Source organism: Bos grunniens, chromosome 4, assembly GCF_055505025.1.
Source record: "Bos grunniens cultivar Pamir isolate PY7600 chromosome 4, Bosgru_T2T1.0, whole genome shotgun sequence".
NCBI classification, from domain to species: domain Eukaryota; kingdom Metazoa; phylum Chordata; class Mammalia; order Artiodactyla; family Bovidae; genus Bos; species Bos grunniens.
In genome coordinates this window covers 114,072,343-114,318,021 of record NC_141168.1, presented here as the reverse complement: position 1 = coordinate 114,318,021, position 245,679 = coordinate 114,072,343, and the positions used below count along the sequence as shown (strand labels likewise).

Here is a 245,679-nt window from a genome sequence, read left to right as displayed (position 1 = left end):
TGCTTGCCTGGAGAATTCGGTGGACAGAGCAGCCTGGTGGGCTGTAGTTTGTGGGGCTGCAAAGAGTCGGATACGACTGAAGCGACTCAGCACAGCACAGCACTAAAGGGATGCTGGAACTGCCCCGTGTGTCAGTGGGGAGACATCTGAAAACAAAAAGCCGATGATCTCTTGCCTATTAAAGCAAATAGAGTTAGTTGTTACTATTTAACTAATTTGGCTTGTGTCTATGCTTTTGTTTTCACTGTTTCAATAATCTATATTTAAAATAATTGATGTAGTTTTCAATAATGCTTGTTAGAAACTGTATTTGCATGTTTCAACTAATGGACACATTACCAAATCCATTTCAATGCTTAAAAGCAAAACAAAATAATCAAAAACATCTGAATTCTCTGAAAAATTTTGGACTTCTTTTTTAACACTATAGATACACAACACAACATTGGGGGAGTGAAGAGAAGAGTTTATTAAACATTCATGATGGGAAAAATTTTTAAATGTTGAGAATTTGTCCTTTAATATGTTTTCCTGCACACCAGAGATGAAGGCATGGAAGGTATGAAAAGATTAAAAAGGAAGTAATCAAATGCAAATGAGTTTCAAAGCATATAACTCCTTGAAGGCAAGCACATGCTCACCTCTCCATCTGAACTGCAGGCTTGGTACATCACCAAGGGTACAGCTAATGTCTGTTGTGTGCAATAGTGAAATAAGAGCTTTGGTAACTCCCCAGGGCTTCTGTGTAGTGTCCAAGTACTGATGGATCCATCCAACGAAGAAAGAGCCTATAACCGAAAGAATGACTCTAACTTGAAAATCTAAAAGGTCAGGTTAGAAAGTTCCAGAATCACTCTACTGTTACACAAGTACCTTCATGTTTTCAGATATGTAGTTTGAATAATTTGAAATGAATTAATGTAATACATTGGTAAGCATGAGTTCCTTTTTTTTTCACTTGAATCAGTCATTCAACAATATTTATTAGGTATTCCTGGAGCAGACCTATTTGTATTTAAAAATTGTAGTTCTTCCCCCACTTCTGTGGGCTTCCCAGGTGGCGTGGTGGTAAGAACCCACCTGCCAGCGCAGGAGACATAAGAGACACGGGTTCCATTCCCGGGTCAGGAAGATCCCCTGGAGGAGTGCGCAGCAACCCACTCCAGTATTCTTGCCTGGAGAATACCACAGACAGAGGAGCCTGGCGGGCTACCATCCATGGGGTCACAAAGAGTCAGATATGAATGAAGCGACTTGGCACGCACCACTTCTGCTCTTGAATTTTGAGGCTCCTTCCTCAGTGCTATGTCAAAACCATCATATTTTGGAATCAGTAACTTTAATCTGTCCCCTATTTATAATGCAGGTTTTGAGGTCACTACATTTATTGAATAGAGCAGTTTCATCGTTAGAAATCTCAGGAAAGTGTTCTATGGAGAAGATAGGTGGAAACCAAATCTCCCCCAAGGTATGTTATGGATGTGAAAGTCTAAATTAACACCATGAAATAAAGAACCCGAGCATCATGTGTTTCTCTTGGGCAACAGTACACGTAGTAACATTCTGTACTGAGTCTGTGCTGTGTCATTAATCCGTGACCTGCCCTGTGTTTGGTGCTACATCATCCTTATGTGGAAAGAGGAGGGGGGTTAGCTTATTGAGATAACCGCCCCAGGACTCCGACTCTGAGAAACACTCCTGGGACCAGGGTGGGCCACACGACTTCAGACAGTGTCCCAGGATGACATCAGGTGCACTGTCTCTGCGCAACACGGCAGCAGGTTACCTGAAGTCCTCACTGAGCTCACTGCCCCCGGGGAGGGATGACTTCACCAAGGGAAGCCGGGGGACTCTGGGCCGCCTAGGTGGGGTCTCTAGTGGCAACACGTCCCCTGGGGAGTGGAGGGGCTTCCTGTGTGCTGAGACAACCCTACTTCCCCAGGGGGCTGGGCTGTTCGCAGAATCATACCTTTGTATAACCTTGTCCCATAAAATGTTTCCCTGGGACGATGGAGAGATGGCTGATGTCTAGTAGACTTTAACGCCAAAAATTAAATTTTGGAAAGCTGATCATACCTGAGATTGTCTAGGTAGCACTTCCCCTGAGAATTTTCATGAAAAGCAGTGTGCAGAACCCATCAGGCCCAAGATAAAAATGAAATATAAGCGTTTGTAAATTTCCAGAGGATTCAGTTAGCAGTGGCTTTGCAGGTTACTAAGGTTCACATGGGTCAATTTTTTAGTGATGACAAAAGTATCAAATTTCCTTGACTATTATTCATACTTGAATGACTGAATGATTTCTTTGTATGGAATGAAGCCTCTCCAACTGCCTCTGCTGACCTCTAGCACAGCTCCCACCACAGCACACATTCGTTCCTTATTCATGCTACACCAGAGGCAAAAGTCCATTAAGGTAGGAAACCATGATTTATTCCTTTTTTGTGGTCACAATTAATTTGTACTTAATGGATGCTTAACTTAAATTTTGGAATAAATGTATGGGACAAAAAGCTTTAAAGATGTCAAAGAGTGACCGTAATTCTCCCTTTTCTCCATAAACCAATTAATCTCTGGCTACCTTTTTCATCAGTGTGCCAAGTGTTGATGTGATTGGTAAGGGCAGAAGTATTCTCTAACACACACTGATCAGACCAGCGGGGACTGGCAGTGGCTTCTTTTATCCACATGAAGAGAAATGGAGTCAATTTGGAAGGACACGTAACTCCAGGAACACTGCACGTGACCTTCAGTGCTATTTTAACATATTCAGCAGAACTTTCTCACTTGGCTCTTGCGGAGTGATGAACACAGGGCTCTCATTGAGGACTGGACTACGCCAGTCGTGGAGGAGAAAGGATCAGCCCCACGAGTCCGTGGACTAGCTGGTTTGTCTGTACTGCGTGTAGATTGAAGGCGTAGACTTGTTCGGGGGTTCAGTTTCCCTTACCGCTCCTCTGAGAAACAAAGGTCCCCTATTTGCTTTCTTCAGCATGAGGCACCAATAATGCAGATTGTCCAGCATATTCTGTTCCTCAGTGTATGACATTATGTAAAGTCACGCTTAGAAGAAGTGAACTATGTGAAACGACATATTGGTGTGCATCTACCCATGGCCCACGGTGTGGGGGCTTTGAATGAAGAGAAAAATGGTGTATTGGTTACCTTTGTAGCTGCATCTCCCAAATGACTGAGCATGGAGATAATAAAAGCAGAAAGTTACAAGAAGGAAGTATTAATATTTGTGTGAATTAGACCGGATCCTTTCCCTGGTGGCTCAGAGGTAAAGCCTCTGCCTGCAATGCGGGAGACCTGGGTTTGATCCCTGGGGCAGGAAGATCCCCTGGAGAAGGAAATGGCCACCCACTCCAGTACTCTTGTCTGGAAAATTCTGTGGCTACAATTCATGGGTCACAAAGAGTCAGACAAAACTGAGTGACTTCACTTTCACTTTCATGTAAGGATCAACACTACATACATCTCTGTAATGAAACAGAATCCCATCTGAAACTCTCACAACATTGTTAATCAGCTACACTCCAGTGTAAAATAAAAAGTTAAAAAGAATTTGGGACAGGATCTCAGGAAAAATCCATTCTCTTATCTCATGATCCATTCACGGGTGCAATATTCTCAAGATTCGAAGGAAAATCAGCGACTGCAAATAAACTCCTGTGATGGAATCAGGACTGAAAAAGAAACGCAGGTACACAGCTCGGACAGTTGACAACACAGCATTTTTAATCTGTATCTATAGAAAACATGTATAGAAGCTCTCTAATAGAGGGATTATAGAAATACATTTCATATATAATAGTGGACTTCAGTGTACTTACTGTGAAAATAGCACATTTATTTAGAGACGGAATTTTTTTTTTTTTTGCCCAAAGTTCTTGTGGATGTTTTGAAATACGTCCAGTTCTTTCTCTTGCAGTCTTTGTGATAGAAAGCAAAAGGACCAACAGTTTTCACGATTCCTCATCGAAAGTCTTATGTGTTTGGCCGGTGCCTCCCAGAGTCGCCCAGAAGTCCCGGCCGGGGCAGGGCTCCCGCAGACGCCGAGGCGCGGGCAGCCGGCCCTACATCTGCCTGCACTCGTGTCTGGTGCACATGGCCTGGCGCTCGATGCGCCACGTCCCCTCCTCGTAGGTGCAGTGACAGATGGTGCACTCGTCCGTCTTCACCTCTCTCCCGGCAGGGATGACAGCGGTCTCCGCAAAGCAGTTTGGGCCTGAAAAGAAGAAACAGGCTGTACTGATGTATGACACGTGTGCATAAGTATACCACAGATTTAACCGGGGACTTTGCTCTCCCCTACAGGTTTTATCCACTCTCTTTCAGGAAGGACAGTGAAAAAGTTACCGTTTCAGCCTAGGACTGCTCCCACTTTTTTCCTGAAATGCAAGCCATGTTGTTGAAAAGTTTTATGAGTGACAATCCTGGGATTTTCATTGACAGGTTATTCCGTTCTGGGGCCAAATCTGCAATCGCTTGATTGAATTAATTCCAAGTCATCACAGAAAAACTTGATTAACTGGGACTTTCAAAGAAAAAGGCTTATTAGGAGAGACAGCAGAAACAAGCATATTGCTCAAACTGAGCTAAACTCAGTGTTACCACCACATCTCTTAGAGCAGGTTTCAAAAGTCGGTGGATGGAACAGCCATGCAGACGACTCTAGAAACCCTTATTGCTCCTCCCACCCCCAGGACTTCTGACTCACAAGCTTCTCTACTAACAGAGGTGCCACGTGCATTTTACTCCATGTAAAATCCAGGACACAGAAAGATGGGTATCAGGGAGATTTCCAGTGTGAATTATTTCCATTGGAGCAAATGGTTTCTATGTTACAGTTCACACCCCCAACTCAGAGGGGAACAACTGTGCAGACTCCAAACCATCTAAAATGAAGACTCGGGTCCTCACTGCAGCCTGAAGAAATTCAGCCTGGAACGCTCATGCTCATTCTCCCTTCCTTTGCTTCTAAAGTCTCTGACAATGTGCTCACACCAAAGCACGTTCAGTGACACTTTTAAAGTCATCAAAAAAATTACAAAATTAAAAAAGATAAATTACTTCACTAAAACTCCAGGATAAAAACTGGCCATTTTATAATTCTAGTCAGAATAATTCTAAGCAGAGTACACATGCTTCAGTGGCTGCAGTCACTGTAGGACTCTGGATCTTTCTTTGTCAATGATTTGCAACCACTGCAGTCTTTATATTCAATTATCCCAAATTCAGCTGGTGAGAGAGGCCAGAACGTCAGGCTGCTCTGCTCCCAGGTCCTTTGACTAACTCCATCAGCTGCTCTCAGTCTTCTCCATGTCTTCACCAACAACACGTTTCAGCTCACCTCGGCTCCTCTGGAATCAGCCTCTTCTCTGAGGGGCCTGGAGTCCTTTGGTAGAAAGGAATATTGAGGATCTGAGACCTGATTATTGCAAGTGCCTGATACTACTGAGGTGACACTGCTCCCAGCCCCTCTCAGTGGGCACAGGTAGGAAGGAACACACACACACAGGTTTTAAATTGTGAGTTTACATTATTAGAATTCAAAATCCTTTCTTAGGTTTTATATATGTATATCTTTTCTCTTACAATGAAACAGTTCAACTTTAACATATTTATTTGAGTGATCCCATTAACTCTTTGCTTAATTCTACTTAGATTTTAAATTATCTACCTTCTCTTGCACTGAGACTCTTTATTAAACTATAAACATGTTGGGACTTTCCTGGCAGTCCAGTGGTTAAGACTCCCCACTTCCACTGCAGGGAAACGCTGGTTCAATCCCTGGTCAGAGAACTAAGATCTCACATGCCACATAGCCAAAATAATAATGATAATAATAATAATTAACAGATTCATCTATTTTCTCTCTTACACAGTTACATAAATGTTTTAAAATGACACCATAAGTGTTATTCCTAGTAAAGAAAAAAAAATTTTTATAGTTCTTACAGTCAATGTATTTTATTCACAAGTCGCTCTGTCTTCTCTCTGTGTGGTCCCAGGGACAGTGATGTGTGGAGTGAGGTTCATCTGTTTCACTGTATCCTCCCCCTCCAATCTTCCTTCCTTCTCTGCCACCTGCCACCCCAGCCACTGCAGTAACCACTTTTACTAGTTCTAATTTATCCCCTAGTGTAACTTTTTTAAAAGAGTAAACAAATTATTCATCTTTCTTTCACAAAAGATAACATTCTCCTAACTGTGTGTTTAGGTTTTTCATTTCTGATTTGTCTTGGGGGGTCACTCCACATCTGTACACAGAGCTCATGTGAGGCAGCAGCCCTGTGTCCCCCAACACACGTGGTCAGTGGGGACTTGGAGACTGCCCCCTCACCCCGTCATGTATAGAAAATGCTTAAATGTGGAGTGTGTTTGTTATCATTTGTTTCAGGCAAGGAAGAGATATGGTAGAGCCAGGCTCACAAGAAACTGCTGATAGCCTTCTAGTAAAATCTGTACTCATGAGGAAAAGCAAAATCCCACATAAATACCAAGTGTTCAAAAAGGAAAATTAGGGGAATTCCCTGGCAGTCCAGTGGTTAAGAGCCGGCATGTTCACTGCCATGGGCCTGAGTTCAGTCCCTGGTCAGGGAACTGAGATCCTGTAAGCCCAATGGTGAGGCCAAAAAAAAGTAATTTAAACACATGATCTGAGAAGGGGAATGTAGCAACTCACACTGTCTCATATAAGAAAGTCTTTGCTCTATAAGCTTTCAAAATACTTATATGTAACGTCATCTCCCTATTGATTGATGAATAGTGAGAAGAAACCCTGATTCTCAGCCTCACTGAGATCAACTCTGGATAAAATTCGGGGCAAAGTGCTACACACATCTGGACCATCAGAGATTTATCTCCCAGGCCTGCAATTTAAAAAGAGTAATTATTCCTGGTAAAATTTTATTATGACATAATTTGTACAATTTTGACCATTGTTTCATGTGGATTATGTCCTATAACCCCTTCCCAACACCTTGTAGAACCATCTGTGTTGCTGTGCACACCACGAGGGGACGGCTTTGTCCAACATGGCAAGATTGACTGAAGGGGAGAGGGATTTGTGTTCCAACTTTGTGCATTTTGTTCAAAAGTCACTTAACTTTTGTCTCTGTGTGGTCGTATCAGTGACACAGCGTTAGGCTATATAAATGTTGACCCCTGAAGAATTTACAAAATAAACTTTATATATATGTATATATAATTTATATATGCATATATTTTATATAGGCTTATACATATATTTTATGGGCTTCCCTGGTGGCTCAGATAGATTTATGTAGATATATAAATATAGATTTATATTTAGATTTATATATAGAGATATATATATAGATTTATATAGATATTTATATTTTTCTGTATATATCTCTATATAAGTCTATATAAAATATATATTTATATATATATATATGTATGCATATATGGTGGTGCTTTAGTCACTAAGTCTTGTCCGACTCTTGCAACCCTTGTTCTGTACCTGGCCAGACTCCTCTGTCCATGGGATTTCCCGGGCAAGAATACTGGAGTGGGTTTCCATTTCCTTCTCCAGGGAACTTCCCAACCAGAAGTTGGAATCCAGGTCTCCTGCACTGCAGGTGGATTCTTTACTGACTGAGCTATGCAGGGAGCCCTGTATATGTATAGATAGATAGATAGATGTACTCACACACATACACCAAAGGAGCTGAATGGGGTACAGTGGGTGTGTACACATCTCTGTCATTTATCACAGGTGTAGCTCCGTGTGACCACCACCAGAACGAGGACAGAGCTGTTTCATCACCTTAAACTCAGAGTCGAAAACCCAGGTTAGGTTTTCATCAAGTACAAGTTATGTTTCCCTACCGGGTGCTGATTCCCATGGAGGTCTCTGCTCTGCTGAGTTGTGACACTGTATTTCTGTCTCTATATGTCTGCAATTTTAGGGAGATTCAGTTTGCTTTGTGATCTTACTTTTCTGATGGACCTAAAAAATATTACTGATGTTTCAGTTTGTTGAGCTTCTTACTTGTGTTTAGGAAGAAAAGGTGACCGGAAATCCTATAGATTGATTTTTGAGCCCACTTTGCATTCCTGGAGAAAACAATCCCACGTGGTCATAGCATAAAATTCATTTGACTTGCTGGATATTTTGATGAGACATTGTGTTAGCACATATTCATTAAAGATACTGATTTGTACTTTTAAAAAATATTGTTTTTGTTGAGTTTTGGTATCAGGATAATACTGACTTCATAGAATGAGATGGGAATTATTTCCTCCTCTTCTATTGCTGGAAGGCATGATAAAAGTGATATTAATTCTTTAAATGTTTGGTATTTTTCTCCAGTGAAAACAGTAGGACCTGGAGTTTTGAGGGGAGTTTTAAAATTATGAATTCAAGTTCTTTAATAGCTTTTACACAGATTAAAAAATTAATTGCTCAATAGTGTTGCTCTTTGCAACCCCATGGACTGTAGCCCACCAGGCTCCTCTGTCCATGGGATTCTCCAGGCAAGAACACTGGAGTTGGGTAGCCATTCCCTTCTCCAGGGGATCTTCCCAACCCAGAGATTGAATCTGGGTCTCCTGTGTTGCAGGCAGATTCTTTACCATCTGAGCCACTAGGGAATCACCCTTCATACAGATTATCTGTATCATATTGAGTAAGTTGAGGTAGCTCCTATTTTTCAAGGAGTTGGTTCACAACTTCTAAACTGTTAAATGTATGTGTGCAGAACTGTTGTTAGTACTCCTTTATTATCCTTTTAATCTCTGTGAGATCTATAACATCTCCTGTTTTATTCCTAATCTTAGTAGTTTGCATCTTCTGTATTTTTTTCCCCCTATGTCTTGCTAGGTGTTTATCAGTTTTATTGATCTTAGAAAACCAGCTTTTTATTTCATTAATTTTCAAAACTGATGTTCGGTTTTGCTATCTTTTAGTTCTTCTCTTTACTATTTTATTCTACTATTTTTAGTTAGTTTACTTTTCTTTTTCTAGTTTCTTGAGTTGATGGCTTATATTATCAATTTGAGAATTTTCCTCTTTTCAAGTGTAAGTTTTACTTCCATAAATTTCCCTTTCAAATCTACTGTAGCTGTGGTCTCATAAGTTTTCAACGTGTAGTTGTTATCTTTTCATTTTCATGGAACACTTACTTTAATATTATAGATTTGTAGCCCAAGAACCACTAAGAGACTTGAGAAAAAAATACCACATGCGAGAATTTGATGAACTAAAATATAAGTCACTAAAGAGAACCATGACATACAAAAGCAGATTCTGGTCACCACAGTTATTCAGTGTCAAATAAACCTTCATTAGAAAGTAAGGAATAGAGAAAAATAGATTTTAATCTTGACTAACTAATCTAAATATAATATGTAACTTTCTTATTTATATGGTACTTTGGAAGAAATATGAAGCATGCAGAGTTTTATAAATATGAAAATGAGATTTAGACCATTAGTCCAAGTCACATGACTCATAACTAATTACTGATACATCCGTTGATCTGGCCTGGCCATTATTCAAGGACCCTCAGGGTAAAAATGGCTAATTTCAGAATGGACACATCATATAATGTTTTCTTGCTGAAGAACAGCTGTGCAAGCAGGCAGCTGATGGGCACTGCTGAGCTGAGCTTTTCTGTGTCCTTCTGACTTCAGAGCAGGGGGGTCCTGGTGGGGGGTGGCTGCTGTTCACATCACCTGGACCCCATTAACACAGGCACCTTCACTGTGACTGACACACAGTGTCAGAACAGTTAGTCTCAGGCCCAGCCCAGGCCCCGAGGTGCCAGTGGAGGGGCTGAAAGACAAGGAGGTCTCCCCCTGTTATGGGCCCAAATCAAATCTCCCAAAAGGGAGTCTGTGTTGAATCCCCAGCTTTGTCCTAATTACCAATGTGAGTAAAATGGTGTGGCTGCCATATCACTACACAAAGGGTACTGCAGCCTTCAAGCCATCACATTACAGCCACCAGATGTGAGCCTTAGGGGAACACAGCATGGAGACAGGAAGCCAACCATCTAGCCCTCATCCATGACTGCCACCCCACCCCACCCCCAAAGATGGACCCAGAGGAGACTCAGGTTGAGAAAGCCCAGGACACTGGCCCCAGGTAGCTAAGGCATAGCTCAAAGGAATGATTTCAGGGAGCCCAGACCCTGCACTTCCCACAAACAGAAAAGTGCTAAATTCCTTAACTTGAGATGTCTGGTTTTCCTTAATTAACAGTAATCTTTTGATGTTCTGACCCCCTTGTCTCTGTTGCAAAAGTTCCTATATATCCTGGTTCCTCCCTTACCTCCTCTGAGCAGTCCCTCAGATTACCCTGAGAGGCTGATTCCTGGGCTTAAGTCCTCAGTTTTGTCCATCAAATAAAACATCATTCTCAACTTCTGGGTTGTGCTTTTTTTTTTTTTCTTCCAGTAAACATTAGTACAACCCAGCCCAAGATAGGTGCATTCACTGAACCAACAACAAACTAGGCTGAGACTCATGAATTTCAAACCCAGCCTGGACGGCTGACACCTATAATTAAGCGTTCCTCCTGGCTGCTCCTGTCTCCCGCAGAGCTGCCTGTCACCGTGCCCCCTGCTCCCCTTGCTCTCCGCAGTGGGGAGCTCCTGGGAGCCAGAGCCACAGTCACCCTGGAATTGCATCCCAGGGTCCAACCCTGCACCTACACAGAGCCAGAGTCAGGACAGGTACACCCGAATGACAGCTTCAGAATTAAATGATGAATTGACACAAGAAGAATAAAATTCCTGTGGCTATATAGAGGGGTAGGCTGCCAACATGGTGTAGATTTTACAAGGACTGGTGAGTCACAGGAAGACAGGATGTTAATGAAGAAGAGCCCAAATGGGTACCTGGCGGCTCCTCCTCCTCCTCAGAGACTGAACACTGAGGAAGAGAAACCCAGACAGCTGACCTTGTATATGTTTCAGGTGACTTTAGATATGTCAACTAAGAAAATGCACAGTCTAGAAGTTGCAATTATGTTTCATTTGGCATGTTTTTGAGGACTGTAGCCCGGGAAGCAGCCTCTCAGTGAACTCCAAGGGTCTGTTCTGAAGAGATAAAGGAGGAGCCAGGACACATGGGAATTTTTGCTGAAAAAATATGTAGTTGAACATCAAAAGATTATGCTAATCACAAAATCCAAGCATCACAAGTTAGTGATTTTAGCACTTTTATGTGTATGGGAAGATGCAAGAGTCTGGGCTCATTGAAAGTATCCCTTTGATGTGCATCTTAGCTATCTAGGGCCATCGTCCTGATTTTCTCCATCCTGAATCCACCCAGAGGATTCATATCAGGGATGAGGGGGCAGCTACAGTGGCTGATGCCTTGGTGGCCCCAAATTTATTCTTTACTGGAATGGCAGGTGACAGTTTTTTGTCCACAGATATATTAATGGTATTTGGAAAAGGACTATTTCCTGGAGTTGCCATTTCTTCCGCTCTTCATGATGCTACTATTTTGAAGGCTAAACCTGACAATGTGCCATCGTATTGAATAAAGCTGGGCCTAACTACCAGAGTAAGATGACGAATCATTTAAACAGCCTGGCCACAGCATCTGTGTTTCCTCAAGCAGGTGAATGTTTGCACCTTGTGTGTGGGATCAGAGGGAAGCAGGAGAAGGCAGAAGATGCTGTCAGAACCTGGGACCTCAGCCAGTAGACTGGTCCCTTGAAGGAGGAGGTCCCAGGACCTGGGGACCCAGAGCATCACAGGAGAGGAAACCAGGAGGGGCTGCAGGTTGGTGGCCTAGACAGAATCTGGGGACGCTCATGGGCACCGCTTTGGGTCCTGCTTACACCTCAAGAGTGGACAGTGAGTCCCAGGAGCTCAAGCCTCCCTCATCAGCTTTCCACAGTGACCACTAAAACTATATTGGAAGAAATGGTGTAAATTGGAAATAAATGAAAACAATATAACCTCTAAATATTCTATCTGAATTCAGTAAACCTTAGAAGGCCTTTGGCAATGGCAAATGTGTACTCTGTGGTCATCATTCCCATGTAGCATTCTGAACTAGGGGGGCCAGCTGGCATATTAGATTATACCAGAAACTGCAGAGAAAGATACTTGTTTTTCAAAAGAAAGTCAGATATGCAACCTGAATTCAAATCTCTTGATTTCTCTAAGTTTCAACTTTCCCATCTGCATGTGAGGGGATCTGAACAAAAGATCTCCAGAATCTAATATTTGTAGTGTGAACATTCTTCACCTCAATTTTTCCACCTTGCAGTTAACACTCAGGCACCTCTTGTAGAAAAAACGGAAAGTAAACAAATAAGAAATGAAATATTTCCTGTCATATAAGGATGGAATCACAAAGATGTTACAGTCACCAGAAATTCCAGCCACCACAGACGGTGAGCTGGTGACCCCTCAAGAAACTCAGGAAGGAAGGAATACCTGCCCTCTAGCAGCCATCAGACTGCAGCCATTCCCTGTGGTGAGCCCTGAGGAAACTCAGGATGTGGAAACACGGGATACTGGCCCCAGATAGCTGGGCTGCATACCAAAGGATTGATTTCAGTGAGCTCAGACTCTTGCATCTTCCCATACATAGAAAAGTGCTAAATTCCTTAACTTGGGATATCTGATTTTCTTTAAATCACAATGATCTTTTGATGTTCACACTACCTGTCCTTTGCTGCAAAACTTCTATATAACCTTGCTCCTCCCCTTGCCTCCTTAGAACAGTTCTCTCAGGGTCACTTGAGATGCTATCTCCTGGGCTTAAAGTCCTAAAAGTTCCCACTGGATAAAACATAACTCAACTTTTAGGCTGCATGTACTTTTTCAGTCAACACTATCCCACAGGGCTCCTTATCATCTTCTCCTTACTCATTTGGGAATTGTTAGTGTTGAATGAAAAAAAAATGCACAACATAAAAGTTAAGAATTATGTAGTATTTGGTGGAAACACTGAGGACTGCGGCCTGGGACACAGCCTCTCAGATAACATAGGCTCAGAAGAGGTAACGGGGTGGTAGGGCGGGATACACAGGGATTTTATAAACAAGACCAGAGAGTTGGAGCATCAAAAGATTACTATTAATTAAAGAAAACTGGATATCCCAGGTTAAGGAATTCAGTGCTTTTCTACCAAGGGAAAGATGCAAGAGTCTGGGCTCACTGAAGTCATCCCTTTGATCTGCACCTCAGCTATCGGGCCAGTGTCCTGTGCTCTCTCATCCTGAGCCTCGTCAAGATGCACCGAGGTGGGGGAGTGGCAGTGGCTGAAGGCTTGCCAGCAGGTGGGCAGCCTGTTAGTCTCCATCCCGAGTGCCCTCAGGCCTCGCCTTCGGGGCAGCTGTAATGTGATGATGGCTTGATGGCTGCAGCATCCTTTGCTTGGCAGTGACATTTTCCATTCACACCACGATAGAGTGTATGAAAAACTCTCCCACTGAGATCAACACTAAGGTTTGGATAAAATATACATGGATTAAAAAAAAATGGTTTGACGATGTCAGACAGCAAAGGACATGGAGGTCTAGCCATCAGAGAAAAGGCAGGTTCACTGAACTGAACTCCACACTCACAGCCCCAGTGCTCAGGGTGTTTGCAGGATCTGGAGCAGAGATGCATGTCCGCTGAAAATGGAGCTCAAGGTGGCAGCCTTCTGACTGAGCTGGGAGATGGGAGTTAGCATTGGAGCTGCCAGGACAGCTGGGATCTGAGAGGGAGGCTGTATCTGAGAAGAGGGAATCACAAAAAAGTGAGGAATTTTCCTTCCAGGCATTTACAGAATGCAGAGCTGTGATGTGCCAGGCAAGACAAGCAGAACCCAAGCAGAAAGCAGTGGCTGGGTGGCTGGAGCTTGCAGAGACCCACCAGGACTGCAGTGCTCAGGAGGGAGAGTGGAGGGGCCCTGACAAACAGCAGGGGTTTTCAACCAAGGCTTCAGAAAGGCTATGTCCTAGGAGGGGGAGGGGGAGGTGGTGGGAAAGATGCCTGAACAAAGCCTCACATCCATCCGCAGCCAGATCACTGTGCCCTCCTGTATTCTGTCAGCCCAGAGGCTCCATGCAGAGTCTGTACAATGTCCCTTTCACAGTATCTGTCATTTAATTAAAAATAGCCAGGTAAGCCAAGAAATAACCCCAAGCCAAGAGACACAAAATAGGAAATGAGAGACTCACAGGTTATCAAGATATGTAACAGGTGACTATTACAGAAAGTTTTTTTTTTTTAAGTAATAGATTAATGTGATCCAGAAAAACAGAAGAAAATTTGGAGAATTTCACTGAGAACTGCCTATACTGAAAAAGTTGAAACTGCAAGAGGCAATAACAAATTAAGAATCCAGTAAAGTGTTTGCTAAAAAGATGAGGCAGAGCAGAAAAGGGTATCATTGATCTAGAAGACTGGGCTCCTGGCAATTACCTGTGAAGTGAATGTGGTGAGATCAGAAATGCGAGGACAGCCCCCTGGGATGCGCCAGCAGCCACAAAAGATACCTGTCCCGTGAACACCTGGTCTTGCGGTTCCACGTGCAGACAGCAGTAGAGTCGCCTGGTCCATGCAGCCCATCCTTCCAGGCATGATGGGATTCTGAGCCAGCCCCAAGGTGGTTCCTGGATTGGGTGGACCCCCACCACCATCACCACATTGGGGTTCTCCAAAAGCCTAGAGGATCTCATTGATTTTGAATGGTAAGCTGTGCAATCAGTAATAATGTTATGAATTAGAAAAAAAATCTATACTCATAATGGCATAAAATGTATTGAACCAGAGTATTCCTCACCCTGTTTTACACATAAATTGATATCTGAAAGAGCACTGGATTTAGGAAACCACTGAGCAGCTAAACAACAGCCACAGAGCTAACCACATGGATCGACACTAAGTCACTATGAACAAGTAACGAAAAGGGAACCAAGGACTGTCCCTGTGTCACATGAGCCAGGATTCAGCCTGAGGAGGGGAAAGCTGAAAGGAGATCTAGTAATGGTCTGGGAAACGTTTAGCAGGTGGCTCTCAGATACAAAAGGAGAAGGGAAGAAGACCCAGGAAACAGAAACACCATTTATACGTTCACCACGTCCATCCTGGAGCTGCAAACATGTGACTCTGGACGGAGCCGCAGACTCGGAGGTAGATGTGACCGACCATGTGGGCACAAAACCCAGGCTGTTCAGAGAACAATGCCATTAACATGACAATTATTTGATAATTCTAGTCAATTCTATGGAAAGACAAATCTTACGGCACACAACAGGAAATTATGAGACATTTTTAGTAAACCCAGACATATTCCACTTCATTGAGAGTTTAATAAAAGTTACAGTTGTACAAAGTATCCTCCTATAACTTTAAATTCAGCCCTACAACTATTATATCCTCCTTATATTCCCTAATTTTATCAAATTGTATGCATGCATGACTGCGTGTGTGCTCAGTTGTGTCAGACTCTCTGTGACCCTGAGGACAGTAGCCTGCCAGGGTCCTCCATCCATGGGATTCTCCAGGCAAGAATACTGGAGTGGGCTGCTGTACTTTCCTCCACGGGATATTCCTGACCCAGGGGTTGAACCCTGGTCTCCTGTATCTTCTGCATTTCAGGCAGATTCTTTACCACTGAGCCACTGGCAAGTCCTAATTTTATCAATTTAATGTTTTTCATCTTTTTTTAATTTGACATGTTACCAGTTATAATTTTATTTTTTGGTCACAAAGATAGTTTTTTTGTTTTATCCTTTCTATTTTTTAAAATTTCTAATTCACTATTTTTCTATTTGTTTTATAAGCTACTAACTTCTGTGTTATTTTTAGACTTTCTGTTTTTCCCTCTCTGTTGGAACCTTTGCTTGTTTTATTTTTATCCTTGTTTAGAAACGGAAATATTTAAGACAGTGAATTCCTTGAGGACTAGTACACGTTCACAGCTGACTAGCTCGAGGGTTTCTTGTGTAGAATCTCTTCCTTCATTCTGCTCTTTTCTCTCTGTCCCTTTAGTTCAAACTGGCCGTGTTCCTGCTGATATAACCCGTCTCTATTCCTGGCTTTCACTGGGGTGGCCGATTAAGTCCAAGAGTCACCAGCATCACTTTATTAAATGGTTTCAGCCGCATCCTTAGTCTTCTGTTAGAACCAGCTTTCTCATTTTTTGAAATACGTATATACTGAGAATGTTACAAATTCCGAAGTTCTGATTCCCTTCTGCTTAACAGTTGTTGGACTCTTTTCTTTCATAATTCCAGAAATTCAAACATTAACTAGTTTCTGTCGACATATTGGACTCTCTTCAGTGCTTTCCGCTGATGCTCGGGGAGCCATTTCCATTAACAAACTCAAACGCCTCTTCAAAAGGAACCTTTCTGGGGTTAATTTGTGTTCATGAGTTCACTGTTCTGATGCTCTTCCTGACTTTCCTGTCATCATGGCCCTTTCCATCTTTACACCGTTTGCCCATCCATACCTCTGAGCTAGCTCACTTCAATCCTATGTGTTCGCCACTGCAATTTTTAAACATTAGCAAATAAGATTTCAATTTTCTAATGGGTTTCCTAATCTCCCTGAGTTATTTTAAATCTAATTTCATAGATAGGTCATTCTTTTCATTTATTTTGAAAACTCAAATTACCTCTATTCCATTTTTTTTCCTGTTTTGTTGATTACATTTATTTTATTTTATTTAATACATTTACTTTTGCATGTGAGTTTCTGTTGTTGGATCCACAGAGCACGTGGCCACATGTCCATGAGCCTGAGCTGCTTCTCCATGTCAGGGCCTTGCTTTAATGTCCAGTCACTAATCTGGGAGAAGTCTCCCTACACCAGGTTTCTGCTTGTCAGTTCAGATGACCTCACCTCCTTTTTTCCCTCTCTCCTCAAGGTCAGACAGCTGCAGGGCTTCCCTCTTCATTTCCTCAAAGATGATTCTTTTTGAAAATCCCTTCTGTTTAATCCTGTCTTGGTGTCTGTCTCAGCGGGTCCAGATCAGCACAATGAGGAAGACAAAGTCCAGCCAACAAGGTTGGGGGTGGGGTGGGCAGAGAACAGGGACATAGCACACTTTTAGACAGGTTGAGAGGACAGAGTGGGCATGGACTGCTGCTTCAGGGCAGATGAGGGGCAGGAAAATGCAGACAAAAAAAGAGAAGTAGATGCAGCTTATAAATCATCTCAATTCCCTTTAAGAAATTAAAGAATCTGATTCCTTTTAATAATTTTTTGCTTGTGCTTCTGGAATGAGACTATTCTGATCTTAGGGCTTTAAGAGACCCACATTAGTCTCTTCAACTGCAGTCTGGGGGCGGGGACACTACAAGCTTTCAGGAAACTGGATTCAAGGGCTTGGTTCCTAAACCTTTCCTGTCTCTCCTTCCCCATCTACCTCTCCCTCCCTCCCTATCCCTCCCTCCTCTCTTCCCCTACAAAGCTTGCAGAGTTGTATCTGATCTATTATATTGACACTCTAAATTATGGGGACCTATGGGGGAAAAGACTGGAAGAGAACACACAAATGAAAACAGCAGATGGTTTACAGACATGAAAGCGTAGCATGTTATACTCTTTTTTAACTTGTGTTTTATTGCCATCATATACATGTAAATAATTAATACAAGGGGGGCAGGAGCATGGGGGTGGGGGAGGGAGCCAGGCTCTGCAGAACAGAGAGAACATTCCAGGGATCTGTCCTCCTATTTCTCTTTGCAAAGTTTGCACAACTTCCCTGTAAGGGACAATTACCTCCCATTAGTTTTGTTTTCTATTCAATTAATAAAAAAAATAGAACAAATATTGATTGCATCACCAGTTTGTTCTTCTTTTCTTTTTTTGGCATATGTAAATCTACTCTTAAATATTTATTTACAATCATTCTCCATGTTAAATAATTTCTAAAACAGAAAAAAAAAATCTGTGAGCAGCAGTTAAGCAGGCAGATGGTGCTTCAATGTTGACCTAGGGGCTGTTTTCTTTTTCTCTTAGGCACATAAAATGATGTGAAAATAAATTTATTTTCAAGATAAATTTCAACAAGGAATAGAAAAACTTAATCAGAGATTATACCAAATAATAAACTTTTAGTAATTTTAGTATTTGTTCTTCATTTCTAAGTATATCTATAAATTCAACTCTGGATATAGATCTCTAATAGTACAAAAATAAATTTATAATTATTTCAGTTAAAATTATTACATCAAAATAATTTCAGTCATCATTAAAGAAAGAGAAACTTCCCTTCATAGCTTATTTATGGTTATGCTAATAGAAATCTAACTGAATGAAAGACATTTAGGGGAAATTGATACATCCTAGAGCAGTATCATGGTGGTATATTTCATGGACACAAGCAAAGCATTCTGGATGGAAACAGTAAGAATGTCTGAAGGAGACTGCTGGGGGACTTCTCTCGCGGTCTGGTGGCTAAGACTCCTGGCTCCCCATGCAAGGGCCCAGTGCTGAATCCCGGGTTGGGGAACTAGATCCCACATGCTGCAACTCTGTCTAGTGAAACTATATAAATAAATATTTTAAAAACTAAAAAACAAACTGTTGGAAAAAACAATTTGTCCCCCCTAAATGTGTTTCTTTGGCATGAGGATTAATTTAAGCTGATTATCATGGCATCTGGTCCCATCACTTCATGGGAAATAGATGGGGAAACAGTGGAAACAGTGTCAGACTTTATTTTTCTGGGCTCCAAAATCACTGCAGATGGTGACTGCAGCCATGAAATTAAAAGACGCTTACTCCTTGGAAGGAAAGTTATGACCAACCTAGATAGCATGTTCAAAAGCAGAGACATTACTTTGCCAGCAAAGGTTCATCTAGTCAAGGCTATGGTTTTTCCTGTGGTCATGTATGGATGTGAGAGTTGGACTCTGAAGAAGGCTGAGCGCCGAAGAATTGATGCTTTTGAACTGTGGTGTTGGAGAAGACTCTTGAGAGTCCCTTGGACTGCAAGGAGATCCAACCAGTCCATTCTGAAGGAGATCAGCCCTGGGATTTCTTTGGAAGGAATGATGCTAAAGCTGAAACTCCAGTCCTTTGGGCACCTCATGTGAAGAGCTGACTCATTGGAAAAGACTCTGATGCTGGGAGGGATTGGGGGCAGGAGGAGAAGGGGATGACAGAGGATGAGATGGCTGGATGGCATCACTGACTGGATAGATGTGAATCTGAGTGAACTCCGGGAGTTGGTGATAGACAGGGAGGCCTGGCTTGCTGTGATTCATGGGGTCGCAAAGAGTCAGACACGACTGAGTGACTGATCTGATCTGATCTGATCTGATTTAGAAGAAATAGAAACTCAGAAGAGTTTATTTTTACCTCCTCTTTAGCTGCCTAAAGAATTGAGATAAAGGGACTGGATCAGAGCATCACCAGGAAGGGATGAGTCTGCAAAGAGCTGGGGTGAGGGGTGGGAGTGGGGTGAACAGGCAGGGCCCAGACATCAGAGTTCACTGTGTCCCACTAACCCAGCAGACATTTGTTTATCAGCATTTTCTTTCACTGGGCTTCCCCGGTGGTAAAGATTCCACCTATAAGGTAGGAGGTGCACCTAGACACAGATTTGCTCCCTGGGCTGGGAAGATCCCCTGGAGGAGGGCATGGCAACCCACTCCAGTATTCTTGCCTGGAGAATCCCATGGACAGAGGAGCCTGGTGGGCTACTGTCCATGGGGATGCAAAGAGTTGGACACAACTGAGCACTCACTTGTTTTCTTTTCCCTCTTCATGTGAATTGCTTTCCTCTACTATGAAGTCCTAAATCACTACCCCCAACATCCTCTTCTGTCTTTACTTGATGGTATTTAAGGTGAGGCATTTGACCATTTTAGTGAGTGACTCAGCCTTCCTGGGTCTCTCCCAAGTATATCGGTTATTATACTTTGTTTATTTTTTCCTGTTAATCTGTCTCATGTCTGTTTAACTCTTAGACCAGCCAGAAGAACTTAAGGAAACTTTCTTCCTCTGCAATAAAACTATGGCACACATTTTGTGGGTCTGGTAATGCCTATTTTGAGTCTCCTAATTATTTCCAAGACAACCCAAACAGCTAAAGCCATGACAGAAGACAAATGGACATCTTGCCCAAGGATAGAGGTGGGGTAGAGGTTTGGTCTAATGAGCTTTTATTTTTTAAGCAAATAGTTCACTGTTATTCCAGGTTTCCTCTTACCCCCCAAAACAATTTCTCCCCTGGTCTTATGAATTTCTCAAGTTGGGCAAGCTGTATTGTCAGATGATAAAGTGGAGTTGCTAGGTGGGCAACACTCCAAAGCTGTGAACTAGTAAAACAAAAAGACTTGGAGAGCTGAGGCCAACGCTATTCTCGTCTCCTCAAGCTCATGCATCTTCACTTCTTGAACCAGTAGCTTCTAAAGCCTGAGGACAACCGCATGCAAGTGAAACAAAACTGGTTCCCTTGGCCCAGAAGAACCAGGGTCATGAATGAATACTTCCAGCAAGACCAAGGCCCCCAGACAATTGGAACCAAGAAAGGGTGAAACATCTGAATGGACCAATTACCATAGAAAAGATGGATTAAAAGACTGCTCTTCAAAAAAGATACCAAGGCCAGGTAAACTAACAGTTGATTTTAAAGTAACCTTTAACCCCAGGGCTATTTAAATTATCCTGTCATAGGAAAAAATGAAGACTACCTCCCAGGAAGTCAGGAAAACTTTACTATGGAAGCCTAATAAGGACAATAATATGATGTACTGAGAAATGCAAGTATGGATAAAGTTAGAAAATTTATTAATATGTTTTATATTAATACGTATAAATTTTATCATGAGCTAATTTGATAAAATTTAGCAGATATACTTAGTAAAATATTGCAAAAGCAGAAAAGTTCTTAAATTAAAAACAAACTATTTTTCCAAAAAAATCTAATTAGAATTATCTTCTTAAATGATGAGACACTAAAATCATTTCAGTTAAAATCAAGGACTGAAAAAAAGCAAAAAACAAGGACTAGAAAAGCACGTCTCCTCTCATAACTGTTTTATTTATACTTGAAGACTGTGGAAAATGAAAAGGGACAAAGAATGAAATCACTCAACAAATACTGGGAAGCCACCAAGGAGTCTAACATCCTGCTGCTGGTTAAGATGAGACACACAGAAAACCAAATAACTCTCCTTTTGAAAAAGGAAGGAAGAAAACAATTCCATTGACAACAGTGATCACACTGAAAGATTCTAAGAAATAATATTAACAAAGACAGCAAAGCTTACTGAAAAGAATAACTGTTGAAAGAAATGACACAAGAACCAAAGAGAAGGATACTCTGTATACCAGGAAGGAGACATTTTACATCACAAATACTGTGGCTCGGGGCCTGGTCACTGGGGCTGGGGCAGAGCTGCTTGCAAAGGCCACCATCTTCGAGTCAGGGCCCTGAATTGCTACCCCTGGGAAGTTAAAGTGAAATAGGAATAGCTGGGCCCTCGTGGGACAGAAGCGCTCTTTGGTCAGCTTGATCACAGTATAGCAAGCTGGAACGTGCAAACAGAAACCCAACATCATCTCTAGTCTCGAATGATTTCTGCAATTTTGCCAAGAGTATGTAGCAAATAATAAAAATGAATAAACACATAAGGAGATCAGTCAACAAGAATAAAACATGTAGAATAGAAACATAATTGCTTCAGATATTGGAATTACCTGACACAGAATTTTTTTTATACTCAAGTTTAAGGTAATATTAAGTAAAAGTGTAAGGTCACTATTATTGCATTTTATACAAGACTGCAGTTGAATCTGTATAGAGACAGAAAATCCCATCTACTTTTCTATCTCTAGTCCCAGATAATGTTAGAGTGTTTATGGAACATAATTGGCTGTACTTAGGTAACTGTACTTCCATCTCTCCATGTCCTGAGATAGAAATTCTCCAAGACCAGAAAGGAATGAATGTAAACTCAATACATTAGTATAGCCCGCCCCCCCTCCCCCCCCCCCGCCACACACACAAAATGTCAATCATAAAAGAGACTGATCATCCATATAGCACATGAAGATACAGTCACAAAGATAAATGTCCAAGGAAGTCACAATAATTTGAATCTTATAAATAATCCCCCTGGTTCTAAGTCCAGGCTCACTACGCAGACATTTTTGATTAATGTTATACCTTTCAATTGTTTATGCATTATAAAAGTGACACAGAATTTAAATGTAATTTGCTCATTATGCTAAAGAAGGGAAAGGGCAAAATTGAGAATTTTGGCAGAGACTAGAAACTATAAAGAAAGAATCAAATGGAAATCCTAGCACTATAAAAAGTAGTATTTGATATTATCATGGCAATGGGAAAAAATAACACAGAGTAAGCATATCTGAAGACGGAATGAATGAGCTGGAAGACAGTTCAGAAGAAAATATGCAGAATGAATCACAAGTAGACGAAAGATGAAAACCTATGGGGAGCATGTGACAGACACAAAGGGATGAGAGAAGAACACATTAAACCAGGGACCCTTTCTTAAAGGGCCACAAAGAGCAAGTGTTCTTCGCATGTGAACTAAACAGTCTCTAGCAAACTCAGCTCTGCCACTGGCAGCATGCAAGCAGCCAAGCACAACACAGGAATTTGAGCAAGTACAGCTGTGTTCCAATAAACTTTATTTACAGAGACAGGCAAAGGGTCAAATTCAGTCAGCCAGCTACATTGCTGAGTCCTGGTCTAACCGATGAAAAATTAAAATACCAGCAGTCAAGGAGAAAAATATGCGTAAGCAATTTTTTAAAAGATTATGGCATAGAGACATAGGCAGACACAGAGAACAGACTTTGGGCACAGTGGGTGGGGGAAGGGGTCGGAGGAATTGAGAGAGCAGCACTGAAATACACACATGCAGTTTCAGTTCAGTTCAGTCGCTCAGTCGTGTACAACTGTTTGGGACCCCATGGGCTGCAGCACGCCAGGCCTCCTCATCCACTGCCAACTCCCAGAGCTTACTCAAACTCATGTCCATTGACTCAGTGATGCCATCCAAGAATCTCATCCTCTGTCATCCACTTCTCTTCCTGCCTTCAAACTTTCCCAGCGTCAGGGTCTTTTCCAATGAGTCAGCTCTTCACATCAGGTGGCCAAAGTATCGGAGTTTCAGCTTCAGCATCAGTCCTTCCAACGAATATTCAGGACTGATTTCCTGTAGGATGGACTGGTTGGATCTCCTTGCAGTCCAAGGGACTCTCAAGGGTCTTCTCCAACACCACAGTTCAAAGCATCAATTCTTCGGTGCTCAGCTTTGTTTATGGTCCAACTCTTACATCCATACATGACTACTGGAAAAACCACAGCTTTGACTAGACAGACCTTTGTTGGCAAAGTAATGTCTCTGCTTTTTGACATGCTGTCTAGGTTAGTCATAGCTTTTCTTATAAGGAACAAGTGTCTTTTAGTTTCATGGATGAGGTCACCATCTGCAGTGATATTAGAGCCCCCCAAAATAAAGTCTGACACTGTTTCCACTGTTTCCCTGTCTATTTGCCATGAAGTGATGGAACCAGAGGCCATGATCTTAATTTTCTGAATATTGACTTTTAAGCCAACTTCTGAATATTGACTTTTAAGCCACCTTCCTCTTTCACTTTCATCAAGAGGCTCTTTAGTTCTTTTTCACTTTCTGCCATAAGGGTGGTGTCATCTGCATATCTGAGGTTCTTGATATTTCTCCCAGCAATCTTGATTCCAGCTTGTGTTTCTTCCAGCCCAGCATTTCTCATGATGTACTCTGCATATAAGTTAAATAAGCAGGGTGACAATATACAGCCTTGACGTACTCCTTTTCTCATTTGGAACCAGTCTGTTGTTCCACGTCCAGTTCTAGCTGTTCCTTCCTGACCTGCATACAGATTTCTCAAGAGGCAGGTCAGGTGGTCTGGAATTTGCATCTCTTTCAGAATTTTCCACAGTTTATTGTGATCCACACAGTCAAAGGCTTTGACATAGTCATAAAGCAAAAGTAGATGTTTTTCTGGAATTCTCTTGCTTTTTTGATGATCCAACAGATGTTGGCAATTTGATCTCTGGTTCTTCTGCCTTTTCTAAATCCAGCTTGAACATCTGGAAGTTCACAGTTCACATACTGTTGAAGCCTGGCTTGGAGAATTTTGAGCATTACTTTACTAGCATGTGAGATGAGTGTAATTGTGCAGTAGTTTGAGCATTTTTTGGCATTGCCTTTCTTTGGGATTGGAATGAAAACTGACCTTTTCCAGTCCTGTAGCCACTGGTGCGCTTTCCAAATTTCTGGCATATTGAGTGCAGCACTTTCACAGCATCATCTTTCAGGATTTGAAATAGCTCAACTGGAATTCCATCACCTCCACTAGCTTTGTTCGTAGTGATGCTTCCTAAGGTCCACTTGACTTCACATTCCAGGATGTCTGGCTCTAGGTTTGTGGTCATACCATCATGACTACCTGGGTTGTGAAGATCTTTTTTGTATAGTTCTATGTATTCATGCCACCTCTTCTTAATATCTTCTGCATCTGTTAGGTCAATACCATTTCTGTCCTTTATTGTGCCCACCTTTGCATGAAATGGTCCCTTGGTATCTCTAATTTTCTTGAAGAGATCTCTAGACTTTCCCATTCTATTGTTTTCCTCTATTTCTTTGCACTGGTCACTGAGGAATTCTTTCTTATCTCTTCTTGCTGTTCTTTGGAACTCTGCATTCAAATGGGTCTTTCTTTCTTTTTCTCCTTTGCCTTTTGCTTTTCTTCTATTAACAGCTATTTTTAAGGACTCCTCAGACAACCATGTTGCCTTTTTACATTTCTTTTCCTGGGGAATGGTCTTGATCACTGCCTCCTGTACAATGTCACAAACCTCTGTTCATATTTCTTCAGACGCTCTGTCTATCAGATCTAATCCCTTGAATCTATTTGTCACTTCCACTGTATAATTGTAAGGGATTTTATTTAGGTCATACCTGAATGGTCTAGTGGTTTTCCCCACTTTCTTCAATTTAAGTCTGAATTTGGCATTAAGGCGTTCTTGATCTGAGCCACAGTCAGCTCCTGGTCTTGTTTTTGCTGACTGTATAGAGCTTCTCCACCTTTGGCTGCAAAGAATATAATCAATCTGATTTCGGTATTGACTGTCTGGTGATGTCCATGTGTAGCGTCTTCTCTTGTGTTGTTGAAAGAGGGTGTTTGCTATGACCAGTGTGTTCTTTTGGCAAAACTCTTATTAGCCTTTGCCCTCCTTCATTTTGTACACCAAGGCCAAATTTGCCTGTTACTCCAGGTATTTCTTGACTTTCTATTTTTGCATTCTAGTCCCCTATAATGAAAAGGACTTCTTTTTTGGGTATTAGTTCTAGAAGGTCTTGTAGGTCTTTATAGAACTATTCAACTTCAGCTTCTTCAGCATTACACATTACCATACACATTACCATATGTAAAATAGATATGTAATAGAATGTTGCTGTACAGCACAGGGAGCCCAACCTGATGCTCTGTGACAACCTAAAGTGTGTGTGGGGGGAGGGGACAAATGTATACTTATGGCTGACTCACGCTGTATGGCAGAAACCAACACAACATTGTAAAGCAATTATCCTCCAATTAAAAAAAAAAGATTACAGCAGAAAACTTCCAAAACTTATGAAAGACATTATGTCCCTGATCACAGAACTACAAAACAAAGAATATAACTTTTTAATAAAGTAATAAACAGCTTGGAATAGCATTATAAAAATGCTCAGAAAAAAACAAAAACAAAAACAAACATGCAAAAAAAAATCAAATACAAAATCTTAACAGCAACCAGAGAGAAACAGCAAAGAGCAGCCTAAATGGAAAGCTGAATGTTGGGAATTAAATGATCAAAAACAATGAAAAAGTATATTCGGAGTTTTGAGAGAAAATGACAGTTAAACTAGAGGACACACTGAGCAAACATTTAAAAATTCTTTACATAAATTCTGGGAGACTTTTTGAGATTTCACCTTTGGGTGGGTTTCAAATGAACAAGTACTGAGGAAATTCATGACTACCAGGACCTTACTAATGGGCAATCTTCAAGCCAGACAATTACTTTCCAGAAGGAACTCAGATTGGCAGACACTCAAAAAGAGCAGCAAAATCATAAATATGAGAGTGGATACAAATGAACATCGTCTGAGAAAATGACAGTATTAATGTATTGCTATATATACAAAAAAGCTGGAGGCAGGTTACCTGATTTCAAATTATATTACAAAATATAGTAATACAAGCATAATGGTATTGGCATTAAAGAATGATATATAGGCCAACAGAACAGATGAAATTGCCCAGAAATAAACCCACACAAATAAACTCAACTACTCTTCCCAAGAGGCTCAAGAATATACAATGAAGAAAGGATAATCTCTTCAAAAATGACACTGGAAAAACTGGATTTACACAGGCAAATGGATAAAGCTGGACCTCTAACTTATACCATACAGAAAAATCAACACAAAATGAATTAAAGACTTAAAAATAAGACCTAAACCCATAAAACTGCTAGAAGAAAACTTAGATAAAACCTCCTTTGACAGTGGTCTTGGCACTGATTTCTTGGATATGACACCAAAAGCACAGGGGAAAAGAGTAAGAATAAATAAATGAGACTATGTCAAACTGAAAGAAACAAAAAAAAAACTTCTGTACAGTAAAGGAAACAATTAACAAAGTGAAAAGGCAACCTACAGAATGGAAGAAAATATTTGCAAAATTATATTTTCAATAGGGGTTAATATCCAAACTACATAAGGAATTTATATGACTCAGTCACAAAATCAAATAAAGAACCCAAGGAAAAACACTGGCAGAGGACCAGAATAGACACCTTTCTAAAGAGGGAAGCAAATGACCATGAAATGATGCTCAACATCAGTAATCATCAGGGAACTGCAAACCAAAACCACAATGAAATATCATGTCACACCTGATAGAATAGCTATTCTTAAGAAAAAAAAAAAAAAGATAAGTGTTTGCAAAGATGTGGAAAAAAAGGAACCCTTGTGCACTGTTGGTGGGGATGTGAGTTAGTGCAACTACTGGGAAAACAGTATAGAGGTTCCCCCAATTTTTAAAATAGTACTACCATATGCCCAGGAATCCCACCTCCGGGCACATATCCAAAGGAAATAAAGTCACTATTGTAAAGAGATATATATGCAAGGTAAGAATCAACCTAAACAGCCATTGCTGGATAAAGAAAATGTGGTATATATACAATGGATGACTATTTAGCCTGAAAATAAAAGGGAATCCTACCATTTTACAACAGCATGGGTATAAATGGATGGCATTATGCTAAATCAAATAAGCCAGATATAGAAAGGCAAATACAGCATGATCTCATATGTGAAATTTCCAAACGTAGAAACTATTGAAACAAAGAGAAGAACTGTGGTTATCAGGGGTTGGGTGTGGGGAGATGTTGGTCAAAAAGTACAAACTCTCTGTTATAAGATAAATAAGTTCTGGAGACCTAGTGGACAGCATGGTGACTACAATTAATAATCATTGAATGTTTGTGATATATCTTAACACAAGGTCATCATGTGAAGTGATGGACAGCTTGAGCTAGTGGAAGGTGAAAGTAGTAAAAGACCCCCCCAAACAGACAAAATAAATCAAGGAAGGAGAAGCAAACTTAAGCCAAATGACACAGGATGCAGGAGGCTGAGCCCTGTAACACTGGAATACACGCTGTCTGTGGGGAGCGAGCTCCGCCCGTGGCAAGGGTCATGAGGAAGGAGGCTTGGCATACGCAAAGGCGGGATCAAGCCTCAGGAGTCTCCCTGGAAATTCTCGAGCATCTACCCCCAAAACCAGAGTCCCTACTTTCTGCTTTGTGCTCTCACCTACACCTCTGACTTTACGGGGGGCTGTCCCCCACTACCTCTCTCTGAAAAAAGAGTTAGCTTACAGCTCCAGTTAATAATTCCTGGGTGTGACAGTGTTTCAACCTACAAACTCCCTTGGAAGTCCTCTAGCCTGCCTGAATAGGTTTTTCCGGCCACATGTGATTGCTCAGAGCCTCCTAACTGTGAGAGGCATGAGATGTTCTAAACTGTCTAAATACAGATTCCTTTAAGCAGTTAAAAGATTGATTAGAAATTGTATTGGTGAAGGATTTTCACTTTTTGGGCCAATGTTTGCAGCTAAGTTTCCATATCCCTTACCTGCTGTGTCCCTGGCAGTGTATTGATTAATATAATTGGTGTAAATAGTAGCTTTAATGTTTGTAACCTGGGACCCTTGAGTTAATTCTTTTTCTTGTTATAGTCCACCACACCTTTGCTCTGTAGGAATGCAACTTTATCTAATGCTTTTGGAGGGTGGCTCCTGACCAATCACCTTTAGAGAAAAATAAGTTTTCTGAAGAAAGGGTCTTAAAATGTTAACAGGCCTCTGGGCCAGAAGATGATGCAAATCACCTAAGCTTTTGCATATGATAAGTTTGCAGGAAGAAAGCCTGGCTTGCTGCATGACTCTACCCCTTCCCCCATTATCCTCTATGCATAACTTAAGGTGTAAAAACTACTTTGGAAAATAAAGTGTGGGCCTTGTTCACCGAAACTTGGTCTCCCCATGTTGTTCTTTCTCTCACCTTCTGGCTGAATTATTCAGCCTCTTTTCTCCACTGAATTTCCTCACTGAGCTATCCTTATTTCAGCCTCTTTTCTCCACTGAATTTCCTCACTGAGCTATCCTTATTCTATTACTCTTTATATCCTTAATTAACGTTTAATTAAGCAGTTGTTTCCTGATCCTCGCCGACGCCGTCCCCGCTTCGAATTCCCTGGATCCACCGGGGCTGGACCCTGGCAGCTGTCCAACAACATTCACAAAACCCAGCGCACACTCCAGGGGAGGGAGAAGCAGGCAGGGCAGCCACAGGTGCCCACCAGGGGTGGCGGGGAACGGTGGCTGCATGGAGACCACTACCTGCTCCAAAAATACTAATCAAGGCTTCCATAGTGCAGCCTTTGTCTGAAAAGTGACAATGATGCTCCAGGGATAAAAGGACCAGATAGGTTCTCTGTGTCATCTCCCTGATGGAAACGTCACAGCTACAGACTAGTATTTGTCCATCCATGGGTCTGGGCTTTGTTCACGGTAGGGTCCTAATGGAGGGAGGCAAAGGATGGATGGATGAACGAGTGAGTTGGGGAACATCTCTGAGCATCAGCTGTGTGCCAGGAAAGTGCCGTGTTCTTTCTTCCAGTGTATTCTCATTGGGTTTTCACACCCAGCGATGGATGCTAGCAGCAACATCTTTCCTCCTGCTTCCTTCTGGCAGCATCTCTCGTTCTGGCAGAGACTGACATTCAGACAGAAAGTTCTGCAACTCCAGGGTGTTGTGAGGAATAAATGTGGTTAAATGCACTTGAACCCTCCAAACCTGTCAGAAGGGATTGGGCAAAACCACCATGAAATGAGCACATCAAAAGCATCTCGCTGATAAATTTAGACTTTGTGTTTTAAGTTGACTTGGCAGGTTGTGTCATATTCCTTAGATATGAAGGCTGAGCAAATAAAGGAACTCTACCACAGTAATTAAGAGCATAGTTTTCTAGCTAATTAAGCCGTATTTATGCATACCTAATGAAGCTGTGTTGACAGGTAATGATTGAATACAGATATAGGCTGTCAAGAGAAAGGGGAGGTGAGGGGGATCTGAAAATAGGATAAAATGTCAAGGATTATGAAAAGGAAACTCTTCCCCTGACCCTGGCCCTGATGCTGCTCTCCATTAATGCTCATATACTTCTTCAAATAGGTATTTAATTGAAGTACTAAATTAAATATGAATTATATAAAAGCATGGGCTTCCCAGGTGGCTCAGTGGTAAAGAATCTGCCTGCCTATAATAAAGGAGCTGCAGGAGATGAAGGTTTGATACCTGGGGTGGGAAGAGCCCCTGGAGGCGGGCAGAGCAACCCACTCCAGTATTCTTGCCTAGAGAATCCCATGGACAGAGGAGCCTGGAGGGCTACAGTCCATGGAGTCGCAAAGAGTCAGACATGACTGAGCATGTACATAACGATATATAAAAAGCATATCTCTGAATACAGCTTGAGAACTACCTTATATTTATCTATGAGTTTGTGGTCTTCAAAGGGCTTGTACGTATGTTTGATTATTTTTAGAACTCCGTGAGGCAGGTGCTACTTTCCCATTTTACAGATGTGAAAATCAAGGTGCGAAGCTGTTAAGCTATTTGCCAATGTGTCAATCATAGGGTGGCAAGCAGAAAAATCAAAATCGGGACTCTTAAGTGAAAAGCACATGTATTTTCCATTGCACCAGCCATAACCGCTCCCCATGTGGGAAAGTCCCCTGTTTCGTCTAACTTTCTTAGACAGTGCACCTTAGCGTCCTTCCACGTGGACATGACTTGGCCACTGACCCTGGACTCACTGGCCCTGGAGTCCAGGTGCTCAAGAGTAACTCACACTCCTGAAACAGCTTGTGTATAAGTCGTGGCCGATGAAGCGGGTTATTTCCTGAGAATGAACTTACAGAAGTAGAATCCCTGGGTCACCCATTCTGAAAGTTTTTAATACTTTATATATTGAAAGATTTTAATACTTTATATATGTGATCAAGTTACATTTCAGAAATGCTGTGGGATTTCACATTCCTGGTGCAGAAGATGAGGGCTTGAGTGCAATACAGTATTGAGGCCTTCTGCTCCTTCTTACAGCTACTTGTTAGCCATGGTAGCAAATGCCAACGAGACAGTGGTGAAAAGCACGGGCACGATTTCCATCCTGGTGGAGCCGAGACTGGGGTCCGGGCCGGGCAGACAGATGCCATGGACAGTGGTAGTAACAGGACTACTGCCTGGGTGTACTGACTGTGGCCAGCTGCGTCCCGGGCACTGAGTACGTAGTAAGTGATGCCACCCTCATCTGATCTCATCAGACCACTAATACACCCCATCACTGTACAGAGGGGACAAGTGGGTACCAGGGGCGAGGTGGTGACCCTGAGCCTCAGAGCTGAGAAGGAGAGGGATGTGCTCCTGACCTCTGACTCTCCTTCCTTTACAGGAGTGCAGTAAGTCCCCTACATAAGAATGAGTTCTGTTCTAAGAGCACATTTGTAAGTCCAATTTGTTCATAAGTCCAACAAAATGAGCTGAGGAACCCAACTAACTCAATCAGCTCTGTAGTACAGTACTATAATGGGTGTATAATACTTTTCACACAAATAAAACTGAAAAAACACAAACAATAAAGCATGTTTAAGCTTACAGTACAGCACCTTGAAAAGCACAGCAGTGCCGCACAACGGCTGTCCTACAGAGACGGGCACCGAGGGACAAGCCTGGAGGAGATGGCAGATCAAAGGGTCGGCAGCCACAGGAGATGGAGGGCGGCTGTGATCCCGTTCATGCCTGTGTGGATGGAATGCGTGTTTGCATCTTTGAAAGTTCATAACTTGAAGGTTTCTATGCAGGGGACTTACTGTAATAGCTCAGATGGATGCTCCCCCTTGCAGCGTGCTCCCCAAGGACACAGCTTTCCTAGACTGCTGCTGGCTCAGCACTGGGGCCCCACATGGTAAGCGTATTGGATCCAAATGCTTGTATTCTTCCACTGTGTAAGTCCATTAAAAATTTATTTCCCATAGAAACAATATCATAAACAGTTTCTAGCCTTGTCCCCCAAACTTATTTTACTCATTTGAAATAATATTAGAATGCTAGAATCATTTTAACTACATCTTTCTGCAATTTAAAACTCATTTGCATAGAAGTTGGGAATTCCAGGAATCTGGTCCCTCCTACAAACAGGGGTGGGAGGAGGGCAGGTTGGAAAAGATGGACTCAGAAGATATAAAACCCAGGGCTGACTCATCACCCCACATCCCTTAGAAGGAGGGTGGCCTGCTCAGGGCTGCCAAGGGGGTCTTCCATGTGTACAGTTCAGTTCAGTCACTCAGTCGTGTCCGACTCTTTGCGACCCCATTAATCGCAGCACACCAGGCCTCCCTGTCCATCATCAACTCCTGGAGTTTACCCAAACTCATGTCAGTGAATTTCAAATCCCAGGAAAGACAATAGAATAAGATAAATGCCCTAGATCCTCTCACCCAGACTTGGCAACTCTAATTGTTTTAGATGTGTGTGTGGTGTGGGCCGTTCCTGGATTTTGCAAATTGTGGCTACAACGTCTAAGGTGAGGGTCTCTTCTCCCCACTAATTCCAATCTGTTCTTCCTCATCCCCAGAGAAAGCCTGTATCAATCTGTGCTGTGTGTGCTCTGGCTTCATCAACAAAACCACACACACACACACAAATGCATGCACGCGCACACACACAAACACTCCAATCATAATAATCCACCAATTTTAATTTGTTCAATTTTTACATTTTAACAAGCATATTATAAAATATGAGCTTCCTGGGAGGATCAGTGGTAAAGAATCTGCCTGTAATGCAGAAGACACAGGAGATGCAAGTTCAATCCCTGGCTCTGGAAGATGGCTTGGAGGAGGGCATGGCAACCCACCCCAGTATTCTTGCCTGGAAATCCCATGGATAGAGGAGCCTGGCGGGCTGCAGTCTATGGGGTCACAAAGAGTGGACACGACTGGAGCAACTGAGCATGGCACAGCACAGTTACAGCATGCTATAATATATAACATTAACATACCTTGCTTTTAATTTTTTTCCTTGGTTATGCCCCTGACATTTCTCCATGTTGACATAAATTCAAATTCTGTAAAGCAGTACATTTTGTGTTTGTATTGTATGGTAATGTACTGTTTGGTAAAGAATGTACCATAATGAGCTCATCCACTCTGCTGCTGAACACTATGCAGACTGTTTCCATTTTCTGTATCAAAAACAATGATTCAACAGGTATACATGTTCAAGTCTCCTTGTAGTAATATGAAACCCATGGGGCTCTCTATGTACCCAGAATCAGAATTACGCGATCACTGCACATTGCCTTGCTATGTGTGTGTGCTCAGTCGATCCAGTCTGTGCTGCCCTATAGACCTGCAGCCCACCAGGCTCCTCTGTCCCTGGGATTCTCCAGGCAAGAATACCAGAGTGGGTTGCCATGCCCTCCTCCAGGGGATCTTCCCAACCCAGGGATCGAACCTGTGTCTCTTACGTCTCCTGCACTAGTGGTCAGGTTCTTTACCACTAGCGCCCCCTGGGAAGCCGGTTGCCTTGCTATACATATTTACAATTTAAAAATCTTCCGCCAAACTTCCCCCAAAGCAGCCCTTCCCTGCATGTTTGCCCCAGGTATGTGCAGCATCATTTCCCTACGGTGAGCCAAGAGCTGTTACTCTAATTTTCCAAAATACTGGATGAGAACTGGCTTTCTTCTGTATTGTTTTGTAGTTCCCCCAAAAAACTAAGGTTGAATATTGTTTGGTATAATTTTTGTCTCTAGTATCTCCTTTCTCCTCCTGCTCTTTTCCCAAATATTTCTTCTTATTAATTTATGATTTAATTCATTTGAGGTACCAAATCCTTATTTTTGTGGTATTTTTGTATTTATTATAGAAAAATATTACAAGCAGATATATAGTTTTTAACTTCAAGAAAAATTTCACCATCCCATATGCCATAGATTCTTATAGGTGCAATGCCTGTTTGTCACAGATGGAATCCTAAACTATCTGGGACTCATGTTTTCATCTATAGTGAGGCGCCGTGAGCCCCAAAGGTCACCTCATTTGCCACTGCCCCACAGGCCTTTTCTCTCTGGGTTCCAGTAGGAACTTTACCCCCTCTCCAGGCTGGGATAGGCTGAACCAGGGCGTTCCTACATATACTGGGATATCCCGGCTGTTGAACATCATGTTTGTCTTTTAAAAAATATGTATTTGTTTATTTGGCTGTGCCAGGTCTTAATGGCAGCCTGCAGGGTCTGCAGGGTCTGCAACTCTGTTGCTGGATGTGGGATTGGCTCCCTGACCAGGGATCAAACCCGGGCCCCCTGCATTGGGAGTGTGGAGTCTTAGCCACTGGACCACCAGGGAAACCCTATAAGTCTTTTTCTTTGGGGACGTCCTTGCAAATCCTTCCTGCAAGAGCTATGCTTTTCTGACTGAGGTGCGTCTTCCCTACGTCTTCCTGACATAATTTGAGGGCTCGGTTCTTGTAAATGAAAAAAATGCCTTCACGTCAGCCTTATTCTCGAATGCAAGTTTTAATCACTACTGAATTCTAATTTACAATTCTTTCCTCTCCACACCTTCAAAAATTTAAAATGTGTGTTGCCTGTTCACATCCATTATTGTTGGGGGATGAACTGATGTCACTTCGCCCACTGGTGTTTTATAGGAACCCGCCTTTTCTCTGTGGGACTTTGCAGGAAGCTCTCCTGCAGCAGGATCACTGGGACACGGCTGGCAGTGAGCCCTTGTTCCCAGGACATCCAACCAGATACTTGGTGGACACATTAAAGTCAAGACCCGGCACCCACAAGCTTTTCTCAGGACACACTAAGCTGACATCTATAAGCTTTCTCAAAGTTTCTTCATCAGCTGCCTGTCTGCTGTTCCACCCACCCATCCTCCCTGCACTAACTTGCTCTGTGTTTGTGACTAATCAATGGGAGTCTTTTTAAAAAAAGAAAGTGGTTTTTAAAATTTTATTTATTTATTTATTTTTTAAATTTTATTTTATTTTTAAACTTTACATAATTGTATTAGTTTTGCCAAATATCAAAATGAATCCATCACAGGTATATATGTGCTCCCCATCCTGAACCCTCCTCCCTCCTCCCTCCCCATACCATCCCTCTGGGTCGTCCCAAAATTTTATTTATTTTTAAGTTATAGTTGATTTACAATGTTGCATTAGTTTTAGCTGTACAGCAAAGTTAGTCAGCAAAGTTAATTCTTTTTCAGACTCTTTTCCATTATAGATTCCTACAAGATATTTAATATAGTTCCCCATGCTATAAAGTAAACCCTTGCTGATTATCTATTTTATATAAAATAGTGTATGTATTCCAAACTACTCATTTTTATCCTCCCTACCCTCTTTTCCCCTTTGGTAACCATATGTTTATTTTTTTATGCCTGTAACTCTGTTTCTGTTTTATAAACAGGTTCATTTGGAAGGAAAAAGGCCAAATTGTCATTATATTCCGATGACATGATGCTACATATAGAAAACCCTAACAAATCCACACACAAAAAAACTAGAATTGATAAACAAATTAAATAAGGTAGCAGGATACAAGATTAACATACAGATATCTGTTGCATTTTTCCACACTAACAATGAAATATCAGAAAGTTTTAAAAAAATCTCTTTTAAAAGTGCATCAAAAAATAAATAAATAAAATACTTAGGAATAAACCTGGCCAAGGAGGTGAAATACTTATATGCTAAGAACTGTAAAACATTGATAAAGGAAACTGAAGGTGACTCAAAGAAATGGAAAGATATCCCATGCTCTTGTATCAGAAGAATTGATATTGTTAAAATGGCCATGCTACCCAAAGCAATCAGATTTAATGCAATCCTTACCAAGTTACCCATGACAATTTTCACAGAACTAGGACAATAATCCTAAGATTTATATGGATTTTTAGTTTCAATGACCACATATTTCACTTGTAGGATTTTTTTTTTAACTTCTTTCTATATCTGAACTATCTTTTTCTGTTTCATAGTTTGCTGTTCTTTAAATGTTTTATCCTTCCATTACTTTTAATTTTGTTTAGTTTTTAAAATTTTTCCTACATGCTGTCTTATTACTCTTTCTTTCTCCTTCTTTCTCTGCTCTTTTCCCTCTCTCTCTGTCTCTCTCTATGTATGTGTATACACACACACACACACACACACACACACACACCACACACACATAAACACATGTGTATATGTATGTGTTTGGGGGTATAATTTCCCATAAGCTTGATTCTACTTTCTGTGGTCACTACTTTTTTTGAAGAAATCGCTTATTTGTTTTAATTTTTCTCCTATACCTCATCCAAATCTCTTGCCCCACATGGGCACAAACCCAGGCATCACCCCGTGTTTCCTTCCACAACACTCCATTATCACATCATATGGTAACGAAATGAATAAAAGCATACAGAGGTTTTTGTTTTGTTTTCTGCAATGCTTCTTTTAGGAGAAACACCTTTTCTCTCTCTTATTTTTCTACCTAAAAACATAATATAGAATCTCCACCAAGCAACTCATCTATAACTAAGTCATCCCTTTTAATTACTCTGTATTAGCTCATGCATGCACACACCGTATTTCCTGTAGTCTTTCTATTACTGATGAGCATTCACCATAATTCTTTATTTTTTCTGATTGTACCAATAACATATGAAGAAGAAACCCATGTCATGTCTGGAGGTTTCACTGTACGGTGGTCTCAGGGGTTAAACTGTTGGGTTGAAAGGTACATGAGATTTCAGTTCTAGGCAATCATGCTCTCCTTTTTACCCAGGAGGCAGTAAAAGTCTCATAAAGATACGAATGATCAGAACTTCTCTGGTGGCCCAGTGGTTAAGAATCCACCTTCCAATGCAGGGGATGTGGGTTTGATCCCAGGTTGGGGTACTAAGATTCCACACGCTACAGGGAAAGCCCATGTGCCAAAACTAAGACCCAACATAGCTAAATAAATAAAATAATATTTTTTTAAAAGATACAAGTGATAGGTATCAGCACGCATTTTTATTTTCACTACTCAAATCCTGCTATAAATTGATATTGTATTTCTTGATCACTTTATTTTAAAAATACTTTCTTCAAGTCCATTTTGGAATGTTCCACTCTCTTGACATCCTTAGGGAGAAATCTCCAGTTTGTTGGTTCTGTGGGATATTTTTCATGGCTTTGTATTTTTTTTTTAGTATGTTTTACTATTTTTGATAAAAACTCATATTCCAAGGGTTCAGGATGGGGAACACAGGTATACCTGTGATGGATTCATTTCGATATTTGGCAAAACTAATACAATATTGTAAAGTTTAAAAATAAAATAAAATTAAAAAAAAATAAAAAAAGTAAAAATGCATTAAATAAAAAACAAAACTCATATTCCAAATCAGTTGAAGAGGCTAAGAGAGCCCAGCCCATACCCTGGAGCAGTTTCATGGTCATTTTGCCTGAGCACTAAGGAGTTCACCTGCTATTAATCAGCTTTTTGATAGTTTCTTGAATTAAGGTTGCCCCACCAAAATCATTATGAAAGAAGTGGCAGATCTAACTTTCCCTCTTGAGGGTGACTCTGTTCCAGTCATGACTCACTATGCATACTGCATCTTCAGCTGTCTAGATGGATGCAGGGCAGGGGGGCATTTCTGTTACTTACTCATAATACTGTCATGGTTTCCCAGCTCTTGCTTTAAAAGGAGAGCCTTCTCTGACCTTCTTGATGCACATGGACTTCTAGAGCCTTAGCTCACCTGTGCAGGTGTGAAGATTTCAACCTGCAAGATACACCCTATCCTTTATTACCCAAGTAACTGTCAGCACTACCATCTACTCATCATTTAAAACATTTACTTACCTATGCATGCATGCATGCTAATTTGCTTCAGTCGTGTCTTGACTCTTTGCAACCCTATGGATTGTAGCCTGCCAGGCTCCTCTGGCCATGGGATTCTCCAGGCAAGAATACTGAAGTGGGTTGCTAGGCCCTCCTCCAGGGGATCTTCCCCACCCAGGGACTGAGCTTGTGTCTCTTACATCTCCTGCATTGGCAAGTGAGTTCTTTACCACTAGCACCACCTGGGAAGCCCCAGTTTTCTGTATAGTAGAAGATATAAATGTTGCAGGTTGATGAATATTTACACATGTACATACTTGTGAAGCTACCACCCTGATCATAAACTATGACATTTTTATGTCCCCAGGAAAGTCCCCCTCATGCCCCTCACACTATGGTATTCTTTTCTCACCACCCATTACTTATCTTGTTCTTGAACTTCAAATAAATAGAATCATAGGTTATGTACTTTTTTTTAAGGCCTCTTTTATTCAGTGTAATGTTTTTGAAATCCAACCCTGTCTTGCATGTAAGCAGCAGTTCATTCCTTATGACGGCCGAGTGGTTCTCTGCTGTAGGAATTTGTCATAGCTTGTTAATCCGCTTGCCTCATGATGGGCACCGAGGCTGTTTCCAGTTTGGGGCTATTGTGACTGAAGCAGACATGTACATTTCTATAAACATCTTCCAGTGGACCCGTGCACTCTTCTTGGGCATGTATCTAGGAAGATAGCTGTGTGCATTGGGAGGCTTGGGGTTAAGTTTGCAACATCAAGTTAAGAGAACACCAGGTGCTTTTCTACAGCAATCAGGACCGTGTGATATCAGCACAAAAACAGATGCATGGATCAATGGAACAGGAGAGAAAGCCCAGAAATAAACCTGAACCTGTGGTCAGTTAATCTGTGCCAAAGGAGGCAAGAATATACAATGGGGAAAAGACATTCTCTTCAGAAAGTGGTGTTGGGAAAGCTGGCCAGCTGCATGTAAGTCAATGAAATTAGAACATTTCCTCATGCCACACACAAAAATAAACTCAAAATTTATTAAAGATTTAAACATAAGACACAATGCCATAAAACTCCTAGAAAATAACATAGGCAACATGTTCTCTGATATAAATTGTAGCAATGTTTTCTTAGGTCAGTCTCCCAAGGCAATAAAAATAAAAATAAACAAATGGCATCTAATCAATCTTATAAACTTTTGCACAGCAAAGGAAACCATGAACAGATTGAAAAGACAAACCTACAGACTGGGAGAAAATACTTGCAAGTGATGTGACTGACAAGGGCTTACTCTCACAAATATACAAACAGCTCAGACAACTCAACAACAAAAAACAACAGAAAACTCAATCAAAATATGGACAGAAGAACTAAATATATATTTCTCCAAAGAAGACATACAGATGGCCAATAGGCACATGAAAAGATGCTCAACATTGCTAATTATGAGAGAAATACAAATCAAAACCACAGTGAGGTACCACCTCATACCACTCACAATGGCCAGCATCAAAAAATTTACAAAGAATAAATGCTGGAGAGGGTGTGTAGAGAAGGGAAATCGGTTACACTCTTAGTGGGAGTATAAGTTGGTGTAGCCACTATGGAGAACAGTACAGAGGCTCCTCAAAAAGCTAAAAATAGAATTGCCATCTATAGCCATCCAGCAATCTCACTCTTGGGCATGTTTCCAGACAGAAGTATAATTAAAAAATATACTTGCACTCCAATGTTTACAGCAGCAAGAGTCACAATAGCCAAGACATGGAGACAATCTCAGTGTCCACTTTAGAGGAATAAATAAAGAAGATGTGATTTATACACACAGTGGAATATTACTTGGCCACCAAAAAGAAGGAAGGAATGCCATTTGTGACAACATAGATGACCCTCAAGATTGCCATACCGAGTTAAGTAAATCAGAAAGAGAAAGACAAATATCATCTGATATCACTTACATGTGGAGTCTACAGACAGAGGAAACAGACTCACAGAGAGAGGAGACTTGTGGTTGCCAATGGAGGAGGGCAGGGTAGGAGAAGGAAGGACTGGGACTTTGGGATGAGCAGATGTAAACTATTGTATACAGGATGGATAAGCAACAAGGTTTCACTGTACAGCACAGGAAGCTCTACTCAATATCCTGTGATAAATCATAACGGAAAAGAATATATAAAAATGTACATATGTGTATAACTGAGGCACTTTGCTGCCCAGCAGAAATAAACACACCATTGTAAATCAACTACACTTCAATAAGGAAGATTTTTTTTTTAAAGAACCAGCTGCTTTACATCCTTGAGATCACTTTCTATTGGTAAGCATTTTAAAATTTTAACCATTATGGGGAAAAAAATATCCTTTTTTTTTAAGACTAACTTTTATTTTAACTCCTTTGACCAAAAGATATCAAAATAAGGATTTAAAATTTTGCAAAAGGATCAGTATAAAAATCTAAGCAATTTAAAACCCAGAAATAATCATGACACAGAGATTGCAACACCTATTTTTCAGTATCTGAAAGTTGCTCAGTTGTGTCTGATTCTTTGCAACCCCATGGCCTATACAGTCCGTGGAATTCTCCAGGCCAGAATACTGGAGTGGATAGCCTTTCCCTTCTCCAGGGGATCTTTCCAACCCAGGGATCCATCCCAGGTCTTCCACATTGCAGGCGGATTCTTAACCAGCTAAGCCACAAGGGAAGCCCAAGAATACTGGAGTGGGTAGCCTATCCCCTCTCCAGCAGATCTTCCCGACCCAGGAATTGAACCGGGGTCTCCTGCATTGCAGGAAGATTCTCACCAAATTTGAAGTATCTGAGACCATTCTGTTTTCCTATCTGGAATCTCCCTACCCTACTGGAGGCTTTGATTTTCAGTCTTTCATCTGTCTGGAATAGTCCTTCCCCCATTCTCCACCTAGACAGGTGGACACAGCCTTTCAGATGACTTGACCATACCTCCCTGGAGTCCTGGGTGGCATGAGTCCTCCACCCACTGTGTTATTTGAAAATGCTTAATTTAATTATTGCATGGAATTATGGTCAATGTTGCCTCTTCTCCTAAACTTTTGGATGACATATATTACTTATATTTACAGCCACAACTTACTGCAGCATTTAAGCACCTACTGTTCCATGAATTTCATGGACAAAAATGAATGAAAAAGTAAATGATCCCTCACTTACAGGGTTTTCAAAAATTCCTTGTCATTCAGAAACATAAACAACTGATATTTTTCTAATTGTAGTTTGTTCCTCTGGAAATTATATTCTAGGAAACCCTATATAAATTTGAGATCAAAAAGTCCCTCCATATAACACCTGTCTTACCTCCCTACATGAGACTGTTTAAATGAGGCATGTGAATGCTTATAAAAACCGGTCATAGGTGTATGATCATCCATGCACAGGAATGTTTGTAACCACTTTCTCTACTAGGTGATTCTGATGTTTTAGAAAATATAAACACAATCTCTGTGAAATAAGTCAGAAAGAGACAAACACCACATGATGTAATTTGTACGTGGAATCTAAAATATGACACAAAAGAACCTATGAAACAGAAACAGAGTCATGGACATAGAGAGCAGACTGGTGATTGCCAAGCAGGGCAGGAGGTGGGGGAGGGATGGGGTGGGACGTAAGGATTGGTAGATGCAAACTATTATACAGAGAATGGATAAACAACAAGGTCCTACTGGAGAGAACAGGGAGCTATATTCAATATCTTGTGATAAACCATAACGGAAAAGAAAGCAAAAAATAATGCATATATGTATATAATTGAACCACTTTGCTCTACAGCAATAATTAACACAACACTTAATCAACTGTAGGTCAACAAAAAATAAAAGCACACTCTGTCCAAGTAGATAGTTCAGTTCAGCTCATTTCAGTCACTCAGTTGTGTCCAACTCTTTGCGACCCCATGAATTGCAGCCAGGCCTCCCTGTCTATCACCAACTCCCAGAGTTCACTCAGACTCATGTCCATCGAGTCAGTGATGCCATCCAGATATCTCATCCTCTGTCGTCCCCTTCTCCTCTTGCCCCCAATCCCTCCCAGCATCAGAGTCTTTTCCGATGAGTCAACTCTTCACATGAGGTGGCCAAAGTATTGGAATTTCAGCTTCAGCATCAGTCCTTCCAATGAACACTCAGGACTAATCTCCTTTAGGATGGACTGGTTGGATCTCCTTGCAGTCCAAGGGACTCTCAAGAGTCTTCTCCAACACCACAGTTCAAAAGCATCAGTTCTTTGGTGCTCAGCTTTCTTCACAGTCCAACTCTCACATCCATACATGACCACAGGAAAAACCATAGCCTTGACTAGACGGACCTTTGTTGGCAAAGTAATGTCTCTGCTTTTGAATATACTATCTAGGTTGGTCATAACTTTCCTTCCAAGGAGTAAGTGTCTTTTAATTTCATGGTTGCATCACCATCTGCAGTGATTTTGGAGCCCAGAAAAATAAAGTCTGACACTGTTTCCACTGTTTCCCCATCTATTTGCCATGAAATGATGGGGCCAGATGCCATGATCTTTGTTTTCTGAATGTTGAGCTTTAAGCCAACTTTTTCACTCTCCACTTTCACTTTCATCAAGAGGCTTTTTAGTTCCTCTTCACTTTCTGCCATAAGGGTGGTGTCATCTGCATATCTGAGGTTATTGATATGTCTCCCAGCAATCTGGATTCCAGCTTGTGCTTCTTCCAGCCCAGCATTTCTCATGATGTACTCTGCATATAAGTTAAATAAGCAGGGTGGCAATATACAGTCTTGACATACTCCTTTTCCTATGTGGAACCAGTCTGTTGTTCCATGTCCAGTTCTAACTGTTGCTTCCTGACCTGCATATAGGTTTCTCAAGAGGCAGGTCAGGTGGAGGCAGGTCAGGTGGTCTGGTATTCCCATCTCTTTCAGAATTTTCCACAGTTTATTGTGATACACACAGTCAAAGGCTTTGGCATAGTCAATAAAGCAGAAATAGATGTTTTTCTGGAACTCTCTTGCTTTTTCCATGATCCAGTGGATGGTGGCAATTTGATCTCTGGTTCCTCTGCCTTTTCTAAAACCAGCTTGAACATCTGAAAGTTCACAGTTCACGTATTGCTGAAGCCTGGCTTGTAGAACTTTGAGCATTACTTTTCTAGCATGTGAGATGAGTGAAATTGTGTGGTAGTTTGAGCAGTTTGGCATTGCCTTTCTTTGGGATTGGAATGAAAACTGACCTTTTCCAGTCCTGTAGCCACTGCTGAATTTTCCAAATTTGCTGACATACTGAGTACAGCACTTTCACAGCATCATCTTTCAGGATTTGAAATAGCTCAACTGGAATGCCATCACCTCCACTAGCTTTGTTCGTAGTGATGCTTTCTAAGGCCCACTTGACTTCACATTCCAGGATGCCTGGGTCTAGGTGAGTGATCACACCATTGTGATTATCTGGGTCATAAAGATCTTTTTTGTACAGTTCTTCTGTGTATACCAACAGACTGGTTCCAAATAGGAAAAGGAGTATGTCAAAGCTGTATATTGTCACCCTGTTTATTTAACTTATATGCAGAGTACATCATGAGAAATGCTGGGCTGGAAGAAGCACAAGCTGGAATCAAGATTGCCGGGAGAAATATCAAGAACCTCAGATATGCAGATGACACCACCCTTATGGCAGAAAGTGAAGAGGAACTAAAAAGCCTCTTGATGAAAGTGAAAGTGGAGAGTGAAAAAGTTGGCTTAAAGCTCAACATTCAGAAAACAAAGATCATGGCATCCAGATGGCATAGTCCCATCACTTCATGGGAAATAGATGGGGAAACAGTGGAAACAGTGTCAGACTATTTTTGGGGGTTCCAAAATCACTGCAGATGGTGACTGCAGCCATGAAATTAAAAGACGCTTACTCCTTGGAAGGAAAGTTATGACCAACCTAGATAGCATATTCAAAAGCAGAGACATTACTTTGCCAACAAAGGTTCGTCTAGTCAAGGCTATGGTTTCTCCAGTGGTCATGTATGGATGTGAGAGTTGGACTGTGAAGAAGGCTGAGAACCGAAGAATTGATGCTTTTGAACTGTGGTGTTGGAGAAGACTCTTGAGAGTCCCTTGGACTGCAAGGAGATCCAACCAGTCCATTCTGAAGGAGATCAGCCCTGGGATGTCTTTGGAAGGAATGATGCTAAAGCTGAAACTCCAGTACTTTGGCCACCTCATGTGAAGAGCTGACTCATTGGAAAAGACTCTGATGCTGGGAGGGATTGGGGGCAAGAGGAGAAGGGGACGACAGAGGATGAAATGGCTGGATGGCATCACTGACTCAATGGACATGAGTCTGAGTGAACTCCGGGAGTTGGTGATGGACAGGGAGGCCTGGAGTGCTGTGATTCATGGGGTCGCAAAAAGTTGGACATGACTGAGCGACTGATCTGATCTGATCTGTGTATTCTTGCTACCTCTTCTTAATATCTTCTGCTTCTGTCCATACTATTTCTCTTCTTTATCGAGCCCATCTTTACATGAAATGTTCCCTTGGTATCTCTAATTGTCTTGAAGAGATCTCTAGTCTTTCCCATTCTGTTGTTTTCCTCTATTTCTTTGCATTGATTGCTGAGGAAGGCTTTCTTATCTCTCCTTGCTATTCTTTGGAACTCTGCATTCAGATGCTTATATCTTTCCTTTTCTCCTTTGCTTTTCACTTCTCTTCTTTTCACAGCCCTAAATTAGATATACATCATCTCACAATCACGAAGTGTCATCCTCAGCTCACTTGTGATCAAGGAAATAAATCACCAATGGATGTTTTGAAATGTATACAAAATTAATTTGGCTAAAGAGGCTGGTGTCTGCTTTAAAACAAAATGTGCATGTCTCTTACTAATTAAACCGAATTGTTAATTCTAGAGCATCTATGTGCGTTAGAGCTCTAGAGAATCTATGTGTATTACCACAAAAGATAAGAACTCAGTTATCATAAGGAAACTGGATTATTACCTGAGTCTTTATCCCTTTGATGGAATTTTCCTGACATAAAATCCATGCTGCTGTAGGCAGTGGGTGAATCTGTTTGGGCAGATCTTCTTGCTCCCTGCTTCTGTACACGGGGCCTTGGGAGCAGCTCCATGCCCTCAAGTTCATGCTTGATTGACAGGTGTACCTTAGGACCCGTCTCCTGTGTCCTCAGCCCAGAGTTCAGAGGAGCTGGTGCCTCAGGCTTTCAGGCCCTCAGGCATAGCCCAGGACTGGGATGTCTCTGTGAACTTTCCATTCATTTTCAAAAATTTATTTTATTGAAGTATAGTTGATTTACAATATTGTGTTAATTTCTGCTGTACCGTAAAGTGACTCAGTTATACATATATATTAATATATTCTTTTTCATATTCTTCCCCATTATGGTTTATCAAAGAATATTGAATAGAGTTCCGTATGCTTTACACCCTTATTTTTAACAGCAAGTAGAAGGTGTCAGTGTGTGGGGCATGTTTCATTTAGTGTGGAGCATCACTTCGCTAACATTTTTCTCAAAGTGGGCTGTGCAGCCCCACCCCTCCTGGTCCTGACATCTGGGCCATTACCATGCTCCCCCACCCCTCCAGTCTGTGCTGAGCAGCAAATTTTGACACGAAATAAATTAATGAAAACATAGCCTGTCATTTTCTCCCAACTCTCCCTTCCCAGCGGTCTCCAGGAGTGAAAAATCTTTAAACATGTATTTTAGTGAGATCTTGGTCAATATCATTTCCTTGTGGAATTGTTCAAGGATATGGATAAATACAGTTTCAATCTCTTTGCAAGAAGTTGCTACAATGAAAAGGCTTTCTTCCCCACTCTTCTGTATCCAGTGGATGCTGGAGAGACAGCCACAGGATATTTGCAGGACCCTTGGGTGTTGCCATTTAAATTTCATGAGCCATCTGCTCTCTGCTGTGAGTTACGAGGATAATGATGTTCTCAGTTCTGGATGATCCCCGCTCTGGGCTGACGTCTCATTTGGGAATCTCTTAGGAAGAGGAGGACACAGACGGCTTCCAGATCTCTCTGTCCTGGGAGGAAAGGGGGCTCTGCCTCCCCACCCCTGCTCACTGGGACTACTCTGGGCATGTCCCTGCCTCAGGACATCCAAACTAAAAGGAAGCAAATGCAGAGCCAATCCAGCAACAGAGGGACACTGCCCAGAACCTCAGCCAAGGTGGTGTTTACAACCATCCTATGAAGCAGCATCTCATTTTATCCCCTCCTAACAAATGAGGAAATACCAGCATCCCTGACATTGGCAGTGACTCATAGGAAAAAAACCTACCTCTGCCTGAGTCCTTGGTCCTCCTGATGGGATAGAGGTGAGCCAAAGAAGGAACCATTTAGCTTAAAACAGAATTTAGAGCAAAACTGGAGCAGCTAGAACCTTCTGAAGTGAAAAACAGTTTCACATTTCTAATATCACCAACTGGCAGAAAAGTCTCAAAGGAAGAAATGGCCTTGGAGAAAAACATAAAATCAAGGCATGGCCTTAAGGTCTTAGACAGACCTAGGAAAGATTTGCAGAGTTTCTGCTGGACAGTGGGTGCTGAGAGTCACAAGGCCCTTGTGTCACAGTTGAGATGCTGCCATAGTGGAGGGATTCCTGGGTGCTGAGACCTATGTGGTCCAGGAGAAGTGGGAGGAGTTGCGAGGCAGCTTTTCTCTTGAGTGTTTGAGATGGAGGCGGGTGGATCACTGGCGTTGAGGGTGATTGGTGCTGGGCTGCTGCCATGACTGCCCCCTTGTGGAAATTTCTCTGAACTGCACCCTTACATGAAAGTGAAAGTGTTAATCGCTCAGTTGTGTCAGACTCTTTGCGACCCCATGTAGCACACCAGGCTCCTCTGTCTATGCAATTCTCCAGGCAAGAATATTGGAGTGGGTTGGCATTTCCTCCTCCAGGGGATGTTCCCCACCCAGGGATCAAACCCAGGTCTCCCGCATTGCAGGCAGACTCTTTACCCTCTCAGCCACCAGGGAAGCCGCATCCTCAGGTGGTCTCCACCAATCTGATTCTCTACTCCACCTGTGACTTGCTTTTGACAATGCGATTACAGCAAGAGATGTACAAACAAAAGGAGGGTTGTCTTCTCTTGCTGTTTTTCAGAATCCTGGGCCTCTCAAGTAAAGGAGCCTGGGTGAGCCTGCCTCCCAGAGAGGGAGGGACCACCATTTTTCTGAGGAGAGGGGGGCTGGTCCTCAGGCTTGTAGGATGTGGGGTCTTAGTTCCTGGACATGGGATCAAACCTGGGCCACAGCAGTGACTCCTAACCACCAAACTACCAGAGAATTCCCTAGGGACCACCAGGAAGGTCTTACCTTTCATTTTAAACAAATGTAAAAGGTACATGCTTTGGGTCATGTTTTCTAACTGAATTTTTGTGTGTGTTGAAATATAATTGATTTTGCACACTGATCTTTTAAGAATATGAAATTCAGGAAAAGAGGACTATATTGTGGGCCCTGAGGTATGGAGAGACCTTTAAGAACATGTGGAAAGAAGCCTCAGCATGCTAGCCACCCCCTCACCATCTGCAGAATCCTGAGCTACAGAAAATAAGTTGCGCTTGAGACACAAAACTTTGTGGTTGTTGGTTATATAGCAAAAGCCGATCGTTCAGTACTCACATTATCCCCATTTTTCAGCTGAGAAAACTGAGGACCTAAAGTTTAAGTAACATATCAAAGATGACAAAACAGACAGGAGAGAACCCGTGATTTGGTCCAAGGCGATCTGATTTCAGAGTCCAGCTCTTGAATCAACACCCATGGTCCACTCCTCCTAAACTTCATAGTCATACAAAGTCAATTACATTTCTATACAACAAAAATCAGAAAACATCACATCCCATTTACAATAGTTTAAAACAAAAGATTAAATCTTCAAGAACAGAGGGAGAACAAATGCATGAACACCAAGGGGGAAGAGGGGGAGTAGGAGGGATTGAGAGATTCGGATTGACGTATATACACTACTATGTATAAAATGGGCTTCCCTGGTGGCACAGTGATAAAGAATTCGCCTGCCAACGCAGGACACACGTGTTCGATCCCTGGATTGGGAAGATCCCCTGGAGAAGAAAATGGCAACCCACTTCAATATTGCTGCCTGGGAAATCCCATGGACGAGGAGCCTGGCGAGCTAGGCTAGTCCGTGGGGTCACAAAGAGCTGGACATGACTTAGTGACTGAACAACAACATGTGTATAAAATAGTAACCGATGAGAACCGACTGTGAAGCACGGGGAACTGTACCTGGTGCTCTGTTTTGACCTAAATGGGAAGGAAATCCTGAAAAGAGGGAAGTATGTGTACGTATAGCTGATTCACTTTAGTGGACAGTAGAAACCAACACAACATTGTAAAGCAACTCTACTCCGATAAAGGTTAATCAAAAAGAATAGAGAAGGGTGTCAGCGAGAAAGCAGAGGAGACAGCTTTACACACCCACCCCACAGAAGCCAGTGGGCCGTCAGTCAAGTCTGTTGGCGTCACGGACGGCTTCCAAAGGTTTTCAGTGGCCAGTGAAGCAGGAAAGAGGGAAGTGCTGGCTGAAGAAAGGCCCTGCAGGGCTTTCACTTGCGGTCCCCAGTTCAGCCTCGGTGTGGAAGCCTGTAGCCCACCTGCCCAGGTGGGAACGCAGCCCTTGGTTTCGGGGGCAGCAGAGCTGACCGTATCTGCACAGTGTCGTGTGTGTCTGTCTGAAGCTGTCGGGGGCACCCCGAAGGAGCCACACAGGGTCCCTGCTTCTGCTCACTCGTAACTCACTAGGGCAGAAAAGCAGCAGAGACTGTAAGAGGATGAACAACCTGCAGCCATGGAGGCAGCTCGTGACTGCTGATGAGCTTCTGCGGGATCAAACGTGACAGGCACTGGGCCACCGGAGCGTGGGAGGACCGGCCTGTGAAGAGTCTACGTGGATGCTAGGTCAGTCAAAAGGGCCCATGCTTATGGGAGTTCTGGAAAACCATGCAGAAGCCCAGAGCAAGACACATGGTCAGAAGTTCCTAAAAGGGCTCTAAGCTTTCATTGCAGGCTGATCCCTATGCTCAGCAGAAGCCTTGCTAAGGACTGAAGTAGGGCCCCAGCACAGACTGAGCCAGTCTGCAGAGACTGTTTTTTTGCCTATCTCTGTTCTGACCCTGATGCTGGGAAAGATCGAAGGCGGGAGGAGAAGGGGACGGCAGAGGATGAGATGGTTGGATAGCATCGCTGATTCAAGGGACATGGGTTTGAGCAAACTCCAGGAGATAGTGAAGGACAGGGAAGCCTGGCGTGCTGCAGTCCACAGGGTCACAAAGGGTCGGACACCCTGAGAGACTGAATGACAACAGCAACAAATTCTTGGATAACATAGGAAATCCTGGAGAATCCACAAGAAAGCTGCTAGAGTTAATAACTGAACTCAGCAAAGTTGCAGGTTACAAGATGGACACACAAAAAATAATTTGTATTTCTGCTGCTGCTGCTAAGTCACTTCAGTCGTGCCCAACTCTGTGTGATCCCACAGACGGCAGCCCACCAGGCTCCCCCGTCCCTGAGATTCTCTAGGCAAGAATACTGGAGTGGGTTGCCATTTCCTTCTCCAGTGCATGAAAGTGAAAAGTAAAGTGAAGTCGCTCAGTCGTGTCCAACTCTTAGCAACCCCATGGACTGCAGCCCACCAGGCTCCTCCGTCCATGGGATTTTCCAGGCAAGAGTACTGGAGTGGGGTGCCATTGCCTTCTCCATTGTATTTCTATACATCAGCAAAGAATCCAAAAGAAATGTCAGTTAGCAACTCTCTTTAAAATAGCATCTAAAAGAAGAAAATATCTAGGAGTAAATTCAATGACGAGGTAAAAACCCTGTTGACTGAAAGCTATAAAACATTGCTGAAAGAAATTCAGGAGGCTACAAATCAGCAGAAAAAATCCCATGTTCATGGTTTGGAAGACAATATTGCTAATATGGCAATATTCTTCAAAATAATCCACAGATTCTATACAATCCCTTCAAAATTCCACCAACTTTTTTAAAAAATAGAGATACAAAGTCAAACCTTAAATTCCTATTGAATTGTAAGAGGCCTCAATTAGCCACAATAATCTTAGAAAAAAAGTCATAAATCCTCACTTCCCAATTTAGGAACTTAATACAAAGCTATAGTAGTCAAAACAGTGCAGAGAACAAAAAACATTGAAACACAATTGAGAGTGCAAAAAGAAACCCAGACATCTATGGCTACTGATTTTTGAAAAAGTGAAAAGTGTTAGTCTCTCAGCTGTCTCTGACTCTTTGTGACCCCATGGGCTGTAGCCCACCAGGCTCCTCTGTCCATGGGATTCTTCAGACAAGAATACTGGAGTGGATAGCCATTCCCTTTTCCAGGGGATCTTCCAAACCCAGGGATCAAACCTGAGTCTCCCGCATTGCTGGCAGATTCTTTTTCAGAAATCCACAATTCCCACATGTGGCAGATCTGAGCCACCAGGGAAGCCCCTGATTTTTGACAAGGATGCCAAGTCTATTCAATAACGTGAACAGTCTCTTCAACAAACGGCATTGGGAAAAGCAGGCAACCACATGCAAAAGAATGAAGTTGGAATCCTACCTCACACAATACACAAAAATGAACTGTAAATGGACTCTGACCTAAATATAACAGCAAAACCATAAAACTCATAGAAGAAAGCAAGTGCGTCTTCATGGCCTCAAACTCGGCAATGGATTCTTAGCTAGACCACAAAGACGAGAGCAACAACAACAGATAGACTGGATTTCATCTGAAGTAAGAACTTTTGTGCAGCAAAGGACATTTTATCAAGACAATGCAAAGACAACCCACAGAATGGGAGAAAATATTTGAAAACTGTATATCTGGTAATGGCTTAATATCCAGAATATAAAGAATTCCTATAATTCAGCTATAAAAGACAAACACCCTAATTTTTAAAAAAATAGACAAAGGACTTGAATGGCTTCACTGTGACTTATTTACTTGTTTATCAATCTCCCATCTCCTTTTTGCCTTCCCATCCTAGCAAACACCCTTCTCTGAATAGAAGTCCCAGGAGAGCAGGGAACTTGTCTGCCTGGAACTCATCATTGATCAATCTACAGTGGGAATCTTGGAATAAATATTTGTTGAATGAACTGTATGAATGAATAAATAAACTCTCCTTTTGTTCCCCAAAACAACAACAAAAACCCTGCAAGTAAAAAAAAAAATGCAAATCACATTATTGGGGTCAGATAGCTTTATTGATGGGGAAGGGCAGAATGTCTGTTGGTAATCAATTTCACTCTCATAAAAGAAATCAAGACCATGGACAGCAGCTGTCCCAGGCATGGACTGATCTGAGATAACAAGACGATGATCTAGAAAGTTCTGAGGAGGGTATTTGTGGGCATGGAAGGGGCGCCAGCCCTGAAAGGCAGCCTTACACACCCGCACAAAGCAGAGGCTGGGGAAACTGCAGGGCCTGTTCCTCACTGGCTTGAGTCTCCTCTCTCCCCGGCTCCAGCTGGACCCTGCCTGCCTGTGGGGAAGGCGGACCTGTCCGGGAGTTAGCGAGCCTGGAGGCTGAGGACCGAGCTGGCCCTAGGGGATGATTCTGGCTGAGTGACTGCTCACATCTGCTACCACAAGACCCCAGAAATGGTTGTGGAGAACTGCCCTGCCCTCCAGCTCAAGCACCAATCCTGTCCTGACTTAAAGGAGCAGGATCTCCCTAAAGCCTACGGTTCCAGCTTTTCCCTCACACCATCCTGACTGGCCTCCCGCCATCACCTCTCCTGGACCCCTACCCTCTTTCACTCCTGGACCAATAAAACCGAACCCTCATCCCTGAAAGGTAAACTCCCATTCAGACACAGTGGCCGGGTCCCTGTCAAGTCTGTGTACCCCACCATTAGTCATGCGGTGTCTAATTAATCCAAGCTGTCAGGGGTGATGATAAGGATCCTGAAATATCGCTAAGAGAAAAACGGACTGTCAGGAGACTGTCACCAACCACTTTAATCAATGATTGTGAAAAATCCTAACTTCAAAGACAATAACATGCCAAAAAGAAAGCAGTGCCTTTTGAAACTATGAGATACCCCCTTTATTCTAGTAAGAACCAGATCTGAGCAAGCTTTTCACACCATCATCTCATTGATTTCTGTTTTCCCAGCTTTACTGAGGACCACAGTCATTTCTGTTTTAAAATATGAAAGCTGAGAACTCCTCATCTCTCCCAAACAGATAGGAGCTCGTACCTGGTCTCATGTCTCTACTGTACATCTATGTCTCTCGAGACAATGAGTAATACTTCCTTCCCTGACCCTGAACCCGGTAGTCACCAATGCCAGTGACTGGACAAATAAGCTTTCTGAGCTTCAGCTTCCTCATCTGAACAAGTGTGGATGACAACAGCTCTCTCATTCAGCGTTGTGACAGATGTGACCCAGTTAGAGCGCTGAGCACATGCTTGGCTCATGCTAGAGACACAGTAAGCGGCAGGTAGAAAAGTCAATGTACTAAATGCCCTTTATGTAAATCTTCTCATTTAGTCTTATCCTAAGGATTGGGTGCTTCCGCCATCAGGAAATGTTCGCACCTGGTTTATCCCACCGCATCCTTGGAATGGTGGACACAAGACTCAAGTCTGGAGTCTCAGTCTTCTCCCAACGGGCAGAGCAGATCAGCCCCAGGCATCCACCCAGGCCAAGGCCCCTTCATGCAGATCCCATGGGCCCGGGAAGGACAAGGTGGACACCTTCATGGTGGTGGTGGCGGTCAGCCACCATCCTGCAGCCGCCTGGGAGGTCTGCTCTGCAGAGCCCGGGCCCCCCACCCAGCCGAGGGACCCCGGCTTTCTGGGCTTGCCCCCTGCTTCTACGGGGATCCCGGGCACACAGCACAGCCATCCCTGGGGACCGTCCTCACGCAGAGGCTCCCCCCGCACCACCCCCGCCCCCCCCCCCCCCCATCCCGCTTTGAATTCCTGTGGCTTTTGCTTAGGTCGTTGTTACTGCAGATGTTTTCAGTGTAAAGAGGAATGAGAAGAGGGTTGGGTTGGAGGTGTGCAGTAATATGGACTTTTATGGAAGTCGAATGACCGCCTCTCCCCCATGGCCAGCTTGTTCAGTCACCGGAGTCATCAGAGGGCCACCCCTGCAAGGCGGTTGTCTGCGCATGCAGTTCAAGCATGCCACCAGCAGATGGCGTCGCTGTCTAGGTCGTCCCCTAACACTCCTTCTGTTTAGGGGTTCGGGGGCGCGAAGAGATCATCTAGGGCAGGTGGGGAGGAAGCCCAAGTCCCCAAGGCCTGTGCCGGCCCAGGCTCTGGAGGAAGTTAATTTAAGACAGAAACGCTCTCCCCCTTACCCTTGTCTAGAGGAGCGAGAGCCCCCCCTCGCCCCGCCCCACCCCCACCTCTTTGCCCTCAACCCAGATCCATCATCTCCAAATTTAGATGAAAATCAAAAAGCCACAGAAACAGGAATACCACTGAATATCGTTCTCCCTGGGTATGGATTTCAGCCCTCCTGCCCCTCAGTTTAAAATAATGATAAAGGCTTGATGTAAAGATGGAATGAAACTGTCTACCTGACACGCGGGGCAGAGCCAAGCCCTTTAAGTCCATCAGCAGCACGTGGTCCACAGCCACCGGGTCCGGGGGTCTCCCCTGTGGGCAATCTGCCACAGCCTTCCAATTCGGGTCCTTACATGCAGGTGCAGGATGCCCGGATGGAGACAGAGGGGCGGCCCTGAAAGAGGAGAGCCCCTGGGGAGGGGAGGGAGCCTGAGAGAGGGCAATGATCAGACGCATAAGGATACCTGGGCTCTGTTGACCGGCTCCTTGGGGCACGGCCTTGGGTGACCCTCCATGGCGGGTCCGGGTCGTGGGTGGGTGGCCGTGCCATGCCCGCTGCATCCCCAAGAGGCTCACACCACACGTAAAAGTATGGTGCACGACTGCAGGACCCTTTCACTTTCCAGCTTCCCCAGCCAACATGGTCCAGGGCGATGCAGGGCATCCAGCATCCCAAACAGATGCCTGTGGGATTTCTCCCTAGAGGCTGGCCCAGGCAGGTACCTGCTCCGAGAAGAGGGCTGTGGGAAGGGCTGTTCCATCAGCCTGTGTTTATCTCCTGTGTTCTGAGGCTTTGACTTCTGGTTGCTGTTGTTCAGCTGCTAAGTCGTATCCCACTGTTTGCGACCCCATGGACTGCAGTGCACCAGGCTTCCCTGTCCTTCACCCTCTCCCAGAGTTTGCTCAAACTCATGTCCATTGAGTCTGTGATGCCATCCAACCATCTCATCCTGTTGTCCCCTTTTCCTGCTCTGCCTTCAATCTTTCCCAGCATCAGAGTTTTTGACATGTGACATATATGTGTTTGTGGGTGTATATATATATATATATATATATATATATATATATATATATATATACACACCAGCTTCCCTGGTTACTCAGATGGTAAACAATCCACCTGCAATTGCAGGAGACGTGAGTCTAATCCTTGGGTCAAGAAGATCCCCTGGATGAGGGCATGGCAACCCACTCCAGTAGCCTTGCCTGGAGAATCTCATGGACAGAGGAGCCTGTCCGTAGAGTTGCAAAGAGTCAGACACGACTGAAGCGACCGAGCGTGCAGGGATGTACATATACACACGTACACCCATTCAGAGCCCTGGTCCACGCCACCTGCTCTACGGGCCACCACTCAGGACAGCCGGCCTCCTGCCCTGATCCCCCCAGGACTGGGTACCAGACAACCAGGGGTCGCCCTGTGCCCCAGCCCTGAGATGATTTGAAGTGTTTGTCCTAAGCCTTGCTCCTCCCCAGGGGACCAAACAGCAGAATCAAGCCTCTGGCCCACAGCTCCTGGTCCCACGGCCCCCTGAGTAACCCTGGCACCTCCCCCTGTGGCGCGCATACTCCTTCCTCCTGGGAATCTATGTTTCAGGCTCTCTTGTGACTAAGTCATCAGCTGATCTGCTGGCCTCACCATTCCAATAATCACAAAACCAACATTGTGAAGCCCATGCCCTCCATGGGGTCACGGGTCTGGCCCAGGGCTGGCATACACGGAACACCACCCACGTCTCACTCACCGTGTGAACCTCTAAAACGTTACAACACAGGCAATGTTGTGATGCCAAGTTCAATAGGAAAAACTGGGTCTGACAGTTAATACATACACTGTCAAAGCTTACGTAGCTGATACTAATCACAGATGGAACTTAGAGCCTATCAGTCATTAAGTTAGCAAATTAACTTTTTTTTCTTCTTTCTTAACACTGCATCCCACAGAAGACTCTTATTTCCTGGCCGTGACTTCTACTTTTCATCTACTCTTTTAACAAGGTCATCTCTACATCTTCTGTTGTTTTGAAGCATTTTGTGAATTGTTGCGAAGACAACATTTTCAAAGACATCCAAAGTTTGTAACATAGACCTTCTGCTCCCCGCAAGCTAGAGAGTTAAATTCTGCATGTAGGAAATTCACAGCCTCACACCGAATAATTCACATATGCAATCTGTCAAACTGCTAATTATTCCTTCAAAGAAAAACAATCAGATATTTGTATCATAATATTTTACCTCATCTAGGTAAAACTGCCAAGGTGTCAGCATGATTACCGACTTTCCTGCCTGTCAAGTGATGCTCAGGGAAATTTACATACGCATCTGTACACGAGAAGGGGAAACGTGCTCCTTCGTATGTTATGAAATTGTAAGTTCATTCGACACATGCGGTGGGGGAGGCTAATGAGTCAGGACCTCTGGGCACCGTGGGTACAAGACGAAAGTCTGTGTGGGGCTCACGGCCCAGTGCAGGGAGCGAGTGAGGCAGTGCTAGTAACAGCCTGATCAGCATACAAGACAAGAGTGGTCTGTCCTAGACCCCCAGGCTTTCTGCATTCTGCAGGACCACATCCAAATTAGGAAGGTGGGGAAGGGCATTCCAAACCCGGGGAAGGGCAGGTGCAGAGACAGAGGTGAGGGAGAATCTAGCTGTTTTCCAGATGTCAGAATATCCCCTAGGGAACAGGGAGGCAGAGCTCGAGCACAGAAGCGAGAAGTCCCTGTGTGTGACTGTCCATCCGAGGCTGCCCAGAGTAGGAAGGGCTTGTAATGGGCAGGGGTGAGGTCACGTCTCATCTTAGGTGATGGCTCAGCTGTGGGTCCTGTGGCGGGTGAACAGGAAAAGGAGATGGGCGGTCAGAGTAATCGGGTTTGACGGGTGGAGAAGAGAGGAGAGATGCAGAGACGTGGAGGAGGCAGGAAATTCAACAGGTGGGACTAACTGGATGAGGGGGAGGCTGTGGGTACCAGGAAGAAAAGGGAGAAAGTCCATGAAGATTTCTGGGTTTGGGCCAGAGGGGAGAGGGTTCCTGGTGCTTCCAGGGAAGCCCCGGCTGCAGAGGAGGATGCAGTAAGAGTCCTCTGAGGGCAGTCGTGCTAATCGTTCCACCTTTAAAGCAACTCAGAACCCTCAATGTTCCATCTGGGAGTCTTGCTTCATTCCTAAGGCCCTGTTCTCTCTACACCAGGGAAGAAGCCCATTGGATTGGTGGGCTTTGCTGCAGTGGAGTCAGCTGACTCAGACATGCTTCTGAAACTTTCCTGTAAATCCTTCCCTGGGCCATCTCTATACGACATGACTCAATGAATTGTATGCTCATTAATGAATATAAACAGCTAAAAAGAATGTGCCTGGAATGCAGGAGACGCAGCTTTCAACCCTGGGTTTGGAAGATTACCTGGAGAAGGAAATGGCAACGCACTCCAGCATTCTTGCCTGGAGAATCCCATGGACAGAGGAGCCTGGCAGGCTGTAGTCTATGGGGTCACAAAGAGTGGAACACAACTTAGTGCCTGAACAACAACAGAACTAAAACCCCTCAGTAAATGGAAGATGTCAGCATTCTCCATTCCTGAGAAGATCAGAGTTTGACAACCTTGGGGAGCCAGGTTAAAGGAGTTCAGGCCCGGCACACACCCCGATCCTTATAAGCAGCCCTGCCCTTGAACCATTGCTGTAAAACTCCTCACCAAATCTCGCTGGGTCGGGACATACAGTTTATGAGGCAGGAGCCTGCTCTGTCCCCCTTTGTTTGGCAAAGCAACAAAGCTATTCTTTTCTATTTCACCCGAAATTCTGTCTCTAAGATTTGATTTGCCACCAGTGCAGAGGCTGAGATTTAGGCGTCACTGCTACATGATTTGGAGAAGGCAATGGCACCCCACTCCAGTACTCTTGCCTGGAAAATCCCATGGACAGAGGAGCCTGGTGGGCTGCAGTCCATGGGGTCGCTGAGTCGGACACGACTGAGCGACTTCACTTTCACTTTTCACTTTCATGCATTGGAGAAGGAAATGGCAACCCACTCCAGCGTTCTTGCCTGGAGAATCCCAGGGACGGAGGAGCCTGTTGGGCTGCTGTCTATGGGGTCGCACAGAGTCGGACATGGCTGAAGCGACTTAGCAGCAGCAGCAGCAGCTACATGATTATTGGGTTACCTGTTTAAGGAAGGATCCTACAGACAAGACTCACTGTCATGTCACAGAGGTGGCCTTTTCCAACATTAGTATCCTAACTCCTATTTTGTTCTCACGTCAGCTCTAAACTTTTAGGGTTTTCCTTAAATTGTTTAAACTACTGTATAGTTTAAACGGTCACACCTAGCAGGCATCCACTTAAAAATGAAAGTTACAGCGTATTTGTTTTCTTTCTTACTCTAAGTGAGCTAGAGTGGATGGGTCATATATTTTTAGTTTTTTTTGTTTCCTGAATGATCTATTCTCATATAAGCTGTGGTGTTGGAACAGCCACTTTTTTCTGTACACTAAACTTTAGCATATATTTACTGAGTATAATGCTAACAACAGCACTTAAAAGGGGTTAAAAGGTTCGCCTCATGAGAGCTGCACATTGTCTATGAAGCATGTGATATAAAATCATTTTTATAGCCAGACAAGAAAAATGTAAATATAAACGTTTTTCTCTGCCTTTGGCCCCTTGTCTCCCCAGCACTCTGCACTGTGTTTGCACTTACGCATCCACCAAAGCTCCCCACAGGCAGGAACACCTGCTGGAATGCACACAGCAGCATTCTCCAAGTGTCAGCAGGACAACTGCTTAACACATCATTGCTTCTTGAGCTTGTAAGGGGCCACGTGACCCACCACGATGATGCTTAGATCTGGATCATGTAAACTGTCAATAATATGTAATTAGATGTTGAGCCCTCTGTCTCTAAAAGTTATATAACTGTGTCTATACTTCTAATGGATGGGACAGCTCTCAGAACTTTCTGAGATGCTCTTCCTTGGCTATAATCCTAAATTTGTCTCGAATGAAATTTTCCATGTCTTGGATTGACTAATAAATTTTCCTCAGCAAGTAGAATGTGAAATTTGTTTGGTGATTGCTCAGAACTGATGAGAAAAGAGGCCCTGCACACAGGCTCTCCAGGCTCAGAAACCATAATAGGTGAACATGATCTTCTACAGAAAGGGGGTTCTATGAGACATGTCACCATAGACTGACACATCGTCAGACACATGGACGAGAACAGTGAATGGGAAAAGGGGTTACAAGAAAAACAGACCTTCCCGAGTCAGTCTGCACCACAGCCTTGTTAGGGAACCGTCGACTAAAACTGCCCATCTTGGCCAGGCACGATGATGACAACTTGGCTGAGTTCTCTCACAACAGGAAGTCCCGATATGGAACACAGTGCTGATGGTAAGAACTAGCTGGAAGTATTCAGGAGGGGCAGAAAGCAGGGAGGAGACGCTGCTTGAGCATGTTAGCCCATAACATGCCCTGCCAACCTCCCAGAATCCTTTGCACTGGAATCCGTCTTGGCTGAGAGATGCACACACCACCATACCAGGAAGGACCCTGAGATGGACTAAATATGGGCCAAATAAGGAGACTGTCCAGAGACAGCCCGGAAACTAATCCCATCACCATAAAATCCGAGACTGTGGGCTATGTTGCAGAGCAGTTCTCCTGGTTTCCCTTCCCCTCCTTCTCTCCACCTGGGCACCCCTTCCCAATCAAGCCTCTTGTTTCTCATCATGCATGTCTCCTCAGACAACCCATTTCTGAGTGTTAGAGCCCACACTCGGGTCCTGGAAGGGATCCCCTTGCCTGTGGGCCCATAACCCCTCTCTCTTGCCAGAATGGCTGAGGGAAACAACTCCACATCCAAACCTGTTCTCAGAGTGTGCCCTGTTCTGTGGTCTCCAGTCACACTGACGTGTGAGAGAGGCAGCGTGAGCTTCTGAGGCAAAGATGCCTGCAGCTGTGTCAAGGGAGGACCTCATTCCCTGAGCAGCGAGCCCTTCCTTAAACTCCAACACGTTTTATTTCTGCTCCCCGCTCTGAAGCCTTTTACTTTTGGTTGCCTCCAATTCTATGCACACTCAGCTCTGCTTACTGCTTTTGCCAGATTCTCTTAACAAAAATGCTGTGTAAACATCTCAGACTGTCTCAACAAACACTAGTGTCCACAACAAAGCCTCAGCCTTGGTTGTGTTCTCCGGCCAGTAGGGAGCTGTCCCTGCTCTTGCTCCCGGAGGCTGCCACACAAAGGCCAGTCTCTCTGGAACCCCTCCTGCGTCAGACAGACAGCTTTGCTCCTGTGTCTTATGTCTCATTACTGGGACAGAAAAACCAACACACCCTCCTCCAGGCACCCAAGTCAAACCAAGTCTCTCAGCTCTCCTCTTCAGAGGGGATCCAATCAGGAAGAAAGCATTTCTTCTCCCTCTGCTGATGCCCTTTCAGTCTGCCCTTCCCCCACCCTCTGGTGCCATCAGCTCAACCCCAGTGACCAGTGGCAGTGCTGACCAGAGACTCATGCTTGGATTGGGTTACCCACTGACTCAGGGTTAGAGAGAGGGCAAGAGAAACCAGCTGAATATGAAAGGGGCTTGACTCACCATGAGCTTGAGGGCCCATGAAGCTACAACTGGAAATTCATGACAGTCTTCCAGAATGGCACCCCGGTGTTCATTGCAGCGCTGTTTACAATAGCCAAGACATGGGAGCAACCTCTATGTCCACTGACAGGGGAATGAGTAAAGAAGATGTGGTACATATATACAATGGATTATTGCTCAGTCATTAAAAAGAATGAAATAATGCCTTTTCAGCAACATGAATGAACACAGAGATTGTCATAGAGTGAAGTCAGTCAGACAGAGAAGGGGAAATGTCGTATGACATCCCTTGTATGTGGAATCTATAAAGAAATGATGCAGATGAACTTACAGAACAGAAAGAGACTTACAGACCAAACTTATGGTTTGCTGGGGGAAAGATGGGGTGAAGGGGTAGTTAAGGAGTTTGGGAGGGACATGTACACACTGCTATATTTAAAATTGATAACCAACAAGGGCCGACTGTGTAGCACAGGGAAGTCTGCTCAATGTTATGTGGCAGCTGGGATGGGAAGGGAGTTTGGAGGGAAATGGATACATGTGTATATATGGCTAAGTCCCTTTGCTGTTAATCTGAAACTATCACACTGTTACTTGGCTATACCCCATACAAAATAAAAAGTTTGAAAAACAAACCAAAAAAACAGTAAAACAGTGAATAAGCAGAATAAGCAGCTTATTGTATGCACTTAAGCAAGTTTCTTAGATATTTGGGAAGAAAAAATACTAATTTTGAAAGCGGGCAGGACCCGTGGGGCCCTCCTGGGTACAAAAGCCCCTTTGTTCCCTTTTCTTATTTGTTGAAAAGGACTGTAGTCTCTGAGGCCTGCCCTGAGTTCCAAAGAGGAGATGCAAACAGGTGCTAGTTAGGGAGGTGAGGGGATGCAGAGACAGGAAAAGCAGTCAAGCAAGGAAAGAAATGACAGTAGTTGAACCTAACAGTATCTCAGTTCTTCCGCAGGAGCCAAGGCCCCTGCCCCCATGGAGGACGGGGGCTTCAGGCTGAGGTCCCGCACCCGGAGCACTGCCCTCTGACCTCACCCCCAACCCGTCTGAGGAAAGCCACACACCTTGCAGCCCTCACCTCAGTCTGCCTTTAAAAGCTCTTCCCTGAAACCCCTCCAGGAGTCTGGGTCTTCTGAGCGTGAGCCACCCGTTTTTCTTGCTCAGCCTTGCATAAACCTTTCTTTGCTCCAAACTGACTGACGTTTCCATTTGTTTAGCCTCACTGTGTGTCAGACACATGAACTTATGTTCCACAGTGTTATCAATATACCTTCTCTTCCTAAAATAAATAAAAGCGAAGGAATTCCCCAAGCGATTATTGCTTTGGGCGCCTGACACCCTGGTCTGTGCTCAGTGACCCGCAGCACCCCTCCCACGCTGGACCAGGGACCCTGCCTAAAGCAGCAGAACAGTCCAGGAAGAAATGGGTGGACACAGAGTCAGGTCCTGACAAGGTGTGACATGTAGTCACTGCACTGGCTGCCCCCTACACTCAGTGCCAGCTACCCCTCCCCATGTTCCCCAAAGCTCTAGAACACGATGAGGATTCTAATGGTTTGCATTTGGCATACAAAGAAATGTATATTTATCTACATGCTGGCTTAGGAAATAGAATAGCTTTCAAGATTGACTCTACCTTCAACCCAAGGACCCGGGCTCTTCTCAGGCAGCCTGTCCTCGTGGGGAGAGTAAGGTGGCAGGAAGGAGGGGCCAGACTTCAGGGCAGGCCCTGTGGGGTGAGTGGTCCCTTACCGTGAGAAAGAAACGCCCCTGTGTCCATCTCCCAAAGAAAAGCATGACACCCACTCCAGGGGACTCACCATGGCCTTGACCTCAGGGAGACACAACTTGGAATCACTCATGTAGGAAAATCATCAAGAAAATCTTAGCTCAGAAGCCATTACACTACATCTGTTTTGAATACTTCTAACGTTCTTGAAACATGGGATCTCACGATTAGCAACGTGGTTCCAACCCCAGCATTCAACCTGGGCTCCTATCAGAAGACTCTTCCTCTGTCAAGGGACTTTCTTTCTGTAGGCAGCTCTCCCATCTTAAAAACAGGAGGGAAGCGGGCAGGGCACAACCTTTAAAAGAATGCACAGCCATCGAGGACACGACAAACACTGGTTAGAGCCAACTAGGTCCACGATGACAGAGGTTTCGGCTTCCAGTGGCCCTTGAGCCTCCTGACACGTTTGTTGTAGCACAGCCACTAAACGACACACGCACCGTGACACCTCCCAGGCTGACCGCGAAAGAGTGGGCAGTGGCCCAGCTCCTGAACACCTCTGCCCCTTCTCCAAACCAGTTGGAATAATCCTACCCCTCGTTAGCCTATGAAATTACCAGCCCGTAAAACCTGATCACCCCATATTCCGGGCCTCTCGCCTTCTGCAGTGGCCCACACTCTGTCCGTGCAGTGGGTTTCTCTGTAAATACATTCACTCTTGACCTATCACTTGGTGTCTCACTGAATTTTTTCTGCAGTGACATGTTGAGAACCTGAGCTTCGTTCAAACCTGAGACCAGATGTGTGATCTCAATGAGAAGACAGGGGGTTCAGGTCCCAGTCTGGGTTGTGTGGTTTCTACCTTGCAATGTTTTCAACCATTTTGGGGCTCCCGGCGGTACTGGTCCAACATATCTGGTCCTGGACCGTTCAGGCCTGGGCCACACGTGGGGACTTTGATCTCAGGAAAGGAAAGCAGACCGAGTTTCCACACCCCAGCCCTGCCTTTACTGAAGGCGCCAGCCTCCCCAGCTCTCCTCTGTGATAAGCCCCAGGCTTCTCTCCACTCCAGTCAACAAGAATGTGAAATACATGGTTCAGGGCAGACAATTCTGGAGGGACTCCGGACATTTTGGAACAAGCGAAGCCTGGATGCCCCTCAGTGCTGAAGGTATTAGAGTGTGTGGGACAGAGCCTTGCAGGTGACAGGGCGTTGCTGATGGCAAGGGGCATCACTGCCCAGTGGGATCCCAGCAGCAATGAGGACCTCAGGACCCACACGGACTGTGTCCATGTTCTGCTCTGCATCCTGCCTTACTCATCCCAAGGGGCCATACCAAAGCAACACAGACTGGGAGCTTTAAACAACAGAAGTGCGTTCCTCAGAGTTCTAAGAGGTAAGAGGTCAGGGGCTGCTGATTCCACTTCTGAGAGGGCCTTGGGCTGCAGACACCTCCTCCTCGTGTCCGCATGTGGCACAAAGAGGGTGTTGGTGTCCCTTCCTTTTCTGATAAGGACCCTGATTTGATTAAGGTCCTCAGCATGACCTATTTAAGCCTTACCACCCCTCACAGGCCATCTTCAACCACAGTCATATTGGGGGTGAGGGCTTCAACACAGCATTGCAAAGGGAAATTGTTCAGTCCCTAGCAGTCCTTAATAGTTGTGTGACATGGGGCACTTTATACCCCACTGCTAAGCCTTGTTTTTTGATTTGTGAAAGTACATTATATTTATTTCCTAGACTCACTGTGAGGCTTAAAGAATAGATTAAAAATTCACAGACAATCCTGGAAAATTTTGGGTCTTGAGAAATATATTACAGTTATTTTCACGGCCACCCTAACTTTACGAGGACGTTGGTCATGTCCGTTAATCTCTCCTGCAGGACTCTGATCACACCCTGCTGCCCTGTCTTCCAAAGGCAGACAGAAACCACAGGCAATTTCTAGGAACGGTAAGGGTCCCTGCTCCCCCAGCCTCTGCAAGGATCCCAGCTAGGAACATCTGCTTCTCCATGGATAAGACCTGGAGAGACAGGAGTCTGCTCAAATCCTGTCCTGGCTCACATGCCTCTGCCAAAAGCCAGACCCCCTGAAAACTCTAAGCAGTTCTCCTAGGAAATGAAATGGAGCACTCATCTGCCAAAAAGGCATTCTTTAAAGAAGAGATTATAGGTAAATCTGATTGCAAGTCTTAAACACAAGACCCTTCAGGAGTCCCGGATGAAAATGTCTCACATCTGGAGAGCAGCTCACCTCTCCTGGTTCTGTGTTCCTGGCACCAGCCAGAGACACAGCCCCTGACTCTGCCTCCCAGCGCCCATCACCAGGCTGGCCTGCACGGAAGAGCGCCTTTGGGACCCCCTGGCTGCAGCCCACCACTGCTGTAAAGTAATACTGGGATTAACCAGGCCATCTGAGACTTGCTTATTTGCCTGGAGAGGCAGCTTCTCCTGGATCTCCTTCCACTGAGCTGTTTGGCACCTTCCCATCACAGACAGAGAAGGTGGTAAGCAGATTTTCAAACTTTATGCTTGCATTTCCTGCAAGGAGTTCCAAAGATGTTTTTTATTATGTTATATCCCAAGAACTTAATGGGAAAATTTCTCTGGGGCCTCAAAAAAAAAAAAAAAAAAAAAAGAAATTGATATGCCCCTCTGCAAGCAATGCATTTTATTTACATTATTAACACCATGGATCATGGAAGGTATTAGATTTCTCCCCCTTGGCTACTAGTGAATGCAAAACAAAGAGAGTATTCTGTCTCTAATAAGTGTATATGACCTTCAGAAAGCATTGGGGGGTCATGACTTTGCTACTGGATTTATTTTTTTCCTCCTTTCTTTCAAACTGCTTCAGTTTTTAAATCTTAAATCGCTTCATATTCTGTATCTTCCATGAGCCTTGTCAAGTACTTTTTCAAATGAAGTGGAATGAAGCAGATACAACTCCTTTTTCATGCAAGCTTCCTAACTTTGACCGAAGAACACACACAAGCCAGTGATTCCCCCACGGCTGGGCCAAGTGCAGGTGGCCTGTTCTGATGGGGTGGTCAGGATCCACACTCTAAACTCTCCACTTCCACGCTCAGTCTTCAGGGTTCCAAGGCAGCACCACGTGAAGGATGACTCTTCACTTTAAGCCAGTAAGAGAGGACCCTCAAGGTCCTTCCTGTGTCCTGGAGATACCCATTCTCCCACCTGGTATGGCAAGCTCATAACTGAGGTTATCTGTCATTACTGGCTTCTTTGTATTTAATACTAGTTTTTTTTTATATCTATCTTTCTAATAGAGATAATTTTCAACAATTATTCTAAGATGTCTGAACTTAATTAAGTTTGATTACATAAGGTGGTATGAGAAACATTTGCATGGTTCATTGAGTTTCACAGAGCTCTGGTTATTTAAATATCCCTCATTGAATATTTCAGTTGCAATTCTTAAAGTCCTCATATCTCTATGGAATATGTTTAAAATATATTCGAAAAGACTGGGTCATTTTTTTAAGGTTCTCCACTCACTTCAATAGCTGCCACATATTTTCATTTATAAAGCCAATTTTTAATGTCATAGAAACCAAGTAACTGAGACTTCAAAGACTAAAGTTTCAAGTCACTAGTGACTACATTCTTTAGCAATTAATTGTGCACCCATTCTTATGTCTTTTGAAATTTTGTTCACAGGCAGAACAAAGGTAGTGTTAACTTCTAACCTGAGAAAGTTGACCTACAGATAGCTATATCTATAACTAAACAATGGTTTGTTTTCTTTTTCAGAATACACATATAGATAAAATTATTTTTTGGCACCCAAAATTCTGAAAAAATGTTGCCTGACTCCAAGAAAAAAATGTATGAATTCTGTGCATGCCTAAGCATATATTTTAAATATGGTTGGAAATAAAGCCATTGGCAAGACATTACTTTCAGTGTAAAAATATTAATGAAGGCCATCAACCTACACATTTGTCTAATTTACTTTAATTAAAAAATTTTACCAGTTGAAACGTTCTCCTTTAGTTACTGGGCTAAAATAGTCTGTCTAAATTAAATCTGATGACTTGATGCTATATTGGATAAATGTGGGAACAGAATCCCAGACTTTGGTTAAACCCAGAATGAATATGAAATAACTAATAGGTCCCTTTCTCTGGCTTCTATTGACCACGTCTTCATGTTATCACTGAATGTCCACGAATGGATAAGCAAAGAGTTGTATTTTCTCCTAAGGCAATTTAACTATCTTCTACTGTCTTGTATAAGGAACTTAGTCATGACGTTATTTTTAGAGGCTTTGTTTTTGTAAAAAAAAAATAATAATAATAATAAACAGAAACCCCAAATAAATAGAGCTGGGAGGCCAGCAGGGGGAGCTCTCACACCCAAAGACCACAGCCTGAAGCACAGAAAGACCCCTCCTTTTTTCTGGCAAAGACTCAGCCAATAAAAAGCCAAGGATTCTGTTTATTAAGCCCTCCCACCTTCCTTTATCCTCCATTAAAAGCATCCTCCTCCCCATGTGGGAACTTGCACTTGGCTCCCCAGGGTTGCAGACTCTGTTTTGCAAGTCTCTGCTGATCCCAAATAAACCCACAGTCTATTTGTTTCTGGTTAACAATTTCTTTTGGTTTAAAATACAACGGTCATTATAACAAATTGAAAGAAATATGTAAATAAAAAACCAAAAGGTTTAATAACTTTCTAAGGCAAATAGCCAATACCATTCACTTGTATATGTCCTTCTGGTGAGAATAAACAAATCTCTAGCCTATTTTATTACACTTATTAGTTGTTCCTGCTTTACAGGAATACTACTGACTTTTTTGTATCAACAGTTTAGTGAACTCCTTTATTAGTTGCAATGGCTTATCAATAGATTCTTTGGCTTTTCTACATTTTGTCTTCTGTGAATGAAATATTTTTCTTCCCCTTGAAATTCTTACTCCCTTTATGTTTACTTGTTTCATTATATTTATTAGAATTCTCAATAAGATTTTGAATTTTTAACAAATGATGAGAATGGTTACTCTTTTCTTTTCCTTGAAAAGAATACTTATTATGCATCTTTAAATATATTTGCTTTAGGTTTTCTTCATACTACATCCAGATTGTTAAACTTTGTTCTTAAGATGATTTTTATTCTTTAGCCATGAATGGGGACAGAATTTTGTCATATTTTTCTATTGAATCTTTTGAAGCAATCACACATTTTCTCATGTAATGTTTTAATGTGACTGATACCTCACTGACTTTCTTACCTTGACTATTTGTAAATCAGGAAGTTAACTCTGCTGCTGCTGCTGCTGCTAAGTCGCTTCAGTTGTGTCCGACTCTGTGCAACCCCATAGATGGCAGCCCACCAGGCTCCCCCATCCCTGGGATTCTCCAGGCAAGAACACTGGAGTGGGTTGCCATTTCCTTCTCCAATGCATGAAAGTGAAAAGTGAAAGTGAAGTTGTTCAGTCATGCCCGACTCTTAGCGACCCCATGGACTGCAGCCCACCAGGCTCCTCCGTCCATGGGATTTTCCAGGCAAGAGTACTGGAGTGGCATGCCATCGCCTTCTCTGGGAAGTTAACTCTACCAGATCATAATTCGGTTTTTGTTTCATATTAATGGATTTAGTTGGATGGTATTTTATACAGTAATTGTTTTATATATGTTTGTAAATAAGATTGACTTACAGAAACTGTCTTTTATCAAGGTTTTCTGGCCTCTCAATTCTTTATAAATTGGGACAATTTCCTATCCCTTATTCAAAGAAACACAAGGTCTGCCTCTTTCTGGGAAATTTGATGAAGTCTTCCTGTGAAACAAATGAGATCTTATTTTTGTGAACAGATTTTTACAAACTAAATCACCAGTTCTATTTTTTATAAGTTTACATTGCTATTTAGGGCTTTACATTTTTTCTTCAGTCAATTTTAGAAACTTATGTTTCTCAAAAAATTATTTTTTTACTTGTTTCAATATTTTCACATAAACTATTTACTGTATTCTTTTTCTAAAAGGAAAAGAACACATTGTATTTTTTTATTAAAAAAAGTGTGTTGTATTCTCTTTTATAACCTTAATTACAGTTGCAATTAAGTCTCAGATCTTTTCTCCTAAATATCACTTGTCTTTTCTCTGTTTTCTGCGCAAGCTTGTGAGTTTACTATTATTTTGAATCGCAGTCTCATTTTCAGTACAGTTTGATCATTTCTGGGATTGATTTATTTATTTCTGTCTTGTGAAAATGCCATCACATGGTCTGAGCTTTCTTCCACCAGAATTCCACATGTCTAAGTGTTCATCTGTGATCTGGGGACAGCCAGGTAGCACACTGGAACACCAAGCACTGCACTGAGACTGACCCATCTATAGTCCTGCTGCACCTGTACTGCTGTCCCTAGGGCCACCCCAGCCCCCTTAGTCCACTGAGTCTCTGCTCAAGAAAATGCAAAGTTGCTAAAGGGCCCCTGTCCAGCCCCCGAGCCCAGCCACACAGGGGAACTCCCCACCACCCATCTTCTACCGCCTTCCATTTCTCCAGGGTCCACATCCCCTTTCTGATCTCTCTTCTCCCCTTAGAAACCTCTCTCACCTCCTTCTCAGCTGGAGTTGAGGTCCTCTACACTGATCTCTCCCCCACTGCCCTGGTCTGAAGATCAGTCTTGCTGTTTTTAATCAGTGCCAGTACTCTTGCCTGGAAAATCCCATGGACGGAGGAGCCTGGTAGGCTGCAGTCCACGGAGTCGCTAAGAGTCAGACATGACTGAGCGACTTCACTTTCACTTTTTACTTTCATGCATTGGAGCAGGAAATGGCAACCCACTCCAGTGTTCTTGTCTGGAGAATCCCAAGCACAGAGGAACCTAGTGGGCTGCCGTCAATGGGGTCGCACAGAGTCGGACACTACTGAAGCGACTTAGTAGTAATAGTAGTAGTAGTGTTTTGCTCATGGACAATCTTCAACCCTGTTTTTTTCTGCTCCCCCTGCTCCTCACAGCAGCATTTGCACCCCTGGCCCATGTGTGTGAAGAGGGGCAGAACAGGCCTCTTTGGAATAAATATTGTTGGGGACTGATTATTTTGACTGGCTGCCAACCCAGGAGAGTCTCAAAAAAGCACAAATTACGCTTTTGTGAAGAAAATGTATATTTATATGGGAAATATACATTTTAGGGGTGTTTCCCTCTACGTATCAGGAAGAGAAGGATAACTAATCAGAAGAAACTCTCTTCCACAGAGAAAGCTCTCAACTTCAAGTCTGCAGGACAACCTAACCCTCGTTTTCTGTGCTTTTCCTGGTCATATCCCAACTGACCCCCATTCATCACCCTCAACCTCATTTGCCTTTAGTTAATAAATTTCTGCTTTTCTCTTGTTAATCTGTTATTATAGGGGGTCTCAGGCAAGAACTTCAAAAGGCAGTGGAAAAATTATTTTTCCTTCCTTACCTGTGTCACCTGTTGATATATCTCCCCCCTCCACTCACCACTGAACACAGTCTACATTAGAAAACTATTGAAAGGGTGTGTTCTAGGTCTTCTGAGTCACATCTGCAGCCAAATTTCCTGCCCACACAGGAGGTCACAAGCCAGTCCTTGGGTCCTCCACAGTGCTGTCGCTCAGTCGTGTCCAACTCTGCGACCCCATGGACTGTAGCCCGCCAGGCTCCTCTGTCCATGGGATTTCCCAGGCAAGAACACTGCAGTTGGTTACCATTTCCTACTCCCGGGGATCTTCCCAGCCCAAGGATTGAACCAGCATCTCTTATGCCTCCTGCATTGGCAGGTGGATTCTTTACCACTAGCGCCACCTGGGAAGCCCCCAGCGTTTCAGACTGCCAGCGTCACTGTGGCATCGGTTGTCTGATATTCCTCTAGAGTTTACTTCTTTCTTCACTTGTAGCCCTTGCAGGATTTTACTTACATGTTTCCTTTCAAATGAAACTATACTTTTCAAAAAGAAACAAAAAAATCTATATTTATTCAGCATTTTGTATCTGCAGTAGGAGAGGTTCCACCTGCTGTGTTGGCAGAAATGCTTGTATTTTCCATGTATTCCTCAGTATATTTTACAGACACTTAGTGGGACTAACAAATCCGCTGAATAATCAGTTTCTCATTAACTTGTTCCAGGCATTTCTATTTATATAATTGGAATCCAACTCTGGAAGCTCTGAATGTTGTTGCCAGCCTGGGCTTCTTAATGTGTGAAGAAAGCCCTCTGCCCAGATTCATCCTCCATATAATTGAACTACTGGATTCCCACAGAGTCCCTCATGGCAATGAATTAGCCTCTGGGGATAATGAATAGAGGACAAAGAACAGACAAATGAACCATATCAAGTCAACCCTGAAGTCTGCCCCAAGGCCTGCATAACCCACACAGTGTTATTCAGTGGATCAGAGCAGTCCTGCTGCAGAATGAGGGAAGAGTTGGAAAGTACAAGTGGACATCACTCCCGAATCCTACGCATCAGCCTGGACCTCTGCTGGTCTCACCCTACCAAGGTACGGGTCAGCCTTATAGACCCTGGCTATGATGATCCAAAGGCCACATCCACAGACACCTCTCTGGCCTGAACTCCTCCTCTGAGTTCCAGAATCGAAATTCCTACTTGATAAAAACACTTGGATTTCTAATAGGCTTATCAATAAGCTTATCTAATAAGCTATCAATAATAAATAGGGTCATCGAAAAGTGAACTCCTAACCTGCCCCGACCACCACCTTGCTGTGCCCACATCCTTCTCAGAATCAGCACGAAATCAATCCCATTCATCTTGTTGCTCAGGCTGAGGTTCCTTCAGTGAACCTGGACCTCTCTCTGTCTTGAATGCCTGGATTCAACCCATCAGCAAAGATGACTGGTCTAATCTTTGATTTCCAGCCCTCTCTCTGCTCATCCTAATTTCCTGGATTTTACACATTTCCAATTCAAGATGTGCATGGTTCATAGTTATGATTCTAGGAAAGTTCTTCTCCCTGGGACATGTGTAGAGCATGGTCTCCTTGAGGACCACACTTCAACCCCAGAGCCTGATGAAGCCCCTGAGGGAAGCAAAATAACCCCTGGGAACAGTTCATTGTCAGGAAGCTAATAGAATTTGAGAAAGCCTTGCTAATGTTGAATGTCATCTGAAAGTCAAGAAATCCCCCCATTCTTTTGTGTTCTGGTAAACAGTGGACTGTAAAGCATCCCTCTTCCCCAAGGGACAGATGGAACTCACAGAGGACCCCTTGGTTACCCAGGAAAAGGTCATATCTAGACCCTCCCATTCTTGTCTCATAAATGATTAGCTCAACTGCTTTATCCCCAAGGATTAAGTAGAATGAAATGCATGCTAACCTCTCTCCCAGGCCTTGACATCATTTTATATCTTCTAATTTGATTTGCAGATGGTGAGAAAATGACCCATATATAAACAGTAAATAAGATGAAAAATTTCATATTAACTGAAAATCCTAAGACTAGACTGGCTACAAAGAATCTGGATGCATAAATGGAATCAAGCATTTATATTTTACTGTGAGGAAAATGATCAATTAAAAATCATGGTTATGAAATCTTTAGTCAAATTATTAAAACACACACATTCATACAAATGTGGGCTAATAAAATAAAAAGGAAGCCTTTTCAAAAATACTTTTTCTTATTCCCAAACTGTCTCTCAGTTCCTGATGGAGTATGATAATTCATTACCTTTCAGCCTGAGCAGCAGACAGCCCCCCAGAAGACAGCCTGGCCTTAGGTAGAATGTTCTCTGACCTTCTGTCCAGTCATCCTCCTTTCACTGCCCCCCATATCCTCACCCAGCTCTGTCCACCGTGATCACTCTCTCCTCTCTATCAGAGCAAACCTACTTGGCTGGGCTGGAGACACTTGCAGGTGTGATGGTGTGATATTGCAATGGTCCCTTTTCCCCCTTGCAATAATTCTTCTGAATAAATGTCTCTTCTCCTTCACTTGAGAGTTTACTGGTAGTCTGTCATCTTGTTGATAGAACAGGATGGTACCATCATTGCCCTAGTTGGGACTTGCTCTCACTGTCACAAAGGCTTGGCCACCCAGTCTTTGCCCACCCCTCCAGTCCCTCAATGTCTGTCTCAATGGGGAACAGCCCCATTACTAGCAGCATCTCTGTAAAGAGATGTAAACTGAGACACCTGTTTATTCCACATATGTAGGCCCTCGGACGGAGAAGGCAATGGCACCCCACTCCAGTACTCTTGCCTGGAAAATCCCATGGACGGAGGAGCCTAGTAGGCTGCGGTCCATGGGGTCGCTAAGAGTTGGACACGACTGAGCGACTTCACTTTCACTTTTCACTTTCACGCATTGGAGAAGGAAATGGCAACCCACTCCAGTGTTCTTGCCTGGAGAATCCCAGGGGCCGGGGAGCCTGGTGGGCTGACGTCTATGGGGTCAAGACACGACTGAAGCAACTTAGCAGCAGCAGCAGCAGGCCCTTGGAAGCTAAGCAAAACAAATTTAGTCCCTTTCCCAGGAAATAAGTACTCAATTATTACATTTCTTTCTTGAAACCTCAGCAGATTCTCTTCTTCAGGTTAAAAAATTAAGCTAAAGACACACACTATTTATCATATTGTTTCTAAATCCTGGTGTCTGCAACATGACATAATCCTCTTTAGGACTGCCACTGAAAAAAAAGTTAAGCTATTAACAATCTGAAGCACAGGATATTATTTCACAGACAGAACATCCACATCAAAATAAATTAGAATGGCTCCAAAGAGTGATAAGAGATTAAAAAACCAAAACCACCCATGAAAACCAGTTTGATGGGAACACAGAAGCAGAGCGGGCAGCATGGGACAAGGATGCTCCACTCAGGACCCAGGAGAACCTTCTCAAAGCAAAAGAACAGTTGTTCCCTGGAAAAAGCAGACAAGCAGATGCTATTGCTCTAGCCATGCTAAAGCAGTGAATTCCAGGGTACTTGGCGATTAATAAATGTTCCATGAGGTGGAAAATACTGAAAAGTGAGAAATAATGAAGGAGTAACATCAAATAAACAGCAGCCTAGGAAAACTATCATCGGTCAAATAGACATGCGTGTGTGCTTGGTCACTTGGTTATGTCCGACTCTTTGCGACCTCATGGTCTGTGGCCCACCAGGCTCCTCTATCCATGGAATTCTCCAAGAATACTGCAGTGGGTTGCCATTTCCTTTTCCAGGGGATCTTCCTGACCCTGGGATCGAACTTGTGTCTACTGCATTGCAGGCAGATTCTTTACCATCTGAGCCACCAGGGAAGCCCCCCAAATAGACACAAATCACAGCAATAACAAGGTGAGCTTGCACATTTGGAATTGCTTCCAGGAAACCCCACATGGGTGAAATCAGAGCCTCAGCACAGTACCCAGCACCCTGAGGAGGAGGGACTCTGAAAGAAACTGGTTTTCTCCTGTTCCAGGACTCATCAACTTGGAAAGATATTTTTTTAAACTTTAAAGAAAAAAAAAAAATGAAGATCCAACAACTTGCCAGGACAAAAAGGAAAAGGCTTCAGGTTTCCTCCTGGAGACTTTGAAGAAGGGGATGTGATGAGCACAGCGAGAAGAAAGGGAGGCCCCCCTGCAAATGCTCATCCCATGATGCTGACTCTTGCTTTGAAGACAGAAGAAAAATGTCTCAGTCACTGGAGGACATGAGAAAAATCTGTAAATACATTCCTGAGACTGTAAAAAAAATCACAACAAGCAGCAATAGAGACCCAACAGCAGATTACCTAGAGAAAATAAAATTAACTCAGAGGACAATGGAATTGTCTCAAAGGAATCGCTATGAAGCTCTGCCTTCAGTTCAGTATAAAATGTCTCAAGTAAGGACCATTCCCACCCTATGGAGAAGGAGTTGGGGAAACTATAAAACCTAAGCCGGTTTGTTGTGGCTGTCATTTGTCTAATGTGTTAAGCATTAGAGCGTTCTGTCTGCAGGAAGACCCAAGTGAACTAAATCCAGAAAGGGAGAGCCTTGTATGAGACAAGAGATGCCTTTGCAGTGGCAGAGCGAGGAGGAGGCAGTCAGCGCAGTTAACAACTTGAACGATCATGAGAACAAGGACCAGCTTGATACTCAGACCCCAGGAGAACACGTGCCTTGGAGGTACGTGCCCACCGAGGCCCGCAGAGCAGAGAAGCTGCTGAAGATAAGGAAGCCAGTGCCTCAGCTGGGGAGCAATACCCAGAAACCCAAGAAGTCAGTGACCGGGTTGTAAATGGAGACTCAACGTTTCAGCAAGTTGGTTATTGGAATTTAACACTCAGCAAAACACAAACAAAAAACCTCCAGGCAAGCTGTGTTCAAACCCTAAGCCTTGCGAGAGGGCAAGTCCTGACCCCACTCTGAAAACATCCAAAGCCAGTAGATGGCTTGAACCCACCTGGGGGACAGCGAGGTGACAACACACCAGGGGGCCACCAGCTGCCCGCTGGAAGGGCTGCACTTAGAAAGCCACAAGGTCAAGTGCTAGTGAAGGGCGGGGTCGACAGAGGGGAAACACGGCCTAAACGCTTCCTGTAACTTTAAATACAAGCCCAACCCACAGCCCACTCCATATATACCTGTGTCACGGAGGGCATATGCATGTTTAGGACAAGGCCAGCACGAAGTCCATGGCGCTGCGCTCAGCACAGCCCAGACTGGAGGGGCCCAGAGGTCCATCAGATTGTAGGATGTTTATACAATAGGTATTATTCTGCAAGAAAAAGAAGCTGAAAGACAAATAGCACCATGAATGAAGCTAAACATGTTACCCTGAGTAGAAGAAACCAGATACAAAACTTCTCTCCACTTATATGATGTCTAGAAACACACAGAAATTATCTCTAGAGATAGAAACAGGAAAATATGTTCCTCTGGTAAGTGGGGCAGTGTGGGGATTAAAACGTAATGAATGTGAAGAAATTTTCTTGAGTGATGGTTAGGTGGATGGACATAATTATCAAAACTAGGACTGGGTGATGAAGACCGCGCATTGTATTATACCTAAACTGTGTCTCACTAAAAGCTTGATCAGAATAGAGAAGCAGACAAAATTCATTCTGGAAACATATACACAGAAGAGCCTGGGGAAAGTGTTGCATTTCACAGTGGAAAACTACAGGACCAAGATGTGATGAGCTGTCCAGAGGGCCTGTCCCCACCACAGAAGTCTCCCAGTAGGATGGTGGGGCACCGGGGCCATTACACGCCAAGACCTTAAGATAGGTCTTGGCATGTAATGGTACAAAGCAGACTTTGTTCCTGGTACAAAGCAGCCTTCCTAAATGCGATTACTCTTAAAAATAGGATGTAGGAACTTCCCCTGTATTCCAGGGGTTAAGACCGCATTTCTACTTCAGGAGGCACGGATTCCATCCCTGGTTGGGAACTGAAGTCTTATATGCTGTGAAGTGCAACTGAAAAAAAATTTTTTTAAATGAAAAGTAAAAATAGGATGTAATGGTAAGAATGGCAGAAAATAATGAAGGCAGCTTTTTCAAATGCAGTAAAATCCAGCAGATACATTTGGCATGGTGTGTGTGTTGTGTCTGATTTTTGAGACCCCCTGGACTGTAGGCTGCCAGGCCCCTCTGTCCACGGCATTTCCCAGGCAAGGATACTGGAGTGGGGTGCCATTTCCTCCTCCAGGGGTTCTTTTCAACCCAGGGATTGAACTTGTGTCTCCCGAGTCTTCTGCTTTGGCAGGGGCTTCCCCACGTGGCACTGGTGGTAAGGAACCTGCCTGCCAGTGCAGGAGGGCACGCCAGTTCACTCCAGTATTCTTGCCTGGAGAATCCAACAGGCAGAGGAGCCTGGTGGGTACAGTCCATAGGGTCACACAGAGTCGGACACGACTGAAGTGACTTAGCACCATTTAGTCACACGATAACCTCTTGTCTCTTTTTTTTTTTTTTTGGCGACGGCAACGGCTCCGGCCTGCCTCCGTCGCGTCCCCTCGTTCAGTACGACGTTACCAACCTCTTGTCTCTTACAAAGAAAAGAAGGCTACTGTTCTAATGATTAATAAATACAGAAACAACAAGAGACTACAAAGGCTGGAAACAATGTTGAACACATCTGAAAATGGGTTCAGTATTGATAAAACACTCAAACGAGCTGGACTCTTCCACAAAAAGGAAGATACTGCTGCATTTCAGATGAATAAAACAAATTGAAGCTGGTCAAAACAACTTCACTGAGAATAAACACAAAATCAAAATAAATATTCTAAAGTTGTAGAATGGGCAAAGCTTCACTCTATTTGCATAAGTATAAAAGCTTCTGAATTGACTATCAAACTCCAAGATTATTAAAAACTACATAAAACCTAAATATAAAAAATCCAAGCCCTACTCAAAAATACAACTGCAAGCTGAGATATCTAATTGGGTTATCAGAGTATGAAACACCAGGCTAAGCAAAGATAATAAAAATGTTTGAAAATTTAATAAACATACGAAAACATGTAAAAGTAATAAGGAGGCGATGCCATTGATGTGCAAGTGAATAAAGACAAGGAAAAAATAATTATGGATAAATAGTTTTTCTTGAGTGACTAAAGATGAACGTTTTACCTAAGAAAATATATCAAATTCACATAATATTAGGTTTACCATAAATCAAGTAATACATAGTACTTTCTGTGAAAAACCACACATTTTTATTTATATAATACAACTGTTAAGTGTCAGCCTTCATTAAAGAACTCAAGTCATCTTTTATGATATTTTCCAAACTTTCAAGTAAGTACTTCAAACAATCGATTTAGAGACCTAAGAAATCTGTTAAAGACTTTTTAAATGTAACTGCTGAAAACCTCACACCAGATTTGCAGTGTATAAAAACATTAATAATAAAAATATCACTGGTTTTGACATGTAATATTTATTTCCATTCATTTCTAAACAGTGTACAATTTCAGTATGATTTCTTCTTTAAGCTAAAAATAAGTGAGAGAAGGCTTTTTCTGTTTTTCGTCTCAGACACAGACTCCAGCCTGTGGATCTGCAGACTATACCCTTAGAATCACACCTGGGTTATCATGAGTCTTCAAATGAAACTCGTTGAATCACTAACTGTAAATTTCACACTTTAAAATCAATGAATAATTCATTTGTACCAAGTATATGATTTAAATGTTCTAAGTTGTTTAGCCACTGATTTTCTTTTTTGACTATTAGATTTTTTTGTGTGTGAGAACATAAGAGTATAGCTTGTTAAAGAACCTTCATTCTGAAAACTCAAAGTAGAAGATTTCGATAACGGTGGTTGTGGTACAGTTGAAAAATCCTCCTACGGATGAAAACTAGATGAAATACTAACAATTAGAAGGCACTGGGAAACAAAAGCAGGAAAAAGTCTGAGAGACTTTACTCTGAACAAACACTGAGAACAGAGGGTGAGAATCACGACTTTGTATCTTTCTGGTGAGGGCAAGCCCAACAGGCACTTTGCACTCCACTCAGAAAAATCCGTGCTACTGCCTCCAGGAGAGTCGGCGAAAGCTGGAGACGGCAGGGAGGGCGCTGCAGTGCGAGAGTCACACAGGGGTGCAAAATCTGAGCCCTGAATCTCTCTCCCTGTTGACCACCAAGGAGGGATCTGCAGGCGAGATCCGAGGCGCTGGCCTGAAGGAGGTGTGTCAGAGGGGCGTCCATCCTGAAGTGCAGAGCACCCTGAAACACCCTCCTGCAGCCTGCAGCTTGTGCAGGAAGAAGCTGCAGCCCTCCTGGCGGGAAGTGTCTGAGGACGCAGGCGTGATGGGCAGGGGAGTGGGAACATGGGGAGAGGAACCTGGAAGCAGGAAACAGGCAGGCTGGGCTGAAACACAAGCGTGGACAGCACAGGCGCATGGCCCAGAGGCGGGGCTGGGGAGGAGGAGCTGAGGCACGAAGGCCTGGGCAAAGCCCCTGCAGGGGCACGAGAGACACAGGTACAGAGTGAGTCCAGGAAAGCCAGCGCCCCCTGGGCAGACAGCAGCAGTCCTCAGACACACAACAGATCTGGAGGCGCTGAGGCATCCATCTACACTATCTAGGTTTTAAAAATTTTCAATTGAAGTATATTTTATTTGCAAAGTTAATTTCTGCTGTCAAGCAAAGTGGTTCACTTACACACATATACACACTCTTTTAATATCCTCTTCCATTCTGGTGTATCACAAGATCCTGAATACAGTTCCCTCTGCTATACAGTAGAATCCAGTTGTTTATCCATTTTTAAACAAAAGTAAATTAGCCATATAAAGAAACAACCACGAATACGCCTACCCCATGCTGGAGGACGAAGGCTGTAGGAATTGACTCTGACGGTCTAAATGCTGGATGTGCAAAGACAATAAAGCAGCTATTAAAATAAGCAGAAAGAATCTTTTTATACATGGTCTTAATGAGTCAATGAGTGAACATATAAACTCAAAACTGAAAAATGAGAACTGTAAAAATCGTTCTGTAAAATTTCTAGAGCTGAAAGGACAATAACTGAAATGAAAAACTCACTAGATGAACTCAATAGCAGACTGGAGGGGGCAGAAGAAAGAACCAGTGAAGTTGAAAGTGTATCAGTAGAGATCATCTAAGCAAACAACAGAAAAGAAAAAGGTAAAGGACTAATGAACAGATTCTCAAAGTCCTATGAGACAATTTAAGACATTTTCACATGTGTACTTGGAATCCAAGAAGGACAGAGGAGAGAAAAAGAAGCACAATAAATAACCAAATAAAAAAATCTCACAAATTTGGTGAACTTAGCAAGGTGGTAAGACAATGATTAATAAACAGAAATAAAATGTATTTATATCTTGAAGCAGCAAGCAAGTGGAAAATAAAATATAATAGCATTTGCATTTAATATTAGGAAAAATAATATAAGAAACTGAATGAACAAAGCATTGCAAGACTTACACAATAAAACTATAAAACTCACTGAAAGAAATTAAAGACTGAAATAAATGGAGAGAGATGCTATATTGGTGAATTGGAAGTCTCAATTAGGTCAAGGTATGTATTCTCCACTATTAATCTATAAACTCAATGCAATCTTAATCAAAATCCAAATAGGTTTCTTGTAGAAAGTTGATTTAAATTTCTTTATGACAATGCAAAGTCCAAAGCAATCTAAAACACAAGATCTATAATAATTCCAAAAGAATGCAGAGTCCAACACTAGCAGAAGTATCAGTGGATCAGAATAGATGGTCCAAAAATAGGCCAAACTTACATGGTGAATCGATTTTTGACAAAAATGTCAAGGTAATTAAATGGAAATAAGATAATCTTTTCAACAAATGATTCTGGGACAACTTGGTATCAATATGCAGGGAAAAACAAATACTACCCCTTACTTCCCACCATCTACTCCAAGTATGAACTACAGATGATGTGTCTGAGACATGAAATTCTAAAAAGAGAAACTTTAGCAATTTGAGTTAGTCAAATGTGCCATCGATAGGATACAAAAAAATATAAACCACAGAAGGAAAATGGATACAGTCAGTTAGTTTAGTTCAGTCGCTGAGTCATGTCCAACTTTTTGTGATCCCATGAACTGCAGCACGCCAGGCTTCCCTGTCCATCACCAACTCCCAGAGCTTGCTCAAACTCATGTCCATTGAGTCAGTGTGATGCCATCCAACCACCTCATCCTCTGTCGTCCCCTTCTCCTCCTGCCTTCAATCTTTCCCAGCATCAGGGTCTTTTCTAATGAGCCAGCTCTTCCCATCAGGTGGCCAAAGTATTGGAGTTTCAGCTTCAGCATCAGTCCCCTCAATGAATATTCAGCTCTGATTTCTTTTACGATTGACTGGTTTGAGTCTCTTGCTGTCTAAGGTCTCTAAAGAGTCTTCTCCAACACCCAGTGCAAAGCATCAAATTTTTGGCTCTCAGCTTTTTTATGTTCCAACTCTGACATTCATACATGACTCCTAGAAAAACCATAGCTTTGACTAGACGGGTCTTTGTAGGCAAAGTAATGTCTCTGCTTCTAAATACGCTGCCTCATTTTGTCATAGATTTTCTTCCAAGGAGCAAGCGTCTTTTAATTTCATGGCTCCAGTCACCATCTGCAGTCATTCTGGAGCCCAAGAAAATAAAGTCTCTCACTGTTTCCATTGTCTCCCCATCTATTTGCCAAGAAGTGATGGGACCGGATGCTATGATCTAGTTTTTTGAATGTTAAGATTTAAGCCAGTTTTTTCACTCTTCTCTTTCACTTTCATCAAGAGTCTCTTTTAGTTCCTCTTCACTTTCTGCCATAAGGGTGGTGTCATCTGCATATCTGAGGCTGTTGATATTTCTCCTGGCAATCTTCATTCCAGCTTGTGCTTCGTCCAGCCTGGCATTTTGCATGATGTACTCTGCATATAAGTTAAATGAGCAGGGTGACAATATACAGCCTTGATGTACTTCTTTCCCTACTTGGAATTAGTCCATTACTCCATGTCCAGTTGGAACTGTTGCTTCTTGACTTGCATACAGATTTCTCAGGAGGCAGGGCAGGTGGTCTGGTATTCCCATCTCTTTAAGAATATTCCACAGTTTGTTGTGATCCACACAGTAAAAGGCTTTGGTGTTATCAATAAAGAAGAAGTAGAGGTTTTTCTGGACTTTTCTTGCTTTTTTTATGATGCAACAGATGCTGGCAATTTGATCCCTGGTTCCTCTGCCTTTTCTAAATCCAGCTTGAACATCTGGAAGTTCTTCATTCTTGTACTGTTGAAACATTGCTTGGAGAATTTTGAGCATTAATTTCCTGGTCTGTGGGATGTGTGCAATTGTGAGGTGGTTTGAACATTCTCTGGCATTGCCTTTCTTTGGGATTGGGATGAAAATTGGCCTTTTCCAGTCCTGTTGCCACTGCTGAGCTTTCTAAATTTGCTGGAGTACTGAGTGCAGCACTTTCACAGCATCATCTTTTAGGATTTGAAATTTCTCAGCTGGAATTCCATCACCTCCACTAGCTTTGTTCGTAGTGATGCTTCCTAAGGTCCTCTTGACTTTGCATTCCAGGATGTCTGGCTCTAGGTGAGTGATCACACCATTGTAGTTACCTGGGTCATTAAGATATTTTTTGTACAGTTCTTCTGTGTATTCTTGCCACCTCTTCTTAATATCTTCTGCTTCTGTTAGGTCCATACCATTTCTGTCCTTATTGTTCCCATCTTTGCATGAAATCTTCCCTTGGTATCTCTAATTTTCTTGAAGAGATCTCTAGTCTTTCCCATTCTATTGTTTTCGTCTATTTCTTTGCATTGATCAATTAGGAAGGCTTTCTTATATCTCCTTGTTATTATTTGGAACTCTGCATTCAGATGTATATATCTTTCCTTTTCTCCTTTGCCTTTCACTTCTCTTTTCTCAGCTTTTTAAAGACCTTCTAAGACAACCAGTTTGACTTTTTGCATTTCTTTTTCTTGGGGATGATTTTGATCACTGCCTCCTGTAGAGTGTCATGAACCTCCATCCATAGTTCTTCAGGCACTCTGTCTATTAGATCTAACCCCTTGAATCTGTTTGTCACTTCCACTGTGTAATTGTAAGAGATGTGATATAGGTCATACCTGAATGGTCTAGTGGTTTCTCCTACTTTCTTCAATTGAAGTCTGAATTTGGCAATAAGGAGTTTATGATCTGAGCCACAGTCAGCTCCTGGTCTTGTTTTTGCTGACTGTATAGAACTTCTCCATGTTATGCTCCAAAGAACATAATCAATATGATTTCTGTATTGCCATCTGGTGAAGTCTAGAGTCATCTCTTGTGCTATTCGAAGTGGGCATTTGCTATAACCAGTGTGTTCTCTTGGCAAAACTCTGTTAGCCTTTGCCCTGCTTCGTTTTGTACTCCAAGGCCAAACTTGCCTGTTACTCCGGGTATCTTTTGACTTCCTACTTTTGCATTCCTGTCCTTGAAGATGAAAAGGACATCTTTTTGTTTGTGTTAGTTTTAGAAGGTCTTGTAGGTCTTCCTAGAACCATTTGACTTCAGCCTTTTCGGCATTAGTGGTTGGAACACAGACTTGAATTACTGTGATATTGAATGGTTTGCCTTGGAAACGAACAGAGATCAATCTGTCATTTTTGCGACTGCATCCAACTATTGCATTTCAGACTCTTGTTGATTGTGAGGGCTACTCCATTTCTTCTAAGGGATTCTTGCCACAGTAGTAGATATAATGGTCATCTGGATTACGTTCACCCATTCCGTCCATTTGAGTTCACTAATCCTTCAAATGTCAGTGTTTGCCCTTGCCACTTCCTGTTTGACCTCTTCCAACTTACCTTGATTCATGTAATGTTGTTTTTTAACAGCATTTGACTTTACTTCCATCACCAGTCACATCTACAACTGGGCCTTGTTTCTGCTTTGGCTCAGCCTCTTCATTCTTTCTGGAGCTATTTCTCCACTCTTCTCCAGTAGCTATTGGGCACTTACCAATCTGGGGAGTTAATCTTTCACTGTCATCTCTTTTTGCCTTTTCATACTGTTCATGGGGTTCTTAAGGCAAGGACACTGAAGTGGCTTGCCATTCCCTTCTGCAGTGGACCGTGTTTTTTCAGAACTCTCCACCATGACCCATCCGTCCTGGGTGGCCCTGCATGGCATGACTCATAGTTTCATTGAGTTAGACAAGGCTGAGGTCCATGTGATCAGTTTGGTTAGTTTCCTGTGATTGTGGTTTTCACTCTGTCTGCCCTCTGATGGATGAGGATAAGAGGCTTGTGGAAGCTTCCTGATGGGAGGGACTGGCTGTGGTGGAACCTGGGTCTTGCTCTGATGAGTGGGGACATGTTCAGTAAATCTTTAACCCCATTTTCTGTTGATGGGTGGGGCTGTGTTCCTTTCCTGATACAGTAGATGCCACTAGAATTAAACTGCCACCAAAATTAAGTACCTCTGTTCTTTGAAAGATGCCGTTAAGAGAATGAAAGTGTAATCTACTGACTGAGATAAATATTCACTATATATCAAAAGATTTGTATTAATCTCTTTAAGTCAATAATAAGGATCAAATAACTCTATAAAAATTGAGCCAGATTTGAAAAGGCTCTTCACAAAATGAGCTGTACAAATGGTAATTGCCTACATGAAAAGATGCTCAGTAGTCCAAAGGAAAAAGCAAATTTACCTCTACTAGAACTACCAGAATTTTACTAAAAGTAAACACTGCCAAACCAAACGTTGGTAAGTCTGTGGAGGTAATGGTGTAATATGGTGTGTGACAAGGGTTGTGTTGACCCTGTTCTGAAGTTGGGGCTGAAATCTCTCAAGTACCCTCCCTGTGCAGTAACTAAGCTCCCATCCTAACTTCTTCCCTTCTCAGGCTCTGACACTCCTAAGTTAGAATATACATGCTCCACCTGCCCCAACACTTCACACGCAGGAATGGCCTCTTCTTATGGAAACCACGCAGTCATTCAAATCCCCAACTGCTAGGAAGCCATGTTGCTCCACCTGCAGGCCAGCTCAGTTCAATTGCTCAGTTGTGTCTGATTCTTTGTGACCCCATGGACTGCAGCACACCAAGCTTCCCTGTCCATCACCAACTCCCAGAGCTTACTCAAACTCATGTCCATGGAGTCAGTGATGCCATCCAACCATCTCATCCTCTGTCGTCCCCTTCTCCTTCCACCTTCCATCTTTCCCAGCATCAAGCAGGGTCTTTTCAAATGAGTCAGTTCTTCCCATCAGGTGGCCAAAGTATTGGAGTTTCAGCTTCAGCATCAGTCCTTTCAATGAATATTCAGGACTGATTTCCTTTAGAATTGACTGGTTTGATCTCCTTGCAGTCCAAGGGACTCTCAAGAGTCTTCTCCAATACCACTGTTCAAAAGCATCAATTCTTTGGTGCTCAGCTTTCTTTATAGTTCAGCTCTAACATCCATACATGACTACTGGAGAAACCATAGCTTTGTTGGCAAAGTAATGTCTCTGCTTTTTAATATGCTGTCTAGGTTGGTCATAACTTTTCTTCCAAGGAGCAAGCGTCTTTTAATTTCATGGCTGCAGTCACCATCTGCAGTGACTTTGGAGCCCAAGAAAATAAAGTCTCTCACTGTTTCCATTGTTTTCCCATCTATTTGCCATGAAGGGATGGGACCAGATGCCATGATCTTAGTTTTTTGAATGTTGAGTTTTAAGCCACCTTTTTCACTCTCCTCTTTCATTTTCATCAGTGAGGCTCTTTAGTTCTTCTTTGCCTTCTGCCATAAGGGTGGTGTCATCTGCATATCTGAAGTTATTGATATTTCTTCTGGCAGTCTCTATTCCAGCTTGTGTTTCATCCAGCCTGGCACTTTGCATGATGTACTCTGCACAGAAGTTAAATAAACAGGGTAACAATATACAGCCTTGGTGTACTTTCTTCCCAATTTGGAACCAGTCTATTGTTCCATGTCCAGTTGTAACTGTTGCTTCTTGACTTGCATACAGATTTCTCAGGAGGCAGGGAAGGTGGTCTGGTATTCCCAACACTTTAAGAATTTGCCACAGTTTGTCATGATTCACACAGTCCAAGGCTTTGGCGTAGTCAATAAAGCAGAAGTAGATGTTGTTCTGGAACTCTCTTGCTTTTTGGGTGATCCAGCAGATGTTGGCAATTCGATCTCTGGTTCCTCTGCCTTTTCTAAGTCCAGCTTGAACATCTGGCCATCCAAAACATGCAGGCCATCTCCATGTGTAAGTTTCCCCGGGTTCCTGTCACCCTGCCCCTGGAGGCAACCCCTCTGGAGTGGTAAGTGACAAAGAGTTCTGCCTTTCATCATTCCAATGTCCTTCTGTTGTGTTCTTCCATTCAGGGACCCCAGTATCATTTATTTATGAAACCTAATGGCGCATTCATATTTATTGAAGAGAAAGCAAAATGGAAAAGTCACTTTGGAAAACTGTTGGGCACTTTCTGATAAAGTTGACCATGTGCATACACTTACACTTAGAAGTTTCAATTCCTTGGAATCTACCCAAGTTATCACACTTCTGCACAAAGGCTTATATGTCAATGTTTGTATCAACATTATTGGTATTTGTCAGAGACGGAAAACAACTCAAAAGTCCATCAAGTGGTATATTGATAAACTGTGGTATACTCATAAATGGAACGCAACAAATATGTGGTTTATCCATACAATAAGAAACATAGTGTATTTGTACAATGTAATTCAGTAAGATGTAGTTTATACATACAATGGAATATAATAAAATGTGGTATATCCGTACAAAGGAATATAATAAAATGTGGTGAGCTCCTATACTGGAATATAATAAGATGTGGCATATCCATCCAATGAAATATAATAGGATATGGTGTGTTTTTATCACGGAATGATACCCAACAAGGAAAAGAATGCAACGGATACATGCAACAGTAGTGTCGATGGGTCTCAGAGCATGACACATGAAAGAAGCCTGCAGAGATCCATCTCTCTGACTGCAGTCACATGAAATTCTACAGAAGGCAACTTAAAAACACCATCACAACAGAAAGCAGGTTGGCCGTTGCTTGGGAACAGAGTGTATGGGTTAGGGGGTTAGGGATGAGAGCTGAGAACAGAACTGCAGAGCCAAAAAGAGGCCTTTTCTTATATGCAACTTAAGAATGCTAAACAAATCAAACAAACAAAACCCATACATTAAAAGTAAAGTAAAAACACTACATAATTTATATATGATGAAGCAAAACTGACTGAACCATGAAGAAAAATCTACACAGACAAGCTTGTTAAAGCCACCCTTATCTTCCTAGTTAATTTATCATTTACTACCCTTAGCCCCAAACTCTGTCTCGTCAACGCTTCAAAAACGTATGGTTTATTTGTCCAAAGGTAGAAGAGCCTCCTCCTTAATCACTTCATTGGATCTTTAACTCTCTTGTGAAGGCTCCCATATATGTGTCAAATTTTAATATAGTCTGTATAATTTTCTCCTTTGAATCTGTTTTTGTCGGTTTTCTTTTCAGACACAGCCATGAACCTGAAGAGGATCAAGAAAATTTTTTCCTCCCCTACACTAGGAATAATTATTTTTGGTATAGTTCATAAAATCTATTCAATTTCTTAACTACATAATCTCAATTTGAGAGATCTTTTTAAGTTGCCTATTATTTTAAATATTTCATCAAATTATCTGGAATTTTTGTTTCCAGTTACATTTTATGTTAAATGGGAGACATCCTTCTTTTTAATCGCTACTTTCATGGATATGCCAACTATTTTCACAGGTAACATCTTTACAACACTGTATAGGAATTTTCCTTAATAAATAGGTTTGAAGACAAAAATCATCAAGTAATTAATTCATCTCTGTTTATGATTTTTTTTTTTTTTTTTGAGTGTTCACTGAATTCAAATGTTAGAAAAGTCATGGGCTTTCTCAGTATAGAGTATCTAGAGATCCAGCAAAACATATAAGCTCAATCAAAACATTCTACCCACAAACTGATATAGCCGAAAACACACTAAGAAAATTTGAAAATTAAATCTTAAACATGCGTGGGGGCCACTGTATGCTTGGCTCAGTTGCTCTGGAGACAACACTGTCTGGTTCACAGGTTTTGTTGCAACAATGGTAATTTTTTCAGACTTCAAAAACAGATTTTTTCTACTTGTTGAATACTGATTAGGATCTCCAGTTGATTTCGAAAGAAACATGCAGCCAAAATACAGAGAATTCATCTACAAAAATAAGTCAAAAATTGTTTTCAAGCACTTAGCTTGACTTCACAGTGGTTCTTCCCAGGTTCAAAAATTTCTAAAGGAAAAAATCCAGCTGGCAAAAGAAGCGCTATTGCCAAGCTGAGTTTTTATTCGCAAAAAAGACATGCTTAGAAAATCATTTAATAATTTTGACAATTATTGCTTCTGTAGTTATTTCTAGCATATCAATTTGTTGGGATACAATTATGAATAACATATGTACCACAATCAACTTCAAATCTACCCAACTGATTCCTTAAGTTAGGTAGGTCATGTTTTTATAATGATGCTCTTTTCTGCAAAATTGAATTCATAGTAGCAGTTAAAAATAATTTTACTTTCAACATCGAACTTCTCAAAATGCGCCTAAAATAGAATTAGCAATCACACTAGATGTTTTGTCTTTGATGAAATTAATTTCCAAAAGCCTGGCCCTGATTCTTGAAACTGAATTGTAAAAAAGTCAACTGACTTTGTTTTTGAAAATAGCTGAATTGATCTATCTGAAGCACATGAAATACTGATATAACACTGACATTATTTAATTTTTTACTGTTTTTCTATTTCTATTGGAGACAACTTATTGACAGCTGTTGTTTTACTTTCTGTACAAATACATGAAACCCTGTGGTTGAAAAGGAGTAACGTTAATCTGGATTAAGCGACTCTCAATGAGAACTCACAGCTCAGAGAATGACAGCTTTGTCACGTCTTCTACTGTCATGCCTGTTAAATCACTGTCTTTAGACGGTCTTCTTAAAACGACTACCAACTTATGAACTAGAAGCTGATGCTTCTTAAATAGACAGATGTATTCTAGTTTATTTCTATGTGTTCAGTGAGTTTACTACAACCCTCCAAAATGACTAGACAAAGTTTGTGCAAATTGCATGTTCATCACCAATAGCTTTGAGAAACAGAAAATCAATATTAAAGGTTTTTTAAATGTTCACTTTCTTGCTAATTTCATTTCTTTAAAAACTTTTGTTTAAGCCTGATGCTAAGAAAATCATTAATAACTGGCTAAGCCACAAGGGAAGACCATGAATATTGGAGTGGGTAGCCTATCCATTCTCCAGGGAATCTTCCTGACCCAGGAATCAAACCAGGGTCTCCTGCATTGCAGGTAAATTCTTTACCAGCTGAGTTATCAGGGAAGCCCTATTTGATAAACAGTAAAACGTTATTCAGACTTGCATGACAAGGGTGGAGGAGTCAGGAGAGTAGCGGGGCAAGGCTCAGCTGCTCATTCCCGTCCAATCACCTTCTCAGGGAGCCCCATCCTGCCAGACTACTGCTCCCTTGGGGCACATGCGTGTGCTAAGTCGCTTCAGTCGTGTCCGACTTTGCGACCCCATGGACTGTAACCAACTAGGCTCCTTTGCCTGGAGAATCCCTTGGGGTAGAACTGGCCTTTTCATCTTTTTAGCAATTTCAAAAAAAATTTTGGATTTTTGCCCATTTAATGAGGAGTCAGACACGACTGGGTGACTGAACTGAACTGAACTGAATGAGGTGTTGTAAATTACTGTAAGTTTAAATGATGGGGAAGAAGAGCCAATTTCAGCTTTTCTTTGCATTCCCAGTATATGAACATGCCATCAGAACACAGAACAAAAACCAGGTTCTTGTGTGATTGATTAGAATTTGTGAAGAAAATGTTAAGCATTTCCCCCACAGGTAAAAGACCACTTGGAGGGCGCTGGATTTCAGTTTTCTTTTTTTTAAATAAATTTACATTCTCTCCAAATTTCCTCCAAAGTAAGACCAGACTGGATGAAAATAGCTTTCCTTAAAACAAATATCCTTTTATTCCCACCCCCACCCTACCCCGGCTTATAAAAACTTAATGAATGAGCCCTTCCTGGAGGCTTTTCATTACTCAGGGGCCAGAGGGAACAGTCTTACATCTTCATTATTTCGATGCTGTATCTTACATAATGAACAGCAGGCGGCCTTGGTGATCATGATTTCCTGGAGCCTGGGGTTTGAAGCAGTTGGTGTGAGATGTTCCTGGCACTCAAGATGGGTCAGTGCCCGGAGAGCCAGTGGGGCTGAGGGTCAGGAAGGTATTTACCAGACAGAGCTGAAAAGACAAAATTTCATTCCAGGGTTTCGGGAGCTTGGTATGCTCACTCTTTCAAAGTCAGGGCAGAGAGACTGGTCTTATTTAGAAGGAAATTCTAATAAGATCTAAATAAGATCCCGGAGACATATAAAAAATACTGTAATTAACATTTTATTCTCAACAGCTAAGAATGGACAATAAAGCAAGCAATTCCCTGGCCTCGGGGCCATTCACGGCTGCACAGGAAGGAACCGGCCCTCGAGGCATCACTCCTGTGGGAGCCAATGTCCGGGGCCGCAGGCTTCTCTGTGAAGGAAGGTGAGAAGTGTGCGTAATAGAGGACACAGGTGTGGGCACTGGCCCTGGAAAACAGGTCTGTTCCAGAGTGTTCTGATGCACTCCAGGTGGAGGGAGCAACCGCAGCAGAGCAGGTGAGTGATAAGGCTGAAGCTCTGGGCAGGGTCTGCCCAAGCAGGCAGGGCCTGAGGGAAAGCAGGAGGCTGTGTGCTGGGCCTCTCCAAGGGGTGGCGAGGGGCCTTCAAAAATCTAAATAGTAGGAGATAACTGAATTTGGGACTTTTAGGGGGAAATGTATGATACTTTTGAAAATATCAATCACTTATTTCCTAAGGCATAGCCCTCCTTTAAATTTTATATATATTTTGTTGTTATTCAGTCATTCAGTCACGTCCGACTCTTTGTGACCTTATGGACTGCAGCACCCCAGGCTTCCTTGTCCTTCGCCATCTCCTGGAGCTTGCTCAAACTCATGTCCATTGAGTCAGTGACGCCATCCAACCATCTCGTCCTCTGTCGTCCCCTTCTCCTCCTGCCTCCAGTCATTCCCAGCATCAGGGTCTTTTCTAATGAGTTGGGTCTTTGCATCAGGTGGCCAAAGGATTGGAGCTTTTGGTTTCAGTATCAGTCCTTCTAATGAATATTCAGGTTTGATTTCCTTTGGGATTGACTGGTTGGATCTCCTTGTAGTCCAAGGGACTCTCAAGAGTCTTCTCCAACACCACTGTTCAAAAGCATCAATTCTTTGGTGCTCAGCCTTCTTTATGGTTCAATTCTCACATCCATATATGACTACTGGAACAACCAAAGCTTTGACTATACGATTCCAGTGTTCTCGCCAGAGAAGATGAGCACACATCCTTCTAGTCCACCATCTTTAGTATACATATATCCATACATACACACACACACACACACACACACGGCTTACCAAGTGGCGCTAGTGGTAAAAACCTGCCTGCCAGTGGAGGAGACATAAGAGATGCAGGTTTGATCCCTGGGTTGGAAAGATCCCCAGGAGGAAGAAATGGCAACCCATTCCAGTATTCTTCCCCAGGAAATCCCATGGACAGAAGAGGCTGGTGGGGTACAGTCCATGGGGCTGGTCGCCAAGAGTCAGACTCAACTGAGAAAATGAGCATTATATATATATAAAATTTATAAAGGCAACTTCATATATATTCTCTCCCATTTTGTTTATCCCCTTTGACATAAATGAAAGTGAGGCCCAGACATGCAGCACAGGAGGGTGGGGAACCCAGAGCCAGCAACCCTGCTGCCTGCTCTAGGCCCCTGGGGAGGCCCCAGTCCCCCTGCCTGGATTTTACACGTCTTTCCACTCACTTTAGGGGAAGGTGATATAGGATCTTCTCTCTATGGGTATTCAAAGAGGAAGTGTTTTAACTTTTATCTTGTTAATTTATGAAATGACTTACTGATATAATGAAGATGGGGGAAAAAACAAGCAAATATCTGAATTAACCAAAGAAAGGAATCTTGTTCCTTCCATGTCCCCAAAGTGGATTGTTGAGTAAGGCTGCCTGGGACAGGTTTGCATTAGTGTCAAAGAATAATAGACTTATTATTATTGTGAGACACTAAACATATAGTGTCCATATATACATAGTGTCAAATAATAATAGAGTTTTTAGCACTGAAGGGCTCTTCAAGTCATCTGGTCCAATTTGGAAAGTATTAATCTCTGAATCAGGCTCCTCAGCTGCTGAAAACTGCTGAGGAATAGTTCTAATGGTCAGAAAAGACTGCTGGGCATTGCATCACTGTCTGCCCTCCTTCAAAGTCCAGCCATCTTTACTCAGTCCCCTCCAGAGGACCTGGATGCAGGTGTACCAGCATCCGGGGCTCTCAAGGGATAAAATTTCAAGTGTTTTTGGTACCCACCGGGACTGCACGTCCTCAGGTGACCGAAGCGTTGTTCAAACTACTGCATTTTTATCCAGTGTTATGAGAATCAGGGCATCACATAGGTTAAAATATAGACAGTCTATTCAGAGGCCTACCTCTCTTATTGTCTAAAACATGTGAGTGCTCCTGATTAAAGAATGGTGATGTCTCTCTCCCTACAATAATGCTTTATTCAGCAATGGCTGACGTGCTTCCCATAGACACTCAGCGAATGTGTGATTAAAGATAAATTCAGTTCACAGCTGTCAGGATTACCAAATTGTAACTGCTCTTAAGTGAAGGCATTTGTCTGAGAAAAGATGAGATGCAATTTTCAGAACCAGTGGTTTATGGGTACCTCCCAGGGTAATGGGCTCTTTTATACCTGGAGTTTATCTTCCTGAAAGACAAATAAGAGCTTTGGGTTTTGCTGTTAGTGTAAGAGCAGAATGTGTCTGCTGATCATCAAAGAGGATATTTGACATCTCATGGACGTACCCGTTGAAGGCCTTTGAGGAGAATATTCATTGGCTTGTTCTCTTCGAGATGGAGACAGATTGGGTGAGCTGTCCATGGGGCTATTTGTCTAAAACTGTCGGCCACTGACAGCTCATTTCTACCAGAACACATCCCATGGAAGGGTTCTGAAAGCAATTCAACTTACCTCTGGGAATGGCACTATTGATCAAGCTGTGGATGGGGTGAAGGTACCTGCCCGCCTTGGATGAATGGCTTTATTGTATCTTGTGACAATTGATTTCCCTTTTGCTGAGGACACAGGCTGGAGATAATGTGAGACAACTGTATTAATGACCAAGTGGCTTTTAACAGATGAATGATGGTGAGGGAGTATGTATGGATAATCTTACAGAGAACAAATAATCTTGCTTGTGAAATACAGCTGGAAACGTGACCTCTTTTACAGCTGAGGTCCTCACTCCTGGCTGAGGCTGGACAAGCTGCCACAGCATTTGTGGTACAAATTTAGGGTTTCCTTGAAAAAAAACTGGTGAAAGAAAAACATGTGGAATTTTTAGGAAGCACAGCATTTTTTTAAAAGTATTTTTAAAACTATTTTTTAATTGGAATGTAGTTGATTTACAGTGTTGTGTTAGTTTCAGGGATAGAAGAGCAAAGTGATTTAGTTCTATGTACATATATACATTTCTAGTTTTCTCAGATTCTTTCCCCATATAGGTTATTACAGAGTATTGAGTAGAATTCCCTGTGTTTTACAGGAGGTCCTTGTTGACTATCTATTTGATAAGAAGCACAATTTTAAATGGAGCCCCTAGGAAGCCAAGGACGGGAGAAAACGGCCCTGAGGCTTGACTGGGCAGCAGGCACTTTGCATTTAATCCTCATGACAAGTCTGGGATAAGCATGATGACCTAGGGATAAGCATCCTTCATCCTAAGTATGTGAAGACAATAAGCAAGTCCAATCGGGGGACAGGGGTTCATCTGGAGACTCATGTGTCCAGCTCCAAAGCCAGGGTTTTCCATGATGCTTCTCCAGGTTTAGTCTAAGCCGACAGCTGCACATGCTGGACAAAGAGTATCTGTGAATCATGGTCTTTGTTCCAACAGAACCTTCAACCTTCCCTTCAAGCACCCTGGGTCTCGCCAGCAGAATAACTGCTTCTGTTCAAATGCAAGTGCGCCTCTCCCACCCTCCAGGCGCTTCTCTGGTGCCTTGCTACCTCGAGATTAAATCTGACCCCCTAACACGGCCTAATGGTCATTCGAGAGCTGGTCTGTGCCACCCCCCTGCCCCCGCCTCTCAGGACCCAGCCATGCCTCCACTTGCAGGCCTGTGGGGCTATCCTAGCCCACACACAGGGCATCTTCATCCCTCCACAGCCCGCAGGACTGCAGTCCTCCCTGCCCCATCACAGCCTCCTTCCCCAGCGAGGTCACTCGGGTCCCTCCTGTGATCTTCTCCATTTGCCGTCTTATCTCCTGGCACAAAGCAGAGGATCCAACAGTATCTGCTGATTGGATGAATGAAACTCACATAAACCCACCTCCTTACTTAACTGTCAAAAAGCATCCATACATACAGCTACACTTAATATGCTCATTTTCCAGAAAGGATTACAGAGAGATGAGGTTACTTGATCAAATTCTTATTCTGAAGACTGCATTGTATTCCAGGGCAGTCTAATAATTGTTTTTTTTTTTAAATATGATTTTTAAAAATCTTTATTTATTTATTTTACTTAGTTGCAGCACACTGGCTTAGTTGCCCCTCAGCATGTGGGATCGCAGTTCCCGGACCAGGGATGGAACCCTAGTTCCCTGCATTGCAAAGCAAATTCTTAACCACTGGAGCACCACGGAAGTCCCCAGAAATTGGATTCCACATCAATGACTTTCAACCATCAAGAACCACTCAACCTTCTCTTTAAAGGTATTTTGTTAAGAATGTGAAAGAGTAGAACACATTGAAAGAAAAATATCATCAAGCTATTGTCGAGTTTTTGGGCTTAATACTCAAACCATGGACACTGTCTTCTATAAATTAAATTAATACAAGGCTAGCAATTTTATCACAGAACCAGAGGTTTCACATTATATATGACCTCCTATAAAACAACATGGCGATATTATCAGAGTGATAAAAATGTTCCAAGCCTTTGCCCTAATCATCTCACTCCTGGGAGGTTATCCTCAAGAAATAATTCAAAGCAAACAGAGGCCGCACACTTGGCGATGTTTCCTGCAGTTTTTCCCCTACTTTCCTCACCACTTTCGTCATCATTCAAGGAAAGCAGCAGACACAATATTTACAGACCACTTCCCCTCTAGTTGATGAACTCATTAAGGGCAGGAACCTGACTCATCCTTGCATGTGATGGAAAATATATAATAAGTGCCTCCTTGTTTTATAAAAGCAATAAATATGCACACACACACAGACTCCTCTACAAAAGTCCAAAAAAAAAAAAAGAGTCAAATATTCAACAAAAAGAGCAGTTTTAATTACCTGTCTCCACCTTTCCTACATAAGAAGACAATGTGATTCAAGCTCTGGGCTGTGAGAAGGACCCATAGGGGAATTAACCTGCTTCAGGAAGCAGGTTAGCGAAGGTTTTCTGAGTGAGGACATTTGTGCTTACGTCTTTATAAGGAAGGGGGACTAGGAAGGGGCTCCAGGCTGGTCCTCTGCAAGTTCACAGAGCATCATGTAAAGTGGCCGAGCCTCGTGGAGACTGGTCTATGATCTGAGTCCTAGCACCGTCTGAAATCCAAGGTCAGATGCAGCTGGACTCTACGAAACACGCAAATAAAGCCAGAGTCGTGCACTTTCTGCCTAGAAGTTTCAACACGCACTTCACTCAGAAAAGCACTTCATTGTGATAATCAGGCAACAACGACTTTTTGGCAGTCTCTTAAAAACTGAGAGAATGCCCAATGTTTGCAAACAAAAGTGTCATTTTAAGCTATCCACAAATTTGCAATGAGGAGCTGATGATTCAAAGATTTCCCAAGGAGATGGGAAACAAATTAAGCTCCTGAATTCAAGAGATCAAACCCGACCCATCTCTTCTCTTGGTCTAACGTGTCAGAAGTGAAGAGATCTGAGAGCCGTCTGAGCTCAGGACACCGAGGACCCTGATCTGGCATGGACCTTCGCAAACCCAGAGCTGATCTTAGTTCATGAAGGATGAGGAACACTGTGGGGCAGGTGAATGCTTCTCGAAAACATAAATATGGGTGCCCACTGGGTTTTGTGAGGATTCATGGAATAGCCTCTGAATCATCGCTCCCACAAAACCAAAGTGTAAGTCAACACACGGAATAGAAATATGCTAGCACTTTGGAGTTGAGCTCTTGGGAAATGCTAACAAGGAGGTGAATAACGTTTTTACATTAAAAATACTGAGAAGGGAGTTAAAAAGTATAAACTTTGAGCTGTAAATTTTTTTTTTTTTTTGGTGGTGGTATAATTGTTAAGACCCCATATTTCTTTTTTTTTAAATTTCATTTTATTTTTAAACTTTACAAATTGTATTAGTTTTGCCAAATATCAAAATGAATTTTGAGCTGTAAATTTATGTTACAGGGATGTAACATACAGGATGGTGATTTTACTTAATACTGTGTTGTGGATGTGAAAGTTGCTGAGGTTAGATTTTTAAAGTTCTCATCAAAAGAAAAAATCTGTAACTGTATGGTGATGGACGTTAACCATTGGACATAAACCAATTTTGTAAAAATTTTGCAAATACACAAATATCGAATCATTAAAAAATATTTAAAAATGCCATTTGCAGCAACATGAATGGACCTAGAGATGATCTTACTAAGTCAGAAAGAGAAAAATAAATATCACATGATATTATTTATATGTGGAATCTAAAATATGACACAAATCAACATATCTACAAAATAAAAACAGACTCATAGACATATGGAAAAGACTTGTGGTTGCCAAGGAGTTGCGGGGGAGAGGGAAGGATTAGGAGTTTGGGATTAGGAGACACTACATAAGATGGATAAACAACAAGACCCTACTGTATAGCACCGGGAACTGTATTCAATATCCCATGACAAACCACAATGAAAAAAAAAATATATATATATATATATATTTCTGTATACCTGAGTCACTTTGGTGTACAGCAGAACTTAAAACAACATTGTAAATCAACTATACTTCAATAAAATTGAAAAACAAAGCATACCAAACTGGGGAAAAATATACCACATGCCTCATATCAGCAAGTTACTAAATCACTGTGATCAGATTTAAACTGTCTTCATTTTAATTTTTTAATATAAAAAATAAGAATAGTAAAAAATTCTACACCCCCAGAGACTGTAAATTGGAGTGAAAAAAAATTTAATTATGTATTATTTTTAGGAAAATTGTTCAGCAGGAAGTAATTTTCTCTGGGGCATTTCTTTTTGTAGGTAATATTTATCAGGACTTTCTTTTCTGCTTCGGCTACTAGAAAACGTATAGTCATCTCTGCAGCCTGTCTCTAATAATGAGCTGTTGAAACACAGGGTGTTGGGGAGCACGGATCTGTACTAAACCATCCAACCATCTCATCCTCTGCTGCCCACTTCTCTTCCTGCCCTCAATCTTTCCCGGCATCAGGGTCCTTTTCAATGAGTTGGCTCTTCGCATCAGGTGGCCAAAGTATTGGAGCTTCAGCTTCAACATCAGTCCTTCCAATGAATATTCAGGGTTGATTTCCTTGAGGATATACTGGTTTGATCCCTTTCATGGATCATAGCCTTGTCGTGGCAAAGGGTTGGCATAACTCAATGAAGCCCAGAGCCACGTCGTGCAGGGCACCCAAGACAGAGGGGTCATAATGTCGAGTTCTGACAAACTGTGGCCCACTGGAAGAGGCAATGGCAACTCACTCTGGTATTCTTGCTGTGAGTACCCCACAAACAGTATGAAAAGGTAAAATAAGATTACATGTTACATATTTCTATAAACTCTGAAATCTCTAGAAAAACAATGAAATGCTTCACAACCTCAAAAAGATCTCATTCATGCCTAAAGTTGCACAGCTCCATAGTATGCTTCTTTTCTTAAATTTGGAAGGAAAAATCAAAGACTGAGAAGATAAGTACCTCAAAGCAACAGTTTTTCAAGGATGGCCCCAGACCAAGAGCACCAGAAGCACCCAGGGAAGCACATACTAAAAACGCAAACTCTTTGGCCCCATTCTCATGCTTAGTTGCTCAGTCACATCCAATTCTTTGCAACCCCAAGAACTGTAGCCCCCCAGGCTCCTCTGTTCATGGGATTCTCCATGCAAGAATACTGGAGTGGGCTGCCATTCCCTCCTCCAGGGGATCTTCCCAACCCAGGGATCGAACCTCTGTCTCCTGCATTGCAGGTGGATTCTTTACTGTCTGAGCCACCAGGGAAGCCCTCTCTGGCCCCAGCCCTGACCACCTGGATCCAGAACTGTGCAAAGCGGGAGGGATCAGTGAGTCTGTGTTATAACAAGCCTTGCAGGTGATGCTCACCAGGCCTGAATGGGGTGAACACTGCATTCTGGGGTCTGGGATCCCCAAAGAGCACAATATTTGCATGAGACCTGGAGGCAGCCAGCAACCTCCATTCTCAGGGGATCTGCAGCCCTGTGTCCTAGGAAGCTGGATCACCAAGAAGAGTCTAGAATGGCACGGGGAAGAGGCACTGAAGGAGGGAGAGAGGTGTTCACACTGTAAGTGAAGGGTAGAGAACAGGAGGTTTGCACATCTACATCAGGCATGGGGCTCCAAGCCCAGAAATTCTAGAAAAAGCTACAAACCTTTATGGGCTTGTGTGCCTGCAACTTTTTACAACCTCCAAGCCCTTCAAGGTGCATAACAATATATACTTAGCAGGGTCTCAGCTAAGCCACCAGTGCAGGTTTGAAAGGCTTAAGGAAAGATGAAAGGCTGTGTAGTCAAGGCTGGCCTTAGCAATCAGCCAAGGGAAATTACAAAAACTGCACTGGGCCATCTTTTAAAGAGATCTGTCTATATTTCTAATGGCTTTATTGAGGCATATTTGAAATACTATAAAAGTCATTAAATGCAAGCATACAATTTAATGATCTTAGTAACCAACACGATTAATAAACATTCCATCACCTCAGTAAATTCTGTTAATCCTCTGTCTGATCCCACGGGCTTTCTCTCTGTAAAAAATCTGTCTTCTCTACACATTCCAAATAAGTAAAATCATACAATATGTGGTCTCTGCAACTCGCTTCTTTCATTCAGGATGTTTTTGAGGTACAACCATTTTGTAGCATGCATAGTTTGCTGATTTCTCTTTTTAAGTTTTTTTAATGTTGGCCATTTTAAAGTCCACATTGAATTCATTAGAATATTGCCTCTGTTTTATATTTTGGTTTTGGGGCCACAAGGAATGTGGCATCTTAGCTCCCACACCAAGGATCAAACCAGCAGCCCCTGCATGGGAAGGCACAATCTTCACCACTGGACACCCAGGGAAGTCCTTGATTTCTTTTAATAGACCCTGATGGGGAAAGATTGAAGGTGGGAGAAGGGGCGACAGAGGATAAGATGGTTGGATGGCATCACCGATTCAATCAACATGAGTTGGAGTAGACTCCAGGAGTTGGTGATGGATAGGAAGGCCTGGCATGCTTCAGTCCATGGGGTCGCAAAGAGTCGGACACGACTGAGAGACTGAACTGAATATTCTACTGCATGGAAATAAACACATGCTGTTTATCTATTCACCACTGCAGGACATTTGGATTATTTTCATTTTTTCGGCTATGAAGGATAATCCTGTCATGAATATTTATCTTACACCTTTGCATAGACATATGTTTCATTTTCTGGGATTGAATTCCAGGATGGAATTGCTAGGACAGATATTAAGTTTTCTCTTCACTTTTTTTTTTCCTTCTCTTTTGGCCGCATCACGAGGCCTATGGGATCTTAGTTCCCTGACCAGGGATTGAACCTGGGCCCTGGCAGTGAAAGCTCTGAGTGCTAACCACTGGACTGCCAAGAAATTCACTTGCTTCACTTTTTAAGAAAATGCCAAACTGTTTTTCAAAGTGTATGGACTAGTCCCACCAACAATGTGTTCTAGTTGCTGAGTCTAGTTTCTCCACATCTTCCACATCTTTGCCAAGCCTGGTATTGTCTTTATTAGTATTATTAAAACCATTCTAGTGGGGTATACTGGTATCTCACCGTGACTTTAATTTTTATTTCCCTAAGGACTAAGGAGGTTGAGAATATTTTTATGTGCTTATTTACATTTGTTTATCTTCTTTGCTGAACTATCTGTTCAAATACTCTGCTCAATTTTTATTGGGTTGTTTATGCCATTGTGTTATATGAGTTCTTTATACACAATGGACAAAAGACTTTTATCAGATATATAATTTGTAAACATTTTCTCACAGTCTATAGCTTATATTTTCACTTTTGTAATCATATGTTCTGAAATATGGAAACTTCTCATTTCTATGGCATTCAATTTATCAGTTTTTCCCCCTTTTATGGATTATGGTTTTGGTGTTGAATCTAAGAACTCTTTACCCAACTAAAGGTCATGACGATGTTTTATTTGTTATTACATAAAAATTACATAGTTTAAAGCCTTACATTTAATTCTGTGATTCATTTTGAGTTAATGCTTGTATGTGGAGTGATCTAAGCAAGGATCTAAGTTATTTTTCTTTCTTTTTACACAAGGGTATGTAATAGCTCTAGCCCCATTTGTTGAAAAGACTTTCCTTTTTTCCCCACTGAAAGTGCCTTTGTATGTTGGTGGAAAATAAACACATAAGGATTTATATTCTGGACTTACTTCTAGACTTTCAATTCTGTTTCATTACAGCATGTCTATGCTTGTACTAACATCACAGTTTTCGATTATTAAGACTTTAGAGTATGTTATGAAGTTGGAGAGCACCAATTCTTCAATTTTGTTATTTTCCAAATTGTTTTGTCTATCCTTTATGATCCATAGGAATTTTAAGATCCCCTTTTCAATTTTTGACTCAAAAAGTATGCTGGGATTTGTACAGAATTTCATTGAATTTATAGATCCATTTTGGAAGAACTGCAATCTTGATGATGTTGAGACTTCTATTCATAAAATGTCTCTCCATTTATTTATATCTCCTTTCTTTCCGTAATAATGTGTAGCTTTCAGTGTACAAATCTTGCACATTTGTTGTTAAATTTATTCCTTAGTATTCTACTGTTTTTGATTCTATTGCAAATAGAACTATTTTCTGTTTCACTTTTACTGTCTATTGCTAGTGGTTCACTGCTTGCTACCCAAAAATAGACTTCTTATACATTAATCTGATGTTATTCTTCATTAGTTCTCATAGTTGTGTGTGTGTGTGTGTGTATACTTTGGAATTTTTCAAATGCAGAATCATGACATGTCAGAGTAAAAGCAACTTACCCCTTAATTTACTCTATCATTATTTTCTTCTTTTTTTCACCATCATGTAGAATATCCACTACAGTAATGGATACAAGTAGCCAAAGTGGATAATCTTGCCTTTTCCCTGATCTTACTGACACAGCATCTAGCCTTTACTATTATGCATGACATTACCTATGGCTATGGATTATTCTCTGGTGGCTCAGAGGGTAAAGAATCTGCCTACAGTGCAGGAGACCTGGGTTTGGTCCCTGGCTTGGGAAGATCCCCTGGAGAAGGGAATGGCTACCCACTCTGGTATTGTTGCCTGGAGAATTCCATGGACAGAGGAGCCTGGTGGGCTACAGTCTATGGGGTCTCAAAAAGTCAGACACAACTGGGCAACTAACACTTTACTTTGCATAGATTATTCTTAGCTGCACTGTGTCAGGATGAGACATTTCACTTTTTCTATTTTGTTGGGAGCTTTAATCATCAGTGAGTGATGAATATTGTCAAATACTTTTCCTTCATTTTTGACGTAATTATTTTTTATTCTTCATCTTTTTGATAATACATATATTACCTTGCAATCTGGGGATAAATTTCACCTGGTTATACTGTATAATCCTTTTTATGGTGCTGAATTCAGATTGTCAATATTTTGTTAAGGAGTTTTCCACCTATAATCACAGAAAAAAATGATCTGTAGTTGTGTTTTCTGTGTGATGTCCTTGCTTCGCTTTAGTACTAGGGCCACAAGAATTCTCATTTTAAAAATTTGTTTTTCACTGTGCTGCATCTTCATCACTGTGCATGGGCTTTCTCTAGTTGCAGTGAGCAGGGGCTACTCTCAAGCTGCAGCATGGCAGCTTCTCATTGTGGTAGCTTCTCTTGTAGAGCATGGGCCCTGGAGCATGTAGGCTCAGCGGTGGTGGCACGTGGGCTCTGTTGTCCCATAGCATGTGGAATCTTCCCAGGTCAGGGCTCAAACCCATGTCCCCTGCATTGGCAGGCAGATTCTCAGCCACTGGACCACCAGGGTCAACCACCTTGTCGATTTTCTTAGTGATTTTTCTAAGCATTAAAATATGCATCTTAATTTATCATTATCTACTCCAGATTAACACTAGCTTAATTTCACTAAAATAGGAAATTCAATTTACTTTTCTCTTGTGACTCTGCACCAAGAACATATCCTATTACAGAGTGTTATGAAAATAGTGGTGAGTAGCAGCATTCTAGTATGTAAAACTCAGTGAGAAAACTTGTTTGTATGATTCGTGGAACTAGAAGAAGGACACTGAGGTCCACAGAGTGGGAATTCCTTTAAATTTTTCTCTCTCTACTCTTCGTCCCTACTTTTCCATCTCTCTGTTTTGATGTGTTAGAATGGTTTATTCATTTGTCAGATATATGTATTGCATATTTTCCCCAACATGTGGGCTGCTTTGCATTGGTGTAATAGTGTTGTTTGATGAATAGAGGTTCTTAATTTTAATAAAATTCAACTTATCAATTCTTTCCATATGATAAGTCTTTTAAGAATCTTTTAAAATTCAACTTTGCCGAATCAAAATTATAAAGATGTTCTCTGTTTTCCTCTGAAAGCATTATTTTAAATTTCATATTTAAATCTGTAATATATTTGGAATTGATTTTTTGGTACTATGTGAGGAAGGAGTCAAGATACCTTTATCTCCAGACTGTTATCCAACTCATCTAGTACCATTTACTGGAAAGATCACACCCTCCCCTGTGCCACAGGATCAGCGTGATCATGCATCTGGTGATCTTTTATGCCTGAGTCTTTTCTGACTCTATTCTGTTCCCATTTGCCAGTTTTTTGATCTTTGAGACAATACCACAGCGTGTTCATCACTTTTATAGTGTAGATTTTACAGCTCCGTTATTCTTCTTCAGTATTTCACTGGCTAGCTTTCAACTTCTGTATTTCCATGTAGATTTTAAAACTTGGTAATTTGCACATAAAAGTCATTGTGTTTATTTTTTATTGGCATTATGCTGAATACATAGATTTTGTTTATTTAACAGAATAATTTGAGGCTGCCAACATCTTTATGTTACTGAGTTTTCTGATTATTATATTGTCTATCCTTCCATTTACTGAGGATTTCTTTAATTTTTCTCAATAAAGCTTTAAGATTTTTAAGTGTGGCAATCTTGTCCAAGTTTGTTATATTTACTTCTAATTATTTGATATGTATGATGTTATTTGAAAGAGTAGTTTTTTAATTCATTTATATTTGTTTGTTGCTGGTATCTAGACATAATAGCTGATTTTTACATACCAATTTTATAAAAGAAACAGTATAATCAAGTATTAATTCTGATACTCATAGTTTCCTTTATTTTTTATGGACAAAATTGTAGTATCTTAAGCAATGACCAAGTGTTTCCATGAGATAGGTACTATTTCTTTGGTAAAAATTTTAGAAAAGTATAATGTTGAAGCCATGTGGGAATGGTCTTTTCCTTATGAGAAGGATGTCTCGCACACACACACACACACATCATTCGATGCTGTGCAACTCACAACATGTGGTTTAATTATGATCTTATCCTGCTGTCTGAAATACACAAGGGAAAAAAACAAAATCCAACTGTGTCTAATTCTTAGTGCCTCTCACATGTTTTCCAAGAAAGTGTGTCTAGTAATGTGAAATCTCTGTATTTATCTTAAAAGTTTTGTAAAAACTGTCCTTTTCCTCTAAAAAATAGCCGTCCTCATTCTCTGGTGGAAATAAAGCTATAAATAACTAACATCAAGTAGCAGTGAATACTCCAGGGGGATACACAATCCCTGTGAATTGTGCTCTTGGTGTACATATTTCCCCTCAGGTATAACATTCCACATTGGAGAACCAGAGTTAGTCCCAACAAGACTCTCCCATTTCAAGGCCAACACCCTACATCCGTCAGCTTTCTCCTCTGAGTACTCAGAGTAAGGAAACGTGCACACACGCAGGACGGAGCTTGAAGGGAATGTGTGTGGTGGGTGTGAGCTGCATGAGGCGCACGAGTGCCAGGGAGAACTCGGAATCCTGAAAGTCAGCAGAACACTCCCTGTATCGCCAAAAAAATCCGAAAACCAGCCCCACACAAACCACCATTTTATCAGAGAACATCCTCGGGAGATTGATCTATGCAAGACAACAACGTGAATGTTTTAAGTTGCATGTGATTTGTGATCATTTATTTATATTCCAGGCATTCTTGATTTCAAACTTCTGCACCTTTGATGCAAGTGATTTTGGCAGCTTGCAACTGAACTGTTATTATGCTTCTGTTGGGAGAAGGAGTTAGTTAATGCCACAGGTTAAAACATTAGAGTGTGAAAGTGAAGACTGATTTCCCAAGATCAGGAGTTAAAACCTTCATGTTCCACCCAAGCTAAGTCTATCCAAGCATGTAATTTTATATAAGGCATCACTTCTGATGTCCTGTAATCTTTAACCTATCAGATGTGTAACTTTTTGTTATGAAGACACTGATTTTTGTGTGCAGCTATAGGGACAGACCGCCATAAATTATTCACTGATCTCAACAGCTATTACAGGACTTTCATATCTGGGAGAAACTGTTCTCATTTTTCAAGCAAAATTTTCACTAAGAATTCCAGGCACCATCTGCCCTGTCAAGGTCAAAATACCCTACACCTAAAGAGACAGATGAAAACCAGATTATGTCTAGTGAATATGTTATAACAAAACTTAAAGAGAACTTACATGATTAGACACATTTACATTTATTTACGGGTCCATTTCTGAAAGTAAAAAGTTTTTTTTATATAATTGGATCAAACCTTTGAAGACAAATCCTTTTGTAATAATCTTTCTTAATCTAGCTTTTTTAAAAACATTCATCCTCCTTCTAAGAGTCTCTAAGATAATACTCACCAAATCCTGCCTTATTTCATCTTATGCTGTCTCTCAAAGTTAGAGGCAGAGCGTTTAGAAGTTTGACTTCAGAACAACCATCTTCTCTCCCCTCAAAACATCAGTACAATATTAAAACATCCCGTGAGTCTCTGACCAGACCTTATTTATACAGAATTTACTTTTGAACATTGTTTGCTTATCCAAAAAATAAAATTATGTCTTAATAATAAAAACTGAACCAAACAGAAATAAGTGACTTTAAATCTTCATAACATTTCAAAATATTCACACAAGATAAAGAATTAATTCAAATAATTTCTAACTCTATACTGTAACTGGGATATATCTTCAGGGCAAAAAGAACTGCAAAAAAATCGTGAACTTTGCCCAGTAGGTTTCATGCTGATTGTGGTATAAACAGAAGATATCCTGCGTGTTTTATGGAAAAGAACAACTAAGCAAATACATTGATAATATTGAGTTATATACAGAGATGGGGACAAAGATAGAGATCAAAAGACATAAAGCAAACGAAACAGGGAAATTTGAACAATGGGTATAGATAGTGAAGGATATATCTTTGTTCCTTGTGCTATTTATCAATATTCTGTAGATTTGAAATTTTTATAAAGCTTTTGGGGTTGAAAAAATCCTCAAGGATGCAAGTCATGTTTTCGTATCTTTTGTAAACATTGAGATGAGGACTCCCTGACTGTCTAAGGCCAAAACTTTGTTTTTTATCATAACTGACAAGTGAGACACAGTATCTTGGATACTTAGGACGCCAACTATTTGAGCCACTTGTATTGAAGCTATTCACTAAATACTGTTGACTTGGGGAGAGGCGGAACAAGGCCGCCAAGCGCAGCACAGTGCAGCCTGGACCTCAAAGGTCCTGGTCCCAAACCTACGCAATTACCAGCTCCCCCTTCTCCAGGCTCCCTTCTCTCCACAGCCCACTGAGATGCTGCCGCATCCTGCTTCCACAGAAACTTCACCTCCTCTCCTACTGACTTCTTTCAAGAATCTAAAAATCTCCCATGGTGACATCTGGCTGTCTGTGTGTGCCTGGAGGTGTCTGTGGCACCTCACAGCCACACAACAGCGATGGGCATTATGGCAGAATCTCAGAATGACCTCAGACACTAGTAACAGCCCGGGTAACCATCCGCCACTGACAAGGCCCACATCTCCTGGCTTGATGTCCAGCAACTCCACAGCTGACAAGCTGGTAACCTCACAAGTAAGCTCATCACTTCTTTGACACACTCTGGCCATGGGGGAGTTGCTTTCATCTTTCTGAGACACCCTGCTCTGGCCTCATCTTGCATCATGGCCTTGGGGCCACACAGAGGCGGCCCAACACCCTCCCAAGGCAGGACCCCCCTGTACCTGAAGATGCGCTTGCCTGACCAGAGTCAACTCTCTTCCAAGCGCTTCATCCATCCAACCACCTGGGTCACAGTTGTTCAACCCCCCTCCTGAAGAACCCACTCTCATCAACACCCCCATAAGTGGTGCCCAGACAGGCTCAGAGCTCAGGTACAAAGCAGTTTCCACCCTGCAGGTTGAGGAGACACTCTCCCTGGCTAACCACATCCCTCCTGCCATTTCTCTTTGACAAAGCACAGGAGGCTTCCCATCTCCCCTGGCCTCTCACACGGAAGAAGAGAGGCTTCTTTCTCTTCCTGCCGAATTTGCTTAAGAAAAACATTCAACGATGTTCCACGTTTAATTCACTTAGTAATGAAAAGTAAATGAGCCCAACCGGCATGTTTGATTTGTGGCGGAAAGAGAGAAACTGCTTTGCAAGAACAAACAAAGTTAAATTAAAGTAAGCGACTCGCCCCGACAGTGGAAATTGAATTTTCCTCCAAAGAACTTAAACACCTTTAAAGCATGGAACTGATACCAATAAGAGGGCTGGCCTTACTGGAACCCAGCTCCCGAAGGTTCCCCGGAGCCCAGAGGGCAAGGACTCGCGTGCTAGGGCGTGGATGCAAATACCAAAACTCACAAGCGTCCCATCCTGCAGCCTGCTCTTCCCGTCCTGCATCTCATCGTGCCTCTCTTCCTGCGTCCATGGAAAGCGCTCGGGAACGCGTGCGTCATTGCCGCGCGCAGGGCTAACCGCGCAGGCACCTACCGTTTTTGCAGATGGGGCAGCACTGGTCCGGCTCGTACACGGGGTCCACGCACTCGGTCTGTGGACACGCGGACACCGCGCACAGCACTTCCCCGCTGGCCTCGCAGCGGCACCGCTCGCACGGCGACACCTGCAACACAGGCCACGGTCAGGGGCAGCGTCTCCGTCCTCTGCTGAAACCTCACACACTTCCCTAGCCCACGAGGACAGGGACTGAAGTTGAGGAGGCTCCCCTGGGCGTGAGGTCACCGACCCACCGGGGACCCCGAGGTTGCTCTCTCCCTCCTCGCTCCACACTGGGGAGCCTCTATTTTTATTAACCCACATAGTGAGCTTCTTTACAAGCTTTCTGTTGAAGAAAGATTTTTGTTTCTCTAAAAATTACACAGCACGTTGTACTGAGTTCTTGCCCACCCAGGCATCCTGTAGATCCTGCATAGCCCTGCCCAGGGCCAGCCGGCCTTCAGGGCCCACTCTTATCATCTCTGCCCAGTGAAGAAAGCGGAGCAGGACAGGAAGGGGAGGGGTGATGGAAGGAGAAACCTAGGGCTTCTCAGAGCTGGGCACCTGGCCAGGGGCTGTCCCAACACGACCTCATTTAACGCTCAGGGCAGCAGTGACCACACCTACTCCAATGGTGGTCCTTGTTTCTGGCAAGGAAACTGAGGCTCAGGTGTCAGGCAATGGGCCACAGGTAGAGCAGACCTTTCATCAGAGGCAGGGCTTCGGCTCCAGAGCCCAGGGCCACTCCTGGGCCGTCGCTTCCATCACCCAGTGTCACCACATCCTTCACATCCTGGTGCCAACTGGCCTCGCTGAATTTGCCAGCCTCTGGCCCCAATGCCCCCTTTTTGGCTCTCTCCAATCCAGCACAATAAGGGGCTTCCCAGGTGGTACTAGTGCTAAGGAAGCTGCCTGCTGAAGCAGGAGATCTAAGAGACGTGGGTTCCATCCCTGGGTCGGGAAGGTCCCCTGGAGGAGGGCGTGGCAACCTACTCCAGTATTCTTGCCTTGGAAATCCCATGGACAGAGGAGCCTAGGGGGCTACAATCCATAGGGTCGCACAGAGTCAGACACTACTGAAGCGACTTAGCATGCAGTCGAGCATTATGGCCATTCCTGGCAAGGCTGGACACTGCCAACAAATCCCCCTGTAGTAACTCAGACAGGTCGTGGTGGGGATGATATTTATTTTCCTGGAAATCCCCAGTGGAGTGAGTTTTCATCTGGGTTGACCCATGATAAAGTGAAACAGGACATGCAGACCCAGCAATCGGACCCTGTGATGTGGGACAGTGCAGATGAGGGGAGGACTGTCAAACCGAGTTTTCTGGACAGGGAAGCCCTGATTCACTTTTGCTGGTAACACCTGTGGCACAACCAGCACCACACAAAGGACTCTCATGGCTGCTCCCTCAGACTAAACAGTGCAGATGCCCCAAACTGGAATCTCCACTCAGTGAGCTGACATCTCCACCGAGGGGCTTGCTTACTGCATGAAGCAAAAGCTCTACTTGTACTCAAAGGCGTGGTTTTCAGGCACTAAACCACTTGTAGCTGAGAATCAGGAGTGAGGGGATATGAGTGTGTGTGTTCACACTTGAAAAGTAGGAGAAATAAGACACTGAAAAAACACTTTAGAGTTGCCCAGAGTTGACTGGTTTGCATTACAATCTTAGAAGTTAAAGTCAATCTGCCAGCAATGTAAAGGCACATATTTGAGACGCGGTGCAGGTATGGGAAAGTTCTCTCGCTTCCATAACGAGCATGGCTCCGCTGCTCCCCTTCTGTCCTCTGTCTCCTACCAGTTCCCCGCTCAGCCAGTAGCATCCTCGTGTCCAGGGTGGGTTCACTCAGTGAGCAGGATATGAAAAGAATTGTGGAATTTTCAAAAGCAGAGATCCTGAGTTGCAAGGGCTCCAGCTCACTATAGGTCAGAGGCTCCAGAGTGGAGGCATAAAGCGCAGAGTGGGTGGGTTAGACAGAGAGGAGGCACTTCCCACTCCAGAAGTGAGGATAGTCCCACTGGGAGGGCTGGAGACTCAGGGAAGAGCAAGAGGGCCGGGAGTCACTGCCGTCTGTCCTCAAGAAATGGGCACAGGGAGCTCCCTGGTGGGCCACTGGTGAAGACTCCATGCTCCCAATGCAGGGGCACAGGCTCAATCGCCGGGTCAACTAAGATCCTGCATGCCTCATGGTGTGGCCAAAAAAGGGCAACAGCCAGGCACCACACACGCCCTGGCTGTCATGCAGGAAGCAGGAAAAAGCCCCATTTGGGTTTGGGAATTTGAAAGGAGAGAAGGGCCCTCCTGTCCTGTCCCCAGGACAGGGCCAGAAAGGCTTCATCACAGGTCCTAAGTAGCCCCTCCTGGAAGTCAGTCTTCTTCCTGCTCTGGGCCTGAGACAGCACCCTGCCCCACCACAGAGCCATACTCAAATCACACAAGCAGCTTGGACTGCTGTTTTCTTTAAGGACTGCAACTTGGGACTTCCCTGGTTGTCTGTGTTGAGTCCTGCCTCAAGGCCACAGAAGCAGAGCCCAGAACCAAAGTCACCTCTGAAGCTGACTGACCCCCTTTGTAACTGTTATCAAAAGCCCCCGTGATCTTCACGAACAGATTAGGTGACTCTAAATTAGGCAAAGATGCCAAACAGGTGGTGCCAGTAGTGAAAAATCCACCTGCCAATCCAGGAGACATAAGAGATGCGGGTTTGAGCCCTGGGTCAGGAAGATACCCTGGAGGAGGGCAAGGCAACCCACTCCAGTATTCTTGCATGGAGAATCCCATGACAGAGGACTCTGGAGGGCTACAGTTCACAGGGTCGCAAAAAGCTGGACACAACTGAAGTGACTTAGCACGCACACATACCACCCTACACTGCCCTAACCAGTCACCTAGTGCCAACCTTCCAGCAGGAATTTTCTTTGTTTGAAGGCTATAAAAATCAGCTACTAACCTACGAAGATCATGGCATCTGGTCCCATTACTTCATGGGAAATAGATGGGGAAACAGTGGAAACAGTGTCAGACTTTATTTTGGGGGGCTCCAAAAACACTGCAGATGGTGATTGCAGCCATGAAATTAAAAGACGCTTACTCCTTGGAAGAAAAGTTATGACCAACCTAGACAGCATATTCAAAAGCAGAGACATTACTTTGCCAACAAAGGTCTGTCTATCCTCTGTTGGAATCAAGTACAATTAAATACTTTTTATTTAAAGTAATTAAAATTTTATAACAAAATTTATGACATCCACATTATATATCCCTCTATTTACTGAGACATTATATACACCTCTACTTACTGAGACAAAAAATATAAAGCTGTTTTAAATGATGTTCATCTAAGACTAACAATGGTTATTTTTGGGTAAGAAATTAATTATAGGGACTTCCCTGGTGGTCCAGTGGCTAAGACTTTGTGTTCCCAATGCAGGGGGCCCAGGTTTGATCCCTGGTTGAGGAACTAGATCCTGCATGCTACAACTAAGAGTTCACATGCTGCAATCAAGACCCAGTGCAGCCAAATAAATAAATAAATACTTTAAAAAAGAAATTTATGAAAAATTTTAAATCATCATCTTTGCAGTTTTACAAGTTGTTTGAATACTTTTTGTTTAGTCATGATAATTTTTACAAAATGAAGTAATTTTTCCTTACAAAAATATTAAAGGTGAAGGGTTTACTATTTCCTCATGTCTTCCTATCTTTTTTTCTTTTTATGTTCCCCAAGTTTAGATTAGTTTTTTCTCTTGGCTGTGCCCCTCAGCTCGTGGAATCTTAGTTCCCCGATCTGGTGTTGAACCCAGGCCCCAGCAGTGAAAGCACCAAGTCCTAGCCGCTGGACTCTCAGGGAATTCCCCCAAGTTATTTTATCCAGATTTACATTATTTACTTTTTTTCCTGTAATTACAATTCCTATAGTTGATTAATCTTAGTCTAATATTTAAATAGATTTGAGGTTCACCTCCTGTCTTTTTACAATGGTTTTTCTATTCCTGAGTTATTTATTTTTATTCATCTCTTAATTAGCTAAATTTCTTGTAAAGTTTTTTCAGGAAGGTCACAAGGGTGCTATATTTTCTGACTTCTTTTATGTTGAAAATACCTGCATATTGCCTCTGAAACTGTATTTTGAATGAATGTACTGTATTTGGATCACCTTTTCTTTCCACCTCAAAACAATATAGACATTGCTTAATTATAAAAAACAAACAAACAAACAAAAAAAAACAAAGGTCTGTCTAGTCAAGGCTATGGTTTTTCCAGTGGTCATGCAGGGATGCGACAGTTGGACTGTGAAGAAAGCTGAGTGCCGAAGATTTGATGCTTTTGAACTGTGGTGTTGGAGAAGGCTCTTGAGAGTCCCTTGAACTGCAAGGAGATCCAACCAGTCCATTCTAAAGGAGATCGGTCCTGGGTGTTCTTTGGAAGGAATGATGCTAAAGCTGAAACTCCAGTACTTTGGGCACCTCATGTGAAGAGCTGACTCATTGGAAAAGACGCTGATGCTGGGAGGGATTGAGGGCAGGAGGAGAAGGGGACAACAGAGGATGGGATGGCTGGATGGCATCACTGACTCGATGGACATGAGTTTGGGTGAACTCCAGGAGTTGGTGATGGACAGGGAGGCCTGGCGTGCTGCGATTCATGGGGTCACAAAGAGTCGGAAACGAGTGAGCGACTGAACTGAGCTGAACTGAACCTACGAAAACTGTTGACTCTCCCCAGTCTGTCAGGAAGTCTGCCCGCTGTACTCACAGCGCCCACATTATCTCTGTTCTTTGTCCTTAATAAACTCACTCCCTTCTGAAATGCTCTGTGTCTGGAAATTATTTTCCAACCCATGCTCAAACTGCCTCAACAGTCCAGTGGTTAAGACTCTGCACTGTCAGTGCAGAAGGCCCAAGTTCAATCTCTGGTCAGGGGACTGGATCCCACATACTGCAAGCCACAATAAAGATAGAAGATCCCATGCTGACTTGGCACAGCCAAATTAACTCATGAATAAATTAAGTAACTTAAACTAATAAATAAGTTTTTTTTTAAAAAGGTTAGCAACTTGATCAAAGGTTGGATTGTGGGTTTTACTATCATGAAATATTTGGAAATCCTGGTTCAACTATGCAGAGGTTTGTTTACTTCTCAAAAATCGGAGTTTAGGCTTACAGTCAAGATCACAAGGGTGTTCCTCCCAGACTTCAGCCCGTGCTCTGTCTTCCCCAACCACGTGTGTGGCTGAAAACCCCCTTGCCCAATGGTAGCAGGCGGGGGCAGCAGACTGGCCTCTAGGACCCTGGTGGGAGGTCAGCCTGCCCAGGGCCTGATTGGATTCCACTCGGCTGCTCTGACTCCAGGCGCCAGGTCTGAGCACTGCCCGAGCCACAGAATCCTCAGCTACCAGCTCGGGCCCCAAAAGGCCTCCTGCCACCCCATGTTCTCTGCCCTTCAGTGCAATCTGAAGGTAAGGATGCCTAGTGCATTCCTGAATCTGTGAGCAGCAACGTACGCTTCTAAGGTGCAGTTCTGCAGTCTCTCCTGTTAGCAATAGCTACCTATACTGTGTATAACACATCCAATGACTGGAATATCACCCTCTGCAGTCTTCCAGTTACAAATCCAAGTTTTGTACATATCAGAAATTAGATGCAGAGCCTGGAAGAGCACTTGGTCATTTGAGGAAGAGGAGTCCACTCTCAAGGAACCCACCATGGACTGGAGTAATCAACTGTTGTGTTGAAGGAGAAGAACACGATTCTTCAGAATGAGAGTAAAGATAAGCTCTATGTCATTCATTCATTCATTTATCCCAGTCCTGAGGCCAGATGACGAGCCCCCACTGTGTGCTATTTCCAGAAAGGTAGGAACATGGGTCATGGCTAGGAGGGGGGATGATGGCTAGGAAGCCTGGTGAGGGGCCAGCAATTGACCAGCCTGGGATCCAAGTCTGGATGCCGAGGGCCTCTCTGTCTTACAGGCCTCCTCTGCTTTCAGAGTCACCCCAGTGACCGTGACTTACAAACAGCTTTAAAGTGGATCTCATCTGAAGGGTTTCCTTAAAGAATCTGCCTGCAATGCAGGAGACCATGGTTCTATCCCTGGGTCAGGAAGATCCCCTGGAGAAGGAAGTAGCAACCCACTCCAGTATCCTTGCCTGGAGAATCCCATGGACAGAGGAGCCTGGTGGGCTATAGTCCATGGGGTTGCAAAGAGATGGATACTACTGAGCAACTAACACTTTCACTTTCAACCTGAAGCAAAACCATGAAGAACAGACTTGCCGGAACATGTTTTCGCTGAACCATCTATGAACAGATAAAAGAAAGATACTAACTTGACAGTGACTAGAATGTTTTCATAGTTAGAACCTTAGAATGCTCAGTAATGACGTACATGTCCATATCACATGTGCATAGGCAGTAAGACTCTACATTAAATACTGAGTTTATTTCTAAACAATTAAGTAGGAACAAGCAATGTAAGTCACACATGAAATGATTCTTAAATGTAAAATGAGGCCTTCATGATGGATACTGCTTGCAACAATCGCCTCACACATAAATGATCTGTATAAGTGAGTAGTGGTTTGGGAAGACCTTCTGTGCAAGTCATCTATTAGTGGTTGTATTTTATCCCATATATTTCACATTCATGAATTCAGGTGCAGTCAGATCTCTGTCTGTAAGGAGCTTTGCCTTGTGTCATTTCATAACCATGATTATCATCATTATAACTGTGAGAAGGACCAGGCTGTGAAACACAGCAGAAAACTACTGTGTTCAAAGGCAGAATTCGAATCCCACTCTTGTCTGTGTCCTAAATGTCTTTCTATTCTCAAAGCAGCGACTTATTTTGTACAACATGTACTTTTTTTTTTTTTTACTTCTTTTACCCAGCATTGTGACCTTGAGATGTATCTCTGCTGTAGCATACCATTCCTTTTTGATCATATTCCATTGGATAGACATGCTGCTGTTTGTGTATCCATTTACTTGCTTATGGACATTTGGGTTGTTTCTAGTTTGGGGCTGTTACCCATAAAGCTGCAATGAAAACTTGGGGACACAGAAAAGAAACTAATTTCCAGACACTTCCTGCTGCTTCATCCCGCCTACACAGCACCTTCTCCTCACCATCCGGCAGAATGTCCACCTTCTTGGGAATACCAATATACTTTTCTTAAATCCAGTTTCTACATATCTTTCTGTCCTGTACTGCCAGAAAAGGCCAGTGGCCCAGGTGAGAAGTCAAAGATGCCTTGTGTCACCTGAATTCTGCTGTCTGACTAACAACCAGCATTATGTTTCCAATCTGGGACTTTGTCCTGGGGTTGCTGGCATGGAAGCCATGAAACCTCACTAATTACACGCTGAATGCAGATGCCCCTGCCAGAACAGACGAATCAGAGACCATGAAAATCCTAGTTAAATGTCCCAAGAAATTGTAACATTTTCATAGATGGGATTAATTTATGCACGAAGAGATGTCAGCCCAGACCTTTCTCAACTAAAATCATTCAACCTGAAATAAACTCTTCTCTTTATTTCATCCATCAGCAGAGAGATCCTCTTTATTTTTCTAACTGTTGTACTGTTGGATTCTGCAAAGTAAGATTAACATGAAAACAAAGAGAAACACTGAAATCTGGGGCTTCCATCTCCCTTCCCCTTTCCTGCTCCCCCATCCTCTCCTTTCTTTGAATCTCTGTAAGACCCAGGGCCCCTTGAATTCCTCCAGGCACACTGGCCGAGAGTGCAGTCCTACTCCCAGCCTGCAGTCAGCTGCTAACTAGATTCAGCACAACTCAAGAGCCAGGGCTGAGTCCCTGTCACATTGGGATAGTTATAGCAACTGAGCTGGTGCAAAATGCTGCACAGGTTCAATAAATATTGACTGAATCAAGGAAAAAATGGTTGGAAAGACACAAGAGCTAAAATTAACTTGCACAGCACATGAGAAACAGAAAAAAAAAAAATGAAATCTACAGCTTTGCTTCAGAAAGGGCTGGTCACCACCTGGTGAGGAGCTCTGAAGGATTAGACACCCACACACAAGGCAAAGGGAAGACAGATCCTTCTATTATGAGGGATCAAGATTTGGATTACATGCTTAATCCACAAGCGGACGAGAAGATACAGACGTTAGAATGATATAAATACAAAAACGGAGACTTACAGAAAGGATCCGACAGTGCATAGAGGGATGTGTGGAAATTAGGCCCCTAAACCCACAGCCTGACATCAGTAAGCAATTCCTGGAGATTCTGGAGCAGTCCAGTCCTGCACGTGGGAAGCAGGTGTCCCCCATGCTCTGCCTGTTACATCTCTCCTACCTGTTCTACTCTGTGTGCCACAGTTTCCTATAAATAGAGAAAACTTACATGGAATACCTGAGGACTCATACTCTGACAAGCTAGAACCAAGATTGCTGGGAGAAATACCAATGATTTCAGATATGCAGATGATACCACTCATGGGTAGAAAATGAAGAAGAACTAAAGAGCCTCTTGATGCTGATGAAAGAGAGAGTGAAAAAGCTGGATTGAGACTCAACATTCCAAAAAGTAAGGTCATGGCATCCAGTCCCATCACTTCATGGGAAATAGAAGGGGGAAAAGTAGAAACAGTGATAGACTATTTTCTTGGGCTCCAAAATCACTGCGGACAGTGACTGCAGCCATGAAAGTAGAAGATGCTTGCTCTTTGGAAGGGAATCTATCACAAACCTAGATAGCGTATTCAAAAGCAGATACGTCACTTTGCTGACAAAGGTCCTTATAGTCAAAGCTGGGTTTTTCCAGTAGTCATATATGGATGTGAGAGTTGGACCATAAAAAAGGCTGAACGCTGAAGAATTGATACTTTCAAATTGTGGTGCAGGAGAAGACTCTAGAGAGTCCCTTGGACTGCACGGACATCAAACCAGTCCATCCTAAAGGAAATCAACCCTGAATATTCATTGGAAGGACTGATGCTGAAGATATAATGTTTTGGCTACATGATGTTGAGAGCCGACTCATTGGAAAAGACCCAGATGTTGGGGAAGACCGAAGGTAAGAGGAGAAGAGGGTGGCAGAGGATAAGATGGTTAGATAGTATCACTGACTCAATGGACGTGAATTTGAGCAAACTCTGGGAGATAGTGGAGGACAGAGAGGTCTGGAGTGCTGCAGTCCCATGGACTGCAGACTCAGACACAACTTAGCAACCAAACACCAACAAACATACTCTCTTACTTACGCAATGGACCAACTTCAAATACAAATATGGAAGTTACCAGATGTGGACACACCCACCCTGCAGACGGGTTTATGCAGGCATGGGTCCTGGGACAGAAAGACAGGAACAGGCTGCCCAGGACCTACCACCAAATCCTCCCACCTCCACTGGCTGATCCCATAGGCTCCCTACCTAAGAGAATCCTGTATCTCACAGGGACATAAAGACATGCCGAAGTCATTCACCTCAGTGCCCAGTTGCAGACAATGGCAGGTGCCAACTGAGCTATATGCATGTCACAACTCCTAAAGGCGAAGCTGTCCCTAGGGGCTGGAGGGAGAGGAAAGAGTATAGACTGGAATGGGGGTAAGTCAGCTGCAGAAGAGGCGGCAGGCAGAGAAGGGGCCCCATCCGGGTAGACAGGATGTATCACTGCTCCTCAGGTCCCTCCTGGGGCCAAGAACCTACCCTAAAGAGACTCAGAAATCTGACCTGGTGAGAACAAACATTTTCTACCATCAGCAGAACTAAAAGAACTGTTCTGAAACTAAAGAACAAGAACTCAGTGTTAGTGCATCTGAGTTTTATTTATATATTAGTCATTCAGTCATGTCCGACTCTTTTGTGACCCCATGGACTATAGACCATCAGAGTCGTCTGTCCATGGGATTTTCCAAGCAAGGATACTGGGGTGGGTTGCCATTGCCTTCTCCAGGGGATCTTCCCAACCCAGGGATATACTATGACTTTTTTTGGTTAATTATTCTGATAATCTCTAATTAAGGAACAAGTTGCCATGCAGAGATACATACAAATTTTAACTCTTTTTTTTTTTTCAGGAGAAGTTTTTCAATAGTTTTAAAATAAAAACTAATGTAAGTGTTTTCAAGTTTAAGATACTACATCACTTTCTCATTTCATTTTTTTAATCTGCAAAACAACAATCTAAATAAAGTTTTGAAACAAGAAAATTTTCTTAAAAGAGAATTCCTCTGTTCACATGTTATCTTTTCTCTCCCCACCGAATGGATTGTAACTTCTTTAATAACCACTCTTTACTTTTCTGATGTTGTATTTTCATAGGATAAAGTTATTTTAAGAAAAAATTTAATGTGATAAAAGAAAATGTTATCGAAACTAAAAAAAAAAAAAGAGAGAGAGAGAAAGAAAGAAATAAGAGGCAGGAGCTAAAATTGCCCTTCCCTAAAAGCAGTCTAGGCTTGGCCCTGGATGACAGCATCCTCCCAAAACCACTGCCACACTTCTGTCACCAGATGGCGAGAGTGTCCTTTCTAGCTGCTAAATGTCTTCCCCAAAGTGCCCAGAGTCACACTTGTGAGCAGGATGCACTTAAGGGGAATCAAAAAGTCCCTTCTACTTAAACCACAGGTCTCATCAGCTTCTTATGACTGGGAGCTGGGTTATTTTGGAGCTGGAGGAAAAGGCAGGAGAAATGCTTTTCAACCCTGCTTTTGTATGGAGTGAACACACACCCGCAGGGCTGATGTACGGCCAAGGAACCTGCTTAGCAAGTCAGAGCAGTGGCTGGAACTGAGAGTCTGACCAGGGCCCTGGGTCATTCAGGTACCAACTTCACGAGTATGTCCTGGGCCAGTCTTTCTACTCTGACCAGTATCTCCTGACTCCTAGCAAGAAGCCTGAAAAATGCTATGCGGGTCCCAGCTTTCTTTTCAACAGTCACTTTGGACTAAATCCTTCCCCAACCTTACTACAGGTTCCACATCTGAAACTGTCTTAAATTAGAGCAAGGCCTCACTAAGCCCCTAAGCAGCAGAGGCCTGCCTCGGACATGGGGCACCACCAGCAGCCTGCATCTCCCAGGCTCTGAGCGCTCTCTGAGCTCCACCCCTGTCCATCAGGGCCACAGGGGGCGCCCACTCCCTGTAAGGCTCTCTGTCCTCCCCCTACCACAAGGACAGCAGCTCTGGAGTGAAACGAACCTGATCCACAGCCAGCTTCCAGCCACCACACTAACCAATGGTCCTTCGCAGCTACAGAAAGCGGCTGCTTCCTCTGCCTTTAGAGATTTTTGTTTTGTTTTGTTCTTTTTGTCTTTCCCCTGGCTGTCAGAGAATGGATTTGCACACAAAGGGACTTAATTAAGAACTGTCCCCAGGAGCTGTCAGTTTCCAGTCTCAAGAAGAACACAACTTCACCCACCACACACACACACACACACACACACACACAGCAGATGAACAGAACAACAGTCTGACAACCCGACAAGGCCCTGCTTTCTTCTCAGGCACCAAAGACTGACTTTTTCTCCTTTATAGTTTAGCTTGAAGCAGGACCCTCTGTCTAACATCTTTCAAAACTTCTTGTGAATAAGTCCTCTGGGTAAATTTGGATCATGCAGGAACTCACTCAACGGGAAAATGTGGACAGTGTTTACATGGTGTATTTCGCCTGGCGGCAAGCAGTCAAGTAGTTGGGATGAGAATGAAGAAGGCTGCTGCTTCTGAGATGAAGACCCAGACCTGGTGAGTGTCCTGGAAGGGTCCTGATCTGACAGATCACACAGTCAAATAAGATGCAGCAAAAAGCCTGCTGGCCTCCTGTTAAGAGCTGAACATTTGTAAATTCATATGGTTAAAATTCATACGGTGAAGCTCTCACCCACAGTGTGATGGTCTCTGGAGGGAGAGCCTGTGGGAGGTCCTAAGGGTAAGATGAGGCCGAGTTCATGAGGGTGAGGCCCTCAGGGTGGGCTTAGTGTCCTCCCGTGAGAGGAGGAAGGCCCTCTCTCTACCTTGTGAGGACATGGTGAGAAGGTGGCCATGTACAAGACAGAGCGAGCAGAATCAGACACTGGAGGCACCTCAATCTTAGACTTCAACTCTCCAGAACCAAGAGAAGCAAATTTCTGTTGTTTCAGGCACCCAGTCTCATGTATTTCACTCTAGCAGCCTGAGCTAAGACACCACCTGCACCCGCATTTCTGCAGTGGAGAGAGGTGTGTGTCCACGTGGACCCAGCCCTGGCCTCCAGCTCTTGGCTTGCTGCAAACAGAGCTGACAGAGAGGAGGCGGGGCCAACAAGGTCTGGAGTAACCCCAGCCTGGACCCCACTCCCAGTAGGGAGGGCCCCTCTCTTCCCACTTGGGATCATGGGGGATGGTAAGATTTTGATGGAACAGCTTTAATACTTTACCTATTCACAGATTTCTAAAATTAAGACCTTAATAGACGGGACATGAGGCCAACTGGGCATGATCACCCACTCAGGCCAAATGGGGGGAAAAGGCCAGGGGAGCAGTTCCGTTAAGGCCAAACTCCTTCTGGGACCTCCCTGGTTGTCCAGTGGTTAGGACTCAATGCTTCCACTGCCAGGGCCCAGGTTTAGTCCCTGGTCGGGAACTAAGAGCCCACAAGTTGAGTGGTACAGCCAAAAAAATTTGAAAAGCCCAACTCCTCTTAAATAATGAGAGGATCTAAATTCTTTTATTTTGGAATTAGCATAAAGGTTAAAGATAAGTAATCCTTAGGAGAAAGAAGCAATAAAATGAATGGGCTTCCCTGGTGGCTCAGTGGTAAAGAATCTGCCTACAATGCATGAAACGCAAGAGACATTGGTTTGATCCCTGGGTCAGGAAGATCTCCTGGAGAAAGAAATGGCAACCCACTCTGGTATTCTTGCCAGGAAAAATTTCATGGACAGAGGAGCCTGGTGGGTTACAGTCCATGGGGTCACAAACAGCTGGACATGACTGAAGCAACTGAGCATGCACAGCCTTCCTTTAATATACAAATGACAAAAACTAAGTGTCTTCCAAGAGCAGGCTTTTAAAAGGTGGGTGTGAGATGTGATGAGAGGACTGGTTTCCTTGGGGATACAAGTTCAGAAATGAGGCAGTGAACTGGTGATAACAGGGAGTGGTGGGGACTCTGGCAAATGGAGAAAGCACTTAACACACTGAAGCCCATGTGTGTATCCCTTCCTGACACACAGACATGTACACATTCCGGAAGCACACAAAACCATGCCGCTTTCTTTCAGCATTCTTCACTTGGGATGGAAGTAATAATGCTTAAACGCTAAATGGGGAGAGATGAAGACCTCCAGAGGCGCGCTGACTCAGTGGAGCTGGAGGGAACAAGGGTCACAATCGCCAACTAGAAAGTGGCCACGTGGACACATCTGAGGTTGGAGCCTGGCTCCCAGCAGCCTGCCTCAGCTGTCAATCACCCAGCAAGTGCTGGGCCACGGGCTGAGCCTGGAGCACAGGCATCCTCAGCTCACACCTTTGGCCCCTGCACTTCGCCTTGAAGCTCAGCCTCTTCCACAGCATCCTGCAGTTACAACAGGCCAGCCCAGCGGTTTCTCCAGTTAATGAGGTCCCTTTCCACAGAGGTTTAAAACACCATGGGGCTCACTCACAAAAAAGGGACCATCTTTGAGCTCAGACACCTCCCTGAGAGCCAACCTTTCAATTGTGCCAGTGGCCCCTCACTGTTACCCCGGAGCAAGCTGAGCTTACTTCCTTGGCTCCCTGGAGGGCACAGGAAGCCTGAGGGGAACTCTGTTGCCAGTGGGAGGTGACCTGAGCCGAGTGGTTGACATCACAGCACAGTTTATCCCTCAGGCCACTGGTGTCCCCTGCTCCTCACAGGCCCAGGCAAAGGCAGCAGGCTTGTCAGAATTCTTTCTCTTCCTGACTCCCAGACCCTGACGTTTCTGCAAGTGTGACATGACTCAACTACTGGCCCGTGGAGGCAAAGGTGCTCCAGGCGGCCCTGCTCCCCATGGGAATGGATGGCCAGCATCCTGTCCACCCGGCTTCCCTGCACTGGGGCCTGGGGAACAGAGATGCCCCTATGACAGTGTCCACCGGCCGGGAGCCCTGTGTCCCCAGAACATGACTGTCAACAATTCAAGAGTGTGACCAGGCCTAAAACTATGGCTCCCGACATCTCAACAGGGATGAATAAATATGAGTCCTGGCTTGTTGAAATGAACTTTATTTGTTTCAAGCCTTCTGAAACAAAACTATTGAGATAGATTTGGGGGGAAAAAAAAACTCACAGAATTTAAAAGTAAAATGCAAGTAACGATTTTTTTTTAATGGTTTTGTGACATGGAGCGTTATTAAAGTCTTTTTTGAATTTGTTAAAACATTGCTACTGTTTTATGTTTGGGTTTGGGGGCCACAAGGCACATGCAATCTGAGCCCCCCAACCAGGAATCAAACGGGTGCTCCCCGAGGTGAAAGGCGAGGTGTTAACCCTGGACCACCAGGGAAGTCCCCAGGGAATTTTTAAAGTTGGACGAGGGAAACGTAAATGACTGTACCATGTCAACCTCCAACGAAAGCAAAGACACAAGACAGAAGGTCCAACCTCTCTAGTAGACTGTGTGTTACTATTTATTTCTGAGCTGCCTCCGGAGCAGAAGGGCCAGATCACTAAGAAGTGGCATCACTAGCTGTGGTTTTATACATGTGTGTGTATATATATACATACACACACACCTATGTGCATATATGTAAATATATACACACCTGCTGCTGCTAAGTCGCTTCAGTCGTGTCCGACTCTGTGCGACCCCATAGACGGCAGCCCACCAGGCTCCCCCGTCCCTGAGATTCTCCAGGAAAGAACACTGGAGTGGGTTGCCATTTCCTTCTCCAATGCGTGAAAGTGAAAAGTGAAAGTGAAGTTGCCCAGTCATGTCTGACGCTTTGCGACCCCATGGACATATATATATATATATAGATATATGTATATATATATACACTTAAATATATTATATCGGAGAAGGCAATGGCACCCCACTCCAGTACTCTTGCCTGGAAAATCCCATGGACAGAGGAGCCTGGTAGGCTGCAGTCCATGGGGTCTCGAAGAGTCAGACACGACTGAGCGACTTCACTTTCACTTTTCACTTTCATGCATTGGAGAAGGAAATGGCAACCCACTCCAGTGTTCTTGCCTGGAGAATCCCAAGGATGGGGGAGCCTGGTAGGCTGCAGTCCATGGGGTCGTGAAGAGTCAGACACGATTGAAGCGACTTAGCAGCAACAGCAGCAAATACATTATGTAGTGTGTGTGAGTGTTAGTAGCTCAGTTGTATCTGACTCTTTGTGACCTCACAGACTATAGCCCACCAGGCTACTCTGTCCATGGAATTGTCTAGGCAAGAATACTGGAGTCGGTAGCCATTCCCTTCTCCAGGGGATCCTCCCAACCCAGAGATCAAACCTACATCTCCTGCATTGAAGGTGGATTCTTCACCGTCTGAGCCACCAGTTTTTGTTGTTCGGTTGCTCCGTCATGTCTGACTCTTCGAGACCCCATGGGCTGCAGCACGCCAGGCTTCCCTGTCCATCACTGTTTCCCAGAGTTTGCTCAAACTCATATCCATCGAATTGGTGATGCCATCCAACCATCTCATCCTCTGTTGTCCCCTTTTCCTCCTGCCTTCAACCTTTTCCAGGATCAGGGTATTTTTCAATGAGTTAGCTCTTTGCATCTGTTGGCCAAAGTATTGGAGTTTTAGCTTCAGTATCAGTCCTTCCAATGAATATTCAGGGTTGATTCCTTTTGATCGACTGGTTTGATCTCCTTGCTGTCCAAGAGACTCTCAAGAACCTTCTCCAGCATCATAGTTCGAAAGCATCAATTCTTTGGTGAAGCTCATATAATGTTATGTACACTTAATATATAAGTGTGTGTATAAATATATACACACGCATATATCTTTCTTTAGCTTTATTGGGATTCCTGAACCGGGAAATTGAGGTCTTTCAATGAGAAAGACCTATCACTATCTCTTCCCCACATTCTCTGCTACCTCTCTCAAAATTCTAACTGCACGTATGTCACTTCTCTCTCAATCCTCCGTGTCCCCACACATGTCTGTGCCCCTGTGTTTCCTTCCCGGCCACGGCTTCAAGTCCACCCCCAGGTTCACTAGATCATCTCAGAACCTGCATCTGCCATCCTGCCAAACTCTCCCCTTGAAGATCAGTTCTAATGACTGTAGCCTTCCTTTACAGAGGTTCTATCTGATTCCTTCCCAAAGCTGATGAGTACTTTGGTATAGTGATATTGTTTACCCATTCATTTTATTCCCGCATTTATTTCTCTAGGCATAAAAAATAATTCTCATTTATAGCTTGACATCTGAGTCTGATCTGACTGCTTTTGTCTCAGCTGCTTTTTCTCCTTATGTGTTATTGTTATTTTGACATCATATTCCTTGGAACTGTATGTGTGGGGAGTCTCTGAGGCCAGAGAGTGTTTGCCTCTGCCAGATACCTGTGGGCACTGCCAGTCTGGGGCCCCTTTAAATGAAAACATTCCACGTGGATTATCCAGAGCACTCAGGGAAGCATGACCATCCACATCCACAGGAGGGCATGTGCAACTGCTGACTGTGAGCCCCAGCTCTGCCCACACTGAGGCTGTCCAGGACTGTGTCTGCACTGCCCTCCTGCAGGACAGACTCTTCTGGGGAGCCTGCTTCTATGAGACATACCCTGATCTGACTCTCTCCACCTGTGGTCCTGGGCTTGCCACATGCCCCAGCCTGGCCATAAGTATCAAGCATCTAGGTCCCAGGCATCAGTGATGGCTGTCAGCCAGCCACCCCTGAAGCCAGCCGCCCCTCTGGCTGACTTTCCTCTCTGGATTCTGATGTCCACCTCCAGAGACTAATTTCTCTGTGAGTGTGTGTGTGTGTGTCTTTTTGCCATTTCTGATGTGCTTTTAAGAAGATGTGTTTTATTGTATGAGATCCAAGATTTCATGACTTTTATAAAAACAGTGGGTTTTCAGGCTATAAGTCTTCCATATTCTCAGGCAAAATCACCTGTGCTATGATCAGAAATGCACAGAGCCTTAATTTTCCAACGCTCTGTTTTTCCACGGGCCAGGGCCTCCCTGAGAACTCACAGGGCCATGGGCAGATGCCTGACATCATTGCTTTATGCATCCATTCGAAAGGCACTCTGTGTCCTGGCCGCACCCCAGTGCCCGGCAGAAATAGAAAGAGAAGTGAAATCCAGCTGGCAGGATCTCAGCCTTGGAACAGATAAGCAGCAAGAAGGATTTCCGGCTACGTGGTCAGAACCATGCCATGAAGGATGGCTACAGGGGCTGCAGACTTGAGTGGAAAACTGGAACCTTTACTCAAGCTCACAACTGTTCTATCTGAAACAGGCTTGGTCTTTCCCCTCAAAATCAGCCCCAGGATTCCTCTGCCATTTAAAGGCAAACCATCAACAGCCGTGGGGTCTGAATGAGTTGCCTCCACCTACCTGCCCGGCAGACACCCCGTGCCCCATGACCAACCTCCGGGCACATCTCTCTCTACAAGGTCCCTGCTCCTTGACTGGAAGGACCTGGCAGTTTGTCACCGTATCACCGGGATCTAGGCCAATGCCTGCAAAGATTTATTGAATAAATAAATGCAAGAATGAATTTTCTGTTGGGATGTATCAGATCCGAGGAAGGACTATTTACAGGAACACACAGCCCCCTAGAGTCACCTCCTAACAATGAGGACCTTCTTCATGGGCCATCCTCCTGGAGACCAAGTGCCTCACTGGAGGCAGGACCACTCCTGAGAAGCCCACCCCCCCAGGCCACATGAGCAGCAGGCTTTTGCTCTGCTATTTGTACAGAGCTCTGTGGGTTCTCACATCTCTCACCTCCTTCCTATAACATGACAGACAAGCAAGATCCTCTCTACAGTTTCCTAACAGCTAACAAGGAGGCTCTGTTGCCTGGACTTTCCAGTTGGTGGAGTGGTAAAAGCATCTGCCTGCCAATGCAGAAGACGTGGGTTCGATCCCTGGGTTCGGAAGATCCCCTGCAGGAGGAAATGGTAACCAACTGCAGTATTCTTGTCTGGAAAACTGCTTGGACAGAGGAGCCTGGCAGGCTGCAGTCCATGGGGTTGCAAAGAATATGGGATCACAAAGAGTTGGTCATGACTGAGCAACTGAGCGTGCACGATTATCATCCTTGGGCATAGAACAAGGGCTCACAGTGACACAAGGGCTCACAAGGACAGAGTCCTTGAAGTTCTAGAGACTGACTATCCATGCCAACTGAAGGACAAGGCTGGAGAGGGTGGCCAGGGTCCCTGAGCCGCCTCTGATGCAGGCTGGCTTGTTTGATCTTGAAGAAGTTGCTGGTTTTATACGGTGACACCTCTTCACTTATGAACAGACAGCATCACAAAGCCACATGACTGCAGGACCATGGGAAAGTCAGGCCAGCGGGGAGATGGTCTCCTGGGGAGCCAAAGCCCTTCTCAAAAAGCAGCTTGGCCCTGGCAGATGGCTACCATCTGGGACTCCCCCTGTTCTCATGCAAACTGGCAATTGAAGTATCTGTATGAACTTCTCACTTGTTAAATGTCCTCTCCAGTGACACAAACAGCTGATGTTCTGTGAGCCAAGCAGAGCACTCCCTGGGCCAGGGCTGGTTGTCAGTCCATCAATCTGCCACCCCGGCCTGACGACCTTTGAGGTCCTACCCCCTGGTCAAGATCTGGAACCTACTGGAACCTTCCTCTTTGCCCTCAGGGAGCTCCCGGGGCTCAGAGCTCATGTTCTCCTTACAACTCAAGATTTCATACTTTGAAGCCCACAGATGCTCATTTTGTTCCCTATGGCTTTGTCCCCTATGTTATAAGTGAAACATAACATACATCCACATAAACACAACCAAATTCATTCAGTGTTTACCAGGCCAGTATAAGCCTTTCCTTTTCCAGGTACCAGAAATTCTTCCAGCCACACACAAAATGCCCCTCCACCCCCTGGGATCAGGAAGATAAGGGAGCAGGGCTGGAAGGAAAGGTCCGACAGACCAGGACTCAAATCCTGCCCCCCACACCCTGTTACTAGCTTGATGACTTTCATCAAGTTACTTAACTGTTTTGAAACTTAGTTTTCTCTCCTTAAAGAAAACACCACCAACTCATCAGTCTGTTGTGTAATCACACCCCCAACATATAAACATATAATCCCTGGATAAATGTTGGTTTTCTTCTTCTTGTCATAAAAGACTAAACTTTTAGGTTAGCAGATATTGGTCCTGTCTAAAACGTCTGTAAGACAATTGGGCCACACCAAAATACCCTTAAAATTTGGTCCTGTTCAAAGAATCCATGCCAAATGATTTGGGACAGGACCAAAGAGCAGGTACTTTTTCCTTTTCTAATGAATACAGTTGATTTACAATTCTGTGTCCGTTTCTGGTATACAGCAAAGTGATTCAGTTTTATATATATATAAATATCAATGTACATATAACTTCAAACTCGTTTTAGAAAAGGCAGAGGAACCAGAGATCAAATTGCCAACATCCGCTGGATCATGGAAAAAGCAAGAGAGTTCCAGAAAAACATCTATTTCTGCTTTATTGACTATGCCAAAGCCTTTAACTGTGTGGATCACAATAAACTGTGGAAAATTCTCAAAGAGATGGGAATACCAGACCACCTGACTTGCCTCTTGAGAGACCTATATGCAGGTCCGGAAGCAACAGTTAGAACTGGACATGGAACAACAGACTGGTTACAAATAGGAAAAGGAGTACGTCAAGGCTGTATATTGTCACCTTGCTTATTTAACTTATATGCAGAGTACATTATGAGAAACACTGGGCTGGAAGAAGCACAAGCTGGAATCAAGATTGCTGGGAGAAATGTCAATAACCTCAGATATGCAGATGACACCACCCTTATGGCAGAAAGTGAAGAGGAACTCAAAAGCCTCTTGATGAAAGTGAAAGAGGAGAGTGAAAAAGTTGGCTTAAACCTCAACATTCAGAAAACAAAGATCATGGCATCTGGTCCCATCACTTCATGGAAAATAGATGGGGAAACAGTAGAAACAGTGTCAGACTTTATTTTTTTGGGCTCCAAAATCACTGCAGATGGTGACTGCAGCCATGAAATTAGAAGACGCTTACTCCTTGGAAGAAAAGTTATGACCAACCTAGATAGCATATTGAAAAGCAGAGACATTACTTTGCCAACAAAGGTCTGTTTAGTCAAGGCTATGGTTTTTCCTGTGGTCATGTATGGATGTGAGAGTTGGACTGTGAAGAAAGCTGAGCTCCGAAGAATTGATGTTTCTGAACTGTGGTGTTGGAGAAGACTCTTGAGAGTCCCTTGGACTGCAAGGAGATCCAACCAGTCCATCCTAAAGGAGATCAGTCCTGGGTGTTCCTTGGAAGGAATGATGCTAAAGCTGAAACTCCAGCACTTTGGCCACCTGATGTGAAGAGTTGACTCATTGGAAAAGACTCTGATGCTGGGAGGGATTGGGGGCAGGAGGAAAAGGGGACAACAGAGGATGAGATGGCTGGATGGCATCACTGACTGGATGGACGTGAGTCTGAGTGAACTCCGGGAGATGGTGATGGACAGGGAGCCTGGCGTGCTGCGATTCATGGGGTCGCAAAAAGTCGGACACGACTGAGCGACTGAACTGAACTGAACTGAACTGATAACTTCTTCAGATTCTTTTCCATCACTGCTTATTACAAGATACTGAATATAGTTCCCTGGGCTATACAGTAAAGCTCTTGTTAAATAACTATTTTATATATAGTAATGTGTATTTGTTAATCCAAAACTCGTAGATCATCCCTTCCCCAGCCTTCCCCTTTCGTAACCATAAGCTTATTTTCTGTCTGTGAGTCTGTTTCTCTTTTGTAAATAAGTTCAATTGTGTCATTATTTTGGGGATTCCACATATAAGTGATATCAATATCATATGATATTTGTATTTCTCTGTCTGACCTTCACTTAGTGTGATAATCTCTAGGTCCATGCACGTTGCTCCATGCCAAGGACCTCTTGGCATGGAGCAAATATCTTTTGAAAGTTTTGGATTGGACCAAATGATCATACAGATATCAAGGACATTTTGGCATAGATTGAAGATCTTATGGACCAGAGTTTTTAGGAAAGTTTGGATATGAACAACTGTCCTGCAGGAACTTTTATAGTACTTATCTCATATGTGCATACAAAGTACCATGTGGAACAGGTAAAAAAAGCAGTCATTCACATTAAGTTTCTCCCACCTGAGTTAGGGGCACATCGAAAGATCTAGAGAAACCATATGGACTCTCCTTGCTTTAAAAATAAAATTGTTACCACTTAAATGGCTCTAGATAGAAAGGCAGAAACTAAGAAGTCCAAAATTCATCAAATCTTACTAGGAACCAAAACAAACTCAGTGGTAGCAACCACACACACATGAAACTGACTTCCATAAAAGAACGTCCACTTTATACAACTCAGTTCATGTTCTTTTGCAAAGGAAAACAATAATAGTATTATTTTGATTTAAGTAGCATCAGTAGAAAGAATACAAATCCTATTAGACTGAAAAACATGGACAATTGTGTCTTTTTCCTTCTTGGCACTTTCTCATAATTGCATTACAGATCTGTTGAGATGATGATGCTTTTGATTCCAAATTTCATGTAGGTTGTTTTCCATTAATAAACTCCTAGAAAGGAGATTTTGTAGCAAGCCAGATGCTGAGGCCTTAGGAAAGGCATGTAACTCAGTGGTCCCCAAACATCTCACCTGTGACTCCCTCATTCACTGATTTCCTGTCCAACTTTCCCCGTGCTTTGAAAGACAGCCTAGCAAGGAGCACGTATTAATAATTCATTTTCTCTTTTCTTCAAAGGCTTATACAATTGCCAATCAGAGCTCCTGATCTGCCACAATAACCAGTGTGGACACACAGAACTGATGTGATTCTAACAAAAGCAAAGTGAAAGTTCAGTTCTCCTGAGTGGCCTTACCCAGGGGAGTCCCACATTCATGAGATTCTGTGAAACGGGAAACAAACCTGCAGACCCCAATTCTGTCCTCACAGTCCCCAGAAATCAGGGTTCCCGGGAGGGGAACAAGTTCTTCTGTTGCTCAAAATGGAGTCATTTTTTAATGAAAGAATTTCAAATTTGACCTGCTGCTGGTCTGCATGGAAGTTCTCAGGGGCACATTTAAAAGTGAGGCCCTCGTGTGACACAAGCACCCACTGACTTAAGTAGCATGATAATTCCTGAAATGGTGCTCTGAATGGAACAGACACTGGATCACCGCGATCTGTGTGGGCAGCTTCATTATGTTTTATTTATGTTTCTCAGGCATTTTGTGTGCTACCCGTCCCTCTGCGCCTTGTCTATGAATTCGTTCTTCCAATCACTCTTGCTGATGCATCCTTGTCCCACCACACTCTTTACGCCTCCCTGGACCCAAGCCTATGAGGTCAACTCTGATCACTGACACCAATGTTACAGGCTGGACTGGGTCCTCTCCCAGATTCAGACACTGAAATCCTAAATCCAAGAGCTCAGAATGCCACTGTACTTAGAGACAAGGTCTTGACAGAGGCCGTCCAGGTGAAATAAGGTCATACAAGTGGGCACTCGGGAAGACAGCCATCTACATGCCCAGGAGGGAGGCCTGGGGGAAACAGCCCCACCCACTCCTTGATCTTGGACCCCCAGCCTTCAGGGCTGTAAGACAACAAACTTGTACTGTGGAAGCCACCACGTCTGTGGGATTTTGTTAAGCAAACGGAAAGGTGTTCATGTATAAAAAATATAAACCAAGAGACAGGCTTCCTTACTCAAAGTTGGAGACTTGTTGGTGTAAGAACAGGATACTAGGTATGACTTGAGAGGCAATGGAAGGCATTCTAGTAGTAACTATGCTTTTATCTGGATATACAAATGAAATTGCAAACACCCCCAGCGGGATGAGGGTATTACTCTAAGTATTATTAGCAGCTCAATGGTATTTCATTGAAGAGTGAGGTCTTCAGCTGACATCTGCCCAAGATCAACTAGGCTGTAAGGAATGAGGGTTTTAAAGGGGTAAAGAGCCTGGAGAGAAGGGAGAGACAGACTGAAGTACAGAGAAAACTGGGCAGAGAGTGAAAGTGAGCAGGACTCTGTGGGGCCCTCCCTAGTATAAAAACCTTTCTGCATTTTATTTCTCCTTTGTAGGACAAAGATTTCAGCCTCCAAGACCTTCCCTGAGTTCCAAAGGGCAGATTCAAACATCAATAATTAGGGGCATGAAGAACGCAAAAAGAAACAGTCATGCAGATGGAGGAGGGCCCTAGTTTCTCCTGGGTCATGGACACAGACCTCTGATATCTATCTTTGAATTCCTTTGCAGAAAGTAAGGCACGCCCCCTCCTGGACAATGGTAACTTCAGGCTGAGCACAAAATTCCTGGAGCCCTCACTACCAACCAATCAGAGGAGGGTTACACACCCAGCAGCCTACCTCCCAAATTTTGCCTGTAAAATCTTGTCCAAAACCCCTCTCCCTCCCCATGCTCCTTGCCTTGTTGTTATTGTTGTTCAGTCACTCAGTCATGTCTAATTCTGTGCGACCCCATGGACTGCAGCACGCCAGGCTTCCCTGTCCTTCACTATCTCCTGGAGCTTGCTCAAACTCATGTCCATTGAGTCAGTGATACCATCCAACCATCTCACCCTTCTCATCTCATCCCCTTCTCCTCTTGCCTTCAACCTTTCCCAGCATCAGGATCTTTTCTAATGAGTCAGCCCTTAGCATCAGGTGGCCAAAGTATTGGAGCTTCAGCTTCAGCATCAGTCCTTCCAATGAATATTCAGGGTTGATTTCCTTTAGGATTGACTAGTTTGATCTTCTTGCAGTCCAAGGGACTCACAAGAGTCTTCTCCAACACCATGGTTCAAAAGCATCAGTCTTTTGGCACTCAGCCTTCTTTATGGTCCAACTCTCACATCCATATATGACTATTGGATGCATGGCCCTGCAATAAATATACCTTTATCTGCTCTAAACTCTGAGGTTTCAGTTGATTTGGCTCCAGTGTGCAGCTGGCACAGTGACTGCAGAGAGGCCCCCAGGACAGAGACCCACAGGAGGGCTGGGAGAAGTGATGTTCTGCCTGGGGCTGCCTACACATCACAGGCACAAGAATCAGTTCTGTCGAGCTCCCAGTCTCCATCCGTAATCTCCTCTCTCTCAGAAAGTAGAGTACAGACTACCAAAGCGCCTGCGTGCCTCAGGGAAAGCGGACCAGAACCAGCCTCCCTTTCACCTCCAATTTTGCCATGGTCAGCAGTGTTTCATGTGTGACCCTTGAGACCACAACCTCCACTGAACTGCATTTTTTTCGGAGAAGCCCCCAGAGCTTCAGATATAAAATGCTTCCCTTTTCTGTTTCCTCTGCTATGCAACCTGCAAGCCCTGGCAGACCTCCTGGAAGCCCAGTGGGCCCAGACCAGGCACGGGGGCAAGCCCCACGGACTCACGGTTGACCCTGTGTGCTTAGTTGCTCGGTTGTGTCTGCCTCTTTGTGACCCCAAGGACTGTGTAGCCTGCTAGGCTCCTCACTCCATGGGATTCTCCAGGCAAGAATACTAGAGTGGGTAACCATTCCCTTCTCCACAGGATCTTCCTGAGCCAGGGACTGAACTCAGGCCTCCTGCATTGCAGGTGGATTCTTTACCAGTGAGCCACCACAGCTGACCCTAAACCCTTCTAAGCTCAACCTCCCAACACCCCTGACAAAGCCCTGCATCCTTTTGGTCTTGGAAGGAAACATGCACAAAGCCGCACTAAATCAGGGAAAACCTACAAATGTTCCTGATACTAACAGAAATGAACAAGCATGATATATACAGTGAAATCCTTATGCAATTGTATATGTCATAGGAGCAGGAATACAGTGGAAATTTTGCAGCAGCTGCTCAACCCTCATGCATGTGTCATCCTAGCAGCTGGTAATGATTGGATGAAAGTTAAGAATGAAGGGTCACTTGAAGATGAAAGATGCACTTAATACACTCAAAATAGCTTTATTAATATTTTGATTCTTCCCAAGATAATCATCTCTCCAAACTCCCTTTTGCTAAATTCTCCCATCTCCAGAGTGGGAAACACATTCCACTTTCATTTGTTCATTCTCATGCTTAGTCGTGTCTGACTCTTTGCGACCCTATGGACTGGAGCCCTCCTCCAGGCTCCCCTGTCCATGGGATTTCCCAGGCAAGAATTCTGGAGTGGGTTGCCATTTCCTCCTCCAGGGGATCTTCTAGGCTTAGGCATCGAACTTGAGTCTCCTGCATTGCAGGCAGATTCTTTACCAGCTGAGCCATCAGGGTAGGCACTAATTTTTGGAAACAGAAATCCACCAGGAGATTCCCCCACCAACCATATACACAGACAGACCATGGCATCCAGCATTTAGCAATGGATAACTCAAACAGATTTGAATTCTTCCTTCTGCCTGTGATGGCTGCTCTGTGATGTGTTTGGGCTTCTGAGATCAAAATGTTAGTAATTCCTCAGCCCGCCTTGTGGGATACATAAGAAATGATTATGTTACTACACATAGTGCAGACAGTAAATATTATTAATAAAAAAATTAACTCCTTGTCTTTGATCTTATAACACTTTCTGATGAACCTGAAACTCCAGGGAATTGTTTGGCTACAGTCCCATTCTGGCCAACACAGAAGGTGGCTCCTTTGGGTCCCACTAGCTCCCAGGGCCAGCTTTGCTTCTGCACTTCCGGGCTGCACTCAAAACTTCTGGAGAGGCATCTGTCTGGCTCTTCAGTCCTCTAGGAGAATTTTGAAAGCAGAGTTCCTGACTTCTATTGTATGGCCAGGGCCTGGTTCCCATAAAGTTCTCATCAAAGTTGTCTGGTTCTCCAAAGGGTCGAAGCCAAGAATTGTGTTCAACATGTTTGCCTGGAGTTAGACCCTGAATGTCAGGTGGTTAGAACTCCAGGGAGCCTTAAGGAATGGCTAGCCTTACTTTACAGATGACAGGAAAGAGAGTGTTTCTACAGCACTCAGGAATTCATTCCTGAAACTCACTACCTGATGTCACACCCTGGCCACATTCTCAATCTGTAGATCTCAGAGGCTCCGTTCTGGAGACCCTGGAGGAGATTCCTCCCCATCTGCCTCCTCACTCAGCTTTGGGGGCCGGAAGTCCCAGGACACCCTCTGCTGCCCAGAAAAACTCTGGCATGCCAAGTCAACTGGCCAAGTCCAGGAAGGCCAGAGGCTGAGCCAACCCTGGGGGGCTGGAAAGACTGAGCAGAGGTGTGGGTGGTCTGCCAGGGCCACTAGTGAAGAAGCAGGGCTCTGGGCAAGTTTAGCCCCTGGCCAGCACACCCACTGGGCAGTATGTCCACCCAGCACCCGTGGGGCTGCGCTTTTGGTGTAAATAGAGCCTAGAATATCAAAGAAGGCTTGGGGCACTGAATCTGCTTCTTAGCAGCTGTGTTGCCCTGGACACCTTATTTAAATATTCTGTGTCTCAGTTTCCTCTTCTCCATCAGCTGGAGGTAAGAGATCACAATTGACTTTATAGCCTAGCTTGAGGTTTAACTAAGTTAGTATAGGTGAAAATGCAGCCTGGGGGTGGGACATTACTGTAGGCATTCAGGAAATAGCAGTACTAATATTATGACCAGTACTCGCCTAAAATAAAACCATTTAAAAAACCATAACCTGGACTTATTTTTGCCATGGACCATGTTTTGGCATCCAATCAGCAACAATTTTGTTTTGTTTTGTTTTAATTTCTAGAACATCTGCCTGATACCCAGCACATAATCCAGGGAAATGGCTTATTTATATGAATAGTCTCCCTTAATGAACTATTAACTGAAGAATACATCCCAAACAGCAAGGTAAATTGCCCTGTATTTGAAAACAGGGTGAACATTTCAGCAGCAACACTTTTAACTCCGGAGCAGCCAATTAAGGTTAAAAGCGCAGCCAGTACTTTTGCTTGGGCTTTGGTGCCACGGGCTTTACTCTAAGGCAACCCTTTTGGAGCAAATGCATGTCAGCTGGGCACTTGGCTTTCAAAAATTACCTCTGCACTGAAAAAGAGAGGGGACACAGGCACAGCGCGGTCCACCTCTGAGAACCACAGGGCGCCTCTTCTCCAAAGTGGGGGCGAGGAGCCAGCTCACCGGCTCCTGGGACGTGCAAAGTCGCCCGGGCGCTGGCCTCTTACCACGAACTCCTCCAGGGTCTGGTAGGTCTTGCCCCGGAACTCGCAGTAGTTCTTCCTCTCCTTGCACTGCGGGCAGCACTGGCTGGTGTCAACGTGGATGCAGCGCGGGTGCAGCCGCGGGCACTCGGGCTGTGCACACAGCGGTCCCTCCTCGGTGCACAGGCAGGGGCAGGCCGAGGGTCCCGGAGCAAACTTCTCCCCGATCGCATACACGAAGCCGCTCTCGTCCACGCAGCCCTTGCCCCGGTAATCCGGGTACGCGTACTCCTCCGGCGGCTCAGGCGTGGGCTCCGACTCCGGACCCGCCACGTCCTGGGCGGCGGCGGCCGGGGGCTCTTCGTGCGGGGTGTCCCCGCGGGGTCGCCCCTGCAGGTCCCCGGCCCCGGCGCCCCCGCCCTGGGCGGCCCAGGCCTGCTTCTGCCTGCTCCACGCCTCCCGGCCGGCCAGCCCGCGGCCGCTCTTGCCCTTCCAGTCCCGGCCGCCGCCGCCGCCCTCGTCCCTCGCCGGGCGCCCGAGCTCGCTCACCCGGCCCGGACCGTCCCGAGACGCGTGCTCGCGCTTCTCCTGGCCCGGCCGCTCCGGCGCCTGGGCCAGCTTCTCCAGCGGGATCCTCGGGCTGCACAGGGCCACCATCAGGCAGCAGGTGAGCAGGAGGGAACTGGACAGCGCGCCAACTGCCATCGCAGTGGAGCTGGGCATTCCCTACCGCGTCCCGGCGGGCGGGCGGGCGGGGAGCGCGGCCGAGGGGCGAGTCGCATTCACAGCCCGGGGGCGCGCCGCCGCCAGCCGGGAGCCGCCGTCCCTGCGGAGAGAACAGCAGCACAGCTGAGCCCCGCGGCCCGCGCGCGCCCGGCCCCCTCCCGGCCCCGAGCCGCCCGACCCCGAGGCTCCCTAGATGGACTCGCCGGACCACGAGGGCAGGGGCTGCATTCCCGGCGCCCGGGCGCCGCCGGGGGTCCTACAGATCCAAGATTGCGGGCCTGGACACGGAGGCGAGTCCCAGAAAAACACCGACCCGCAGTGTGCCCCCTGTCGTCGTTATTAGCGGGTGGTGGAGCGGTGGGGATGCAGCAAGCTGGGCCCGCGCCCCCTGCAAGGCTCGGATGGAGCCACATAACTCCAGCGCCTCGCGCCCCTCTTCAGGTCCCGGCCACACTTCCCCAAAGGTCGCACAGTGGAGAATTCCGCAGTGGAGTGGACGGTGAAGACTGTGCAGAAAAATAAGAAGGAAACCCTTCCTCGCTTGCCTGAGGGCGTTTGGGGAAGAGGGGAGGGAAGGAAGGGAAGAAACCTTGCAGGGCCCGGTGATTCATCTGAAAAACTTTTCAAACGCCGCCAGTGCGGGGCGCAGACGCCCCTTCCCCGCTCTCCAGCTCGGACCCGGCTGCCGGGGGAAGAAGGTCCCCGACTATCCCCCAGCCCACCCCCAGTTCCCGGCTGCGGGTCGGGGATTCCGCAGGCTTCTCTTCCTCCGCCAGCCATCCGGCAGCGGCTCAGCGACTCCGGGCGCAGACCAGAGACCCTCGTGTGAGCCGCAGCGCTCAGTCTCCTAATTTCTTTGACCCTGGAGGGGGTCGTGGCCTTGGAGCAGGAAGGCCCAGCAGACTGAAGGTGTGCGGTGGAGAAGGCTGGAGATGGAGGGCGGGGGCGAACGCCCCTCAGTCTCCCGGTCTCCGAAAACCTCTCTGGTTCCCAAACTTTCTGCGGCCCAAAAGGGCCGACAGAACCCTAGACTAGACGCTGCAGGGTACTGGCCGCCCAGTCTCTCTCCACCTAGCCGTCCAACTCCCCAAATCTGTGCGCCCCGGAGTGGCTTCCTCCGCTTCCCCACCCTCTTACAGTAAGCAGGGCTCCTCTGTGCCCTCTGCTCATTTCCAGCCCCAGCCCGGTGGACCTCATCCAGGCGATCAACCATATTTACAAACTTGGGGTCTGGGGTGGGGGGACTTCTCCTAAGCAGCAGGGATGCGGAAGGGCCCCCGGGGCGCGGACACCCAGCATGCATCCTCATCTCCGAGGGCGGGCGCCCAGCCTACATACATGAGCGCAGGGCGCCGGCCGGACGCCGGGCTCGCGGCGGGCTCAGGGGCAGCAGCGGCGGGCACGGACCCTGGGCGCCGGCGCCCATCCTCCGGCCGGCGAGGGCCCGGAGCGGAGCGCACAGCGGAGAGCTCAGCCCCACCTGCGCGCGCTCCGCCCGGCGCGTGCACTCGGCTAGGGCGTCTCCGCGGTCTGGCTCGTCGCGCCGGCGGCCGGGAGCCGTGGCCCCAACTCGCGTCAGTTTCTGCGCCGCCTTCCGCCGCTCATCCTCCGATCTGGTCCCTGCGTCTCCGCCACGAATCGCGCCCCGGGGCGCCCCAACTCATTCTTGCTCTTCTCGGGCAGGCGCGGAGAGCTCCCCGGACCAGGCAGCCGGGAGGCTGGGGTGTCCGCGGCGCGTAGGAGGCAGAAGAGACGCCCGGAGCGCGGCGGGCGGGCGACGGGCCCCGAGGCCGGAGTGGGAGCCCTTGCTCCCGCCTCCCCTGCCGCAGCCGCTTCCCGCCCCGCGCGCTCCCCGCCCTCCTCTGCGGCCGGGGTTTGGGAGGCGTCGCCGTGGCGGCCGGCGCTACCCGGGGGTTGGAAGACCTCCCGCCCCGCTGCCCACCTCGCGGCCGAGACCCACCTGTCAGTCTCCCGCGCAGCCGCCTCCCCACCTCCGCCGCCGGCTGCCATCCTCCAGCCTTGTCATTCACCCTCCGCTGGACCTTCCATCTGGGCTTTTTCCTTTCCTTTATTCTTCCCTTTAATTCCTTCCTTCCTAATTGGCCCCCTCTGGCTTTCCTCCCCGCGGACAGCCTGGTCTTGCGACTGTTGAAAAACCCGAATCAAACTGTGTTCAGTTTGGAATTCGAAGGCCGTGTTAGCTTAGCATAGCAGCTTATGCGGAGGTTTTTTTTTTTTTGCTTCTCTCTTTACATTCAGAAAGCCAGAAGTATAGACGTGTAAGAGTCAGAAACCCATAACAATGCGCGCAGTGTACTTTCAGACTCTCTGCCTATCTCTCTTCTCCTCTACTGCCCAGCCCCACCCCGGTCCCTCTGGCTCCCCTTTCCTGGGTGAGGGACTCCTGTCACCGAATAGAAACATCTGCCAGGTTAACTTCGCTGGAATGCTAAGCTGTCCAGCAGAAGCCTGTGTGGTTCAGACTTGTTTTTACTCTAATCTTGCTCAATGAACATGCTACTTTTCTTTGATAAGAAAAGGAAGGAGAAAAGGAAACTGTTCAAATTAACTCCTAAAATGAAATTTTTTGTAGAGATGTCTATTCCCAGTCAGTGGTTCTTACTGTGTCATCTTAAAATCACTGACAATACTCAGATGTATAACATACAACCTTTATCCTACAAGGTCAGGCCTTGGCCTGGGGATGGGTGTTTGAGAACAATTGCTTTCCTCTTCCACAGGAGATGTGGCTGGATTCCTGGGTCAGGAAGATCCCCTGGAGGAGGAAATGGCAACCCACTCCAGTATTCTTGCCTGGAGAATCTCATGGACAGAGGAGCCTGGTGGGCTACAGTCCATAGAATCCCAAAGAATTGGATATGCCTGAGCAACTAAGCATGCAAAGTACCCACCTCTTGATCCTGAACAAACCATTTGAATGAACTGCGAAAAGGCCCTCTCCCAGCCACAGAAAGACTGGGCAGAAGAAGTTTCTCCTGATTCACCTAAGCAACCTCCCGCCACAGCCAACCCCACGCCAAAAAAAAAAAAAAAAAAGAAAAGCAGTTGGGTGGAGCGTTTCAATGTCCAGGAAGATTTAAGCCCTTCTGCCTTTGCATCCTGTCACTTCAAGAGACTGGTCACACTGGCCTGTGGGACTGAGCAGCCTGGCCACCCAATCATTTCACATCATGTTTGTCTCTGTTTTAACACCAAGGAATCTTTGTTACTTTGTTATTTGTTACAACACCAAGTTACATTGGCGTAATCCCTAGTAGATGTGACTAAGAAGAATAAAACTTTAATGGTATGTGCGAAAGATTCTACTTCTAGCTAATAAGTTGGTTGGGGGTCCGATAGAGGGAATCACAAAGCCTCTTCTGATCTCACTTCAGTCACAGAGCCCTTGAATCAGAAGGCTTTGTGCCTCCGTCTGTGGGCACAGTGGAGAGCTGTGGTGAGAGATGGTGGCCTCTCAAAGAGGCTGACAAAATGAGGGAGTAATTACACTGCCCAGTGTCCCAACACTACCTTATGGCAGGTAACTCTCAGGAGTTCTGTTAGAGGGCAGATGAGATGAGGGGAGAAGCAATTTTAGAAGGATTTCTGTACTTAGTGGAGAACAATGTCCATGCCACCTTGATTAGCTGAGAAATTCAAGGCAATATCTGGGAAATAAAGGGGAATCTGATTCTCCTTTTCTTTCTCTCTGTCTCTTTCTTCCCTTCTCCTCCCTCACCCTTCCTCCTTCCCTCTCTATCCCTCCCTCTCTTTCTTCCTTCCTCAATTTTTTTTTCTTCCTTTCTTCCATCCTTTCTCTTATCTAAGTTCCTCTCAGGTTGCAGAGTAGGAGGGAGCGGCAAAAAGATTTCTGGATGTGGAGTAAGGTGACAAGGTCTTATCAGGTCCCACTCGGGGCAGTTTTGTGACCTCAGACAATTCACCTGCTGTCTCAGGGTCACCATTTCTCATCTTTAAAAGGAAGAAGAAGAAGAAGGGGAAGAAAAAAAAAAGCATCTCTGAGTAGGTAGCAACCCCAAAGAGCTCTGAGACCATGGCATGTTTCTGCCCCCCTGACCTGTTGTTACTGACTTTATTAGTCTTAAAGCAACCAACAGAAGACCTGAGTCTGTGAGTGTGCCCACAGCCCCCAGGCCCATCCTGAGCAGCAGGCAAGGCGGACGGGTTCCAGGCCAAGTTCAGAGTTGCCGCGTCCTCAGTTTTCTGTCTCCTGAGGTATAGCTCGTTTACTTTCCTTTTTATCAAGGCTTGTTTCTGGCTCCGACACAGGCCCCGTAGCCGCAGACTGTGTCCTAGCTCTGGGGTGTCTGCACACACCTTTGAAAAGGTGGCTTATTAAACTAGGGCCTCCTGCTGGACTTGATTCATCTTCTCGTGCTTTCAGCCCCGGAAGCAGATGCGGAGGGAGGGTTGGGAAAAGCTGGGAGAGCCGTGCTTTCGACTCTCACAGTCCTGGGCATGCGCACGCCGTCTCATTCATTCCATGCGGCACGCCCGGGACACCACTGCTGCTCGCCGTTTTGCCAGTGGGGAGCCACACCTCAAGGAAGCTGTGATCTGGCTAAGGTCCCGACTCACAGGGCAGACGCCAGGTGACACTGGAGCCTCAGAATCTAACTCCAGGGCTGCTGGGCCAGCACCACTGCTGCCTTGGTGGTGCTCTGCCCGTGACTTAACTGTCCATGTCACGGGGACTCCTCAACCTCCCAATCCAGCCGATCCCTGCTGACTTTGCATCCCGGGTCCTACACTTCTGAGAGCACACAGTCGCAGAGGGGATGGGAGGGATCAGAGCGGGCTGTGTGCCCTGTGGTCAGCTCCAGGGACGTCCTAGTGGTCGCGTGTGTGGATCAGGCCAAACTAACCTACCCTAGGGGCTCAGTCTGTTTCTGCCGAGGAATCAGGGACAGAGTGATACCTGCATAACTGAAGAAAGGTAACTCCTTCGAGGAAAGAATTAGACCAGATGCACTGGAATGGAGGTATATTAGGAGATAAAGTGGCAAGTGATGTCATGAAGCTTGGGTCTGCTCCCAACTCCCCTAGAGGGATGAGACAGGGTCGTTTGCGGGACTCAGGGGGGAAGAGGTGATGTCTGTGGCTTGAGAGTAGAAAAGAGACTGTGGAATGAGGTTACATGCGTATGTGCCAGTCACTGCAGTTGAGTCCAACTCTTTCTTACACTATGGGCTATAGCCCTCCAGGCTCCTCTGTCTGTGGGATTCTCCAGGCAAGAGTACTGGAGTGGGTTGCCATGCCCTCCTCCAGGGGATCTTCCCAACCCAGGGATGGAACCCTCATCTCTTATGTCTCCTTCATTGGCGAGTGGGTTCTTTATCGCTGGTGCACGTGGAAAGCCCATGGATGAGGTTAGGATGAACAAATAAACAGCCATGGTATAGAGGGTCTGATGGAGACTAGAAAGTGGATGCCTGGGGGCCTAGCATCTTGTGCATTTTCTCCACAAGCAAAGGGAATTGGGATGCAGGGAGAGCTTCTCCAGAGGTGGCCATGGATGGCAGGGTGCTGCCAGCACTACCAGCCCTACTGGGAGGGGATGCAGAGTCATTTCTGTGGCAAGGAGAGCCTTCTGGAAACTCTTGTTCAGTAAAGATGGGGCAGAAAATGCAGAGCTTCAAGCTTCTCACTACATCCTGCTGGCTCCTGCCTGTCTGGGCCTAGTGCCTAAGGGTTGCCATTATTGAGTTCACACCTTTACTGAAGTTGCATTTATCTTGAATTCTGGTCTTAGGCCAGAGAAAAGCCATAAAATCTCCGACTTTCCAAGTCGGAGAGACTGAAAGCCACTTGCACCTGAAATCAGGGTCAGGCAGAAGGCTGACCACTAACTCAGCCTAACGAATGAGAGAAGCCACCTTGGACACTCAGATGCCTTTTTATAGTTGTGCCCAGAGCAAGCCTAGCCGTTAAGGGAGCCACCAGTTAAAGTTCAACTCTGGACCAGGCTACGCAGGCAGCTGCTCCATCCCATGCAGCCTCTGATCCATGGCCAGAGTGGAGAGTTACTGCTCCCGGGCTGGCCCGCTGCACAGGCGGCTTGATTACCTCACAAATTGGGGAGTCTTCCCTCCCACTGTTGTGCCCAAAGTCAGCAGCATCTGTTCAGATAATCGAATGGATGACTTACAGGTATTCTCCTGAAATCAGTGGCAAAGCATGTTTCTTGAAAGGAGGTGGCCGGGGATCCATTTCAAACACACTGTAAAGACCTGCACTGCATTTACATCATAGACACCCCAGACCACAGACACATGGACCCATACAGAAGTTTCCAAAACAATCCTAATGGAACCAGGGCCCCTCAGAATTGATTGGCCTGAGAAGGACAAAATGGGGTCGTGGGCTTCTGCTGGCATAGGCAGTGCTCTCAGAGGAAGGGCCTGGGTGGAACCGAGGTGAAAAGCCTCAAGAGCCACTCTGTAAGGTTTTCCTCCTCCTTTGGGACAGTTCCGAAGGAGGCAGCCGGTCAGATGCCGGATGCCACGCCATTCTGGGCAGGGTTTTCCTTGCAACTGGTGAAGGGAGTCTGGGGTCCACTCTGGAGCACTTCTGAGATGGGGTGCATTTTCTCATGACTGCATCTTTGGCCCCTGGTCTTCCCAGGAGTCAGGCACCAGATGGGACCGTGGCACAGCCAGAGACCTAGCTCTGTTTATACTCTGCTCCTAGGTCCCCCAGTGGGATGAGAGCCCAGCACAGCAGGAAGCAGAATATCTAAACAGACATTTCTCCAAAGAAAAGATGCAAATGGCCAAGAGGCACGTGAAAAGGTGTTCAACAGTGCCATAATTGTTATAGAAGTGTAAATAAAAACTATGAGCTACCATAACACTCCAGTCAGAATGAAAGTAAAAGTGAAGTTGCTCAGTCATGTCTGACTCTTTGCGACCCCATGGACTATAGCCTACCAGGCTGCTCCGTCCATGGGACTTTCCAGGCAGGAATACTGGAGTGGGTTGCCATTTCCTTCTCCAGGGGATCTTCCCGACCCAGGGATCAAACCTGGGTCTCCCACATTGTAGGCAGATGCTTTACCATCTGAGCTACAGAGCTCTGGCCAGTCAGACTGGCCATCATCAAAAAATCCACAGACAGTAAGTGCTGGAGAGGGTGTGGAGAAAAAAGAACCTCCTATGCTGTTTGTGGGAATGTAAATTGGTGCAGTCACATTGGAGAACAGTATGTATGTTCCTTAAAAACTAAAAATATATTTACCATATGATCCAGCAGTCTCACTCCTGGGCACTATTCTAGAGAAAAACATGATCCAAAAGGATACATGCACCCCAATGTTCACTGAAGCACTGTTTACAAGAGCCAAGACATGGACACAGCCTAAATGTCCATCAACAGAGGAATGGATAAAGAAGATGTGGTACGTATACACAATGGAATACTACTCAGCCACAAATATTACTCAGCAACATGGATAAACCTAGAGATCTTCATACTGAGTGAAGTAGATCAGGAAGAGAAAGACAAATACCATATGACATCACCAATATATGAAATCTAAAAAAAAAAAGGGTATGAAAGAGAAACAGATTCACAGAGAATGAACTTATGGTTACTGGGGTGGCGGGGGAGGGTGGGGGAAGGAATAGTTAGAGAGTTTGGGATTAACATGTACACACTGCTATATTGAAAACAAAGGAGAAGAAAGCAGAGTACAGAGCAGAGGGTATTCCCAGGAGGATCAGTAACACCACTGGGTGGTACATGTGTCTTTGGTAGGGTGTCAGACGACCTGTCTTCCTTGGATGACTTCTTCCCTGGACCCCAGGCTGAGTGGCCTCTTGATCCTTCCATGGTATGCCAATACCTGGGGGATCTCAGCACTCTCCAGATGTCACTAGCTACTGAGTCCTGGACAGGAGGGGGACGGACCCTCAAAAGAATCGTTTGGGAAATAGTGGCCCAGAACACTACTAGGGCTCAGACCCTGGGCTTCTGACATGAGCGTGTATGTCACAATGATCATAAGGAAGTGCTTCCTTGCCCCAAACTACTTCCACATAGACCCCGAACATGGGAACATCCAGACATCTGGGACTTAGGGGTATAAGGATGGTGACTGAGTCATAAATCTGAGATAAAAGCAGAAGGAGATGGTCCAGGGTTGGTGCCTAAACCAGGAGGAATCAAGGACCAAGGGAGACTGTGGGAAGCCTGTGATGGCAGGATGTCAGTCAGTGTCATCCATCCTGTGTCTCATGTTAACAGTTCGTGACATCCTGCTGCACACAGAGCCTTCCCTGGAGTCCATTTCTGCTGGTCTTCCTGGGATAGGGGGTGGTGATTTGGACCTGCAAACCGGAACAAGGCTGACATCATATGATGGCCCCCGCAGGGCCAAGAGCTTTTTATTTTCAAATCTACATTTCTGAGCATTTGCAGAACAGTGTTGCTTATACTTGTTTAATGATGCCCTTCACCTTCCACAGCCCAGCCCCCTTACCGTAAGTCACTTCTGTGTCTCTAGCTCCTGTGGCCTCTGCAGTATGTAGCCAGGTTGTGACAAACGTTTGTCAGATGAATTAGGGAAGAATCCAGACAGTGTGAGCTTTGAGGGTCGTGCCTTGCCTGAATCTCCTGTGACTCCCCAACATTCACACTGGGCTGAGTCACTCATCGCAGTCCTACAGGTGCACTTGAGGGTTTCCAGACTTCCCTTTGCCCTCACTAGAGAATGTGCAAGTTAGGTTTTATCTGCAGCTATTGAGAGAAACTCCTTTCTTCCAGGACCAGCAGAAGGAAGAGTGAAACTTCTCTGTGGTCTTGAGCCATGAAGAAGCCTTGTCCACTGCTCTGTTGTTGCCTGCTGTGTCCTTTTCCTTCCACTTTCCTGCAAGATTCTAGAAAGAAACACTTTAACGAGTCAACTGAGGGTCGAGGGGTTCAAAATCAGGTCCCCCCCACTGGTCAGTAAAGAGTCAGTCGGGTATCCACCAAAGCTGGGTCCTTGGTCCTTGATTCCTCCTGGGTTAAGTGCCAACCCCTGACCATTTCCTTTTGCTTTTCACTGACTAAAACCTGGTCAGTGAAGAGCCACTTAGGTGTCCACTGAACTTGGATAGCCAGCGAGGGTTCTCCATAGTATACTTGTGGAGTTGGTCCTCTGTACATCTGTACTCCATCTTATTCTTTACATCAAGTTATTCACCTGGGTCCATTATTCTCAACAGTCTCATTTTATCTTCCTGTAAATTGGCTCACTAGCAGATGTTTGTTTCATTGGGAGATGTGAGGAGCACAGCTTGGCGTTTCTATGGCCAAAAGTGGGCCATCTCAGGGCACTACTGCTGGCTTGCTTCCAGGTGGAAACCAATTCACTAATTGGAATTCTTGGAATAAGAAAGCTACCACCTATTCAGTTCAGTTTAGTTCAGTTGCTCAGTGGTTCTTTGTGACCTCATGGACTACAACATTCCAGGCCTCCCTGTCCAGCACCAATTCCCAGAGCTTACTCAAACTCATGTCCATTGAGTCGGTGATGCCATCCAACCATCTCATCCTCTGTAGACCTCTTCTCCTCCCGTCTTCAATCTTTCCCAGCATCAGGGTCTTTTCCAATGAGTCAGTTCTTTGCATCAGGTGGCCAAAGTATTGGAGTTTCAGCTTCAGCATCAGTCCTTCCAATGAATATTCAGGACTGATTTCCTTTAGGATGGGCTGGTTAGATCTCCTTGCTGTTCCAGGGACTCTCAAGAGTCTTCTCCAACACCACAGTTCAAAAGCATCAATTCTTTGTCACTCAGCACTCTTTATAGTCCAACTCTCACATCCATAAATGACAAATAAAAAAACCATAGCTTTGACTAGACAGACTTTTGGTGGCAAAGTAATGTCTCTGCTTTTTAATATGCTGTCTAGATTGGTCGTAACTTTTCTTCCAAGGAGCAAGCATCTTTTAATTTCACGGTTGAAGTCACCATCTGCAGTGATTTTGGATCCCCTCCAAAATAGTCACTGTTTCCACTGTTTCCCCAACTATTTGCTATGAAGTGATGTGACCAGATGCCATGATCTTAGTTCTCTGAATGTTGAGTTTTAAGCCAACTTTTTCACTCTCTTCTTTCACTTTCATCAAGAGGCTCTTTAGTTCTTCTTCGCTTTCTGCCATAAGGGTGGTGTCATCTGCCTATCTGATGTTATTGACATTCTCCCAGCAATCCTGATTCCAGCTTATGCTTCATCCAGTCCAGCATTTCTCTTGATGTGCTCTGCATATAAGTTAAATAAGCAGGGTGACAACATACAGCCTTGACATACTTCTTTCCATATTTAAAACCAGTCTGTTGTTCCACGTCCAGTTCTAACCATTTCTTCTTGACCAGCATACAGATTTCTCAGGAGACAGGGCAGGTGGTCTGGTATTCCCATCTCTTTCAGAATTTTCCACATTGTCCACACTGTGGTCCACACTGTCAAAGGCTTTGGCAGAGCCAATAAAGCAAAAGTAAATGTTTTTTTCTGGAACTCTCTTGCTTTTTTGATGATCCAACAGATGTTGGCAATTTGATCTCTGGTTCCTCTGCTTTTTCTAAATTCAGCTTGAACATCTGGAAGTTCACGGTTCATGTACTGTTGAAGCCTGGCTTGGAGAATATTGAGCATTACTTTGCTAGCGTGTGAGATGAGTGCAATTGTGTGGTAGTTTGAGCATTCTTTGGCATTGCCTTTCTTTGGGATTGGAATGAAAACTGACCTTTTCCAGTCCTGTGGCCACTGCTGAGTTTTCCAAATTTGCTGGCATATTGAGTGCAGCACTTTCACAGCATCATCTTTTAGGATTTGAAATAGCCCAACTGGAATTCCATCACCTCCTCTAGCTTTGTGCATAGTGATGCTTCCTAAGCATCCCTCTTGACTTCCCATTCCAGGATGTCTGGCTCTAGGTTTTTGATCACACCATTGTGATTATCTGGGTCATTTTGAAGGAGATCATCATCTTCATTTACCTTCACCATAGTTTGGCCTCAGGTCAAATAACAGGGAGGGAACACCGCCCCACCCATCAACAGAAAATTGGATTAAAGCTTTACTGAGCATGGCCCTGTCCATCTGGACAAAAACTAGTTTCCCCCTCAGTCAGTCTCTCCCATCAGGAAGCTTCCATAAGCCTCTTATCCTTCTCCTTCAGAGGGCAGGCAGAATGAAAACCACAATCACAGGAAACTAACCAATCTGATCACATGGAACACAGCCTTGTCTGACTCAGTGAAACTATGAGCCTTGCCATGTGGGGCCACCCAAGATGGATGGGTCATGGTGGAGAGCTCTGAAAAACATGTCCACTGGAGAACGAATGGCAAACCACTTCAGTAGTCTTGCCTTGAGAACCCCATGAACAGTATGAACAGTATGAAAAGGCCACCGCCTATACTTACATTCAAATCATCTTTCTCCCTTGTGTCTCAAAGTTACTATTATTTCATTCATTAGAGGCTTGTTTACTAGTTTATGCTCATACTGATTTTACTAGAGATTGCATGCAGTCAAAGAGATATAGCCTTGGATATATCAAAGTTTGCCACCCAATATCCATTCCTTTTCTCATAATAACAAACACTAACCTGTTTTCCTCTAGAGAAGAACCAAGCCCTACTCCATCCTCAACCACCTGCTTCTCAGGCAGAACTGTCAAATGGGGCAAGGGACCTCGTCTGGCCTGCGTCGTGGTCCTCCGACCACAGAGGATGCTTCAGGGATGTTCATGCGGTCCTTCCAAAGCTATGAGAGTCACGTCTACCTCTTCTGCTTGAATCATCTGAGGATTACAGTTTTTTTCTCATTCTCATTGACTTGAGTCTTGTGAAAATCCAGCTTGGACCTGCCAGGGTTTTTACCCGAAATGGAGACTACAGAGGAAAATTGAAGCAAGAAAAGAAGACAGATTCAGTCTTGAAAATATTATGTGAGATCCTCGCAGCCTTAGAGAAGGCTGGTGTCTTCCATGGTCAAAGCCAATACACATTTTTTTTTTTTTGCCCAAGTCTATTTGAATTTGAGTTTTCCATCCCTTGCAAATTAGAAAGACTTGGCAAATATAATGGCTCATTGATGGACTTCAGCAATGTCATAATTCTAATAGCAGCCCCCATATATGTGCAGACACCAAAATCCCACCATAATGGTTAGACTGTCAATGGTTTTAGTCCTTTCCGCAGCATTTGAAAGAGTGCCCTCTCACTTAGAAATGAAGCCACTGCTTTTTCTACACAAGAATTCCTTTCATGCCATCCCAGCAAATCCTCCTCTGTGTGCTGAGGCAGAGCTGTGTCTGAATCGCACAAAGACTCACCATAGCCAGCACTGCGACATTGTTTTCTGGCAGCCCCAGCATCCAATCAAGATTTCTGGGTCTCTTCCAATTATAACACCATTTAGAAATACTGAGCATCTCCCAGCCTTGAATAATGTATTGATCCCTTTAAAAGAAGAAATACTCTCACAGGCCCCCAATGTTTGCTTCAGTTCTTTTCATTGTAGAAAATGTATGCAAATAGAAAACGCTACAAACTCTTAGGCCTTTAGCTTGTAAGTACCTATTTAAAAAGCACCTATAAATTTACTGATAGGATATAAAATAAACTACAAAACCAATGGAACTGAAGCGAACCACATTAGTCTGGGGAGACTGAGGAGGGCTGCTCCTGAAGATCTGTGGGCAGGGTTGGGGGCCGTGTGGTCATTTATGCGGGCTCTGAGCCCAGCATGGTGAGAAGGCTCATGCCTGGCAGGGTGTGGGTCCTCCAGCATTTTTCTGTATTCAAATAACTTCAGTGAGCACAGCTTCCTGTAAAGTCACTGGTCTCTATCTATCACAGCTACAACATTCATTTGTGAAGGCTCACTACTATTCTTTTTTTTTAATAGCCACTTTAAAAAATTAAAATACAGTGATTTACAATGTTGTGTTAGCCTCAGGTATAGTAAAATTATTCAGTTTTATATTTCAGATGCTTTTCCATTATAGGTTATTACAAGACATTGAGTATAGTTCCCTGGTATACAGTAGGTCCTTGCTGTTTATCTATTATGTATATATAGTAATGTGTATTTGTTAATCCCAAACTTCTGCCCCCCCCCATCTCACTAATTTATCTTTCCTCCCTGCTTCCCCTTTGGTAACCAGAAGCTGTTTTCCATGTCTGTGGGTCTGTTTCTGTTTTGTCAGTAAGTTCATTCCTTGCTCTTTCTTATTGGGTCTGTGAGCATTAAAATTGTACGAAGTGTACATACTGACAATACGTCAGCATACTGACGATCATAACAGAGCTGTGGGACGTGAAAAATGTCACCATCCTCCCTGAGGTGACCCTCGGGGGGTCTAGATCACCAGCGTTTTGGAGGAACAATCTATAAACAATAACTTTCACATATATATACTGAAATATATATATATATATATATATATATATATATATTTGTGCTACATTTTGATCATACTTGTGTCACCGGATGCCAATCAAGATATACATGATTACACCTCACAAAGTGCCTTATTAAGCCCTTGAGTCAATCCCTGTCTGACTGCCAGCACCAGCCCTCACTTCCCTCCCAGAAAACTTTTTTCATTCTGCTGCTTCAAGACTTCCTTTGCCTGGACTCATGCGGCCCCACAGAGCCTTCCATGCTTGGCTTCTTCCAGTAACTCTAACACGTCTGTGATTCCTGAATATGTTACGGGGACCAGGAGGACGTTCATTCTTGTTGTTGAATAATGTTCCTTTGTATGGCTTGGCAGTAGCTTGTTTTTGTGCTTGCTTGCTAATGGACATGTAGCACGTTGGATGGCTTTTAGAATAAAAGCTGACATGAACATTTTTATACAAGTCTTTTTGTGGATTCACGTTTCCATTTTTTTTCCCCAGTAGGATTGCTGTGTCTCTAAGTGTGTACATAGCATTATAAGAAATTATCAAATTTCACAAATGATTGTAAATGTTGTACATTTCTACCAGCAGTAAGAGTGTTCTCACTGTCTCATCTCCTCGTCAACATTGATGTGATCCATTTCTAAAGTTTTAGCCACTCTAGTGGTGGTGAATCAGCGTGGTTTTCATTTGCTTTTGCAATGTTAGCTGGTACATTAACCTAACTAAGCTGGGTTCTTTTCATGTACTTTCTTGGCTTTTGCTATATCTTATGTTTTGAGAACTGCTTGAAATTGCCCTTTTTAAATTTGGTTATCTATCTCATTGAATTTCTGGAGTTTATACATTTTGGATAGAATTCCCTCCATAAAAGTATTGTGAATGTTTTCTCCCATTTTAATTGTTTAAATTTTTTTTGAAGCTTGCATTTTCAACAGTTTTTAACAATGACATGAAGATAAACTTTTAAAAGTTCATACTCTCATTTTTTGAACCAAAGTCTCTTGAAGAACAGTAATTTTTATAAATTCTGGCTTATCAAATTTATTCATTAGTGCTCTTTTCTTGGGTATGTGCTTTGTAAGACATCTTTGTCTACTCCATGATTGAGAATAGTTTCTTCAATATTTTCTCCCAAATGCTTTACAGTTTTAGTTTTTATGTTCAGGTCAATATCATTTTGTGGTTTATCCAGGTTGAGGTCAAGGTTTATTGATTTACTTTTCACATAGATATCTATTTTTTCCAGCACTGTTGTTAAGACAATTTTCTTTCAGAATTATTGATAGAATTGTCAAAATTCTATCAACCACTGTATTTTTTGAACCTCTCATTCATTGGAGAAGGAAATGGCAACCCACTCCAATGTTCTTGCCTGGAGAATCCCAGGGACAGAGGAACCTGGTAGGCTGCCATCTCTGGGGTCACACAGAGTCGGACACGACTGAAGCGACTTAGCAGCAGCAGCAGTTTGTTGCATTATTAATACAAACATCCTTATGGCAACACCTATCATGTCCTATGTAAATAATTTCATTCAACTCAGTTCAGTCTCTCAGTCGTGTCCAACTCTTTGTGACCCCATGAATCACAGCATGCCAGGCCTCCTTGTCCATAACCAACTCCCGGAGTTTACCCAAACTCATGTCCATTGAGTCAGTGATGCCATCCAACCATCTCATCCTCTGTCATCCCCTTCTCCTCCTGCCTTCAATCTTTCCCAACATCAGGGTCTTTTCAAATGAGTCAACTCTTCGCATCATGTGGCCAAAGTATTGGAATTTCAGCTTCAACGTCAGTCCTTCCAACGAACACCCAGGACTGATCTCCTTTAGGATGGACTGGTTGTATCTCCTTGCAGTCCAAGGGAATCTCAAAAGTCTTCTCCAACACCACAGTTAAAAAACATCAATTCTTCTGTGCTCAGCTTTCTTTATAGTCCAACTCTCACATCCATACATGACTACTGGAAAAACCATAGCCATGACTAGACGGACCTTTGTTGGCAAAGTAATGTCTCTGCTTTTCAATATGCTATCTAGGTTGGTGATAACTTTCCTTCCAAGGAGTAAGTGTCTTTTAATTTCATGGCTGCAATCACCATCTGCAGTGATTTTGGAGCCCCGAAAAATAAAGTCTGCCACTGTTTCCACTGTTTCCCCATCTATTTGCCATGAAGTGATGGGACTGGATGCCATGATCTTGGTTTTCTGAGTGTTGAGCTTTAAGCCAACTTTTTCACTCTCCTCTTTCACTTTCATCATGAGGCTCTTCAGTTCTTCTTCACTTTCTGCCATAAGGGTGGTGTCATCTGTATATCTGAGGTTATTGATATTTCTCCCAGCAATCTTGATTCCAGCTTGTGCTTCTTCCAGCCCAGTGTTTCTCATGATAACTTCATAGTAAGCCTTGAAATCAATTAATGTCTTTCCAACCTTTAAATTTTTTTCTTAGCTTTAATAAGTCTTTTGAATTTTTATGTGAGTAGTTGAATCAGTGTGTCAGTTTCTATAGAAATGCTTGCTGGAGTGATGTTGAGACTATGGATGCATTAGAGAAAAACTGACATCTTAGTAACATTGAGTAGCCTAATCCATGAACATAGTATATTTCTGAATGTTTAGCTCTATTTTCTCTGTGGAATTTTAATGTAAAAATCCTGCACATACTTTCTTAAATTTATTAGAAAAATATTTTCTGTTTTTAGATGCTATCATAAATGATACTTTAAAATTTTATTTTCCAGTTGTTTATTGCTAGTATATATAGTAATGCAGTTGGTTTTTGTATATTGACCTTATATCTTATGACCTGATTGTTATATTAGAATTATTAATTCTAATAATTATTCTAATATTATTTTTTATTTTCTTAAGAATTTTTAAAGCAAAAATTATATGGGATTCAAAAAAAATACAGTTTTAATTATTTTTCAATTACTATGTTTTATTTTTAAATGTTTCTTTAGGGACCTCCAACAACATGTTGGAAAATATTCAGTCTTTTCTCCAATTCTACATGGAAAGCATTCAAATTACATGATTGAATACAATGTTTAGGTTTTATTTATGGTTCATCTTTATTAGATTGAAGAAATTTCTATTTTTTTCCTTTGCTGGTTGTTTTTATGATGAACAAGTGTTGAATTTTGTGTATCTAATTTATGTGTCTGTTAACCTTTATATATGATTTTCTCCTAATGTGAGAATTACATTACTTGATTTTTGAATGTTGGACAAATATTACATTTCTGGGGTAAACCCACAAGGTTAGGATGCTCATTTCAATTTTATAATGTTTAATGAGGACTTTTATGTACATGTTCAAGAGAAATATTGATTTACATTTTTTCTTCTAAGATCTCTATCAGGTTTTGCTGTTAGGTAATGCTGGCTTCACAGAAGAAATTGAGAAGCATTTTCTCAATCTCGCTTTTCTGAAAGCATTTAAGATTCATACAGTTTCTTCATTTAATGCTTAGTAGAACTCACCAGTGAAGCCATCCATACTTGAGGGTTCCTTATTATTGGAGGAAGTCATTGAGAGGACATGACTGCTGGACCAGGGTAACTGGCAGTTCCTCAGCTCCACCCTTCCTCCTTGTTCTTAGAAGGTGTGATCTGCTTGTCTTCCCCAGGATAGAAGCTGCCGGAGGACACGGCCTTGAGATAGTAGAGTGTTGTTGAGACCACTCGGATGATACATGTGACTGAATCCAGGTGAGTTCTCTCTGTAAACTTTTAAGATTCTGGCGGGCAGGTGCTGAGAGCTACTCATCTTGAGGTGCCCAAGAGAAGGCTCATATGTAAGTCCACTGCTTACTGAGCCTGCTGCCTTCCCATCTGGAGAGTCTGCCTCTTTATTTTCTCCCTGCCCTCTGAGTGTGAAGACCATGTTCAGATCTCACCTGGGAAAGTCCTGAGGTCGCAAACCAACACTGTGAGTAGAAGTTCAATGATAAATTCTACTTGAAAAATAAATATATCACAGCTAAGGTTTCTAGTTTGTGCCTCTTTGGTAAGATATTTTTGAGACATTTGGTAATTTTATCTAAGTTGTTAAATTTTGGCATAGTGTTATTCATACTATGCCTCTGTCATGCTGTTAATGCTGAAGCCATTCAATATTAGTTGTCTCTCTAATTTCATTCTTCTAGCTTGTGTTTGCTTTCTGTTTCCTTGAAATTTTAATCTTTTCAAAAAACAATGTTGGGATCTGTAGATGTGTTCTATAGTTTATTTTCTGTTTCACTGGCTATGTTGTGTTCTGCTCTTTTCCCTAGTTTTTGAGCATTAGAAGCTTAGGTAATTAATTTTATATTCTTCTAGTGAAATATAACCATTTAAAGCTACTAATTTTAATCTGAAGAACACTGTATCTATATCTTATATATGTTGATATGTTATCTTTTTACTGTTAAGTTCAGAATATTTTAAAATTTTTCTGGAGATTTTTTCTTTGATCTAGTTCTTATTTGAAACCTTCCACAATACACCAAATATTTGGAAAGTTTTTAGTTATTTTGTTATTACTGACCTTGAATTTTAATATAATTTGAATGTCAGAGAACATAATACTTATGACTTCAGTGTTGTGAAACATACTGAGACTTGTTTCATGGCCCAGCATGTTATCTGCCTTGATCAATAGTCTTAGAGCTCTAGAAAACACTGTGTATTCTGAAGTTATTAGGCATAGTGTTTTACAAATGTTAATTATGTCAAGTTGGTTGATAATATTATTCCTATCTCTATATTCTTAGTGCTTTTTTTTCTTTATATTGCCTATCATTTACTGAGAGTTAGCAAGAATGAATTTCAGCCCCTCATCGCCAACCAGTCCCTCCCATCAGGAAGCTTGCACAAGCTGCTTATCCTCATCCATCAGAGGGCAGACAGAATGAAAACCACAATCACGGAAAACTAACCAAACTGATCACATGGACCACAGCCTTGCCTAACTCAGTGAAACTATGAGCCATGCCATGTAGGGCCACCCAAGATGGATGGGTCATTGCAGAGAGTTCTGACAAAACGTGGACCTCTGGAGAAGGGAATGGCAAACCACTTCAGCATTCTTGCCTTGAGAACCCCATGAACAGTATGAAAAGGCAAAAAGATAAGACACTGAAAGATGAACTCCACTGGTTAGTAGATGTACAATATGCTGCTGGAGAAGAGCCGAGAACCGGCTCCATAAGGAATGAAGAGGACATGGTGCCCAGCTGTGGTTGGTCTAGTGGTGAAGGTGAAGTCTGATGCTGTGAAGAATAACACATAGGAATTTGGAATGTTAGGTCCATGAATCAAGGTAAATGGGAAGTGGTCAAACTGGGGGGATGGCAAGAGTAAATGTCAACATTTTAGGAATCGGTGAACTAAGATGGACTGAAATGTGTGAACTTAATTCAGATGAACATTATATCTACCACTGTGGGCAAGAGGAAATGGAATAGACCTCATAGTCAACAATAGAGTCTGAAATGCAGTTCTTAGGTGCAGTCTCAAAAGCGACAGAATGATCTTGGTTCATTTCCAAGGCAAATCATTCAATATTACAGTACTCCAAATCTATGACGCAACCATTAATGCTGAAGAAGCTGAAGTTGAACGGTTCTGTGAAGACCAAAAAGATATTCTAGAACTAACACCAAAAAAAGTGTCCTTTCATCATAGGGGACTGAAATGTGAAAGTAGGAAGTCAAGAGATACCTGGAGTAACAGGCAAGTTTGGCTTTGAAGTACAAAATGAAGCAGGGCAAAGGCTAATAGAGTTCTGCTAAGAGAACACACTGGTCATAGCAAATACCAGATAGACGTGGATGTCACCAGATTGTCAATACTGAAATCAGATTGATTATATTCTTTGCAGCTGAAGATGGAGAAGCTCTATACAGTCAGCAAAAACAAGACCTGGAGCTGACTGTAGCTCAAATCATGAACTCCTTATTGCAAAATTCAGACTTAAATTGAAGAAAGTAGGGAGAACCACAGGCCATTCAGGTATGACCTTAGTTCAATCCCTTATGATGATACAGTGGAAGTGACGAATAAATTCAAGGGATTAGATCTGATAGAGTGCCTGAAGAACTATGGATGGAGTTCTGTTACACTGTCCAGGAGGTGGTGATCAAAACCATCCCCTAGAAAAAAAATGCAACAAGGAAGAATGGTCATCTGTGCAGGTCTTATAAAGAGCTGAGAAAAGAAGAGAAGTGAAAGGAAAAGGAGACAAGGAAAGATACACCCATGTGAATGCAGAGTTCCAAAGAACAGCAAAGAGAGACAAGAAACCCTTCTTAACTGAACAATGCAAAGAAATAGAGGAAAAGAGTAGAATGGGAAAAACTAGAGATCTCTTCAAGAAAAGTAGAGATACCAAGGGAAAATTTCATGCAGAGATAAGAACAACAAAGGACAGAAACAGTATGGACCTAACAGAAGAAGAAGATATTATTAAGAGGTGGCAAAATACACAGAAGAACTGTACAGAAAAAGTCTCAATGAACTGTATAACCACAGTGCTGTGGTCACTCACCTAGAGCCAGACAACCAGAAATGCGAAGTCAAGTGGGCCTTAGGAAGCACAGTACAAACAAAGCTAGTGGAGTGATGGAATTCCAGCTGAGATATTTCAAATCTTAATAGATGATGCTGTAAAAGTGCTGCACTCAATATGCTAGCAAATTTGGAAAACTCAGCAATGGTCACAGGACTGGAAACGGTCAATTTTCATTCCAATTCCAAAGAATGGCAATGCCAAAGAATGTTCAAACTCTCATACAATTGTGCTCATTTCATGTTTTAGCAAGGTAATGCTCAAAATCCTTCAAGCTAGACTTCAGCAGTACATGAACTGAGAACTTCCAGATGTACAAGCTAATGTAGAAAAGGCAAAGAAACCAGAGATCAAATTGCCAACATCCTTTGGATCATAGAAATAGCAAGGGAATTCCATCTGCTTCTGCTTCACTGACTATGCTAAAGTCTTTGGCTGTGTGAATCACAACACACTGTGGACAATTCCTAAAGAGATGGGAATACAAGATCACCTTACCGTCCTCCTGAGAAATCTGTATGCAGGTCAAGAAGCAACAGTTAGAACCAGACATGGAACAATGGACTGGTTCAAAACTGGGAAAGGAGTAGGTCAAGGCTGTGTATTGTCACCCTGCCTATTTAACTTATATGCACAGTACCTCATATGAAATGTAGAGCTGGGTGAAACAGAAGCTGGAATCAAGATTACTGGGAGAAATATCAACAATCTCAGATATGCACATGATACCACCCTTATGACAGAAAGTGAAGAGGAACTGAAGAGCCTCATGATGAAAGTGAAAGAGGAGATTGAAAAAGCTGGCTTTAAACTAAACATTCAGAAAACTAAGGTCATGGCATCTGATCCCATCACTTCATGGCAAATAGATGGGGCAAGAATGGAAACAGCGACAGACTTTATTTTTTTGGGCTCCAATATCACTGCAGATGGTGACTGCAGTCCTGAAAATAAAAGATGTTTGCTACTTGGTAGAAAAGCTATGACAGAGACAACACTTTGCTGACAAAGGTCTGTATAGTCAAAGCTATGGTTTTTCCAGGAGTCATGTAGAATGTGAGAGCTGGACCATAAAGAAGGCTGAGTGCTGAAGAACTGATACTTTTAAACTGTGGCTCTGAAGAAGATACTTGAGAGTTCTTTGGACAGCAAGGAGATCGATTAATCGGTCAATCCTAAAGCAAATCAACCCTGAATATACTTTGGAAGGACTGATGCTGAAGCTGAAGCTCCCATACTTTGGCCTCATGGAAAGAACTGACTCATTGGAAAAAACCCTGATGCTGGGAAAGACTGAAGGCAAGAGGAGAATGGGTAGACAGAGGATGAGATGGTTGAATGCCATCACTGACTCAGTGGATGTGAGTTTGATAAAACTGCGGGAGATAGTGAAGGGCAGGGAAGCCTGGCGTGCTACAGTCCATGGGGCTGCAAAGAGTCAGACACGACTGAACAACTGAACAACAGCAACCATTTGTATGGTGTATCTTCTTCTGTTTTTGCAATCTTTCTATACACTTTACTATTTACCATTCATCTCTTGGGACCAGCATAAAAATAGGCCAGACCAACCTTGCCATTCTGAGGCATAAAAAATTGTGTCCCTTCTTTATGGCTTTTTAAATGAAAAATTCTGCCTTTTATTTAAAGAAAGTGAAAGTCACTCAGTCAAGTCTGACTCTTTGCAACCCCATGGGCTATACAGTCCATGGAATTCTCTAGGCCAGAATACTGAAGTGGATAGCCTTTCCCTTAAGTTTATTGCAATTATTCACATGATCAGCTTTATGTTTACTATGTGTGTGTCCTCTATTTTCATTGCTCCTTTGTTCCCCCTTTGTTGTTTTCTTATGGGTTCATTAGGTATTTTGCATCATTTCATTGTGTCCCTTTTATTGACTATTAGGTGCATGTTTTTGTATTACTTTTGTCATGGTTGCTATAGGGATTACAATGATTATCCTTAACTTGAAATTCCAGCTTGATTAATATTGCAGCACTTTATGTGTAAGGTAAGAATTTACAACAATATAATTCTATTTGAGTTGGTGATGGACAGGGAAGCCTGGCGTGCTGTGATTCATGGGGTTGCGAAGAGTGGGACACAACTGAGCGACTGAACTGAACTGAACTGAATTCTGTTTGCAACCTGTCCTATTTCTCATGCTACCATTGTTAGACATTTTGCTTCTCCATATGATATAAACCCCAATATAATTAATTAATATATATAAAATATGTTCAGTTCAGTTCAGTCACTCAGTCGTGTTCGACTCTTTGTGATGAACCGCAGTGCGCCAGGCCTCCCTGTCCATCACCAACTCCCAGAGTCTACCCAAACCCATGTCCATTGAGTCTATGTTGCCATCCAGCCATCTCATCCTCTTTTATCTCCTTCTCCTCCTGCCCCCAATCCCTACCAGCATTAGGGTCTTTTCCAATGAGTCAACACTTTGCATGAGGTGGCCAAAGTATTGGAGTTTCAGCTTCAACATCAGTCCTTCCAATGAACATCCAGGACTGATCTCCTTTAGAATGGACTGGTTGGATCTCCTTGCAGTCTAAGGGACTCTCAAGAGTCTTCTCCAACACCACAGTTCAAAAGCATCAGTTCTTTGGCGCTCAGCCTCCTTCACAGTCCAACTCTCACATCCATACATGACCACAGGAAAAACCATGGCCTTGACTAGATGGACCTTTGTTGGCAAAGCAATGTCTCTGCTTTTGAATATGCTATCTAGGTTGGTCATAACTTTCCTTGTATGTGTGTGTGTATATATATTGCTTTGAACAGTCAGAAACTTTTTTAATGAGAAAAGAAACAAAACAATATTTCTACTTGCTCACATTCTCATTCTTTCTAGTGCTCCTCTTTTCTTCTAAACATAGAATTTTCCATCTGTTATCCTTTTTTAGTTTCTAACTTGAAAAACTTCCTTTAGCCTGTCTTATCTGCTGGCAATAGCAATCCCTCAGCTTTCATTTATCTGAACATTTCGTCTTTATTTTAGAAAATTTGTATTACTGGATATTAAATGCTAAACTGATAGATTTTTATTTTCCCTGGGATTTTTAAAGATGTTGTTTCACTGTCTTTGATCTTCCATTGTTTTGAATGCAAAGTCTATTATTTTTCATTGTTTACCTGTATCTAATATGGCTTTTTCCTTGGCTTCTTTAAAGTTTTTCTATATGTGCTTTTAAGTCATTTAACTCTGTTGTTCCTAGGTGTCATTTCATTTATACTTCTGTTTAAATTTTTCAGAGCTTTTTATATCTCTGGGTTGCTGTTTTTGATCGTTTAAAAAAAAATTGTCGAGATCAGAAAACCAATTTTCTTTCCTCTTTCTCTCCTCTTCTTTTCTCCTCCTGTGAAACGATGCCTTAGCCCTTGATCTCTAGGACAATCTGTAGTCTTGTCCTTTTAGATTTCTTTGCATCCACAGCACCTCAGTGATTCATTAAAACACTTTCTTATGACTTTTGATTGATATAGGTCTGATTTTTTTTTACATCCTTCTAAATAGTAACTGGAGTGGAACCTACTCATCTGATTTTAAAAATTATTTGATGAATGAAAATTAACTGAAAACCAATGCTGCTAAGTCGCTTCAGTCGTGTCCGACTCTATGTGACCCCATAGACAGCAGCCCACCAGGCTCCCTGATCCCTGGGATTCTCCAGGAAAGAACACTGGAGTGGGTTGCCATTTCCTTCTCCAGTGCGTGAAAGTGAAAAGCGAAAGTAAAGTCGCTCATTCATATCTGACTCCTAGAGACCCCATGGACTGCAGCCTACCAGGCTCCTCTGTCCATGGGATTTTCCAGGCAAGAGTACTGGAGTCGAAACAAATACAAAAACCTCAACATCTATGTGCAAAGTTTTCAGGATCTTCAGGTGTCACATTGGAAAAAATATTATTTTAATCAATCACATCTCCCTGGGAAGTGAAGTTAATAAGGAACTTTTCCTCGCCTTGGAAGCCTTTACATAGAATATTGGAAAAGTCAGCAGAAAGCCCTCTTATTTAACCCATAAAACTGAAAGCCAGATCATCCTCAGAGCCAGGGCAAGAGTCTGAGCTAAAGAGTCAGGCTTCTTATTCCTGGATTCTTTCCTCATGGGATTGCCAGACAAACATGTAAAATACCTTATGAGATATACTGTATCAAAAATATTGTATATTGTTTATCAGAAATTCAAATTTAGCTGCGAATCCTGCATTTTTGTTTGCTAAACCTGGCAACCCCATTTCCATTGATTGCATAATGCTGACTTTTTGTGTTAAGAGTTTCTATAAGAAGACATGATAATGACAGCTTTCCCTGTTTTCCAAGTCAAAAGGTAAAAATAAATGCCTATTTTAACATTCTGCTCCTCTCTGTGATCAGAGCTTTGCTGGTAGAGATTTTGACATTTAGTGAAATCACTTTATGGTCCTGAGTTCTGGGGAAAGGATCCAAGCAAATGTTTGTGGAACTGAAGTTTCTTTTGTTATATTGTAACCTCCTTGAGGACAAGGACACAGTCTTCTTACTGCTATTTGAAAAGCATTTAATAAAAAATTAAACTTGCTCATTTAAGAACATTTGGAGAATTAAAACAATGCCTAGGAAAGCAATAAACACTGATTAGACCACTGGAGAAAAGCTTCTTCACACCTTGACCCATTCCTTTCACTCTTTATATAGACAGAAGAAGGGTGTGTGTATATAATTTTAGAATCACTATGTCTCAGACTCCAGCAGTCAGCCTGTGAGCAAAGTTATATGCCTATATACAGAAACAGTTTCCTGTCCTAGCCTGCAAGGTAACTTTTAAATGCTGACTACACACCTATTTACACACAGATGCAATTCTTAAGGCTTAAGATTACTCTGCCTTTTGTGTCTTAGTAATTGTTTTTTCTTTTCATTTTGTTTTAATTTGGAGGTAGTTAGTTTTTGCATATTTTTTATATTTATTTTTTATTGAAGTATGGTTGACATAATGTGTTAGTTTCAGGTGTATGGCAAAGTGATTCAGTTCTATACATATATATTTATGTATATTCCTTTTCAAATTGTTTTTCCATATAGGTTATTACAACATATTGAATATAGCTCCCTGTGCTATACAGTAGGTCCTTATTGGTCATCCATTGTATACACACTAGTGAGTATCTGTTGATACCAACCTCCTAATTTACCCCACCCTCCTTTCCTCTTTGGTAACCATATGTTTGTTTTCTATGTCAGTAAGTCTGTTTCTATTTTTCTAAGTGCTGGCCTTTTATTAAATATCTTTAACATTTTAAAATGTATTAAATATTTATTTTTACTATTATTTTTTTTTGTCAGAACCCCGAAGCATGATCCCCGACCAGGGATCAAACTCTTGCCTCTGCTATGGAAGTGTGGAGTCTTAAACCACTGCAGTGCAAAAGAAGTCCTTGTTTCTGTTTTGTGAAAGTGAAAGTGTTAGTCCCTCAGTTGTGTCCGACTCTTTGCGACCCCAGGGACTGTAGCCACCAGCCTCCTCTGACCATGGGATTCCCCAGGTAAGACTGCTGGAGTGGATAGCCATTCTCTTATTCAGGGCATCTCCCCAACCCAGGGATTGAACCCAGGTCTCCTGCATTGCAGGCAGATTCTTTACCACTGCGCCACCAAGGAAGCCATGTATTTCTGTTTTGTAAATAAATTCATCTGTGTCATTTTTTTAGATTCCTCATATAAGCTATATGATATGATAGTTGTCTTTTCTGTTACCCTAGATCCCTTGCTTCTCCAAATAATATAGGCAACCTTGAACCTTCCAGTTAGAATCCCCCTGATCCCCCCTTGCAGAAGCCAACCTGTTCCCACTGTAGCAGCTACTTGCTTGCTTGTTTGCAGTGAGTCCAGCCATTAGCTGGCTTTCCCATCCCCCTGACCTTGTTCTTGGCTGTGTCCATCCAGTGCCAAAGCGGGCTGGAGTCATCTAGAGTGGCAGCCACTCCATCACTGAAGAAACCTTAAAACTGATCCCAAGGAGGAAGATGTTGGAATTCTTAGAGGCAGGCTTAGGCCTTCTCAACAGTCTAGCTCTTGACTCCCTTTATTAGAGGATGAATGTTGTCTACAAATATGTTGCTGCAGTGACAGATAACAACTGCAGGGGCATATGGTCCTCTGCATGGTTAGTATGTGCATAGAGCATTTCTATTATAACATGATACTTCAAATTAATATATTTATTTGATAGGTGGCCCTGGATATGTCTTTGCTTTGAAAAAACCCATCCTGAAAAAGCTAATCTCTCCACAGATCATGGACGTTGGGGAACCATAGCACAGAAACTAAAGGAGGCCCTTGCTTTCAAAAATAGGTGCTCCTGTGGGCTGGAAATAGAGCTTAAATGTCAGGAGTCTTGATTACCAGGGAGTCCTGTTTGATATTCCCCCGATTTTTTCTTCAAATATAAATTCTCAAGAAGGCTTCCAAGTCTCACAAATCCACCTGCTTTGGGGAACTGGGCAAAATCATTTCCATACTTGGTCCCAAACTCACTGAATAAATATTTCTCCACCTGCCAAGTGTCTGGAGCTTGGCCATCTTCCTCTCCTGCTGCAAATCTCCCCTGGCCTTCAAAAATGTCTTGTCCCCGAATGCCCAGCTCTTTCAGAGGCTCACAGCAGAGCTCTTGGGGCTGTGAGTGACACATAGATTTCACCTATGCCTTTTCCTTCTTAAAACAAAAAGTCTCCATGGACGGTGAGAAGATCAGGCCCTGGAATGGTCAGTACAGGTCTGCATGCTCCCTGCTCAGGTGCTTGGGGTTTGGCTGCAGATTTTCCTAAGTCCAACTTACCTGGATCAGTCTGGAGTAATGTAAGTCATGATTTAAGCAGGGTCCCCCTTCTTCCCTGGATGGGGCTTCCTGGGTACCTCAGCTGGTAAAGAATCCACCTGGAATACAAGAGACCTTGGTTGATTCCTAGATTGGAAAGTTCCTCTGGAGAAGGGATAGGCTACTCACTCTAGTATTCTTGGGCTTCCCTGGTGGGTCAGATGGTAAAGAATCCATCTGCAATATGGGAGACTTAAGTTCGATCCCTGGGTTGGGAAGATCCCCTGGAGGAGGCATGGCAACCCACTCCAGTATTTTTGCCTGAAGAATGCCCATGGACTGAGGAGTCTGGCGGGCAACAGTCCAGGAGATTGCAGAGTCAGACACGACTGAGTGACTAAGCACAGCACAGTACAGCCCCTTTTTCCTTGGATACCATGTAACCTGGAGACTCTGGGCCTCTCTCAGACGACTGTCTGAAGTGTGGCTGACATAATGGGAAAGAGGTTCTGCTAGTATTTTGTGGCTTGCCTCTTTTCCAGACAGTGGAGTTGAGAAGAAGCATCAGTTAGTGGCCCAAGCCTGTCAGCTGGACTGGATCTTCCTGCTGCTTCTTTTTCTTCCTCTTTTCATCTTCATCCTCAGATCTCCTCTGGGACTCCTCCATCAACTTGGACCTTCCTTTCATTGAGAAGCTCATTTCAGGTGACTGCCTGCACTTAAATCACTTTCAGGGTAGCAGTAATGGGATTGAAATAGTCTTTTGGAAGCTAATGGATTTCTCTCACTTCTTATCTGTAGATTGGAGGGCAAATTTGATGCTCTTCAGTATTTACAAAACTCAAATGGTGGGTAAGGAGGTTATGTGATTTGTGCATGCATGCTAAGTTGCTTCAGTCATATCTGACTCTTTGCAACCCTATGGACTGGAGCCCATCAAGCTCCTCTGTCCATGGGATTCTCCAGGCAAGAATACTGCAGTGGATTGCCATGCCCTCCTCCAGGGGCTCTTTCTTACCCAGGGATGGAACCCATGTCTCCTATGTCTCATGCATTGGCAGCTGGGCTCTTTACCACTAACACCACATGGGAAGACTTTTCCCACAAGAGAAAGTCATTCGCAAGGGCCCTAAACTACTCCTCCTCTTCCATTCTGTCCAGTAAATCTCTTGGGCAATTGCAAATTTTGTTTGTGGAGATTCTTTCGGGGAGCGAGCTCCGCCTGTGGCAAAGGTCATGAGGAAGGAGGCTTGGCATACGCAAAGGCGGGATCAAGCCTCAGGAGTCTCCTTGGAAATTCTCGAGCATCTACCCCCAAAACCAGAGTCTGCCTACTTTCTGCTTTGTGCTTTCACCTATACCTCTGACTTTACGGGGGGCTGTCCCCCACTACCTCTCTCTGAAAAAAGAGTTAGCTTACAGCTCCAGTGAATAATTCCTGGGTGTGACAGTGTTTAACCTACAAACTCCTTTGGAAATCCTCTAGCCTGCCTGAATAGGTTTTTCTGGCCACAAACAATAAAAGTGATTGTTCAGAGCCTCCCAACTGTGATAGGCAGGAGATGTTCTAAACTGTCTAAACACAGATTCCTTTGAGTAGTTAAAAGATTGATTAGAAATTGTATTGGTGAAGGGTTTTTCACTTATTGGGCCAATGTTTGTTGCTAAGTCTCCATACTCCTTACCTACTGTGTCCTTGGCAGTGTATTGATTGATATAATGGGTGTATAGAAATGTAAGTAGTGGCCTCAATGTTTGTAACCTTGGACCCTTGAGTAAATTCTTTTCTTGATTGAGCCCACCTCACCTTTGCCCTATAGGAATGCAGCTTTGTCCAATGCTTTTTTGGAGGCTGGTGCCTGACTTTGGAATAATCACCTGTAGAGAAAGATAAGTTTCTTAAAATGTTAACAGGCCTCCTGGCCAGAAGATGATGTAATTCACCTGAACTTTTGCATATGATAAGTTTGAAAGCCTGGCTTCGATTAGGACCAGGAACTGCTGTCCTTGCATGACTCCACCCCTTCCCCCATTATCCTCTACGCACAACTTAAGGTATAAAAACTACTTTGGAAAATAAAGTGCGGGCCTTGTTCACCGAAACTTGGTCTCCCCATGTCGCGCTCTCTCTCTCAAATTCTGGCTGAGTCTCCATCTGGAGCGCGGAACCCGCCATACTTGCTAATTATGCCTGGGCTTCTAAGATCCGACTGGGGAGGCCTCAGTATCTCCTCTCCTTCGGGAGAACGGAAGGACGCCTGCGGCCTACGTAAGTGGTGCAAACTTCTTGTTTTGAAGTTTTATTGGTCTCCCGCATAAACCAAGCTACTCAGCCTCTTTTCTCCACTGAATTTTCCTACTGAAATATCCTCATCCTATTACTCTTTATATCTTTGATAAAATATTTAAATAAATAGGTCGCCGACGCCGTCCCCGCTTCGAATACCCTGGATCAGCCGGGGCTGGTCCCCGGCAGATTCTGATGAATTCATTGCCAGCTCTGGTCTGGTGACCACCCAGCCCTGTCTTCCCACTCAGCCTGGAGCTGGTGCTGCCCTCAGAGGCCCAGGCTTTGGCCTCTCTGTCCTGCCTTGACTTCTGCACAGGCTGTTCTCTCATCATTGGGAACTTTCCTAGTCAATTTGGGCCTGAGAATCATCACTGTGAAGCACCCAATAAAATGCCATCTTTTCCAGAAAACCTCCCTCCAGTCTCCCAGTGGGACATAGCTAAAGTGTCTGTACAATCATGACGCTTTTCTACACCCATCTCACCCTCCATAAAGGTCTCCTCTGGCTCAAATAGTGAAGAATCTGCCTGCAATGAAAGAGACCTGGGTTCGATCCCTCGGTGGGGAAGGTCCCCTGGGGAAGGGAAATGCAACTCACTCCAGTATTCTTGCCTGGAGAATCCCACGGATAGACGAGCCTGGCGGGCGACAGTTCATGGGGTCCCAAGAATCAGACACGACTCAGTGACTAACACTTTCACATTTCACCTGTTATGTAGCTTGTTGAATAAATGTTTCTTTGAAGAAATTGAGCTCTTACATAGTAAAGACTGTGAGATCAGAATCCCCTTCTATTTCATCTTTATTTCTTTATTTCACAGAGGATCACCATGTGTGCAGAATACTCACTGCAAACGAATTTTAGTAAATTGATTCATTTATTAAAATATGAAGTACTTGCCCACACGGTCTCCCAAGATCTTTTGACATTTTATATCCTTAAAAGTCCATCTTTATTGATAAAGCTTCTCTTGCCTTGAGCTAACCATTTTAAAAGAAATTATGGGATCCTCAAAGCAATAGTTATTTAAAATGATAAAGCTATTTTATTTATTACAAGGAAAGCTTTGTGTTTGAAGAGAGAAAGGAGATTAGTAAAGACAGAGAATTATCATGCACGCACACACGTATTCACCCAAATTGACACATCAGTGGTGGTTCTTTCTAGACAATGGAATTCTGTGTCACTTTTTTCTCGTGTTTGCTTACCTGCACTTCCTGGTTTCTTACAATGACTATATTACTTGAGCTTATTGAAAAAAAAAAAAAAAGAAAACAATGAAATGCACAGCTTAAAGTAAAAAAAACAAAAACAAAAAAACAACCAAACAGGAAAGCCATAATTTGGGGGCATTTATCTGTTTCTCAAGGGGTAAGGAGCTGTCATGCAGAGCTTGGTGAGTCTCTCTTCTCATCCTTTGCATTCCTGTTCTTCTTCTTCTCTAGTCTGATGATGGGGACATTCTAATGCCCTTTGTTCTATGCCTATTTCACACATGAGGAAGTTAGAGCAGAGGAGCTGCAGTGTGGCCGGGCCTGCTCACGAGAACCCCCATCACTCTGCTCACGTTAGGGAGCTGCTCACAGAGGCTTTCCATCCCACCTGGGCTTTCACCTGCTGGCAACCCTGGCAGTAGGTCTCCCCTCAAATTTCCCAATGACCAAAATTTCCCAATGACCTATTACTCTTGAACTGTCACACTATTTTTTTTTTTAATATTTTATTTCATTGTACTGTGGTAAAAATACTTAACAGGAGATGCATAATGAACAACATTGATTGACTTTGGAACGTTGACCCAGCTTGTGCTCTCGAGATGAAACACACTTGGTTGGGATACATGAGAGTCTTTATGCGGTGCAGGATTTCATTTGTGAGGACTGACTAAGTATGCATGCATTCATGTTCCTAAGTGATATTGTTCTGTGATTTTCTTGGTTTGTTCCATCATTGCCTAGTTTGGGTATCGGAGTAAGGCTTGCATCACAAAACACATTCTCTCTTTTTTGTATTCTGGATGAGTCTGTGTAGTTTGGGTATCATTTCTTTCTTAAGTGTTTCTTAAAAATTGAACAGTGAAGCCATCTTCTGCAGTTTTCTGTGCTAGAAGATGATTAACTATCAATTTAATTCCTTTCATAGATATAGGACAATTCAGATTATCATATTTTAAGCACAATACCCTCTAGGTCTATCCATGTTGTTACAAATAGCAAGAGTTTTAAAAAATGAAAATCTAATATTTCATTTCAAATACATACAAAATATGTATTTCTTTATCCATTCATCTATCCATGGCACCTATTTGCTTTCATACCATGACTATTGTAAATAATGCTGTAATGAATGTACAGGTGTGTATATCTTTTTCATTTAGTGTCTTTTTTTTTTTTTTTTTCAGAAAATTACCCAGAATGAGAATTGCTGGGTCATATTGTGGTTCTATTTTTAGTTTTTTGAGGCACCTCCAAACTGTTTTCCATAGTGGCTGCAGCAATTTACATTCCCACCAGCAGTGAATGAGGGTTCCCTTTTCTCCACATCCTGGCCAAAATTTGTTGTTTTCCATAATAGCAATTCTGACAGGTGTTGAGTGATATCTCCTTGTGGTTTTGATTTGCATTTCCCTGATGATCAGTGATGTTGAGCGTCTTTTCGTGTGCCTGTTGACCATCTGTATGTCTTCTTTGAAAAAATATCTATTCAGGCGCCCTGCCCACTTTTTAAATCAGTGTTATTTGTCCTAATTTTGCCAGTCTGTCTGTGTTTGTTCCTTTGTATCAGATATATCAGCTACATGTCCCAGGCTTGAAGGGGCGGCCTGATATGGAAGATGTCCTGTTGGATACAGAGGTGCAGCTCCCACTCGTCACCAGAACTGGTCTCCCCAGAGTCATCCTGGGGGTGGGGGGGCTCCTGTTGTGGTTTGCCTGTGACTGCTGCAGGCACCCTGGTGGTGGAGGCTGATCCCTCAGATGGGAGCACTTTGGAGGGCCACCCTGGGGCGTGTGGGTTGGGCAGGACAGGTCATCAGAGGAATGACCAGGCAGGGCACACAGGGTGAGCTAGTATGATGGAGAGTGACAGAAATAGGGCCCACTGGAGATGGGTCAGCAGGCGGAAGGAGAGTGAGGAAAAAAAAAAGGGACCATCCCATGTTTCCATCCTCAAGGAATTTTCAGGAGGCCCCTCTCTCCCTGGCAGCCTCTTTAAAATTAGTCAAAGAATCTCCTGCTCCTGAGGCCCAGGTGCCTTTCAAGCTGCTGCCTCTGCTCTGGAACTCAGAAGGAGGGAGTCTGTGTGGGAGCCCTTCAAGTCTCAGCCTTGCTCAGCCCTCAGTCGCTCCAGGATGGAGCCTTGCTGCTTTCTAAACTCAGAGGAATGGGCAGGGGTGGTTCATTCTTCTGGCAGAGTTGCCCCAGCGGAGGATCCCCATGTGGGGCTCGGACTCCTGGTTCCTTGGGGGTGGGGGCCTCCGTGGTGGTGATAGTCCCCTGATTTGTAAGTCTGTGCTCTTGAGGTGCTGGTTCTGACTGGACCGTGTCTCTTCCCCTCCTCCGCATCGCCATGTGGCCTTTTCCCTATATCCCTAGTTGTAGACACCTTGTTCTGCTGGGCTTCAGGGCATTCTCAGAGGTTGTTTTCTATGTGATCGTAGTGTGGATGGGTTCCTGAGCTCAGGGTCTTGCTACTCTGCAGTCTTGATTAGACCTTACCTGGAAATTCTTCTCTTCTGTTTTATAGTCATCCTATCATGTCATCCATTATTAGGGTCTCTTTACTCTTTGCTGAATGTTGTATATATAACAGAAATGTATGCCATGTACGGGCGCTTCCAAGGTGGCGCTAGCGGTAACCAGCTTATCAATACAGGTAGACCTAAGAGATGATGGCACCCCACTCCAGTACTCTTGCCTGGAAAATCCCATAGACAGAGGAGCCTGGTAGGCAGCAGTCCATGGATTCGCTAAGAGTCGGACACGACTGAGCGACTTCACTTCACTCACTTTCACTAAGAGATGCAGGTTCGATTGCTGGGTTGGGAAGATTCCCTGGAGGGCATGGCAGCCTATTCCAGTATTCTTGCCTGGAGACTCTCATGGACAGAGGAGCCTGGCGGACTACGGTCCACGGGGTTGCCCAGCACACATGCCATGTATATGTCAAATATGTGTGTATATTTTCTGTGCATAGAATTCTTATTTATAGACAATTATCTATAATTATGTAATTAATCATATATATTATATATACAAGATAGGTGTCATATATGTACCATATATATCTCTTAATTATATATAATTACTGACTTCATTTATAGGCTAGTTCTTTTCTTCCTCTGAGCATGCTAATGTTTGTTATGTTTTAGTTTTTCTTCTCCCAGCATGGTCCCTATTGCCTCCAAGTTGTTTTTATTTTTTGTTTGTTTGTTTGTTTATTCCTATTATTTCAGGAAGTCTTTTCTGTAAGAGGAGCTTTCTTCAGATATGTGATCATACATGGCTGTTGTCTGACAGTCAAAAGGGCTGAAAAGCTGATCAGAGGCTCTGTCGTGGGTGATGCTTGTTAGTTTTGATCTCAGTTGTAGTGGAGCTGTTGTGGGGTAACCGCTGACATTTTGTCTCTAGGTCCTTCCTGTTGGGTTCACTGAATTAGCCAGAGAAGAGCCTTTCCGTCACGGGGTAAGGGCCTTCCTTCCATCATCCCTGGGGAGCCTGGTGTGGGGAGCATGAGGGGGCTCTGTTCCCAGCAGGACGCTCTCAGTCACTGAACTCCCCTTCGGTGATGAGTATGTACCTGGATTCCCAGGTGAGCTTCGGATCCTTAAAGGCATTTTCAGGCTTCAGGCTGCTGCATGGCCATGTAGAGCGGAAGGCATCTTAGGGCGGAATGGCTTCTCTTCTTGCTGTCACTAAATCCTCTTTTAAAAAACATTTCCAAAGGTTACTTTTTATTCTAAATAAAACATACTTTATACATCTGAAGAACACGCTCAAAGATGTAGCTCTTTCCCTGGGTTCATTAAAACAGGGAAGGGAGGTTCTGGGTGTCCCAGTGACCACGTGAGGGAAATGCAAGGCCTCTGAACACACACAGGGCTTGTGTGTCCACTCCCAAGTGAAACGAACAAACAACAGAGCAAAGCTGCGTGCAAGTTCAGAGACTCTCAAAAAGGGGGTTTTAGAAAAATGTATTTTGTTCAAGTATAGTTGATTTACAACGTTGTATTAATTTATACTGTACAGCAAAGTGACTGAGTTGTACACATATACACCGTATTGCAGGCAGCTTCTTTACTGCTTGAACTACTAGGAAAGCCCCCCCACATACACAATTAATCATTGTGTATTAATTACATTGTGCAATTAATACATTGCTTTTGTTGTTCTTTTCCATCATGTTTTATCATAGGATACTGAATATAGTCCTCTGTGCTGTGCAGTAGGACGTTGTTTATCCATCCTACAAATACTAGGTCGCATCTGCTATTCCCATGTTCCATTCCAGCTCTCTGCCACTACCCCTCCCACTTGGCAACCACAAGCCTCTTCTCTATGTCTATGAGTTCGTTTCTGTTTTGAAGTACATTTGTGCTATATTTTAGATTCCACATATATGCATATGACATTTGTCTTTCTCTGACTTACTTCACTTAGTATAAGGTCTCTAAGTCCATCCTTGTTGCTGCAAATGGCATTATTTCATTCTTTGTTATGGCTGAGTAGTAGTTCATTGTATATATGTACCATCTTTTCATTATCCATTCATCTATAAATGGACATTTAGGTTGCTTGCTTGTCTTGGCTATTGTAAACAGTGCTGCTATGAACACTGGGACGCATGTATCCTTTTGAATTATGATTTTCTCAGGGTATATGACCAGGAGAGAGATTACTAGATCATATCGTAGTTCTATTTTTAGTTTTTTGAGGAATATTCATACTGTTTCCACAGTGGCTGCAGCAATTTACCTTTCCACTAACCATGTGAGAGGGTTCTCAGAGGAAGGGGTTTGGGACAGAAGTCATTAGGTTCAGGAGTTTGTCTAGATTACTTTCCCTAAATATACACCTATTTGTTAACTCATTTGTACATTATGTGAATATTTGGCGGTTTTATTTAGTCCATCCATAGAAGGCTGAGCACTGAAGACTTGATGCTTTTGAACTGTGGTGTTGGAGAAGACTCTTGAGAGTCCCTTGGACTGCAAGGAGATACAACAAGTCCATTCTGAAGGAGATCAGCCCTGGGATGTCTTTGGAAGGAATGATGCTAAAGCTGAAACTCCAGTACTTTGGCCACCTCATGCGAAGAGTTGACTCATTGGAAAAGACTCTGATGCTGGGAGGGATTGGGGGCAGGAGGAGAAGGGGACGACAGAGGATGAGATGGCTAGATGGCATCGCTGACTCGATGGACGTGAGTCTGAGTGAACTCTGGGAGTTGGTGATGGACAGGGAAGCCTGGTGTGCTGCGATTCATGGGGTCGCAAAGAGTTGGACACGACTGAGCGACTGATCTGATCTGATCTTTATGTCTGTAAACGGGGTGTTACTTTGAATATTAAATTGATGAAAAATACTAAAGTTCTATATGACAGTGAAGGAGGAAAAAGGCCTAAAATGTGAAAAGAAAAACTTTGTATGTTATAGAATACTAACCAGTAAACAGTGGTTCACTTTGTTTCTATAAATGCTGAAATATTTTGAAATCTGAAATAAAATATTCATCTATGTTCAGTATTATAAATGTCAGTCACTCAGTTGTGTCTGACTCTTTGTGACCCCATGAACTATAGCCTGCCAGGCTCTTCTGTTCATGGAAGGCAAGTATTCCAGACAAGAATACTGGAGTGTGTAACCATTACCTTCTTCAAGGGATCTTCCCTACTCAGGGGTCTAACTCAGGTCTCCTGCATTGGAGGCAGATTCTTTACTGTCTGAGCCACCAGGGAAGCCCCATGTTCAGTATTAGTAAAGGTTATAAATCCTGTAACTCACCTTAATTGTATGTTAGCACCAGTCTTGACCAGAATTTCATAAAACACATAAGCTCATTAGTTTTATACATATTACATTATCTAATACATTTTTGACAAATATTTCAAAAATGCAGGTTAACTTTATTTTTGCTTCATTTTTATAAATAAGCTAATGAAGTGGACATGTGATTGGGAATTGCTGAAAGCACTCCAAGAAAGGTATTCATCCTAGTTTTTCCTGAGAAATACTGAAATACAAACTTTGAAGTAAGAGTGTATCTGGTTTCAGAAAAATCCCTTTAAAATAGACCTCTATAAAGACTCCACCAGAAAATTACTAGAACTAATCAATGAATATAGTAAAGTTGCAGGATATAAAATCAACACACAGAAATCCCTTGCATTCCTATACACTAATAATGAGAAAATAGAAAGAGAAATTAAGGAAACAATTCCATTCACCATTGCAACGAAAAGAATAAAATACTTAGGATATCTACCTAAAGAAACTAAAGACCTATATATAGAAAACTATAAAACACTGGTGAAAGAAATCAAAGAGGACACTAATAGATGGAGAAATATACCATGTACATGGATCAGAAGAATCAATATAGTGAAAATGAGTATACTACCCAAAGCAATTTATAGATTCAATACAATCCCTATCAAGCTACCAATGGTATTCTTCACAGAGCTAGAACAAATAATTTCACAATTTGTATGGAAATACTAAAAACCTCGAATAGCCAAAGCGATCTTGAGAAAGAAGAATGGAACTGGAGGAATCAACCTGCCTGACTTCAGGCTCCACTACAAAGCCACAGTCATCAAGACAGTATGGTACTGGCACAAAGACAGAAATATAGATCAATGGAACAAAATAGAAAGCCCAGAGATAAATCCACACACCTATGGACACTTTATCTTTGACAAAGGAGGCAAGAATATACAATGGATTAAAGACAGTCTCTTTAACAAGTGGTGCTGGGAAAACTGGTCAACCACTTGTAAAAGAATGAAACTAGAACACTTTCTAACACCATACACAAAAATAAACTCAAAATGGATTAAAGATCTCAATGTAAGACCAGAAACTATAAAACTCCTAGAGGAGAACATAGGCAAAACACTCTCTGACATGCATCACAGCAGGATCCTCTATGACCCACCTCCCAGAATATTGGAAATAAAAGGAAAAATAAACAAATGGGACCTAATTAAACTTAAAAGCTTCTGCACAACAAAGGAAACTATAAGCAAGGTGAAAAGACAGCCTTCAGAATGGGAGAAAATAATAGCAAATGAAGCAACTGACAAACAACTAATCTCAAAAATATACATGCCACTCCTACAGCTCAACTCCAGAAAAATAAATGACTCAATCAAAAAATGGGCCAAAGAACTAAATAGACATTTCTCCAAAGAAGACATACAGATGGCTAACAAACACATGAAAAGATGCTCAACATCACTCATTATCAGAGAAATGCAAATCAAAACCACTATGAGGTACCATTTCACACCAGTCAGAATGGCTGTGACCCAAAAGTCTACAAGCAATCAATGCTGGAGAGGGTGTGGAGAAAAGGGAACCCTCCTACACTGTTGGTGGGAATGCAAACTAGTACAGCCACTATGGAGAACAGTGTGGAGATTCCTTAAAAACTGGAAATAGAACTGCCTTATGACCCAGCAATCCCACTGCTAGGCATACACACTGAGGAAACCAGAATTGAAAGAGACATGTGTACCCCAATGTTCATCGCACCACTGTTTATAAATAGCCAGGATATGGAAGCAACCTAGATGTCCATCAGCAGATGAATGGATAAGAAAGCGATGGTACATATACACAATGGAGTATTACTCAGCCATTAAAAAGAATACATTTGAATCAGTTCTAATGAGGTGGATGAAACTGGAGCCTATTATACAGAGTGAAGTAAGCCAGAAAGAAAAGCACCAATACAGTATACTAATGTGTATATATAGAATTTAGAAAGATGTAACAACAACTCTGTATACGAGACAGCAAAAGAGACACTGATGTATAGAACAGTCTTTTGGACTCTGTGGGAGAGGGAGAGGGGGGGATGATTTGGGAGAATGGCATTGAAACATGTATAATATCATGTATGAAATGAGTCGCCAGTCCAGGTTCGATGCAGGATACTGGATGCTTGGGGCTGTTGCACTGGGACGACCCAGAGGGATGGTATGGGGAGGGAGGAGGGAGGAGGGTTCAGGATGGGGAACACGTGTATACCTGTGGTGGATTCATGTTGATATATGGCAAAATCAATACAATATTGTAAAGTTAAACATAAAATAAAATAAAAAATTAAAAAAAAAACAGAAAAAAAAGAAAGCTTTTAGTATTTTATCATTAAATATCACACTGGCTTTTTCTAGATATACTTTATAAGAATAAAAAGCCACCTACTATTAAGTGTAGGGAGTTTTAAATTATAAATGGATGTTCAACTGTTATTAAATTTTGTTTTGCATGTATGGATATTTTCATATGATTTTTCTCTTTATTCTATGTATGTGGTGAATTGAATTGCTTGATTTTTCAATTATTAAGAAATGAACACCTTGAACATCTTAAAATTACATATGTTATATGTCAATAATATCTCAATAAAGCTAGGATGAGAAAAAAGAAAAGAAAAAAAAAAAAAAAAAAACAGACTTCTAGTGACTTTCCCAATAACTGAGCAGTAAAGAATCCACCTGCAGTGCAGGACACCCAGGTTTGGTCCCTGGGTCAGGGTTCTTCTGGAGGAGAGCATGGCAACCCACTCCAGTATTCTTGTCTGGAGAATCCCATGGACAGAGGATCCTGGTGTGCTGCAGTCCATGGGGTCACAAAGAGTCAGACACGACTGAAGGGACTGGGCATGCACATGCACCCTGGGCTGTCCTAGATCCTCCTGTCATCTGCAGGAGTGATGAGTAAAATGGGACACAGCTGAAGAAGGGCTGGACAAAGCTGACTGCTCCACAGCATAAGAAGTCCTCAAGGAAGCCTGTCTGGCTGTGGCTTAGGTGGGCCCCTCATATCACTGCTCCGTGCCATGAAGAGTTCTTTGCAGTGAAGGTCCCTGCTGTTGTGGGGCCATACCTGGCCTTGGGATGAGGGAGCTGCTGAAATCTGTTTGTCTTTTGGGTCACAGGGGGCCCCACTCTGGCTTGATATTGAGGGGGTTCTCTGGTGAGATTGGAGGTCTGCCAGGAGTGACTGACTATAACTGTTGGGAGGAGGGTCCATGTGAAAAATGGAGGGATGGCCTGCCTCCCTCCTCTGTATGCAGCCTCATCCCCACAGCAACTCTTATCAAAGAGACTGGAGTCATCAATCACTATACACACACTCAGGATGTTGCTCCGTCAATCATTCAGCTTCCAGCCGCCTCCTGCTCTGGACTCTCTTTGCTCAGGTCTCTGAGGTCAGCTCCCACCCCATCCATCTGATTTGAAGCCTTCAGTATCTTTTGTTCTTACCTCCTTACTTGGTCTCACTTTTTCTGTAGGTTTATGTGTTTTTTCAAATGAACCTTTATTTTTAAAGTGTATCTGGAAGGAGCATGTTTCCATACCTGTGTTTAATCTCCCATTTAAATCCAGAAACTGAGTGCACTCTGCCTGAATTCCACCCCACGCCATCTCCATGGTTAGCAAAGTGTATTTTGAAAATGAAGACAATAGAAGATGACCTGTCTCTTTCTTTATTAAAACGTATATTGTGCGGCTTGTCTGTTGCATCTAATGATAGACCTGTTGATAGGAAAGACCCCAAAAGAAATAAGAATTTCATTTTTTTGTTGTTGTTGAAAGTTATTTTATTTTTTATAATTGGAGGGCAATTGCTTTACAATGTTATATTGGTTTCTGCCATACAGCAATGTGAATCAGCCATAAGTATACATACATCCCTAACCTTTTGAACCTCCCCCCACCCCCCTACCCCATCCCAATCCTCTAGGTTGTCATAGAGCATTGGTTGAGCTTCCTGTGTTATACAGCAACTTCCCACTAGCTATTTCACATAATGTACATGTTTCAATGCTACTCTCCAATTTCTCCCACCCTCTCATTTCCCTGCTGCGTCCACAAGTCTGTTTTCTATGTCTGAATCTCTCTTCCTATCCTGCAAATAGGTTCATCAGGACCGTTTTTCTATATTCTATATATATGTGTTGGTAAGTATATGATATTTGTTTTTATCTTTCTGACTTACTTCACTCTGTATAACAGGTTCTAGGTTCATCCACCTCACTAGAACTGACTCAGATTCATTCCTTTATATGGCTGATAATATTCCATTGTATGTATGTACCACAACCTCTTTATCTGTTCATCTGTTGATACACATCTAGGTTGCTTTAGATCTCATTTTTAAAACTAAACACACACACACACACACACACACACACACACACACACACACACACAAGCCCAACAAAACATATACATGGATAGCAATTAAGAAATTCAAGATGATCAATGAAATAGAAGCTCTTTAGAATGAATTTTAGTATGCATTCTCAGTCATTTTGATCATATTTAACTCCTTGAGACCCCGTGGACTGTAGCCCACAAGGATCCTCTGTCCATGGGATTCTCCAGGAAAGAATAGTGGAATAGGTTGCCGTTTCATCCTCCAAGGGATCTTCCGGACCTAGAAATTGAACCCATGTCTCCTGTGGCTGCTGCATTGCAGATAGATTCTTTACCACTGAGCCACAGGGAAGACTTTTAGCATAAATAAGGCCTTAATGCATTAACAAAGAATAATTGCAGATCAACAAAGGAGAGAACAAAAAGTTGGAAATGAAACGTTAATAAGTGAAACAGTTATGTATGTTTAAAAATAATATTATTAATACATGTTTTTAGAACAGTTTTAGGTTCATAGCAAAATTGAGGGAGGCAGAGAGGTTTCTAGTATACACTCTCCCCCAGCACACAAACAGCCTGCCCCGTGGTCATGATCCACTACCGAGGGAGGGTGCATTTGCAGAAATGGATAAACCTGCACAGACACATCATTATTACCCAGAATCTATAGCTTACATGACTGTTAGCTGTTGATGCTGTGTATTCTGTGGGTTTGAACAAATGAAAAATCACATGAATAAATCATTATCGTATTGTATAGTATGTTCCCTGCCCCAGACTCCTCCATGCTCCACCTGTTCACCCTTCCCTTCCTCCAACCCTAGGCAATCACTGATCATTTTACAGTTCCCATGGTTTTCACTTTTCCAGAATGTCATATAGTTGGAATCATATAGTGTGTAACCTTTTCAAATTGACTACTGTCACTTAGTAATGTGCATTAAGGATTCCTTCCTGGCTTTCTGTGGCTTGATTACTCCTTTATCACGGAGTAATATTCCATTGTCTAAATGGACCACAGTTTATCTACCTACTAACCTACTGAAGGACAGGCTGGTTGCTTCCAAGTTTTGGCAATTATGAATGATGCTGTTATAAAAATCCATGTGCAGGTTTTTGTATGGACATACATTTTTTACTCCTTTGGACAAATACCAAGTAATATGACTGTTGCATCATAGTAAGATAATGTTTAGTTCTGTGAGAAGCCACTAAACTGTCATACAGAGTGGCTGAACCATTTTGCTCTCCCAGCAGTGATGAATGAGAGTTCCTGCTGCTCCACATTCCTGTTAGCATTTGGTGCTCTCAGTATCCCAGACTATGGTTAGTCTAATATATGTACAGTGGTACCTCACTGCAGTTTTCATTTGCATTTCCCTGGTGACATGATAGGGATCATCTTTTCATATGCATGTTTTCCACCTACATATCTTTGGTGGAATGCCCGTGAAGTCTTGCCCCATTTTTTGATTGAATTGCTTTCTTATTGTTGAAAGTGAAAGTGAAGTCACTCAGTCATGGCCAACTCTTTGCGACCCCATGGACTGTAGCCTACGAGGCTCCTCAGTCCATTGAATTTTCAAGGCAAGAGTACTGGAGTGGGTTGCCATTTCCTTCTCCAGGGGATTTTCCCAACCCAGGGATCGAACCCAGGTCTCCCACATTGCAAACAGACGCTTTACCGTCTGAGCCACCAAGTCTCCTGCATTCTTTGTGTATTTGGATAATAGTCTTTTATTATATGTGTCTATTGCAAATATTTTCTCCCAGTCTGTGTTTTATCTTCTCATTCTCTTGATATTGTCTTTCATAGAACAAAAGTCTGAAAGTTTAATGAAGTCCAGCTTGTCAATTATTTCTTTCATGGACCATGCCTTTGATCTTCATATCTAACAGTAATTATTGTACCCTAGGTCATGTAAGTTTTCTGTGTTATTTTCTAGTTTTTGTTTTGTTTGTTTTATATTTCGGTCTATGATCAATTTTGAGTTACTTTTTGTGAAGGGTATAAGGTCTGTGTCTAAATTTGTTTCTTTTGCATGTGGATATAAGTTGTTTCCGGAGAAGGAAATGGCACCCCACTTCAGTACTCTAGCTTGGAAGATCCATGGACAGAGGAGCCTGGTAGGCTGCAGTCCATGGGGTCACTAAGAGTCGGACATGACTGAGCAACTTCACTTTCACTTTTCACTTTCATGCATTGGAGAAGGAAATGGTAACCTACTCCAGTGTTCTTGCCTGGAGAATCCCAGGGACGGGGGAGCCTGGTGGGCTGCCGTCTATGGGGTCGCACAGAGTCGGACACGAATGAAGTGACTTAGCAGGATAGGTTGTTTCAACACCATTTATTGAAGAAACAGTCTTTGCTCCACTGTGTGGCCTATGTTCATTCCTTGGAAACCAGTTGAATGTATTTCTGCAGGTCTGTTTATGGATTCTTTATTCTGTTCCACTGATCTGTTCATGTCTATTCATCTCTTCTTTTGCCAAAACCACACTGTCCTGATGACTGTAGCTTTATATTAAGTCTTAAAATCAGGTAGGGTCGGTTCTCCAATTTTAACTTTCTCCTTCAATATTGTGTTCAATTTCAGTGTCTTTTGACTCTCCATAGAAATGTTAGAATCATTTTTTCAAGATCCACAAAATAACTTGCTAGGATTTTTATTGAGACCACATTCAATCTATAGATCAAGTTGGGAAGAATCAGCATTTTGATGGTTATTGGGAAGTTGACAGTCTTCCCATCCATGAACATGGCAATTGTTACATTTTTAATATAAAATAATTATATATTAGAACAAGTAAATGAGCAATTAGCTGATGTTTGTGATGAGACTTTTCTTTCAGAGCAAAATCAATAGATGAAGTCAAGAAAAATGTGTAACTGATTATAAACACTTTACATTTTCTGTAGTCCCAGGTATTATCATTGTAACATTATTTATTATTTTTTCTACTTTTCTATAAGCTCAAGTATTCTACATGGCATGAATTATATAATAATACAAATTGCCATAACAGTTTACAAACAACTTAGAGACTTCAATTGCCTGAACTTCTAAATCACATAATGAATGTAAGCTAGGGTTTTACAGTTTGAAACCTCAAGTTTCTTATTAATTCATACACTTTTTTCTATATGAACATCCTGGTTTTTCCACTAAATATTATCTGACAAGCACCATTTTATAGACAGACTGACATGAACTGTAGATTGTTTTCCTTCCAAAGTGAAGATGAGCTATGTCTACACAACTGCCACTTTAGCAGCTCTATAAAATGTCCCTTCTCTCGTAATTGTTTTCCTGTTAAGAAAAAGATAAAAGGAGGACGTCAAACATATCATCCTTAAATACCTTAAGTGCTTATGGAGACTAAAAGTTTTATTCTCATCTTGAACAGTGAGACTGCAATGTTTATTAGTAATTCACATTTATTCTAGTAATTACAATTGGTAGTAGGAATAAAGAGAAGAAAGACTGTCCTGGGATGGTTTATATATGGAGGTGGGTTGAAATGACAAAAGGGGTCTCTAGTGCCGTGAATAGTAAATAATATGATTTTATGGTGTCAGGGGTATGGTCTCAGATGGATGGTGTTGGGGTGGAAGTGGGTTAGGGTAAGATTAGGGTTTACTCCACTGCAGCAGGTGAAAACACAAGGACCCTCCGGTCTGCTGGCAGGCTGAACTCCTTGCAAGCTAAGTGATTTGCTTCCACTTAGCCTCAGTTGGGGAGAAGGCAATGGCACCCCACTCCAGTACTCTTGTCTGGAAAATCCCATAGACAGAGGAGCCTGGTAGGCTGCAGTCCATGGGGTCACTAAGAGTCGGACACGACTGAGCAACTTCACTTTCACTTTTCACTTTCATGCATTGGAGAAGGAAATGGCAACCCACTCCAGTGTTCTTGCCTGGAGAATCCCAGGGGCGGGGGATCCTGGTGGGCTGGCGTCTATGGGGTCGCACAGAGTCGGACACGACTGACGTGACTTAGCAACAGCAGCCTCAATTGGGCGAACCATTCAGGATCATAACTCAGCCAAACTACAAGTGTTTACAGGATGTCCACAAAGAGTGTACATGGATGTCTACGGTCTACATTGTTGAGTAGATTTGCTTTGAACTAGGGCTGAGAGGCATCTAGTTCAGTCTGAGAGGCTATCACAGTTGCTTTATAATCATCATTTAACATTCTGATTGATCTCCAAGTCCATTCTAATCCACCAGTGTCTGTTCTACAGCAGTGCTACATGTTTTGAACGTTGCTAGGTTTATGCTACGTGCATGCGAAGTTGCTTCAGTCGTGTCCGACTCTGTGCAACCCTATGGACTGTACACCGTCAGGCTCCTCTGTCCATGGGATTCTCCGGGCAAGGACACTGGAGTGGGCTGTCACACCCTTCTCCAGGGCATCTTCCAGATCCAGGGATCAAACCCAGGTCTCTTATATCTCCTGCATTGGCAGGTGGATTCTTTACCATTAGCAACACCTGGGGAGCCCAGGTTTATACTGCAGGGAATTTGAATATCTACAGATGAGCTTTGAGGTGAGTTTGCCATTGGAAATTGTGGAAAGTTGCTCACTACTTTGCATAATAAGGTAAAAGGAAGCTAAAGAGGGGAGACAGAAGGGGAAAGAGGTGGGAAGCCAGTGATATGGTCTGAGCTTGGGATGAAGTGTCCACCCCTTCGAGTGGGCAGATGGCTAAACGACCATTTAAGTTAACTTTATTTCACTTAAATTCTTTTTTCTTTTTCTTTTTTTTTAGTATTATCCAGTTGGTTCAAAGGAAATCTAAATGCTGTAAAGTACACAAGAGTCCAAACACCCAGGTCTTCATCACCTGCCTTAAGGGCAGTAATGGTCCCCTCAGACCTCTTTCTTTCTTCTTCTGCCTTCCCTCCAACTCCAGTGAGAGAAGCCCCATCCTGGATGCTGGGTATCTCATTATTTTATTTATGGTTTTATCTCAGTCCTCTAAATTTCACTTACTGTAGCCTGTTTGAAACTTTGCATACATGTATGAAGATCCAACCAGTCCATTCTGAAGGAGATCAGCCCTGGGTGTTCTTTGGAAGGACTCCTGCTAAAGCTGAAACTCCAGTACTTTGGCCACCTCATGCGAAGAGTTGACTCATTGGAAAAGACTCCGATGCTGGGAGGGATTGGAGGCAGGAGGAGAAGGGGACGACAGAGGATGAGATGGCTGGATGGCATCACCGACTCGATGGACGTGAATCTGGGTGATGGACAGGGAGGCCTGGTGTGCTGTGACTCATGGGGTCACAGAGAATCGGACACGACTGAGCGACTGAACTGTTCAGTATTTTTTTATCCAATATCTTTCTCATGAGAAATATATTTTGCCATAGTGGCAAAATGTAACCATGGTTCTTGAATTTTAGTCCTACACTCCCTGATGACCAGGAGGGATGGGATAGGGGGAGGAGGGTAGGCTGGGGAGGGAGGAGATGTAGGTATAATTATGGCTAATTTGTATGGAAAAAATCAACACAATATTGTAAAAATGTTTTTTAATTAAATTTAAAAAATGGAAAGAAATACAACATTCTTCATCCTGATTCTCCTGTTCTTAGATGTTTTTTTTCACTTGTTTGTTTCTTAACAATGTTGTCTTAGCTTGCGGTGCATACTTGCCAGAGATTCTCTAAGATGTGTGATTTGGAAGGAATGTGCTGGATTGTGTGATATACAAGTCTTTGACTTTACTCAAGTTCATCAAATTGTTTTTGGAATTGACTGTACCAGTTACACAGTGCCAACAGTGGGTGTCAGCTCTTGTTGCTCTGTGCCTCTCCCCAACATTACAGGCTATGAAAGAGTCAATAATGATTTGATTGACACTTGTTTCAAATGAAGATGAGTATATATTTGTATATTCATGTATCATTCATGTTTTCTCTTCCCAGAAATAGCTGTTTAAGTAGTTTGCTTATTTTCTCTTAGATTGATTTTCAGATTGCCACTGAATTGTAAACGTTCTTGATATGTTTTTATGTTTCCCTTTGTTGACTATAAATGTGGCAATATCCTTACCAAATTATTGGTTTCACTTTTCATTCTTTTTTTTTTGTAAATTAATTTATTTTAATTGGAGGCTAATTACTTTACAATCTTGTATTGGTTTGCCATACATTGACATGAATCTGCCATGGGTGTACTTATGTTCCCCATCCTGAAGCCCCCTCCCACCTCCCTCCCCATCCCATCCCTCAGGGTCATCCCAGTGCACCAGCCCTGAACATCTTGTCTCATGCATCGAACCTGGACTGGCGATCCATTTCCTATATGATAACATAGATGTTTCAATGCTATTCTCTCAAATCATCCCACCCTCGCCCTCTCCCTCAGAGTCCAAAAGACTGTTCTATACATCCGTGTCTCTTTTGTGTCTCGCATACAGTTTTATCGTTACCATCTTTCTAAATTCCATATATATGCATTAAGTTCAGTTCAGTTCAGTTCAGTTGTTCAGTCATGTCTGACTGTGACCCCATGAATCCCAGCATGCCAGAACTCCCTGTCCATCACCAACTCCCAGAGTTCACTCAGACTCACGTCCATCCAGTCAGTGATGCCATCCAGCCATCTCATCCTCTGTCATCCCCTTCTCCTCCTGCCCCCAATCCCTCCCAGCATCAGGGTCTTTTCCAATGAGTCAACTCTGCATGAGGCGGCCAAAGTACTGGAGTTTCAGCTTTAGCATCAGTCCTTCCAAAGAAATCCCAGGGCTGATCTCCTTCAGAATGGACTGGTTGGATCTCCTTGCAGTCCAAGGGACTCTCAAGAGTCTTCTCCAACACCACAGTTCAAAAGCATCAATTCTTTGGCGCTCAGCCTTCTTCACAATCCAACTCTCACATCCATACATGACCACAGGAAAAACCATAGCCTTGACTAGATGGACCTTTGTTGGTAAAGTAATGTCTCTGCTTTTGAATATGCTATCTAGGTTGGTCATAACTTTCCTTCCAAGGAGTAAGCGTCTTTTAATTTCATGGCAGCAGTCACCATCTGCAGTGATTTTGGAGCCCCCAAAAATAAAGTCTGACACTGTTTCCACTGTTTCCCCATCTATTTCCCATGAAGTGATGGGACCGGATACCATGAGCTTTGTTTTCTGAATGTTGAGCTTTAAAAAGCCAACTTTTTCACTCTCCACTTTCACTTTCATCAAGAGGCTTTTGAGTTCCTCTTCACTTTCTGCCATAAGGGTGGTGTCATCTGCATATCTGAGGTTATTGATATTTCTCCCGGCAATCTTGATTCCAGTTTGTGCTTCTTCCAGTCCAGCGTTTCTCATGATGTACTCTGCATATAAGTTAAATAAGCAGGGTGACAATATACAGCCTTGACGTACTCCTTTTCCTATTTGTAACCAGTCTGTTGTTCCATGTCCAGTTCTAACTGTTGCTTCCTGACCTGCATACAGATTTCTCAAGAGGCAGGTCAGGTGGTCCAGTATTCCCATCTCTTTCAGAATTTTCCACAGTTTATTGTGATCCACACAGTCAAAGGCTTTGGCATAGTCAATAAAGCAGAAATAGATGTTTTTCTGGAACTCTCTTGCTTTTTCCATGATCCAGCAGATGTTGGCAATTTGATCTCTGGTTCCTCTGCCTTTTCTAAAACCAGCTTGAACATCAGGAAGTTCACGGTTCATGTATTGCTGAAGCCTGGCTTGGAGAATTTTGAGCATTACCTTACTAGCGTGTGAGATGAGTGCAATTGTGCAGTAATTTGAGCATTCTTTGGTATTGCCTTTCTTTGGAATTGGAATGAAAACTGACTTTTTCCAGTCCTGTGGCCACTGCTGAGTTTTCCAAATTTGCATTAGTATACTGTATTAGTGTTTTCCTTTCTGACTTACTTCACTGTGTATAATAGGCTCCAGTTTCATCCACCTCCTTAGAACTGATTCAAATGTATTCTTTTTAATATCTGAGTAATACTCCATTGCGTATATGTACCACAGTTTTCTTTTCCATTGGTCTGCTGATGGACATCTAGGTTGCTTCCATGTCCTAGCTATTATAAACAGTGCTGCGATGAACACTGGGGTACACGTGTCTCTTTCAATTCTGGTTTCCTCGGTGTGTATGCCCAACAGTGGGATTACTGCGTAATATGCCAGTTCTATCTCCAGTTTTTTAAGGAATCTCCATAGTGCTGTTCTCCATAGTGGCTGTACTAGTTTGCATTCCCACCAACAGTGTAAGAGGGTTCCCTTTTCTCCAGGATTTATTGTTTGTAGACTTTTGGATCACAGCCATTCTGACCAGTGTGAGATGGTACCTGATTGTGGTTTTGATTTGCATTTCTCTGATAATGAGTGATGTTGAGCATCTTTTCATGTGCTTGTTAGCCATCTGTATGTCTTCTTTGGAGAAATGTTTATGTTTGTTTATTTGTTTAGTAGAAGCTCTTAATTTTAAGGTGGTTAATGTAGGAACAAATCTTTTTTCTAGCTTTTTTTTTTAAATTTTATTTTATTTTTAAACTTTACAATATTGTATTAGTTTTGCCAAATATCGAAATGAATCCACCACAGGTATACCTGCTAGCTTTTTATTTTAAAATCATTAGATTCATAGGAAGTTGTAAGTAGGTTGCATGAACCTTTCACACAGTTCTTCTGATGGTTGCATTTTACATTACTATAGTGAAATATCAAAAGCAGGAACTAACGTTGGTGCAATATGTGTGTGTTGTCTGCCATTCTGTCACACGAGTACAGTTAACACCAGGTCAGGATACAGAACCGATCCATAACCACATGGATATTCTTCCTGCTCTCCTGTTCGTGTCACACAACACCCACTTTTCTGCCACTAACCCTAACCTTGACAAGGTACCCACAAAAGCCCAAATGGGCCCTATTCTTTTCCTAATGATACTGAGTTGTTTTTTAGATAGTTCAGAGACAACACAACACAAGCACAAGTCACGTAGCTCCTGAAGCATGAGCAAATAATAAGGATAATAATACTGGGCTGATCATTTTTTGAATGACTGTTTGGGGTATATATGCTTGTATTTCTGCTTGGATACATACCTAAGCTTGGAGTTTCTATATCACATAATATATGTATATTTAAATATAGAAGATTTTAATTTTTTAAAAAATATTTTCTACCATGTTGATGCTATGTGGCTATGATAGCATTTGTACGTTAATTGTATATCTAGCATTCTTGCTATACTCATGGATTTTTTCAAAAGCAAACGTATTATCTGTATGCTATTTTATTTTTGTTGTCTCCTATCTTGATAGTGTTTATTCTGCTTTCTTGTCTTACTGCACTGAGTAACAATACTAGTTTGCAGAATAAAGTTAATGATTAGTGTCCTTGCACCTTTTCTTCACTTATAATGCAAGTATTTATGGCTGTATTTTCTTTTAAAACTCTTTGGGTATGGCAACCCACTCCAGTGTTCTTGCCTGGAGAATCCCAGGGATGGGGGGCCTCATGGGCTGCCATCTATGGGGTCGCACAGAGTTGGACACGACTGAGGCAACTTAGCAGCAGCAGCAGCAGCAGCAGCAGAGTATGCATTAGTGTTAACTATCATTCAAAATAAATACTTTCAAATTGTGTTTCTTCTCTGACTCTGAGTGTTTAAAACAGTTTTTGAAATTTTTGAATGTATGGATTTCTTATTTGTGTCTGTTATTGATTTCTACATAATTATATTTTCATGATTAAAAAAAAATTGTCTCTGAGTCAAAGCCTTGAAATGTGTTGAGGTGGCTGAAAAGGAATGAAACAAATCTATGGTTTGATTTGTTCATTAGGTCAAGGTGGTTATTATAACTCAAATCTTCTATAGTCTTACATATTTCCTATGTGCACTCAATCTATCAACCACAAATAGGGTAGGTTTGCTAAAATGTTCTATGAAGATAGTCCTTATTTTTTGTGTGTCTTATTTGAAGATCAGCCTACTTCTTATCCTATAATTTTATTATAAATGTTTTCAAATATACAACAAGATTGAAAGCAGTTTACAGTGCAGTCCTATAAAACTGCCAGCTAAATATTACAGTTAACATTGCACTATGCTTGGTTTTTCACATATATGTTCATTTCTTTCTCCACTTTTCAATCCAGCTTATACATTTCAAAGTAAACTTCAGTACACTTCCGCTTCTGCTGCTAAATCACTTCAGTCACGTCTAACTCTGTGCAACCCTACAGACTGTAGCCTACCAGGCTCCTCTGCCCATGGGATTCTCCAGGCAAGAGTACTTGAGTGGGTTGCCATGTTCTCCTCCAGGGGATCTTCCCAACACAGGGATTGAACCTGAGTCTCTTCTGTGTCCTGCATTGGCAGGCGGGTTCTTCACCACTAACGCCACTTGGGAAGCCCAGTATTTCAGCATGTATTGTGTATAACATTGAGAAGAATTCCATATGTACTTACTCTAAAAGAATTGAGATAAAATTTACTTGCATAAGTGTATCTTTGGTAAGTTCTCATGACTGTGCACACCTGTGCAAATAAAACCTTTGTCAATATGTAGGACATGATCATTGCCCTGATGTCTCCTCCTGATAAATCCTTGCTAAACCCAGGCAATTTTTCCTCTGATTTTTTTTCTACCCCAGATTAGTTTTACCTGTTTTTGACACTTATATATGTAATAATACAGCATCTTTTATAAGGCTTTTTTCCACATAGTGTTGTGATTTTGAGATTTATCCATGTTGTTTTGTTTCTTCCTTTTTGTTGCTGAATAGGATTCCATTTTTTCTATATCTATACCACCGTTGTTTTATTGATTTTTCTATGGATGGACACCTGGGTTGTTTCTAGTTTGGGGACATACATATATACAAATTCACATCTGTGTATTTTATTATTCTTGATGAATTGTACCTTTTGATTAGGATGGTGAAAGTTTGTCTCTAGAAGGGTTCTTTACCAAAAGACTATTTTCCATTTACTAATATAACAGCACCACTTTACTTTTGGTTATTATATCTGGCAATAATTCTCCACACCTAAATTTTGATATCTCTGGATTTTGATCTCTCTTTGCATGAGAATCTGTCATTTATTAAGAATCTCTGATTTTTTTATGTTTATTTTAATTTTTATATTTTTAAATTTGTTTTTCATCTTTTTATTGTGCTATTTGTCTTTTAGACTGGATCTCTGTCTTTTTTGGATTGATTATATAATAATAATGTCTTTTTATAATCTTCATGAACAAGATAGGACCTCTGAGTGCTTTAACTTAGATTATTTTTCAGCTTTTATAATATTTTTGTTCAGTATATTGGTTTTATCCTATTTTATTTAATCTTTAAATTGAACAGTAATATTAATTTTAGGTCTAAATAGTAAACTATGTTGTTAAGTATTAAATTTTTTACTTATCCTATTTGCTTGCTTATTTGACTTTTCAGCTTGGATTATTAATTTCTACTGAAAATATAGTCTGTAGAAGTTACTAAATTATTTATTAGTGGATAAAGAAACTCACTTTTTTTCAGTAAAATATCATTTCTGTAATTGATTTTAGGTTTCACTGTGATTCTGGTGCAGAATCTGAAAAGTTCTCAGTCATTATCTGAACTAATATTGCCTTCTTGTTTAATCCTTCTACAATCTTTTCTCTGAATTTTTATTAATAATCTATGTGTGTTAACCTCTTCTTTATATTTTAAAAATATTTTATGGTTTTCTTTTCTCTGTGTTGTACTCCGAATAATTTTTCATAATCCATACTCATGTTTCTTTGTAGTCCAATTCTCACATCCATACCTGACTACTGGAAAACTCATAGCTTTGACTAGACAGACCTATTAATGTAGAATTTCTAGGCAATTTCTAGGCAACTTGTAGAATTTCTAGGCAATTGACTGGTTAATCATTTCTGTGGAAACAGTAGTTCAGAACCAAAGATTACCTTACTAGTGTAAGATCTCAGAGAAATTGTTGCATATATTGTGAAGTTTTAACTGCTATAGGCTGTGGGTTATATACAATAAAACTATCTTTTTCAATATATGGGGGCACCATCAGATTTCTGACCAGAAGCAAATCTTTTCTTAATATAGATCTTAATTTTATCTCTTTTATTTGAAAGCCGAGCACCGAAGAATTGATAATTTTGAACTGTGGTGTTGGAGAAGACTCTTGAGAGTCCCTTGGACTGCAAGGAGATCAAATCAGTCAGTTCTAAAGGAAAATGAATCCTGAATATTCACTGAAAGGACTGATGCCAAAGCTGAAACTCCAATACTTTGGTCACCTGATGAAAAGAACTGACTCAGTGGAAAAGACCCTGATGCTGGGAAAGATTGAAGGTGGGAGGAGAAGGGGACGACAGATGATGAGATGGTTGGAGGCATCACCAACTTGATGGACATGAGTTTGAGCAAGCTCCAGGAGTTAGTGATGGTCAGGAAGCCTGGCATGCTGTAGTCCATGGGGTCGCAAAGAGTTGGACACAACTGAGTGACTGAGTCCCTTGCAGTCCAAGGGACTGTCAAGAGTCTTCTCCAACAGCACAGTTCAAAAACATCAATTCTTCAGCGCTCAGCTTTCTTTATAGTCCAACTCTCACATCCATACATGACTACTGGAAAAACCATAGCTTTGACTAGACAGACCTTTGTTGGCAAAGTTATATATCTGCTTTTTAATATGTTGTATGCTGCTGCTAAGTCACTTCAGTCGTGTCCAACTCTGTACAACCCCATAGACGCCAGCCCACCAGGCTCCCCCGTCCCCGGGATTCTCCAGGCAAGAACACTGGAGTGGGTTGCCATTTCCTCTCCAATGTATGAAAGTGAAAAGTGAAAGTGAAGTCACTCAGTCGTGTCCGACTTTTAGCAACCCCATGGACTGCAGCCTACCAGGCTCCTCGGTCCATGGGATTTTCCAGGCAAGAGTACTGGAGTGGGGTGCCATCGCCTTCTCCGAATATGCTGTATAGGTTGGTCGTAACTTTTCTTCCAAGGAGCAAGTGTCTTTTCATTTCATGGCTGCAGTCACCATCTGCAGTGACTTTGGAGCCCCCCAAAATAAAGTCAGCCACTGTTTCCACTGTTTCCCTATCTATTTGCCATGAAAGATGGGACTGGATACCATGATCTTAGTTTTCTAAATGTTGAGTTTTAAGCTAACTTTCACTCTCCTCTTTTACTTTCATCAAGAGGCTCTTTAGTTCTTCTTCACTTTCTGCTGTAAGGGTGGTGTCATCTGCATGTCTGAGGTTATTGATATTTCTCCTGGCAATCTTGATTCCAGTTTATACTTCATCCAGCCCAATGTTTCTCATGATGTACTCTGTATAAAAGTTAAATAAGCAGGGTGACAATATACAGCCTTGATGTACTCCTTTCCCTATTTGTAACCAGTCTGTTGTTCCATGTCCAGTTCTAACTGTTGCTTCCTGACCTGCATACAGATTTCTCAGGAAGCAGGTCAGGTGGTCTGGTATTCCCATCTCTTTCAGAATTTTCCAGTTTGTTGTGATCCACACAGTCAAAGGCTTTGGCATAGTCAATAAAGTACAAATAGATGTTTTTCTGGAATGCTCTTGCTTTTTCCATGGTCCAACAGATATTGGCAAGTTGATCTCTTGTTCCTCTGCCTTTTCTAAATCCGGCTTGAACATCTGGAAGTTCACGATTCATGTACTGTTGAAGCCTGGCTTGGAGAATTTTGAGCATTACTTTGCTAGCCTGTGAGATGAGTGCAGTTGTGTGGTAGTTTGAGCATTCTTTGGCCTTTCTTTGGGATTGGAAGGAAAACTGACCTTTTCCAGTCCTGTGACCACTGCTGAGTTTTTCAAATTTGCTGGCATTTTGAGTGCAGCACTTTCACAGCATCATCTTTTAGGATTTCAAATAGCTCAACTGGAATTCCATCACCTCCACTAGCTTTTGTTTGTAGTGATGTTTCCTAAAGCCTACTTGACTTTGCATTCCAGGATGTCTGGCTCTAGGTTTGTGATCATGCCATTGTGGTTATGTGGGTCATGAAGATCTTTTTGTACAGTTCTTTTGTATATTCTTGCCACCTATTCTTAATATCCTCTGCTTCTGTTAGGTCCATACCGTTTCTGTCCTTCATTGTGCCCATCTTTGCATGAAATGTTCCCTTGGTATCTCTAATTAAGTCGATGCTTTAGCTGTAAACAACTATGTTTCCTGTTGTTCCCTTCTGGTTTTCAGGATTGTTTTTTATCCACACCTGAAGGTGTGATGTTCATATCTCACCCCTAAACACAGATCACCATTTAGACTCCCAATTCTAGGTCTGCTCAAGCTTTCAATACCTGTTCCTTCCAGAAGTACTTTTAAGAATATGACTATGAATTTCTTTGTGTTGCTAAAACTAAACTCTTCTACCCTTCCTAAAGAAGTTTTCAATAAATTTGGTTCTGTAGCTATGTTAATTTGTTTTCTGCCTATGATTCTTTTTATCAGTATAAGACAGATGGAGAGGACACTTGTAGAATTTCTAGGCAATTGAATGGTTAATCATTTCAGTGGAAACAGTAGTTCAGAACCAGAGATTACCTTACCAGTGTAAGATCTCAGAGAAATTGTTGCCTGTATTATGAAGTTTTAATTGCTATAGGCTGTGGCTTATATACTATAAAACTGTTATTTTTTTTTCAAGATATGGGGACACCATTACATTTCTGACCAGAAGCAAACCATTTCTTAATATAGATCTTAATTTTCTCTCTTTTATTTGAATTTGCATCCTAATCAAAAATCTACCACAAATTTTATGGACACTACAATTTCCAGTGTCTTCTCTTCTATTGAAGTCAACTGCAATACTTTGGAAGACAATTGTTCCTTAGGCCCTTATTTTCAAACATTCAGAAAACGAAGATCATGGTATCTGGTCCCATCACTTCATGGGAAATAGATGGGGAAACAGTGGAAACAGTGTCAGACTTTATTTTTATGGGCTCCAAAATCACTACAGATGGTGACTGCAGCCATGAAATTAAAAGACGCTTATTCCTTGGACGGAAAGTTATGACCAACCTAGATAGCATATTCAAAAGCAGAGACATTACTTTGCCAACAAAGTTTCGTCTAGACAAGGCTATGGTTTTTCCTGTGGTCATGTATGGATGTGAGAGTTGGACTGTGAAGAAGGCTGAGTGCCGAAGAATTGATGCTTTTGAACTGTGATGTTGGAGAAGACTCTTGAGAGTCCCTTGGACTGCAAGGAGATCCAACCAGTCCATTCTGAAGGAGTTCAGCCCTGGGATTTCTTTGGAAGGAATGATACTAAAGCTGAAACTCCAGTACTTTGGCCACCTCATGCGAAGAGTTGACTCATTGGAAAAGACTCTGATGCTGGGAGGGATTGAGGGCAGGAGGAAAAGGGGACGACAGAGGATGAGATGGCTGGATGGCATCACTGACTGGATGGATGTGAGTCTGAGTGAACTCTGGGAGTTGGTGATGGACAGGGAGGCCTGGCATGCTGCGATTCATGGGGTCGCAGAGAGTTGGACACGACTGAGCGACTGATCTGATCTGATCTGATCAGAATGGCTATTGCAGTTTATGATGATAGTCCACACATAGAAAACACAAGCAATGATTGTTGGATTGACTGAAACAGAGTTGAATCATATAAGTTATCTTTTGGTTTACTGTGAACTTAAAAGTCTTTACACAATTCAGCATAATCGTACTTCAAAGTCATTTTTTGAACATGAGCATATAAAATGGACAATTCTTATGCTAAATAATAATTAAAGAAAACAACTACTTTTAAGAATGAAAAAGTATTTCATTGTTAAATAGTTCATGTTTTAATGTTTAGATCTGCAAATAGTAAAGTGTTACATAAATGTTTGATTTTATTTAACTCAGATACTAATTTGGCCTTTTTGCCAAGCCTGCTTTTAATTGCTTTAGAATTACCAAATGCCTGCCATCAAAGAGAAAATGCAAGTAATCAGACCCTCTGTGAGCACAGCAGGTGCAGGAGACAGAAAGCAGAGGATGAAGCCCGTCCACAAATTCCTCTCCTAGAAAGAAATTTCAGAGTTCAGCTTGGGATTGTGCAAGTAGCATATGGATTTGCTTCGATGCTGAGGATCTAATCCAAGAGCTGATTTGCTTAATTGAGATCATGCATCTATTGTCTTAAAATACCCATCTAGAGAAAGTGCTAATTCTACAGGCAAATAATATAATGCATGTGAAAATGATTTTAAAACCAGTAAGTCATGATACAAATGTGAGTTATTATTATAACTATGATCTATAATGTTGTATTTGGCTGTGGATGTTTTTTATTAATATTCAAATTTAAAACTCAACTGCTGAAATTGAGTGCTTTAACCTTGTTATCATTTCTGAGCAATGGACACACCCAGAATTTTTTGGTTCAAGTTTTCATGGTAGTAAAATGATGATGGATAGCAATAATAGTTATTTTTTAATTGAAGTATAAATAACATATATTAGTTTCCAGTGTACAGTGTAATGATTGAATATTTATATATATTGTAAAATGATCACAGTATGTCTAGTTAACATCTATAACCACACATACGTAGTTGTAAAATTGTCTTTGGTTCAAATTTCATGCTAATAGAATGGTCACAGAGAGCAATAATAATTGTTTTTAATTGCATAAAAACACTGTCATTATTCTCTGCTCTGTCCTAAAAGCCAGGCTATGGGTCATATTGAAAATTAGCCCTTCCTTTGATTTGTTTTTGTGCTCCGAGGTACAAACTGGGTTCTCCCCTCAGCTTCGACTTGAAGTAGGAGATTATGGGAAAACAGTAAGACACATGGAGAAATGTTTGTGTATCAAAGGTTTGTGAGTAAACAGATTTGTGGGTAAACATAAATTTCTGTGTGACAAGGCTTTATAACAGTAAAATGTTAAAAGCAACTTTTCATCCAGTTTATATGGATTAAATAAAACTTGATATATCCATATGATAGAATATTATATGAGATTTCCCAGGTGGCATTAGTGGTAAAGAGCCCACCTGTCAGTTCAGGGGATGTAAGAGATAAAGCTTCGATCCCTTTGTCAGGAAGATCCCCTGGGGGAGGGCATAGCAACCCACTCCAGAATATTTATGAGGAATTTATGACATTATGTGTGTGTATACATGATGTAATTTTCCATGAAAAAGCAGTAGTCACAGTCAGTCACACATTAGGATTTAAATGTGTAAAATGAGGCAGAAATAGTGGATGGAATACATTCAATGACTTTTCTATTTTGCTTGTAATATTGTGCAGGTTGTGGGACCTTCGTTCACCAACCAGGTAGTGCGCCCTGGGCCATGGCAGTGAAAGCTCAGAGTCCTAACCACAGGACTGCCAGGGAATTCCCTATCTTGTCTAAATTTTGAACAATAAGCACATTTTTTGTTGTTGTTGTCAGGACAAAGAAATAAAATATTACTTAAAAATGTAAAGCCTTTACACTAAGACACTCATTGGCCAACTACAACCAAACCCAGCCAGCAACCTGGATTTATAAGTGAAATTGATTGAAACACAGCTTCTCCCACTTGCTTATCTATTGTCTGATCCTCTGTGTTCAACAACTGCAGAGGTGAATAGGTGAATCGAGGCCATATGGCCCACAAAGCCTGAAGTATTATCTGGACCTTTACTGGGAAAAGTTTGCTGATGGCAATTATAGGCTCTTATCCTGCTATTAGTCTCTTCCTGGCGATTCTTTTTTTAGAAAAATTATTTCCATTTTATTGAAGCATGTGCGGGCATGTATGCTCAGTTGCTTCAGTCATTTCTGAGTCTTTGTGACTCTGGACTGTAGCCCTCCAGGCTTCTCTGTCCATGGGAGTCTCCAGGCAAGAATGCTGGAGTGAGTTGCCGTGCCCTCCTCTAGGGGATCTTCCTGACCCAAGGATCGAACCCATGTCTCCTGCTTTGCAGGAAGATTCTTTACTGGGGAAGCTCTTATTGAAGTATATTTTTTTGCTTGTTCTTTGATTTTTTAAATTGAAATATAGTTGATTTACAATGTTGTGTTAGTTTCAGGTGTATAGCAAAGTGATTCAGTTATATACACACACATATATATATATATATATATATATATGCTGCTAAGTCACGTCAGTCGTGTCCGACTCTGTGCGACCCCATAGACAGCAGCCCACCAGGTTCCCCCGTCCCTGGGATTCTCCAGGCAAGAATACTGGAGTGGGTTGCCATTTCCTTCTCCAGTGCATGAAAGTGAAAAGTGAAAGTGAAGTTGCTCAGTCATGTCAGACTCTCTGCAACCCCATGGACTGCAGCCCACCAGGCTCCTCCATCCATGGGATTTTCCAAGCAAGAGTACTGGAGTGGGTTGCCATTGCCTTTTCCAATTATATATATATATCACATTTATATTCTTTCTCAGATTTTTTTTCCCCTTGTAGATTATTATAAAACGTTGAGTGTGGTTCCTTGTGCTATACAGAAGGTCTTTGTTGATAATCAGTTTTATAGTATGTTCATGTTAATCCCCAATTCTTAATTTATCCCTCCTCAGCTTTCCTCCCACTCCAGTGTTTTCTATGTCAGTGAGTCTATTTCTCTGTCTAACTTACTTTCTCTAGGTCTATCTGTGTTGCTGAAAATGGCATCATTTTTGATGACTGAGAAGTATTCCAAGTGTAACTCTACTACAGTTCTGATCCCTGCGTCTGAGCGGTGCTCAACTAGCTCTGCTCCCCCTGATCCCTTCCTTACCCCAAGCAGAACTTCTCCCTGGAACTCCTCACTGTTTGTTTTTTGGGAGCTCATGGTGCCCTGTCAGCTACTCTGGGAGGTTCTGGGGGCATGGACACCAGCAGGGCTCTGCTTGGAGCCAGCACCGTGGGAGATGCCCCTTTAGCCACTTCCTGGTGGATGTTGTGCCTAAAAGCCCCGTCACTGCTCTGCTCTTTTGGAGGCTGAGGCTGACCCAGTACCTCCCCCTGGTGTCCACCTCCAGAGAGGTAGCCCCTGCACTGACTGCCCTGCGTCCTGACTGGCTCTGTGAGCCTATTCAATTCCCTCCAAATCCTTTCGCACACTATTTGGAGCCTAGTGGATCTGAGACAATCCCACGTATGACTCCTTGGCTGCCTGTCTCGGTCCCTAATGAGATCTCAGTGCTACAGGCTAAACCCTGTCCAGGCAGCAGGCCAGCAGACGACAGGCCCGGTCAGACACTTGGCCCTCCCAGCTCATTGGCAGCAGGAAAGAAAATTGATTTTCCTATTCACGAGGAATGCAATAGGCATTGACTGTCCTTCAAGTGGGAAAAAAAAAACAAAAAACAAAAAACAGCAACAACAGACATGTCCGGACATGTACGTTAGTTCATGTCGGGTGTGTATAGGCCTATGCATCACGCATCCTTTGCTTTTATACTTCACTGCACAATATTGTTGCTGTGCAACATGAGGCGCTTACTAATGAAAACCTGATGGAATTGGAGGCCTAGAGAAAGGACAAAGAGAGACAAGAGGGTGAAGAAGTAACTGAAGAACTGAAGAGGTTCATGATGCAGGGAATGGCAAGTGGATTTTCTTTATGGAGGCACTGCTAGTTTTGGGGGCTTCCCTGGTGGCTGAGGTGAGGTACAGGACCCGAATATAGAACAAACAGTACCTGAAAGTTGCAGCTTCCGTTCAGAATGCAATTCAGTACAGTTGTGTCATCTATGATAAGCAAAGAAGAGTTACTACCCAAATATCACTGGATCATGTTTTCAAGAGGGTAGATGGAATTGAATTCAGCAAGAAAGTAGAACCTGTGCCATCAACGGCAGTTGTGAGTGAGACTGCAGCCTGTTCTTCGTCTCCTAATGCTGACCATCCCTCAGCTCCACCACCTCCTACCTCCTTTCTCCTCCAGTCAATAGCTCTTCTTGCCTGTTCACTTGATGTCAGTTCCTGTATGTTAACTGCTGTACTGTACTATTCAAGTACTCTACTGTAAGATCACACATGTTTTGTTTTTTTGCCTGTTTTTTATGTATTATTTGTGTGAAAGCATTATAAACCTATTAGAGTACAGTCAGATTAGATCAGTCACTCAGTTGTGTCTGACTCTTTGCCACCCCATGAATCGCAGCACTCCCTGTCCATCACCAACTCCCAGAGTTCACTCAGACTCACGTCCATCCAGTCAGTGATGCCATCCAGCCATCTCATCCTCTGTCGTCCCCTTCTCCTCCTGTCCCCAATCCCTCCCAGCATCAGAGTCTTTTCCAATGAGTCAACTCTTCGCATGAGGTGGCCAAAGGACTGGAGTTTCAGCTTTAGTGTCATTCCTTCCAAAGAAATTCTAGGGCTGATCTCCTTCAGAATGGACTGGTTGGATCTCCTTGCAGTCCAAGGGACTCTCAAGAGTCTTCTCCAACACCACAGTTCAAAAGCATCAATTCTTCGGCACTCAGCCTTCTTCACAGTCCAACTCTCACATCCATACATGACCACAGGAAAAACCATAGCCTTGACTAGACGAACCTTTGTTGGCAAAGTAATGTCTCTGCTTTTGAATATGCTATCTAGGTTGGTCATAACTTTTCTTCCAAGGAGTAAGCGTCTTTTAATTTCATGGCTGCAGTCACCATCTGTAGTGATTTTGGAGCCCAGAAAAATAAAGTCTGACACTATTTCCACTGTTTCCCCATCTATTTCCCATGAAGTGATGGGACTGGATGCCATGATCTTGGTTTTCTGAATGTTGAGCTTTAAAAAACCAACTTTTTCACTCTCCACTTTCACTTTCATCAAGAGGCTTTTGAGTTCCTCTTCACTTTCTGCCATAAGGGTGGTGTCATCTGCATATCTGAGGTTATTGATATTTCTCCCAGCAATCTTGATTCCAGCTTGTGTTTCTTCCAGTCCAGCGTTTCTCATGATGTACTCTGCATATAAGTTAAATAAGCAGGGTGACAATATACAGCCTTGATGAACTCCTTTTCCTATTTGGAACCAGTCTGTTGTTCCATGTCCAGTTCTAACTGTTGCTTCCTGACCTGCATACAGATTTCTCAAGAGGCAGATCAGGTGGTCTGGTATTCCCATCTCTTGAAGAATTTTCCACAGTTTATTGTGATCCACACAGTCAAAGGCTTTGGCATAGTCAATAAAGCAGAAATAGATGTTTTTCTGGAACTCTCTTGCTTTTTCCATGATTCAGCAGATGTTGGCAATTTGATCTCTGGTTCCTTTGCCTTGGTACTATATAGCCAATTGTGCGAGTTGGGCCCCTTGGCTAAGTTTGTTGGACTTATGAACAAATTGGACTTAATGAACATCCTCTCAGAATGGAACTCATTCATATTTGTAGGCGACTTACTGTGTATTGTGATTTTCTGGGATTATGATTTTTCATGTTATGATTTTTTTCTGGGACTTTCCAAGTTGCTAGTAGTAAGTCAAATGTTGGAATGTTGATGTCATGAAGTCAAGGCTACTAGGTCTGCTGATGTGAAGATTCATGTCTCACATACATGGGCTCTGAGTCATAGCTGCCCTCTAAGGACCCCTTCTCGTATAACTTCCTGACCAACAGACTGCCCTACTCACATCTCTGGAGCAAAGTTCTCCAGGTTTTCTGTGTAACACTGGCTCAGTCCTTTACATCTGGGAACCTTGACTTTTCTCCCTTGAGATATGCAAACTTGTATTTTGTTTGAATAGTTCTCACTTCCTTTGAGTAGAACTTGGGTCTCTTGTGGCCATGAGTTCCCATTATTCAATCTTTCCTATATCACATTTTAATGATTTCCTTCCAGTTGAATATTTTAGATATTAACCCACTGGTTAGTGTCTGGTGAGGTTGCCATTCTTTTGTACACTTGATTTTGGAAGATCATGTTAGCCCCTTACTCTCATAAGCCTGGGAAGAGGTGATTGCTTTGGTCTTCACTTTCCTTCGTGGGCATCAGTTCTCGAGGGTTAATGTTTTAAAAGCTCCTCCCACCAGCACACAATTCAATTAGAATTTTGTTCATGCCTTTGAGGTTCTATATGACATTGCTGTTCATTCTCTCAGTCATGTACAACTCTTTGCAATTCCATGGACTGCAGTATGCTAGGGTTCCCGGCCCTTCACCATCTCTGGGGGTTTGCTCAAACTCAAATCCATTGAGTCAGTGATGCCCATCCAATCATCTCATCCTCTGTTGTCCCCTTTTCCTCCTGCATTTGATCTTTCCCACGACCAGAGTCTTTTCCAGTTATAGTTATTTCTGAACAGATAAAATGAAGCTGAGCAAACACTTTGAACTTTGTCGATATTATCAGAAGGAATCTCAGATGAAAGTAAAAAATGTTCAGAGATGCCCCATGTCACCCTAACAGGCATCCTCAAAAATAGCCATTCCCAAATGAGTCCTCTGTGCAGTTGTAATGCTGAGTCTCAGGGCACTTTGTGGTGGCTGGTCCTTCCACACAGGCTGTTAGGCATCAGGAATGCTTCCTTCACAAGAACAGTAGACTTTTTAAGGATCCAAACCACACCCAACCTGATCCCAGATCTCCCTTGGGAAGGAGAATACAAATACTGCTGAATATGTATTTTATTTCCTGCAATTCACTTACTGACACTCCTAGTCCATTAATCACCTTTATGTGATTTTATTTTTGCAAGAAGGGATGTGGTGGCTGCATCCATCATTTGCAGTCATCCTCACAGCCTTCATCAATCTGAACATGGATGTGATGTCAAAGACGACTAGCGTGTACAGTGTAGGCACCCTTTACCTGGAGCTGGGGAATAGGAGTCCCGGATGTTTGCTGCTTCTGCAGTGGATGAAACTGGAATAGATGCCCTTCTCTAGCCTTGAGCTTAAGTTGTGTTTTTGTCACATCAATCACTACTATTTAGGCCATTTTCTAACCACACCCTGATGGGCATTGCCCTCTTTAAGAAAGAACTCAGCTGTGCACTCATTTCTACTGCAGTGAGTACTAACCAAGGGTCCTTTAGAGATCAAGGCCAAGAGATGCTTGAGTGGTTCCCTCAACCTCAGAAGGCAAAGATGCTGGATCATAACCCCTGGAAAAGATGTGGGAATTCCACGAAGTAAGGCTCCTTCCCCAGGATGAGGTGGCCTCCAGCGACCTTCGATACCTCCTTACCATTTTAAGCTTTTTGTAAGAGAAATATTGTCAGTGAGACTATTGACTTTTTAAGGAAGGTGGTGTGGCTGGCCCCCAGCGAGGAAGGCTGGCTGAAATGACTTATTGTGTATAAGATATGATGTCACACTGAGCCCAGGGGTTGGAATTTGAGTTCTGCCCACTGATCACTCAATATTGTCAGAATTGTAGAACTGACTGAGGTTGAAGGATGTTGACTAGTGTTAACTAAACACCCATGGGAAAGAATTGTACACAGCAGATATTCAGGTTCTTGGTGGTGGTTTAGTTGCTAAGTCATGTCTGACTCCTGCGACTCCAAGGACTGTAGCTCCCCAGGGTCCTCTGTTCATGGGATTTTCAAGGTAAGAATACTGGAGTGGGTTGCCATTTCCTTCTCCAGGGGGTCTTCCTGACCTGGGGATTGAACCCAGGTCTCCTGCAATGCAGGCAGATTCTTTACTGACTGAGCTACCAGGGAATTCCTCATCTCCAGTTTCCAGGGAATTCACTTTTCCTTGGGATGCACTGTCAGTCCTTTTACCATGGAGAGAGTGGGCAGTTTGGAGGGCTTGTGTCATCCGGGAGTCACTTCTGGAACTTAGAACTGACTGCACTGCTTTATTGTCTAAGGTTGAATCAATCACCGATAGCCAATGCTTTAATCTATTGTGTATATATAATGATGGGCTTCCCAAGTGGTGCTAGTGGTAAAGAACCTGGCTGCCATTGTAGGAGACGTAAGTGACATGGGTTCGATCCCTGGGTCAGGAAGATCCCCTGGAGGAGGGAATGACAACCCACTCTAGTATTATTGCTGGAGAATCCCACAGACAGAGAAGCTGATAGGGCTACAGTCCATAGGGTTGCAAAAAGTCAGACATGATTGAAGTGACTTGTATGCACGTATGTAATGCATGCATGTATGTAATGAAGCCTCTATAAAAACCCAACAAGGGCAGGGTTGTTTGGAGAGCTTCTGGGTTAGTGATCCAGAGCACATTCACTTGGCGAGTGTGGGACCTCAAACTCCATGAAGACAGAGACTCTTTGTTTGGGATTCATCCCCTGTATCTCTTCACCTCTCTCTATCCTTCAGTGCCCTTTGCAGTAAATGGCTCATCTAGTAAGTACATCAGTTTCCTGAGTTCTACAAGCTTCCCTGGAAAATTAATCAAACTTCAGGATGAGTTGTGGGAAGCTGTTGTATAGCCAGTCAGAAGTACAGATAAGTGCCTGGTCTTGTGATGGCTGTCTGTCTGAAGTGGAGGGAGGTTTTATGGGACTGGCTTCCCTGGTGGTTCAGCTGGTAAAGAACCCACTTGCCAATGCAGAAGACACAAAAGACTTGGGTTCCATCCCTGGTTTGGGAAGATCCCTGGAGAAAGAAGTGAAAACCAGTATTTTTGCTTGAAAAATTCCATGGAAAGAGGAGCTGGTGGGCTACAGTCCATGGGGTCACAAAGAGTCAGACACGACTGAGCACACACACCCATGCCCCATATCTAGGGGGTCTCATGTAGTCTCTGGGCAGACAGTGTCAGAACTGAGTTGAATTTTGGGAACCCCCAAAGCTGGAGTCTGGAGCATTGCTTGGTGTTTTGGGGGAACACCCCTTGCACCCTCCCAAGCAGTGGAATTGGGTATCAGACCCTAAATAGTGCACTGTGCAGATGCCCTCACAGAGGGGCCCATGCTTGGTTTAGAATGCCACTCTCACCTTGTTGAGTAAGAGACCCTGCCATTCGTTTGCACCAGGCCCCATCAATTTTGTGGCCAGATGCTCATGGAAACACACAGAATTGCTTGCTGTGAAACATGAAGAAGGCTTTGCCCTTGAGGATTGCTTGCCAAGGGCTCTGGACATGGAGTGGGACATTCTCTCAAATGTGTAGATGGAAGGGCAGTCTGGAGCATCACCAAGGGGAGGAGCTAGCCTCTTGATGGGAGGTACTGGATAGCATCAGCACTGAGTGTGAGAAATGATCATAAATGAGATGGCCCAGAACAAAGTCAGAAGCTGGAAAAAGTGGCATTCCTTGTTGAGAAGTCAGTGGTTTGCTCCTAGACTGTGATGAGTGTAGGATATTGGAGCCCTGATGTGGGCGGTGCCTGAAAGCCTTAAATGGCACATCCAGGTACTCACATTTTGTGGTGGAGTATTTTTCCTTCCTGGATACATTAGCGTGTAGAAGACCCGGTTTCCTTCTCTATATAGTAAAGTTACTGGCTCATCTCAGTAACTGAAAACTTTTTTTCATTTTGTAGCCCAGTCATCCTAGATACCATGAAAGAATGTCAAGAATATTTAATTTTAAAAAATTTAATCTTTTGCAACTGACCCATGGATAGCAGGTAAAAGTCAGCATTGCTACCTCTCGAGAGATTGTCCATGTCATCTTGATCCATTAGCTCTTTGAAAAAGGCTTATATCCAGAAGATTATAAGCCTTATAAACTCTCAGTGGGGAAGAAAATCTAAATTAGTCTTTTTCTAATTTACAATGAAAATAATTGACAACATTTATATGAGGCATGACTGGGCTCCAAAATCACTGTGGAAGGTGACTGGAGCATGAAATTAAAAGATGCTTGCTCTTTGGAAGAAAACCTATTACAAACCTAGAGAGCATATTAAAAAGCAGAGACATCACTTTGCTGACAAAGGTCTGTCTAGTCAAAGCTCTGCCTTTTCCAGTAGGCATGTATGGATGTGATAATTAGAACGTAAAGAAGGCTGAGCAATGAAGAAGTGATACTTTTGAACGATAGTCCTGGGGAAGGCTCTTGAGAGTCCCTTGGACTGCAAGGAGAACAACCAGTCCATCCTAAAGGAAATCAGCCCTGAATATTCATTAGAAGGACTAATGGTGAAGCTCAAGCACCAATACTTTGGCCATCTGATGCGAAGAGCTGACTCACTGGAAAAGACCCTGATGCTGGGAAAGATTGGGGGCAGGAGGAGAAGGGGATGACAGAGGATGAGATGGCTGGATGGCATCACTGACTCGATGGACATGGGTTTGAGCAAGCTCTGGGATGATAGTGAAAAATAGTGTGCTGGTGTGCTTCAGTCCATGCTGCTGCTGCTAAGTTGCTTCAGTCGTGTCCAACTCTGTGCGACCCCATAGACGGCAGCCCACCAGGCTCCGCCATCCCTGGGATTCTCCAGGCAAGAACACTGGAGTGGGTTGCCATTTCCTTCTCCAATGCATGAAAGTGAAAAGTGAAAGTGAAGTCACTCAGTCGTGTCCGACTCTATGTGACCCCATGGACCGCAGCCCACCAGGCTCCTCTGCCCAGGGGATTTTCCAGGCAAGAGTACTGAAGTGGGGTGCCATTGCCTTCTCTGGCTTCAGTCCATGGGGTCACATAAAAGAGTCATACATGACTTAGCAACTGAATAGCAATAAATATTTTAAGTACTATGCTAACCATAGATACCTCTGCTTATTCTTATAAAAATACCACGAGGTAGGACCTATCAGTATACTCATTACACTGTTGAAAAACTGGAGCTTAGAACATAGAGAACAGATGTGTGTTTGCCAAGGGAGAGGAGAGGTGGGGCAGAAAGATTTGGGAGCTTGGGCTAGCAGATGCAAACTGTTATATATATGATGGGTAAACAACAAGTTCTTATTGTATCTCACAGGGGACTATAGTCAGTATCCTGTGATAAACCATAATAGGAAAGAATGTTAAAAAAGAATATATATACGTGTGTGTGTGTGTGTGTGTGTATGACTGAATCACTTTGCTGTACAGCAGAAATTAACACAACATTGTAAATTAATTATACAATTTTTTTAAAAAACTGGGGCTTAGAGAGTGAAACATTTTTGAAGGTTATATAGATAGTAAATGTTGGAGCTCAGCAATCTGACTTTGGAGAAGTCCCCTAACTTCTGTATTCAATGAGAAACATAAACATAATTCTGACTCCTCTAATGTACTTATTTACACTGAACTAGCCTAAGACTTGGAGAAGGCAATGGCACCCCACTCCAGTCCTCTTGCCTGGAAAATCCCCTGGGCAGAGGAGGCTGGAAGGCTGCAGTCCATGGGGTCGCTAAGAGTTGGACACGACTGAGCGATTTCACTTTCACTTTTCACTTTCATGCATTGGAGAAGGAAATGGCAACCCACTCCAGTGTTCTTGCCTGGAGAATCCCAGGGATGGGGGAGCCTGGTGGGCTGCCGTCTATGGGGTCGCACAGAGTCGGACACGACTGAAGCGACTTAGCAGCAGCAGCAGCAGCCTAAGACTGATACTATAGCGTTAATTGCTTGGCTGACATCAGCTCCTTTGCTTAAGTCCTGACCCAACTCGAGGGGAACTCAGACCCTCCTCCTCCTCTCTGCATCACGTTGATCTAGAAAGCCTACCACTAGTATAGTACTTAGAATGCTAGGTTTGATCACTGGCTAGCTGACCCCACCCTTCCTATCAGTCCTGGGTCCAAAGAAATGATGCTATGTGTCTGAAATCAGCATTTAGAATAGTATTCAACATGTTAGATCTCCCCTCTCGCTCTCTCTCTCTCTCTCTCTCTCTCTTTAGTCGATAAGTCATGTCTGACTCTTTGCAACCCCATGGACTGTAGCCTTCCAGGCTCCTCTGTCCATGGGATTCTCCAGGCAAGGATACTGGAATGGGTAGCCATTTCCTTCTCCAGGGGATCTTCCCCACCCAGGAACTGAACCCGGGTCTCCTGCATTGCAGGCAGATTCTTTACCAACTGATCTATGAGGGAAGCCCCACCCATATCAAATGGAGGGGTGGGTGAAGGGCTGTGGATAATTCCAGACCAGAGTTTGGGAGATCTGAGGAGGTCGCAATGTCACACTGCCCTTTTGAAGGTTGACCTATGCCCATCTCATCTCCCATGCTCTCTCTGCTTCTTCTGTCATGATGAGCATCCTTCTCTTAAAAGTCTCCCCTTTTCAAATGGCTGGCTATTTTTGCTTTTATGAACAAGGCTAAAGGGAGATCCTTCTTCATTGTTTTTCTATTCTTGACAACTTTTCCAGAAATTGAGGACTCTACAGAGAGGTTTTAGGGAATATGGTGGCTCAGAAGGTGAAGAGTCTGCCTGCAATGCAGGAGACCAGGGTTCGACCCCTGAGTCAGGAAGATCGCCTGGAGAAGGGAGTGGCTACCCACTCCAGTATTCTTGCTAGAAAATCCCATGGACAGAGGGACACAGGCCATAGTGTCCCAAAGAGTCAGTCACAACTGAGCTGCTAACACTTCACTTTCACAAAGACTTTCCAGCCAGCAGAGCCATCTCATTCTACTCCAGACACTTTAATTTGTCTTCAAGGAAGCCCTGGGATTTGGAAAGTTGAGTGGAGATTCTTTGTTGATTCTGGGAGAACCTGGGAGTTTGATAATTCTTCTGTGTTCCTGTCCTACTATAAAGGAAAGCTTTTGATTTTTTTGCATTTCTCCTCCCAACGCCTGCCAAGTTAACATTTTTTGACTTCAGGATAGTTGGGAGCCAGGAAAAAGCACTTCTTTTATTTAAGGAGTATAATATTTTATTTCTTTCCCCCAAGTTTTTTTTTTTTTTTAAACAGCTTTTGCTTTTCTCATTTGCCTCCAGTCAAGTTACTGGGAGGAGATGATGCCACAGAAACTGCTACCTTATTTGCTTTTCTTTCTGACTCACAGGGTAACGTGCTTAGTCACTAATGAAAAACGCCAAGCTCCATCAAATTCACCTTCTGACTGCACATGATCATTACTCATGTGTGAGGCTTATCAGGTAGTTTTGGGAGATGAAGCAGAGCAAACTGACCCTGCCATGAAATAAAAGCTTGACTGGCTCTGGTTAAATCCCAGCTCTGACATTCTCTAGATACAAAATCTTGCATAAGATCCTTTTTCTCTCTGAATCATATTTCTTTTTTCTATAAAAATAGAGTTGCTCTAGAGGTGTGTCATTATTTAATTTAAAAACAAGTCTCTATAAAGCTTCCATAATAGTGTCTGGCAAATAGTAGCTCTGCAACTCATGTGAATGTCCTTTCAAATTTTCTTTTTTAAAAAAATTTTGGCCACCCTCCCATATCATGTGTGACCATGGTTCCCTGCTGCTGCTGCTTCTGCTAAGTCGCTTCAGCCATGTTCGACTCTGTGCGACTCCATAGATGGCAGCCCACCAGGCTCCCCTGTTCCTGGGCTTCTCCAGGCAAGAACACTGGAGTGGGTTGCCATTTCCTTCTCCAATGCAGGAAAGTGAAAAGTGAAAGTGAAGTTGCTCAGTCATGTCTGGTTCTTAATGACCCCATGGACTGTAGCCTTTCAGGCTCCTCTGTCCATGGGATTTTCCGGGCAAGAGTACTGGAGTGGGGTGCCATTGCCTTCTCTGATAGTTCCCTGAACAAGGATCAAACATGCATCCCCTGCATTGAAAGGCAGAGTCTTAACCATGTACTACCAGGGAAGACCATGTCTTTTCCAGTTTTCTATGTTAGAAGCTGGATATCAAACATCTGTGTAGTGTAAGCAGGTTGCAGGTATCCGGATTGATTAGCTGTACTGCCTCTGCTTGGAAATTCTGGTGGTTACTCATGACCCTTGACTCTCCATGGAGTCTCTTCCGACTCCTAATTGTAAAGAGATCTCTCTGAGAATGAGTTGAAGAGATGTAGTGGAATCGGGCAGGGGTTTCATGCAATTCTGGATTTTGCTTAGCTGTCTGTTGTATCATTTCCTTTCCCACCCTCCAGGTAAGAGGCCAGGTGACTACAGACTCTGGGATAAGGTCCCAAGGAGAGCATCTCCTGGATCTCACATCCTTTCCTGTCCTTCTCCACTTTAGTGTGGCAGGGTCTGTCTCCAATAGGAGGTGGTAGAGGTGATGTCACTCCCATGATTACATTTGGCAAGATCATGATGTGTGTCTTTCAAGAAGATTCTAGGGGACTCACATGAGTAGCCTGCTCATGCTCATTCCACAGCACAGAGTGATTCTTATCATCTCTGCCCAGGGTTGGAGGAACCTCTCAAACAAGGGGTGCTGTGTTCACAAATCTGCCCGGGAACCAACCGTGCCTCCCTGCTGTCTTCCCTGAGCTCTGGGTTGAAGATCCCTCTTCCCGCATTATTTTTGTCCCTGTCTCCTGCTTTGGTTGGAGAAGGAAATGACAACCCGCTCCAGTATTGGTTCCTGGGAAATCCCATGGACAGAGAAGCCTAGCAGGCTACAGTCCATGGAGTCGCAAAAGAGTCAGACACGACTGAACGACTAAACCAGCAGCAGCAGCAGCTTTGGTATCACAGTTCACTGATGCTCTTGAAGCTGACCTTGCTTTACCTGAATACTTCAGGTGTGCTTCCTGACTTATAGTTGAGCATTTTTTGGACAGAGGGACAGATTTGCAAGAAGAAAAACAAAAACAAATAGTTCCGTCTCCCTTACCCAAACTAGTGCAGGGAATTTCATCCTCGTTACTTTTCATCACATTGGTTTTGCCACTGCTATTAGAATCACTTGAGATGCTAGCATTCAGTAAATTTGCTAATTACCCTGGCTTTTGTCCACTCCAAAGAAACAATGATTGCACTGTCCAAATATTCAACTATGTCTATGATACGTTTGTAGGAGAAATTTGGACAAAGCATAGAGTCTTATTCTCCAATGTAATGTTTGAAAACCCAGATAGTTCCTTCCTATGGGGTAAAGCAGACATAACCAGAAGAGTTGCTCAGACATTGTTGGGACTTCTTGAGAAGGACTGAACACTCTTGTGTTTAAGGGATTAAATCCAAATACATTGTCTCCTTTCCTTTATGGTTCACAGTGATTAAGTGTTTTATGCTTTGCTGTTATCTGTGTTTGGAAGGGATGGACCTGACCTTCAAATGTGTGTGATAGAAACTTTGTCAAGTGCAGGCCACATCATTCCCATGGACTTGCTTTTCACACTGTAAGAGCCTAACGTCCGGAGTTCACTGAACTGCTGGTGCTACATAAGAAGATGCTTAGTTCTGTCTATTAAAAGAGAGTGAAAGAGAGAAGCCTGTGTCAGGTTCTCGCTGCTCCTCCCACCAGAGATGCTGTGCATCACACAATGTGCTCAGTGGATCCTTCATCCATCTCAGCCTCTCTGAGCATCCCCTGAAGTTACAGACATTCATTTTACTGGGCCAGACATACGTCTCCACGGCCCTAGACGGAGAGTCCCACATTCTTTATTGCAGGCCATCAGGCAGTAATAACTTTTAGTCTTCAAAGTGTAGATCTAGATTCAAACTAAGCAAGAAAAAGAAAAAGCCACAGCTTGCTTTTGCAAACCTATTGCTTGCCTGATGGATACTTAAGCAACAAAGCAATTTTCCTCCTGATTGTTGTTACTCTAAAAGCATTGGCAGTGGCTTATCCTCATCTAGAGAAGTCTTTGAAGGGTTGTAACTGTGTGTCCACTTTTAACTGAGTGGTACCACCATCACCAGCATCATTGTCCCCTTTGCTGAAGGCCCTGTGCCAGGCTTGCATCTTTTGTAACACCCACAATTTCCTTAAAATGTAGGTTTTAGTATTTTTCTTTTGAAAACAAGGAAACTGAGGCTCAGAAAAGTAAAGTGCTCAGATATGTGACTTCAAAGTCCAAAAACATGAAGATGATGTTCATTTCAAGCATGCATGCTCACACATTTGGGTAAAAGAGTCAAGTTCAAGTGGTGGGTAAAGCTGGGAGTGGGCTATAAAAATAATTGTGTCAATTTAAAGACACAGTGAGAGAACCACACACATTTATTGAATGGATATGTACATACTGAATAAAAATTAGTCAGTTGGTAACTTAACTGTCTACTGAATAAAAGTACAAAACTACATTTAAAGGTATTAAGTATGTTGCTTAATTTGAAACAGGTTTGAAATCTCATCCCAGTTCCTTTTTGGCTTCTTTGTCTTTGAACAAGTGGCTATAAAAATTCCAGGAAAATGCTTCCAGTCACATATTTACAAGAGTCAGATGGGAAAAATGTGTATTATCAGATCACAGAAGCCATCTGAGTGCATCAGGCACATGTACTCCATCCATCCTCCTCAGCTGGAGTAGAATCTCTCTTTCTAGTACCATACATTCTTTTAGGAAAGGGAAAAAGTTATTCCCTTAACCAAGCATCCCCAAAACTGATTTCTTCTTCTAAAGTTCTTTTTCTCCCTTAAACAAATCTGTTTCAAACTGGTGAGTAAAGGCTGGAGTGGTTCCCCAGAAGCTTCTCATGCAGTCAAATTTCTTTTATGCTGGGATGTGATGTGTGTGTTTCTCATACCTCACTGTCTTTACATCCCATCATTTTTCACCCTGATATTCTTCCCACAAAGTCCACTTCACTCCCCTTCAGCTGTGGGCTGTGCCCTGTGGCTAGTTCTGACCATTGAGGTCCCAGCTGACCTCAGGCAGGGGCTCCTGCTGTCAGCTGCACAGCTGGGAGGGCTCTCAGAGCATCTCCAGGAACCAGGAGAGAACACAGTCTGGTTCTGCATGGAGGATGAAGGACACATGGACCAGAGTTACCCCAGCTGATTTACTAACACGTGAGTAAGAAGTAAAGGCTTACACGCATATGTCTGTAAGACACTGAGCTTGTCTGTTACCCAGGGAGAGCTGATTATTACAAACCTTATGGTACTTCCTTGGACCTCAGATCAGATCAGATCAGTCGCTCAGTCATGTCTGACTCTTTGCAACCCCATGAATCGCAGCACGCCAGGCCTCCCTGTCCATCACCAACTCCCGGAGTTCACTCAGACTCACATCCATCGAGTCAGTGATGCCATCCAGCCATCTCATCCTCTGTCGTCCCCTTCTCCTCCTGCCCCCAATCCCTCCCAGCATCAGAGTCTTTTCCAATGAGTCAACTCTTCGCATGAGGTGGCCAAAGTACTGGAGTTTCAGCTTTAGCATCAGTCCTTCCAAAGAAATCCCAGGACTGATCTCCTTCAGAATGGACTGGTTGGATCTCCTTGCAGTCCAAGGGACTCTCAAGAGTTTTCTCCAACACCACAGTTCAAAAGCATCAATCCTTTGGCGCTCAGCCTTCTTCACAGTCCAACTCTCACATCCATACATGACCACAGGAAAAACCATAGCCTTGACTAGACGAACCTTTGTTGGCAAAGTAATGTCTCTGCTTTTCAGTACGCTATCTAGGTTGGTTACAACCTTCCTTCCAAGGAGTAAGCGTCTTTTAACTTCATGGCTGCAGTCACCATCTTCAGTGATTTTGGAGCCCAGGAAAATAAAGTCTGACACTGTTTCCACTGTTTCCCCATCTATTTCCCATGAAGTGGTGGGACCGGATGCCATGATCTTCGTTTTCTGAATGTTGAGCTTTAAGCCAACTTTTTCACTCTCCTCTTTCACTTTCATCAAGAGGCTTTTTAGTTCCTCTTCACTTTCTGCCATAAGGGTGGTGTCATCTGCATATCTGAGGTTACTGATATTTCTCCTGGCAACCTTGATTCCAGCTTGTGTTTCTTCCAGTCCAGCGTTTCTCATAATGTACTCTGCATATAAGTTAAATAAACAGGGTGACAATATACAGCCTTGATGAACTCCTTTTCCTATTTGGAACCAGTCTGTTGTTCCATGTCCAGTTCTAACTGTTGCTTCCTGACCTGCATATAGGTTTCTCAAGAGGCAGGTCAGGTGCTCTGGTATTCCCATCTCTTTCAGAATTTTCCACAATTTATTGTGATCCACACAGTCAAAGGCTTTGGCATAGTCAATAAAGCAGAAATAGATGTTTTTCTGGAACTCTCTTGCTTTTTCTATGATCCAGCGGATGTTGGCAATTTGATCTCTGGTTCCTCTGCCTTTTCTAAAACCAGCTTGAACATCAGAAGTTCACAGTTCACGTATTGCTGAAGCCTGGCTTGGAGAATTTTGAGCATTACTTTACTAGCGTGTGAGATGAGTGCAATTGTGCGGTAGTTTGAGCATTCTTTGGCATTGCCTTTCTTTGGGATTGGAATGAAAACGGACTTTTTCCAGTTCTGTGGCCACTGCTGAGTTTTCCAAATTTGCTGGCATATTGAGTGCAGCACTTTCACAGCATCATCTTTCAGGATTTGGAATAGCTCAACTGGAATTCCATCACCTCCACTAGCTTTGTTCATAGTGATGCTTTCTAAGGCCCACTTGACTTCACATTCCAGGATGTCTGGCTCTAGGTCAGTGATCACACCATTGTGATTATCTGGGTCGTGAAGATCTTTTTTGTACAGTTCTGCTGTGTATTCTTGCCATCTCTTCTTAATATCTTCTGCTTCTGTTAGGTCCATACCATTTCTGTCCTTTATCGAGCTCATCTTTGCATGAAATGTTGGATGTTGCATGAAATCCTTGGACCTGGAACCTCCTAATTCTTTTGCTTCCTCTCCCTGCTTTTCCCTGGAGATCTTTCCCCAGGGGCTTCATAGGTTGGCATGTCCTTGAGCATGTAGTGTTGGTTATGTCATTTCCCTGCTGGCCTGCATGCCTGGAATGATTTTCTTCAGACTTTTGTCTGCCTGCTCTTCCAAGAGAAGATGATAATCACAAGCATTAACAGGATGGTTTGGGGGTCAAATGGCCCTGCATGGCAGAGATGGACCAGGCCACTTAAGCTTGAGTGCACATACCTGCTCTAACCTCAGTTTCCCATCTGGGAAATGTGGACCACAACATCTCATAAGGCTTTTACAAATAGTACAAAGGAATAAATCATTTATTATGCAAATTTAACCTGCTTAATGAGATTTGCTTATTGTATTTATGCTTAGCTAACGTACTTAACTCTTTTGCTTTTGTGTTTACTTTCCTCTATGGTTATTTGTCTAACCTTCATTTTGAGAGTGCTCACTTTGGGTAAAAATAGGGAAGGAAATGGCTACCCACTCCAGTATTCCTGCCTAGAAAGCTCCATGGACAGAGGAACCTGGCAGGCTACAGTCCATGGGCTCAGACTTAGCATCTGGGCATGCATGCATGCACGCACACACACATGCACACATGAAATTTGAATAAAAGGCTGTAGGTGTTCCCTGGATCCACAAGAAAGCTCATTCCCCATCTTTCTCAGCGTCTCCAGGCGGATTGTGTAGAAGCATAACAGAGAAAATACATTTTGCAGGGCATGATGCAGATCATCACGTTTCTGTCATAGTATGTCCTTAGTGGTTGGATATAGGTTGAGAGATGGCTAAGGATTCTAGAAACGTCTTTGCCTACTCATGTTTTACACTTTTTGGGTTAAACCTTTAAACTGAATGCATTCTACACTCAATTCCCGCTCAATGACTCAGTTTTCTTTTAGATGTTTCTTTACACGCAGCTCAAGTTGACAGTAAACAGGCAAATTTTCACTTATGATTGCACTGTTAGCTGTTACAGAATAATAGCATTTGTTGTTCTGTTCTAGCCATGAAGAATGAGGAAAGACACATACAAAGGTTGCTTCTTTTATATATGGCTTGCTTTGTGGAATTTTTTAAAATTATTATTTCCTGAAAATTTATAACCTCATAATTCCTATTCAATATTTGAAAATATTTTAAAACTGCAAATTGAGTAAATTCTAAATAGCTGTATAAATATAGGATAATTTTATTACAATTAAAAAAAATCTATATATAGGTCATTTTATTTTGGGAATTGTTTATGCTCATCTCCCTGTTTTCTATCTCCCTGTTCCCCATAAATGAAACTCACTCCACTGACTCAGAATTGAGGAAGCCATAAGCTTTCTGCCGGGTGGGGCAGGGGCAGATAGTTCTCATCCATGCTGGTTGGTACATGGTAGGGTGACATCTTTCTTGTCTTCCTGAATTATTGCTTCTTACTCTCTCCATCTATACACACAAACTTCCTGGGGCAAACTCCATTATCTCTGTTCCATTTCAGACCCTCCCTCCTCGTTCTGACTGAGCTTTCTGTTTACTTCTTAGAACCAGGAACATTGATCATTCTAGCGTGTTTTCTTCCCTTGGAACACTATTGACATGATTATTCATATGCAGGAGTAAACAAATTCAGCTTGTTTTCTTCTGGGAACCAATAAACCTAGAAGCTATTAATTTAGACTAGAGAAGAGGAGTTTAAAAAGCATTTCCCTTCTTAGTGATGCTTTCCTTGTAATTTTATTGTATTACATTTGGGAAATAACACGAGAGTCCTCTTGTGGCTAATTTAACACCTGTTCTAGAATGGAAAGGTCCTTTTTTTTGGTAGTCATTTGTGTATTAATTATGTTGCTTTCCTAAAGAAGAAAAAAATAGATTACGTATATTTTGCAACAATTGACAAGAACAAAATTAAATATGAGTTCTAGGTAGTACTGCACTATACAAACATTTTCAGAAATATTAGAGTCAGTGGATGGTGAATCATCATTCTACACAGTGTGTTTCTTTCTGGCAATTTTCACAATGTCCTTTGGTGCTTTTTTTTGGTATAAATTATGAGAAGCTTGCAACTTTGCTTTCCATAAGGTTCAATAGTTTTGAAGCAAAAAGTTAAGGATTTGAATGACTAAAGAACAAAACATTATGTGTATAGGAGAAAAGAGTTACCATTTTGAATCCCCCAAAATGTGGATTTTTGTCCAAATGTGGATTTGGACAACTTATTAATAAACTGTGCAAAATCGAAACATATCCTCTCTGCATCTCAGTTTCTTCAGCCCTAATATTAAAGACAGGACAAACCTATTGTGGGGTTAAATGTACAGCCTCCAAAATATATTGGGTCCTTTCATTTGAAGATGATGTTTGGTTAAGAACATGATGGAGCTTGCTGCCCCATCACTGTAAGAGGGGATGACGATAGGTTTCGGATCCAGCCTTGATCGGCTATGTCACCCTGAGGTTACATGCCCCCGAGGCGGCAGCCTCACATTCCTCCACCACGGAGAGGGGCAACCATTAAACCAATTTTGTGAGGTTATTTGCGTAGGAGAATATGTCAGAGGGTATGATTATCAATTGAAAAAGGCATTTTTTTTCTTTCTTTTTTTGTGGAAAGATTCAGTGAGATATAATTTACATACCACAAAATTCACTACTTAGAGTGTGCTTTGCACACTTTTTAGCACATTTATTCAGAAATCAGCCACAATCTAATTTTAGAAAATTGTGATTAACCCTCAAAGAGACTTTGTTCTACTGGTGGGGCGGCAGGAAGGAGCAATATAGAGGTGGGGGAAGGGGAAATACAAACTATTTGATGTCGGACGGCTCAAGGATGTGTTGTACAATAGGAGGAATCTAGTCAACATTTTGTAATAACTGTAAATGGAAAGTAACCTTTAAAATTGTATAAAACTAAGTTTTGAAAAGTATAAGGCTTTCCAGAGTCATGTTACAGTAATAAATTTAAAATTAGCTTACAAATGTGAATAGGATAGAAAATGAACCTACAAATACTTTTTAGTGAGAATATTGCATTTCCTGCACACATCTATTGAAATATAATATTAGTTTTGACATTAAGTTCTGATTAAAAATGCAAAAACTGAAAATATGGGTTTGATATAATCTTTGTAAAAGGTAAAAAATGCAGCTTTGGTTTGTGCAGGTCTAGGTTGTTTCTAAAGGTAATCTTATGGCAATTGACACTAGGAACCTCACGTTACAACTTATTTAAATGAAATGAAAGATGCAACAAAACTGCCTTTGACCATCAGTCACTCCTCATTTCTACCCATGATTGCCCCCGTCTCATTGACCCCAAGCTTTAGGCAGCACTGATCAGCATTTATCTCTAAATTTCATCCATCACAGATGTTTCCTATGATGAAATCCTAAATATGTACCACGTTTGAGACCAGCTTCTTTCACTTGGCATAATATTTTTGAGGCTTATTCATGCTATTACATGTATCTTGCATCTCCATCAGCAAGTATCAAAGTTTTAATTTCTCTTCATCTTTGCCAACATTTACTGTTCTCTTGTGTTTTCTATTTCAGCCATTCCAGCGATGTGAGGTGATCTCATTGTGCTTTTGAGTTGAATTTCCCCTAATGACTAATGATGTTGGGCATCTTTTCATGTGCTTATTGGCCATGTGTATATCTTGACTGGAGAAGTTTCTATTAAAATCTTTGCCCACTTTAAAGAATTATTTATGTATTCTGTGTACATGTTATTGGATAGATTATTTGTAAAGATTTTTTTCTTTGTATGCATGAGTGATGAGGGATAAAAGCAAGACAGCTTCTATTTCTGCAATATAATAGAGGTCCTTGACTATAACAGGAAAACCTACAAATAAGCACCTATTTTCTGAATTCTGCTCTGCCCTGCTGTCCCCCATCATCTGTGAAATGACAGCACAGACCCCCACACCTACCTGTCTCAGGTGGAAGTTTGGTGAGACAGAAAGAACGTGGCTCAGGAGTGCGGCAAACCTGTATTATTTCTGTGTTGTTGGCAAACCTCTCTTTTCTGAGTCTCAGCTTCTGTCTCTGTCAGCAGGGACAATAACACTGTTCCACATAAACAATAAGATTAGATGAGATGGCCTGTGTTAAAGCACAAGGCAAACACAGAGTGGATATAAATACATGGTTGCCTGTACCCTCTGTTATGTGGATTGAGGGGTGTGGATATAGATTTGCTGCTAGATTTGCTGCTAGGCAGCTTCCAGCCCCCTCTTACTCTGCTCAATCTCGTGTACCCACTGAGCGGGCACCCAACAGAGCCTCAGGCAGTGCTGGGCAGAGCAGGTGTCCCCAAGCCCCTCCGTAAGGGGTGGAACTTGTTCAGTGAAGTCAGCATTCTTGTTTGTAAATTAGAACAGAAATCAAGCAAAAACCCATACAAAAGCTATTGGGAAAGGCATGGTGGTCCTGGCTGGGAAAGGGCAGAGGCTGGAACCAGAAACGCTGGGCGGGCTCTGGTTGGGGCACCAGCACCGACATGACGATCATCACGCATGTGCTTTCTGGCTAAGCCCGGTCCCTGCACAACCTGAGCAGGACCATATTGTTGGAGCTCAGAGGGTGTCCCTGCTCCACTCACCCTCCCTGCTCCACTCACCCTCCCTCTCCACTCACCCTCCCTGCTCCAGGCCTGGCCTCCCCAGAGTGAGGAAACTGCCTTCCCCAGGAGCAAACAGTAAGAGTCCTCTAAATAGGAAGGACCAATGGTTTATACTGGTTACCCATTAGTTGACTTAGTTAATAAATCAAAATTGCTTTGTAGATAGGTGAAACCAAGTGTATTAGTTCAAGATGCCCACATGGACTAATACCCAGCACAGACTCTTAGGTTTAGCGGGGTCTGTTGTGTGACAGGTGGGCAGGTGAAGACATGAGCAAAGGATTATGATCCTGTATAGTATCATAGCAGAAATGAATATCCATAATGTCAAGGCCATTGATGTCTGTAGGCTCATAAATTTAGTAGCACAAACCTAACATTTTTACACCTTCTAATTGTCATGGGTTACACTCCTGGAACTCGTGGTAAAGGGACATTTTAGTGACTGAGGGAAGAGATCCTTTTGTAGACCTGAAATCTGTCCTTGGCACAGAGTCTGGTTTTCTAGGTGATGATGTACTAAAGACCTAGCCTTAGATGCTTCCTAGGTGACAGACATGGTTTCCTCTCTGTCATCTGCTATCCTGATTATCTCTTACCTGCACTGGCTTTTCCTGGGCCTTTTGTGTCCACATTCTATGTAGTGCCTGGAGTGGCATATCCCATTGACCCTTTCCTCATTTCTTCCTGGTTAATTTCTACTTAATGACCAGAACCCTGTTCAAATGTCACCTCTTCCAAAAGCCTCTCCTGACTGTTCCTACCAGCGTGTTGGCTGTAGCTCTTCATTCACCTGCCTGTGCTCCCTTCTTAGATAATGGGTGTTTCATGGGTTGAAAGTTGCTGCTGCTGCTGCTAAGTCACTTCAGTCGTGTCCGACTCTGTGTGACCCCATAGATGGCAGCCCACCAGGCTCCCCCGTCCCTGGGATTCTCTAGGCAAGAACACTGGAGTGGGTTGCCATTTCCTTCTCCAATGCATGAAAGCGAAAAGTGGAAGTGAAGTCACTCAGTCGTGTCTGACTCTTACCGACCCCATGGACTGCAGCCCACCAGGATCCTCCATCCATGGGGTTTTCCAGGCAAAAGTACTGGAGTGGGGTGCCATATTAATTCTTGTCACTCATAGTCACAGCAATTCACCCTGCAGAGTTTGCAATTCCTAATCCACATTCCGCTCAGGGATGCTATATCTAATAGTTAATTACTCCCAAGGGAAGCATTCGTGACTGCTAGGCACCTCGCCTCCTCCCAGGGCCAGTTGTTGAGATTCCCACCCACCCTCTCTGAAGGTCTGAGGCTGTCCCACGCTCCCATCTTCTCCATCACTTTTAGATTTTAGGCTCCACAAGCAACAGATGATTTTGGCAACTCAAGGACACTCTCCCAGCAAAGAGTCCTCTCATTCTTCCTTTCTGCTTTTATGTAAATATTTGTACTCACCAACATGATTTCTACTTAGTGTTTATTTCTCTTTTACCAAATGAGGTAGTTATTGCTTCATTTGCATACAAGATGGAGGACTTGAGAAGTGTCCACAAATCATGATAATTAACACTTCTGCACACTCAGTTTCACCTATCTACAGAGGAATTTAAATTTATTAACTAAGTCAGCTAATGGATAAACAAGTATAAACCACGGGTACTGTTCTCAAGAGCAGGTATTGAGATGGGGACGCTCTAAGTGATTTGTCTGAACTGTTCAGCAAATGCAGTGCAGAGAGAGAGTCTGCACCAGGCTGGCTGGCTCTCAGCCCCACATCAGACTGCTGGCACAAGCCGGGCTGCAGGGCAGGGAAGGAGGGTGATCAGTTATGCAAATCAGGCCATTACATCCTACAGAAGCATCGCCTACACCACGTCTGGTGGCTGGGCACAGCTCAGGGAGAGCCGGGTCCTGAAGGACTGTTTTAACCAGCTCAGTGGGGCAGTGCTCAGTCTTGGTGAGATCCACAGCATCTCCTCTGCTACTGGGCTGTGTAAAGAACCTTTAAGTCCTCAAATTCAGGATTGTCAGAATTGCCTTTTGTAAATGAAAGACTTTGTCCTTTTGAGAAAATTTAGTTAATCATGTAATAAATACTTTAAAAACAAGATATTTGTTTAGCTATTCCATAGTGGGTATTTGGGAGAAAAGGTTAATAAAAAGGCAGTCTCTTTCTTTATGAGAATGCTGTTGTGTTCCAGATGCTTTTGTATGTGTGGAGTACTTTCATTTTCCCAGGGAAACTCTGGGAGGTGTGATTATTTGTGATAGATTGAGAAACTTGCCCAGAATCAAAGGTAGAAGTGAATAACGTCTGGCGATTTAGACTTAGGTCCATGTGATTTTGAATCACATGCATTTTTTAGTGAATCAACAGAAAATAGTACAGATCCAAAGTGATACATTTTTGGATAGGAATCTGAAATAGAATATATATATACATATATATGTATATAGGCACATAGATATGTATATACATGGGCTCATCTTGCTGTGCACCTGAAGCTAACACAGCATTGCAAATTAAATAAATACTTCAATAAAAAATTGTTATTAAAAAAAGCTGAAAAGAAAGATACACCTTTGCAAAGTGAAAACACCTAAGCATCCAACATGAATAAAAATCACTCATCAACAATCAGAGTGCTGTTTTCAGGCAGCTGTACAAGATATTCACTGTTCTGGAGCCCATATCCATTTAAAATTTTTGATTTTTATTGGACTAGAATTGTGTTACAATGTTGTATTAGCTTCTGCTCTACAGCAAAGTGAGCCAGCCATACATATACATATATTCCTCTTCCTTGAATTTCCTTCCCATTTAGGTCCCCACAGAGCACTGAGTAGAGTTCCCTGTGCTGTATGGTCGGTTCTCATCATTTATCTGTTTTATACACAGTATCAGTGTTGTATATGTCAATTCCCATCTTCTAATTCATCCCACCCCCTTTTTCCCCCCTTGGTGTCCATATTTTTTTCCACATCTGCGTCTCTATTTCTGCTTTGCAAATAAATTCATCTGCATCAATATTTCTAGATTCCACAAATAAGTGGTATTGTTATTTTAAAAAACTTTATTTATTTTTAATTGGAGGATAATTGCTTTACAATATTGTGTTGGGTATGATGCACCCCCAAGCATTTGGCTACTTTTAAGTGGGGGAAGACAGCCTGGAGAATGCAGATACATCCTTCCACCTGATCTCTTAGTAACCCTGCCTGTGCTCTAGTCTCCTCATTGCAAACAGCTGGATAAGATGTTCTCCACCTTGACTTGCAGCCATAAAGAGGCTGTAATCTTGTCTTGTTTTGAGAGGGTGACTGTTGAGTGTTGCAAGGACCATGAATGCAGCCAGGGTGTTCAGAACACAGATTTGGGCCATTCTTACCTGTTCACGGATCCTCCTCTGCAACTTTTTGGCCCTCTGTTTTGGGGCCAGTAATTTAGACACTCCGTTTTATGTTACTTCATCTGTAAAAATAGAGACAATGATAGTAATATCTATACAGTAATTTTTGTGGATTAAAAGGATGAATATTTGGGAAACACGTAGGGCAATGCCAGGCATCTAAAGCCTTGTTATCATGTCCTCCAAGTCCCCTGGGGGTGGGGCTGTGACCTGGTTTTCAGCTGTCTTTCCAGGGCAGGGCATGTGGTTGGTACTTGCCATACGCTGAATGCAGGGCCGGAGGTTTGGTGGAAGGAATGTTACAGAGACCCGACTTTATCTCAGGGCTCTGTCGTTATGTCTATCATGACTTTGTCATCTCCTTTGCTTATTCTTTTGAGCATAGTTCATAGACGGGCTTGTCTTTTTCTGCATCTTTCCTTAACCTGGGAATAATCCTAACGGGGCTTCCCAGGTGGCAAAGAACCTGCCTGCCAGTGCATCAAACATAAAAGACAGTCCCTGGGTCGGAAAGATCCCCTGGAGGAGGGCATGGAGACCCACTCCAGTATTCTTGCCTGGAGAATCCTATGGACAGAGGCTCCTGGCTGGCTACAATCCATAGTGTCACAGAGTTGGACATGACTGAAGTGACTTACCATGCACAACCCTAGACAGCTGTTCTTCCTCAAAGCACAGGCTGGACTTCTTGGTAAGTAGAGTCCTGAGCAGAATTAGAATGGGACCTACTTTTTAGGCTTCTGAGGATGTGTTCTTGGTCCCCCCTGGCATATCCTGCATCACCCTGTGGAATGGGAAGGCAAAGGGGGTAGGGAAGATGGTTCTGGGAAGCAATAAATGTAGCAGAGATGTTAGGAAGGAATTGCACTGACCAGACAGGATGGAGGTGTGTTTTGTAGACCTGAGCATCCGTTTGTAATATTTACTTTTGGTGTGGATGTTACATCCATGGCCCCAAGAAGGGATGTAAGGGTGTTGGCCTAAAAGAGAAAGTTAGGAGGTGCTTTTCAGCATTCCTGGCAGCAGCTGCTCCATCTTGATGAGACCTGGAGGTGTTCCTGATGGGTGTTCTGGGAATAATGATAAAATATAAAGTCCAGAAAGCAATCACATTGAAACAAAATAATGGCTACCCAGGAATAACTCTAAGAAGGCAAATGTTACCCTCGGTGAGAGTATCAGACCATTTCATCTCTCACCGTGGAGAACAGACCATCCTCTTAGATCTTTGCTTTGCAGATTAATTTTTTGTTATTAAGAAGATAAATAGTACACAATCAACACTTCAATCTAGATGATGCTGAAAGCGGCCAATTAATTTAAAATGAAAGGATCATGCTCAAATGAACTTAGCCTTCAAGGAGAGACTCATGTATCACGAAGAAAATCAGATTAAAATGGGCAAGCTTTGTAATAAAACTAAAGCACCAGGCATCTGGGAATTCAGCCAGGGAGATGCTTGTGGCTCCAGGTTTTCAAGAGAAAAAACCAAAATTTTAGGGTGTCCTATAACAGGTGTTCTGTAAGGTAGGGTTCTATTGGCTGGTGAGAATGCCATTTCATAAAGAAAGAGACATATTTGTATTTATCTGAGAAGTTTATTGTGATGTATTTATGTGGAACTTGTTTGTTGAGTTTTCTGCAGGACTGAATATTGATGGGATGGATACTTAATAGAACTGAGCAGCACAGTCTAAAAATTTGAGAGATGATAAATAAGTCTATATTAACAAGTAATGACAGAACCAATATTAAGGTGTCATCTTGAATATATTAAGTATTAGGCTGTTTTTTTATTTCTCTTTCACTAAATATAACATGTATTACTCATTTAAAGCAGTCACTTGAAAGGCTGTACATATTCATTATAATATGGCAAACTTTCTTTGGAATCTGTAATTTAAAAACTAATATGTATCTCCTTTCCATCATTAAAAAAACATCCATGATGCCACACATGGATACTCCTAATACTTTCATGATTTTTTAAAATTTTCACCACCATTGCTTTGTAAAGTTTATTTCATGTAAATATAATCATATCACAAGCAGACTTTTACTTCAAAACATCAATTTGATGTGTTAGTACATTTCATGACTATGCAGTTACTGAATGAGTAATAAACCATCATTTAGTTAACGATTGCTCTGCTGTTGGACTCTCCCCCCTAATTTTCTCTCCCATAAATCAGTGTCTCCTCACCAGTGTGCAACTTTACTTTTGTAGATGAGTTTTACTTGGAACCAGCCAGGAGACTTTCACACTCATGTGTAGTTTATTAAGAGTCTTTATAATTCTAGCAAATCCTTTCCATATTACCATGCAGCCAACTAGATGTCCTTCTCCTGCAGATGCGTCACCACATGGCTCTCTGGCCACAGCCTCTCCCGTTGAACCTTCTAGAGCCAGCTACTAGGATCAGGTTGGATTAGAACATCATAACATAGAAGCCAAGGTGTCAAGGCTGGGAAACTTCACAGAATGTGGAGGCATGGTGGTGGTGAGGGAATGTGGGAGTTTTATTTGCCTTGTTCGAATCTATGCTACCCTTCTTGAATGTGGCCCTCATGTGTTCTCAGCTGGGTAGACTCCACCTCTGACTCAGGAGGGTCAATCAGGGTAATATGGTGATTGGTTGGGAAGTGGGCTTATGGCTTGAGATGCTCCCCGTATAGTGAAGCTGAAGACATTTTATAATCGGCATGGAAGAGACATAGTGTTTCCCCAGATGGGCAGCATGGCACTCTGGTAATACTAACAGCCATCTTTGGGGGGCAAAGGCAACACATTTAAGAATCAAAACCTCAAGTCCTCACAGAGAAATAGCGGTTGCACCAACAGTACCAAGAAGACTAAGAGTGAAACCCATGAACCTCCAAACTTTCTAATCACTGAGCTGATAAAACTCCTTCCTGGCTTAGGGCATGTGAGGGGGCTTTTTGTTCCTTCCCCCGACGAGATGGTAATGCAACAGGATGCTGCTTTAGCCTGAGATGAGGAGATGGAGAGGTTATTTGAAGATAAATCCTGGTAAGGACGGGTAGCCACCAAGACAGAAACGGGCCAAGAGCAGAAAGTCACATTAAGGCAGACAGGATCCATGTGTGATAGGAAGGAGGAAGAACATTCTGTGGGGCTGGTCTTGCTATCCCTCATAAGAAACTGAAGCTTAAAATTTTCAAATCAGGTAGAGCATTGAGTAAGTAACACAGCCAGGAATTGAGCCCAGATCTGGCTGGTTGCCTGCTTTTTTGCTTTTTCTATTATATTTTCAGCTCATCACCTTTCACAGGAAGCCCACATGCCTGGCTACAAGGGAAGGTGTAGAAGACACCTCTGCAATAGGTGGGTTTACAAAGAAATGTTTCCAGCCTGTCTCTTCTGATGACACTGGCACGTTTGTAACCATAAACAAGCACAGGTTGAACTTGACTTGTTCAGAGGTCTGATTTAGCTAACACGCAGGACTTTTTACCCATGGGAGCCAACATGTCCATTGCACAGATCTGCTTGTCCTTTGAGTTATGATAATATAAACAGCTGCCCAAAGGTGAACACAGTGGACACTGTTACATCTGCTGCTGCTGCTGCTAAGTCACTTCAGCCGTGTCCGACTCTGTGCGACCCCATAGACAGCAGCCCATCAGGCTCCCCTGTCCCTGGGATTCTCCAGGCAAGAACACTGGAGTGGGTTGCCATTTCCTTCTCCAATGCAGGAAAGTGAAAAGTGAAAGTGAAGTCACTCAGTCATGTCTGACTCCTAGCGACCCCATGGACTGCAGCCCACCAGGCTCCTCCATCCATGGGATTTTCCAGGCAAGAGTACTGGAGTGGTGTGCCATTGCCTTCTCCGCTGTTACATCTAATGCAGTGCAAAGTTGGCAAATACTTTATGGGGAGAATACTCATGACTTTATGTTCTTCTTTCATGAACACACTGGAAACTCTAGGATGAGCTCTGTAGTGCTGGCATCAGTGGGGTAGAAGATTTTGAATGTGGGTTTAATTCTGGAAATAGGTGATCACTTGCTATGTGCCCCCCCACCCAGAATTCTGGCAGCAAGTGTTCTGTAAAGTGCTCAGTGAGCCAGGAAGCAAAGGAATTCTTAGGAGGAAACCTCCCTCACTCTGCCGACTTCTACCTGTCTCAGCCTTCACTCTAGGGGCTGAAACTCAAATGTGGTTTTTTGGAGGAAAAAGCCCTGATGACACTTCTCTGTTCTATTATTGTTTCTGACATACAATCATTAAGTTGGATTGATTCGTTAGGGAGAATTGAAGTGTTTTTGCTGCTGTAAACTTCAACCCCTCCTTAAGCAGTCAGTTACAGTAGAGTTAGGGGGCCACAAAGACATGGATGGAGACTCTCTGAATAGCACAAGGGTTTCGCTACACAAGCTTGAAATATCTGTGTGGATGATTAACAGACGAGAAAGGGAAGCGTGAGCAATTCAGCTTTTATGATGTGCCAGTCACAGTGCAATAGTATTTATAGGAATTACTTCATTGTGTCCTCACAATAATCTCACAAAGAAAGCCATTTAAGCACCATTTTCCAGATGAGGAAAATGAGCTTCTGGAAGCACCAAGCACACAGCTAACGAGCGACTGTTCTCAATTGAAACCCCGACCTCTGAACCCAAAGCTACTGCTCATGTCTCCTACATCAGGCAGACCCAGGACATAAGTCTAGTTCATGAGACTCCAAAGCTTGTACTCATCTACTAACAAATATAAATTAAAAAAAAATGCAATAGAAGAGAGTGATGGATTAATGCAATAGAGTTTGGGAAAGCAGAGTTTATGTTCATATTAAAATATTTATGCTATTAAACACATAACCCTTTGAAAATTGATTCCTGATTTAGACTAGATTTAAAAAAAGACCATACTATTGAGTACAAAACATACTTACCAGTCCATTGTAAGACATTCAGAGTGAAGGTGGGGATTCGGGCATGTGAGTACACATGTGTGAGTGTTTTCGTTTTTTGCTTTTATCTCCTTTTAAACAGATTTAACATGAAGAACCGACTGCATTCCTGTCCCATTGTATGTTTTCAGGAATACTGAGCATTTTAATATCTGAGCTGCCATGTGGCTTAATTTAAGCAAGACAGCAATCTAAAGCAAAAGTTGGAGATAGTTTCTACTAAATAAACTTGCACAAATGTCAAAAACCAATTACAAAACTACCATTTTATTTTCTAATACATTTAAATTCTTGTTCTTTTTCAATAAGGAATGAGTCTTCAGACTTCAGATTAGAAAGTTCAGCTAAGGAAAACAATAAAATAAAAATCATTATTAGCCAGAACCTTTAGAAATAAAATGATTTTACTATTAACCTGAATATAATTGTACTTATTCTTGAACCCCATATCTTATCAGCAGCTATACAAAGAGGAGTGAGGGGGAAAACCCAGGCTGCTTCCCCTCACCAGTCATGCTCTCGGTGGGAGATGAGGTGGTGTCCTGATGACCCCAGAGCGATGTATGTTGTGCGCCGCCTGAGGGATGCTGTTCCCTCCCATCATTACTACTGAGGAGCTGTACTTGGCTCCAGGCAGAAGTAGGAGCATCCTTCATCCTCCACTTGATGTTAGTGCTGGGCGAGGTGCCTGCGGATGCCTGGAGCATGCCCACTGCTTCCCCTCAGAGGCAGCCATTCTGCTTCTCTGCGCAGAGTCCTTAGTTCCATAAAGCTCAGCCATGGTGCAAGCTGTGCAGATTTATAATTCATTTTTATAATTATAATATATAATTATATTATATATTCTATATAATTATATATATTAATTTATATAATTGTATATATTAATTATATATCCTATAATTCATTCCTTCTCCCTGCTGCATAGATCCTGAACCAACTGATAAATGGTCTCAGAGGCAGGTGAGAATTAAAATATCAGAGTGACTAGTCCTGCTGTGTTGTTGAAGATAGCAAGGTTTGGAGGTACAGTTTCCTGAGTTCCTTGAAATGCCAGCCGTAGCCCTGCTGGGTGCCCTCCACTGGACCGGTCCGCTCCCTGCTTGTTCACCGCAGAGACAGGGAGTGTGGGGCTGGGCAGCTCCTGCCTGTAGGGAGCTTCCGAGGCAGAGCCAGGTGCCCCATCATAGGGAACATGATTCAAACGGCAGGTGGAGGGCACTCAAATGTGAATTTAGCACAGTGTTGCTTAGAGAGAGAAACAATGTAGTGCCGCTCAAGGAGAATGGGGTAGAACAGTCCACAGGACACATTCAGAACCCTTGTCTCCTAGGTGTTGCCAGACCTCCCATATCGCACTTGGCAGCTCTCAGCACTTAGCTGCTGCTAGAATCACCTGAACACTGCTGGACATAAATGCCGTGTGCTGCCTTCAGGCAGTCTGAATGAATTTACCTGGACATGGATGACATTTCAGCATTTTCAAAATTCTCCCCCAGGTAATTCTAATAAGAAGCCAAGGTTGAAAAATCCAACAGGACTCTCAAAATGATTCCAATTCCATTTGATGTATTTAAATTATACTTAATTAGACAAAACCATCTGGACCAAAGGCACAGGGCCCTGGATAGATACACAGAAAGGAAATGACCTGCTCTGAGGCCGATGGTAATGATCAAGTCCAACACTGAACAGGCCACCAGGATTGTCATTCTGTGCCAAGGAAAAGGCCATCCACGGTGTGAATTCGAATCAGAGAATGGTCATCAATGAGAGCAAAATACGTCTATGAGAGGAGCAGTCATAGAAGGATAATTGCTGACTGTGACATTTACTAAACAGTATCAAACACGTGTTATAAATGTGACTCAAGTACTGAAGAAAAGGGAAGGGAACCATTTCCTAGGGTTGGATGTGTTTAGTAGCAGATATTTAATTTGCTTATGAGCAGAGGGAAGCCTCCCTCACAGGGCTTTTGATTAGGAAAAGAATCAGATAGAGTGTGAACGTGTCAATAAACAGAGCTGAAGACCAGCACTGCCATGTAAGTGTGGTTCAGATCAGGAAGAACTCACAGCTACATTATGTCGACTCAGAAAAGGATGGGATAAAGGAAGAAAATTCAAAAAAGAATTCAGGCCTGGCAATAAGGGAAGCTGTTTAAAAACCTTCATAAACTACATGGTACCAATAATTTAGGATAAAAATTGTATTACATCTGTAGATTGCTATGAGTAGTATGGACATTTTAATGTCCATTCTTTTAATCCAAGAGAACGAGAGTTTACACTGCATCCTTCCATGGGGGACAGGCTGTTTTATTCATTTTTTCTCATTATGTGCCAGTGTTCTGGGCTTCCCAGCTGGTGCTAGTGGTAAAGAACCCACCCGCCAATGCAGGAGCTGCAGGAGACACGGTTCCGATCCCTGGGTCAAAAAGATCCCCTGGAGGAGGGCATGGCAATCCAGTCCCGTATTCTTGCCTGGAGAATCCCAGGGACAGAGGAGCCTGGCGGGCTATAGTCCATAGGATTGCAAAGAGTCAGAGATGACTGAAGGGAGGAACACATGCACCAGTGTTCTAGGAAGCTCTTGAGGTTACTGGGAAGTATTGAAATAGCTTCCCTGGTGGCTCAGACAGTAAAGAGTCTGCCTGCAATGCAGGAGACCTGGGTTCGATCCCTGGTTTGGGAAGATTTCCTGGAGAAGGGAATGGCTACCCACATTCTTGCTAGGAGAATCCCATGAACAGAGGAGACAATCCATGGATCATATAGAGTTGGAAATGACTGAGCTACATGCAGCAGCTCTGTTTTGCATTTTGCACATACCAGGGTTTTGAATCAGATTTTTCTTTCTTTTTTTAAGGGAAAAAATGTTTGGTGCTTTAAGAAAGCAGCCAAGAAGACTCCATCTTAATGCTAAATGTACATTGTTATAATTCCAAAGAGTGAACCCAAACATTCTAAACAAATTCTTTACTTGTCACCTTCTATTAAATTACCATGAACATTCACTCCTAGGGCTATTGCTCTAGATGGAGAAGTAGGCTGGCTGGAGCCCAGCCTGATTGCAGGACTCCAAGGGCAAAACAAGTTATATAGAGAGATTTTAGATACAGTTCTTTTTGGACAAGTATGCTTCTGGCTATACATCAGTGTGTTTTTTTAAGCTAATTGTCTTTTATTAAAGAACTGTTATTTAGCCACTAAGTCATGTCTGACTCTTGTGACTCCCTGGACTGTAACCTACCAGGCTCCTCTGTCCATGGGATTTTCCAGGCAAGCATATTGAAATTGGTTGCCATTTCCTTCCCCATATTAAAGTATAGCTGATTTACAATGTTGAGTTAGTTTTTGGTGATTGTGAGTTAGTTTTGGTTAGATTTTGGTGAATCATTTTAGCAAAGTGATTCTGTTATACATATACAAAACTAATTCTGAGTTAGTTTTGATTAGGTTTTGGTGAATCATTTTAGCAAAGTGATTCTGTTATATGTATGCGTATTTTTTCAGATTTTTTTCCATTACACAAGGTTATTAGAAGATATTGAATATAGTTCCCTATGCTATACACCAAGATCTTATTGTTTATTTTTTAAATTAGTTTTTATTGGAGTATATTTGCTTTACAATGTTGTGTTGGTTTATACTGTACAGCAAAGTGAAACTTGTATCACATATCTTTTGGATTTCCTTCCCATTTCAGTTCAGTTCAGTCTCTCAGTCGTGTCCTACTCCTCGCGACCCCATGAATCACAGCACGCCAGGCCTCCCTGTCCATCACCAACTCCCAGAGTTCACTCAAACTCACGTCCATCGAGTCAATGATGCCATCCAGCCATCTCATCCTCCGTCGTCCCCTTCTCCTCCTGCCCCCAATCCGTCCCAGCATCAGGGTCTTTTCTAATGAGTCAACTCTTCGCATGAGGAAGAGGCCAAAGTATTGGAGTTTCAGCTTCAGCATCAGTCCTTCCAATGAATACCCAGGACTGATTTCCTTTAGGATGGACTGGTTGGATCTCCTTGCAGTCCAATGGACTCTCCTTCCCATTTAGGTCATCACAGAACCCTGAGTAGATTTCTCTGTGCTGTACAGCAGGTTCTCATTAGTTATCTATTTTATACGTAGTATCAATAGTGTATTCAAGTCAGTCCCAATCTTCTAATTCATCTCAAACCCCGCCCCCCCATTTCCGCTTTTAGTGTCCATGTTTGTTCTCTACCTCTATGTCTCTATTCCTATTTTGCAAATAAGATCATCTATACTATTTTCCTAGATATACATATTGAATCTGAATTCAAATGTTGTTTAGAACACTAAACATTTGGGCAATAAAATAAAAGGAAGAAACATTAACATACATTAACATAAGCCTCTTCATTCCTGTGTATGGATAAAAACAGAATATACACACTCAGCTCTCCACTCCCATAGAAAAACATGCGAGTTAAGTGAATGTGTTTATACACTCAATCAGAGACAGATGATTGCAGCTCTGAATAAAGAGTAAAGTGATCCAATTTCTTCTTGTTCTACATCAACTTTTCTAAATTCATAGGTAGTCTTCACTTAGGCAAGAAAACACGACTGGAAACTCCTAAGCAAATGCTGATGGGTTTAATAGCATGGAGCATGGGAATGAGACCATGGGGGAGGGGAGACAGAAAGCACATCTGAAGAAGCATGCACCTGCTTGTGCCCGGCTCACACGTGCGTGTGTACACACCTGGGTTCCCTGGTTTGACAACGGGAGACGTGCCTTGTGAAAGTCAGATCATGAGCCCTGGGTGGACAGGGATCGAACATCCAGTGCATCTCTTCCATGACTGGGATTTACTAGCTAATCTTACTTAGTATCTCATTCGATGTCTCACCGAAGCCTGAGATTGGGAGACCTGCCTTGTGCCTGGGATCTGAGCTCCAGCAGAGCTACTCTTCCAGGTAGGACCACTGCCTTCACCCTCCTGCTATGCCCACTGTTTGTGCTAGTCTCTCTCTCTCTTTTTTTAATACTGTTTATGCCTAAACAATAACTGTTTTATCCCCTAGAGAGGTTCTCCAGTTGGCTGAAGAAGAATCATTCTCATCCCACATCTGTGAATCCGGATTAACTCATCTGAAGTGGTCTCAAGGATGTGATTAACATTTTTGGTGTGTAAGCAGGTTTGGAAGCATAGCTTTCGGATTTTCATAGCAGGACTGAAAATTTAGGAGCTTGTGATATTTTATTTTAATTTTATTCTACATAATATGTTCCATTGAGGATTCTTTGAAGCCTAATGAGCCGGCACAAACAAGTCATTTCCCAAAGGTCAGGAATGCAAATGGCCCAGCATTGCCCCTCCTCCTAACCTTTAATTTGAATCTCTGCTGTTATTCCAGGAATTCAAATATTTTGTAGCATTTTTCTTATATTTTTTAATGATGGAAAATTGCTTTACAGCGTTGTGTTGGTTTCTGCTGTACAACAATGAAAATCAGTCGAGAGGAAAATCCTCTTCCTCTTGAGCCTCCCCTCCCTCCCCCCATACCACCGCTGCAGATCAGCACAGAGTGCCAGGCTGGGCTCCCTGTGTTGTACAGCAGCTCCTCACCATTTTACCTGATGTTCACACACGTCAATGCTACTTCTTCCGTTTGTCCGACCCTCACCAGCCCCTGCTGTGTCCACAAGTCCATTCCCTACTAGGTTCGTCTTTTTCAATAAATGTCTTCATGTTGTCTTATGTTAAAAAATTGTTGTTTAGTCCCTAAGTCATGTCCAATTCTTTTGAGATCCCATGGACTGTAGCCCACCAGGCTCCTCTGTCCATGGGATTTCCCAGGCAAGAATACTGGAGTGGGTTGCCATTTCCTTCTCCAGGGGGTCTTCCCAACCCAGGGATTGAACCTTGGTCTCCTGCATTGCAGGTGGATTCTTTACCTCTGAGCCACTGGGGAAGTCCTTATGGAATAATTGTTTCACAAAGAATTGGTTTAGTGAAACCAGGGTAAGCAAAAAAGGAAATCTGAAAGGATCATTGGCACACTAGCAGATCCCAGCGTCAAAAAGGTGGGCTTGGGCTCAGGGGGTTTGACAGCTCGGACCACGTAGCTGTCCCTCCATTCCCCTCGGAGCCCATGCTTTCCCACTTGCCCTTCATCTTTCATACCAATCCCTCACCCTCTCTCCCCTTTCTATCACACTATATTTCTTTCTCTCAATTTTTTTCTTGTCTTCATAAACCTGGCTTCCTCAGCCTTAGATTTAAGGAACCTCAGTTTAAATAGTTATTGGAGAAACTTTTAGTTTTAATGTCCTGATCCCAAATGGCTGGAGGAAGAAATGGACTTTGCCAGCTTGCACTCGAGGTCCATTGCTGATGTGGTCATCGGCACCTTTAGGGGAGTGTGCCCATTTGTAACCATGGGAGCTGATTTCTAACTGGAGACATGAGCAGAACCATGGTGACAGATTGTGCCTATGAAAGAGACACTGAAGGCAAACTCTACATAGAACTTTTCAGAGTCAAGTTTCAAACAGCATTTGTTTGTAATAAAAAGGAAAGCTGGTAAAAGAAGACTTAAAGTATAAACCTTTGAGTAGGAAAGTAAAAATTACTGAGGAAAAATAAGAAACAAGATGTAACAATGGGAAAAAAAAAAAGACTAACATCTTTGTAACATGAGAGATACTTCACCAAGAAGATACTTTTTATCCCCCAAATATTATATAGAAACATTGTGGCTAGCTAGCTATCAATCGTCTATCTATCCGGAGAAGTGGAGAGTTAAAAGCAGATCCCTCCCACCCACACAGATGCAGAATTCCAGGTGGTTGAAAGAACCTGAGAAAAGGAGAGAATTTTCTTCATCATCAACTACCTCAAGAGACCGAAACAGAGACCAGATGATGTAAGAAATGGGAAATGTTTGACAAGTTCTTTTATGGATCTTGGACCTACTGTTACATTTTAGGAACACACAACTCTAGCGTTAGTGAAATGTGTCTGTGAGGTACACTGTTCCAAGTGATATGTTTACTATTTGTCTGTGCGCACACTCTTGCCATGTCCACACTTAGTCATGTGTGCGCACTCTGTCGTGTCTGACTCTTTGTGACCCCATAAGCTCCTCTGTCCATGGAATTTTCCAGGCAAGAACACTGGTGTGGGTTGCCATTTCCTTCTCCAGAGGATCTTCCTGAACCAGGGATCGAACTTGTGTCTCCTGCATTAGTAGATAAGTTCTTTAACCACTGAGCCACAGGGGAAGCCCATTATTTGGCTGTATTCAGTCTTAGTTGCAGCTTGCTGGCTTCTCTGGTTGTGAAGTGTGGGTTTCTCTCTGGTTGTGGCAGGTGGAATCTTACTCAGCAATCTAACCCACATCCTCCGCATTGGAAGGCAGATTCTTCACCACTGGACCATCAAGGAAGTCCCCCAAGTGATTTATATGATGCAAATTCTTAAGTTAAAACTGTAAATGTAAAAAACATTCTAACTATTCTCTACCTGGTATGCAAAATTGGATTTACACAAATATCTAAGTTCTCTTTTCTAAGACTCATATAATCGTAAAAGATATCTGCCTTCATGTATATGTTTTGCTTCAAAGTAAAATGTGTATTTTAAAGTACATAGCTTAGTGTCAAGTTCATAACTAAAATTTATTATCTGATAAATATTTTAATTGTGAAGAATTCATGTGCATTTTATTTCAGTTTTAGAAAAAAAAAGCCAATAAGTTTGAATAACTTAATCAAGAGGAGTTTAATCTTGAACATGGCAACAAAAGTCTGCATTTTTCTTCTTCTGGAAATTATTTAAAAAATAAAATGAAAAGAAGCAAAAAAACCTTTTTTTTAGACTCAGGTTTTACTAAAATAGAAAATAGATAAAATTAATAGGTTCCAAAAACATTCAAGAGACTAACCAGGAGTGGAGAAAAAAAATACTAGGCTGGAATGAATAAAGGAAGAGATCAGTAGCATCAGGTATAAGAAATACATGCTAAGAAACACTAGTGTTGAAAGAGAAAATCACAGACCTGATGTAAAAATCTAGCAGCTGAAACATTCTGGATCAGCTTCAGTCAAAGGAGCAGAGAAGGTGGCAGGAAGACCCATGGGTACACGAGAAGCCTTTCTGTCCTCCTCAGCTAGTAGGAACCAAATTCCAGGAAAGTCGAGTTATTATACAAAGAAGTATAAAAGAAATATAGTATTTGTATAAGGAAAGTATAAGAAAAAATGAAGAAAAGAGCAACAAAGATTACTAGTAGATAAACAACATTACTTTGCTGACAAAATCTGTACAGTTAAAGCTATGGTTTTTCCAATCATCATGTACAGTTGTGAGAGTTGGGCCCTAAAGAAGACTGAGAGTCAAAGAATTGATGCTTTAGAACTGTGGTGCTGGAGAAGACTCTTGAGAGTCCTTTGGACAGCAAGGAGATCAAACCAGTTAATCCTAAAGGAAATCAACACTGAATATTCATTGGAAGGACTGATGCTGAAGCTGAAGCTCCAATACTTCATCCACCTGATGCAGAGAGCCAACTCTTTGGAAAAGACTCTGATGCTGGGAAAGATTGAAGGCAGGAAGAAAAAGGGGATGACAGAGGATGAGATAGTTGGATGGCAGCAGTGACTCAATGGAGATGAGTTTGAGTCCCCTGGAGGATGACATGGCAACATACTCCAGTATTCTTGCTTGGAGAATCCGCATGGATAGAGGAGCCTGGAGGGCTACAGTCCATAGGGTCGCAAAGAATCGGACATGACTAGGAGATAGGGAAACCTGGTTTGCTGCAACTCCTTTACCTTTCACTTCTCTTCTTTTATCAGCTATTTGTAAGGCCTCCTCAGACAACCATTTTGCCTTTTTTGCAGTTCTTTCTCTTGGGAATGGTCTTGATTACTGCCTCCTGTACAATGTCACAAACCTCTGTCCATAGTTCTTCAGACACTCTGTCCATCAGATCTAATCCCTTGAATCTATTTGTCACATCCACTGTATAATTATAAGGGATTTGATTAAGGTCATATCTGAATGGTCTAGTGGTTTTCCCTACTTTCTTCAATTTAAATCTGAATTTGGCAATAGGGAGTTCATGATCTGATCCACAGTCAGCTCCCGGTCTTGTTTTTGCTGACTGTACAGAGCTTCTTCTTTGGATGCAAAGAATACAATCAATCTGATTTCGGTGTTGACCATCTGATGAAGTCTATGTGTAGAGTCTTCTCTTGTGTTGTTGGAAGAGGGTGTTTGCTATGACCAGTGCACTCTCTTGGCAAAACTCTTTGCCCTGCTTCATTCTGTACTCCAAGGCCAAATTTGCCTGTTACTCCAGGTATCTCTTGACTTCCTACTTTTGCATTCCAGTCCCCTATAATGAAAAGAACATCTCTTTTGGGTGTTAGTTCTAGAAGGTCTTGTAGGTCTTCATAGAATTGTTGAACTTCAGCTTATTCAGCATTACTGGTTGGGGCATAGACTTGGATTACCGTGATATTGAATGGTTTGACTTGGAAATGAACAGAGATCATTCTGTTGTTTTTGAGACTGCATCTGAGTACTGTGTTTTGGACTTGTTTGTTGACTATATGGCTACTCCATTTCTTCTAAGGGATTCTTGCCCACAGTTATAGATATAATGGTTATCTGAGTTAAGTTCACCCATTCCAGTCCATTTTAGTTCACTGATTCCTAAAATGTTAATGTTCACTCTTGCCATATCCTGTTTGACCACTTCCAACTTACCTTGATTCATGGACCTAATATTCAGGTTCCTATGCAATATTGTTTTTTACAGCATCAGACTTTACCTCCATCACTAGTCACATCCACAACTGTGTGTTGTTTTCGCTTTGGCCCCATCTGTTTATTCTTTCTGGAGTTATTTCTCCACTGTTATCCAGTAGCATATTGGGCACCTACTGACCTGGGTACTTCATCTTTCAGTATTCTATCTTTTTACCTTGTCATACTGTTCATGGGGTTCTCAAGGCAAGAATACTGAAGTGGTTTGCCATTCCCTTCTCCAGTGGACCATGTTTTGTCAAAACTCTACCATGACATGTTTGCCTTGGGTGGCCCTACACATGGCATGGCTCATAATTTCTTTGAGTCAGACAAGGCTGTGAATTAAGAAGAGGTGGCAAGAATACACAGAAGGACTCTACAAAAAAGGTCATCAAGGCCCAGAAAATCACGATGATGTGATTACTCACCTAGAGCCAGACATCCTGGAATGTGAAGTCAAGTGGGCCTTAGGAAGCAGCACTATGAACAAAGCTAATGAATGTGGCAGAATTGCAGTTGATCTATTTGAAATCCTAAAAGATGATGCTGTGAAAGTGCTGCACTCAATATGCCAGGAAATTTGGAAAACTCAGCAGTGGCCACAGGACTGGGAAAAGTCACTTTTCATTCCACTGTCATAGAAAGACAATGCCAAAGAATGTTCAAACTACTGCACAATTGCACTTATAGCAATGTAATGCTCAAAACTCACCAAGCCAGGCTTCAACAGTACATGAACTGTGAACTTCCAGATGTTCAAGCTGAATTTAGAAAAGGCCAGCGGAACCAGAGATCAAAGTGCCAACATCTGTTGGATCATACAAAAAGAAAGAGAGTTCCAGAAAAACATCTACTTCTGTTTTATTGATTACACCAAAGCCTTTGTGTGTATCATAACAAACTGTGGAAAATTCTTAAAGAGATTGGAATACCAGACCACCTGACCTGCCTCCTGAGAAATCTGTATGCTGGTCAAGAAGCAACAGTTAGAACTGGACATGGAACAATAAACTGGTTCCAAATAGCCAAAGGAGTACATCAAGGCTGCATATTGTCACCCTGCTTATTTAACTTATATGCAGAGTTCATCATGAGAAACACTGGGCTGGATGAAGCACAATCTGGAATCAAGATTTCCGGGAGAAATATCAATAACCTCAGATATGTAGACGACACCACCCTTAAGGCAGAAAGCAAAGAGGAAAAGAGCCTCTTAATGCAATTGAAAGAAGAGAGTGAAAAAGTTGGCTTAAAGCTCAACATTCAGAAAAATGAGATCATGGCATCTGGTCCCATCACTTCATGGCAAACAGATGGGAAAACAGTGGCAAGAGTGACAGACTTTATTTTTGGGGCTCCAAACCCACTGCAGATGGTGACTGCAGCCATGACATTAAAAGAAGGAAATTAAATTTCCTTCCTCCTTGAAAGGAAAGCTAAGATCAATCTAGACAGCGTATTAAAAAGCACAGACATTACTTTGCCAACAAAGACCTACCTAGTCAAAGCTATGGTTTTTCTTGTAGTCATGTATGGGTATGAGAGCTGGACTATAAAGAAAGCTGAGCACGGAAGAATTGATGCTTTTGAACTGTGGTGTTGGAGAAGACTCTTGAGAGTCCCTTGGACTGCAAGGAGATCCAACCAGTCCATCCTCAAGGAAGTCAGTCGTGAATATTCACTGGAAGAGCTGATGCTGAAGCTGAAACTCCAATACTTTGGCCACCTGATGAGAAGAACTGACTGGCTAGATAAGACCTTAATCCTGGGAAAGATTAAAGGCGGGAGGAGAAGGTAACAACAGAGGGTGAGATGGGTGGATGGCATCACTGACTCAATGGACATGAGTTTGAGTAAGCTCTGGGAGTTGCTGGTGGACAGGGAAGCCTGGCTTGTTGTAGTCCATGGGGTTGCAAAGCGTCAGACATGACTGAGCCACTGAACTGAACTGAACTGATGGGGTTGCAAACTGTTGGACGTGACTTTGCAACTGAACAACAACAATGAACATTCATTGGAGAAATATTGCCCTGGGGGAGATAAAAATTGTAATTAAAGCGTTGGCTTAAGTTAAAAACAATACACCAAAACGTAGCGAATAGTTGCCTTTGAGGGAAGACCACAAAACAAGGATAATTTGAAACAATCAAGGACAGTACAGGACAAAGGAGGAAATGAGGAATGAGCTGAGAGAAATATAATATAATTGTTATAGAATAAAGGCAAGTAAAATGCAGAAGGGATACTGTGGGATGCATAGTAGAGGACAGAGGGGGGAAAAATGAAAAAAAGTAAGCAAAATAAATGAAAAATAAAAATTTGTTAAAAGTTAAAAAGAGAATTCAAACCATGAAACACTAGGAAAGGTAATCCAACACATGCAAAATTGGTATTTGGATAGAACAAAGCAGTAAGATGGAAAAATATTTAAAGATATACTGGAAGAAATAAAATTAAGATTCCAGTTTATATCTGGAAAGATTATACTGTATGCCAAGCAAGACTTTCCCTAAAATGGTTAACTGTGAGGCACAAAATGATAAAGCTATTGGAGCTCACACACAAGTGCCAGGCACAACTTATTTTATAGTTTTTTTACTTTATTGTATCTTAGGGATATTGTTCCCCCCCCCCCCCACAAGTTGCCAGTTTGTTGCATCCTGGTTCCAGTAAATCTCTGAGCACCATTTTTCAACAGTACTTGCTGACTTCATGTCTCTGTGTTACATTTTGGTAATTCTTGCAATATTTCAAGCTTTTTCATTATTATTACATTTGTTATGGTGATCTATAGTCTCTGATGTTACTACTACAACTCACTGAAGGCTCAGATAATGCTTAGCATTTTTTAACAATAAAGTTTTTTTCCTTTGAGCATTTTTAAGATTTATTGACTTCAGAACTATAAATACTATAGGCTTACAAAGTAATTTGAATGTTGATTTATATTTTTATATACCTACTTACTGTTTCAAATCTTATTTATTTAGTATTTTTAACTGAAGTATAGTTACTGTACAATTTTATATAAGTTATAAGTATACAGCATAGTCATTCACAATTTTTAAAGGTTATACTCCATTTATAGATATTATAAAATTTTGGCTATATTCTCTGTGTTGTGTTATATATGTTTGTAGCTTATTTTATAACTAATAATTTATACCGCTTACTTAATCCCCTACTTCCCTTCTCCCGTTCCTTCTCCACAGCAGTAACAACAGTTTATTCTCACCATCCATGCGCCTGCTTCTTTTCTGTTATATTGGCTAGTTTGCTGCATTTTTTAGATTCCACATATGAGTGATACCATGCAGTATTTGTCTTCTCCTGTGTGACTTAGACATTTCATTTAGCGTAATGTCCTCCAAGTCCACCCACGTTCCTGCAAATGGAAAATAGTGTTCTTCTTAATGGCTAGCTGTATTGCATTCTGTGTGTGTGTGTGTGTGTGTGTGTGTGTGTGTGTGTGTGTGTATGTGCGTGCGAGCACGTGTATCCTTTACCCATTCATCTGCTAATGAACACTTAGGTTTATATTGCTTCCGTATCTTGGCAGTAAGTAGTGCTGCTCTGAATATTTCTAATTAATGTCTTTTTTTTTTTTCTTTTGATATATACCCAGGAGTGGAATGGCTGAGTCATATACTAACTCTATTTTTAATTTTTTTGAGAAACTTCCATACTGTTTTCCACAGTGGCTGCACGACTTTGCATTTGCAGCAACACTATAGGAGAGTTCCTTTTTCTCCACACCCTCTCCAGCATTTATTATTTGTAGATTCTTTTCTGATGGTCATTCTGACAGGTGTGAGATGACATCTCACTGTGGTTTTCATTTACATTTCCCTGGTGATTAGTGTTGAGCATCTTTTCATGTGCCTGTTGGCCATGAAAAAAATGTCTACTCATTTCTTCTGCCCATTTTTTTTTTCTTCTGCCCATTTTTAAACTGGTTGTCTGTTTTTCTGATGTTGAGTTGTATGAGCTGTTTGTATAGGTTGACTATTAACCCCTTACTAGCCAGGTCATATCATTTGCAAATATTTTTGTCCACGCTATAGGCTGTCTTTTCATTGTGTCGATGGCTTCCTTTGTTATGCAAAAGCTTTTAAGTTTAATTAGGTCCCATTTGTTTATTTTTCCTTTTATTTCCTTTGCATTAAGAGACAGATCCTCAAAAAATATTTCTATGATTTATATCAAAGAGTTTTCTGCCTGTTTTCCTCTAGGAGTTTCATATTATTTGATCTTACACAAAATGTTTAAGGCTATATCAAAAAAGAAACAATAACAAACAACACTATACAGGAACAAATAAATGCAGGTAGATTAGTTCTAACAGATTTAGAACACTTTTGTAGAACCTTTATAATTACAATAGCTTGGTACTTTTCTTCTAATATCATATAGACTGAGGAGCCTCTTGATGAAAGTGAAAGAGGAAAGTGAAAAAGTTGGCTTAAAGCTCAACATTCAGAAAACTAAGATCATGGCATCTGGTCCCATCACTTCATGGGAAATAGATGGGGAAACAGTGGAAACAGCGGCTGACTTTATATTTTCTGGGCTCCAAAATCACTGCAGATGGTGACTGCAGCCATGAAATTAAAAGACGCTTAGTCCTTGGAAGGAAAGTTATGACCAACCTAGATAGCATATTGAAAAGCAGAGACATTACTTTGCCAACAAAGGTTCGTCTAGTCAAGGCTATGGTTTTTCCAGTGGTCATGTATGGATGTGAGAGTTGGACTGTGAAGAAAGCTGAGGGCCAAAGAACTGATGCTTTCGAACTGTGGTGTTGGAAAAGACTCTTGAGAATCCCTTGGACTGCAAGGAGATCCAACCAGTCCATCCTAAAGGAGATCGGTCCTGGGTGTTCATTGGAAGGACTGATGCTAAAGCTGAAACTCCAATACTTTGGCCACTTGATGTGAAGAGTTGACTCATTGAAAAAGACCCTTTTCCAATGGGAGGGACTGGGGGCAGGAGGAGAAGGGGATGACAGAGGATGAGATGGCTGGATGGTATCACTGACTCGACGGACATGGGTTTGAGTGAACTCCGGGAGTTGGTGATGGACAGGGAGGCCTGGCATGCTGCGATTCATGGGTCACAGAGAGTCGGACACGACCGAGTGACTGAACTGAACTGAGTGGAAATATATTTTATAAAAAACCTCTATACTTACATATATTCAGTATACTTACTAAATATTCTTCAATATTACTTACTAAATATTTTGCTGGTGGCTCAGTTGGTTAGGAGTCTGCCTGCAATGCAGTAGACCTGGGTTCGATCCCTGGGTCAGGAAGATCCCCTGGAGAAGGAATTGGAACCCAACTCTAGTATTCCTGCCTGGAGAATTCCATGGACAGAGGATCCTGATGGGCTCCTGCAGTCCATGGGGTCTCAAGATATGGACATGAGTGGGTGACTAAACCTACCTACCTTGTACCTTTCTTCTACTAACATCATGTAGACTAATAGAACTGTATTTAAAAAAACCCTATACTTACAGATATTTAGTATAAACTAAAGTTGGCATCTCAAATCAGTGGGGAAAAATATGGACCATGCAATAAATATTATTGAGAAAATGAGGCTAGCCATCTGGAAAGAAGTTAATTTGGATCTCCACCTCCCAGTGAACAGCTGGAACAACTCTATGTGGGTCAAAGATTTAAATGTAATTAATGAAAATTAGAATTTATTTATAACCTAACCATGGTAAAGAACTTTCTAACTGTAACTCACAATCCAAAAGCCACAAAAAAATCAGTCTGACAAGTTCACTATTTTAGAGACAGTAATCAAACCACAAAACATATACTTGATCAAAAACAAACAAAAACTGAGCATAGTCAAAATTTTAATAATTAGATCTTCTTGCTAAATAAGAAGATGCATCAGGCTATGTGATTGAGTTTCCTCAACTCTCAATCAAATTTGGCAAGTTGAAAATTTGTCAATATCCTCTACTAGTAAGGCTGTGGGATCAAGGAATCACATATATTGGAAATGTGGAAATGTAATCATTCTATAGGAGAGAAATTTATCAGTATTGATCAAAATTATAAATGCATATCCTTTGGCCTATCAATTCTGCTTTCAAGGATATGTCCCATGAATATATTCACATGGTGAAAATAGCATATACACTATATAATTTGTTGCAACATTATTTTTGATAGGAAAATGTTCTAAATTTTCATTAATACAGGATGGTAAGATGACTACAGGTCCTTTTTTTTTTTTTTTTTGGTCTATAAATGGTCACTATGAAACAGTTAAAAGAAACCCACTCTGTTGTACAATAAAAATATCTCTGGTGTCTATCATAGATTAAATAAACCAAGATTCAGCCCACTTTGGGGCATATGCTACTTCCTGTGTTAAGAAGTTGGAAGATGAGACAGCATTATAGTTTTTGCTTATGTGATCCTGAGGGTATGTCTAGAAGGATATACAAGAAAATAATAATAGTAGGTACCTGGATGGAGGTGAGATGGATGTTAATTGGGCAGAGGGGGAGCACAAGTGTTAGGGTTGTTCTTTTATTTTGTTACATCTGGAAAGGTTAGACCATATGCCAAGCGAGAATTATTCACTTTGTTCTTTTACTTCTTATTTTGAATCATATGAATGTATTATCTTTTCAACAATTTAGTAACTACTGTGAATATAAAAGTTATAATACTTTAATATATATGCATGGCATAATAATTCTGAATGAACCTGAGTGAGATTCATTGACACCTTTGTAATATATTCTAGATTTTTTTGGCTTTCTTTGGTATGGACCCTGGAGAAGGAAATGGCAACCCACTCCAGTACTCTTGTCTGGAGAATCCCATGGACGGAGGAGCCTGGTGGGCTAGAGTCCACAGGGTTGCAAAGAGTCGGACACGACTGAGTGAATGCTTAGTTGGTATGGACATTTCCAGTTGCTTCATTCTAAATGTTTATGTAAAGGAAACTATTACTTTTTCCCAAAAACATCTTGACAATTTTTGCCTAAAGTGTCAATTGTTCCTGGGATGTACATTGTTTCCTTTGCACATTAGCTTCTAATTTACTAATGACGTTTGAGAGTTTGACATCATGGGTTTAATAGTTCTAATGGCAATGGGAATTGCTCTTTGTAGTCATAGGACAAGAAATGTGTTGTAACTGCACATTATTTGTACTATTTATAAGTGGAATAGAATGTGTGGTGAACATAGTTGTGGGTTGTATGAAATTTGAGAGAAGAATTTGAGTCCATTGCTGGGTTGGCATTATTTGGAGTGACTCCTAACCTAGTAGAGAGTCTTTTAATGGCTGAACTGAGGTTTTGTAGCAGCCCCTGGAGTAATGAGATAGGAAATGGACACAGTCACTTAGCCGGCCAACTGCTGGTCCAGGGAAGACACAGTTGTGGCAAACCAGTCACATGTCATCAACCTGCGTGGAATTACCACTTCAGTCTAGGAAATATTTTCTAATTTCCCTTTGTTAACTTTTTGATCAATTGATTATTTAATATGTGTTTAGTATTTGAGGATGTCCTAAATTTCCTGTTAGAAAACGTACTTTGTATGATTTCAGTTCAGTTCAGTCGCTCAGTCGTGTCTGACTCTTTGCGACCCCATGAATTGCAGCACGCCAGGCCTCCCTGTCCATCAGTCCTTTCAAATTCACTGAGGCTTACTTTGTAGACATTGAGTGAAATTTGTGATTTATTACTTCTAAGTATACATATCAAGAAATAATGACAACAAATAATCTAGCATTTCAAAGATATTTCTAAAATAAGCAGCTATATACAACTGAATCTTATCATATTGTAAATCATTTAAAGACCAAACTGAAAATAGAGTCTGGAAATATGGCACAAAATGAAAATTACATCATCTAAATTTAGAAGCATCTGAGAACATGAATGTAAGCTAGTTTCCATCCTTGTTGGATGGATGTCTTCACAGACTGTTCATTTCCCTGTTGGGTAATATGATGAAAACACCATAGCTTCATATGTTCTTTTGCTTTATTCTTACCCATGAGTCTTTTCTACACGAAATAGCCCAGATCAGCTACTTTTGATTGATGTATTCTCATATCACAGATGACTGCAGTTGTCTTTCCTCAGGTGTTAGGGATTTTCATGACAGAGGATTCCACATGGAAAGATGAATTCTGTAGTGTTTCTAGCAGAGACGTGATGTATCACAAATCCCACTTCTGTTTCTTCCTGGACTGACTTCTAGACCAGTAGTCCTCTTGTTCTCAGGGTCCCTTTACACTTTGGAAACTTGTTGGTGACCCTAAAATGCTTTTATTGGTATGTATTCTGTGTATTTATATTTGCTATATAGGAAATTAAACTGAGAACCTTGAAAATCTTAGTTAATTTATGTAAAAAAACAATAATAAATCTAGCCCATTAATATATTTATCATGAAATATAACTATATTTTCTATAACAAAAATAGAAAAATGGCATTTTGTATGTATCTGCAAAGCAGAAATAGACTCACAGACATAGAGAACAAACTTGCAGTTGCCAAGGGGGAGGGAGGTAAGGAGTGATGGATGAGAGTTTAGGATTGGCAGGTGCAAACTATTGTATATAGGATGGATAAACAAGGTCCTACCATATAGCACAAGGAACTATATTCAATATCCTATGATAAACCATAATGGAGAAGAATATATATATATACACACTTATTATGACCAACCTAGACAGCCTATTAAAAATCAGAGACATTACTTTGCCAACAAAGGTCCATCTAGTCAAGGCTATGGTTTTTCCAGTGGTCATGTATGGATGTGAGAGTTGGACTGTGAAGAAAGCTGAGCACCAAAGAATTGATGCTTTTGAACTGTGGTGTTGGAGAAGACTCTTTTTTTTTTTTTTTTAAGTTTTTTTTTTTTATTTATTTTTTATTTTTTTTATTTTTTTATTCTTCCAATTTTATTTTATTTTTAAACTTTACATAATTGTATTAGTTTTGCCAAATATCAAAATGAATCCGCCACAGGTATAAAAAATATGGAACGCTTCACGAATTTGTGTGTCATCCTTGCGCAGGGGCCATGCTAATCTTCTCTGTATCGTTCCAATTTTAGTATATGTGCTGCCGAAGCGAGCTGGAGAAGACTCTTGAGAGTCCCTTGGACTGCAAGGAGATCCAACCAGTCCATTCTAAAGGAGATCAGCCCTGGGTGTTCTTTGGAAGGACTGATGCTAAAGCTGAAACTCCAATACTTTGGCCACCTCATGCGAAGAGTTGACTCACTGGAAAAGACTCTGATGCTGGGAGGGATTGTGGGCAGGAGGAGAAGGGGATCACAGAGGATGAGATGGCTGGATGGCATCACCGACTCGATGGATATGAGTTTAAGTAAATTCTGGGAGTATAAATCAACTATACTTCAATAAAAAAGGAAGTAATAATATAGATATAAATCCAGAAAAATAGAAAAATGGTATGGTTTGTTTGCAAATGTCTTTTACGTCTAAATTAACAGGACAATGCTGGATTCACCCACCTGTTTCCAAATTCAATCTATTGCAATATATTGTTTTGGTTGAAGTAAATACAAAGGCAATATGACCTCAGACAGACCTACATGTAGCTTGAAAATGGACTAGAGTTTTAAAAGCATTCTCATTGTAGATGCTAATTGTAGTTGTAATTAAAGACTTTCTCTCTTGATTTTCTACCAACACTGGGCATGGAGTAATTTCTTTCTTTCCTTTTTTTTTTTTTTCCCTGCCTGGAGCGTGGGGAGCAGTTCACATTGCTTGCTGGGTCTTAGTTCCCTGACCAGGGATTGAACCTGGGCAATGTCACTGAAAGTTCAGAATCCTAACCACTAGACCACCAAGGAATTCCTGAGATATACTGTCTTTTTCTTAAAGTTTAGTTGCCAAGAACTTTATATACACTGCTGCATTTATATAGCTTATTCTCTGGATGTATCTTTTAAAAAATGTATTGAATATCATGTATGATTTTTGTAACGATAAGTGTCAGTCACTTGGAAAATATGAATTCACTGGTTTGTGCAAATCTGCATTCAACTGTTAGAAATGTTAAAGTATGAGACACTTGCTGCTGCTGCTGCTGCTGCTGAGTTGCTTCAGTTGTGTCCGACTCTGTGCAACCCCATAGACGACAGCCCACCAGGCTCCCCCATCCCTGGGATTCTCCAAGCAAGAACACTGGAGTGGGTTGCCATTACTTAGATTCCCACAAACTATGAGTCAAGTCTAGAAACCGGGCAGCCAGGAAAGAAAGCAAAATCTAGAATGACTGGTCTGATGTGACTCTACAGGGTGAAAACAAGCTGAAACTTCTAAATTGGTGGAGCAATGGGATGTGAAGGAGAGAGAACTGTGGAGATCCTTCCCCCAAACAAAAATGGAGATAATCAGGGAAATTCTCCATCCATCAGGACCTGGGATAGCTCTGGATCTAGGAGATTAGTTTGTCCGAGGCTCTGAGGGAGAGTGGGCAGAGGTTGCCTTGTCCCCCACCTCCCAGTACCCAGAGCATAGGGGTGTTATGATCACACGGCCCCTTTGGTTGACAGATCATCAACACATGAACTGCCCATCTGCACTTGAAGGTGAATATCCTGTATCACCCAGAAGCTTTGGAATCTCAACTGATTTTGGAATTTAGGTAAGAAGTGAAGTACGTTCCTTGGGGTAGGAGCAAGTGTCCCTTTGTTTGAGAGGAAGAATGAAATGAATGTTTGGGCACAAGAAGAGAGGACTAGGGCAGGGACTGCCGGGGTTTCCTCATCATTTCCTTTCCCCTGAATCCAGAGCTGGGCTTGATTTCTGAGCACTCCTCGAGTTTAAGTGGGGCTAAAGTGGTGACCATACGGCAGTGTTGTCATGCAAACAGAGCCATTAATGCTGCCTTAACTAAGTGAAAATGACACTGTGGTGTTAAATAACAGGTTTATCTAGTGTTACCCTTGTTGTAATACTAATCTTATTTAGCTGATGTTGCTAACACAGTGAATTGCACTTTCAAAGTTTACAATCTACTTATGTCATATATGAAATAACTTCTGTGAGACATTCAGTGGCGGAGTTGAGTAGTTCAATGAAAAAATACCATGTGGAGGTGGTACTTTATATCACATTTAATAATTAATGTATAGTCAGTCATCTGAAAAAAATTTGATTAATGTTTAGGGTTGTTAGGAAAATCATCCATTTGAAAATGTTTCAATAATAAAGATATAGAATGCCTTTTATCTATTCTCAATTTGATTGGAAGAGTATTTATATATAAAAAATAGGCAGAAACAAAGAATATATTGAAAGGAAGGCTTTAATTAACTAAAGAAATTGGATTTGGAGGCAATTAAAGAGTAGAATAAGCTTGCAAATCAGTGATAATTAAGATAAAATTAAGAACCACCATGGATCAAAACAAGTTTAGAAAATATAATGAAATAGAAAATAACAATGTCAATTCATCTAAGAAGGAAAGGAACTCCTGAAGAAAAAGAAAACAAATGATAATATATTATGAAAAGTAAACTAGAAAAAGACATTTATTTAGCCATAAATAGATCAATAAGCAAACCTTTAAAATTATCTAGAAGAAGGGATTGACATTTTTAACAAACGCAAAAAAAAGAATGCATAATTAAGAAGCATGATGATTCAACAATAAAATGGATAAAGGAATTGTGATATGTTGATGGAATGGAAAATCATAAAGTGATAAATAAGGAATGACTTGTTTTCCAAGTGTAATTGAGGGAAATAAGCCACACATAAAGACATAGATACTATATAATTTTATTTACATGAAGGCATTATATTCAGGATCACAGGATTTTTTAATTTTTCCATTTTTATATGTGAATACATTTTACCATTTCTAATACTAATGCCCTCAGTCAATGGCCTGTGCTAATATTATTGCTTATTACCAATATATCATCACTGGTTTGATTTTTTTCTCTGTTTGACTGTCTCAAAAGAGATGTAGCATAATGAAAGCGCTGGCTCTGTCAGGAGGATTTAAGTTCTAGACCTCCCTGTGCTACATTAGCAACATATAATCTTGGGGAAAATCACATTGTTTCTTTGGAGATCAATTTCCTCATTTGAGTGGTTTATGGAATAGAACCAAGGGCATCAATCCGACTCTAGTGCCAACATAATTGCAACTATATAATTTGACTAAACAATGACAGTGACACCATTTTCTTTCCTAATCAGAAAGACAATAACCTCATCTTTCACTACCTGAATATAACTACTTTAAAGCTTTGTACTCTCCTGAGTACATTGTGATATAACCAATACTCTATTGATAGCAAGCAAATGTAAGCATCAAGCAGACAATTCCAATAGCTCACATCTGTAAATAGAAACCAGAGTTAACTTTATGCATTGTGGTCTTTTCCATAATAAAATGTACATATTACTAAAGCAAATAGGAACTGTAACAGCTGCAAATTCAGGACTTGCCAGTTTGGCAGTTCTGTGACGACTGTGCAAATTATTAGCGCTTGTACTGTGCTTGGAAGCCACTTTGCAGAAGAAAAAAAAATAGGAAGCAATTTTATCCTAACATGGATTTTGAAACAAGTATATTGTCTTGGAGGGCACACAGTGTGGAGATTCACATCAAACTGATACTTTGGACAAATAGCATCTTGGGAAATTGAGTGTCACTTGACTTTTGTACCTGCGACCAGGCTTTGACCTTGAAGAGGCAAAATAAAAATTTCTCTTCAAACAAAATTGGGTATACAAGTGTGTGGATTGGATAAGCAAAAACTCAAAAAAGAGAGAATTCCTCTAGCAGTGGATGAATGATCCTTGTATGCAATTTTAGAACTGTGGATGTTACAAAGAAAAAAAATGCAAATCAAATTCCACCTCTTTAAGAGATAGAGAGTTATGATATACTTTTATAAAATTGAAACCATTTAGCATATTAATTCTCCATCCTTGTTTTTCACTTAACATTCTATCATATGAATTACCTACATCATTTACTTGCTTTTAAAAGTAAAATTAATTTCATTTTGTGACTGCAATTTATGGGTAAACTATACAGTACTTATCCATTATTTTATATTGGAGATTCTCCTTTTTTGCTCTTAAATACAAAAGTGTGGTCACTATATAAATATCTGCCTGTATTTCTGATAACAAACTAAACATTTTTTTTCTAGAAGCAAATGAAACTATTAGGCCACAGGGTGTCTTAATTTTAAGGTCTTAAAGCATATTTTGGAATAAATTTCCAAAAAAAATTTTATCAATTTTGTGTTTACAGCAGATGTGAATTTTTAACTTTGTTCATGATTAAATTAGTATGGATTCATACAAATGGTTGACTGTAAGGTTCTTTGATACTCTGGCCTTAACACAGGTTGGAGGGAGTTCTTTCTTGTGGTCCCCTACATAAAAACGAGTTCCATTCTGAGAGTACATTAAGTTCAATTTTCTTGTAAGTCCAACAAGGTTAGTCCAAGTACCCAACTAACACAATAAACCATAGACTACTATACTGTAATAGGTTTACAATGCTTTTCACACAAATAATACATGAAAAACAAACACAAAAAAACATTTGTAATCTTACAGTGCAGTATCTTGAAAAGTACAATAACTGAAATACATTGTCTGGCATGCATATTCATATCTTTGAAGATTTTCTGAAGGGCACTTGAGACTTCCCAGATGGCTTAGTGGGTAAAGAATTTGCCTTCAATTTGCCCACAGGAGATGCAGGAAACACAGGTTTGATCCTTGGGTTGCGAAGATCCTCTGGAGGACAGCATGGCAACTTACTCTAGTATTCTTACCTGGAGAATCCCATGGACAGAGGAGCTTCTTGGGGTAAAGTCCATTGGGTTGCAGAGACTCAGACATAACTAAGGTGACTGAGCATGCATGCATGAACATAGAGGGCAAACTGTATTCAGATTTCTCTTGACTACACTACCCTAGGACCAGGCACTAATGGGTGTGTCTGAGGATAAACAGGGTTTACTGGTCAGAGCAGCTTTGAGAACAGGAATTTGCTGGAAGTAATGGAGACTCTGTTTCTTGGGAGAGCTGATAATTAGAATCTATTTGTCTCCATGGTAAAATATTTATTTCTCCAGAGATACTTCAAAGAAAGCAAAGGATATCTTTTTCTGGTAAGTTCATAATATGTGCTCCTCATGGTAGTGGCATATGCCGTGTAATGCTTAAAATGTCAAGACTGTAATTTCATAACAAAAGAGAGAAATCATTTACTTCCACTTGCAGCCCTTCCTCTGGGTAAGTCGTATGACCTGGTTTCTGTTTTATTTCTGTAAGGATTTTTGTCTTCTCTAATTGAAAGAAGAAATGAATATATCAACTGAATGCTTATAAGAATTTTACTGGTGAGAATGTAGCTACCAGATTTAGTTCCAGGACAGTTAAGAAAGTTCTCTTAACTGACCTAGGTTTTCTTCTTTAGAGCTATTTGAAGAGTTGAGCATTATCTAATTCATATTCCATTTTTTCCCAACCATATTTGGTGTCAAATTGATGAAGGTAGCAATTTATAAGTCTATAAAGTGGTTTCAAGGCTTTGGATTCAAAGACTGATGTAATCTAAACAAATAAAGTAGAAACATAATCATAAGGCTGATAGCTTAAATTTTATAAAAATATAATTAAATATAACAAATTAACATATGCTATCACTTTATATCATAGAAATCACTTTAGCATTCCCAAATAGGAAGAGTTTATCTCTTACTCCTCATGTACTTTCTATCTACCTCAGAGCCGTCACTTTGAAGCAAATTTGCTTCATATTCTTGGAGATGATTGTCTTTATATCTGACAAGTATTTTTTGTT

At 42.6% G+C, this 245,679-nt stretch overlaps 1 protein-coding gene, 1 long non-coding RNA gene and 1 other non-coding gene across 3 annotated transcripts; 1 reads left to right on the top strand and 2 right to left on the bottom strand.

The window, feature by feature from the left end:
• Window positions 1-3,718: 3,718 nt before the first annotated feature.
• VWC2 (von Willebrand factor C domain containing 2) lies at window positions 3,719-134,485 on the bottom strand. Its single transcript, XM_086398609.1, has 4 exons — window positions 134,366-134,485; window positions 132,326-133,127; window positions 105,059-105,188; window positions 3,719-4,231 (listed from the first exon to the last, which is right to left on the bottom strand). The coding sequence occupies exons 2-4, from the start codon at window positions 133,022-133,024 to the stop codon at window positions 4,080-4,082; spliced, it is 981 nt and encodes a 326-aa protein (XP_086254735.1). The 5' UTR covers window positions 133,025-133,127; window positions 134,366-134,485; the 3' UTR covers window positions 3,719-4,079.
• A 27,208-nt stretch (window positions 134,486-161,693) lies between these two features.
• LOC147374715 (uncharacterized) lies at window positions 161,694-169,830 on the top strand. Its single transcript, XR_015163064.1, has 3 exons — window positions 161,694-162,085; window positions 166,736-166,789; window positions 168,232-169,830. It is a non-coding gene; the product is annotated as an uncharacterized LOC147374715 (long non-coding RNA).
• A 70,004-nt stretch (window positions 169,831-239,834) lies between these two features.
• Window positions 239,835-239,941, bottom strand: LOC147374714 (U6 spliceosomal RNA). Its single transcript, XR_015163331.1, has one exon. It is a non-coding gene; the product is annotated as a U6 spliceosomal RNA (small nuclear RNA).
• Window positions 239,942-245,679: the final 5,738 nt, after the last annotated feature.

Excerpts from the sequence above, each read along its gene's own strand:
- VWC2 (XM_086398609.1), bottom strand. The coding sequence starts at position 133,024 with ATGCCCAGCTCCACTGCGATGGCAGTTGGCGCGCTGTCCAGTTCCCTC. Across the intron at positions 105,189-132,325 it reads AGACCCTGGAGGAGTTCGTG|GTGTCGCCGTGCGAGCGGTG; the intron begins GTAAGAGGCCAG and ends CCTGTGTTGCAG. Across the intron at positions 4,232-105,058 it reads CTGCCCCATCTGCAAAAACG|GCCCAAACTGCTTTGCGGAG; the intron begins GTAGGTGCCTGC and ends TCTTCTTTTCAG.